We start from the raw sequence: 286,469 nt of genomic DNA on the forward strand, positions 1-286,469 counted from the left end.
TGATATATTTACTCATGGAAGTTCAGCTTAGTAGACATGATTCTAAAACTCAGAGTATAGGTCTGGATGGACAGGAAAATCTTGAAGGTGGAGAGCCAATAAATGTAATGAAAATAGCAAAGGTACAGGAGATATCATATGACTGAAGGGGCAAAGTTCTGGAGTGGGAGGGAAGGGTGGAGTAAAGAACAGTAATGGTTGATTTGGTCTTCTACTGATAGAAGGGCATCTTATTCTTTGAGAGAAGAGTTGGTAGGGATTTGTGGGCATTTGGGAGTTTGTTAATAAAAATAGGAAGGGAAGAAAATGTCATGGCCTGGTTTTCTCCATGTAAAGGCAAAAACACCGGCTGGGAATGAGAAAGGCTGAGGTTTAATGGGAGGACTTGGAGAAGTGGAGGTTTGGCAGGAGTCATGGAAAGCATTGAGGGGAAGCACCAATGAAGGAAAGCACCAGTAAAGGAAAGTAAAAATTTATATGGACACCTTTTGGCAGGATTCTGAGATTTTCAATGGGACAGTATAACAGGGTAAAGAAGAGATGCAAACTGTAGAGACATGTCCTATTGAAAAAGAACTTTACCTATCTCCATTTTGATCTCAGTCTATAATTTCTAACTATTTAAGTCCTTTTTTCCAACTTATCTCTTAACTCAGGCAAAAGATCTGGCAGGCAAAGATTTCCATGATGGGAACCAAAACCACTCCCTCAAGCAGTAACAATTACCTGGATGCTAGGAAGACCCTGCATGATTGACCCCAGAGCAATGATTGATCTGACCTTTACTGCTCACCTAAACGTACCCACAACTTTTGTCCCACATTTTCCTTATATAAACCTAGAAGTATTTTCAGCACTTTGGAGACAGCCTTGGGCCACTATTCCTCTGTCTTCCTAGTGTTGGCCTTGCTGAAATAAATTCTTTTGTTTCACTACCAGTCATCTCTCTGCCTTTGGATATTGTAAGAGGTGAATGGCTGAACCTGTTCTGTTTTGGACCCCTGGAACCAAGCGCTCTCGCACCCTTGGGCTCCCATTACAGTTTCATCTTGTTCCATAGCATCTATCACTGCAATTTGCACACAAGAGGTGCTTGATGAACTGTGGTGGAATTCAGAAATTATTTAAAAGATGGGAGAATAGGGAATCTTGAAGTTCACTGTTGTGTCACCCATAACACAGGGAAGAAATCAGACTATGATTGTAGAACAGCAGACTCTCACCTTTTATTAAGTCAATATCAATGTTATCCTAGAAAAATAAACTTTGTACAAAAAATAGAAGTTTTAATTCCAAATAATAATTATATTGAGAAACATTAGATTCTTTTATTTTTATTATAATAATAAAGTGTATACACTCCCTCCCAAAAAGAAAAGAAGACAAAAATGGTAATTGAAAAGTCTCTTATTTTTATATTCCCATCTATCATTTTATTCTTCTCCTTAATAATAATAAAACATTTTGGATCTTTGTCTTCCAGAGTTTTTTCTAAGCATATTCTAACTCTAATACTCTGTCTCTCTCTCTATATATATTTAGAAAAGATAATTTGGGGTACCTGGGTGGCTCAGTTGGTTAAGTGTCTGACTTTTGGTCTCAGCTCAGGTCATGATCTCAGGGTCTGGAAATTGAGCCCTGTGTCGGTATCCATGCTTAGCGGAGAGTCTGCTTGAGATTCTCTCTCCTTTTGCCTTTCCTCTAGCTAGTGCTCTCTCTCTCACTATTTTTCTCTATAAAATCAATCAATAAATCCATCTTTAAAAAAAATGTTTTGTAGTAGACACTTTTGTTTGCTTCTCTAATATACTTTATTTCATTCCTCTCACCCTTGTTTTGGCTAGGTACTCATCTCATCCCCAGGTCCAAAGAGTGAACCATTTTCAAGCCAGTTCGTGTATGGCATTCTCTAGTGACTGTCCTTGGTCCAGGGATGCATACATGACTAGCTGGGTCAATCATGCCAAAGGGAAAAAAAATTAAATGCCATGCTTAGGAGGGAAGTGTGTGTGTGTGTTTTCTCCCACCTGACAGTTCATGTGAGAAATGGCTACATTCATTGCTATTAGATTAAGGGATCAATGAATATTGAAATCCTTCAATTTCCCAATCATTTTTCTTTTCCCAAAGATTCCCCGTACAGTATAGACAAAAGCCATTTCTTTAAGGGATGGAGAGAAGGTATCTGTGCCTACTGCTGTATGGATGGGACAGGAGAACTTTCTCAGATAGGGACATTTGTGTTGTCCTATAAATGTGGCTTCCTATCTGTCTTCAGATCTGACTGAAGGAGGTGCCTTAGTGGCTCAACTCTTTACCCCTTTCCTATCCACATGCTTTACCTCATGTTTCAGACTTCCCACACAAGAGAAAGTATTTCTTCACTCTTTGAGCCTAGCCTTGGCCATTTGACCTGTTTGGCCAATAAGATGAGGTGCAAGTGACAGGTGTGCCAGTTCTGGGCTTAAGCCTCAGAAAGTCATTGTGTTTCTGTTTGTTCTCTTGTGTCTCTACTATGAAAAGAATAGACCTGAGTAGCCTGTTAGTCTCAAGAAAAAGGCAATTCACAGATCATTGTGTTCCCATTTGAACCCAGCATAAGTCAGCTGACTTCCATTCTGTTGCCAATGCTGGAGTCATCCCAGCTGATACTAGTAGAACCACCCAGTGGAACACAACCTGGGTCATTCAACTCCCACACAATGGACAATTTGTGACAATAAATGATGTTTAAATTACCAATATTCTAAATTTTACATACTCAAATGTATCACTCTTTTTTAATGGCTTCTGGGTTTTGTGCCTTTTTTTAGAAATGCTTTTCACATCCAAAGAGTATAAAATGATTTGCCCAAGTCTTCCAGCAAATTTGTTTTCATTTTAAAAATCGTATCTTTGATCTATGTTGATTTATTTTAGAAGTCAGTTAGTACTTCACTCTTTATCTACAAGTGGCTAGTGTATTGTTCTAACCTCTATTAAGTAATCTACCTTTTCTTCACTAATTAATGAAATTTTTGTAAGTACACTGATCTGGACACATAGGTTTTCTAATCTATTCATTGATTGTCAAAAAAAAAAAAGAAGAAGAAAAGGAAAAAAAGAAAATCTGAGGATATCTATAATTTCTAGGCAAGTCATTTTACAGCTTTTTGCACTGATAATTATAATTTTGTCATTTCTAAATGTATAATGAACATAGTTTATATTGCGTTTTAAAAATGAGCAAATGTCAAAATCACTCATATAGTTAGTCTTGTCTCAATTCTTTTCTTCTCCAGAATTGTGCAGGTGCTTCTTAAACACATATTTTTCAACATGATATTTAGAACTATAGTGTATGTATATATGTAAATGATATGTAAGGCTACACATCACTTATTAAATATGATTATTTCTGAGCAATGGAATTAGAGAATGAGATCTTTTACTTGTTTCATCATACATGTCTGTCTTTCTTGAATTTGAAGGAACAAATATTAGTTTCTTATTAAATATTCAATGAAGATTTTTTTCCCTTTTAAGGAGATTTTATTTTATTTTATTTTTTTAATAATAAATTTATTTTTTATTGGTGTTCTATTTGCCAACATACAGAATAGCACCCAGTGCTCATCCCGTCAAGTGCCCCCCTCAATGAAGATTTAAAGAAATAATTCAACATATGGAAATATTATAATCAAAGACCTTAATAAAGTTGTTATGTCTCTTAGTGTATTTTTTGCTTGATCCTTTTGAGTTTTCTAGATATGCAATCATTCCTTTTGCCAATATTAATCGTTTAGTTTTCTCCTGTTTAATAATTATGCTTTTTACTTTTTCTCTTCGTCTAATTGCATGTTCTAGATTTCTAGAACAATGTTAAATGTAGTGACAGTGGAATTTCTTGTTTTATCTCTAAATTTAATGGAGTACTTTTAATATTTCACCATTGAGGATGACCCTGGCTTATATTCCACTCTTATTTTACTAAAGTTTTTTTTTTTATTAAAAAAAACCTAAGCATCACTCAAATCTACACTGTTACTCTCACATTTCAATCCATGAAAGTTTATTGATGGTAAAAAAGGGACTTGACAGCATATTCATCAGTCTCATGGAATAACACTTACTGAATTTTTATCTAATTAAACCAGTTATTCCTTAAACTATAAAAGTAACATTTTACTATTATCCACTTATCACAGTGTCTTTAGCATATTAAAATGCTTTCTGATTATTTGTCCTTTTCGCTTAGTGATTAGTTTGATTCATAGTTTGCAGCAACTAATTTGTCAGAAAAAAAGAAAAAGTCCTTCTCAGTCTCTGTGAATTCTCTTCTCCTCACTGAGAAACCTTTAGCCAGAGTAGAAAGGAACTGACCCTCATAATTTACAGTTGAGAGGTCCACAAGATCAATTCAAGTATTTCTGCAGAATTTGGCATTGGAGTTTTATTTTTCAAACCTCAGGGGCATCTTATGTTGTTTGTTTCACATTTGTTTTCACCAGTTGCTTTGTGAGTATTAACGTATTCCTCTGACCCACCGAGTTTTATGCATCATACTTTCTTTGCCTTAACAGCTGCCTCACTACAAGCTATACACAAATCTCACAAAAATGCCACGAGCCATTAAAATGTAGAAGTTAGATTAGACTTTAATGTGCATCTAAAATAAAAAAATAAGTAAATAAGCAAAATTAAATTCAGACATTCATCAGAGAAATGAAGCTTTGGAAAATTCTCTCCCCTACCCTATTGTTTCCCCATGTCTGTGGTTACAGTGGTTAAGAGTGCAGCTGGGGAGGTAACTGTGGATGGGGAAGGCAACCGACTTCTTACACGTGGCTGCCCAGATGTTCTACTCTCTCAGAGATGCAGTGCCTGCCTCTGAGCATCCCGGCCTGGCATCATTCTATCCTGAATGGTTATGAAGAAAGACACTGACTAATGCAATATCATTCGCTAACATGCTGATTCATTCATTCCACGTTATGATTGAGTGCTGTCTGGATCTTAGGTATTGTGTTTAGCAACAGACATAAATCCCAATAAGTCACAATTGTCTCCACCAGAGTGTAGAAGCCCATAGGGGAGTCAGATTAGGTAGTGACAAATCAACGTGGTGACAGTAGAGGTAAGCACAAGGTGTTATAGGATTCCTCCATAAACCCTGATCACACATGGAATTTATTATGCTGCACCTGATTAAAATCCTCCCAAGTACTCCCACCACTTGAGGACTAAATCAAAACTTCTGAGACTGGCATGTCAAACGCTTAACCACTGGCCCCCACTAACTCTGCCAAGTGCCATATCAGCCTCTGCTCAGCAGACTCTCTGCCTGAGGATGGCTTCCACTGAACCACCTGCTGAAGGAACCCGCACCCTTCATTCTCTCTGTGAGATACACTGACATCTACACTGAGACTTGGCGGCTAGCAGGTTATCCTCTAGAACATTCTGTACTCACCCAGTGAAACTTAAACTCACCCAAGTCAGTTCTGCATGTTCCAGACTTGTTTAGACCAGTTAGACCTGTTATTGTAACCATATTACGAGGCCAATAAAGTACAAGTATGCAAAGAAAGATTGACGTTGATCTATGACAACCTTCAATGGTTTGAAAAAACCTGACAAAGTCACGTTGAAAGAATCTTGCTACCACAGCATTGAAAACACGATGATATGAGATTAAGCTGGAGAATACCTTTAGAAGTTAGCCACTTACACTTAGATTTTCTTTTTTGGGTCTGAAAGTCCTTATCCATCTTAAAGAAAGCAAAACTAGGGAGAAGAGATGATGTGTTGCAGTGTGCTTTAGCAAAGAAAGACAATGTGAAACCACGGTCAACAGCCCACAACCCAAAGGAGTGGCTTTGGCCTTGTTACAAATGAGTGGGGAAAGAACATATAGGCAGATGTTTCTAACTAAAATAAAATGTTCCAGGAAGATATGTATTATTTTTTATGAAAGTGCCCTATGTCTGACAATCAACACTCTACTGTTCTCAACAAGAAGGACAAGGAGACATCACCTTTTGTATGTGTAACTCCCCGAATGTCCTGTGTTCTCACAGATCCGTGACTTTGAGCACACTGTTTCCTTTGCCAAGAAATGTCCTCCACACTCCTTTATCTGGCACATTCCTGCTTACTCTGCACTGCTACATCAAAGTGCGATTTCCTTCACATTACCTCTTCTGGTCTTTTATAATTTTTTTCCCCCGGCCAGCAGCAGAAGCTCATTCATATATTTGGGGACCACCCCACTCTATGAGACACCGCCTCTTACTGTAGGAGATGCGACCGCCAGCTATGTTCTTCTCTGCTCCCCATCGCTTGAGTGCAGGTACCCCAGCTAGGCATAGTTATACCGAACCACTGGCTCCAGCCCCTCCTTTAAATCGGTGGCCAGTGACGTGACGCTGCCAGACATAGCTACCAAATCTGCTCTGGGGTTGGTGGTGGCCGTGGAGGAGGCCGATTTCAGTTCCTGGGGGTGCCAGTGGTAGAGATAAGGGGTGGCTGTGGGAACTCCATGTTTGGTTCTCTGACCCTCTCAGATATCTGGGAGGACTCTAGTAGCCTTTATTAAATTCCTTTTCAGCTCTGAACAGCCTAAATTTGTTACTATTGCTTCAGCTGAGAATCCTGATAACACGTTGCCTTAAAGGCTGTGATATGACACTGTCACTGTTCCTATGTGTCTCTGTCCCCCGGTGACTGTAAGCTGGAAACAGTGCATCTCATCTCTGTAACTCCTATAGCTAGCACAGGACAAAGTAGTGCAAAGCAGATACTCAACAAATTGCTGTTAATTCATTAATTTGTGAATTCACTACTCAATGGATGAATGCATTTCCCATGAACATCCAAATATAAAATAACAGCAAATGACACCAGAATGCTCTCAGTGGCTAAGGAGAACTGTGGCCCATTTTGTCCCTATTCCTCACGGAAGACAAGTACAAGCACAGAGAATTCCATAGCGTTTAATTAAATATGAGATGATCACACACATTGGATACTTATACACTTAGCAGCTCTGCAAAATGTTTGTAATGCACATGGGAGGTACAAATCAGAGACCCTTCACTGTAGTGAACGATTGAGAGTTTTTAAAATAACCCCAAAGAAAAACCACTGAGCTGACAAATTCCATCTGACCTGTACCATTCCAGTTGTCTTACCACATGTTCTCATCACCTTCCTGGCCAGCTCTGTCTTGTAGCCCTTCCAGAAGTGCTATGAAAACACAAGTATGCACATCTGAAATAGCTTATACTTGGCTTTTCTGAAGCAAGTTTCCATGGAAACCAGAATGACAGGAGAGGCAAAGGTTAGTGGAAAATCAGGCAAATAAGCCAGGGCTCCCTAGATCCAGCCAGGACTGTTTAATCGACCAAATGAGCTGCCTGCTTAACAGTTTTCATTTCATGCTATATAGAACTAGCAGTTTCCATCTCTGACTTATGCATGGGCTCTCACCAGCTTTTCTTTCTTCATGAAATCCAAAAGGAGGTCGGTCAGAACAAACTTGTAATCTGACATTATACGTTGTCCCTGAGTAGAACATCACGCGTTAGCAGCAGTTCCGATTATGAGTATAGTACATGGACTTTAAATCCCTCCAGTAACAGACAGACATTCACACATGAAATTCAAATGATAATCTGTGCCCAACAATCCCGAAACACGGGATTTTAGAGCTAGAGTCTTCCTCAAGACTTACCCCCTCATTTTTTTGAGAGACTGTCTACTGTTACAGGGAAATAAACTTAATGCCTTCCAGTCCTGACTTCACACTTAAGGCTGAGTAACTTATTTGTCCTCTCTGTGCCCAACTTTTCCATAAACGAAAGCTAACAATGACACAGTTCATAGGACCTCTGTGGATAAGGTACAGGACCAGGTTGGCATGAGGTTTCCTAGGATAACCTCCTCTTTGAGACCCGGTTCCCATTTCTACAAAAGGTAAAGAACACACGTCCGGCTGGTGGAAAGGTCTTCTGCTGCTGACACGCCAGGCCGATTCTGCTTTTCCTCTGGGTAGACGTGTATCCCTTTTTTGGCATCTCTCCTGATTGTCTTCAACAGGGCACTTGGAAATGCCTCTATTATAGCACTTCGTGTTACTATGGTCATTTGTTTATGAAGCTGCCACCCACCCTCATTAGATTTTCTACTTTATGAGGCCCCCAGCTTTATTTGTCTTAGATCCCCTGCACCCAACCCTGCGGTTGGTACGTGGGAGGCTTTCCATAAATACTTGTCAAGGGAAAAAAAAGGGATAATGCTTATGGAAATGCTTTGAAAATCACAAAAGCACTAAGCAAATCTAAAAGAATGTGAGATTATATTCATCACTATTGATTCAGAGAAAAGGATTTGGAAAATACAATGCCTGACGAAGAATAAATGATCTTATTATCATTAGACCTCTAAGCCAACAGTTAAGATCTGTTCTACAAAATCTAAAACCCCCTTCACAGATATCACAAAACAAAACAAACAAGAAAATTAAAAACACTTCGCCGCCCCCCCTTCAACAAACTAAAACCAGAACAAAAAGATACAAAATATCAACAACAACAACAACAACAGTGACAAACTCCTGAACAAAACAAAACCCAACCCTGGACCTATGCCCTTCATGTCTTCCTGTGCCTTGGCTGCCCTGTGTGGTTCTGCATGTACCCAGGGGCGGGGGGCCTGCGGTAGAGGCCTCGGCTGCACTGTCCCCGGTTGCAATTGCTCAGCTATCTTGACTTGGTTCTTGGTTTGAGATAGTCACTAGGAATTCACCTAGACCAAGAAATGCAAGAGGATGCATGTCAAATCTTCCTTATCTTTAAGAACATGGCCATAGTCAGCTCACTCACTGCATGTGCGTGTAGGTCTTCTCCCCGAAGCTTGTGGCCACATCCATGGCCATCACACTCAGGACGGTTTGTAGACACATTTGGGTTGGGGCAATCTCTACACACATAGAAAGGTTATTTTGGGCTCATTGCTCAAATGCACCTGAGTCCAGAGCTGGCAACAGTCTCTTCTATTATCGATGGATGTAGCTGGGTGGTGGTAGCAAGAGAATCATACTCTTGATAACTAACTAGAAATTCTGGGCTTCTTCTTTTTCAGAAAAACAAAATCAAATGGGATTGGTGAGTTTTTCTTGCCTTCTTCAGTTTTCATAGATGTGGCTGGCCATGGTAGTTTGCACACTGTGTGACCCCTTCTTTCTCTTAGCCTTTTTAGTTTAGTGGTCATATCTCTGTGTGTCTGGGACACTCCTGGCTTACGCTGCTTGTCCTGGAGTATGTATAACTTCCCTTTTCATTTTCAAAAGCTGCCCAGTTTGGACAATAAATTCTATAGTCATCTCATTTTTTTTTTGTCATCTCATTTGTTATTAGTGAGGTCTGGCACTTGAGAATGTGACCATCCCTAGTCAAGGTGGAGGCACATGGCTCAGTTGGTGGCATCAGGCGGGTGGGGCACAGTTAGACTCCTGGCCATCAAACAAAGCTGAGTGGGGGCAAAATGGACAAGTTACTTAACACCTCTAAGCGTCAGTTTCATCATCTGTTAATGGAGAGAATAATAATAACAACAACAACAATTGTGCCAATGGCCCAGGATCACCATGAGGATGCAGAGAGACAAGCTGTAGAGAGCATAGAACACACAGTGAGTCCTAATAATGGTAGCTATCATCCCTGTTCTACTTCCTTCTGTCTTCCCTTGCCCTCTTCCTGCCTTCTGTTCCCCACTTTCCTCTCCTCCACCCTTTCACTCTTTCCTGCTTTTTTTTTCCTTTCTGAAATAATGGAATAATTTGGGTTGTCTGAAGCAGAGTGCTCCTGCCTTAAGCCAGATGCCCCTGGGTTGGGGAGGAGTGGTCCAAGCTATGTTTGAGAATCCTATAGATTATATGGAGTGCTTGCATTAATTTCATTTTCTTTGTGCTGCAAGGGAGAGTAGGTAAGGGCCCTGTCATCTTTGTCAGTCATCATGGTTCCAGTCCTGCACTTCTGTCAATTCACTGGTTTTGGTAGAAGCTGGACATGGTGACATATGCTTCTTCCTGACTTGATCCCAGAGAAGTGAGCACAGGCTGTCCCTGGGCAGCTGGGTTCGGTGTCAGGATTCCTGATTGGAAAGGAAATGGAGTGGGCACTGTGCCGCTTGTAGTTCCAGGGCCAAGCAGTAGACCCTGGTACACATGGGGCCCATTCTTGCCACCTTCCCTGCAGTCTGCAGACCTGGAAGAGGGGAGTGCAAGGGCCTCAAACATACTGACATTCCCGGCCAGGCATCCGAAAGGTGGATCTCCTCTGAAAGTTTTTGGGGTGATGACTGCATGCTCAGGTGGCCAAGTAGGGCCCTGCAAGCCCCCTCCAAGCCTCTGCTTTTCAGACTCGTCTAGCTGTGGAGAAGTGTCTTGCAGAAAGCTTTCTGCTTCATCTCTAGCTTGAATGCCATCCACCTTATGAATCTGGCAGTCCAGGAAACTTTCAGGATTGAAACTCACATTCAAATTCTGCACCAAAGAAGAGAGAAGGCATTGAGAGTGCTCCAAAGAGACACCAGCAAAGGTTCACGTTAGGGAAGGATGTAAAGAACTTTCTGACAGGGGTTTATCAGAGAATGTTGGAAAATTACCCACATGTTCTAGTTGACTCTGCCAGAGTCTGAATGATACTGGCCCTGCCCTCCAGCCCTGGGGAATCCTGGGAGACTTCTGAGGCTTGTATCTCATTTAGTTGCCCCTCTAGGGAGCTCCAGCCAGGATCTCATGAGGGACCCTAGTCATGGGATGCACAAAAGACCAAAACTTGTGGTTCAGCTCTTTCCTATCCTGCACTACCATTGTTGCCTACTGGGATGCCCCCAGCATTGTGATAGAAGCCCCAGAAGCACTCACCTTTTTTGGTTTTTTACACAGTTGTTCCAGAGTCTTCTTATGATCAGGAAGACTGGGCCACACCATAGGCTTAATTCTGAAAGAAGAGGACATCGAGAGAGAGGAAATGAATGGTCTTTTCACTCATTCTGAGCCAAAAATCAGAAGAGCACATTTCTAGTCTTGGCTCTGCCACAACTAGGGGGGTGACCTTGGACAAGTGATTTGCCTTCCCTGGGCCTCGGGTGTCCTATCAATTCACTGAGGGATCACTGTCCATGATCTCTATGAACACCTCTGGGAGAGATCGCCGGAGACGAGGAACAGTGAGGTTTGGCAATGGCTTAGCTATGAAACCAACATTTGCCCTATTCATCTCCTCCTGATAGAGGTGTTGTCAACTTATTCCTTCTCTCTAGTAGCAGCAACTCTTCTGCTCTGATTTTGGTGGAAGTGAGGGATATTTTTTAAATCACGTGAGGAAATTGCTTTAAGGTGTCCCTTTTCAAATTGGAATATATCTGTGTTGTGGGCACCTTCCTAGAACATTAATAACTTGATGGTATATGTCAAGAACATCATTTTTAGCATGAAGCAAGCATGGATCTGTCATGGGGTAGAATGCAAAAGTCCCACGAATCCATGTGCTGAAATTCAAGACTTCAAATACATTCTGCATTTTTCCTGGGTACCCTCTGCTGCCCAGACATTCTGGAAGCTTGGTTACTATTCCTTTAGGATAAAAAGTTTGCCCTATATCCATTTACATATTTTCACCCATTAGGAATTGTGAAAATTCACCAGTGTTTAGGGTGGGGAGGAATATGGGCACTGCAATTCCTGAAATGCCTTATTCTCCTTTGTAGTTTTCACATCAATAAATAGGGTTAGAGCTCCAACTCTCTGGGACCCCCTGTAACTAACGTCCTGATTACTTAAAGCTCACCTTTTTTTCCATAATGCAAAGGCCAAGATGACCATCAGAGTCACAGAGAAGAAACTCAGGATGCTAATAGTTAGTAAAACAGGATCCATCCGCCCTGGAACGGCAAGGACAGAACTTGGTGAGCAATCATGAACCATGCAGTAGGGGAGGCTTTCAGGGTGCTTTAAGTTTGTTTAGTGACTTAGGACAATTTTATTATTTCTTCAAAGTTGCTCTCCAGTGAACAGGATGATGTACCAGCCTTATGCACTAGGAATTTTGGCTTCAGTAAGTGGCACTGAATTGGGTGACCGGGTCTAGAACATCTGTCACTTGAGATACGAAGGTGACCAGGCATCAAAGATAGCAGCAGTCTCTCCCCAACTCCCACCACCAAGAGAAGGAGGCCCAGTAGGGGACTGGTGAAACTGAGGCTCCAGGCTGCAGGCTCAGCAATTTCCAGTCTGAGAAAGGGAGGCTGGGATGACAGAATGGTCCCCTCATACCTCAAAGAGAGGGTATAGGTGCCATGGTTTGGTTCCTCGGGGGCCTGCCTGAGCCATGTTCTTTGGTTCTCTGACCATTCTCCTACACCACATGGATATCTTTGTTATTCTGAGAAAGGAGCCATGGAAGAGCAGCACTCGCTTGCCCATCTTCCATCACCAAAGGTGCTCCCTGGAGGGGCTTTACAGAGACCAGCCATCGGGATTCCATTCTTAATTGGTAGAGTAGGGGTAGTAGGTAGGGCTTTTGTTCAGAATTAGTAGCAGTTCCCAAGAGCAGCTGGGTCAGTAGAGTCACTGATGCTACCAGAAGGGTCATTTGATCAATGACCAAGGGCCCTGTTCCACCACTTCCTTGTTCCTCACCAAAGGGGCAAAGATGGCAAGTCATTCTCCAAAGACAGCATAAGGATGCCCTCAGAGGAGTCCTAACTTGTGGGTTCATTTAATTTCTCTGCCTCTGACTCTTACTCACACACTTTGACACGCGAAGCACTCTGTGGTCACTTCCCACCTGTGATCTCTGGAGTTCTAAAGTGGAAGCTTGGACTCCATTCACTCCAGAAGCCTTGGAAATAGTTGGCGTTAGGGATGGACCGGACTTTAATCTCATACATTGCATCAGGTTGTAGCTTTCTCTGTAGGAGTGTCAGCTTTGTACTGGATAAGTTCACACACTAAAGAGCAAAACATGGCATTACATTTTTAGGATTGAAAAAGAAGTCCTGCCCAGATCCCTCAAATCATTTCAAATTGAATGCCCTTGGTCATATGGGTACTCTCATTAAGAAAGGAGTCATGAAGTGTGAGCTTCTAAATGATGCTACCAGTGGCCAAGCAGGGCAACAGTACCATGGTTCTTTGTTCAGGTGAGCTGGACTCTCCCACTCCAGGAGATTATAAATCACTCCCAGGCTCCCACCTTCCTTTCTACACTTCAGTTTTCTCCTCCCTTTCACCCCTTCCACATTCCAACGGGAAATAAAAGGGAATGGTAAGGTTAGTGAGCAGGAATAATTTCTCTCTAGAAAGATCCCATTCTACATTGCAGATAGCAATATAGAGGCTACAGTACCTTCAAAAATGTGTATTATTCTTAAGGGAAAAAAAGCATCTTTCAGTTTGAGGGGTAAAAAGTTGATATTCCATTGTTATTTACATTTGTAACAATGGAATGACTTATTCAATTATTAGTTTTCATATATTTATTGAATTTATGTATTTATTTTATGAGACATTTCCAAGTTTCTTAATTTTTCTGTTGTTACATTTATCCTTTCCTTAATGATTTATAAGACCTTTTTATAGATGAAAGATATTAACCATCCACACCATCTGTCCTTGTATGTGTGGCAATTTAATCCTAATTTCTAATTTGCCTTATGACTTTATTATGTAGGCTGACATTTATAAGCCTTTATTTTTATGTAGCCATCTTTTTTTTACTGCTTTTATGCTTAGAATATTCTTCTTCATCTCAAGATTATATAGACATTTACATATATTTTTCTACCTTTTTTAGAGTTTCACTTTTAAATAATTTCCTTAAATTATTATTTTTTTGGGGAGCAAGTTACGCATTTAATTTAGTTTATTTCCACAAGCAGTAAACTGACTGTCCTGATACCATTTTAAAAATCCTTCTTCTCTTCACTATAGTTGCTTTTCCATTGGAGCAATTTTCAGATGAAGACTCAGGAGGGCAGGATCAAACTAACCTAGTTTTTGTGGTGGGTGGGTAGAAAGAGGGAGAGGCTGTTTGGGACAGACATTACACATAATCTAAGTACTGTAGAGAAGCACGCTCTGAACAGAGAAGGCTAATCCTGGCCTGAGCAAAGAGATCAGTATGGATGAGTAGACACTCTTTTCACCTTGAGAAGAAGTCATCATCTGGTTTTTGCCCAAGTGGTACAAAAAGGACAGAAGTTAAGCCAGTAGGCTCAGAGGAACCTGAAAAATCTGGGATACTCTACTTTTCTTCCCATCTTTTCCCCAAGACAGATTTCAGGGACAGTCAGACCATTCCGATGACAGGACTCATGGAGTCTAAATAATACTTCAGATTATGATACAAATGAAGGTTGTTACTTCAAGGATGAAGAACTCAGGTTTTTAGAAAAAAAAAAAAAAGAACATGAAGAAAAATATTCCATCTACCTCCATACTTTAAGCTGCTTCCACAACTCCCATGGACCAAATTCTCCCTATGACTTGTTCATGGTTTTTGCCTGATTTGGCTTGAGAGTTGTGTACTTTTTGAGACCCCCCAAATAAAGAGGATTTATTTGGTCTTAATCTATACTGTGAGTTCAACAACCTAATTTAGAGATATTATAAAGACAAAACAAAGAGCAAGAAAAAACATGAGAGCTAGAATGGGATGGTCCAGGGAAGATCTAGGTTTTGTGAAACCTGAAACTTTTATACTTTGTGGAGCTTCTCTCAGTAAAGGGTATATTTTGAACACAGAATTGCTAGGGGCCCTCCCCAGGTAAATGTACCTCTGGAACAATAAAATTTGTGACATTAAGAAGTTTTTATTTTAGAGTTTTATGTAAGTATTTTATAATTTTATGTATTTTATATAAATTTATTTATTAAGTATATTTCTACATACATCTTTATGAATCTTATAATGGATAAAGGTCATTAATCTACATACCGTCCAGTCATTTTCATTTTTTTCTTGGCGATAGGCTACCTCATGCACTAATTCTTTTACATACTTCTTTTGTAAGTGAGATGTGTTAAATGTCACCAGAAAGTCATTCGCTCCCTCTCGATAGATGACTCTTACGTCAAAAGGAGCCTCAGGTTTAACTAGAAAGGAAAAAGAAAGGAGGTCAGTCAATAGGGCAGTGAAGAATATAATTATACTTTTTAAAGTTCATCTATTCTGAAAAATCACATTCTTTTTCTGGGTCAGTAACTGGGCAGCAGTTCAGAAAACCATTTCTTCTTCTTCCTGGTTCAAAGCCTGAGTACACTTTCCAGCCTCTCTGGCTGTGGGTGTGTGGCCTTGTGAGCAGTGTGGGTGGAAGTGATGTGTACCACCTCCCATCCTGGCTCAGAAACCTTACATGTATGACCCTATGCTTATTCCCTTTCCACCACTTGGAGTCACATGTTGAAGACAATGGAACCCCAAGATGAAAGAACTCTGAACGTTGCTTGGAGGAGCACCACCCACAGATTAGAAATAACCATTTTGGCCCTCATGTGAGCAAGAAATAAACTTACTGTGTTTGAGACATCGTATGTTTTAGGGCTTATTTGTTATAGCAGTTAGTGCTAATTCTACACTAAAACACATTCTCTTTGCCTTTTAAATACTAGAGAACTTGCTACTAACTAGGAGTATGTAAACTTTGAACCCTCCAATGAAATCAGGTTGTAAGGTGGGAGCCTTGTACCTCACCTCAGCTATGCAGAAGTTGAGGGTCTGCATCCTGGCCCTAAGCTCATAGCTTCCAGTGTGACTTCAGTCTAGTACATAATAGTTTTAAATTCTTCTCTGGTCTCTGCCTTCTGCCTGCCTGTCATGTAAAGTTCTTCTTAAGATTCCATGCACCGAGTATAAAATGCTATTGGAAGGAGATAGGTTTTATTTCAGGCAGAAATCAACCCTGAGAGAGGTACTAAATTCCTTGAAAAGCGTGCATGTCAGGCAGCCTCCCTATCATTGACCAGGGGCTTTCCTGTCTTGGGTTCTTAGCTGCTTTATCACCAAAGCCTGGGATGTTCATTTTCTAAAGATGGAACAGCCACGTTTTTGCATGGCTGATCTCAGGCAGAGGTGGGGAGCACATAGGCTAAAATCTAATCTAAACCTATTAATGACATTAGTATGTGTTCATCAAATTATTACTCTGTGGACTGAGCTGGATTCTAAGCTATCTGAGTTGGGCTTTAGCCTTGACTTGCCGACCCGGTGAAGTGAATTCATGTGATGGAGTTTGGCTCACTTATTGTAGTCACTTGTTCATAGCAGTAACCGCCTAAGTTTTTCCTGCATTGCCCCAGAGATCCTGAAAAAGAGGAAGTGTCTCCTTCTTCGCCCTTCGATGTCTTGTAAAAGAGGAAGTTTATCCTTTTCTACTCTTAGATGTACTACAGAAAGGGAAGGTGCCCTGGGGGAGCAAGGGGAAAGGGGGTTGGGTATAGAGAAACAGATCAACAGAGAATACTGTCAACCCTTCACACCTGCCAAGCCAGTTTCTACCCTTCATTCAAGGGAATAATTGAGATTTACACTCTCAATGAAACTCTGACACTGAATTCCTTGCCTCATCCTCATCTCCCAAGGACTTCCAATAATGGAAGAATTAAGTGAAAAACAGACTGATATTGATTATATACCTACTAAGCACCACGTGCTTTACTTACACAAGCTTCCACCAACAGTCCCTTATTACTACTATACTAATGAGGAAACTGAGAGAGGTTAAGTTCAGGCTCCTATAAAATGGTTTGATAGTACTTAATTCTAATTCTGTCCAATTCTGAGGCTAACTCTTCTTTATTTAGCTTTTGTTTCTGTGCTCCATTATGTCATACTGGCTTGTCCAGGTCTGTCTCTGGCCCAGAGGGTGTCTTTGAGCACATTAGAAGTTGCTCATTCCTCAAGCAAAATTTTTATAAGTTAATTTATTCTGGAAACAATCTGAACAATTATACAGATTCACCCCACCAAGACAAATGGGAAGTGAGGAAGCTTCCCCTCTAGCTTTATCAGAGGGCCCACACCTGAAGAAGGGAAAGTGAGGGCCAGATGCTTACAGGGGTCTTGGGCTCAATCAGGGGCTTCCAGGTTAAATTCAATTAAATGATAGTTCTGCCAATGAAATGTCACTTAAGTATCAGAAGAAGGTTCTACCAGCGACATGCCTCTACTATCTCTTATCCTGCTTGCTCATGGGTGCTTTCCAAAGCTCTAAGAGGCTCGCAGCACTCAGTTCATGGGGCCCCATGCTACCAGGTGTGAACACAACTGCTTTTCTTCCTTGGCTCCTCAGATGTGGCTTGTTAGGTTTGCTTCTGCTGGGGCATAGAAAATGGGCCTCTGAGAGCAGTAGGTATGATCTGGGGATTCAGATGGGCAGGGTGCTACCTGGAGCATTGAGTATTCACTTGCTCACTCTTTAAAATGCCAGGAGTCTGTCAGAGGACTGAGAATTTCTACCCTCTCTACTTGCTCTCAGAGAAGTGAATATATTGAAATTCCAGTGGTAAACCTTTAGATACGGTGCTCTTGTGCAGTGCACTAACTGGCCATCCATCTATGATGGCCGAGTCTACAAATGACAAAACCCAGGTTGTTTGTGTCCCATACTCAGAATTACCTTGTCATCTCCTTCTTAGCACTCACAGAGGTTGTGGCCTATGTTGCTGTGTGTCCAACATGTACAACCCTCTGTGCAATGTCTCTTTTTCACTATCTTTGCCTTCTTACAGGATGATTATTCACAGATGGAACTTTTGCTTTTACTCTTTATTTTACCAATTTAGTGAAGCAAAGCTGAGATAGACTCAAAGCTTCTCACCGCCTTGTTGTCACTAATGGGTACTGCTTTTTTATCTCTAATCTTTTTGGGTGCTGAAGAGGGGGTTGAGAGTGGGCAGAGGGAGTGAGCTATAGTATTTAAAACCAGCAAAAGAATGCATCTCTTCAATCCCTTTGGCCAATGTCCCCCCTATGTATATTGTTTCATCTGTAAATCTCCATAGGTAGAATAAATATGGGTAGTTATTAATCTATTACCCTGATGCATTGTGATTGGCTTAGATATTCTCCTATAGGAGTCTCTCTGAGGCTTTGAAAAGAACTTTATTCACCCCAGGGTCATAATCTGTAAGAAATGGGAAAAACTTTCTTGTGTCTATATTCTCAATCTTTCTGATTAACCTTTGATTTACTTGCCTAGTAACCAAATGGTGAATTGGTAATTAATATTAACTTATAACAAGGTAATTGAATGGATTTACTAATTTATATTATTATGTATATGGTTATTATGTAGAGCCAAAGGACACAGGTAGATGAGTTTACCAATTAAGATCATAATTTTATTTGAAATATAATTGTTATATCTTTTCTTGGCTGTGTAATATGAATATCCTAGGCCAAATAAGATTGACTATGCTCACTTCTCAATAATAAGTCTCTTAGGAAGAAGTAATTTCATGTGTCAGCTTGGCTAGGCTGTGTGCTCATTTGTTTGGTCAAACACTAGTCTACAGGTATATTTTTTTAAGACTTGAATATTTAACTCAGTATACTTTGAGTAAAACAAGATTATTCTCCATAATGGTGCTCCTCATGCAATCAGATGAAGGCTTTAAAAGCAAAGACTGAGGGTGCTGTGCTGGCTCAGTCAGAAGATCATGCCACTCTTGATCTTCAGGTTATGGGTTCAAGCCCCAAATTGCATGTAGAGATTACTTAAATAAATAAATAAACTTAAAAAAAAAAACAGCAAAGATTGAGATCTCCTGAAAAGATACAATTTTGTTTCAAGATTGCAATATACAAACCCTGCTTGAGGTTCCAGACTGTGGCCTTTCCCTGCGTGATTTGGACTCAAGACTGTGATATCCAGTCTTATCTGAATGCCTACCATTCTGGCTTGCCTACAGATTTCAGACTTGCCAGCCCCCATAATAATGTGAGCAATTCTTTAAAATGAACCTCTTTCATATCTCTATCTACATCTCTATTCATTCTATCTATCTATCTATCTATCTATCATCTATCTATCATCTATCACCTATCTATATCTTATATTGGTTCTGTTTGCTCTGGAGAACTCTAATACAGAAGTCATATTTACTTTTCAAAATAACTTGATAATTTAACTAAACACACTCAGAATATGGTGGATATATGGGAAGAAGACTACAAGGAATTCAGGAGAGGGTAAGATGAGGATGGATGGAAAGGACATATGTTGGTGGATAACAGAGGCCTATCTCCAGCGAGACTTCACACAGATGAACTCTTCCTGTAATTACTATCCTTCATAGCTGTTTTTTATTTTTTATTTATTTATTTTATTTATTTTTTATTTTTATTTTTAATTTTTTCACAGCTGAGTTTGAAGACCCTCAGAATTCTCTGATAGTAAGAATTAGTGGCATGTGTTTCATGACTTTGATTTATTTAACAAATTCCTTCCATTAGGGAATTTGTTCTTCCCTATTGAAAATAGCTTTCATCATTTGTCTACTTTTAACATGCAGAAGGTCCAGAGATAATCAGTGTCTTCATATATCCCTAAATGGCAAATATACTCCCATATAAAAAACTTCTTACCTATCCGGACTATGTTCAATTTCTTGGAAGTTATATTCTTTCCTTCAAGCTTCACATATATTTCACTGTCTCCAATGAGTAAGAATTTCTTTGTCTTGATGAAATACATCTCTTGCAGTTTATTAAAAGTCAGACATTTTACATTCAAAAGAGCTCCACTGTAGAAACAAAAAGGGAATCTATCTTAATTCAAGTAGGAGTTTCTGTATATAATGGAATAGCATTGCATGTACATTTCAGTTGTATGGCTTCAGCTGTGTCTATAGGTATGCGGATGGGTAGGTGCTTGAGAGAGAGGGAGAGAAAGAGAGAGAGAGAATTAAATAAGGTGGCTTCTTGCTACCATCATACCTAGTGATAATATATTTAGGCATTAGATGCAACAGTCAAAGCATGTTCATGAAAAAGATGGAAAATTCCTATTTTTAAATAATTGATCATCAAAAAACAAATACTCTGTTTAGGTGAGAAGGTAATTGCTCTTTTTGATGTCCTGCAGAAATAAACTGAGGAAATAAAACCTGTAAAGAAATACTGACCCCAAAAAAGTTAAAGAAAATGATACAATATCCAAAGGATTATATACATTAAATTCTAAGGTAATTTTGACTGTACTCCATTTTTACCTCATCAATGGACTTTAAAAGCAACACTTCTTCCCATGTTTCCTAGCTTAACATGCGACAACAATGCTCTAGAAATTGAGTTTTGTCACTTCTGTGACTTCCTCTTCCCAATTAGGATCAAGCTTTCAGGACACTGAGGAAGAGAGATTATTGCCTACTGTACAACTAACATCAAAAGCTCCCCATTGTGCTATTCAAAATAAAAAGTATAACTTTGAGTTCCAGTAATAGCAGAACAACTTATATCATACTAGCCTTCCAATATATAACTATCATGAACCTTGGACAAGCTATTTTTGAAAATCTATTTAAAAGCTTCAGTAACCAAAAGTATGCCAAAACAAGAGGGAATTTTATCCCTTGGTAAACAGGTGGTTGAGATCCTTGTTTCTGCTTTTTTCTTTTTCTTTGTTTGATGACATTCCTTGGGTCACACTGTGGTAGACATTTAGAATCTGATGGAGAGTCACCGTTTTATTGTATTTAGAAGTTAGAGGACTGCTTGCATGAATGGATATTTTTAATGGGAAGCAGCCTAGAAATGAGGAAGCTATGGGGATGGAAGACACCAGATCTGTATATAAACTATGCTCACGTCATTATGTGTCCTTTTAATTGTCAAGTGAGGAAGAGACTCTAAGGAAACCATGGGTTAGCAATAGCTAGATGGCTCTAGCAAGAACTGAGCTAAGATTTTAGGTGCTGTCTCAAAAAAAAAAAAAAAAAAAAAAAAGAATTCGAAGATGAATCCAGTCCTGTTAACCAACTAAAAGAGCTAAAACTAACACTCAGCAGAGGAAGTTAACAGAATGCAGAAAACCTATTAACAATGGTGTCTTTCCTTTTTTAAAAAAAAAAAATATTTATTTATGAGAAACACACAGAGAGAGAAAGGCAGAGACACAGGCAGAGGGAGAAGCATGCAGGGAGCCTGATGTAGGACTCAATCCTAGGACTTCGGATCACATCCTGTGCCAAAGGCAGATGCTCAACCACTGGGCCACCCAGGTGCCCCCCAATAGTGTCTTTCCTGTAATCAAAAGCTACTACAATGACTAAAAAAGAAAAATGAGACCCAGAGACAAGACAAAAAGTAGTCAGTGTAAACTGACCCTAAAGTAACCAGACATTGGAATTAGTGGAAAAGAACTTTAAAGCAGCTTTTGTAAATATGTTCAAGGGCTAAACAAAGAATATGGCCATAATGACTGAGTAGATGCGTAATGTTAGTGGGAAGTGTAAACTGTAAAAGATGAAAATACTGTAACTGACAAGTAAATCTAAAATTCGTAAAAATGCACCAACTGTATTGGATGAGCTTAATGGCAGATTGGAAATGGCAGAGAAAAGGGTCAATAAACTTGGAGACAGAGCCCATAGCAAGTTTTCAGTCTGAGATAACAGAAATTCTTAGTGACCTATAGGATGATGTCAAGGGGATAAATAAATATATAATTAGAGTTCCAGAACAAGAAAAGATAAAGCACCTGGATGAAAAAAAATAGATACAAAATAATGGATCCAAATTTCCCAAATCTAACAAAAATGTCTTTTTTAAGTTTAAGAATCTCAGCCAATCCAAGCAGGATCAATCCAAAGAAAACCATACCAAGGCACATTACAGTCAAATCACTGGAAAATAAAAGCAAATAGAAAATTTTAAAAGTATCTAGGGAAAAATATCACTTTTGATCAGAAATTATGGGAACCAGAAGACACTGGAATAATATCTTTAAAACTCTGAAAGAGAGAAAGAAAATATGTCCACTTTGAATTCTTATATGCACAAAATATTCTTCAATAATGAAGGCTAAGTGAAGATATTTCCAGATAAATAAAAATTGAGATGATTTTTCTATAAACTTCTTTAGACCAGAGGGAAATGATACCAGATGGAATTGCAGATCTACAGGAAGCAACTAGGTGTACCAGAAATGGTATACTTTGGTAAATGTTAAAGACCTATATTTCCTTCCTTTAAATTCTTTAAAGATAACTGATTGCTTAAAACAAATATTACAACATTACTGTAGCACTTATAGTGTATAGTAGATGTACAAATAGAAAACAGTAGTGCATAAGATAGGATGTGATAAGTGGAATTATACTGTTGCAAGTTTCTTATATTTTGTATATGAAATAGTACAATATTAACTCTAAGTAAACTATGCTAAGGTTGAATATTGTAACTGTTAGAACAATCACTGAGAAAAAGGTATTGCCCAAAAGTACAAATAAGGAAGAAGCTGAATATCTCAATAGCTCTATTTCTTTCAGAGGATTTGCATTAATTATCAACAAACTTCCCTACTAAGGAAACTCTATGCCAGATGGTTCTATGCTGGTGAATTCTATAAAATATATAAGAAATAGTGACAATTTTACACAAATTACTCTGGAAAACAGAATAGATAAACTCTTTCCAATTTGCTTTATGAAGTTAGCTCGATCCTGGTACCAAAAGCTGGCAAAATATTACAGAAAAGACATTCACAGATAAATGTCCTCCTAGAATATATATGCAAATTTCCTCAAGAAAATATTAACACATTGATGGTAATACTATGAGAAAGTAGGACATGTCCCAGGAAATCAAGGTAGATTCAGCAATCAAAGATCAATCCTACAATTCACCATATTGCCAGAACAAAAGGCATAAATAATCTGATTGTGTTAAGTAACGCAGATAGACAATGACAAAATTCAATATCCACTTATGATAAAAACTCTCAGCAGATGATTAATAGAAAAACACTACCTCAGCCTGATAAAGGAAATTTACAAAGAGACTACAGTTAATATTACATTTAGTAGTGAAATTGTGAACATTTTCCCCCTACAATAAGGACAAAACAGGAATATCCACTTTCACCATTTTTATTTACTGGAGATTCTAGCCAGTGCACAAGGCAAGAGGAACAAACAAACAAAAGGACACCCCGTTTGGAAATGAAATAAAAAAGCCTTTCTTTATGTACAGTCAATGTTGTATAGATTCTCCAACACAATTACAGGAACTAGCAGGGTGAATTCATCAAGGGCAGAATATACTATAGGATAGTATCAAACAATTAGAAAATAATTTTTAAAAACAACAGTTCCATTTATGATAACAACAAAAACATAAAATGCTTAGAGATAAGATTAATAAAGAATATTCAGGGAAGCCCAGGTGACTCAGCATTTAGTGCCGCCTTCGGCCCAGGGCATGATCCTGGAGACCCGGGATCGAGTCCCACATCGGGCTCCCTGCATGGAGCCTGCTTCTCCCTCTGCCTATGTCTCTGCCTCTCTCTCTCTCTCTCTCTCTCATGAATAAATAAGTAAAGTCTTTTTAAAACAAAAAGAATATTCAAGGCCTTTGCAATGGAAATGATAAAACATTCCTTAGAGTTATTAAAGGAGATCTAATAAACAAAGAGGCACATTCATGGATTAGTAAATTTAGTAGTGAGAAGATAGCAATTTTTCCCAACCTGGTGTATATAATATTAATCAAAATCTCAGCAGGATTTAAAAATAATGACAAGCTGATTCTAAAATTCATGTGGAAATACAAAGAACTCAGGATGGCCAAAACAACATTGAAAAAGTAGAACAAATATGGAAGATTCAGGGCTGCTGATTTCAAATTTACTGTAAAGTGATGATAGGCCACTTTAGCACTAGCATAAAAATAGATAAATTGATCAATAGAAAGTATAGGGTTCAGAAATAGACTCTCACATAGAAAGTTAACTGATTTTCAATACAAGTGCCTTATCAATTCAGTGGGAAAGAGAAAACTTTTTCAGCAAACTGTCCTAGAACAACTGAATAAATATATGGAAAATATGAACCTTAATCTCAAGCAAAATTAATTAGATATGAATTATAGATTTAAATGTAAAGGCTCAAACTATAAAATATGTAGAAGAAAATACAGGAAAATATGTTTCTGACTTTGAGAGTGGACAAAGATAGCAATGACACACACAAAAATTAAACATAAAAGAGGAAAAAAAGACATATTGAACTTTCATCAAAATGAAAACTTCCTCCCCATTAAAATACACCATTAAGAAAATGAAATGGCAAGCTATACACTGGCAGAAAATAGCTGTAACGCATATATCTGACAAAGGAATTGTAGCCAGAACATATAATGAATCCATACCCATCAACAATAAAAGGATAAATAACTAAATAAAAAAGACAAAAGGGTTTAACAGACACCTGCCACAAAAAGACATACAAATAGCCAGCAAATACTCAAAAAGATGGTCAACATTATTTGCTATTTGAGAAACAAAAGAGAAACCATGAAATACTATTTCAAAGCTAAATGTCAGAGACAATGTATAGTTCCTACACTTTGTTGGTTTCAGAATAGAATGGTATAACCACTTTGGAAAACTGCTCCAAATGTTTCTTGAAAACATTTTGTAGTGTGAGAAATTTCATTTAAAAAAGAGTAAACAGTCTATTATTCCACTTACAAGAACTATTCCACTTATAAGAACTACTGGAAACTGGCAAAACCAGGGGATCCTGGGTGGCTCAGTGGTTAAACATCTGCCTTTGGCTCAGGTTGTCCTGGGATCAAGTCCCATGTCAGACTCTCTGCAGGGAGCCTGCTTCTCCCTCTGCCTCTCTTTCTGTGTCTCTCATGAATAAATAAATAACATCATAAAAAAAAAGAGAAACTGACAAAACCAAAGGGTGATGGATTGCTCACTGGGGACGAGTGGCTGGAACAGGACAGGAGACATCCTTCTAGAGTGAAAGAAGTGTTCTGTATTAGGAAAGGAAGCAAAGTATGTATTCTCATTGCGAAAATAACAATGAAGAATAAAAACAAAAGTACTCATTTCTCTTCCTTCCTCAACCCTCAACTTAATTTCCCTCTCCTGCGATAAACATAATTACTATTTTGTTTTTCCTATATGCTCTTCTAGCCAAATAATTCTGAAAAGAGGTATAGCTGACTCAAATTGGAAGTGGGGATTGTGGCAGAAAAAAAAGGTTTTGTACAAGTTTACTTACATGGAAAGAATTTTTCTCATTAACCAGATTTTTTTAAAAGGTCATAGGGAATATGTTCTAAAAAGATCCTTTACTACCTACAATCCAGAATGTGTTGGTTTTCTTTGGTAAATTGGATGTGAGTATACTTTTCTCAGCATGTGCTCATGAGAGCCCTTTCTGGGATTGTTCCTGGACTCTGAGCAGAAAGACTATGTCTGTGGCTTGAGGTGAGATGGGCATGAGGTTAAAATCTCAGGAGGATGCCTCAGCTTTAGGTGCAGTCTCCCAGCTCTGGGCTGCCGTGGTCTTTGAGTGACTGGTTATGCTCCTGCATTCAAACAAAGACAGATGGGTGAAGAAATTTTAGGTTTATTAATCAGCTAACTATATTTACTATTTGTGAGGCCTTCCTTAACATTGTCCCACCCCCAATTATGGTTGTTGTTTTTTTTAATTAGCTGTTATCTTATAGGGTATGCACTTGTTTTGGCTTTAAATGCATGTATGTGTGTGTGTGTATGTGTGTGTGTGCATGTGTGTGTATGTTTGGGTGTCTAGAGTGTGTCCCTCATTGAGCTAATTGGGTTTTCACCCTTGGAGTAAATATTAAAAGCAAATTTTTAAGTTAGGCCAGATGGATACCCCCTGGGAGGAGTGTCACATGGAAAGTTCTGACGATGGCAACATGTCATAATTGGATGAATAAGGATAGGGAAAATTGGAGCAATATCTCATTTCTGAATTTTAGGTAAAACATATGATGTTGAAAAAAAGATAATGACTTTTAGTTCATTCATTGAGTTTAGAATATATTTGTAAGTAAAGCATGGTGAAATATTCACTTACAAATCCTTAGGTAGCAAGTTCTTGGTATTGTTGGAAATTTAAGAAGAACCTACAATGGTATTCTTGGTTTACTCCCGCTTTTTGGAGAGGGATATTAATAAGTAATGAAAAATAAAGGATCACCATATGGTTGGCTTGTGAGCCTGGACATCCTTTTAAGGGGTCTGAACCCCAGGAGCCACTCTATGTGAAGGGGAAGCCATGCCAGGAGCTAAGAAAACCAGTGGCCTGCAATAGACAACCTCACTTTGTGCCAATGACCATGGCCTCAGGTGATTGGAGGAAACACAGTGCAGTTCATGAGGAGTTCAACTCAAGTCAATCCAGTTCATTTCAATTCACTTAACTAAGCTAAGGCAATTTACTTGGTTGCTAAGTATGTATTGCTAAGGTTAGAAATATTCTATAACTACACCATCCAACACAATAGCCACTACCTGATATGTGGTTATTGAACATTTAAAATATGGCTAGTCTAAATCGCGATGTGCTCTAAGTATGAAATACACAACAGATTTTGAAGATTTAGCATGCAAAAAAGAATATAAAATATCTCACTAATACTTTTGTTTATATTGATTATGCATTGGAATGATAATATTTTGGATATATTAGGTTAAATAAAATATATTATTAAACTAAATATTATATTAAATATGTTAATTTAAGTTAAATAAAGTTCGCCTATTTATTTTTCCTTTTTTTTTAAACGTGGCCACTAGAAAATTTAGAATTAGATATATGTCTGACACATTCGTGGATTGTGCTATATTTCTATTGGATAGAGCCATTCGAGGGTATTTTGGAGGGGAGAAAAAAAGCACTACAAGTATCCAATGTTAAAATTAAACACAGAGACCACACTTGAAAATTCCCTTACCAGAATCAGTTAGTCATATAAGCAAATCTTAATTTAGCTTACTTTGCAAGACAAGCAAGATTAACTTAACCTGGGTGACTTCTTGCTTATGCCTCTGAAAATCATAAGCAAAACTTAAATAGTTTGCCAAAATTGATAGGAGGCAACCACTAACCAATTTCCTTTCAGTTAAGAGAATTCTAGTATTATAGCCAATCACTGTAAAGAATAAACACTCATCGCCCTTACACTATATAAGCTGCTTTATAACAACATAAGCCTCTAAGCCTCATTCAATATTTTAAGTGCTCTTGGCTTGCAAACTGTCTTTTTGGAATGTGCACAACAAACTTTCACAAATTACTACTTCCTTGATTTGCTGGCTTTACTTCTTCTTTTTTTTTTTCTTTTCTTTTTTTAAATCTACCTTTGACCCCAAGCAGTACTATAGGCTAACAAATTTGGGCCTGTAAGACCTTTTCAGGGGACATCAGCCAAAAAGCCACTCATACAAAACCCTCTTGTCCTGAAAATGGGGAGAGACTGCTGGGAAGACCGGAGCACCTGCTTCTTTACCCTACCTCCAGCTTCCTAAATCTGCAATCGTGTCTGGTTTAGCTTGATAAATGCATTTCTCCTGATGAGGCAGACAGGTATCTACATGAAAATGTTAAAAACAGAAGCAAAATCCAACTGTAGCTTTTATTCCTCATTTGGTCTCAAAAGGATCTATCTCAAAAATATCAATTTTGAAAGTTAGTATGATTTCCTGGTGAAGGAGTAAATTGCTAGATTTAGCACCTGACAGATACTGCTAGGTAATTCTAGAACATGAGGTAGATTTGGCATGAGTGGTAAATGATGAAACAAAGAATGACATATGTGAAGTGACATCTGTGGGTGGCACAAGAGAGTGACTCTGGTGCCCCCAAGAATGTGGGAACAAAGGAGTTGCCTTCTGAGAGCTGACTCTGGAACTTATACAAACACCTAAAAAGCAGTGTCCCAATTCAAGTGCCCATGGTGTTTTCAACAGTAACATGAATGAGAAAAGTGGGCCCTAACTTCAGGATTGAGATTTAATTGTCCATCTACAGAAGCAGCTAGAATTCTGTTCAGATACTTTGACTCTATGGGTCCACTATTATCAAATCTGATTTTTTTTTGTCTCTGAAGTATCTTTTTAATTTAAATTCAATTAATTAACATATAGTATTATTAGTTTCAGAGGTAGAGGTCAGTGATTACTCAGTCTTATATAACACCCAGTGCTCATTACATCATGTGCCCCCCTTAAAGTCCATCACCCAGGTACTTTGTCCCCAAACCCCCTCCCTTCTAGCAACCCTCAGTTTGTTTCCTATGATTAAGAGTCTCTTATGGTTTGTCACCCTCTCTGAGTTCATTTTGTTTTATTTTTCCCTCCCTTCCGTTGTGATCCTCTATTTTGTTTCTTAAATTCCACATATGAGTGAGATCATATGATAACTGTATTTCTCTGACTGACTTATTTTGCTTAGCTTAATACCCTCTAGTTCGATCCATGTCATTGAAAATGACAAGATTCCATTTTTTTTTGATGGCTGAACAATATTCTATTGTGCATATATACCACATCTTTATCCATTCATCTGTTGATGGACATCTAGGCTCTTTTCATAGTTTGGCTATTGTGGACATTGCTACTATAAACGTTGGGGTGCAAGTGCCCCTTTGGATCACTACATTTGTATCTTTGGGGTAGATACCTAGTAGTGCAATTGCTTGGTTATAGGGTAGCTCTATTTTCATCAAGATAGTATGGTACCAGACACATAGATGAATGCAACAGAAGATAAAACCCAGAAATGGACCTTCAACTCTATGGTCAACTAATCTTTGACAAAGCTGGGAAAGAATACTCAATGGGAAAAAGTCTCTTCAACAAATGGTGTAGGGAAAAATTAGCCCATGTAGAAGAATGAAACTAGACCATTTTCTTACACCACATGCAAAAATGGACTCAAAATGGATGAAAGACCTAAATGTGAGACAGGAATTCATCAAGAGGAGGAGGAGGAGAAGGACACAGGCAGCAACCTCTTCGACCTTGGCTGCAGCATGTCTTCAAAGGCAAGGGAAAAAAAGGCTAAAATGAATTATTGGGACTTAATCAAGATAAAAAACTTTTGCACAGCAAAAGAAACAGTCAACAAAACCAAAAGGCAACTTACAGAATGGGAAAAAATATTTGCAAATGTCTTATCAGATAAAGGACTAGTTCCAAAATTTATAAAGAACTTATCAAACTCAACACCCAAAGAACAAACAAACCAATCAAGAAATGGGCAGAAAACATGGGAAAAGACATTTTTCCAAAGAAGACATACAAATGGCCAACAACACATGAAAAAATGCTTCACATCACTCAGCCTTAGGGAAATGCAAATCAAAACCACAATGAGATACCACCTCATACCAGTCAGAATGGCTAAAATTAATAAGTCAAGAAATAAGAAATATTGGCAGGAATGTGGAGAAAGGGGAGCTCGGTACACTGTTGGTGGGAATGGCAAGCTGGTTGCAGCCACTCTGGGAAATAGTATGGAGATTCCTCAAAACTCATTTTTAAAGAGATAACCTAGATGTTTGAGTGCTGTAGCTAATCCTAAAAATTGAATAAGCACTTTGAGATCTGAATCAAATAACTCTAGCCTTAACAAGTTAACAAACAAATTTCCTTTGTTTTGCTTTATATTTACGGAACAACCTTCTGATCACATTTTTAATGAAAATCAGTCTACACTGAGAATTAAGTATCACTTACAGGTACTAATGATATACCAACTACCCCAATGCAAGATAGTTGTTATGATTAGAGAACTTGAGTTACTCTTTGGTCACAGAGCTCCTTAAATTTTGCTATTGGGATTCTAACCTAGGTGTCTGTTTTCAGTGCCTCTGTTTTGTCATTCTAGGTACCTGAAAGCTGGTTAAAATTCTGGTGAATAAAAAATTTTCAGATCCCCCAGGAAGAGTGGATTTATATTAATAGGCACCCTACTGGCCCACTATGTCCATCTCCTCTCCCAGCACCAACTCTTGTAGGTCCTGAGCCCAGTATGAATATCTGGTACCTATAATAATTGTATCTACCAATATGAAATCATTACTTGGCATACCTGTAATCTAAATCTGAGATTTTGGCTAATCCAAATCCAATCCTGAGAGGAGTATTCTCTCATTGAACGCTAAGTAATTTGGTTCCTAACCTTGGGAGATTGGTGGCCAGATCAGGCAGGTGGTAAACTCATCTAGGAAAATGTCACTAGTAACCTGGGAAACAGCACCTGGTTTCCGTCAACAATCCGACCTGTGAAAAGACTTCAGTAGAAAGCACATTTTTCAGTCATTTCTAATCTCTTCTTTATAAACATGGCAAAGGAACAGAAAGTTCCAGTAAAGGTAGTTTCATTGGAAAAGCAACCTAGCCTTGCCAGAAAATATAGCACACTAGGTGACTTTGATTTGAGAAACAATGTCCCCACTCAGCCTAGGAGCTGCATGAAAAATCAATCTCCCTTAAGGTATGGATACCTTCACAAAAACAGCTGCTCTCTAGGAGCACCTTAACCTCCTCATATTTATTGTTTTTCACTGAAAAATATGTCTTAAGACAATTCCCTCCCAACTGAAATATCTAAATCTAATTGAAAACCCCCAATGGAAGCTGCAGATAGATTACAATATCACAGGAAAAATAAAGACATTTGCCAAGGAGAAGTGGGCAAGTTTGTTCCAGTGGGCGAGGAAGTGGTGTGAGCGAATGTGGACAGAAAGGTCATCTCAGCCTCAGGAGAAACTGTGTGAGCTCTGCAGTCCACCAAATAGCTGGGTGGAGAATCCGAAGTCAAGCCTCTATCAGAGGGGGTTTTGTCCATAAAAATGAGTGCATGGTTTGAATGAGCTGTTCGGCTATGTTGGTGTAGCCTAGTTGTAGTATAGATTCTGGACATCATAGGTTCCTGTTCTCCCAATATTTTATTTCTGGAAAGTGTGTTAGAGAAATGAACCCATAGAGACAGACTAAGAACACACTATGGGGTTCAAGTCCAAAAGCATACTTCTCCAATGACTGCATTAGAAAGCAGCAATGTCCACAATAGCCAAACTGTGGAAGGAGCCTCGGTGTCCATCGAAAGATGAATGGATAAAGAAGCTGTGGTCTATGTATACAATGGAATATTCCTCAGCCATTAGAAATGACAAATACCCACCATTTGCTTCGACGTGGATGGAACTGGAGGATATTATGCTGAGTGAAGTAAATCAATCCGAGAAGGACAAACGGTGTATGTTCTCATTCATTTGGGGAATATAAATAATAGTGAAAGGGAAAATAAGGGAAGGGAGAAGAAATGTGTGGGAAATATCAGAAAGGGAGACAGAACGTAAAGACTGCTAACTCTGGGAAACGAACTAGGGGTGGTGGAAGGGGAGGAGGGCGGGGGGTGGGGGTGAGTGGGTGGCGGGCACTGAGGGGGGCACTTGACGGGATGAGCACTGGGTGTTATTCTGTATGTTGGTAAATTGAACACCAATAAAAAATAAATTAAAAAAAAAAGAAAGCACTGCATGAGCATAGGCAGGTAGCTCCTATAATTTAATGCAAGGCATGTGATTTAGGGCTTGTCTAGACTATGTATTAGAGGGGCTTGGCTGAGGGTCTACTGAGTTTATAAGCTCCCTTTTACAACTGGTGGATCTTGACTCACTTTTCTTAGTAAGAAACTAATTAGGTCATCTGATATGAATTTGGAGTTAGCCATAAGTTAGAATTTCATGTTGGAGTATTTTTTCCAAGTCATCAGAGACAGTAACCTTCAGCAACAAGAGACTATTTGTGGAGGATGAAGAAAGCCCTCTCTTCACCAAACTTTCAAAGCAGAGAGAGACTTTCTCTTTTTCTTTGTGAGGCCTCATGAAACCAAAAGCAGAGTTATTCTTACGGAGTTTTGGAAAATTGACACCGAGGGTATCATGTGAAGTCAAACTGCGTCAAGAGGGTGAAAGTTAGATCCGTATTCATAGATTTTGTTATTTTAATGCTTCTTTCCCATTACTTATTACATACTGAATTTCTCTTCTAATTAAAGTATTAAATTATTTAATCATCCCAAACTCCCTATGAGTTAGTACATCTCATTTAACAGGTGAAGAAATTGAGGCATAGATGTGTTATATAACTTGCTTTAGGTAAAAAAAGCCAAGTCAACAACAAATGTTGGAGAGGATGCGGAGAAAAGGGAACCCTCTTACACTGTTGGTGGGAATGTGAACTGGTGCAGCCACTCTGGAAAACTGTGTGGAGGTTCCTCAAACAGTTAAAAATATACCTGCCCTACGACCCAGCAATTGCACTGTTGGGGATTTACCCCAAAGATACAAATGCAATGAAACGCCGGGACACCTGCACCCCGATGTTTCTAGCAGCAATGGCCACTATAGCCAAACTGTGGAAGGAGCCTCGGTGTCCAACGAAAGATGAATGGATAAAGAAGATGTGGTTTATGTATACAATGGAATATTACTCAGCTATTAGAAATGACAAATACCCACCATTTGCTTCAACGTGGATGGAACTGGAGGGTATTATGCTGAGTGAAGTAAGTCAGTCGGAGAAGGACAAACATTGTATGTTCTCATTCATTTGGGGAATATAAATAATAGTGAAAGGGAAAATAAGGGAAGGGAGAAGAAATGGGTGGGAAATATCAGAAAGGGAGACAGAACGTAAAGACTGCTAACTCTGGGAAACGAACTAGGGGTGGTAGAAGGGGAGGAGGGCGGGGGGTGGGAGTGAATGGGTGACGGGCACTGGGTGTTATTCTGTATGTTAGTAAATTGAACACCAATAAAAAAAAAAAAAAAAAAAGCCAAGTCAGTGCTGATATTGGGATTAGAAACCACGCAACTGCACTCCAGGGTGCAATAAAACACTAGATTGTCTCATGTTAGGAAAAGAAATTTGGGAGGAGGAATATCCTAGGAAAGCAGTATTTAAATTCTGCTATGAAGTCAGGAGGGTTGTGAGGACTTCAAGCTCCAAACCATCAGCTTGCTGTAGCAGCAAAGCCTGACAGATGAACCCATGAGAGTATCTCTGCTGGAGTCTTTTGGTAAAGAATTTTTGGAGTTCATTTGATTTTTTGGGGCTCCATACTCCTTCCTTTGCTGAGCAGCATGTGAAAGGAATGACAGGATTTCCAGGCACCCATAGAAGCCAGCATCCCTCACCATATTTCAAATTCCAGATTGGTGCTGTTGATGTCAGGGTCATCAAAAGTGCAGGTCAACAGGTGTTGGGTTCCATCCACTTCCAACTGACTGTAGCAAGAGAATGAATAATCATCCAGCTCGGCATCTTCAAAGTCTCCTGGGAAGGAACAAACCTGCAGCTGTTAATGAAGTAAATAAGTGCATCCTTTTGAAATCTGGAGTGACGTTAACGAAAGGGCAGCCTTTGGGGCAGACGTGAAGGAGTAATCATAGGGTTATAAAACCTCAAGGGAAAAGACAGAGAAACCAATACCAAAACCCAAACCGAAAAGACCCCAAACCCAAAAAAATCAGTATCTTATGAGCACAGATTTTTCTAAGAGAAAAAAAGATAATCACAATTAATAAAAAACCTCCGAATATTTCTAAACATTTCTGCTATTGGGTTAGGGCATTAGAGACCGAGAATAAAATACTAAATATGCTTTTTTACACTGTTCGTTTATTCTGTTAATTGGTACATTTCGAATAAGAGATACTTTATCTCCATCATTCAAATGCTACCTAACCTAGTCTTTGACTTTATCACTAATCTTAATTTATTTCTTCTCAAGTATTTCTTTTTTGAAGGAAGGAAGAAGCACTATATTACAGTCAGAAGTTCACTTTTTAAGTGATAGCTTTTCCTGCCTAAATACGCATCCCAACTAAAAAGTGCAATTGATTATCTCCATTGTGTGAAATATTGTTTAAAGCAATTTGTCTTAAGCTACTAACTAAGGCAAATATGGTTAGAAAAAAATTAGATCTGCCAGGACTCAAATCTAGTGGACCTTCCCATGAATCCTACTGCTTCTGTGTATGTAGATCCTTCTTCTATAGATACTGTATCTTGAAGATACCAGAATTCTGGACATATGTAGGGAATCAGAATTTTTTTTTGCAGCCACTTTTGGTAAGTACAATCTGTCACAGATAGTACTCAATTTCTTGAATGGGGTTGAGGCCCCTAAGATTAAATAGACATTTTGTATGTATATTTCACAATATTTAATAGAAAAAAAGTTGTCAGCAAATATGGACTGAGACCTGAGAAAATCAGTTCTGGAGTAACTGAAGCCATTCTCAGAGTGGTCAAGTGTGAGCCTGTGATGGCTTCCACATCTATTGACACTAGAAATTACTTTGGACCATCAATACTAGAAATTAGAAATTAGAAGCTCCTGGGGTTGTTTTCTTTTTTTTTTCTTTAAGATTTTATTTATTTATTCATGAGAGACACAGAGAAAGAGAGGCAGAGACACAGGCAGAGGGAGAAGCAGGATCTCCGCGGGGATCTAGACTCGATCCCAGGACCCCAGAATCATGATCTGAGAGGAAGGCAGATGCTCAATAACTGAGTCACCCAGGCGCGCACCTCCTAGGGTTTTAAATAGAATATAGAATGTACTAAAATTAAACCCCAGTTGAGTGTTCTGAAGGCCGTGAAATGTAGAAACAGCTTCTTCTTGACTTAAATAACTAAGTAGGTCTGTGGGAAGGTTAGTAAAACTGGTGGCGAGCGGACCAACTAGTTGAGTGACATATTGGTTCAGTCAAAGCCACAAATCTTGAAAAGCTAGATCTAGATAAGAGCTGTGGGCACTGCTCTTTCTGACCATTCCAGAACCCACTAGGCTCACAATTCTGCCACTAGCAAAGGCGTCTTATGTAATTTCAACCAGGTATAGCTCTCTTCCTGATAACAGTTTTAAATAATGAGGGGAAACTCACCATTTAGGGCTCACATTTTAAAGCATGTTCATTGTTAATCTTATAGGACTAAGATCTTGTGTCCTAAGAACTGGCTCTTTTCTCAACGGAACGAGTCTAGAGGGCTTTAGCCTGCGCTTACTCAGCAGTCCTCACTCTGTACAGATGTTTTCTCTTCTTTGAATCTCCCACCAATCCTATACAACAGAACCTACATTACTATTTGGATTCAAACTTCTATGGATCAGCTTTGTCTCCAAAATTCTTCAATATACAATATAAGCTAGAGAGAGCACAGTCTAGTAGATGCTGAGCATCAGTAGGACAAAGCACTCCTACTGCCTTTAGCCATCCAGTCTGGTAGAGTCAGTCTGATGTGTATTTTCATACAATATACATAGCACAGGTCATACAATCAAAGTAGCTACGTTTTGAGTTCATTGGCTCTTAAGCCAATAAAGTTGCTTTGTAACCAAGAAAAATTCCTCTCAACAACTTGCAAAGTTGCATGGCATTTTACAAAGAGAGTATTCTACGCAATCTAAGCTGAAAAATTCTTAGATAAAGGTAGTATACACGGTGGTTAAGACCTCTGGCGCCAGAACTGGACAGATGTGGGTTTAAATTCTTGCTATTGTACTTTTTAGCTGTGGTTTCGGTCAGATTACTCAACCTCTCTATGCCTCATTGTTTCAATATGGAAATTCACTTTACTTTGAGGAATCACTGAACAAAATATATGCAAAGACAGCTTAGAACACAGTAAGCACCAATAAGGGTTAGCTAGAACTATTATCTTTTTTTTTTGACAAATAAGTAATGAAAAGGTAAAATAAGAATTCTAATTCTGAAATATATGTGAAACCTTTGGGACTTCTTCGAAAAAGAATTCTAGGGGTGCCTACGTGGCTCAGTTGGTTAAGTGCCTGCCTTAGGCTCAGGTCATGATCCCAGGGTCCTGGAATCGAGCCCCACATCTGCCTCACTGCTCTGGGGGGAGCCTGCTTTTCCTTTTCCCTCTGCCTGCTGCTCCCCCTGCTTGTGCTCTCTTTCTGTCAAATAAATATATAACTTTTTTTAAAAAAAGAATTCTAGGTCAAAGTCATAATTCTATGACTATGATTTGAAATTACATAAAACTTTTGAACAGTGAGCTAACCTATTATTCTTTAAATGTCCCCTATAGGGGATCCCTGGGTGGCTCAATGGTTTAGCGCCTGCCTTCAGCCCAGGGTATGATCCTGGAATCCTGGGATCGAGTCCTGCATCGGGCTCCCTGCACGGAGCCTGCTTCTCCCTCTGCCTGTCTCTGTCTCTCTCTCTCTTCCTCTCTCTCTCTCTCTCTGTGTCTCTCATGAATAAATAAAATCTTTAAAAAAATATTTAAATGCCCACTATATAAGCATATTTTTCTATAAAAACTTAATTTTTTGAATATGTATAATAGACAAGGCCATGTGGTTTAGAAGTCTTCCTTTTGAAAGGAATTAGTTGATTAAAAGTAGAAAGGGTTTGGATTTTTAAAAAATATCATTTTCTTTTCTTGATCATCCTTGTGGTTATCAAAGAGCTAGTCTTTCAACAAGCTGCTTCCTTTTTTTAAAGATTTTATTTATTTATTCATGAGAGACACAAAGAGAGAGAGAGAGGCAGAGACACAGGCAGAGGGAGAGGCAGGCTCCACGCAGGGAGCCCAATGTGGGGCTTGATCCTGGGACTGCAGGATCACACCCTGGGCTGAAGGCAGGTGCTAAATCCCTGAGCCACCCAGGGATCCCTCAACAAGCTGGTTCTGATCATTATACATCCCAAACTGAAAAGTATTTTGAGATGCTCAATGTGGATGAGTGGTTAGATCTCCTAAATAAATCTGAAATTTAAAAGTTGAAGTGAAAACTCAGCTTTCAGTTAGAATTCTTATTTCTTAAAAACAAAACAAAACAAAACAAAACAAAAAAAACCAAAGGTATGGCCACCAGGGAGAGAATACATTATACTCTGGAGAGTAAGAATTAGGTGTTACTTGCCAACCAAATATTTGTGCAAACATTAATAATCGTCTCCACAAAGTGATTCATACATGATCACACTGAAAAATGTCAGCCCTCAGACAATTCCCTTAGTGAAAATATTCTAGAAATTTCCACCCTTAGTAATTACATGACTTAACATATCTAAGCTGAATCATTAGGCTGATGTGTTTGATATCTTTGATAAGAAAATTCCTTTTAATTCTTAAAGTGAAAGGGCTTATCAGGAACAAATGGGTGGTTCAAATTCCCAGGTGGCTCCTGTTACTGCTGTTTTTGCCTTTGTCTATAGTTTTGCTGTAATTACAACCTATTTACTAAGTAGGCAGCATCAGCTTCTAGGTGCTAAGTATTTCAAAAATCCCAAAGAGTATTGTTATATGATAAATTTGTTGATATGAAAACAAATATATTTTAATGAGATGACTCATTCAGATCTTCAGCTATTCACTATGAATCTCACATAAATCTGTCAAAACTGAAGTATTTTGAAGAAGTTTTCAAATTTTCAATTTAAATATTGAATGTCTACTATGTTCTAGACACTCTTTTAGGTGCTAGAGATATGGCATTGGTAAGTGCAAACAAAGCTGTTGTTTCTGAAAATTATTTTATCATGAAAATCATGGTTTTGGAACCTCCTAGAAAGCTAAACAAAACAAATCTAACTTGATTTTTTAACAAGGTAAAACTACCTTGGAGATTCTCCAACAAGCACACCCATTGCGTCTATATGGGTGTTCCTTTTGTAAGAGCAGAGGCATTGACCAACATTTAAGATCCACATTTAGAGTCTAATGCATTCCTTCCTGACAATTCTAAGACTTTATAAACCACCCACATTATTGTCCCAAGACCTCCTGTCCTGCTGGTTAGAACTTAGAAAATGGCTGAATTATGTGGTAAGTTCTCCGACTCCATTCCAACTCAGTGTCCAGATCAGGTCTGTTAGGGATCTGAGTAACCTGTAGCTACGCTAGAGATAATCTGAAATCCTAAAGAAAAGTTAGAAATGACTCACCATTCTGTGCATAGCCACTTTCTCCAGAAACGGCTTGAAGTAAATAGAAAACCATACCAAAAGCTGTACCCAGAATCGTCATTCTGAGAGAGAAAGAAAGGAGAGAGGAGGTGTGTGAGCCTATGTGTAGAAATGAATGAGAGAGAGAGAGCACCAGTGAGAGAGACAGAGACAAATCTATAGCTTTAGCACTTTATACTTCTTTAACCACAGACAGGGGGAAGTATAAACACAGCAAAAAAGAAGGCAAGTGCCAGAAACAGGAAGTCTGAGTAAAAGTATTGCTGTTGTAAGCAGAGGTAGAGGAAACAAAGGGATAGAGCTTTTGAATTATTGTACCTCTTTGGAATTCCTGTCGGCCCCCAGACTTGCTTATTACAGAGCCAGGTAGTGAATTCAAATCTAGCCCCAACTCCCCTGAGACTAGAGTGTGACTAAGGCTCAGTTCAAAAACAAATCACCAGGCCAAACGCTAAACTTGCAAAGTTAATCAATTGATTGTCTAGGGTGAGTTTCACTTTAAGGAAAGATTCTGCACGGTATCGAGTAATTTATTTAAATAGTTCCCCTCCAATCTCTGAGCATACACACTAGAGAGTTTCACAAGAACAGCAATTTTTGTTTTGTTTTCTGTGTATCCCTAGTACTTACACCTTGCTCATCAAAGTAGGCATTCAAAAATTATTTATCTAGTCTGGGAGTTGGTAAACTAGGGCCAAGGGGCAAAATTTGGCCCACCACCTGTTTCTGCAAAGGAAGCTTTATTGGAGCATAGTTACTCTTGTGCTACAATAGCAGAGTTGAGGACCTGCGGCAGAAACTGTAGGGCACACGAAGTGCAAAATCTTTACTCTCTGATCCTTCACAGAAAAAAACCTGTTGATCCCTTGTGTATTGGATAAGACATTTTCTCAGGGTATTTATAATAGGATTATATTTGTGAAAATCTGATTGCCACACAACTTTCCAGGAACATACAGTATTTGCGAACCACATTGGCATCTATAGATATGGGCAAAAGCTTGGGACAAAGACAAAGATAATTCAGACTTTCCCTAAACTTGTCTGCCAATCAAAGCTGCTCCCAACATGGCCTCAGGGTTAAAGTAGGGATATTTGTTAAGCCTAACGGACTTCCTAGTAGTCCTTGAATCTTTTTCTTTAAGCCTCTATTAGTATTCAAATGAAGGCACAGGTCTACAGCAATCCTTTTATCAACAGACAGACAATGCCTTCCAAAAGAAACATCCCAGGTCTGCTCTGGTCTTCCACTGGCTAATCACCTGGATTCAAGCTGTACAACACCCCTCAGCTCTCTTAGAAAAAAGCCACAAGACTGAAATTACAAGATGATGAGTACTGAGATGCTGGATGGACAGTGAGTGGTGAGCTTCTGTTTGATTCACAGACATTGGGTAGAACTGGCAAAGATGAACAGTACCCCTCAGAGTATAAAACAGAGGGAGTCTTTGAAAGCTGCCGCAGTTCACTTATATCCTCATTACAGTTATTGTGACAATCTCTTAAAATGAGAAAAGAAGAAGTGGGGCATCTGTACCAGTCTCTGTTGAGGCAGATCCAGTGACAGGGTTGGGGTGTTCTGTTGATAAGATCACACTGGATTGCAAGCTTAAGGGATATTTCAGAGCAAGAAGCCAACTGCACGGACACAATGCATCTCTTCCCTCTGTTGAGGTTTTCTTTTGCATTTTCAAACATATTTCAAGGAGTGACAATTTTGTGCATCAGATAATAATTTGTGCCCTCATTTCTAATCTTGTCTTGAAAGCTTGGTTAGAAAATTATGAGTCTGATTCATAAAAATTGGTAGGTTTTTGCATTGAGGTGAGTATCCTTTCAAAAAAGATATAATAATTATAAATTCCCGTAAACTAAAATAAGTGTTAGAGAAGGAATCAGGAATTATGTCTATCTACCAACACAGGTGTCATGAATTGCTCAGATTGTCACTCCATGGGTGAGTAATTGGGTTGTGTCTCTTTAAATTCTCTTGTTTATCATTTTAGTGGACTATCATTTTGATTGTATCTCTTTCCTTTAGTTGTGAAGATGTAAAAGAACAAAGCCAAGACACAATATTTTGGTACAGCATGTGCTAGTTTGCTCAGGGGATTTCCACTGGTGTACTTACTCTTTTTGGGTGGGGCAGGAGATGCCGAAGGACCTAGAGAGAAACCTAGATATAGTGCGGGGAGCTCAAAGAAAAGAGAAGTCTCACTAGGCCTTCTAGAGATTCTGGGGAACAATTGTACCTTCTCTACTTTCTTCACCCAGGTCTTGCTAGTTCTTTGGAAAACTTAGGAAGAATGGTGGCCTTGTTCCACCTATTCCCCCAGATGAGAGACATTCACTATGTTGCTTTGTCATTACTGCCTGGGAGAGGAGTGGAGAGCTAAGAAAAGCAGATCAGGAAAGATGCTCAGGGCACCGAGCCTCCAATTGCAAAGTCAGGATCCCAGCAGTGGACCAAGGATAAAGCAGATCCTTGGACGCTACAGCCTGATTGTGGCACGCATCCCCCTTCTCGCCTTCCATCATTTCCTTTCATCACTACCTTCTCTCTTCCCTTTCTTATATATTGTCTTCCTTTAGTCTCATGAGTTCCTATGATGTGGTGAATCATAGCAAAGGAAAGGCATTTTATTGTTTCTCATGTATAAGCAGAACACAGTGTCAACTGGTCACAACTTTCCTTTCTTCCTTTGGTGGGTATGATCATTCACACTATTCACACTATTTATTAAACAGAGAAAGCACAGAATGATTTTCTTTTATTTTCCTACTGTAATAAGTTATATATTTAATTTCATATATAACAGGTAGAGTCCTGAAGAGCTCAGAGAACTCACCTTTTAGCCAGATTGGAGATTACAGGGTAGTGAGTTTGGAGGAGTGTGTGCTCCCTTTACTCAATTGTTTGTTGTTTTTTTTTCTTGGTAAAAATCCACTCCAGGAAGCCCTAGGTTTTCTCTCTTTGTGCCAATCTGTAAGGACAAAGATGTTCCTGGGCAAATTCAGGCTGAGAATCTTATTACTACTCTCCATTCTCTGGACTCCTCTCTTAGGATCAGAAATTTCATTTCTATCCTTGACAGAAATTATAAATTTAGTGGGTCAGACACCAATGCATTATCTCTTTCAGCACCCTTGGAAAACAAACTTTCAAGAACAAAAACACTTCTCAGAGTCAGTTTTTATACAAAACTTACAAAATAGCCAGTAACACCTAATAATTTGTCTCAATGAGAAAGATTTAAAAGTCACTCACCTTATGATTAGACACTGAAGGACAATAAAATGAAACAGCAGCTACAACAATAGTATATGTTGCTATAGGAATATCCGGAGCAAAATCTGATGTTTAAAAGACACTCAGTTCCAAAACATGTTCTATGAAATCTGTATAAGTGCCCCCCTCCAGCTGTCACTTACCTTCCTTAGTTAACAGTAAGATATTATCCATAAGATGGGAAACAATCTTGGGCACCTGCCTTCTGCTGTAAGAAGGAAATCCAGGCCAGCTCAGTGGAGTGACTGGGGACCCCGAAAAACTATGAAAAAAAAAAGAAGAAAACACCCAAGGGGTCAAAGAGGTGAGGATGGCTGTAGGGAGCCCTGATCTAGCTCTAGACCTAAATGAATTGTTTTTAGCATTTTATCAGTGTGTGCTGAGTCAGTCCCTAGGGCTCTAAGGGGGAGTCCCAACATTGTGAAGTTTCATTTCCAGGAGCACAGTGTTTTCCTTGTTGTGGCTCTTCTTTCATTTCCCTTTCCTCCTTACCCTGCATCTTCAGCCCCATGCCTTGCTGTCATGTCATGCAATAAGTTCTTTCTGGGCAGAGTTTAAAATGTCAGAGCTATTTTGCCTTGTCAAGATTTTAGTCTCTGTCTTTGGATACAACCAAAATGGAGTCTTTGGGTGCCAATTTTCACTCTTTGCTGAAGACATTTCTGCCAGAAAGAGAGTGCTTTGATGTCAATACATGCTCAAATCTTGTTTTTTTTTTTTTTTTTAAGATTTTATTTATTTATTCATGAGACACACACACACACACACAGAGAGAGAGAGAGAGAGAGAGAGAGAGAGAAGCAGAGACACAGGCAGAGGCAGAAGCAGGCTCCATGCAGGGAGCCCTATGTGGGACTCGATCCCAGGACCCCAGGATCACACCCTGGGCCAAAGGCAGGCACTAAACCGCTGAGCCACCCAGGGATCCCCCATGCTCAAATTTTGATAAAAATGTGAACCAGAGAATCAATCCTTCAGGAAAGTGGTATGCCTGCTGGCAATGGCCGCAGATCCTGGTGATTCTGTGGGCAGCTGGGGCAAGGTGTGGACCAATCTCTCCTTGCAGGCCCTTCTCAACAGACAGTTCCCAGAAGGCTCCTGCTCAAGCTGTAGTGTCAGTGGCCTGCAGTGTTTCAGAGAAAAGTCTGGATTAAGTGACACCATTCTGGGCCCTGGCCTGTGATTCTGCACAGATGTCCTTGCAGGTAAGCTCCTGCAGAACACTTTCCAAGGGCCTGCAGTGCTGATTGCCACACCTGGACCCAAATCCAGACAATTAGGAAAACTGGCGAGAGCCATCAATTCTACTTCTTATGATTCCCTGCCCTCTTAGAACCCAACACCATGTAAATTAAGTCCCTAAGAACAGCATTGGTATCCTATAATTTCCTAAGCTAAATATGCAAAGTCAACATTAAAACTGAGTGATATATCAGAAAGGGAGACAGAACATGGAAGACTCCTAACTCTGGGAAATGAGCTAGGGGTGGTGGAAGGGGAGGAGGGCAGGGAGTGGGGGTGACTGGGTGGTGGGCACTGAGGGGGGCACTTGACGGGATGAGCACTGGGTGTTATTCTGTATGTTGGGAAATTGAACACCAATAAAAAATAAATTTATTATTAAAAAAAAATAAAATAAATAAAAAAAATAAAACTGAGTGATATTGTTCATAGAATTGCCACATAGAATCAGCAGATGTTCCTAGAATAGAAGCAGTGGGGGGTCTGTCTGTTGGCTGATTATATAACACTACACTACATTTTTAAGATTGCTTTTATTTATCAGTCTCAGGAGATTTTGGAATTTTACATAGGACTTTTGTTTGTTTTCCTATGTATTAGTTGGGGCTATTCTGCTGAAATAGGGGACTTGGAAATATACCGGCTCTAACCAAGATACAGATTTATTGCTCTCTCAATAAGCTAACAAATATGCAGATTTATTGCTCTCTCAATCAGCTGTGGAAGATGACCTACAGCATTGAGGCAGCTCCATGGGTTCATTCAATTAGGCAGGCACCCAGCCTACTCTTTCATTTCCTAGGATGTTGTTCTTGTGTATTTAAGGTCAACTGACTAGCACCATGATCTTATTCCAGTCTTTGGGAAGCAGATAACAAGAAAGGGAAGAGGAATCACTTTCCTTTTTAAGAGCATGATCTGAAAATTGCATATATCACTTCTACTCTTGTCTAATTGGCCAGAAAGTAGCCACCATGGCCATTCTGGCTGCAAGAGAGAAAGGAAAATGTAGCCTGAAAAGGAGTAACTATGTTCACAACTAAAACTGGAGAATCTATTAGTAAAAGGAAGAAGGGGGGAGTGAATGTTGGGGATAACAAATACCTTCTACAAGAGTTGTATGCTCAATAGGTATGGAAAAGTACATATCATGCAGAGCACACACAGTAGTAGCCACTTCCTTCTGCAGGATGAGAGAGGAGGCATTTGATCTCGAACTTAGAATACAAAATGACTTACTAGATGAATGGACCTAGATCCAGGCAGGGCAGAGTGTGTGCTTGCCTACTGGGGAAGTAAGACTTGTAATATTCATACCAGACCCATTTTATCTGATCTCAGGTCTCTGATCCCAACAGGCTTTCAAGAAAATTAAAACTCTAAAGCTAGGGTTCCAAATTTGGGTACTCTATGCATCTCTTGAAACTCTAAACAATATATGGGGATAAAAGGTTTTTCTCTTATTAGGACCTCAGAAGGGACTGTGACATAAAAGTTTAAATTCTAATACATTGACCCTGTGGGGACACTATGACAAAGTAGCTGAGCTGTCCTCAGGGGGACCACAGACCATGAGAGACCCAGGCAGCTTGTCTGAGACTCTTGATTTCAATTTCCTGGCTAGTTCTCTCACATCAGTCTTGGCAGGTGAGGGGAGGTATGTCTGACAGTACGACATTGAGTATCTGTGCCGGTCTCTACCTTCCTTACTCTGGGGCAGATGAAAGAAGTAGGTCTTTTCTTATTGGGGGTAGCCCCATTGACTGGAAGATGTTTGGCCTTACCCCTGGGGAGGCTCCTCACCATTTTCTCCTGTCTAGGCACTGTGTGTACACTTTCCAAAGCAACTCTTCCTCTCTACAAACAACTTTGTCTATTTCCTAACTTCAGCCCAAGTTATGTGCTTTCTTTTTTTTTTTCAAAGGTTTTATTTATTTATTCATGAGAGACACACACACACAGAGAGAGAGAGGGAGAGAGAGAGAGAGAGAGAGGCAGAGACACAGGCAGAGGGAGAAGCAGGCTCCACGCAGGGAGCCCGACATGGGACTGGATCCCGGGTCTCCAGGATCACACCCTGGGCAGAAGGCAGCGCTAAACCACTGAGCCACCCGGGCTGCCCAGTTGTGTGCTTTCTTAGCTAAACTCTCTTCCACTACTAGAAGCAGTAAGGAGGGGATTTATTTTGGGTAGTGGTAGAATAATAAAGGTGGCAAGGGCAGGCAGAGAACTTTAGACTTTGTACTTGTGTACATCTTGTACATGTGTTTTCACAGAAAGGATTCAATTATTTCCAGTTTATTATGAGAAGCTGAATTCTACCTGCATTGGTTACTTTACAGTGTCTTTCAGAAAGCAAAATCCTATCTTAAGTAAAATCTTAGGTTGTTATGGGCAGTATTTTGTGCCCATATTTGGTGTTAAGGGCCACCAGAGGATGTAGGAAGGATGATGAGAAAGCCGAGCCAGTGTGCTGTAGGTCTAGCTCCAGCATGGTGATGTTTGGGGAAAATTAATCACTTCCTCTTCCTTGCTGCTACCCATGGGTTTTTCCTTCCCTTTTTGCCTCTTCTCCTCCTCCACTCTTCATACAAGAACCAGACATTCTGAACTCTTCACTCAGGCAAGAAAGGTGCCGGTTGAAAACATTTGAGAAGAGAGTCTCCTCCTTCTTTTGAATTCAAAAGTCTGAGCCTTGGAGGTAGTAAAAGAGAAGAGTGGAATAAATAGGGTCACAAAGGAGAGGATTCTCAACTCCTCTGAGCCTTCAGATACCACTTCCTCCATCCTTCGGACTAGACAAGTATCCACATTGAGGGAGAGGAGAGTGGAGAGATGGGGTGGGGAAAGAGGGCATGTTCCCAGGCTGACAGGGGGCATCTGGGAGAGCTCAGGTGGGAAGGAATGGAGCCCTAGCTGCAAAGCATGTGTCAACACTTGGGAGGTGAGTCAGAGCCAGCTTCTTTCCACTCTGGGGACCCTGCACAATATCATAATTCAGAGCTCTGCCAGCCATCCTCCCCACAGGAAATAGTAAGGACTTCACTTTACCATAGATATCACTTTCCTCTCCAATTTCTCAGAGAGGACAATGCTCTGATATGGTCTGGCTTTCCCCCCCAACAAAGTGTCAGATGACTACTAAGTCCTGGAGGAGAATGGCCATTCAGGTGGGGCTGGAAATTGAGAAAAGAAAATCCCTCTGTCTTCCTATTCCCCCACAGATGGACTATACTTGAGGGAGGGACTGAAGGAACCAATGAGAGAATACTCTGAGCCAGAAGAATAGTTACCTTCCTCCTGCTTAAAATCTGTTTTATAATGTAGTTTTCTGTGTAGGATTTTGTCTAGAAAATAAGTGAGGTCTACTGCTTAAAAATTAAAAATCTCTAGGTTCTAGTGAATAGGGCATGGCTTTGGAATCATACCTGGGTTGCAATTCTACTCTAGCAAGTGCCTCTCATCAACAAAATATGGTAATAATATTTAATTCTGAGGGTCACTCTATGGTTGAATATATGCTTCAGTGCCTGTCACATAGGTATTTAGTGCAGGCAAGGTTTCTCCACTATCTGCTTTCATCAAGAGGGTAACAAAAGTGGCAGGTGATATAAAATGTTAAATCATGTGTCTTCCCAGTCACTAACTTTTACCCAATGATCCTCCCCCAAAGATCTCTATTGCCCCAAGTGAAATTTTTGATAATAGAGAACAGAGACTTCAAATTTCTAGCTTTTAATTTCTTGATTGTGTTTTTCTTTTTTTTAAAATATTTTATTTATTTATTTGACAGAGAGAACACAAGAGCACAAGCAGGCAGAGCAGCAGGCAGAGGGACAGGGGGAAGCAGGTTCCTCACAGAGCAGAGAAAGCCCCATGCAGGGCTTTATCCCAGGCTCCTAGGATCATGACCTGAGCCAAAGGCAGATGCTTAACCGACCGAACCACCCAGGCGCCCCTCTAGCTTTCAATTTCAAAACCATACTCTGTAAAGTAGGAAAAAATTAGAACAATTGTTTTTCAGACAAGATATGTTGTCCTTTCCCTACCTCATTTGAAGCCAATCCTATATACAACTCACTCCTACTCATGCCCCTCTCTCCTTCTCTCATAACTAGATAGAGAACATATAACTGAGGAAGGAGAAGAGTCAGAGCAAAAAAGAGAGAGTTGAGTGTTGGTGAGCACTCATGATATGGAGCCCAGTATCCTAACACCTCCCTGCACAAGGATATGAATCCAAGATGAAGGAGAAGGTCCCTAGATAGGCTGGGAGGATGGGAGAGTAGAAGGGTGCTTCACTTCTCACCAGCATCCTGGGAGGTGGCCATCCCACAGGTCTCCCTAAACCTCTAGAGCACTGGAAAATAGAGTAGAGGTGGTACTGTAGTTCCTGGTAGTGCAGTAACTGTGCCTTTATACTATAGCTTTGTAATTAAGGGTTTTTTTTTTTAAGATTTATTTATTTATTTGAGAGAGAGAGGGAATGGGGTGAGGGGTAGAAGAAGAGAGAGGGAGAGAATCTCAAGCAGACTCCCCATTGAGCATGGAGTCAATGCAGAGCTCAATCCCAGGTCCCAAAGATCATGACCCAAGCTGAAAACAAGAGTTGGCTGCTTAACTGACTGAGCCACCCGGTGCCCTTGTAGTTAAGTTTTGAAATCAGGAAGTGTGAGTCCTCCAACTTCATTCTTTTCTTCAAGAATGTTTTGAGTATTTTGGGTGCCTTGCATTTCTGTGAATTTTAGGATTAGGTTGCCAATTTCTGCATATAAGGCAGCTGGAATTTGATAGGATTACATGAAATCTGAAAAATGCTTTTGGGAGCATTGATATATGAACAATATTAAGTCTTCCAATACAGGGAATTTTTCCATTTTTAAGGCTTTCACTAATGTTTTAAAAAATTAAAACAAAACTAAAAGCAGTAAGGATTTCATTATACAAATCACACTCTTTTTTGTTACATTTATTCCTAGGAAATTTAATCCTTTTGATGCTCCTGTAAATGGTCTTGTCTTAATTTCCTTTTTATGTTATTTGCTTGCATATAATAATATAATTGCTTTGAGAATATGGATTTCACATCTTATAATCTTTCTCAACTCATTTATTCTAGTAGTAGTTTTTTTTTTCCTTATGGATTGATTAGTAATTTCTATACACAAATCATGTCATTTTTGAATAAAGGTAGTTTTTCTACTTTCTTTCTGATCTGGAACATGTTTAATTCTTTTACTAGACCAATTGCCCTGGTTAGAGTTTCTGGTACAATGCTAAATAGAACTAGTGAGAGTGGACACCCTTGTCTTGTAGGGGGAAAGCATTCAACCATTCATCACTGAACATGATGTCAGCTATGGGTTTTTGTTAGTTTCCTTTTACCAGGTTGAGGAATTTCCTTCCTATCCCTACTTTGTTGAGTATTTTAATTGTGAAAAGGTATTATATTTTGTCAAATGCTTTTTCATCTGTTGAGATGATAACGTGAATTTTGTCTTTTATTTTACTTGTATTAATTTTCAGATGTTAAACCAATCTTCTATTCTTTGGTAATGACCTTGTTATGTTACTGGAGTCAATTTCGCTAGTTGTAGATTTTTGCATCTATATTCATACAGAATCCGTAGTTTTTTCTTGTGATGTCTTTGTTTCATTTTGATATAGGGTAATACTGGCATCTTAAGATAAATTTGGAAGTCTCCCAAGCTCTTTTACCTTTTGGAAGGATTTGTGAAAGATTAGTATTAGATCTCTAAATATTTGATAGGACTTATAACTGAAGCCTTGTAGCTTTTTTCATTGTGGAAAGTTTCAAGCTTACTTATTCAATCTCTTTATTTGTTTAGGGTCGTTCAGATCTTCTATTTCTTCTTGAGTAAGTTTTCATAGTTCATGCCTTCCTAGGAATTCGTTTATCACCTCAATGATTTAATTTGTTGTCATATGGTTGTTTATAGTGTTCCCTTATAATCCTTTTTATTATTGTAGGATTGATAATGATGTCTCTTCTTTCATTCCTGAATTTAGCAATTTGAATCTTTTTCTTTTTTTGTCTAGTTAAAGGTTTTTGTAAATTTTGTTGATCTCTTCAAATGTCTTTCTAATTTACCATAGGCATATATATTTTTTTATGAAAATCATGGAGAGGAGAGAAGGGAGGGGAATACATTGTGAGACTATCCCTTACAGTCCCATATCTGATTAGGGAAAGTATTACTAACAAAAGAGTCCTACTTTAGTATTATAGTATGATAAGCTAGAATCACAGCACAAATACAGGAAAAGACAAATCATAGCTCAGATGATGTGATTTAAAGAATTGTATGTTGTTAGTGGGATTCCAATGAGAAAATTTCTTATTTCACATTGCATAATAAGCTCACAGATATGCAGACAAGATTAACGTATGGCTGAATGGATGGTGGTTAGATGTTCAGAATTTGGCTCCTTCCAAGGTATATCATCTTTAAATTATATTCTTTGGGTCAATTGATATAGCAGTTAAGAGAGTGTGTTTGGAATCATACAGATCTGCATTTTTAAAATAGCAGTGTGACCCTGGAGAGGTTATTCAATATCTCAAATTCTGAGCTTCCTACTAAATAAGGTTGTTATCATAATCAAATGAGATAAAAGAAGATATTCAGCATGTATTAGTGATGATGGTAGTGTTGATGATGAGGATGATAATAATGATGATGATGAAGAGTAGTGAGCCCCACACATGTGCATTTACTCACTTGACTCTTTATGGAGATATTGGTAATGTCAAGCCTCTTCAGACTTGCCCTTCTCTCATTGCAATGCAGCTCTTCAGTAGGCTGCTTTTCACCGGTACCTTTCCTACCATGAGCTATATATTTTCTCTCCTATATGGGCTTTTTCCACTCATCATTCAGAACTTTCAGACTATTATTTTGATAAAAGTACTCATAGTTCCTTCTCCCCTTTCCTCCACCCCCAATTATGGTTGTATCAATTCATAATTACCAGCTGGCATTCATAAAAGATTCTTACTTTACATCAGTCAATCCCTCAATTGTTTTATAAACAAACATTTCTTATAATTGTAAAACATCTACCTAGAAAGTTGAGGGAAAGGGTTGGTTTCTTTTTTCAGTGTTAATCAGAGAAAGTCTGAAAGTGATGCCTTATGACTAACTTTTGAAGAAATGAGACAATTCATGTTGATGAAGTCTTTGTCTGGAGTTAGTGGTTAGCATTTAGTACATACTTCTAACATCCTTTTTCATTATCTTGACTAAAGTTTAAAATTTCATATTCCAAGTGATGAAATTTAAAATTTCCCAATAACAATAACTTTAAACACTGCAAAATATACTTTTGGATCTTATTTTTCAGTTCATTTGGAAATGTGAAACACAGTGATGAGTTACTGTCTTTTTGACAAAAGGAGAAAAAGTGCTATGCCACAGTAAACCAAAATCAATGGGAATACAAAGGTGGAAAGGGGAACACAACCTACATCTACATACAAGAACACTGGCCACAAAAAAACATTTATTATCATTATTATTGTTTTTGCCAAATGAGGGACAAATGAAAACTCATGTGAAGTAAGAAAGAAAGATAAATGTAGAGAATATATGTCTACCAGAAAGTATTGAAATAAATGCAGACAGTAGTGAAGACTGCTTATTTTATAATCTCCTTCCATTGGTAAGTTGAATTTTTAAAATCATTCTAAGGGAGTAGGCAGTTTTATTTCTTCTTCCCTGGCTATGTATCTCCTCCATCCTCCTAGGAGCAGATTAACTTGGGAGGTAACAGCTCAAGGACTACATCTACACAACGACAGAACAGGAGGCTGTAAGAGGGAAATACTCAATTCATTGTGTGACTGACCTCCAAAGATTAATTTGCCTGCTTTTATTTTAATTGCCTGACTCTGAGGATTTAATAGAATGATTCCAGGTTTGCATGGAATCAGAGGAAGCCAGGTAGCAGAATCAATTTTTGGTACAGAAGACAACAACAAAAAAAGCAGATCTGAGGGCCCAGCCAGCAGTAATAACCACCATTTGCTGAATACCTGTTATATGCCAGGTTCCTGGTAAATGCTTTAAAGCTCTTTTGCTGAGGTCTGTAGACATCAAGAATTGCTACTCGTGGGTTTTCCAAAAAGCCTTCACATGCAAGGTGAACATAACTAAAATACATGCAAAGCTGAAATCCTTCATGTTTTTATTGCTGTACCATCTCCCAGCCCTTTGGCTCTCTGAAATGTTTCTTCAGTGTCTCTCCATTTAGTTAAGATCAATTCTCAAATCAAGCTGCACTTTATTTATTTATTTATTTATTTATTTATTTATTTATTTATTTTTATTTATTTATGAGAAGAGAGAGAGAGAGAAGAAGCAGAGGGAGAGGAAAAGGGAAAATCTCAGGCAGGCTCCTCACTGAATGTAGAGCCCCACTTGGGGCTGGAGGTGAGGCTGGATCCCAGGACCCTGATATCAACACCTGAGTTGAAATCAAGAGTTGGCTCCTTAACTGACTCAGCCACCGAGACTCACTGAAAGCAAGCTTTAGTCTTAAACATGTTTTTGCCCATTTTTCTTTCTCTTTGGTTCCTTTCCTCTTTTTGTTGCAGATGAGAAACAATTGGCCTCATTCTGGTTGGCTACAGCTATTCTTGTCCTTGTTATCTTGCAGTGAGTTACTATGTTAAGCGATGTCTTAACCATTGCAGGCAAGTACCTTGATGTTTCCCAATGATTTACCAATGTGCTTGCTGAACAACAACAAAAAAAGGTGTTTGGGTAGGAAATTTTAGAGATTAGGTTTTCCTGTTTACATAGTTTAGGCAATAGTTCTATCTTGACACACTGGCTTTTATTTTTGTGATGCATCAGAAATTGATTTTGTTTTACTTAGAAGTAGTGGTGCATAAAAAAAAAAAAAAAAAAAAAAAAGTAGCAGTGGGCCCTGAGACAGTTCAAGTGAGTAGGATTTGATTTTTTTTTTCAGACAATGGAAACACAATAAAAATATAGAGCCTATTTTAAATTGAAATTAAGAGGATCCCCCACACCGTTCTGCTTGGTTTCTGAGGCTAGTTCATCCTAAACCATTTTATATCTATCAACCTGTTACCTTTTAAGCTGTTAGCCAACTTATGGTCTCAGTCAGCATTTAAGGCCACAACTGTGTTGATATCAAATTTTGCTTACAGATGCAAATTGTTCTTGAACAAATTGTGGGAACAAAGGGCTTTGTTAATGTGACACTCTGCTTGTGGTTTATAGGTGTTAAAAACATTTTCCCCAATAAGGGAACACCCAAAACACATGTAATTAGCACTTTGGTAATTATATAATAAAAATGAATGGATGGATGGTTTCTATGGATAATTCTGAAACTTACAAATGCTAGACTCTCCAAAAACTCTAGTGCCATTTTGGGTTGTATTTCCATGTGTCCTCAATAAAGAATATTTTATGTGCAGCAGTATTCAGTATCAAAAATGTGATATCCAAGCAATGTCTTATATGATACTCCAAAAAAAAAAGAAAGAAAGAAAGAAAGAAAGAAAGAAAGAAAGAAAGAAGAAAGAAAGAAAGAAAGAAAGAAAGAAAGAAAGAAAGAAAGAAAGAAAGAAAGAAAGAAAGAAAAAGAAAACTCACTAGTTAATTTGATCAAGTCCTGCAAACAGGTTTTTTATTTGAGAGATTCAAAAAAATTTTTTCAGCTACAAGTCACTATTCTAGTAAGATGAATTAAATCAGTCACTTTAAAAGAAGGTAAGAATTGACTAAAGGAGCAGTTTTGTTCTTAAGAATGATTCTTGATAAATTAAAAACACTCAAGGAGAAAAAAGAACACAGAAAAAAATGTTGCTATCTAAATAGCAGAGTAGAATAGGATTGGTAATAATATTTTCTGTAATTTGTTCCAATCTGATTGTAGAGGCAATTCCATAATGATTTTAATTCATGTTCCCTCTCAGTAAGTGTTTCAGAGAAGCCTTATAGAATTGGAAATAGGTCAGCCAGTGTCAGTTAGTGATTTACAATTGTGCAACACATTCTCATCAAAGTAGGTCAGGTCAATGTCCTGCTAAGCACAATTCTACTTGTGTAAGGAGTTCAGCTTTCACAATACACATCTATGTATCATTTAAAAAGAAGAAAGAAAAAAGATTGGGGTCACACAGCCCTCTTTCCAAAGGGATGGGATGAAATATGAGTTGCAGTCCATTCAGTAGAATTTTGGGTAGAATTATAAGACTAGCCTGTCAGGCTTCGGGCTGGGATAGAAACAGATAGACAATAAATATCTGACAAAAATTGCCTTTAAAGCAAGATGTCATTACTGTGGTATCAAAAACTTCAGAAGTTTAGCAAATGAGGTAACCCAGAGGGATGATTAATTAGGTGCTATCAATAAATAAACACTCCTTAGGGCAATACATGGTTAAAAAAAAAAACACAAAAAAGCTGAGAGGGTATAATTACAGGAAAACTTACTTGATGAGTACTTACAATTGCTTTAGAACCAACAACATTGATATGTGAATTTAATATTGTTCTTATTTCCTGCAATTCCCCCAAATTGAGATGACATTAATCGTAAGGTTCATTCTAATTTTTAAGATATTCAATCATGGGGGAAAAATCCATCTTTTGAATCAGGAACCACTTTTGTCATCCTCGTCCCTGTAAACACATGTCTTTGATATTGGAAACAATAGAATTATACAGCTTGGAGAATGTTACATTGCTTATTCTTGTCTTTAATTCAGAAAGCATTCCTTATTAAATCATACAAATGAATATCATGCCATGAAACAGAATCAGGGGACTCGCAAGTTGCAAAACGCATGATTTGCGTGCCAAATCTAAGTTTTTTTTTCCCCTTCAAATTTTTATTTAAATTCTCATTAGTTAACATACAGTGCAATCTTGGCTTCAGGAGTAGAATTCAGTGATTCATCACTTAAATACAACACTCAGTGATGGACACAAGTGCCCTCCTTGATGTCCATCCCCCATCTGGCCCATCCCCTACCCACCTCCCTCCATCAACCTGCAGTTTATTCTCTATCTTTAAGAGTCTCTATAGGAAAAAAAAAAAGAGTCTCTATGGAAAAAAAAAAGTCTCATGGGGTTTGTTTCCTTCTCTTTCTTTTTATCCCCCTCCCATATGTTCATCTGTTTTGTTTCTTAAATTCCATATATGACTGAAATCAGGTGGTATTTGTCTTGCTCTGACTTATTTCTCTTAGCATAATACTCTCTAGCTCCATTCATGCCACCACAAGTGGCAAATATCCCATTCTTTTTGATTACTGAGTAATACTGTGTAATATTCCATTGTGTACAAATACTATACCTTCAGTGGTAGGACATTTGGGCTCTTTCTATAGTTTGGCTGTTGTCGATAATGCCGCTGTAAACATCTGGGTGCAAGTACTCCTTTCAATCTGTATTTTTGGATCCTTCGGGTAAATATCTAGTAGTTCAAGTAGGGTAGTTCTATTTTTAATTTTTTTGAGGAACTTTCATACTATTTTCCAGAGTAGCTACACTAGTTTACACTCCCACCAACAGTGCAAGAGGGTTCCCCTTTCTCCACTTCCTCTCCAACACTCATTGTTTCTCATGTTGTTAATTTTAGCCATTCCAACAGGTGTGAGGTGGTATCTCGTCATGCTTTTGATGTGTATTTCCCTGATGACGAATGATTTTGAACATCTTTTCATGTGCTAATAGCCATTTTTGATGTCTTCTTTGGAGAAATGTTTTATTCATGCCTTCTGCCCATTTCTTAACTGGGTTATTCATTTTTTGGGTGTTGAGTTTGATAAGTTCTTTAAAATTTTGGATACGAACCCTTTATCAGATAAGTCATTTGCAAATATCTTCTCCCATTCCATAGGTTGCCTTTTAGTTTTGGTTGATTATTTCCTTTACTTTGTAGCTTTTTATCCTGATGAAGTCCCAATAGTTCATTTTTGCTTTTCTTTCCCTTGCCTCTGGCGACATGTGTACTAAGAAGTTGCTACCGCCAAGGTCAGAGAGGTTTCTATCTGTGTTCTCCTCCAGAATCTTGATGACTTCCTGTCTCACATTCAGGTCTTTTATTCAATTTGAGTTTATTTTTGCTTATGGTGTAAGAAAGTGGTCCAGTTTCATTCTTCTACATTTTGCTGTCCAGTTTTCCTAACACTATTTGTTAAAGAGACGGTCATTTTTCCATTGGATATTCTTTCCTGCTTTGTCAAAGATTAGTTGACCACACAGTTGTGGGGCCATTCCTGGGTTTTCTATTCTGTTCCATTGAACTGTGTGTTTGTTTTTGCACCTGTACCATACTGTCTTGATGACTACAGCTTTGTAATATAGCTTAAAATCTGGAATCAGGATGCCTCCAGTTTTGTTTTTCTTTTTCAGGATTGCTTTGGCTATTTGGTGTCTTTTGTAGTTTCATAAAAATTTTGGGATTGTTTGTTCTAGCTCTGTAAAAAATGCTGGTAGTACTTTGATAGGGATTGTGTTAAATGTGTAGATTTCTCTGGGTGGTATAGACATTTTAACAATGTTTGTTTTTTCAATCCATGAACATGAATGCTTTTATACTTTGTGTGTGTGCCTCTTCAATATCTTTTGTAAGTGTTCTATAGTTACCTGAGTACACATCTTTTACCTCTTTGGTTTAAGTTTATTCCTAGATATCTTATGCGTTTTGGTGCAATTGCAAATGGGACTGATGCCTAGATTTCTTTTTCTGCTGTTTCATTATTCATGCAACAGATTTCCATACATTGATTTTATATTCTGTGACCTTGCTGAATTCATGTGTTAGTTCTAGCAATTTTTTGAAGTCTTTAGGGTTTTCCACATAGTGTATCATGTCATCTGCAAATAGTGAAAATTTGACTTATTCCTTGCCAATTTGGATGCCTTTTATTTCTTTTTTGTTGTCTAATTGCTGAGGCTAAGACTTCCAGTACTGTGTTAAATAGTAATAGTGAGAATGGACATCCTTGTCTTGTTCTTAACCATAGGGGAAAGGCTCTCAGTTTTTCTCCATTGAGAATGACTTTAGCTGTGGGTCTTTTGTATATGGCCTTTGTGATGTTGGGGTATGTTCCTTCTGTTCCTATTTTGTTGGGGTTTTTATCAAGAATGGATGCTGTATTTTATCAAATACTTTTTCTACATCTATTGAGAGGATCCTATGGTTCTTATCCTTTCTTTTATTAGTGTGGTATATCACACTGATTGATTTGTGAATACAGAACCAGCCCTGCACCCTTAGAAAAAAATCCCACTTGATCGCAGTGGATAATTCTTCTAATGTACTGTTGATTTCAGTAAGCTAGTATTTTGTTGAGAATTTTTGCTTTCATGTACACCATGGATATTGGTCTGTTATTCTCCTCTAAAGTGAGGTCTTTGGTTTTGGAATCAAGATAATGCTGGCCTCATAGAATGAGTTTGAAAGTTTTCCTTCCATTTCTATTTTTTGGAACAGTTTGAGAAGAATGGGTAGTAACTCTTCTCTAAATGCCTTGCAGAATTCCCCCAGGAAGCCATCTGGCCCTGGAATTTTGTTTTTTGGGAGATTTTTAAAAAAATGTTTTACTTATTTATTTGAGAGAAGAGAGAGAGAGAGAAAGAGAGCAAAAGCAGGAGAGAGGGAGAGAGAAGCAGACTCCCTGCTAAGCAGGAAGCCTGATGTGGACCTGGATGCCAGGACCCTGGGATCATGACCTGAGCCAAAGGCAGACACTTAACCAACTGAACCACCCAGGTGCCCTAGTTTTGGGGAGATTTTTACTGGTTATGAGTCTGTTCAAATTTTCTATTTCTTACTGTTTCAGTTTGGGTAGTTTGTAAGTTTCTAGGAAATTGCCCATTTCTTCCAGATTGCCCATTCTGTTAGCATATAATTTTTTGTAATATTGCCTTATAATTGTTTTTATTTCTGTGGTGTTAGTTGTTTTTTTTTTTTTTTTTTTTTTTGTGTGGTGTTAGTTGTGATCTCTCCCCTTTCATTTGTGATTTTTATCTATTTGTGTCATTTCTATTCTTTTTCTTGGCATATCTGGTGAGGGATTATCAATTTTATTAATTCTTTCAAAGGATCAGCTCTCAGTTTTGTTGACCTGTTCTACTGATTTTTTATTTGTCTGTTTATATGTTTATTTCTGCTCTGATCTTTATTATTTCCTCTCTTCTCCTGGCTGCAGGCTCTATTTGTTGTTCCTTTTCTAGATCCTTTAGATCTAAGGTTAGGTTATGTATTTGAGACTTTTCTTGCTTCTTCAGTTAGGCCTGTATTGCAATATACTTTCTTCTTAGGACTGCCTTTGCAGCATCCCAAAGGTTTTGGATTACTATGTTTTCATTTGCATTTGCTTCCTTGTACTTTTTATTTCTTCTCTAATTTCCTGGTTAACCCATCTATTCTTTTTAGTAAGATGTCCTTAACCTCCATGTATTTGTGTTCTTTCTGAATTATGGTTGACTTTAAGTTTCATAGCATTAGAGTCTGAAAATATGCATAATATGATCTCAATGTTTTTGTTGAGGGCTGATTTGTGACCCAGTATGTGATCTATTCTAGAGAATGTTCCATGTGTGTGGGAAAAGATTGTGTATTCTGCTGCTTTCGGATAAAATGTTCTGAATATATCTGTTAAGTCCCTCCAATCCAGTGTGCCATTTGAAGCCATTGTTTCTGTATTGATTCTGCTTAGATGATCTGTCCTTTGTTTTAAGTGGGGGTGTGGGATGTTAAAGTCCCCTACTATTATTGTGTTATTATCAATGAGTTTCTTTATGTTTGTTATTCATTGATTTATATATTTTGGTACTCCCAGGTTGGGGGTATAAATATTTATAATTGTTAGATCTTGATGATAGACCCCTTAGTTATGATATAAAGCCCTTCTTCATCTCTTGTTACAGTCTTTGTTTTAAAATCTGGTTTGCCTAATATAGATATGGTTATGCTGGCTTTCTTTTGATGTCTATAGGCAAGATAGATGGTTCTCTAACCCCTCACTTTCTTTTTAAAACATTTTATTTATTTGAGGGGGGACAGAGGGAGAGAGAGAAAAGGGGAGAAAGAGAAGCAGACTCCTTGCTGATGCGAGGCTTGGTCCCAGGACCTGGAGATCACGACCTGAGCTGAAGTCACTTAACCAGCTGAGCCACTCAGGTGTCCCTCCATCCCATCACTTTCAATCCAGAGGTGTCTTTAGGTCTAAAAGGAATCTCCTGTAGGCAGTATATAGATGGATCTTGTTTGTTTGTTTGTTTGTTTGTTTGTTTATCCATTGTGATACCTTGTGTCTTTTGTTTGGAGCATTTAATCCCTTTACATTTAGAGTGATTATTGCAAGATATGAAATTAGTGCCATTGTGTTACCTATAGAGCTAGTGTTTCTAGTAATGTTCTCTGTTCCTTTCTAGTCTTTGTTGCTTTTGGCCTTTCTTTTCCACTCAAAGAGTCCCCCTTAATATTTCTTGCAGGGCTGATTCTGTGGTCACAAACTCCTTTCGTTTTTGTTTGCCTGGGAAACTCTATCTCTTCTATTCTGAAAAACAGCCTTGTTGGATAAAATGTTCTTGGCTGCATATTTTTGCCATTCAGTGCATTGAATATATCTTATCATTCTCTTCTGGCTGTCAAGTTTCTGTGGACAGATCTGCTGCAAACCTGATCTATCTTCCCCTGTAAGTTAAGGACTTTTTTTCCTCTTGCTGTTTTTAAGATTCTTTTCTTGTCTGTGTATTTTGTGAATTTGACTATGATATGCTTTGGTGATGGCTGGCTTTGTTGAATTTAATGGAAGTTCTCTGTGCTTCTTGGATTTTGATGTCTGTGTCCTTCCTCAGATTAGTGAAGTTTTCAACTATCATTTGTTTGAGTAAACCTTCTGGTCCTTTTTCTCTCTCTTCATCTTCAACTCCCATGTCACAAATGTTATTCCATTTTAATGAGTAGCTGAGTTTCCTAAGTCTACTTTTGTGATCTATTACCCTTGGTTCCCTCTTCTTTTCAGCTTCATTATTTTCATTATTTTATTTTCTATATCATTAATTCATTCCTCTGCTTCATCATTCTTGTTGTTATGAAACTCATTCAGGTTTGCATCTCCACTGTAATATTTTTAATTTTGAATTGACTATATTTTTAGCTCTTTCATCTCGGCAATAAAGGATTCTTTAGTATATTCTATGTTTTTTTTTATCAAGCCCAGCTAGTCTCCTTATAATTGTTGTTTTAAATTCTAGTCTAGATATCTTACTTATATCTATATGGATTAAATCCCTAACCATCATTTCTTCCTGTTCTTTCTTTTGGAGTGAATTCCTCTGTCTTGTCATTTTAGAGATCAAATAAATTAATTAATTAATTAAAGAAAACAAAGTAAAGTTAAATTTAAAAATTAAAGAAAAAAATAACTGAATAAACGAAGCTAGATCCTAGGTGTGATTTGGTCTGCTTAGGAGAATCTTGATAGGAAAAAAAGGATAAATATTTTAAAAATAAACTTTAAAAATTGCTCATTCTGTATCCAAACACAAAAACAACAAAAAATCAACCATCCAAACAAACAAAGAAACCCAAAGGAAGCTAAATACTATTTCCCCTAGAGTTGAAGCTTTTGTAGCACTCCATGATCAGTAGAGTTGGTGTGTGCAAGGGTTTTGTGCTGGTTTTCAGGAGGCGTGCCTTGCTACTCTGATTCTCAGGTGGACTTACCCTAGTGGAGATGTGCTTGCAGAGCGCAGGGGGCCTGGCTTGTTGTAGTGGCTCCATTCCCCACTTTGTAACACAGGTTAGCTCACTGAGGTGGATCAATGCTGGTGGTCAAGGAGTAAAAATGGCTTTGCCCTGCTGTCTCATTTCTAGAGTGGGAAGTTTGTGTCCACCACTCTTCAGGAAGCCTTCACAGATATAAAAACAATCACTTTTTCTGTGTCCCCAGCTTCCATCAGATCCCCACCTTCACCCTGTCCTTATATAAGCTGTCCACCTGCCAGTTGGCACAGAATTCCTGTATTTTATCTCAGGCATGCTGAGATAAAATCAGAGATCCTCCAACAAGTGGACCTATACTGATCCTCTGGGGGAGGGTCTTGTGCTACAGCCAGTGTTGGCTTTTCCCAGAAAATAGTTGCATGATTGTGCAGTGGTTTGGAGTTAATGGGAAATCACAACAGCCCCACAAGGGTTTGCTGCCTTCAGGCAGAGTCTTTGTTCTTATGCTGGTGAATGGGGCAGCTCAAGGGTGCTCAGAGTCTTTTGCCCAAGGAAAGGCCATATCTCCTCTACCAATCACACTAAACTGGGGAACTACTTCTCCCTGAGTGACCCAGAGGATCCTTAGACTGTGCTGCTTGCTCCTGGGGCTCTATCCTGCTTCTCCATTGGGGCTCCACCAGGCATGACCCTGGCTATGGCTCTGACCTCTGAAACTTCAGACTCTGTGCTCTGCTGTTTATAAAAAACTAGTGATATTGAAAGCTCTCCTTTTTCCCAGTCAATGGTTTGGGGGAACAGTTTTCTTGTGCAGTCCCCTGCATGTGTTTTCACTCTTTTTTCCCCCACTTTTTCTCTTTCCCTCTCATTCTCTCTCCCTACTCTCTCTGTGATCAGGGCTCCCTGCCCTCCACAGTGCTCATGGCTCCTTTCTCCCACAAATCAACTTTCTGCAGTTCTTACCTTCCAGAGGTCATTTTTTTTCCTGTTTGTAGACATGCAACTTTGCTCTCTAAGGCTTCCAATCAATTTATTGGGTGTTCAGAATGATTCTATATTTATCTAACTGTGTTTGAGGAAAGAGGCAAGCGTAGGATCACCCTACTCCTCCACATCTTAACCCTAAATGGCTTGTGTGCTATGTCTTATGTCTCACCAAGGAGAATCCCTCCCAGTCTATGGATCAACCTGGATCTTTCTGCAGTACTGATTGGTTACACTTCCAGGAAATAGTAACAGATCTAGAGTCCTGAATTCCCAATTGACTTTCACATTCTTAAGGCATTGGGAAGGGGACAACATGTGACTGTCTCTCTGGTGCCTTTTTAACCCATACAGATTAATGCCTTGTCAGGGAAGGAGGCCTGGACAATTACTGCCTGGTGGCAGTTCAGTCTTTGGCTGGTATAGGAAGTTATAGAAGATCAAAGACTCTGGTTCTCCTAATTGCATTGATGATGGCCTCCACCACTTTGTTTTGGGGACTCCTTGTCTACTGGATGGATGGTACTTCATTCCCACAGGAGGAGGAGAAGAATACAGAGTTATTTGCCAAGGAAGACTAAATGTTTATATCTAATTGGCATCTGAATCCCTTAGGGCTCCAACTTTTGCAGACTCATCTTAACAAACCATCATAAACAGTATACTACCTATCAACACTCTTCTAAAAAAATGAATACAGATAAAAAAGGAAGATGAGAGAAATAAACTGTCTTTGTCCTATTCTATGGTTACAACTTTCCTTCAGGAAGGAAACTTCTTAGAAAGGAAGGAAGTGGATAGCAGATGTTTTGGATGTCTATATGACCAGATATCTCAGTCCTTTTCAATTTACCATAGAAATAAACATTTTGGGTAATAGTAACTGAACATATTAGATTACTTATTTGTGTAGGTCTAATAGCTTTGCCATTGAAGTAAAAAAAATCCATTCTGTATTTTACAAGGGGAAAAATTTAAAAACCTGCATTCTGGTCTATTTCTGAAATGGTTAAAGCATTGCCCTGGACTATAAAACCAGAACCATGGTTTGGAAACAATCTTACAGATTATCTGAAAATCTTCAAAACAAAATGCAAGTGTGGCCATATTTTTTTAAGCTGATTTGCAGTACATGTATTTTAGGTGTCTGTCTGATTGCACTCAGATGTGGGTAAGCAGCGGGGAGGAAAAAATAATGTTTCTTTACTCTGTGGATAAAAAGACTTCAAATTACGTGCATCTCACATACTTTGGTAATCTGCCCCACATTCTGTACCATGATGTGGGCTAGATACTGCTAATTTGATGTTTATTTCTTTGGGGGAAAACAAGCTTTGAAGAGTGTGCTCTTACAAATAGGCGGCAATTTCTGAACTGTGTGAAGAGAAACTGGTGATAACTCTCAATGAAGACCTCAGGGAGATTTAATCACACTTATGGTGGCTACCCTTATGAGCAATTGATTTTGGGAATCCCAAATTATGTTCTCCCTGGCCACTATTGACACATCAATCTTCACTATTTTTTTTCTCTTGAAAGCAACTAAATGAAGAGATACCATGTAGGCACCAAAACTGAGAACTTTCAAATATTCATACTAAAAGTCTTCTCAAGGAAGTTTAGAGAGTGGGACCATGTTCTGAGAACATTGAAGTCTCATATATCTTTTTTAAAGATTTTATTTATTCATGAGAGACACAGAGAAAGAGAGACACAGAGAGAGAGAGAGAGAGACAGAGACAGAGACGCAGGCAGAGGGAGGAGCAGTTTCCACACAGGGAGCCCAACATGGGACTCGATTCCGGGTCTCCAGGATCACACCCTGGACTGAAAGCAGCGCTAAACCACTGAACCACCGAGGCTGCCCGAAGTCTCATATTTTATCTTCAAATGAGTATGTAATTTGTTCTTGATGCCATACATAGGTATTTAATATAAAAATAAGATTTTTCCAATATTTTATGTATTAGCATATTCACACACATAATTTTATATAAATATAATAATTTATACATGCTATTTTAATACCATTTTCTTCATTTTCTTTTTCATTTGTCCCTTTTCATTCACAATCATGTCCTAACTCCTAAATCCATAACTTACTGTGTATCTTCTCATATTTTTATTTGCTCATAGAATCATATATAACATATACACGTCAATGTGTATACACACTACACACATGTATGTGAATACACTATAGAATACATATATTACATACATGTATAAGCAAACACATATGCTTTTAGTTTTTGTCTTTTATTTTGCAAAAAATAGGATCATTTAATACATACTTCACTGAATTTGGCTTTACTCATTCAACAATACCTGGTGGAAATTTCTTTAAAGCTACTAGTTACCTTCTGAAGCTTTTCTCTCTGTCCTTTTTTTTTTTTTTTTTTTTTTTTTTAATGACTGAGCAATGCTTCATGATATGGATATATCACAGTTAACTCAATCATTTCCTATAAGTGGGCTTTCCTTCATGTGTTTCCAGGGCAATAAATGAATGAATATTTACATATATACACACATACATATAATAATAAGTGTATAGATACATATATATAATAATGAACAATGCTTTCCTCTGGGTTAGAATGGGATTGCTGTGTTGGAGACTTCATGATTTTTAATTTTAGCAGTGTTGTAAGATTGCTTTCTGAAAAATCATGTGTTAATTCACATTTTTACCTCCTTAGTTCACATTAGAGTAAATACAAGGTTCTAAATACCTGCTATTCGGTGTGTGACCCACGATGGACCAAGAGCCTTGGCATCATCACCTGGGGAGCTTGTCAGAAATGCAGAATCCTAGTCCTACTCAAGATTTACTGAATCAAAATCAGTATCTTAAGGAAATCCCCAGATGATTCATACATACTTTACCATCTGAAAATCACAGTTTTAAATCATTTGCAATCTGTGTTAAATTAGAATGGGGTGTATTTAAAATATCTTCTCCGGAAGGATAATTAAGAAATTAGTAATAGTAGTTGACTCTTGGATGTAGCCCTGGTGGGACGGGCAGACAGGAATGGGAAAGGAAACTTACTTTTCACCATATATCTGTGTAACCTTTGAACTTCTCTATGTGTGTGTATTATTTATTTGGACAAATTTTAAGAGCAACTTCTTGCAAATATAGCAATTACTTTCCCCCCTCAAATCTCTAGGGAGATGGTGGCTCTGTGGCTCCATGGGTCCTCCATACACATGACTGCTGACTTTGTCATGCTAGTGTACTCTGGCTTAAGAAGTGCGGTGGGAAAGGAAAATTCTCCAAGCCACATGGCTTACTTTTTGAGGATATGAGAATGTAATGATGTCACTGGGGGTTTATCTGCCAAGTGAGCATTTGACGGAGGAGGTAGAATGAGTCACTCACATGAGGTACCTTCACGCTCTTCCTGCAAATCCCCCCATTCAAACTATGATAATAATCTGGGTGTGAAGTTGGCAATAATATCTGATTTCTCAATAGCCAAATGCTGCATTAAGAATGTTACAACTGATTCAACTTCTTGAGCTATTAGGGTTCTCAGGTTTCTTGTGAGTCAGAGAACATCAAAGTTTCAGGGTCTACACTGGATATGCGGACATATCCAGTTGAAGAGGGGTAGGCAGCTCCATCTCCTAAGGTCAGACATGGAGTGTCCCCACCACCCTGATGCTTCCTGGAAATCTTCCCAGGACAGGAATCCCCTTCTACCTCAGTGATCCATTGGACATACAACTGATTCTAGAAAACACCGCAGGCAAAAGATAAAATATATGGAAATCTTACAAAGGCTCTGAAGATTAAAATACACAAATCTTTTCAATTTGGTTTCTCCAGTGTCACTACCTATGGGTAGTGACTTTACGTTACAATAATTTCAACTTCTCTGGCCCCTGAACCTACCCACTCTCTCGGGACCACTAGACTCCTGAAAAATGTTGCCCAAGCATTTGAGGGGGGTGATCTTTGAGAAGACTGAAATGGTTCTTATATGTGCTCACAAACAAATGAGGCTGCCCCGCAAAGAATCTGTCATTTCTTACTTTTCACTGGGTTTGCCTCTTTCCTCTGGGCATCACCACTCCTGCCAGGAATTCTTTTTCTTCTGCAGAGTATCTTTCTCCTAAGGGGCATCTGTCTCCAGCTGCATCTGGGACACTGGAGTCCTAGGGTGTGTGTGGAGGGGTCGGGGAGGGGATTGAGGCCCCATGGCATTCTGGATGGGAGAAAAAAATGTTGTCTTCTTTTAGTTTCATTCTCTTTTAGAGACTCCATGTCCCAGGGTTTTAGTGAAACTGTTCTTTTAGCGTTTGCTGTCTCTAGTGTGGGAATGGAGATCTGTTGTATCCTGTGCAGGAAAGAGCAGCACACGTTGCCTCACAGGAAAGTTGAAGGAGAGGAGATTGTTTTTCATTCATAGGTGCCATGATGCCCCCAGAACTGCTGCCCACATGTAGCTCAGCTATGAGGTTGTTTGGTACTCGTGAGTGGGTGGGGACAGAGATGCGGAACCAGAGGATGAAAGGAGAACCAGGGGAGGGCCTTCACCCAGAGCACCCCTATAATCAGTAACAAGGTTTCCAAAAGATATACTTATTTTCATAATTATTCTTTCCCCAAAGAATAAAAGGGATGTGATTGTAGCAATAAGAGGGACAGGATCGGCATGGGGAATAATATATCTTCTTACCATGTTCTTCTGTCTCTGGGAATTTCTTTGAGAAGGGAGAAACTTATAAAGTGCGTCCACAGCCAACTGGAAATAGATCCACCAGCTGTGGCTTCCGGAACAATAGTTTGATCATAACTGATATGTGAGTTGCTAGTAATCACCACTTCAGTGGTCTTGCCCTGTTCTTAGTCACAGGGGGAGGGATGAATACAGGAAGTTGTGCTGACTTTTCCATTTCAACTTAGCCTTGGAGATAAAATTGAGAGTTAGGAAGAAAGTTGCATTGCTAGACAACCACCTAAGGCAAAGGAACATGTGGGCAAATGCATTTACAGGCTGTATGATGTGTTTTTGTGCTTAATACTAGACCTGTCCAAGGCTACCACCTCCAGGCTTCTTTAAGGCTCAGCCTCATCCCATGCATGTGTTTAATATCTCTTTTCTACTCAACTGTGTCTAGCATGGGTGAGAGATGCAGGCAATAAGACAATAGGTTGTAGAGGGGGTTGTACCCTGGTCTTGGTTGAGCTGTGCACCCCTGGCCTCCTGGTAAGGGGCTCAAATGCTGGGAAGCCAAGGAGTTGCATGATAGCTGGAGAACTTTGGCCTTCCTTCTTCAGACTATTTTTTCATTCACATGGTTTGAGTGTCCAGATATGCTGAGTGAAGCATACAAAGTCTGCTGTAGATGACTGGGCAGTTTGTGCATTGCAAAAATGCAACCATTTGAGAGGAAGATGGGGGCTGAACTTTATGCCCTGATATGTTGTGTCCTGCCATGTATTATATGAGTCTAAAGGAAGGGATGTCTCCCAGAGAGTGCCTTGTGGGGAGTCACACAAAGATGCTATATGAGCTAGTTGTGGCCCTGTACACACGGTACTGTGAAGCATTGGGTTTGGTGGCCTCTACTCTTGCTGCTACAACCACTCTGTGACTTGCTGTGAATGACCTACTTTGGGATACCTGACAATGGAAAATGGATCAGCAATGGACCACATATAAGGCCCACAAATATAATCATTTGGTTTACACAGAACTGGCTCTCACAATGTTTTAAAATATTTGAATGAAAAAAATATTTGAAAGAGTTGTCAATATTTCCAATTTAAGAGATTTTGCATGTGGATCAGAATTTCAGGCTTCAGCCACCTGGGTGGTTCAATTGATTAAGCGTCTGTCTTCAGCTCAGGTTGTGATCTGGTGTCCTGGGATTGGGCCTCATGTTAGGCTCTCTGCTCAGGGGGGAGCCTGCTTCCCCCTCTCCCTCTGCTACTCCCCTTGCTTGTGTACTCTCTCTCTCTCTCTCTGTCAAATAAATAAATAAATAAATAAACAAATAAATATTCTTAAAGAAAAAAAAAAAAAAAAAGAATTCCAGACTTCTCCCAGTACTACTGGGTAGCACTTGGTAGCAGCCAGTTAGTGTGTGACTCATCATGCATGCCTTGTGGCCTCTCTGCCACTGACAATGAAGGTTAATTGTGTTTGTCATGATGCATATGCTCTGTTTTCCTATAGTAGAACTAAAAGTGAAATCTTCCCTGTGCTCTCTTAAAAGTGGGAAAATTAAAAATAGACTGAGAAGTCATGCTTTTAAGAAATCAGACATGCAACCACAGTTTTCAAATGCTAGTCCCTCTGGCATTGTGTTTGCAGCCTGTGTTCTCATGTCAAATGGTCTCAGAATCATGCAGTCAAGGAAACTGGAGAAGTTCAGTTAGAGCACATGTCCATTAAATTAACCTGTGACTGACAGAAGAAACTTGATTTATCATGATGGCTTTGCAGGAGAGGGCTTCGCAGGGGAAAAGTGTTCTGGAGACTCATCTGTCTCACTATACTCTGTCCAAAGTATTTGTCAAGAGAAAGGGTTTAGACCCTTCCCACTGAGCGGGGGGCTAGATGGTGAATGGACCACATGCGTTAGTTCAAGGGTCAAAAAGAGAGATGTTGTGATCAGATTTATGAAGATCTGAATAAAGGGGAGGAAGGAGAGTGAAATTAGCAATTCAGCCAAGGCAAGCCAGGAGGCCACAAAAAGTCAGGTATGTAGGTGAGTGGAGTCATTTTCCATAGACCAAGAACCCTGATTGCAAAATTCTGTCAGCAGGGAGGCAATGCTCAAAGGGCAGAGGGTTCAAGAAACCAGTCCTTGGCTGAGGGGAGCTCCTGGGGACTTAAACACATGGCTATACCTTGCGATGTCTCTACCTGAACCACCCTTGGAGGGTTGAGCATAAAGACTGGGGAAGCAGATCACTTCCCTCCCTGGTTGGAATCCTAGACCCTCAGCAGCTATGTGGGTTAGGTGAGCTGCTTAACCTTCACACCTCAGCAGTGAGAGTAGCAATATACCTACCTTATGAGTTCTCTCTAGATGAGAATGAAATGAGTTAATTCTTAGAAAGTGCTTATAGTGGTTGGCACATGTCAAATACCCAAGAAGTATTTATTACTACCTGCTTGCTACCTTAGGGAAATGCAGTGTTTAGAAACATGGTTATCAGCTTGGAGGAAATTGCTCTCTGCAAGAAATAACAGCTGCAAGGTTTTACAAGTGGTACTTTAGCATTGTAAAAGAACTTTCCAAATAATCCCGCTGGCACGATGGGTAAACTTTGCGAAGGGCCCCTGAGTTCAGGAAAAAATGGTCACAGTTTCCTGCAGCATGAGCAAGCTAAGTGATGTTTTCCAATGCACTCTTCCTGTAGACACTTTTGCAAGGAGGCTGGTGGGAAAGGCTCTCCTTGATTTACAGGGACTGTACCATGAAATGGGCTCAAACAGTGAAACTAGTGGGAGAGGAGTAAGCCTTCGAGCGCATAGTAAGGTCTGCCGCGTGCGAGAAGGATGTTGTGGTTTCAGCCTGGTTTGTGGGGGCACAGCAAGGTGAGGCTGTTTCAGACAGTGCTCAGTGTCACTGTCTCTTTGTGGTTAGCATGAAGTGAGCAAAGACACAACAGCAGTTGCTTGGAGCTCAAGCGCTCATGGCGCTGCTTTGAGCCCAGGGTGGCCCCTTTGGGACATCTCTTTCCAGATTTGTTTTGACACAGGCTTAAAAAACAAAATTTCACTCCATTCTTATGCTAAGAATCTGAGAGTGAATGTGCTCATCGATTTATTTATCCCTAGCTTAACAGGATCTTTGGTGATGCCTCCAGGAACAGAGGATGCCCTCCTAAGTCTGTCAGAGAACATGAGAACTACTGCAGGCGGAGCTACTCCAACAGGCAACATAAATTCATTATTAAGTCAAATATGCCAGTAAAATAGGAGAGAAGACAGAAGAAGTTGCAAACGGTGTTGGGGCACAGTTAGGGCCCTTTGTTTAGAGGGCTAAGGTGTGGGGGAGGAGCTCAGGCAGAGCCCAGACAGTGGGGTCTGCTGGGCTGACCCATTCAGGTTTAGACCAGGCCCCATGTCCTCAGAGTGGACATGTCCTGATCACGGTGGAATTCTTGGTTCTCATTAGCTTGCATGAGTCAACCAGCCTCTAGGAGATGTACCCTGATGTCACTCAGCCTGTCTTCTCCAGAGCTGCAGGAAGCCATCTGGGGAGGAGGAAAGTGACCCTCTTACCACCTCCATACACATACTCTCACACACAAATAATCCTAAAAAGACAAAATCAATTCTCTCAATAGATCTGATGCAAGGGGTGAAAAAGATTATAGGAACATCTTTATTCTAAAAAGTTGCTCTCATCTTTTAGAATTTCTGGTAAAAGGAAACATCCCTCTTCATTCATTACTCTGTACTGTATTTGTTATCTGTAAGTATCAGAGGCTATGTTGAGTGAAGCTATATGAAGCTGAGAGTGAGAAAAAGATGATGAGTATAGAAAGAGTCAGATTCTAAGTAATATTCTAAGAGATGTGGAATTTTTTGACAGCAAGGATTCAGAGGGAACTTTTAAGCAAAAATGTGACATGCTTAAGCAGAGTTTCAGGAAGATTATTTTAAGAGTAGTGCGGAGGCTGGATTGGGGCAGAAAAAGGGAAGATGTAGAAGGCCCAGAAAGTAGGGGGTCAATTGAGAGCTAAAAGAGCCTAGAAGAAAGATTTTGAGGGTTCTTGAAATAAGCTGGGGATGGTGGGAACTGAAAGGGGAAGACAGATATGAGAGATATTTATAGGGGGTAATAAGACTCCAACTTGAAGGGGGAGAGACAGCCAGGAGGCAAGGACCTGGTACAAATTCTGAGTGTCAAAGACCGGGAGAATGGAAAGTGTTGCCATTAGTGGAGAATTAGGAGTTAGAAAGAGGAGCTGTTCTCAAAGAAGCTCAGAGATGGATAGGGCATCCTGCCAAATGCCCCATCCAATGTCTGTATCCCACCTGCACCCATTGTAATCCTCCTTTAGGGAGCCCTCGGCTGGCTCGGACAGAGTTAACAGCTAAGTGGCTGGAGTATGGCATTGGGCTCTATGGGTAGGGCTTCTGGTGCAAGGAAATAGAGGGTGCTCAAACTGTGGCACAAGCCTAATCAAAGTGCTCTAAAGAAAAGTGAGATCCATACATAAGGAAGACCAAGCTGGAGAGGCCCTTTGAGGAGATGGAAGTTGAGGTAGCAGAGCTGAGAAGCTGATTCAATAGAGACAAGAATTGCAGTAGGAGTAGGACCAGGGGTAAAGCTCTGGACTCTTGTCATGGCCACCAAATGTTTTGCCACTTGGTACTTGCCTTTGTCAGGATTCTTCTAGTAACTGGGAGCTTGCAGCTTCTGAAAACTGGATGGTGCAACATTCCCACTAGTGTTGGTTTATTCCTGGGGACTGCAGAGAGTACTCCTCTGTCCCTTAATGTGGAAGCTTCTCTACTCAGCCTAAGGCAAAGGGGCTTGAATTTTCTCACTTCTGAATAAAAAAAATCAGTTTCTCTGCATATATAAACTCTGCATATATTGAAGCGTGTGACCGTGAACTGCACGCAGAATTGCTGCCTGAGGTCTGGCCACCACAGATCAGAGGAAAGTCAGCATCTTCCTTACAACCACTAATTCTCTGAGGGCATTGGATTCTTTAGGGGCCACATTGCACAGCAAACTAGTCAAATTGCTCTGAATAAAACCCTTAGTTTTTTTTTTTAAAGGATTTTATTTATTTATTCATGAGAGAGAGAGAGAGAGAGAGAGAGGGGCAGAGACATAGGCAGAGGGAGAAGCTGGCTTGCTGCAGGAAGCCCAATGTAGGACTCGATCCCAGGACCCCGGGATCATGCCCTGCGCCAAAGGCAGACGCTCAACTGCTGAGCCACCCAGAGTCTCTGTTTTTATTTTTAAACACAGTTAAGCCATACTTCCTCCATCCTGTGCTTGTGCAATTTTTTTTTTTTTTTTTGTATATAAGTTGAGCAAAATGGGTAAGAGGATGGCTTTTGGTGTTAATATCGAGTTCCTACTCTATTACTTACCAGCTGTGTGACTTAGGGCAAGTTAATCATCTCTCCGAATGTCGTTTTCATTCTATGTAAATGGCAATCCTAAGAGTACCTACCTTACAGGGTTGTGAGAACTAATGGAGACAATGCTTGGAAAGCTCTCGGTGGCATGCCTGCCTCATAGTAAACCCTCAAAACTAGCAGCTATTACTATCTATAGTCACCTATATTAGTCCCTTAAACTTGTTATTGGGTCCTCTTTCTCTTATTAAACATAGTTTAATTCAAATCTCTTCCAACACTATCTGCCATAATTACAGTTCACCTGGATCCTGGATCCCTTTTTGAATGTCTTTGTTGATGTTTTGCATCATAGAGATCAGTAAGACAGACAGGGGTAGTAGTTCCTGTAGCTAGCTGGCAGTCCACTGAGGAAGGCACATAATGAATAATTTGTGTGATGAATCTTTTGTGTCCCTCCACTGGTTCCAAACTCACTTGTCCTTGCACTCAGTCCATAATTGTTGACTTTGTTCCCAAGGGTATTATGAATAATCCTGTAAAGGCCACAGTGATATCCAGAGAAAGGTAGCTGATATCCAGCTACAAAGGTAGTAGCTGGAGGACATAGCAATATTTAGTGCAAAAGCAGCACCAAAATCCTTTGAAGATAGTTAGGCATTTTCTAGACTTTTAAGACTTGAGAGGTCCTCAGGTAGATGAGTTCTAGCACATTCTTCCTTTGTCTGGGAGAATCCCATACAGCTTCTGGTTTCGATGTGAAGTCCCACGCTTTGTCTGCTCTAGGACCTGTGTGGGAGAGCTCCTTTCACAGCTTTGGGTAATGCCCAGTCACATCTGCTCAGTCTTGGTGATGATTAAGAGATTGTGACATGGTAGCGAATACCCACCAGGGAGACCTTTCATGTGGTGGTTGTTCTCCTACTACTTAGATGAGTCAATGGGCCCCAGGAGGACAGTTCTGCAATTTCCTTATTTAACAATGTTGTGCAAGAACATTAGGAGAGCGAGGGATATTGTTAGCTCTGCTTTTATTTTTTTTCTATTGCAAAGTACTGTTGCCTTGCCTTGTTCAATCCTTGATGAAATGTGGATTCGTTTATTGCCTGCATCCTCATCATATTTTACTTGTTTGAATTTGATTTTCAGTTATTCTTCTCCTCCCTTCTCTAGAATAACTAGAATTATCTGGTAATAACTGGAATTGCATGTGAACCAGCTAGATTGAATTTGGAAATCTCTGGCAGAATTTCTTTTCCATTCCTGTGCTTCTGGGTCACCACCATCCTCCAACATTTTGAAGATAAGGATTCTGGTAATGGAGCCCACAGGAAGTAAACTAAGGAGATGTATAACTCTCTGAAAGAGAATATAATTATTAATAACAATAGAAATTGTCTTTGGATTTCTTGTTGTTTTAGTGATCAATCCTAATGTGATATTTCCACACATTTTGCACAAATGTATTAATACAACTTAAAGCTGGCTATGAGTTTAGTCTTAGGTCTAAGAGCGTTGCAATGAAGAAAATACAAGAGACTCTCTGACTTCATGGAACTTACAACCTAGTGGAGTGATGGGCAAACAAAAGAATAAACGTAGTTTGTCAGATGTTGATAAGTACAATGGAAAATAATATGTTGTGTTGGGTTGCGGGTTATGTCTAGTTTGTTATGTGTTGAAGGAAGGCTTCCTGACAAAGTGTCATTTAAACAGGCACCTAAAACAAGCCATGCAGATATTTGGGAGAAAATCATTCCAGGCAGAGAAAAAAGTACATACAAAGGACCCGAGACCGAAGTGTGCTGGTGTGTTCTAGGTTCAACAAGGTGGATTTGTCACTTAAGTAGAGTGGGCAAAGGGCAAAACAGTAGGAGATAAGATCAGAGAGGTAACAAGTAAGCTCAAGGTGAGAACTTGGGCTGGGGGCTGCATGAGATAGGATGCTGAGAGAGGGTTGGAGCTGAGGGGTAACAAGACCTCACTTATATTAAGAAAGGCCCCCAGCATTGGCTTGGACAGATTGAGTTTACAATGACTAAGATATATAATCAAATGGACGGTATGACTGAAGTTTGGATTCTGGGGGATGATGGGAATGGAAATTTCAGTGTTAGCCTCTATAATACCCACAAACTAATGGAAATGGTTGAGTCATCCAAGGATTGACTGTAGATGGAGAAGGCTGAGATCTGAGGTCCTCCAATATTTGGAGGTTGAGTGAAAAAGGAGGATCCAGAAGCCAGGGATTCTCAGAAGGAGCAGCCAGGAGGGATGGAGATCAAGCAGGGGTTTCTTTCACATAAGGCCCACCACTGAGAATGCATTATCACTCACAAATTTTTTTTTTTTTGTCTTGAGATAAGTATCACTGGCTTTGAGTCACTAATTTACACAAATAAAAAGATATAATTGTGCAAATACATCTATCTAGATAGGAAACATTATATTCTATTAGGAATAGATGATAGGAGCATGGCCGTACCAGCAGCTGATAACACAATCTTCTCTTCGGCTAGTGGGATGAACCTCAGAATTCTACTGCACATGGAGCAAGAATGATGAAATGTATGTATCAATACTTCCCTGATGTGGAACTTCGGGGGATTTTCACTAAGTTTGCCTAATGTAAGTACTTCTCACGGGGACTTTCATGACTTACGTTTGTGTTTATTTTTGAACATATTGTCCTGGTGCCGTCTATTCAGAATCACTTCAAAATGAATTCCTTCTTAGGATTTTTGCTCTGTAATTAAGGTTTATTATAGAATATTCTCTGGGTTAAAGAAGGCCCCTTTTTCATTACTCTTCATAACTTGATAGGGGTCATTTCTATACTTCTAATGACAACACGTATGACAAACACCTTGTTTACATTTCATGTTTGGAAGATCCATTGCCAAATTATAAAAATCACACCCTTGTCTTCATTTCTTTTCCTCTGTAAGTCTTGAAGGAGATCTTTCTCCATCACTTCCTTGTACATGCTCACTCCTTTGGAGAATTATTTTAATATCCTAAGCAAAGAGATACAAAGAGAAGCAACAAAAGTTAATTAAGTGATTTAGGATTAATGATCATCTAATATATGGCAGTGATGAAACAGTGTTTTCATTTTTACTTTTTTCTTTAAGAAAATGGTTTTCTATTTATTTTAAATGTCACTTAGCATCTTACAGGCTGTACCCTTGGAAAGAGATCAAAGATCTTGGAGCCTTTGTTTCCTAATTTAATAATGAATGAAACTGTCCTATTATATTAAATAATAGTCGTAAAAAGCAATTACATAGGATTTGGCACATGATGAACAAGCCCAAGTGTTATGTCCCTGTTAATGAATGAACTGTATTCATTTTGTATTAAAGAAAAATCCTAATGCCAAATCAATCATGTCTACAGATTTGTAGAATTTCAGACCAGTAGATTTTTTTTTTTTGCAGGGGAGATTTTCTCATTTTTCCATGTTTTTTTAATATTAGGAATAGAAGATATGCTTTTCATCCATTTAAAATACCAGCATCTTACATTTTAAATCACAGATATTGAAAACATAAATTTAAAATTTTATCAAAATGTAGAGGGGTACAAACACGTGGAAAATGTAGAATTATATATATGTGGTTTCTTTTCTTCTCCACAATTTTGGGGAAATGTTTTAAGAGTGTAAGTTTCTTTTCCTCAGAGCTGAGTTCCAAAGGTTTCGATTTGACTGAGGTCATTTTACTCATAGAGACATGAGTTAGTTGACTATCTGAGCTGACCCCTGCCAAGTGACACACACATTGCTTATCATAAGTCATGCCAGGAATCAAAGTGAATCATTTTCTTGTGAGACCTTATTCTTTGAAAATACAGATTTCCTGCAGCCAGAGGTCAAACCTGAGTGAACTAAGTGAAAAAGAACATCCACTCACCATTGATCTTTCTGGTCCTATCCACCACAGTTGTTATTAACATATCACTTTTGAATAGTGTACTTTTGATAACTAATGCTGACTACTGAATGCTCATTTGGGGGTGAAGGAGTGAGCTGACCTGTGATCACCTGACACTCGGCAGCATGGACAAAATCATAAACTCCAGATGTTTAAACCAGCCCTGGGTAAGTTTGCCGTTGAAGTCAGAGGCCATAGTTTTCAATAGCAGGTAATGGGGGATGAGCTGAGAGAGTCTGGAATTGTTTGACATGTGTGCCTTGAAAACACAAGGCACCAAAGCAGCCATCATATTTTGTTATGAAGATAAAGGAGAAGGTTGGGGAATATTTTAAAGTCAGATACCCTGAAGTAATAGTGGGATGAAAATTCCTTCAAGTCATTAATTCCTTCTATTTTTAAACACCTTAATATTTCATATTTTGTCCTCACATAATGGGTCCTGACTCACTTGCTTATAGAAATTCTCCTGTGACATTCGGATTTTAACACTAAAAGATTTATTATTATCTCCTATTGAATGAAAACCCAAATGTTAAGGATGTACAGGTTTACAGGTTTGCTAAAAGTAATTTACATTTGATCAGCATGTGTTCATTATAAGAAACTACATTTATTTGGTTAGTATAGAAAATCATGTATTCATTTATATTTGTAAATATATTGGTCATGGGAAATTGATTCTGCTAACAACCCAGTTACAGTATCCTCATTGATCTTATTACATTTATTTCACCAAAGCATTTTCTTAATAATTTAGGAACATCATTTGGAATGACCTCTTTGTATAAGAACTATGAAAGTTGGGCAGCCTGGGTGGCTCAGCGGTTTAGCTCTGCCTTCAGCCGAGGGTGTGATCCTAGAGACCCGGGATGGAGTCCCATGTCAGGCTTCCTTCATGGAGCCTGCTTCTCCCTCTGCCTGCGTCTCTGCCTCTCTCTCTTTCTGTGTCTCTCATGAATAAATAAATAAATAAATAAAATCTTAAAAAAAAAAAAAGGAACTATGAAAGTAGAAGTTAAATAAATTACTTTAATCGAATGATTATAAAATCCAACACAAAATCTGGATTTTCCCCATGTGTGGTCACGTGGGGATTTCTGAGACATCGGTTTGGATTCTTTGTCATCATAGCACCACAAACAAATGAAAGCCTTTTCTTTCTTTCCAAAGAGGAGACACTGAATTCAGGAGATGAAATGCCAGCTTATTTATTTATCCACATGTAATTTCACATGGCTCAGAAATACTTCCTGGGCATTACAACTACCAGCAAACCAGAAATAGTAGGAAGAGTGATAATAATCATAATGTCTAACATTTATTACCGGGTGCTTTCTACCTGCCAACCACTGAGCTAGGCACTTTGTACATTATCTAATCCATACAGGAGCCCTTTGAGGGTCTGGTAATCCTATCTTACAGATAGAGAAACCAAGGCACCATGAGGTCACTTGCCCAAGGTCACACAGTTTGTAGGTGTGAACCCAATCAGTGTGGCTCCTGGGCCCACTCTCTCAACCACAAAGCCAGGCCTCCTCCCAATAGGAGCAAAAATAAAACCTACCAAAATCATTATGAATACCCATTTTTTTCAAATACACATTTTAAAATGTTGCTGCTTCCAAACACAAAGCTGGTAAACACAGAGCTATCAGGCAACAACCTTCGCTTCCCACTGTTTATAACAGCAAACAACATTTTAACCTGAAAAACCACATTCTAGCTTTTGCTCTACTTATCTTGAAAGATCTTCAAATAACATCGCTGTGGTTAAAGTTCATTTTAAAATGTGATCTATTTACTTGTACATGGATATCTGGAGCAGCAATGGTGACAGGATGGGTTTGACAGAAACTGAGTCTTCGGAGATTTTTTTTTTCCTTTTCCCTTATTTATTTATTTATTTTTCTCTCTCTTTTCTTTTTTGCTTAGTGAAAATGAGAGCAGAGTGTCTTACTGGAAAGGGAAGTGCTTTCAGTTTAGAGTATCGAGGCTTCAGCTTTTTAGGTGACAGTCTCAGCTCTCTGATCGACGGTCACAGGGATGAGTCCTAGGCAGTTCTCGACTGGAGGTGGAGGGGCAGGGAGGAGGGTGGGGGGTGCGGGCACAGGGGGCCGAGGCCGCTGACCCTGCAGAAGCCCTTGGGCAACGAAGGAATGGACAGACTGGTGACAAGCCAACCGGCTTTCCGCTGTCGAGGGTCAGGCCGTGCTGGTCCTGGGACTCCCTGGAGGTGGGACCCCCCACGCCAGCTGGCTCTCAGCCAGAGGGTGCAGCACACATTGGGGGGTGCGCAGAATGTGTGGACAGGGTGCTGGAGGTCAGGATGTAGGATCGCTCCTGGGACCAAGTAGGCCGCAGCCCCACGTCCTGGCAGACATCCCACCTTGCTGGAGACAGAGCTGCGAGGCCAGCACGGGGGGTGGGGGTGTGGGGGTGGGGGGGTACTGCAGGTGATCAAATTCCTTCCAAAATGCGGGAAATAATACATCAGTTAAAAAGAGCCCCACGGACTCTCACTTTCCCTAGGAGTCAGAACACCTTTTCAAGGGGCTGACTCAAAGGCAGTCATCCACTGGCTCTTTTCTTTTCTGGGGAAAATGCTGAACAGACTCTTCTCTGCAAGTTAATTATATCTAGTCTGGCCAGAGTAAAGATGCTCCCAAAATCATCGGACTTCGTAAGGAGGAAATAATTGCGGCATCACTTTATGTTCCTACTGGTTCTTGGTAATATAAGATGAATTCTAACATACAGACTTCTAAGGGGTTTCAAAAATTATCTGACAGGTTCAAAATGAGAGGGCTATTCCCTGAAACATAGAACAGCCATGCAGGATGAGATGTAGTCAAGGTGATGTGCCTCTGGAATCTACCTTACACAGAATGATGCTGGCTCAGAAGAAAGCAAGAAAGGGGGGTAGGTCCCCACAACTGGAGACTCTCTCCCATCCTCTCTCACCCTCTTCTCGCCATCCCTTCGTCTAGTTCCGGTGTGCTCTGTCCCCACTAATTCTAGGGTCACACTGACCTATGCCCTCCTCCTCCCAAGTGGGGAAAGGAGCTAGTCTTTATTAAATGAAAATCTGAGGTATAAGAAATCAAAAAGGGACATGTAACATATCAGTTTTGATGCAAACAGTAAATGTTTGTGGAACGAATGAGTATAGCAACTTGGAATAATTGCTAACCACGTTTCCAGATATTTTAGCCTATTTATATAAAGAGACACAACTTTTTCTTTAAGAGCTCTATTACATGTAGACACATAATGATATGATATGGTGAAGATACAAGAAAAAAAAAGCACTTCGGGATGAAGATGCTGATGTCACATCAGACCCTTGCTCAGAAGCCAACTAGCTCCCCTTCCTCCCACGCAGCCCTGAGTCCACACCTTTGCACCCGCCTCTCCTTTTCCCTGTGATGCTGTTCTCTCTCCACCCCGACAGCAAATCCATGTACACCTCATCTCCTGTCCCTCCACTTTCAACAATCCTGGCCACCTTTGAAGACTCAGCTTCTAGGAAAAAAGCACGTCCTATGTTTTGAATTCCTATAATGTGCTTGGGTGGCTTACCTTCTATCATTCTCTTGTAATTCTTGCATGTAAAAATTCTGTTGCAAACAGAAGTGGAATTTGTTTGAGAGTGGAAACTAAGTTTCGTACTTCTTTTGTCTCTCATGGAAACTTATATTACTAGCATTAGTAGTAAGTGCTCAGTAGTGAAGAGTAATTGTAAGAGCCGTCACTGCTGAAGTATCTGCTGAGTGTCTGGAACCATGCCATATGCTTCCTACGCATGATCTCATTTAATTCTACCACAATCCTTTGAGTAGGAATGGCTGTTATTCCCATTTAACAGATGAGAAAGCCGAGACGAAGAGAAAGTTAAAGTCGGATATCAAGTAAGTAGTATACCCGAGATTCAGTCCCATGACTCCTGAGTTCTTAAATGCTATCATCACACTTCACTACTAGATGAGAGTCTGTTAGCTTGTCAGAATCCATCTCAGTGATTTGACCAACATAGGTCATAGAATCTCCATGTAAAAAGAAAGATCCGTGGTTTAGAACAAATTTGGGTCTGAAGATATTCAAGTCACAGTAGTCTCACTTCTGGGCATGGAAGCTTATCACTGAGAAGTCAGGAAAAATGCATCGGAGATCACCTTCATTTTATCAAAGTGAAAGTGCTTTTATCTTAAGCGCAGCAAATGCTTTATAGTCCAATAAACAACTAACAGGAGCCAAATAAGGAGATTTCATAGGGCCAAACTGCTATGGGAAGGGGTTGCACGCTTACCCCACTGTTAAAGGGGGTCTGCCTCTGTCTGCCTTAGCCCTTGCTGTAGGACACCTGGCACCATCCTGGTGGATGCACGTCCAGCACGTGTGGTACAGACTTGTCGGGTTACTGTGAACTCTGGGAGGCAGCTCTTCTTTTCTTGCTTCCCTCCTTCTGAGTTGGTCCAGTCTCTCTGGGTTTTGTCCTCAGTTTCTCCATCTTGCCCAGTGTTTCCCTGATGGACCTGCCAGCCAGTCTTTTGTGTGCACTGTCACTATAATGCATTACACCAACGATGCATGATTAGAGTGCGGTGACGATGTCGGCACTTGGTGGGGGTCATAGTCTCCTTAGTTCTCTTTGGCAAAGGGGGATTCTAGTCTCCATACTCCTCAGTCATGAGCTAGTCATCAGAGGGCTGAAATGATCTGGAACACTAATACTGCCACTCACTCAACTTTAATCTCATCTACTCCAGCCTTCTGTCGTAGGTCCAAGGTAGCCCTGACGAGGCTGATGAGGCATGTGTGATGAGGCAGCTCCGTAATGCTGAGAGTATCATCCATGGAACTGCTAGCTACCTCTACTCTCCTGGACCTTGCTGCCCTCTGTGTATCATAGTCTGGCCTGTCTGAGCTGGTGCTATTACCAGTTTAGCTTCTCCTAACCCTGGTTTGGCCAACTTCAGCTTTCCCCCTGTCTCTGTCATCCCCACGGGAGTTGTCCCACCATGTCCTGATCCTGAGCTCAACCGAATTAGGAGAACTTTGGGTAATACTCACAGGGATTTTATAGTCTGAATAATTTGAAATCAGGTCTTGAATAAAAGGATGCTTCAAGAGAACAGCAACTTCAACTGGCTCCAGATCCTTGGCACCTAGGTCTTGAAATACTTTTACGAAGTTCTTTAAAGAAGAAAAAAAATGAAGTTAATTAACTTTATGATCCTGCAGATGTTAAACCTTATTTTCCTTAATAAAGGAATTTTGCCATAATTTCTATACAATGATAAATTTGAGAGCACTTCCAGGAAACTATGTTAAACTTGAGGTAACTTTTCTTATGTACAGACTGTCCCTTTTATGAAAGAATTTAACCAACCTCTGAGTAAGTGTTCTCTATCTGTAGGTGGCTGGTGAATCTGTTAGCATCCTGTACTTCTTTTCCTCCTTGGAACACTTTGAGTAGTCTTTCCAGGGATACCTTTTCAGTGTTTGCATTCTCAGGGATTTCTACTTCCTTTTCCTCCCTGTCTTCTTTTAATTCTCCTTCCTCATGCATAAAGTTTCCCTCGAGTTCAGGATACTCCTCAACTGGACTTGCATCAGTCAAGGAGGAGGACTGCATGATTAAATGAAGAGAATATGAAGTCAGGCTGAAGTCTTTCCAGTAGTGGAGACATTGAGAACACACCAATGTTGCCATACACTTTTCATGCAATGGAATCATGGTGCCTCCCACAACCTAGCCAGAGTATAGATGAGAATGTGCTAGCTGTACTGGAGATCACACCAAGATTCTAGACCAGTTTTGCCTGTAGGTTACAGATGCCTTGTGTGGGGTGTGTCTTAATGTCTTACCTCCATACATGCTTTGGCTTACTACGCTGCCAGGTGTTTTCCTCCATAAAGTGGACACTGGAGTGAATTCGTGTAACTGGTGTCAGATTTCTACACATGGATGTCAATTTTTAAAAGGATTTGCTTTGGAAATTGACTGTAGTTGAGAGCTTATGGCAAGTTAATTGCTCAAGCTTGATTGATTACAAGAGCTTCAGAAACATTTGCATACTAGAGGTTAAACCCAACTAAACATTCAGAAGGCAAGACAAAAAACAAATTGAACACAGAAAGTCAGGTGGGATTGTTATGGCTGCTCCTTGAAATGTGGCCAAGAGCCATGAAGTCAGCCACTGGCCCTGTGAGTATGGGAAATAGTACATTATTTCTGGTGTAATTTCTTGTTTATCAAAAGCTTAAAAAATATTCCTGCCTGCTGACCCTGTAACTACAGGTCTAGGAGTTGACTGTAAAGAAATATATGTGTGCAGGAAGACTTTTGTATATGGATGTTTGTTCAGTGTTACTGACAGTAAACACAGAAGATCTGCAATTCCTAAAATGGGGAGTGGTGAATAAATTATAGTAGATTTCTGTGGTGAAATACTATACTGCCATGAAAATCGTAGTTTAGAAGAATACTTAGTGACATGAGGAAGCACTCATGGAATAAGTGCAAAATGAAAACAACACAAAATAATAAATACACTAGGATCCTCACTTTCTTATCTATAAATGCTTATTAGTCAAAAAAAGAAAGACACAGTAGAGTTAACAATGGTTACTCCCGGTAGGTACCGGTAGGTAGTGAAACAGGTGATGTCTTTTTCACTCAGTTTTGTACTTTCCAAATACTCTACAGATTTGTATTTGTTGTATTTCCTGTGATAAATGTGTATATGTGTGTGTGTGTTTCATGACAAAATAATCGATATTTGATGATTTGCCTTGGAAAAATGGGTGTTTTTAGAATTCTGATAGGCCAGATGTCAGAAAACACCTGAATACTGATTCTGTTTCCCAAAAAAGGAAAAATGCTAAATTTAGGCTTTAAATAAAAGGAGCATTCCAGTTCTATAAATATTCACTTCAGTAGAAGTATTAGGTGCAAGTTAATTAATCATGCACATTCTTTCCAAATAGTTATAAAAGTCCCATGTATAAAAAGTTTTATGATACAGCAGCGAATTAAGCCTCTGATAGTTGCCAATCCTTTTAGGAGATTTGTAAGGGTCATGAGCAGTGTAATGAAGACAGGTTTCATTTGCCCTAGCTCTGTGTTTCTATATCCTTCAGTAAATTGTGAATTTAAACTAATGTAAGAGAGAGACAGAGAGAGAGAGAGAGAGAATGCTTTGCCAGGTGAAGGTTTTGGAATTAAGTATAAATATCTCTATCTATCTATCATCATCTATCTTCTATCACCCATCTGTTCAACCTTTTCTCTATTTTAAATATAAATAATAGTGAAAGGGAATATAAGGGAAGGGAGAAGAAATGTGTGGGAAATATCAGAAAGGGAGACAGAACATAAAGACTCCAAACTCTGGGAAACGAACTAGGGGTGGTGGAAGGGGAGGAGGGCGGGGGGTGGGGTGAATGGGGGACGGGCACTGAGGGGGGCACTTGATGGGATGAGCACTGGGTGTTATGCTGTATGTTGGCAAATTGAACACCAATAAAAAATAAATTTATTATAAAAAATAAAAATAAACACAATGAAAAAAAAATTGAAATGTTACATTGCAAAAATGTGAAACTAGCCTTTCTCTGTCCACTTAGGAGTCTTGGGGATCATTATACTGGCTGCTTATCAATGATTTCCCAGGGCAACAGAATATTTAGTGTAGTGAAATGTACACAATCAAGATGTAAGACATCTTGCTGAGTGGTGTAGGATAAATGGATTCCTACCCAGACTGAAGCATAAATGCTGCATGGACATGATAAAGATAGAACCTGCGGGTGAGCAAATGACTAGTCAGATTAGACAAGCAGGTGATAAGTGATACCTAAATTAAACAGAGAAAGAGCCTTGTCTCTCTGCAGTATTTCCATAATTAAAGAGGGATTAATTTTTCTGAGACCCAATATAATCATCATGGGTCAAATGAATTGTTACCAAAAGGTAATGATTTAAACATTCGAAATTTTAATGAGGAATCCTTATTAATGTTAGAGCATACTTTTGCTATTTTTGCTCTTTTTGTTCTCCATAGTGTTGGGACAGAGTAGATTTAATGGTTCAGTGAGAGGGCAAGAAGAGAGGGGAAGGTGAGATGGGAATCGAAGGAGCCAGATTAGCTTCCTGGCCAGACTGTGGAGAGTGCAAGAAGGAGGCTCTCTTCACTAGACATCTCTGAAAGAGCACAATTTTGAATGTGGATGTATGAACAAAACAAGCAATGCCAATTCGAAGAAAAGCCAGTACTCCTGAATGAGCAATTACTAGCAGCATCAAAACTCTGTGTGAGTCACATTATCATCTGAGCAGCAGGACAGGCTGTGGCGCTAGCAAACACGATGTCCCATTCAGTTACTCTCAGAGGCTCAAAGTCTCTCCAAAAATGTGTCCCCAGAATGGTGCCTGGCCATGCATTTCTATCACTCACTCATTCCAGTTCCACATCTCAGAGGTCAGTCCTTGGGACTAATGTGGGCTAAGTATCAAAAGAGTAAGATGGAATGTAAATTTATATGTTTCGAACCCCAGCACCTCAAATGCTCTGCCAAGATGCTTTAACAACTTCTTCAAAATGGGGGAGTCTCAAGCTCACAATTTACTGAATTCCTACACCATAACCCCGTACCATTAAGCCAGAATGAACTATTTTTCCAAATGACAGCTTACTTAAAGCTTCACTAGGACTAGTGCATACTCATGAATGCTTCGCTCTTGAGCTTCTTTTAAATTACCCAAGCAGCCATGGATTTGAACAGGTCTGTGCCACACTGAATATAACAGCATGAGTCACAGAAATGGAGTGAAGGAGGAATGAACTATTGAGGAGCTTTCCAGTTGTTTATGTGGAAAGCAAAAGCAGAGATCTGATTTAATGTCTTGGGAGTGAATGTGGATCCTTTGGAGGTGTTATTTCTGAGCAGGCTCATTCTGGCTTCCTGGGATGAGGTTGCCCAGGAAACTAGAACACAGCAGGAAAGGGCACAGTAACAGAGTAGCATAATTGGAGGCAGGATGGCAAGAACAGGGGCTGAGTAAGAATGAGGGATGTGGGAGGATCCTGCATCTCAAAAGCTCAAGCTCAGAAAGTTCCCCCAGGGCCAGAACAAGCCTCTGTATGTGGTCCTTCACAGGCATGCTCTCTGCCCTCTGCCCCTCCGGCTGGTTGTCTCTGTGGTGCAGTGGTTAAGGAGCAGTTATTGTGCAGTGTCCTTGGACTTTAGAGGAGCTCTGGAGAGAAGCACTTCAGGGGTTTGCTTCCCTGGTGGGGCACTAGCTTCTGTCTGTGGGGACAGAGGGGATGCAGAGTCTTCCTGTGCTAACTAGCCTGGCTGTGACTCACCCAGGCAGCTGTTTGCTGCTAGGACAATAGTTCTAGCACATGCTTCCTTTTTTTCCTGGACTTTCCAGCTCATTGCAGTCTCCTGGATCGGCTATTGCTTCTGCTGGGAATGTTCGCTCTCTTCCTTTTTACATTGAGGAGACAGGATTCCATTCCTCCTCCCTTCTTTCCCATCATGTTTACAAACATTAGTTGAGCACTTTCTATGTGGCAGCTACTGTCTGGAACATAAAGATGGGTAGCATGTTGTCCCCAATTCAAGGTAGAAATAACTTAGCGGTAGGATTCAACAGACAGACTGCTGCCTGACTTACTGGCTCTTCTTATTTCCCTCCTTTCTCCCCCTACACTCTGCTCTCGACACTGTGGCCAGAGAGATCTCCATATATTTTAAGTCGGATAGCCATGTTCCGATAACTTCTCATTTCCTATCTTGGCAGAGTCAAAGCAAAGGTCCTACAGTGGCCCTCAGGGCCCTCTCCCCCTCATGTTTTTTTCTGTTTACTCTCCTTCAGCTCATTGTTCTTCAACTACAATGGCTGGTCTTTGGAATTAGGGCTTTGGCATCCACTGCTGTCTTTACACATGATTGCAATTACCTTGTTCATCTTCCCAGCATTGCAACCCACCTCAACACCTGTATTTTTCCCTATATTCTTTTTCTTTTCCTGTAGCATTTATTACCATATCACATAGTCTATATGTTACTTATTTTATCCCCAGGTCAAGGGGATACTACACTACACAGAAAAGCTGGATAAATATTTGTTGAATAAATGCATGTATGTATGCAGTAGTACTCAGCCCTCTCAGGGAAGATCTGAATATAAGGGGCCCTCGTTGAGAATGCTCAGTGTTGCTCTTGAGTGTCAAGGGGGAGCTTTGTCAGTCATCTGGTAGTCGAAAAAGGCCTGGGATACCAGGAAGGCCTTGGACCCTTCAGGATGAGATGAAGGTACTCCAAGTGGGAGCAATAGCAACAACAAAGATAGGGAAGTGGGAAAGAAGAAGGTGTAGACACTGCTTCTGATCATTAAGACCTTGTGTTAATCTGTCCTTTATACTGTGTTTCTTCCATGTTTGGGACATTTTTCTCCCATTCTTTTTTGCATGGATGGGGGCAATTAGAGTCCCTTGAGGGGTGAAAATTTGGCTTCTTCTGTGTCCCTTGCAGATCACAGGGCTATGCAGAGGGCATGATTTACAAAATTAATTAATTAATTAACTGATCCACTCAATGAAATTTTTGCTGAACTCTGTATCAGTAATTCGGGTTCAGGGTTGTGGCAGGTTCAGAACAAGATAGATGGCCCCTCTGCCCCTAGGGTGCTTAAAGTCTAGAAAAGAAGCTGACCTGAAGAAGTAGTTAGTGTGAAGAGTACTGTGTAAGAAGCACAGAATGCTCTGGAAACATATGGAAGGGGGTGCCTGACATCATCTGAGGTCAGGGAAGCTCTCCTGCATGACAGACATTTGACTGAGACCTCCTGGCAGGCCACAATCCATGCCAGGGTTGCCTGAGGCAGGCCCAGCCTATAAGGGGAGACAAGAACATCCCTGGGGAAGTGGGAAATGCAGTCCCAGTAAAGGCAGTTCACATCCAACTCCTTATTTACTTGGGAAAACTGAAACTGGCCTTCTGCTGTCTAAGAAGACAGAATTCTTGAGTGAAACCAACAGTCCTTGCTATACTTTCTGTCACTGTGTAAAAGTTGAAGTAGCATCTACAGCACGTCGGGCTAAAGAGTCCTGAGTGGTCAGCTTCCTAGGTACCAGTCCAGCCTCACTCTGGCCATGGTGGAAGGGGAAGGGCAACTCTTGTCCATTTGCTCAGGGTCAAAATTCAGGGTTGCATCTAAGAGTTTATTTCTTCCCAGATGTGAGAGCTGTCACAGAAACTTCGCCAACTTTTTTTTTTTTTTTTTTTTAAGGCAACCCAGCATACTGTATTTTGAAAGGCATGTATGAAAGGCAAATAAGTGTGGCTGGGACATCTGGAGAGTTTTTACTAGGCAGTATCTCTTTCTCTTCTGTGTCCATAAAAGATGGACAGGGAAAAAGCGTTTCATTACAAGGACCACAACTCTGTCCCCAAAGGGTCAAGGGAATACTAAAAAGTCAAAATTGGCACCTAATAAGTACATTAGTTAGCACCCTGTTCTGAGGCTTTTCCAACCAAAAAAGCTAGGGAATGCCAACCCGTAGAAATCTAAAGGAGAATGTGAGGTTTTATTAGCTATTAAGCTTCTTCGTCCTTGGATGCAGGAGATACAAGGTACCTGTGGATTTCAGGTGGCTGGGTTTTGGCCTGAAATACTATCAGGTGAACATATATGTGGATGTTTGAGGCCTGAACTTGTTTCACGTAGAATTTCCACATAGTATGACAGAGTGGATTGATACCCACTTCTTTTTCATTTATAAGGATCAGCACTTTACGTAAACTAAAGGCTGTCTTTTACAGAACAAACCTGGATTCCATCAAGAAACTTTGAGCAAATTTTGATTTTACTACAAAGGTATATTTTTGGATAGTGAGTCTCTAGTTCTTAATCCAATTGAGTAAAGCTTTATGAAGACCTACTTTGTGTAAAGTGCTGTGTTAGGCACCCAGAAAAATACAAAGATGAAAAAACCAAGCCTCTGTTGTTATAAGTTTAGGATCCTCTGGCATCCCCCTCCAAACCCCAATGCTAGTCCATTTCTGGAACATGATTACCTTTTCTCCAATAATAGCAATAGTTTCGACTGGTTGGAAGACATGAGTTCCTATGGCCACACTGAGGGCCCTGTAGACCCCTTCCATAGCATCTGGATGGCAAGCAAAATAGAGCAGCATCTGTGTGTAGTCAAGTTGAGGTGGATCCTTCTCATGGTCAGCAAATAGCCTAAAGAAAAACTGCCACACAAAAAGAATTTCAATCAAAGATAAAAGGCTTAAAATGAGTAGTCACTGGATGGACAGGCAATGACGGATCCTTCCAAGAGCTTTGGAAAGACCACTTTCTGAGGATTGAATCAGTAAACGTAATACATAATGAATGGTATTAACTGAAGAGTATGCTAAGTTAAAAAACAGAATAAGTAAGGCTCACAATTCTAATGTTAAAGAAATTATATGCTAGCATATATAATTATATTATATGCTATATGCTTTGTATCAACAAACTTGTTGATACAAACTTAGGAAAGAATGTGCTAATAAAGGTGGTGGGGACTATATTTTAAGCAGGAAAAGGGAGCTACAGAGCAAGAACCTATCTGTCTATCCTAATCACCACTCTGACAAATTGAGTCTTGACTCCTAAATATAAAGCTTCCACTCTGTTCCTGTATGGAGAGCCCCTGGGACTTTAGCCATTAAAATCTTTCAACCAAGGTGCCTGGGTGGCTGAGTTGGTTAAGCATATGCCTTCAGCTCAGGTCATGATCCCAGGGTCCTGGGATTGAGCCCTGGGTCTGACTCCCTGCTCAGCCCAGAGTCTGCTTCTCCCCCTGCTTGTGCTGCGCTCTCTCTCTCTTTTTCAAATACATAAATACAATCGTAAAAAAAAAAAAAAAAAAAAAAAAAAAATCTTTCAACTGGCCAACAGTGCTCTGAACTCCATACTCAACCTGTTGGTAATAACGTGACTTTTTCCACCGTGGATTCGCTCTGGAGGAGTGTGCTAACCACTGAATACCAGTGTTTTTTGGTAATTTCTCTCTCACTCTAAATGACTGAGCTGGAAGTCAGCTCTATAATGTAGTGTGCTGTGCATCTGGCGGTAAGAAAAGTTGGTGTGTGGCAACCCAATATCCCCTGTGGCAAAGCAGCTCAAACCCTGGGACTCACAGGTCACACCTAAGCAGTAAAGCACCTACGTGGCACTGCTTGAAGAGGACACTGGCTTCCTTATGAGCTCTTCTCAAACATGTACATTTAATGACCTGGAGAATCTTCTTCTAAAATTTAGATTTTTATTAAGTAGATGGTTCTGGAGTGATATAATGTTCTGCACATATAGTAAGCTCTTAGATGCTTCTAACACTACCGGTCCTGGCCTACACATTGAGGTACAAGTGCCCAAATGCCTAGATCCATAGATACCAAGTGCCTAGGCTATTCTCCATTACCTACAGTTCTTACAACTATGAACAAATTTAATTAGATGGTTGGGAGAATAAGTTTCTGATACTTGACAAATCCAATAAAAATTTAAATAAAACTCACGTTGATAGGAAACTGCATAAAATCTGTTATGTTACAAAGCAGGAAGGAGTCTTAGAGGTCAATGGAATCTGGAAGTTCATTCATTTAGTCACTTATTTCAAGGTTAACTGAGTTGCAGGTCTGTTATAAGCCAGGCAGAGTTATCCTGAGATGCTTAAAAACACTCTAACGGTAAGGCATCCTTTGATTTTTTTCATGATCCAGCTGGTGGGTTCCTTCAGGACTCTGTTTTCTTCATCCCCTCTTGCCTCTCAGTTACTTCAGGGATTTCCAGCAGGATTAGGAGTAGAAGGGGGACTGACACTAACAGATAACCACCAAAGGGTCCCTGAGGGCCTATCTTCCAGTTCTTCCACAGGAATTGTTGAAGTCTGCTAGGATTTCCACTGAATTGCCCTTATAAATGCTCTGCAGATGCAATGCATCATTATTTTCATTAACAAAGCAACTGAATATCCTATCTTGAAAAAAAGATGTGCAAAATGAAATAAGCTGATATTTGGGCTCTTTCTGTAATTACATGGCCTTGATTTTAAGTCAATGGATAGGACATTCATAAAAGGTAAGGCTCCCTGTATTCCTAAGATCATTTAAAATATCATAGTAGGTAGAATTCTAAGAAACTTTCAAAGGTTCCCACTCTCTGGCATATATATCTTGTATCATCTCCTCTCCTTGTGTGTGCATAGGGCTTGTGGCTGTGATGGGAAATCATTCCCAGAGCATCTGGGTGGCTCAGTTGGTTAAGCATCTGCCTTTGGTTCAGGTCATGATCCCAGGGTCCTAGGATCAAGCCTCACCTTGGGCTCCCTGCTCAGCAGGAAGCCTGCTTCTCCCTCTCCCTCTGCTGCTCTCCCTGCTTGTGCTCCCTCTCTCTCTCTCGCAAATAAATAAATAAAATCTTTAAAAAAAAAAAAGAAAATCATTCCCATTTAGTAAGTCACCTTACATAACAAAGATAAAGAGATTTTTGCAGATGTAATTAAGGTCCTTAATCAGATGATTTTGATCTAATCAAAATGAAGTCTACTGTTGGGCCTGACCTAATCAGGTGAGGCCTTAAGGGAGAGATTTAAAGCCAGAGAGATGCTTTTCTTCTGGCCATGGAGACTCAAACTGTCCAGTTGTGGAGAGGGCCATGTGGCAGGGAACAACAGGCAGCCTCTTATGGCTGAAATTCTCAATCCTACAACTACATGGATCTGAATCCTGCCAATAATCCATCTTGAAAGGCAGTCTCAGAACCAATCTTGGAATTGGCCTTGGATGAGATTACAATTGCAGCTGATGCCTTGATATCAGCCTTCTGAGACCCCCAAGCAGAGGACTCATCTAAGCCATGTCTGGACTTCTGATTCACAGAAACTGTGAGCTAATGAATGGGTATTGGCAAGGACTTATTGAACAAATATGATGAGCTAGGTATAGTCCATACCTAGCTCTGAGAATACATTCACTAAGAAAGAGATAAAGATGCCTGCTCTCAATCTCTGTCTTCTAGAAGGGGAAGACAGACAATGAAGAATACATAAAATAAGTTAGGTAAACTAGGTAGTGATTATGGAAACACATGCAAAAGGCAGGTCATGAAAAGAGGTTAGGAGTGAAGAGTGGGGCAGATTGCACAGCTGAGAAGGTAAAATTTGAAGATTGGAGGGTGTTAGACAGGGAGTATATCCGGGGTGGGAGCCTTACAAGCAGAGGGAATTGCTAAGTCAATGACCTAAGGCAGGGGCATGCCTCACAGGGTTGCTCCGTAAGAAGGCCAGGGTAGCTGCAGCAGAGTGCGCCAGGGCACAGCAGGCGATGAGGGGAGGGAGGAACAGGGTCAAGGCCAGGTTAGCTATTTAAGGATTTGGGCTTTTCCTCTGAGTAAAATGCAGAGCCATGGGAGGATATGAGTGGAGGCTGCTACGATCTGAACCAAGACAAGGAGACGCAGGGAGACCCATCATGTGGCTGTTGCAGTCTTCCAGGGGAGGATGCCTGTGGCTTGTTCCAGTGATGGCCATGGGGCTAGAAGAAGCAGTTTGGTCCTCAGTATATTTTGAGGATAGAACCACCAGGATTTCCTGAGGAATCGAATGTGGGCTTTGAAAAAGAAGATTTGGGGATGTGTAGTAGGACGTTGGCAACTGGAAGGTCCGAGTTGCCAGTGACTAAGAGGGACAGGGCTCTGAGTGAAGATCGGAGGGGTGGGGTGGAGGGGATGGGAGTCCAGGTAGCTAGCTTTGGACACAGAGTTTGAAATATCTACTAGAATATTCAAGTGGAGATGTCAAATGGGCAATTGCATGAAGGAGGTTTGCAAGGGAGGCCTGAGGCAGAAATAGGCACTTAGGATCTGTTAACAAACAACTAGTGTTTGAAACCTGGCTTCAACAAATATTACCAGTCCAAAGTAATAGAAGGATTTCACAGGAAAGGAAGCTGTGGAGAGATTAAGACAACACTTGTGAATTTGAATATGGCAAAATCAAATTGCCTTGTCAATTTATATGGCAATCGCTAAGGATTTTTAAATACTGGAGTAGTTGCTCTTGGTATTGAGTGTGTGGGATGCCAGGACATGACCTGTGGAACCCGGTCAGTCATAATGAAGTATGCCGTTACTGTCAGGGGACATCACTGTGATTGCGACACAGACATGTCTCAGAGTTCCTTTCTTGGAGGCAACGGGGCCTTTCATCCAGTGCCTGGGACTCTGGGGTCATCCAAGCCCCTGGTCTGTGCTAATGGCTTATGTCCAGGAGCCCCTGCCAGTGTGGCTCAGAGGTGGGCCCTGGGTCAGAGAGAGCACAAATGACAAAGCAGGGGCTCTGGGTGGGACCTGAGCCTGTAGTCCAGGGCTTCTCCTTAAGAGGGTAAAGAGTCCCTCAGAGGGAAGTGACCTGATCAGCATCCTACAGTGTGACAGACCTGGGGACAGAGCTCAGGGCTCCTGACCCTCAGAATTCCCTCTTCATGGGGCATTCCATCTCCACCCCCATTTGGTCTTTCCTATTCTAATTACAGCCAAAGGGGTAAAGTTGGTTTGTTGTTGTTGTTGTTTTAATTTTTATTTATTTATGATAGTCACACAGAGAGAGAGAGGCAGAGACACAGGCAGAGGGAGAAGCAGGCTCCATGTACCCGGAGCCCGACGTGGGATTCGATCCCGGGTCTCCAGGATCGCGCCCTGGGACAAAGGCAGGTGCCAAACCGCTGCGCCACCCGGGGATCCCGGTTTGTTGTTTTATCTTTTTTCTTTGCACCCCTTTCTTTAGCATGGTACCCATGAACCATTCTTCAACCAAGTACAGTTAGCGTGGCTGGTTTCTGCTTGGCTAACACGTACCCAGGGCTTACTCTGTGCCAATCACTCACTCTGCACAACAACCCTGCTGGAGACGGATAAAAGTAAACTAAGACACAGAGGGGTTAGGTAACTTCATCAAGACTTTGAAGCATACAAGCATTGGAATCTGTGCTTTTAATCCCAGTTTAAGAGCACTGAGACTAAAAAAAAAAAAAAAAAAAAAAAAAAAAGAGCACTGAGGCTTATGTAATCCTGAGCATCCAGTGTCTGAGTCATGAGGGGTGGAAAGTGCCACTCCTTTCCATCCTCCGGACATCAGACTGATGCACACTCACACTCCCACACACACACCAGCCATCCCATCCTTTGCCCCACTGCTTTCTCAGGCTTCATGGTCCTGGCTCTACCGCCAACTTTGTTCTGTTCCTCCAAGCCATTCTCCAGCAGTCTGGGCACCAATAGGTGGCAGCCACTCCCTCCCTTGGCACCCAAAGGCCCCTTTCCTGCTTCACTGCCTTGCAGTCCTCAGGGTGCCATCTCAGGGCACAGTCTGCTGGCATTAGCTGCTGGGTGAGCAACTAAAGGGCTCTACCCTCAGTCAACATTTCTAAAACTTGTGACTGGAAGGGAAAGTGCTTTGACTTGACATCATATTCAGACTGCCCATTTCTTCACAGAAGAACCTGTTTACTGCTGGCAGATTTTGGCCTCCTGATGGCTTTACAGGGTTGGTCTCCACCTTCCAGTTTCACATTGAAAACTCCCACCACAATGAAGACAAAAAGCTGCTCCTGCACCTGCCAGTCTTAGGTCTTGGACTCTGGTGACGCCTTGACCTCTTTCTCTTACCTGCTCTCCTGCTAGCTCGGGAGAGGTGCTCGGAAACTATGCATCCAATTGAAGGAAAGTGTTCACTTTAAGGCCGTAACTGGAGTCACGTACAATCTCCTATTGCAGTTTTAAACTAATGGCTGGCTGGAAATTGGACCGTTGATACACCTAGTTTGCTGAGCTGTCTAAATCCTTATTCAACTTTTCTCATATCCTGTTGAATTTGGTTGTGTTAGGTATATTTTTATGTTTTAAACACTTCACTGAAGCCAGAGTACTTTACAATATTAAGGTCCTGCTTTCTTTTGTGGGCTCAGGGATAGAGGTTAGTAATATCATTATTGGTAATAATAATATTGATAATAATAATCCAGTGGGTCATGGGCAATACTTATGCAACCCTTGGTATGTTGTACAAGTCAATGAAAGTCAAAGAGGAATAAACAAAAACATATACAGTAGTCCCCATTATCTGTGGTTTTGCTTTCTGTGGTTTCAGTTACCCACGGTCCACTGTGGTCCACCTCAGTCCGGAAGCAGATGATCCTCCTCTTCACAAATCATCGGAGGGTCACTAGTGGCCTAACACTACCTCACAACACCTATGTCATTCATCTCAATTCATCTCATCACATGGGCATTTTGTCATCTTACATCATCACAGGAAGAGGGTGAGTACAGCACAAAAATATTTTTTTGAGAGAGAGAGAAAGGGAGAGAGAGAGAGACCATAGTCACATGACTTTCATTGCAGAATTATTTTTACAGTTGTTTTATTTTAATATTAACTATTACTGCTCGTCTCTCACTGTGCCTAATTTATAAGTTTAACTTATAAAAGCAGTATATATAGGGTTTGGTACTATTCACAATTTCAGGTATACGACTGGGGTCTTGGGATGTATCATACCCAAGGGGGGATTGCTGTGTTGGTAAAATAACAGTTCTTATCCTAAGCTTTTAGAATTGGAAGGACACTCAGGGCAAATATGTCAAGTAACAGCTTACTTTGACAGATGAGAAAAGTGAAACCCAAGGGATTATGAAAATTGTTCAAGATCATACAGAGAGTTAACAATGGGACTCTGTTTAAGATTTTGGTCCCTCCCTCCTCCCTCCAAATTTTTCTGTGCTGCCTTATGAACATTAAAGTCTACATTCTAGGGATACAACAAAGGATCTGGGGGCGGGGGTGATGGAATCCAAAACAAATTACATGAGTGGAAGAAAAGACAGAAATTACCAGTGTTATAGTAGTGAATTTTTTAAAGGATCTCAGCAATTACCTCTATAAGATGCTCCTGCCTATTGAACGGCAGAGGTTCAAGAGGATTTTCTGGAATTTTTATATATTCATCTCCTGTAAACCACAGACCAGCCTATACAAAAAATAAAAATGAAAATTATTAAAGTAGCATTCCTCTAAAAGCCACAGGGATTGAACCCATCTTGTTCAACACTCTAAGAGTAGTGGTCTCCAAAATATGGGGTCAAAAACCAAGGGAAACAGGAGAAAATACTAGAACTTCCATTTATACATATTTTTGATATCACTCTTATATAATTTTTATTCTTAAATATTTGATAATATAAATAATGTATTCGTGCAGTAGTACACATGCATAATTTATAAATTAAAATCCACATATTGGGGATATTAGCTATATCTTAGCTGTCAGAGCATGTGATGAAGTTTGGAGGTCACTGCCCTGATTTTGCCTGCATGGCAACATTCTGGAGGGGTCTTCACTCATAACACTAGCTCACATTCCACATGTCCTGTTCATGTGACTATCTATTCTCAGAGCCTAGCGTGGTGCCAGAAAAATCTTTGTGAGTGAATGACTGACTCAAAAGCTCAATGGCCTGCTTTTTAATGACATCCCTCTTTCTCAACCCATATGTGATACCAATTATCGAAACCTTCGATTTCTATATGGCAATGAATCTCCCTTCTCTTCCTTCCCTCTAACCCTACTCCTGCCATCTTGGGGAAGAGCCTCTTTCCTGTCACAGGCCACCCCCGTAAGCTCCAAACTGTTTTCATCTCTAGTCTCCTTCTTATTTGTTTCAGCTTGTACCATGCAACCATATCAATTTCTTCAAGACTTTAATTTGTCATATTCTCTTCTTGGAACCATTTCCTGTTCTTGCTCTTCCATTCACATCATCCCTCCTACCTGGTGACTTCCTGTCCACCCATGTAAACCTGCACATCTCTCTGGGCTCCATTCTGATCACATCACCTTAGAGATGCCTTCCTTGATCTTGCTTCTGAATTCCAGTTTGATGTGTCTACACCACACAATGGACTTTTAGTCCATTGTGGTGCCACTCATGTTTACTATTGAGTATCAGGTATAAATTCCTTGGGTTTAAAGAATACATCATGCCAACCTTAATTTTTGTACATGGTAAGCACTTCATATACATATGCATTTTGTTCCCAGGTTTAGCTCTCTTACCATCTTCCAGTGTGATAACATACTCTCAGCACTGTTGCCAAGAGCCCCTAGCTTGCCTAACCTGACTCTGGCCTATGTTCTATGCTTTCTTTCCTTCTAAGTATCACCTGTGCTTTGAGAGAAGGCTGGAATGGCTTTAGGTAACTTGTAAGGAGATGAAGCTCCCAAATGAGAACTGGAGGTTCTTTCATTTGGAACAAAGGAGATGTTGGCCACATGGAACCCTGTGAGAGAGAAGACTCAGAAGAAACTTAAGATCCAGTATGGGCTCGAGCTTTGAATATGCTTTTGCACTGAAGAGACCCTTGCCCAATAGCTAATCCATGGAAGGTAAGTACTACTCAATGGGAGGATAGAGAGATGAGGAACATAGGTAAGGAGTATGATGGAGCACCAAAGTTCAGAATTACTCTCCTGCTTTAAACAACAAGAAAAATGAACAAGATATCTGAAATTTTTTCTGACATTAGACAATAGGCAACATAAGAGAGTAATTCTTGAACTAAAGAAAGTAACCAAGGAGTCCTTTCAGTGTTTTAGCCTGGAGGGAGTTCCCAGGCTGTAGTGCCAGGAGAGACATCCAAATAGAGCCTGGTGATCTCTCTGAGTTGAGAAGATAGATTTTGCTGTTGAGGGAGGACAAGATGGCTAGAATTTTCAGGACAGAATACTAGTGATATACTGAGAGGGAGAGCAAGCCCAGAGATTCACAGATGGATTTCCGTAAGTCTTTACTCGCCAATCTGGTGATGTGTGTTTGTGGAAGATACCATAAGCTGGAGAGAGAACCACAAGAAAGGAGTAAGCTGAACAATTCCTGAGCCTCACATGGGGCTGGGAGGAAGAGTCCATGTCACCACCAGGCAGAGTGGAATGATCTCCTCAAACATAAGCATTGGAGAGAGCCCCCAGGAGATAATTACTTTAGCAGTGGGAACTGATTAGCCCTCACCTAAAGGCCACACTGGACCCAGCCTTACAAATATTATTGTAACCTTGAAAGGATAAAAGTGATTCCAAGTAGCACCCACCAATATAGGAATCACAACGTCTGGCATCCAATATAAAGTTACTAAGTATACAAAAAAAAAAAAAAAAAAAAGCCATATTACACACCCATAGAAGAAACACCAATCAATAACAACAAACACAAAAATGACACAGGTGATAGAATGAATACAGAATATTCCTTCAGCTGTTCTAAATATATTTCATTTGTTCATGGAGATAAAGAAAAAAACATGCACATGAAGAGAGAAATGAAAGATATAAAATAGAAACAACTTGAACTACTAGAGACAAAAAAAAATCAATATCTGAAATGAAAAATACACTGCATGGTATTCATAACAGATTCAGCTTTGCAGAGGAAATGATCAGTGAACTCGAAGACCTAGGAATAGAAATAAATACAAAGTAAAGCAAAGAGAAAAAAAGACAAAAAAAAAAAAAAAAAAGAACCAAACATCAGTGACCCGTGGGACAGTAAGGACATGACTGGATTTTGAGAAGGGGTGGGTGTGCAGAAAAAGTATTTAGGAAAAAAAAAATCCTGAAAAGTTTCCAATCTGACCAGAATGGCAAAACCCATGGAGAGTCAAGAGCTCAGTGAACCAAGCAGAAGAAACATGAAGAAAACCACACAAAGAAACACAATAATCAAATTGCTAAAAACCGGGAGCAAAGGGGAAATATTAAAAGAAGCTAGAAGGGAAAAAAGAAATAGAGATTGGATCCCAATTCCTCCTACCATTTCTCAGCCATTGGATAAATGGTATTGCATAAATGAGAACATTGTGTATTTCTCACACAAGAGGGCCACATTAGAAAGGAAAAAAAATAACCTGACTGGAAAACAACTTAAGATTTTTAAAAAGTCATCCGTGAAAATTTTAGCAATATGAAATGTTAAACGTAAACCTGGATAGTAGGGTTTAAATTAATAAAGCAAGGTTGTGTCAACCATATCCTGCCTCACTGAATTATTAAGTGATTTTTCCTTAAAAGATGGAAATGTCCCTTGTGCTCTCTTGCTAAAACATGGTCTGCTATAGGAAAAATATTAGGGTTTGAACCTGACGGCCAAGAAAGAATTCTTGAGATGTCTTTGGTGCAAAAGGGTGGTTTTATTAAAGCATGGGGACAGAACCCATGGGCAGAAAGAACTGTACTGGGGTCATGAGAAGTGGCCCATCATACACTTCAAGTTGGGAAGGAGTTAGGGATAGGGTAAGCCTCCCAGGTATTTTGGAAACAAGGCTTCCAGGATCCTGAGGGGGCTAGCTATTGCTGGGAAAGGTCGTTTCTTACTGTTTAGTAAAAACTTGATCATGAAACCCTTCAGATGTTTATGGTTGGTCATGTACTTGGGGGTGATTGCCAACACTGTATCTTGGGGAGTAGAGATAAAGGGAGTTTCCAAAGGAATTTTTATATGTTAAAGTAGACTTACAGGGTCCTGGGCTGACTCATTAAGCCTGTAATCACATGCATTCTCACAGACAGAAGGTGAGCTGAGAGTTTAATATCAAAGAATCCTACATGGAGTGGCTCAGCCTCCTCACACCGTGGAGGCAAGCATGTGACAGCAGCAGGGGGACTAGGGGTAGAGGGCAAACAGGCCCAGGTACACAGCCCTGTCGACTTCACCAACTCTCTCATTCCAGTTTAGAAGCTGGGGCAATCAGCACGCTCTTAAGTGACTGTTGTGACCTTGCAATTAGTCAAAAGAAAAGAAAAAAGATAAAATAAAAAGCAGTGCAAAGAGGCCTTCTCTCCCAGAGAACTCCATTTCAGCGATGCGTGCTATGCTCTCTTCCTGTTCTAATATAGCATTTTTAACAAATCTCATAACATTTTGCTCTAAAAATGGTTTTGACTTTTCCCATATAACTTTTTCTTTCTTTCTTTCTCTTTCTTTCTTTCTTTCTTTCTTTCTTTCTTTCTTTCTTTCTTTCTTTCTTTCTTTTCTTTCTTTCTTTCTTTCTTTCTCTTTCTTTCTTTCTTTCTCTTTCTTTCTTTCTTCTTTCTTTCTTTCTTTCTTTCTTTTTCTTTCTTTCTTTCTTTTCTTTTTTTTTTTTTTGGTTTTGTTTCTGGCGTGTGTGTGTGAGCTGGCAAGTGTTGGAAATCTGTGAAAGTCATGTGGGATGACCAACTGAGCCTTTCCAAATGGCCTCCTTCTCCTGGGGCTCCTGTGGACGAGGAATTGGGTGGGTGGGGAAGAGTGCTGAGTTCAGAAATCGGAAATCTACTGCTCCCCAAACACAGGAGGTGTTCAAATAAGTACTTCTGTGTTTCTTTTAAATGCAGTGACCAACTTTCTCTAAGAAATTTACACTTTTGGTAAAGGAGCTTTCTGGTTTTGGCTCAGCATTTTGGTAAAAATTGCCAACATCCTTTGTTTGTCTCATGTTTTGTACAAAAGGATGTTTAAATTGATAGCCTGGAGTAATTGGCACATACTGTAGTGAAGGTTGGTAATTTCGCAAGTGCTCACTTTTAAAATCTTTCAGTGATGAAACCAGAGTGAGTTTTGCTCTGTTTTTGTTTTTAGACAAAATCGTTTTCACAAGTTTTAAGTCAAGATCAGCGATAGTATCCATAAATCGTTCTACTAGGGAAGCAAATATATCAAAGCCCAATCAGCCAAGCACCTGCTTTGACCAGCCTTGAAGGAACCTTCTTCTATTCAAGTGTTATTTCCTCTGGCTGAACAGCACAAGCATGGGAACATCGGGGCTGTCTATAAGCATACCATCCATTAAGGACAAAAAGAGAAGCAGGAAGGGACGTGCTCTTTCAATATTGAAATACACATGAGACACAGGCACTTAAAGAGTATTACCCTATTTCAAAATTAGAACCTTATAATTGCTTCCATCTTTTGTGTTTACCAGCAATGTGAAATGATGAGCAATAAGATGATTTCAATTAGTAGACACAAAATTAAGTAATTCAGTCCCCCTTAGTTATGGGGTTTCATTCTCCTTCCCTACCCAAACTTCTAAAAACTGAATTGACTTTTATCTTCACTTCCTAGAGATCTATTCATGTAATCAATCCTATGCAATCTGGATTCTGTACCCTACCAACATTGCTCTGGAAAAGGTCACCTGTTATATATCCTTCCTACCCAGTCCAGTGGCCAGGTTTCATGCTACTGAGTTATTCATCACTTTCGACACTTCCTTTGGGTATCTTGTCCCTTCCTAAATTTAACGACTGCCTACATGATAGTGACTTGCAATCTGTTCTGCATCTGCTATATCAGATTGGACGTTTCTGTCTGCACTTCTCTCAGACATTTCAAACTTAACTTGTCAAAAACTATCTCATCATTCACCATGATCATGACCAAATGGAGAAAAAAAAAAACAAAAAACCAAAAAAAAAACAAAAACAAAAAACAAACCTTCCCCTCTCCCTGTGTTCATTTCCCTGGGTAGTACTACTGTTACTACTCCCAGAGTATTGGGTATTGGACACTAGATGTATTAAAAGCTCTGAAGGCGATTCTAATTTTTGGCCATGGTTTAGAACCATTGTGTAGGAGCTAGGAAAAGGACAATGAAGCTGATGTGACTTCTTTCAGAACTCTTAGTTCTCCTAGCAGCTCTGACTTTTTCCAGATCCTTTCCCCTGGAGGTGGAAGCTAGACTTCCATCTGGCACTTGGACAGTGGCTGCACTGCCTCTGGGTGCCCAGACATGGACAGCCAAAGGGAAGAACACTGGCCCAAGACCTGGCAATGTGATATCAGTGGGTTATACGTTTCTTAGGCTAAAAGTACTCCAGTATTATTAGTGCCACCAGACCCTGGTAGCAACCTGCATATACTGCTCAAAAGTGATGGTGCCCAACTGCTCTTCATCCACCGCCTTGAACCTCTGCAGGGTTTCGAGGAGCTCTTCCTCCATGGGGATGGGCCAAGGCATCGAGATTACTAATAGGAATTTCCGCCAGTCCACAAACTCCGAATTTACTATTACTAAAGATGTTAACTCCTGCAACTAGAAGAAAACAGGAAATGCCATTGGAATATTTGTATGACTCTACCTTGAAACTCTATCAGTTCATGTTTTTTATGGGACATTCAGATGAAGGAAGGAGGAGTTTATATGGGTGAATAGATTGAGTCAGTTCTCAGGCTTATTTCCTCCGGTTCTACTAATCAATCCACATCAGATACTTAGGTACTTTTACTTTTTTGCTTCCTTGACATTTGGGTTTTTGCTTACTGTTATACAATGAATTTACACATGTGACTCCAGTGACTCTGTACCTTTTCAAGAGGGAAGATAAAGATTCTAGATGTGACTGTGCAAGGGCTCCACAGCCTGTAAGGAAAACTATAACCATTTTGTTTTCTGGTACATTCTTAAGGAACAGATTACACTGAAAAGCAAGAATGCCAGAATCATCTACTGTTACTAGTCAGGATCATTCCCTCTGTTAGTAACATATACAAGCTCACAGACTGAGCCTCCTGGGCTCCATGATGTTTCATTGACTGTCGGTGGCATCATTCATTCATTCAATACTGGGCACATGCATAGTGCATCTTACATTCAAGTTTGTTTGCTCTTCATTCAAATTTTATTGATTGCCTCCTAAAATGTCAGATACTGCAAGTACTGATGATTTAAAACTATTGTCTTAATTCAAATAAGAATTCTGAGTTTTGAAACCCAAACAAAATGGAAGCTTACTTCTGGTTGCGTGAGGTGCATCCAACTACTAGGTAAGTTGTTTGTTCCAAGGTTCAGGGTTACCAGATCCAGCAGAATGTCAGTAAATGCTTTATGTCCTATTATGCCTAGAGCATAATGAAAAATATTTTTTAATTATGTTATATGACACGGCTTTTTTTCTTTTGCTAAAGCAGAACAAAAATAGGCATTTGTATAATCACTTTATTCATGTTATATAAAACTATAATCTTTAGCAACAGAAGACATTTGAAAATATAAAAATACTAATCAGTTTCCTGATGTGCTCTCATTGTCTCAGCTAAGTTGTAATGTATTTTTCGGCTGGGTAATAAATCACTTCGGATTGGGCAAAAACACTGAGAATTTATACTTGAATTTTGAATATTCCCTTGACTTTTTGCTCAGAGTAGAATTAGTAAAATAAAAAAAAAAAAACCTCTTAAGTATTCCTATATACAGTAGGGTATAAGAATAAACTACTTTGGTGAGTGTGGGATAAAAGTGTTTCAAATGCATACAAATCACCACTGTAATCATGATAACACATTTATCCTCATTTTGCACTTAGTTCAGCAGAGATTTGTTTTTGTAAATGTGGGGAGACTTGAATTGTTAGCCCACTGGACTGGAAGTGACAATTTCATTATCTAACTGCCTCTATATTTTATCCTGTACAGAAGAGAGTCTGTCTCTCATTTCAAATTGCATGCACATGCATTAAAAAGAAATAGGAAAAAAATAGGAAAACAAAAATAAATGAATCTACTTAAAAAATGTCTGTCTACCCCTCTGACAGAAGTACCTTCTAGAGTCAGGAGAGACTCCTACATGTATTCGGTCTTTCAGGTCCAGAGTATAGAGCTATCCTTCTTTATTTAGAGATAAAAAGAGTAGAAATAGAAACATAGATGTAGCATCTCAAATTCTTTTTACATCTGAATTTTTAGCATTTATGAAAGTCCCATGTGAACCTTAACATTTTTTCTAACCTTTAAGAAAATGCATGAATCCTTTTTAAATGTCAGTGGTTCAAACCAAATACACAATTTTGAGTTTTGGAAATTATTTTTTTGGGTGGCAAGAGCAGAATCTATCTTTCTTTGATATGACTGGCCATCCAACAGGTCATTCAGAAATAAATTCTCTATCCTTTTTGATCAAACCCATGTATCCAATTTTAAAGAGATGAGAAACATTTTCCCAGGTAGTAGAGTTTTCAATAAAATGAGCTTTATTTTCAGGAAAAACCACATTGTCTTTAGACAAGTTAGAAATAATCCCTCATGTTCTTCAAGATGAAACCATAAATAAATTCTCTTTTATGAAACCATGAGGAGGCTCTAAGTATTTAAAAATTATGTACAATATAGTTCCACTTTCTTTAATAGCTGTGGTGCAAGCAAAGTGTTGTAAGACAATACTTCCAGCTTACACAGTAATTATTTATGTGGCGACCTTAGTGTGAAATGTGAAAAGTATTTTAATATATGATCTTGACATTGCCAAGGCATATGGTGATATGACCTTCACATAAAATGTGATAACATAGACAGATAAACTTAGAAATTTTATTCATGGATCTAAACAAACAAGCAAATGAACCTCTTTTTCGGTTTGGCCCAAGTTAGTTATCTAATGCAGCTGTCATTTAGAACTATGGGAAGGTTCTAGGCCAAAGGGAATTCAGACCATAGTCATAGTCTAGCCACCCTTAGCAATAACTCTGCAAAAGATGACATCAAAATAACACACTGCATCCAAAGAACGTGAAGGAATGTGTGGATATAGAAGTAGACTTAGAAAGGTACAGGATGGGGTGCCTGGTGGCTCAGTCAGTTAAGAGGCCAATTCTTGATTTCAGCTCAAGTCATGATCTTGGCATCCTGGAATCTGCCCTCAGCGGGGAGTCTGTGTTAGGATTCTCTCTCTCCCTCTGCACCCCCCCTCTTGCTCCCTCATGCACACTCTCTCTCTAAAATAAATACATCTTTTTTTTTTAAAGGAAAGTACAGAGAATTTTCACTTTGATAAGATGCCAAATGCCTTTCGTGTTTGATATGAAGAGTGGTTACTTTTTTACTTCTAAATTTCAGATTACAAAGAATTTGTTTTTGCTTTGATCAGTGACAAAGTCAACATTTGTCATATTACGAATCGCTTTCATCATGGCTTTCGGAGTTTGATGAATAAGCAGAATTAGGTCTTGTGTCATCAGCTGAAGATGGTGTTCTTGTGTTCCATAAATGGATAGCTTTCCGAGGGTCAAAGTTATTAATGTCCGGAGAATTCAACTGAATTACAAGGAGATCCGTCATACTTTCAGCCTTGATTTTGGCACGCATTTGTGACTTGGTGAGTTTCATCTGACTAAAGCCACGTTCTGCCTCCGCGGAACTTGCAGGGAGGGTCAGCACGAGGTCCACTAACGTCAAGATATTTGGATACTTGTGTAAGTAAACAGAATTCACAAAATCCCAGGTCAATTTGCGGATGTTCTGAAATCTAGCGGGGAAGAATGAAAAATATAAATTATTGAGACTCCCAAGTGCCATTCAAACATTTGTAAATACCAACCATGCTTACCTAGCATAAATCTCTAATTTCAGCATGCTCCACTCAGCGTCCACTTCGTCGATTTCCACGTTGGCAGCTTCCAGTACTGGTTCATAATGGGCAATCAGGGTGGATACCTCTTTTTCTCCAAATTCTGCCATCGATATACAAGAGAAAGAGTCACACATAAGAAAGAAACCTACAGACAGCCAAAGTACAAAAGGTTTGGAGTTAGTGCATACAGGGTACCTTGATTTATCTTCGCAGGCCACAGTTTAAAGCTTCCAATCATGGTTGCCTTCAGCACATCTTGGCTGGCATCTCTGAAGCAACCTTGCAGCCTCTTGATAAGATGTGTTAAGACTACTCTTCTCACATCAGAAATGTCTCCCTTTCCTCCCAGGCAGTTGCCATGAAAGTGCGTGACCGAATCCACCCAACGTTCCTTTGGTCCTGGTCTGGGGAGGAGAAAAAAAAATTCCCCAAATAAACAATTAAATGAAAAAGCACCTGGCAAATAATGTCCCCAGTCATGCTGTCTAGTTTGACAGACCCTCAGACCATTTCCCAACTCCTCACCTTGTTTGATATATTCTGAGCATTTCCAGTGTTGATTCTAATGTGGCAAATACATCAGCAATGGAAGAATTTCTGTTTTGATTGACACGGGAAAGAATGCTAAGGACATTAATGACATCCACTAAGAAGTGGATAAATTTAACAATGTTTGCTTGGAGAAGGAACCCCAGGAGTTCCTTGGCTTTCTGATGACTGGTGTCACTCCTGCCTTCATCTCCCTGTAACATAGATCAGGAATAAAATACTGGTTTGTCTTTCTCAGAGTTATGATTTCAAATTGCTTAATAAAAATATTCTCTGTCACTCTGGAAAGCTAACACAGCGTGGTATTTCAAAATTACTTACCGAATGCAGTTGCTGGACTATTGCAGGATATCCCTTGAGAAAGTTCTGGAGAGCTGCCTGTAGTTCCTGAAGCCACCTCCTGCCCCCTACTTGAGAAGGCATCACAGGTCGAAGGTGAAGGCCTTTGAAAGCAGTTACCAGAGAACTCCTGTGCAGAGGGGAACTGTGGTAGAAGTGGTAGATGCTGTGAAGAAGATTTCTGACGTCGTTGTACAGGGGAACGCTTTGGAACACCGCCTTGTAAGACAGTTCAAGATGGTGTGCAAAGCAGTATACAGTCAGAGCACATGGCTGGATTTCTCTTAAAAGCAGGGCCACCCTGCTGTTTTCTCTCCCTGAGCCAAGGGCACCATCACTTCCAAAACCAACCAGTTTCTTGGCCCATTCTTGGTCTGATAGCTTAAGTTGAAGATTTCTCTCTAGAGTTCTTTCAATGGCATCTCTTATTGCCAAAGGATCCTCCCTTTCTACTGTCTGTACCCCAGCAATTTGGCAATGCACTTTTCCCGCGTGTGCAAACTGCACGTAGACAAGTTCAGCCGCCTTGGTTGAACTGTCTGTGATTCCGTCACTGAGGACAGAGAAAAATTTACTTTGTTCTAGTTTCTCCCTAAGATTTTTCCGTTCCACTTCAGCAATAAAATATGTAAAGGTTCTTGCTGATTTGTTAGTTCTGAATACGGGGCCGATATCGACCCCCTTCATATCATCCAACTTGCACATCCAGATAAAGTCTTTGAGAGGACGTCCCGTCTTGGCGATAGCATGGCATGATCTGAATAAGTTCTCTACTCTCCCGAGGGTGATTTTGCTCATGGTTGTCACCATGAGCTCTGTGGTGGCGACATTCACTGGAGAACCATTTGTTGCTTCCATTAGTGAAGCCTTGGCATGAGCCTCACTGAGATGATGTGCATTGAGAAATTCTGTCCTAAAGTTGTCAGTGCCATAAAAAAAACTCACTTGATTTCCCTTTGACTTCACTCCATGTTTACGACACAGGCCACAGAACATAAGATTTAACATCTCATCATATATAAGCCAAGGGTATTTTTTCAGCCAGATTTTCAAAAATTGATCGTTCCTTTTTGGAAGGTAATGGTCAAGCTTCTGCAGCCTTTTCTGCTTTTCAGTGACTCGGTTCATGTCACCTGGAGGATCCCTGCCTTTAAAATAACTCCACGTTGTTATTTTCAGCAACCCCCAATGTCTACCTTCAGTTTTGCTTATCTCTGACCCCAAAACTTGCTCACTATTTCTGGGAAAAACTACAGTGAGTGCTTACAAGTAGTATGTCAGGCATTCTGGCTAGTGCTTTAAGTGGCTTATACCACTTAATCCTCATAATCCATCATCTCCATTTTATAGGTAAGAAAATATACCAATTACTTGTCATTTTTATGGATTAAAAAAAAAACAAGGGTACAAAGAGATTGATTAATTTGTCTGTTGTCCCGGTGCTGGTGAGTGGTGGAGTAGTGGATCGCTAGCAGGCAATCCTACTCTACAGCCCTCATGCTTACTCACTTCACTATCACAGATTTCTCATAAGGGCAAAGGCTGCTACACTCTCCTTCACTCTAGAATCTTGTTCTCTACGCATGAGAGAGACATTGCTTTTTGCTGACATTTGCTTCCTGTAGTGAGAAGAAAGAGTAACAGGACACGCAAGGCGGCATGTCTACAAGATTCACCTTGGCCATCTCTTCCCTCCCACCTCAGTCCATCCTCACTGGCAGTACTAGAGCCAGCCTGTTCATTTACAGAAAGGGCTTCAGGCTTCGAGACCTGTCCCAGGTGGTTTCAAGGAGCTGTGCCTCATGCCTCATCTTTTTCTTTTCCCCAAAGATCTAATATCTGAAACATACATTTTGGAGACTGGAATATATATATTTATCTGGACCTAAGGACAAAAATTTAAATTACACAAAGCAATGTCCTAAAATACAGGTTTTCTCTAAAGGCAGGCAGCCTAGGCCACCCATTTATTTCCCTCCTGTGACTTCGGTAACCCTCCCGATCATTAGATTATTTTGTCCTATGTTATAGGTTAACAGGAAAGTGGAACATGTGTTTGTGTGATATTGTACTAAATTACCTCATGTCGACATACAAGCTCAGCATTTCATTTCGTTTCACTGCTTTCCTGTCCTAGGCTGACTGACAGCTAGATTTTAAACTCTTCTGACAGAACCACACTTCTTTCCTTTGTGCTCTATCATGCCTAGGTGAGCGCGAAGCACTTGGCAGATGTCTAGGAAAATAAACATCCCTAACTGATTTTCATGATCACATATCTCTTAACGTCTTCTACTTGGAAGCCTTCAACATTAGTCAACCTGCTGCTGCCTTCTTCCCCGATTTGCACCTAACTTCTATTTTGCCTTTTAATCATTTTTTTTTTTTTGCAGTTGTTACTGTTAAAACACATCCCTGTTTTCTCCACCCCCCACCAGATCCTAAATATTAACTGTTGTCATTTTCCTAGATCCTAACTATGAATTGTGTCCTGAAGTGAGCCCCCTTGTGGTTAATACGTCCGGCCTTCATTCTAGACCCTACTTGGGTTATCAAGTCTCCCACGCTAGACCTTGGGTCCCAAGCCGGTGCGTGCTCCACGCACATACGTGCTGGTGAACCCAGGAATGAATACGTGAGACAAGAGGTCTCTAGTTACTGAAGGGAAGGACTTTAACTTTCACTACCGATTTGGCTAGCTTTTACATTTGTAGTTTTATGAGCAGATTTTCCAGAAGGTGTTATCTTGATTCTGAGCACATACTTCTCATTTGCCTCATGTAAATTGTCTGGCTTCATGAGAATGTGGTTCCTCCTGAAGAAGTAGCTGAAACTCTGCCCACAAATGGTTTTAACAGGTCCAAAGGCTTCTAGATTTACTACTGCATTTCCGTGATCTGAATCTACGTAGGGGAAGGAGTTCACCCACCGAGAGAACCACAGGACATACAGCGGCCTTACTCCTTTTTTGCATAATCCCTAGATTTTGTCACCTGGAGAGGTATTTCTGTTAATAACATCAATCCTTCCCTAGGGTACCTTTTGTAAGAAATCCTTCTGTATTTTTTGATTTGTGTAAAGTCAGACTAATTTAAGCAGGTTTCAGATTACATGGGGCTTACCTTCCTGCAAATATATAGAGTATCCTATTTCTACAATTTTCTCAGAGACACTAGCTTAAAAAGATCCACTGAACTTTCTAATGATCCCCCCCACCCCACCCTCCATGCCCTTAAATCCTGTCTTCCTGTTGGCCAAGGCTCTGTAGAGACACAGAGCAGCATCTGCTGAGTTCTCAGACAGTCTCTTCCTCCCTGTAATCCACTCACCACAGCATCTGGCTCTAAAGGCCTTTGATAATCCTTTCCTGTGTGTCCTTTGCAAGCCACTGTGAGACTTGACAATCTGCCCACAAAGCCTTTGTGGTCCTTACCTCCTGCCTCCTGCCCCAATTGGTCTGTTGGCTGTCCCTTGAATATGTCATGCAACTTCAAAAATTTCAATGTCTACTCTCTTTTCCCCTTTGTATGCTTTCCCCTGCTTTTCTTCCTGGAAGCTTCCTTTAACAATTCTCCTCTGAGTTAACCCCTATTCTGACCTGCAAAGGCAGCAGTAACTACTTCCTCCTTTGAATTCTTGTAAAAACCATGTAGCCGAATGATCTAGCTTAGCCACCACAGACAAGAGTTCTGTTTGTGCCTTATGTCTCTGAGGCCAATCATTGAACCTAAGGGTCTCTAAAAAAGAGCCTCTCAAAGGAGGTCCCCTTCCCAGTTTTTAGAACAGTATCATAACCTTGAACAACTACAAGCTGCCTCTCTTGAAGAAGTGATGCAGATGTGGAATTTGCTGGGCTGTGTTCTCTCAAGCAGAGCCACTCAAGCAGAAGCCAAAATAGCCATGAACCAAATATCTACAGGCATTACATGGAATACTGATGGGTTTACAAAGAAAAGGAGTTCTTTTGGTTTAAGTGGGGCCTGAGGAACATTGCTAAAGTGTTCTGGTTTCAACAGACTCCAAATAGCTTCCATTGGAAAAAGACTGTCTTCCTGATGTGCTTGGCACTTGATGTTTAGAGACAAGATGTTCCTCCCAGAGCTTAATGCAGTACACAAAATGAGTGTTTTTGTTTGAGATGTTTATGGTCCCCTTGGGGAGCCACATACCTTATGGTTTAATTCTATCAGGTGGTGTAATTTTTTTTTTTTTTCTGGAAATGTTCCAGAGTAATGCTCTAGATGCCTGTTGTGGTATGTGTACCTTCAGCATATGGAGCTAACATTTTAGGTAATAATTGAAATAGTTTGATTCACTATTGTATTGTATAATGTTACATGTTATATAATAATAAATATTATTTACATATATACAAATATTACTTTATAATATTATATATAATAATATATTACCATAATAATATAATTAGGGATCCCTGGGTGGCGCAGCGGTTTGGCGCCTGCCTTTGGCCCAGGGCGCGATCCTGGAGACCCGGGATCGAATCCCACATCGGGCTCCCGGTGCATGGAGCCTGCTTCTCCCTCTGCCTGTGTCTCTGCCTTTCTCTCTCTCTCTCTGTGACTATCGTGAATAAATAAATTTTAAAAAAATCTTTAAAAAAATAAATAAATGACAATGGCTTATATTACATTTAAATTACACATTCTATGTGCCAGACTCTAAATATTTTACTTATATTAATTACTTTAATGCTTATAGCAACTCCATTGAAATATCCGATTTTCCAGAGGAGGAAGTTGAGAAGAGAGAGGCTAAATAACTTACCCAAGATCATATACAATCATTTGACAAAAGGTAGATTTGAAAAGAGCTGTCTGACCCTTCTTAACCATAGCGCGGCGTCTTTTTACTCAGCCAGCCATGTGTAAGAAGTGAATCAACATGGAAATGCTAGCATGGGGCCTGACACCATGCCAATATTGGCTGTTGTTATAATTCAGAGGACGTTCACTAAATTTCACCCTGTGCTGGAAGTACGCTCATGGAAATGATTCCCGGGACAGTCAATAAAAGAATGTCTTGTCGATGCACTGGCTTTCTCTTACTTAAGCTGCTCCTGAGATTCTAAAGTATGGATCTTTGCTGGGTAGCATGGAAAATGCCAGCATGACAAATTGTTTCCTTGCATTTTGTACGATCTTGTTGGATTATCATGCATACAGTCATTTTTCCTTTCTGGCATTTTTGTGATGATCATATCAACAGATGGTATTTTATTTCTCATGACTACCTTTACTAAAGGAGATTTAAAATCATCACAAGTGGCAGATTTTGACCACGAGAGGAGTGTTGAATATATAAGCATTGCGGTATACGATGCATTTTCAATTTTCCATTATCTTTAGTAAGGACTATTTTATTTTTATTTTTTTTATTTTTATTTTTTTTAGTAAGGACTATTTTAATGAAGACTTCTATTTTTCAAGTAGAGTAGCTAATACTCAGCAAAAAACTCCATAAGCTTTGGTTCTTTCTGTTTATATCCTGATACTAGTTACAAGTATTTAAAGTCACTTGTTTTACTTAAGGATTTTCAATTTCCATCAATAAATTTATTTATGCAACATAATTAAAAGTTACCAAAGTGAAACTTCATGACATCACCATTCCTTATAAATGTGCTAAAACATCCTCTGGTAGACCTGGTCATATAATGACGATGTGTAAATATGTATGCTTTTTTCCTAGAGAAACATCCATCTGTTCATCATATTTTACCATATTTTAGTAAGCTTCAAAGTTACATCTTAGATACCATAGGTTACATTGGCATTTATGAAATAGTTTAAGGAAATGCTCATATTTCTTGGCTTAAAAATAACAGCAATTTTCAAGCTCAAGGAAGAAGTTCTGTAGGATCACACATTCAGAAATGTGCCACTTTTAGCCAGTTGCTCCATACTTTGAAAACCGATCACTTCAACTAAGATTGTCTTTTGAAACTGTAGAGTTCTAAGGTAAACACAGTGGAAGGTATCATAAAAGACTGTTTTCTAGTTCTCGGAAGGAATATGACAAAAGACTTCACTTAAAAGATGGATGGCTGTATATTATTTAAGGCAGTGGACAACAATCACAGAGCTGAGGAAGAAAGACAAAGGATCTTTTTGGGGCTAAGGGAATTGGTGAGAAAGGGTGACTGGTAACTACTGGACTTCCTCAGGGAGGGCCAATGTCAACATTTGCAGCCTGACTTCTAAGAAATCATCACAGATCTGTGACTCTGGGATGCAGAAAATGGAATGATCATTATTTTGCCTTCCTTTATAACATTAGCAAGACTAATTACAATGAATATTACTTTTAATGATAGACTACCTGATACTGTGCTAAATCTTACATGTACTTGAAAAGCAATGAATATGTGTGTGTATATGTATTCAAATAGCATAATTGAGCAAATAATAAAGAATGTAAACTGATTTATTGAACCTGTAAGACTTCCAAATCTCACAGTATTGTATAGCCTTGTAACTTGTGCAGTAATTACAATGGTTATTCTTAAATCTGGGTGGATTCTCCAGCTTGGGTGGCTGGTGGTGGTTCCTCAGACAGAAAAGCCTTCCCCATCTGTTTGCCTGCTGCTCGTGCAGTTGGGGAAGGAGAAGCAAAACAGTCTCCTGACCTTTCCCTGAACATTCACACCCATGCCTCTTATTTGCATGTTGGCTAGTGGCTGTTCCTCTAACTTTAGATATCCTCTGTATCCCTGACCTACTTTCACTGGGCACTGATCCTCTCTTGCTCTGCATTTTTACACACTTTTATAAAGTTCATATTCTGTTCCAGAAAGAAACTCAATAGAAGTTTATATTTTCTTCTTCCATGCTTGCCTTTTCAAATTACATTCTAAGTCCCTGGGGCAAGTGGTTTTCCTTTTACATCTACATTTTAAATATATATATATATATTTAATATATATATATATATATTTATATAAAACTATTTCTCCTCTGTCCCTCTTTTCCTTTCTTCCTCCTTCCTTCCTCTTTCTACCATACTTTGAAAGCTGTTGCATTCATTCTACTGTATTTAGAAAACAGATAAATGTATCAGTTGACATATTTTAGTCCCAAAGGCTTTTAGAGTTAATCTTCTAAGACATGCACATGCCAACTTATAGCTGCTGTTTGTTGTTTTTAAACGTTTAGTTGAAGTGCAGGCTCTGGTTTTGAGGTTGGATCCAGGAATGTATTGTGGTTATCATCATAAATACTAAGGTCTCTTTTAAAAGGGATTATGAGTGGCTGACAATTTTCAAAATCCTCTTCTACCTCCTGAAATGTCCCCAAATGCTTTTAGTTTTGACCTGCTAATTGGATGATTTCCATCCCATCACCCTAATGTAGGATTAAATCAAATCATATGTCATATTCAGGGTCTTTATACATGTATCTTTGTATTTTATATAAAAAATAGTGTGGATAAAATGAAGGGCAAAAGCAACCTTTGAGAAGGGAATATGTAATAAGAGGGCCTTGTGAAACCCACACGGTGGGGAAGAGAATGGAATCTGCTTGACCAAACAATGGAAGAGATTTTGTGGACTCAGCTTTATAAAACTGAGATTGTTTGGTACCTGCCAATGGCCACATTTCCTTCCTGCCCAAACACTGCCAACCAGTGTTGGTGTCCATCCACAGTTGTCATGTGTGCCTTTATATATTCGAGGTGGAGACCCACTCAAGCTGATTAGATGAGCTGATGTGTGCCAGGGTAGAGGGTCACCCAGGTGTATAAGATTTCACCTGTTTCACCCACTAGGCTTAGCAAAGAGGTGTTCAGATTTAGAGTAAAGGAATGTCCTTTGACTAATGAGATTTGATGTGGGTTTCCGGAAATAATGAACTTTTAAAAAACAAATGAAATATAATCACTATGAAAGTAGAAGTGTGTTAGGGCTAGACTAAAGTCAGTTGGCTATTCTCTAGGGAAAAAGTAATGATTTTCCAATAGGTGGATGTTGGAAGATAAAATAAACTTGTTTCTGAGAGGTGACTTAGTTCAATGAGAAGAGGCAAGAGCTTTGAATCTGAAGAGGACTGGATGACATATGATCATATGTAAAAACTGCTCTGTGACTCAGTGTCCAGCCCAGTAAAATGGAGATGAGATGCTAGACCTACATGATCTGTCTGAATTACTTGTGCTGTCAACTGATGTAATTCATTGAAGAATATCTGGAAGTCGAAAGAGACTGAATTAAAAAAAAAAAAAAGCCCATGCACATACTATAGAGCCATAATGATAGCAAGTGAAGGAAATAAAGTGTCATAGGCATAAAATTCTATGTATACATACATGTGAACACATTACTCAATTAGGTAAATATTTTGGTGACAGCTTATCTGGTTCTGTTCTTAGTTTATGAAGCACTGAGAGAAAAGGGAAGTTCTCTACCCTGGTCTCCCTCCCCAGACTAGTGGGGGAGACAGAAACGCAAACTCATGATCCCAATCCAAACCCTCGACTGGACATATATACAGAGGCTGTCTCTCTCAGCTGCCATAGTCAGACTCAAGTTTACCCGCTTTCTGGCCAGGGCAGGGTTGGGCCAAAGAGGAGAATTGCCAGGAAGGAGGATCATCACCCTGCTGAAGTATTAGTCACTATCTTCCTCCTGTTTGTTTCATTCATATCTATGTTGCATAAAGCAAACATGTGGCAAGCTGGAACACAGTGAGGGCATCTTTTTGGTGACACGTGATCCCAGAGGGCTGATGTTATTTGTGAACAGGTTAACTGCTACCCTGATTAGTCTTAACTTTTTCTGTGGTTTTTCCACGGTAATTATTTTTCCTACCTTTGGGTGCAATATCTAAGAACTGATCTTTAAGACTGTCAAGCTGTTCGATGGTCAGGGTGCCATTTTCTTCCTTTTCCACAGGTGGGGGGCGCACTGGGGGAGGGGGATCTGGAAAGACTTTCAGATCTCCATTAATGAAGAAATCTTCTTGGTCTAGGTAAAGTTCATTCTGAATTTTTGTTGATGTTTCAATGTGATAACGGGCCACCTCAGTTAATTTTTCCACACTGAAAATGAAAAAATGAATAGCGTTATCCCCACTAAATACTACTGGGTTATCAGTGCTTAGGAGACAGATACACAAAGTCTACACACCGTACAGCTAAGGAAGACAATTCAACCTGCATGTTTACAAATTCCAGCTCTCTTCAAATCCACTTTTTGAAAAGGTGGAATAATAAATGCAGATTGGAAATAAAATATATGCTCATTATAGAGCTCACAGTCACATATTTTATACAAAGTGAAACAAAAGGGACTTCATCAAATATGGTTTTATTAACATTAGAACATATTTTTACTGTGTAAGCAAGATGATGTCAAGAGATATATTTCATTCTAAGTATGTACCAAAATATAGTTACTCATTCTAACTATGCAAAATAAGTATGCAGAAAAGCCTGTAAAATATAACTGTTAGAATGACACATTTACTTGGAATCAGGAAAAATTGTAAAGTTAATCAAATTTGATTATGGATTTCTAGAAGAGTGGCTTTTCTCTAACTTTGTATCAGGGAGTTTGAAGTTATTTAAGACACGATTGTCAGATGAACTCTAATAATATGAACCCACTGAAATTGCTTTCTATTTTTACAAATAATAATTCCTAGTTAAATCGTGTAGTATAAGCAGTAATAGTGAGGTACAGTGGAAAGAACATTGGAAGCTGCGTTATTATTCTAGAACACTCTGTAGCCATGGGTCCTTGGGAACTTATTTAAGCTCTCCAAATTTCCTTATTTTTGCATGGAGCTAGTAACACATAACTCCATACTTTATGGTTATTAATGTGAAATCATACAGGGAATGGATTTAACCTATACTGGGGATTATAGTTATGGCCCTAATCAAAGGGCCATTTCAAAAGCCAGAGAAGTTTTGTACAGGAAGAAATACAATATACTGCTTTACAGAAATGATTGTTTATAGTTTGCATTAACGATTGGACGTGACAGAAATATCCATTTTTAATCTGCTCATACGCAACACAGAACACCAAAATATATATACAGAAAATGTTTTAAAAATAGTATTAGTTGCTTTCTCTGAAACTAGAATTCAACTCCAGCATGCTGTACTGGTGAGCGTCCACATAGTGCGTATTCTCTAATTAGTTTATGCCTCGTGGGGTGTGTGTGTCTTGGGTGCAGAGGAGAAGGCACTGGAAGCAAGTAAGTTCCAAGCTTGTTGTGAGGACCGCCTCCCACTGCAGACCAAGACCCAGCGGTGACCAGGATCTCAAAATGGGTGTGCACCACCTAGTGGAGGTTACCAGGCATACCCTTCTCACAAATTGAAGAGCTTCAAAAATGCCTCCGGAATGAAAAAGCAAGATTTGAAGTTCCAATGGATGGACAGCTCTCTCTATATCTTCCTTCTATCACCAGAGAGTTTTTGTGATAACCAAAACAGAATGCATAGCTGGACAGTTCTAGGTTTAACTTCTTGTGGCCACATTGAGGGGTCAGATATTTGTACACCATACAAATCTGAGAAATTGGAGTATAAGAAGCATTGACGTAATGGGCACTGAGTATTATGTAAGACTGATGAATCACTCACCTCTATCTCTGAAATCAATAATACATTATATGTTGATTAATTGAATTTAAATAAAAATTTTAAAATGCCGAGAGAGAGAGAGAGAGAGAGAGAGAGAGAATTTACTATTGATGGCCACATGGATGGGAGGGTAATGTGAATTCTAGGAATTAAGAAGATATGTTTTCATTTGTAAGTGGTAGGAAGAGAACAGAACTGAACACCACTGCTCTATGATGCTAAGGAGTAATCAACTTGGCCATCCAGTGGTACAATTATTTTAAGCCTTACTGCAGTTAGGTTACCAGGCTGAGGGGTGTGTAAATGTGTGTGTGTGTGTGTGTGTGTGTTACTATATAGCATGACAGATATAAAAAAAACTAGGCTGAAGATTTTACAACAGAACTTTCATTATGAGACAAGGATTGCAGAAAAACCATAACAACTCTCTTTCAGGTGGCAGTCGTTTCTGAGAATACTTGCCATTTGTATTCTATGTAGGTAGTAACCTCTAAATTTTCAGTAAATGTTTATTGCACACTATAGTGTTCATAGAACCTAGATCTAGTAGAAACTTCTGAAATAGCCTGGTTGCTGTGTTTCCTTTTATAGATGAAGCCCATGGGCCCCAAGTGAATAGGCATGCTGCTCCTTTGTGGACAGTGAGGGAATCCCCGTCTCTTGGAACATCATGTTTCCTCTCACCTGAGGGCTATTTCTGCTTGGCTGAGCTGATTTTTGAGGGAGAATTAAGAGAATGGGATTCTCTGCCCCACATTAGAGATGAGAAGTCTGAAAAACTTTTGGAACCCAACAGCAAGCTAGAACTGAGTATTACCCTTACAAGGAATCAGCCTAACTGGTGTAACATTCCAATGACTGGCTTCTTAGTCTCCCACTAACTGGTCCTGATTAATAATAAGTCTGGCGTTAAAAAGATCAGAAGTAAGAGATTATCTTACTTCTGAAAAATATTTTAAAATTGCCTATAATCAGACCTTGTAAACTAAGGTCCTCATTAAGCAGGGTAAAAACCACACTCAGAAATGATGTGCAAACCTGGACATTGCAATAGGACACTTTGATACATGACTCACTGTTTGAAAAGAACATAATATAAATACAATAGAGCATAATACAAATATATATGTGATTCCCTAAAAAGCCAAAACATCTATTTGTAAATGTAATTTACGTTTGTAAATGCCTAAAAATCTGCCAGTTTTGGCCTTTAGGAATTAAAAAAATACATTTTGAAAAGCCTATGCAGTACATTACCTGGCCATTTCATTCAAGTACCTCTCACCAAGCCACTTTTCCAAGAGTTTATATACATCGACCACCTTTGTTAGTAAATCTTCAAGGAAAGCCAATGCTTTTGTCTTTATCAGTTCAAGCCGGAACTGTGTGGCTATCTCTAATTTAAAAAGAAAGTGAAGGATTTTAAAATGTATTATATATACATGCATTTTGTAATCGATTTTTAAACCACTCATGCTTCTATTTGTGAAGATGTAGGTGCACATTTAATATACGACTATTGATAATATCCAATCTATGTCACTGAGAAAAAAAGTAAAATGCATGGTCGTGTAATTTGACAGCTTATTTAAGCCAAAACTATAAAGTGAGCTTTAACATTTATGGCACTTTATAGCAATATATTCTTTGATAAATTGGAATGGGAAAATGCAAACAGATAATTTCTGAATTTCAAAAGGGGGAAAGTACAAGTCTCTTGATGATCTCCCTACTTTAGAACCTCAGGATAGCAACATCATTGTATTTTCTCAACCCTGGTAAAACTAGGGTAAATGCTCTGTATCCCAGGGCCTCTTGCTGCCCACGGCACACACTGTCTGTGGATTTTACCTCTGAAATAGTTTTCCCAGGTTTCCGCTTTGCTTCTTCCACTACCACTGGCCTAATTTGCTGATGTTTCTGATTTTTTTTTCAAAGTCCATTTTGAGCCGCATTATAAAACAAGTGGAAGAGCCACGAGAATAGATCTTATAAAATCATTGCTATCTATAGAAAAGGAGGCTCTTGAACATTATTAATCCATTACTGGCTCTTCTATGGCCTCTGTTACCAAGAACTCACTTTTGGGGGCTGTTAGCCTTCAGTAAGGATTTATTTTCCTAATGAGAGGCCTAAATTATTCTTATCATATAAAACCACCTATGTGTATGTGGCTCTAAGCCTTCTTTCAACCTGTAAAATCACTCTGACTCTAACATATTCTTTTCATTTCTATTCTTTGGAATTGTAATCATTGCTGGTGTTCTCCTAACCCCTTCCCAACTTTTCTTTGTCTCTTTTGGAGATCCCAGCAGACAATTATAGAATAGTTGAATCTAGCCCTCATGGGGTCATATGAAAACAACCAACTAAGTGTTGTACTTTTTGATCGCTTTGCATTGTGTCCTCCTTGAGGACTTGAGCCAGTCATGGGCTGGTTGCCTCCTGGCCTATTTTCCCCTGAAAAGAATCATCTTGGTTCTTTTCCACTGCTACCTTCAAACTGCAGGGCAGCGAGGTGCTCTTCCTTGATTTTGAGCATCAGTTCGTTTCTCTTCTCCTTTTGGGTAATCTCCTCTGCTGTGACTGTCACAGGCGTGGCTTCTGCTGTCGGCGGGGATCTGCCTGAAAGGACAGTAGGAACTCAGGGAGGAGCGAGCGACATCCAATGGATGCACAGTTACTTGGACAAAATGAGGACGAAGTGAGATGTGCGGGTCTGTAGTAAATCTGTTGGGGTTTGGAAAGGACCGATCCTAGTCCTGACTGAGTGTGAAATGCTGATCTTTCCTTGTGAATTTTCCGTGTGTTATCTAGGCTACACACGAATACAAACGCCCCTATTGTGTAGCATCATGGAAAGATGAGGTGTGCAGTGAGGGGCAGACATGGTTATAGACTTCAAACAAGGTGCGATGCAGAGTCTGGGGACAGAAATGAGCAAACTGCAATATACCACGGATGCCATGAGCCCCATGGAGCAGAAGGACTGCTCCGTAAGAGGTCCTAGCATTAGCCAAAGGCCTCCCAGGTCTTCACGGAGAAAAGACCAGGGAACAACCTCCACGAGATGTGGCTGAAATGTGGCTCATGGTTAAGAATCTGTAACCTACGAAACAATCTTTTCACAGATTGCAATCTTGCAATCTTTAACTGCAAGTACTTCAGTGATTACATAAGATAATTAGAAAATAAGGATTTGTCAGCATTTTTCGGACAATTCACTCTTGAGAAACGACAGTGGGATTCCAGCTGCAGGCCCCGTCCACATATTTCTACTCAGTGCAACGAATCTGTCTTGAAGGTCTGACCCCAAGGGGTTCAAATCATGTGAAGATGACATAATTGTAAACAAAGCAACGGTAAGAACCCGTAATTGCAACAGTAGACCGATGCATAAATTACAGGTGAAAGGGAGCTTAATCTCGTTGGATTTCTGTTTTATCATCTGTAAAATTAAGGGGCTGGACTCAACCGCTCATCTATCAAGGTAAATTGAAGGGGTGCCTGGGTGGCTCAGTGGTTGAGCATCTGCCTTTGGCTCAGGTCGTGATCGCAGGGTCCTGGGTTCATGTCCCTCATCAGGCTCCTTATAGGGAGCCTGCTTCTCCCTTTCCCTGTGTCTCTGCCTCTCTGTGTGTCCTTCATGAATAAATTAATACAATCTTTAAAAAATAAAAATTTAAAAAAAATTGAAGCATGTCCTTCAAATACAGCTTATTTCTTTCGCATCTGAGATGGACTACATGGTGTGTTTTTTCTCGTGGTGCTATTATTCTCTTCGCTCGGGCGTCCCCCCCAGGGCCCACATCCTCAGCTCCTCCTCTCGCTCCTCCGCAGGGCTGCCTCAGTGTACCCCAGCTGCGAAGTGCCGCCCCCCTCCTGGCTCTCCGGGTCGCCTATCCCTCCCCTGCTAAGGAACAGTGATCAGTCACATGTCCTTCCCTGCCTCTAGCCTAGAGTCCCCACCAGGGCAGGGGCCAGTCTGGAAGCATCCCGCCTGCGTCCAGCCGCGGCCTAACCAGCACGTGTGAGCAACCGACTGGTGAGGCAGACTTCTGCTCTGGAGCTCCCGTCTCTCCCCCTCTTGCCTCGCCTTACCCTAACTGTGTCCACGTGGAGACATTCAGAGGGGAGGGTAACCGTTGTGCCCGAGTTGACCCCCAAGGTTGACAGGGGTCTCTCCCAGCCTCTGCTCCCTCCCAGGCGTCTCGGAGGCTGAGATGAGGCAGGAGGCCTCTGGGAGAGAGGAACCTCCTTGGATTAAGCCAGAAACCTGAATTCAACCTGAAACATATGTACGTATAGACTCGTTTCTCACCCTTTTGTGCACACATTTCAGATCACACAGTGTCATCTTGGAGTTCTTCCAGCATGTTCCAAATGCCCGGCTATTTGGATAAATAAGTCAGGTGAGGCTGGTACCCAGTATGACTAGTCAGCCAACACCACCACAGGAGCGTGTGGGCTCGGAACTAAACCTAGCCCACAGTAGCTTCATCGTGTGTGTTCTAGAGAGAGGCTGAAGCATCCACAGCTTCGGATGCCACAACCGTGAATACCTTTTGCTTTTTTGTCTGCCTTTTCTTTCTTGGGTGGTTCCTCTTTGGCTTTTTTATTTGTCCCCATCTGAGGAGATTTTTCTTTTGTGTCTGCTGGTTGGTTTTCCTTTTCTTCTTCCATGAGCCTCTGATGAATTTCAGCAGCCACCTGGTTGTAATCGAGCAAGATTTCAATTAATGCGACACTTGGGAAATCTGAGAGCCACGTGCATTTAGTCATCCCCGAGTTCCACTGAGGCCTCATCTCCTGTAAACGACCGTGCCACGTACTCAGTCTCTACAGAAAGCGCACTTCAGGGTTTTAGTGACACGGCAGCCTGGCCCTGGCCCCAAGAGGTGGCTTCTCTGCAGCTGTCTGTGCGCAGGTTGGTCACTTTCTCAAGCGCTGCCTGCACCGCAACCTTACGTTTCCTCAGGGCTGCCTCCAGACAGCTCCATGACGATGCTTTTGTTAGAAAGCTTTCTTTTTAATATCAGACTCTATGAATTTAACACCCACTATTCCTCCAGCGTATTCCCCTATACTAATGTTTCTCGCTTTTATATTATTTATTATTATTATATATTAATTATATTCATATATTAACTCCCCCAAGAGAGTTTTAAAGACAATTTTCCTAATAGTCCTACTCTATGAAATTTTAGTACTGCAAAAGTGTATCTGTCTACCTATTTTATATATGATTATGCTTTATACATAAAATGGGTAAGAGTTTCCCATGCCTCCTACCCAAGTTTCGGGATGGCATGCGCAATATTATTTGGATTCATGGACACTTGAATTCTGCGCTTTCACTGCGATGGTTGTGAGGATAACCTATCCCACAGGCTAACCTCATCTTTGTTGTCAGCTTCCTCTACTCGGGGGACATGCAGCTTCCTGCCATCTCAGTAGCTCCCTCCTTTCACTCACACATGTGTCCTGGTTTGAGTCATTAGTTGCGGGGCCACCCCATCTTAGCTGAGGAATGGGGAGTGTGGGGTGCGCTTGGGACCCCTCCATCTCTCCTCTGCGGCTCTGTGTTTCAGGCAGCAGGAAAACCTCCTCTTGAGGTTTAAGCAACTGGGGCCGTGCCTGTAGTTTCAAAGGCCAGACCTTTTGCAATAAGTCCAACCACCCCTGGAGAGGTGAAGAGCACTTAGGAGGATAGCCCTGAGAAATGAGAGCTGAGTAAAGACTCCCAAGAGGGAGAAAGAAAACCCATATACAGTGAGGAGGGAGGAGCAACATCCAGTTGAAAACTTTAAAATCTAAATAAAGCAACTGGTGAAGAAATGGGGGCTGTGAGAATTTATTTACTATATCCAAGCCTGTTGTTATTTCTGGGGAGGGCCTGGGTAAGGGGCTAGGAGGAGAAAGAGGAAGTTGACTGAAGGTGAATAGAGAGATGAATAAGGCACAGGCTCTCCCCACAAAGACATTTAGTTTTGGCCAGATATGCCATCCAATTCTGGCTCTCCCCAGATTCCTGCACACTTCATACCCTGGGGCTCAGCATGTAACTGTCCCCAGCTGGTCTATGAATGTTAAATGTGGTTCCACCCTCCAAATGGGCTTCAAGCAGCTTCTAGCACCTGCTATACTCATAGAGGATGCTCAGGAAATGATTATTAATAGATGGACTTTCTTTTAAAATAATCATATTCCACAGAACATACCCACAGTTTCTTTAAGATCAGTGGAACTTCAGAGAAATACAGAAAGGTTTCAGAGAACAAGCCAGTTTTGTGTGCATGTATGTATGTGGTTTTAATCAGATGCCCTTAATCCACAAAAATGGATTTCATGATATCTACTGTACTTTAAAATTCTTGGTAAAGCTGAAAGCAGACTTGTTAACATCCCTCCACCTAAATTGCAAGCAATTCATTTTTTTGAATCTGTTTTTGCAAAGCACAGTAAGTTAGCAATTTCCTTTAAAATTGGATTTTTCTCCTTTTAAACAACCTTATGGTGCTGGTGGTGGTGGTGGTGGTGGTGATGATGATAATTATCATCATCTGCATATTTTTGGTCCACTCCCTCAAAGACCTCTGGGTGTCTTTCAAAAATTAACATAATTTACAATACATCCAGTAATCTACCTGTAAGGCTAAAGAAACTCTATAAGTAATGTCTTGACATTGTGGGTGTTAACTATGATTTGTTTCTTTGAAATCATCGCATACCTGCTAATTACAAGGAAGTTTTTCTAAAAATTAGCATAGCACACTAAATGGGTAGCTCTTGGTGAGACTGTTGTGTAGAAAAAGTCTGAGTTAAAGCTCTCTCATTTCAGCTGTGCTAATCCTCACTGGCACTGTTTGCCCTACAACGCTTTGTCCAGATCATGTCTGTCTCACTTAAAACTCCCTAAAGGTCATGTGACATCAAGGTCATAAAACTTTATTAGAAACATAAAAGCAGGATTCAAATATAATTATTAGGAATACTGATTAGATCAGTAATGACTAAACTTTTCTCGCTTGCTTTCTATGTGGTTTTTGAAGTCCACAAGGAAAATAGTACAGTTTTGAATACCTTTTTAACGTCATGATCTATTATATTTACAATTTCCAAAACACTTTGGTATACATTATTTCACTGGATCTTTCAACCATTCATGGAAGAAAAGATACATGGAATGTCTCCCATGTAATAGATTAAGGAATTGAAGACTGAAAGAGTTTAAGTCATTTCTGTAAAATCATACAATTTAACCAAGAGGGGTAGCCAATGTTCTTTATGCTGTATGCTACTCTTTCTAATAATGTAATATTCTGCAATATCATTTCCCCTAGGCAATTCTAATGGGATTTGTAAGACTTGTAAATTGCTTTATGTAGCTCAATAGGAATAAAAATTCATTCCTTCCCTTCAAACTCCTAGCTCTGGTTTCCCCACTTTCTGGTACTTGGTAGTGGTTATTTTGCAGTGATCACCATGGGCACTGCCATCATCATCAGTAGTAACAGCGTCATTGGTATAGCAGCAGTCTTATGTCCGATTGTGCTGAGGGCCTAGTATCATAATAGATGTGGGCATTATGCTAGGTGTAAGGTGTATAAACAGTCTTAGAATCCAATCAAGTGTTTAGGAAAATGATGAGATATAAATTACAATCACCTAGAAAAGAAGAGCTGAATGCCTGGGGAGGTACGACTGCTACAGGGATTGGAAGACCATGTGAACAATGAAGGCAAGGCTTCAAACAGGCAACCATCTAGTCAGGAATCAAAGCAGGTACTGGCTTCTGAAGACTTATAGGAAGCATATCATTTAATCAAAAAGAAGGAAGGAAGAACATATTTTAGGCGAGAAAGATGACATTAGCTGAGGCATGGAAATTGTTAATATCCACGGGATACGTAGGAAGCAACATCTAGTTGGTTTACAAGAGGGTTTGATGAGTTGGTACCAGTAAGATGGGGAGCCCTGAGCCTCTGGGTTAAGGGTTTAGGATTCCATGGCAGCTACTAGTGGTCATCACACACTACATCATTCTCTTCTCTGGTCGGTAACAGAAGATCATTTCTGTGTTCTTATAAGTATCATGTGCCTTTTAAAAAATAAATCAATCCCTTATCTGGATCATTTTGCCCTTATAAATATAAAGTAGCTATCAATATATTTGGGGTATACATTTACCATCTTACTATGTGCTTTCTATTGTATTGCTTGTCCTAAATCTTTTTCTGTTCTCCTTTCTTTTCTTATTTTGGATTTCACATTTTAAATTTATTCACCCTTTTTTTCTATCTTAGTTTGGAATTAACACACATTAATTCACTTAGTGGCCACTCTAGGAATAACACCATGAATTACTGACTAAATAATAGTTAGACTTTGATAAGTTTAAAATTTATGGTGTAATTCCTAGGGTAACCACTAAGAGAACAGTAATAGAATGCACTATTTCCAAAAGTAAGTAGGGGGTAAAAAGCAAGTAAGAAAAGATACAGAAAGGATAAAAATAAGAGGATGAACAAAGATATAACATGTAATTGATATTTAAAAGTCTAATTTCCAAAAAAAAAAAAAAAAAAAGCATTGTAGACAAAGATTACCTCCCAGTAATAAAAAAGTTTAGTTCACCAGGCCTAGATGGCTTCTTGGTGAACACCACTAAACATTTCAAGAGGAAATAATTCCAACTTCCTCAGACTCTTCTAAAGAATAGAAATCAAACATATTCTGACTTGATTTATGAGGCTAGTATGTGGATGCTAAAAGTTGACAAGGACAGTATGAGAAAGAAAAGTTATAGGATTTCCTCACTCATTAACAAAAATTCAAAAATCCTAAACAAATTATTAGCAAAACAAATCCAGCAATATGAAAAAAGGATAATGCTTCATTATAATGTTGGACTTATCCCAGGATGTGATGTTAAGTTTAATATTAGAAAACTGACCAGTATGATATTTCATATTAATAGAAAACAGAAAAATATCATGCCAATCTCAATAGACGTGGAGAAAGCATTTGTTAATACATTTATGAAAAAACCCCACAATAAGCTAGAAATGAAACTTACATAATCGGATGAATATCATCTAAAAAAATCAATGGTCAACAGTTTTATGAATTTTGACAAGCTAACTTAATAATTTATATGGAAAGGCCAAGAACGAAGAAGAGCCAAAATGCTCTGGACAGATGACAAGGTGGGAAGATTTCCTCATCTAGATAATGAATAAATAATATGACATTATGCGGTTTTGGTACAAGGATGGAAAAATACAGCAATGTAACAGACCTAATTTATGATACGTGGTCACCTAATTTATGACAAGGATGATACTGCAGTGAAATGGGGAAAGAATTTGGTATAACTTATGCAAACTGAAGTATTATTTATAGTATAATCTACTGACATTGGAGATAGCCAATATTCTTAGCCATATATACAATGGTTGTGTGGGCATATGTGCTCCAGTAGACAAGTAGGTGAATGTCTACTGGAGCACATTGCAAGGATACCCATAATGGCACAAATTGGAAGCAGACTAGTTAAATAAATTATGATAAATTTATGTAATGAAACAATATACAGCAACAAGAATGAACAGACTACAGCTTCAGTCAACAACGTAGGATGAATCTCGTAAACAATGTTGAGAGACAAAAGGTATGAGTCCATGCATTTAAAGCTCAAAGCAAGCAAAGGTAAACTATACTGTTTAGAGATACAGACTTGGGTGATAAAAACTCATGAATATGAAGGCAATGGTAAATAAAAAGGCAGATGGAGGGTTGGTGTTGTAGGGATGGGGGTTTAGGATGGGGAAGGGGCACAAAGACTTGGTAGATATGGACCTTCTCCACATGTGGTGGTTCCTCCGGTATCTACCTTAGATGCATCCACCAAGCCCTGCAGGTATACTTCATGTACTTTTTTTAGGTGTGCCAAAATCCACACTAAAATTCTTTATAGATACAGCAAGACAATTAAAGGATTCTACAATCATTTTTGAGAGGGAGAAATGAAAGAAGAAGAACAGAAGATAGAGAGGGAGAACAGAAAGGAGGCACGGAGGCTGCTGTAGGATAAATCAGAGAAAAGAACCCTGGAGGCAGAGTGGCCAGGAAGGGACTTGAGAAATGTCCCATCAGAAGTGTTGACTCCTAGCTCTGAGATCCTGAGGCAAGCTCCTTGGCTGCTTCTCCCACAGAGTCTTTGGGAAGGTCCACACTGCCTGTTTGGATGGAATATTTCAGGGAAACTCAAAGGAGGCCTGGCACAGAATGAGAACAAACCACGTTGGGCACCCAGGACTGTAGGATGTGGGAACACTGGTCATCCAAGCCAAACTCTGAGTGCACCTTCTGTACAGGTGGAAGCTTCTCCTGACATGAAAGTTATCTGCATGTTTTTCCCTTCTCTTCTGATTTGATACGGGCCCCTTGCAGTCAGGGACCATTGTCCCTCCACCTCCCAGTAAATCAGAAAAAGGACATGAACTTTGAACTCATATAGTCCTAGGTTCAGATCTCCTTTTTGACACATAACATGCTAAGTGACCTTTTAACCTTTCTGGATCCTCATTTTCCATGGTAAAGAGAATAATACTTACCTCATAGGTAACTTCTGTAAACTGGAGGCCTACAGGCCAGAGGTGAGTTTTGCCCGGCTCTGGAGAGTTTTACAAATTTGATTTCATTTCTAACATGCTAAAATCAGTAGGTTTCATATACAAATCTGGATTTCTGTCTTTTCTTGGAAAATTGGAAAATTTGGCTATTTATCATTCTGAAATGGGAAAGTTGGTCAGGGTAGATGGAGTAGCACATACCTCTTTAGGAGGATGATTTCCACTTGGCCCCAGTCCCATCTCTCCCTATTGCATTATACTTGACCCATGTCATTGTCTTTTCCTGACTGGCCCTTTTGGTCTTTGTGCTTGAAACCTTGGCCCAGCAGAGAAAATAATCTACATGTTGGTTTACTCCATTCTTGAACTCATATATTTGCTGACTGAATTGTTTCACTTCTTATTTCTTTCAGAAAACGAAACAAGTTCCCGAAGATATATATTTATACAACGCTGTGTAAGTTTTCTACCCATAGCATATTACCAACGTTGGTACTTAGTGAAAATGTAGTAACGAGTCTTGCTCACCATGTGAGATATTGCTAAAGAAGCCTGCTGCCAGGTGTCCATCACCAACTTCTCATCTGCCTCAAAGTTTAACTCCACATTTTCCAGCGAGTAATCGATCTTGCCCTTTAGTATGGCCTTTGTTTTTGGTTTGGTCATAGCGGAATCCGGGGAAATGGATATTCGTGGAATTAGAGGAATTCTTTGAAAAGACAAACAAACAAAAAGGAAATATAAATATTTTATTGAACAGAATTCTATTTTTATGACCATGTGACTTTGGGAATTTTGTTGTCTTGCTTTAATCTCAATTTCCAAATTTGTCCTGGAAGAACTCTTCAAATGAAGAGAAGACTAAAAAAGACTGCATTCAAGGGGCACCTGGGTGGCTCAGTCAGTTAAATGACGGAGTCTCAATTTTAACTCAGGTCATGATTTAAGGTTGTGAGACCAAGCCCGGAATTGGGCTCTGCACTGGTGTGGGGCCTCCTTTGCTTGAGATTCTCTTTCTCCCTTTTCCTCTGCCCCTCTCCCCACCCCTGTCTTATAAAAAAAAAAAAAAAAAAAAAAAAAAAAAAAAAAACAGAATGTATTCAAATTTCTATAGTCTTATCAGCATGAATAAACTAGAAACAAATAGTAATACAACAAAATTTTTAGGTTTAATTCTCATTGATTACAAGGAGGGAAAAAGAAACAATGGCAATCTTGAAGAAATGCAATTTCGAAATATATCCAGGGCATAAACTTCTGACAAGAAACAAATCAGCCATAAAAAAACAAATCAAATAAAACTGTACATCATTCCTTTAAGATGACTAACATCATTTGGCTTCCTGAAGTTGGACAGTAAAAAAGCAGGATATGAAGAGGTGAAGACTGCAAGGAGAAATCCCATGGAGGCAACGGAGTTTTGGTGGTGCGTGGGGGAGAAATTCACCAGCCCTCCCCAGTTTAGAGTATGGATGATGAAATCTTCTCCTTGCTTTGTAAGGTTCTGTGAGAACACAGAGGTAAGCTCTCTCTCTCTCCAGTCTTTCAGCCACATTGCTGCCCCTATGTAGAAATTTTAGAGCTGCTCCCAGGAACATTCTATCCCCTAAGGACTTTCAAATCTTAAATGCTAAGGGAAGCAGGAAGAGGCCCACAGAGAAGAATGTTTATTATGATTGGGGTCCACCTTAGTAGTCCAAAGTGCAAAGAACCGTCTGCTGGGCATGGAAAGGGGGAGAGAGAAGCTCCAAGGATGCCTTTGTTGAAACTTGAGGAGTGTCAGGAACAAGCATTTGGTCTGGCTGACTTAAGCACCTGGGGGAACAGAGTGGTGATCCAGAAAGCTGATTGTGACCTCCAGCAAACAATTAGCTTGGTCTTGTTTTGAAGCATTAGATGTGGTTTCTCGAACTTAACTCTTTGATTCTTATAGTATTTGTAATTCTGATAGTGTACTGTGCCTATAAAGGCAATGTGCTGAGGTTATTCTACGTAGCACACATCTACACACAAGGACAACTTACATTTTAATAATCAAGTAATACTAAATGTCAGTCACTGAGACACCGAGATTCATGTGTCTAACAAGCTAAGGTAAAGGTTGTGTGATCCATCTGTAAATGTTTAATATAGTACAACATGCATTTCCTAACACTTTTGCTTTGGAGGACAGCAATGGTGGCATATCATTTAGAAACAAAAGTTGGGAGCACATGGGTGGTACAGTGGTTGAGCATCTGCCTTTGGCTCAGGTTGTGATTCGGGTCCTGGGATTCAGTCCCATATCACGCTTTCCACAGGGAGCCTGCTTCTCCCTTTGCCTATGTCTCTGCCTTTCTCTCTGTGTGTCTCATGAATAAATAAGTAAAATCTTAAAAAAAATAAATAAGAAGAAATAAAATTTGGGGTTAGAATTCATTTACAGGAAAAAATTCTGGTCTAGCTAGCTCTGCCACTGTCAATGGATATGAATTGGGGCATGTCACGTGACTCTGGAGCTCCTTTCCTTGAATAATACAAATATATGACTACTACTATTACTACTGTTACTAATTCTTAGTCATTGCCAATTATTAGTTATCAACAAATTATTAGTTGCTATCATGTTGTTGTTACAAGAATAAAATTGACAGCTATGTGGAAATGATTAACAGTATGCTTGTTTCCCTTATTTATTTTAAAGAGACTATAGTTGATTGGTTGGTTGGTACACTGAGTTTCAGTAGATATTCATAGCAGTGATTTGAGCTTGAGACTGGTGCAAGGTTGTTTTGCAGAAATTAAGAACTGGCTGTTCTTTTCCCTGTTTCATTCTGCTAACCAACTTTAATAGCTTCCCCAATATGCCTGACTTGCTATTTTGTGCTAAGAACAGAATGCACTGCTACTGCGGACATTGGAACTTGGCCTCTTTTAATGGCTTTGATGGTTCATATTGCCTTTGGAATTTTTTATTGTTTTCAATTTCAAAGTTCTCTCTCAGTAGCTTGCTGAGTCAAACATTTCTCTTGTATTCGTATCAAAAAGATGTTACTTCTTGTGTTTTCTTGCTTACACATGGGCATGATGGGGACATGATAGGACTACATTGAGGAAATCTAGAGAGAGAAGAAGTGGGTCTCAGATCTTATGTATAACCCTATCATGTTCAGGTATCTCAAATCCTGTTTGGCACAAGGGAGGATAAAGCAAAGCAAGAACATTCTCACAATTAAAATATTGCATGTAAGTTATTGTCATAATATGTAATAATAGTCCCTACTTATTGAGAGTTATTGAGAGTGGATCTCAAGTCTTCTGATCCCCAGACATGGTACTCAGTGCTTTGAGGATTTCAGTTTCTGTAATCTTCACAATAACTCTACTTTATAGATAATAAAAACAAGGCTTAAGAAAGTTGAGGTGACTTTCCCCCAAATAAATTGTTCTAATTTATTCACATATGACTAGTAAATAACAGACCCAGGATTGAAACCACATCTATCTCTTCAAAACATATTCACTATACCATGTTTAGTTTCTACAACTTGTGTTACCTGCGTTGACCTGAGCATACTTGTAAAATAAAGTACATATACTGCTTTCAATCTTCAATACATATATCTTTGGAGATTTAAATTTAATGTTCATCCTGTATATTATTTTTTAAGTCTAACTTCTTTCTTTTTCCCCTCTTAACATTGTAGGTTCTTGTTTTCTCATTGACCTCTTTATTGGTCATGAGAAAATATTACTTTAATTCTTAATGCAGACATTTTTCTATCTGTTCATAGCTTCTCTGAGTTTGGGATCTTGCCCTTCCCCTGCTCCCACCCATTTGGTCTATAAATGCAATTATTTACAAACTTTTGTATTGAATAGGAATATTTGGTTGAAAATACGATTCCTTATTTTATTGCTCTGGCAGGAGTTTGATTTTAGACTATTGACAAGTCTTTCAGTCTCATGAAGTCATAATCAATGATTGAACCTTTACTGTTTCTCAGTTTCCTTACCTGTAAAAGAAGACTCACAACCTCTTCCATTTTCATTTACATGCCATACACACACACACACACACACACACACACACACACACACACACGTACTTGGGACCTTTCATAAAAGTGATAGAGATTCAGGATTCCTTGCTGAAAACTCTTGGGCCAAAAGTTTTTCAGAATTCAAAATTTATAGACACTACATAACCCCTAATATCCGCAGCAGAGTTTGCTGGAAGCACTTCATAATGAAATGCACTATACCTCTCCAGCAAAGTACATAGTCACCATAATTTGGATAATAACGCATATCAACCGTCTTAAATTGAAGTTAGAAAATTTTTCACTTTTTGGAGCTTTTTTCAATTTTGGATTTGCAGATACAAGAGTGTGGTTTTTTATTACTGGCATTCAACTTAAAATCATGAGGTTTTTATGTTCAGACCAATTACAGCACTACACAGTCTACCTTACCTGAGTTGGCTTTCCAAAATGTCTCTACTACTATCCAGCTGGACCAACGGGATTCGAGTAAATCTCTTACTGTCATCGATTGGAATTTTGCATTCCATTCCCCTGTAATAATCTTGAAGGAGTCTCTTTGTATCTTGGAAACGGTTCAGTTCTGTCTTTAATAGCAAATATGAATGTTAATACCCAAGAAAAAAACGAACTAATCTTTACATATTTCCCATATAGGCTCTGTAAGCACTATTTAAAAATATTTCAGTTGAAATCAATTTTCTGGAAATTAAGAAAGAATTGGCTATAGTTGTGGATCTAAGGGCATATATCTTTCATAACAATGAAAGATAACTGGTGACTTGTGTTCTCTGTACTCATTGAGTATGATTCCACTCAACAAGATGGTATTTCTATGCCTCTTGACTTTATGACAAAAGATTATAGTATGTATGACAGCTGAAGTAGTACATATTATTCATTACTGTGACATTAAGAATTCCTGTGTCCTATATTCAATCACCCAATACCTTAACAAACATGTGAATGCCTTCTATTTTATCTATAGTATAAAATAAAATTACCATTCATATATTGTTTTAAATTATAAAGCATGTTTTAAATATTTGGATTTTAAACATAAATATAAATTTAAGTAAATTTTCAAACTAGCATTTTGAAATGATTAGGAAACTAAACAGTTTTTTCCTGCAGAGCAACCAAATTAAGTTTTAAAATATTCATATATGGATAAATCTCACAGTGCAATAAGTATTTGCACTTGTCATGCTTAAAGACAGAATCCTAGTTTTGAAGAGAATGTAACAAGTTAGTTGATTTGGGAGACACCAAAAATACGATATATACAAATAAAAAATACAAATACAGGTACAGGGAACCCTGGGTGGCGCAGTGGTTTAGTGCCTGCCTTTGGCCCAGGGCGCGATCCTGGAGACCGGGGATCGAATCCCACTTTGGGCTCCCAGTGCATGGAGCCCGCTTCTCCCTCTGCCTATGTCTCTGCCTCTCTCTCTCTCTCTCTGTGACTATCATAAATAAATAAAAATTAAAAAAAACAAATACAGGTACAAATACAAAAAAAAACTTGAAATATAAAGCAAGATTAGGTTTTGGTGCTGTAGGACTGTTTAACATAATTGTGGAGAAATGACAAGGTAAGGCAAAGTGGTAATGGGTAGTTCTCTTTTCACAGTTTCTATTCTTGCTCAATATGTATAGTAGGGAGACCATCTCCCCATGCTCCCAGCAAACCTTGTCTGTTGGTGTTGCCAGTACTGCCTTGAGAGAAATGGAGAACATAGAAGAAGTGGTGATAAGTCAGGCATCAGTCACTCACTAGGGACTCCCTTCCAGCCAAGGCACATCCTTTTGCAGTAATGAGGAAATTCATGCATGTCTGAGTGCCAAACACAGAAATGTAGACCATGAGTTTTCCAATCCCTTCTCCCATTAGGTGTCAGATCAGTTGGCATGTCCATGTTCCCCTTTGGTATTGTAAACATGACCTCCAAAATTTGATTTGGTTAGTGGGGCTACTTATACCAGTACCTGGGGGCCTAAAGACTGAAACTCTTCTGTAGAAGTATTCCATGATATGTAGTTAATAATAGCATATTTTCCAAAATGAACAAAACTGACCTAGTGTTCAAAGCCCTTAGCTGAACCTAACCCAAGGATATTTATGAAGGGATCCCAATATTTATCAAGCAATTAATGTTGCTATTTATTTCATAAAACATCAAGAAATAGTCTTGTACTGCCATATTCACAATTTAGAATAGATCACTGCTTTCACATTATAGTCTACAACAGAAGACAAAAACAGTTTCAGTAAGTTTGGTTTTGATACAAAAAAGAGTAAGCCAAATTGCTCTTGAAAAGCTGTCTTGTACATCATTAAACTTTTCTAGGCAAATGAGTGAAACAGGAAAATGTTCACCTGGTTAAATTGAATCTATAGTATAAAATAAAATTACCATTCATATATTGTTTTAAATTATAAAGCATGTTTTAAATATTTGGATTTTAAACATAAATATAAATTTAAGTAATTTTTCAAACCAGCATTTTGAAATGATTAGGAAACTACAGTTTTTTCCTGCAGAGCAACCAAATTAAGTTTTAAAATATTCATATATGGACAAATCTCACAGTGCAATATGTATTTGCACTTGTCATTCTTAAAGACAGAATCCTAGTTTTGAAGAGAATGTTAGAAAATCATTCAGCTGGAACTATAGGATATTATGCTAAGTGAAATAAGTCTATCAGAGAAAGACAATTATTATATGATCTCACTCATATGCGGAATTTAAGAAACAAAACAGAGAATCATAGGAGAAGAGAGAAAAAAATAAAACAAGATGAAATCAGAGAGGGACACAAATCATAAGAGACTCTTGATCATAGGAAACAAACTGAGGGTTGTTGGAGGGGTGGAAGGATGGGATAATTCGGTGATGGGCATTAAGGAGGGCATGTGATAGAATGAATTCTGGGGTGTTACATAAGACTGAGGAATCACTGACCTCTACCTCTGAAACCAAAAATACATTATATGTTAAGTAATTGAATTTAAATAAAATTTTTTAAAAAGAAAATCATCTGGGCAGCCCAGGTGGCGCAGCGGTTTAGCGCCGCCTTCAGCCCCGGGCCTGATCCTGGAGATCCAGGGTCAAGTCCCACGTCAGGCTTCCTGCATGGAGCCTGCTTCTCCCTCTGCCTGTGTCTCTGCCATTCTCTCTCTCTCTCTCTCTCTCTCTCGAATAAATAAATAAAATATTAAAAAAAGAAAATCATCTAGCATAGCATTTTTAAAAATTTAATAGGTAGAAAACTTGTCCCATAGGCTGTGAGTACCTTGCTGGGGATAAAACAAACAAAACTTTGCAATGTCAAATTGTTTCAGAAATGCTGGGTTAATGTATCAAAAAGGTTTCTTTATGACATCTTGATGTCCTAGTATGTCAATATGTTTGTCGATCTCCCAAGGATAGGGAAGCACAGTGTGCAGTACCTCCCAATCTCATTTGATCATTGAGTCCTTTTCTGTGAACTGTTGTGTAAAACTAGTGTCCTGTGGAATGCACTTTGGGAAATGCTTATCTAGTTGTCTGTAACTCAGTACTGCAGGCCTTGAAGACTTTCACAAAGATTCTTTCCCTCATCCTCCATAGACATGGGCTTATAAGTTTCCTGGACAAGCAGCTCAGTTGCTTCAAAAGTCTGTTACTTGATGGATAGTTCTAGTCATTAGGCTCTTTCTTCATTTATTGGACTAAAAATCCCCTACCTATAATTTCCAGCTTTGGTTTTCGTAAGGTCCTTTGCTGTTCCACATGGCGGGCCTTCAACTATTTGAACAATGTTGAAGGATTGTACAGAAGTCCCGGCACAGGGTTGTTGCGAAGGTTTCATGTAACCTACGTCAAAGTCCTTCAAGCAGTGCCTGGCACGTACAGAGTAAAGAGTAAGGAATTAATGAAGAGCAGCTTTTATTTGCTGCCCAGGCCTTTCTCTTCTTTCCTCCTCATTGGATTTAGATGTAGATTCAGCTTCTCAGGACCAGAGCCTTCAATCTAGGTTCTTGCTGAGGTCTGAGACTTCTAACATTCCCCAGAGAGTCATGTACTCCTCGGACTAATGAGAAATGATTCACAAAAATTCTCTATTCCCTTTGCCTTCATTACTGAATTTCAGTTATTTCTGCCAGAAGCTTCTGACGCCCCTGTTCCAACAGTCAATCTCTGCTTGCCCAAACCAGTACCCCAGCAACGCTGCCCAGCATGGCTGAGGCTGCTTGGCTGGCTCACTTTAATCCTTTGTACAACCCACACCTGGATCCCAGAGCTGGTATTCAGTGACACTGCTCCTGGGTCTCCACTTTCTGCTGACTTTTCAGGCCTCCTGTGGTTCAATCTGCCCCTGCACCACAGGCTTATCCTTCTGAAGGTTGGAAGTATCAGCATTCATGGGCATTGGCTGAATGAGCCTTTATCGAACACCTACTGTGCCCTAGCTTGGCTTGTCAGCTACACAGCCCTCTCTCCTGCCATATCGCCTCATGTAAGTCAATCATCAATCAGTTGAAGACTAAAACCGTACCCTTTTCCATTCTCTACCCTCACTGCTATGCTCTTAGGAAAAAATACTCATGAAGACACAGCTTGACCAACATAGGCTTACTATTCCCCTCAGCTCGGCTGAACTTTAGACAGTCTTCTTCCTATCTTGACACTCCTGGCCACTCCTTTTCTAATTTACTTTAGAAAATTTGTCATTGTAAATCCTTGCTCTGTCCCTTTGAGTTGTCTTTTTTTTTTTTTTTTAAGATTTTATTTATGAGAGAGAGAAAGCATGAACAGGGAGGGAGGGGCAAAGGGAGAGGGAGAAGCAGCCTCCCCACTGAGTAGAGAGCCCAATGACATGGGGCTCCATTCCAGGACCCTGAGATCCTAACCTGAGCCAAAGGCAAACACTTAACTGACTGAGCCACCAGGTGCCCCTCAGATGTAAATCTTTTTTTTTTTTTAAAGGTTTTATTTATTTATTCATGAGAGACACGGGGGGGGGGGTAGGGGCAGAGACACAGGCAGAGGGAGAGGGAGAAGCAGGCTCCATGCAGGGAGTCTGATGTGGGACTCAATCCCCGGACTCCAGGATCACGCCCTGGGCTGAAGGCAGGTGCTCAGCCGCTGAGCCACCCAGGGATCCCCAGATGTAAATGTTTTTAAAAGCTTCTTGCCAGTTGTAGATCTCAAAACTGTCTTTCCTGAGTATCTGGGCACCATCTCTTTGAAATGTAAGCATCAAGGAACATAACACCCCTGTCCACCAGTTCCTCTGGGAGGGGAGGAGCCTAACTTGCTCCTTGAGGGTATCTTACTCCCAGTGGTAAAACTAGGTGAAGATAGGAAGGATCCTATTTGTACTACTGTTGACAACACTCTTGGAATAAGAGCAATGTCTATCTTCTTATCTCATCTAGTGCAAATTTTATTTAACAGGCTGCAAATGAGGTTATTCTGGTGAATGGTGGTTTTGTTTCTTTGTTTTTTTGTTTTTTTTTTCAATCTGGACATAAACTTTTTTTCTGGAATCAAATGCCTGCTGCCATTGACCTTGCCCATGCTTTGTGGCAGAGATGCTTTCCTGGGCTTCTGCTGGCTACTTTGGGTGTCCATTGTGAGGGGCTGATGAGGCAACAACCAGTAGGGAGAGCATTTCTTCTGTCCCTCTCCACACTTCTAAGCCACCTGGTGCAAAGCTGGTTGGTGGTTGCTTGGAATGCTCTAGTGTGTGTGTGTGTGTGTGTGTGTGTGTGTATGTGTGTGTGTGTGTTTAATCAGACTCCATGTCCAGCTTCACAGGGTCTTGAGACCAGGACCTGAGCTGAGGTCAAGAGCTAAACGCTTAACTGACTGAGCCACCCAGGCACCCAGGGACGCTTCCAGTTCTGGTGTTTGTTTGGCCCCGGACTAAAATGATTTATTTCAGCTAACTTTCTCAGCAAGTTGGAGCTCAGGCCAGGCAGAGTGCTGTGAGTAAAATGAGGCCTGAACAGGCCCCTCACACTCCCAAAGGGAGGGACAGGACACAGCTGTGGAGACAAGAGTCTGTGTTGTTGACAAGCCACTCTTACCTGCATTAGTGAGAAGAAATGGTTCATCGTTATTCCGATTGAGTCTTGCAACCAGCTCTCGTTAATGATATCCTGACGCTCCTGCTCTGCTTCTTCCTTCCGGGCATCACAGATGTCCCACAGGCGGTCTCTTAAATCCTGAACAGAAAGAACACAGTTGTGCTTTAGAACATGGCTCGAATTACCTCAGGGTAATGAAAATAGAATATTTTACCTGCCTTAAAAATGTCTCCAAAGAAAATTAGACCTAATGCACTCATGGATTTTATTCCTTCATTCAACAGATATTTATTTTGCTTCTTCTCTATGCCAGGCCCTTACTTTGTAAAACCAGCTCACCAAATCATATGCACAAATTCACTGCAGTTCACTTTATTTATGGGTGGCTATGTTTTATGTAGTATTCTAGTCCTTTCCCAGAAAATTTGTTTAGTTGAAGAAGTCCTGGGGTGCCTGTATGGCTCAGTTCGGTTAAGCATCTGATTTCAGCTCATGTCATGATCTCAGGGTCATGAGATCGAGCCCTGCATCAGGCTCTGCACTGGGTCTGCTTAAGATTCTCCGTCTCTCTGGCCACCCTCCACCCAGTTCTCTCTTTGTCTCTCTCTAAAAAAAATTAAGAAGTCCTTTCAGGGAATTTTTGTGGAAATGGCATATTGTTGGTGGATGAAATATGCAGCTGTATTTAATCCAAGGGCATAAGCCTATTCATTCACCATAAGTGGAACATGTCATTCACCAAGAAGTGCTGTCTGAACTTAATAGGATTGTCCAAAAATAAGCTTTCTACTAAAGAGCTAGCAGTAAAAAAAAATATTTTAAAGATCCCAGCTCTGCCATTTAGATAACAAAACAATAGCTACCATGTACTGAGGTCTTTCCATGGGTGTCAGTGTGTCAGAATGGAAGTCACTGTACTGATATCAACTCATTTAATGCCTCGCAACAACTTGAGGTACTATTATAATGTTAATTTTGCAGATGAGTTATAGAGAGGTTATCTTCCTAAAGGCACACAAAAAGTTGGTGGTGGATCCAAGATAGGAGTCTGTGCTCTTGAGTAATATACACCACTATTTCAGGTCTTATATACTTTACCTCTTACCTCTCGTATGTGCTAAATTAGCTTATGTATTTAAAGTGCTTAGCACAGTATTTAGCATATGATAATCCCACAGTTAATAAAATATATCTTATAAGAATATAATATTATTTATAGCAATAAAATATTTCTTTAATAAAATATCCCATTAATGAAATATAGACAGTCAATTAAAATGTGACAGTTCTCACAATAATAATTTATTGAATGTTACTATGGGTTGGGCATTGTGGGTAAGTGCTTTACATGGATTACCTTGCTAGTCTCCACAATAACCAGGAGTAAATTCTGGTGAAAAAATTGATGCCCAGAGAGGTTAAGTCACTTGGCTATGGTTTCAGTGTGGGGTGGAGCCAGGAATCCTAATGCAAGCAGTTTCATTCAAGCATTTCCATTTCAGCCAGTGCCCACAGTGGGTTTTATTTCTGTGATATTGTGTTAATGGAACACTTAGCACTTTGGTTTGTTACCTTCAGGGAACTGGACATAAAAATGAAAGTATCACAACCATTTTTATAGTCATATGCTAAGTGTCAGCACAAAACATCATTATTTTAGAGCCGATCTTGATATCTTCATGGTCTTTCCACAGCTGCTCTGGCAGACATTCAGTGCATACTGGCTTGCGCTTACCAAGTATTTGTACATTTCTGAGAGCTAGAAGAGTTCTCTTTTTGTTCCTGCTTCACTATGAGGCCTTGGCAAGTACTAGCATCTCTGTGGCTCAGATTTCTGATGGTAGAGTGAAGACAATGCAATAGCAGAACCTCTCCATTAACTTCTCAGAATTGGAATGAAGTAAGTCAAGAACAAGCACATTGACAGAGCATAGAGAGGGTCCAGGATTATCCAGAGGCACAGCTGGTTTTCACACTTTATTTGGCAAAAACTAGGGAATTATTATATATCCCTGAATAATCAGAGTGGGTTGTTTTAAAGAAAAACTCATAGCTATTAATTGTGAAAGTCGTGCAGACAAAAATCATTAAAAATGATCACTTTCACAAAAGTTTTCAATGTTTTCTGCTGGGTCAAGAGCCCAAATTCAACTTATATATGACTTACTAGAGTCTCATATAAAATAATAGGACACAAAAAGGTCAAAAGTCAAAACTTATATGAGATAAACACAAATAAATAAAGCAAGGTTCCAGTATTGATATCAGATACAATAGAATTCAATACAAAAAAAGTACTTTGGGGCAAAGATGGTTATTTTATACTCTACAGAGTATAGGAGACCATGAAGAGATAGCTTGTCATGCTTCTTCATGGGTCAAATAATGCTGCATCAGAGCTGCAGTTAATTCAATACCTCTTGGGTTAATGCTCCAGCACCCAGATCATCTAAATCAGTATAATACCTTCACTTAATTTCAGTAGCTTCGCAATTGGTTTCCCAGCCTGGTCTCCCTTTTACTCCACTATAGACAGATCCTCTTAAAAACCAAAAACTAAGGCTTCAACTCTCATTCAGATCAATACCAATATCCTAATAATGACCTCCAAGGCCTTAGATAATGTGATCCCTTATGATCTCTCTGACCTCATCACCATCCACCTGGCCTGCTCATTCTGTTCCTCTAGCCACCCCCGTCAACTTACTGTTCTTTAAACACACTACTCATCCTTCCACTTCAGTGCCTTTGGCTTTTCTTCCCTCTGTGCCTGATACACTCTTCCCCAAATATCTACACAGTTCACTCAATCACACCTGTTCTGAGTTTGCTCAAGTGTCACGTTCTCAGTGGGCCTTTCCACAACCACCATATATAAAATGGTACATCAACATTCCTTTCCTGCCTCCTTTCTTGTTCTTCACAAAGCTCTCATTACCAATGACACACACTCATGGTATATTCTATATACTCATTTGTTTATTGCTTATCCTCTGTCTTTTGGCTACCAGAATATAAACATCTTGAGGTCATAGACTTCTTGTTCACTGTTGAGTTTCAAGACACTTGAATAGTGCTAGGACCATGATAGATGTTCAATAAATATTTGTAGAGAAGATAAATGGCTCATAGGATAGGTTTTGGCACTTTTTTGGTTATATAAATAAATATTAAGATTATAATCAGATTTGACTACCAGTAACCTATATTTTGGGAGTGGCAAGGGAAGGAATTCCTGTGACAGAAAAAGGGGCTCTGTAAATTTATACAGGAAAGACAAAAGGTAAGATATTGAAATCAGGCTTCTTGGATATCAGGAGTCCTTTTCTAAAGCATCAGGGTAATATATCCCATTTATGAAAATCTGCCTATTACGTGGCAGGCACTGTGCCTGCTGGAGATACAAAGATGTAAAAGATTTGCTACCTCCCCTCACAGGATCTATTCAATATTGGCAGGCTTTTAGGTTTTCCACGAAGTCCCCTCTTCCCTTCCTTGACATCATCCAACCATATGACTGCACTCAAGGTAGGCATGTGCTTAATACCAAGCATGGAGATAGTTACAATGCCAAACAAAGCTTTGGGTTAGGAGTCTACAAAAGAGATCCCAAGAATGCTCTTGCTTTACTGGACTTGGGTCCTTTCTCTGGAAGTATTGGCCAGCATGTTCTCATTCTGAACTCAAGTCTGGTCTCTCTCTGCCTTTCTCTGTGTGTCTCTCATGAATAAATAAATAAATCTTGAAAAAAAAATCCTGTTTAAAAAAAGTGAGGTGCCTGGATGGCTCAGTGGTTGAGCATCTCCCTTTCGGGTCAGGTTGTGGTCCCTGGTCCAGGGATTGAGTCTGCATTGGGCTCCCTATGAGGAGACTGCTTCTCCCCCTGCCTGTGTCTTGGCCTCTTTCCTGTGTCTCTCATGAATAAATAAATAAATCTTAAAAAAAAATCCTGTTTGAACTCAAGTTTGGAAGAGCCATTGCTCTTGAAAGTTGGTAGATAAATGTTCAAACCATTTCCCTCCTCACCCTCACACCTCATGGAAGAAGAAAGGAATGAGTTAGGCTTCTGCAGTACAATATTCATGTGTGTGGAGACCCTGGTGCAGCAGGTTGCAGATTTCCTTACATTTACTCTTTGGTGTAGTTCAGACTTTGTTTCTTCATCATCCCACAGGTCATCAGGAAGAGCATTGAAATCAGCCTGCCATTGAGATACAAAATCTTGCTTGTGATCTGGACGCCATAGAAACTGCTGGAAATTTGTTCTGTAAGGCATTAAGAGAGTGAGATGGAGCTTACACAACATGCCTGTAGACTACAAAATTCTGACTTTGGAAATTTTACTTACCTAACCTCGTATAAGTAAGCAACCACACTATGCTGTTCTTCTCTCAGATGCCTGAGTACTGTTTTGATGGAGTTTATGTAGGAATTTTCGATTAGTTCCCAGTAAGGCACTAAAAATGAAGGCATTTCCTGTTAAATGGTAAAGCATAAAATTAATCATTTCAAAGTGATAATTCTCTTGAATAATTGAGTCAGAAGAGCAATACTCAGCAAGAAGATCAAGATGAAACCATCTAAAGCATTCTTTTTTTTTTTTAAGATTTTATTTATTTATTCATGAGAGACACACACACACCTAGAGAGAGAGAGAGAGAGAGAGAGAGGCAGAGACACAGGCAGAGGGAGAAGCAGGCTCCATGCAGGGAGCCCAGGTCTCCAGGATCAGGCCCTGGGCTAAAGGCGGTGCTAAACCGCTAAGCCACGGGGCTGCCCTATCTAAAGCATTCTTTGTGAAACTTCTAGCCCTTCCTTCTCTCCCCTCCCCCAGCTAATCACTAATTCAAATACTTCTTCATGTCTCAGTTCAGACAAATTTCTTTCAGAAATCCTCCTCTGATTAGAAAAGTATTGAGGGCAGCCCGGGAGGCTCAGCGGTTTAGCCACCATCAGCCCAGGTCCTGGAGACCTGGGATCAAGTCCCACATCAGGCTCCCTGCATGGAGCTGCTTCTCCCTCTGCCTGTGTTTCTGCCTCTCTCTCTCTCTCTCTCTTTCTCTCTCTCTCTCCCCATGTCTCTCATGAATAAATAAATAAAATCTTTTTTTTTTTTTTTTTAAAGAAAAGTGTTGAAGGTCATCCTCTAAAGTTCTGGAGTCCTATCTCAGTACCCTGCACTCAGCACTTTCTCCCATTATAGTAAGGATGACATTAATGGCAACTGCTCATTCATTTGTCCATATTCTCCTCTAGAATACCAGTCTCATAAAGAACAATGAGACCAATGCTGGTTTTAGTCACCACTCTCTCATTTTTCTTAAAATCACTACAGTGTCTGGGACACAAAAGGTACTCAAATATTTATTGAATGAATAAATAGATGTCAGATTTTGCCTACGTTGGAAAACTGCCTGTCATGGACAATATCTAACATTCATGTCATGGTGGTGATGAATCATTTCTCTGCATTTGCCCAAGTGGTTTTATCTTTGCTGTGTGCACCATGAAAGTTAGAAAATTTCTTTATATTATCTTTGATGATGCAAATAAACAACCAAAACCAAGAAATAATTGAAATGAAATAAAACTAAAGATACATATTATATCCAATATAAATTCTCTGTACTAAATATTACCTTATTGGTTGTGCATTTATTTACTCAGGATATTACACATGGGGCTTGGAGAGGTTATTTGGTTAATCTCCCTTCCACTAAGAAATACCAAATATTAAGGATAAGTTATCCCTCCATAGATCTCACTGAAACATTTCAGGGCAGGCCCTCTGGTGCCACACAACTATGTTCCTGGAAATTTTTCCTGTGTGTTGAGCAGAAATTTGCCTTCCTTTCCACATATCAGCCCTAGCTGTGCCCTTTGGAGAAGGGCACTACATTCATACAGTGTTCCTTATGACAGCATGTCAGATATTTCAAGACAGTAAGGAGGTAGGCTGGGATTCAGGATGAAACTCGCTTGTTTGTGTAGTCCTGGCATCTAGTACAGCATTTGCACATAACGGGCCCTCAATAAATTTTACTATGTAGACACCCCTGAGCCCAGTTTTATCAGCAGTTAAATTTTTAGGAGACTGGCTGGCTCCATCTAGTTCTAAAGGCCTATGATTTAATGTCTAGACACACTTGAAGTACTCATTTATCTAACTTAAACATTTACAGTTTCTTTAATGTTCCTCCTCTGACATTGTTTTGTTGTTGTTGTTGTTTTTAAGATTTTATTTATTTATTCATGAAAGACACAGAGAAAGAGGCAGAGACACAGGCAGAGGGAGAAGCAGGCTCCATGCAGGGATCCTGATGTGGGACTCGATCCCGGGACTCCAGGATCATGCCCTGGGCCAAAGGCAGACCCTCAACCACTGAGCCACCCAGGTGTCCCCCGACATTGTTTTTAACACCCTTCCCCCACCCCAGTTCCTCCCTCTGGTTTCTACTTTTTCATGATCTCTCTCAAAAGATGCGGTACCCAGAATGGTGCTGAAGACCATTTTAAAGAAGCCCACTACTAAACCTCCCTCCTGGATGACTTTAATCCATTAATTCACACTCTGTGTTACCTCCTAGAAATAGACCTAATTAAAGTAACACTCTGCTCACAGATCTCATTCGTTTCTAAGAACTTCATGAGAAATACTATTCAAAATACTATTTTGAATTCAAGATACACCTCCCTGATCCTTCTATTCAACCTTGCTGCCAAGGAAAAGGAATGGGCCAGTTCAGCAGGACTTAGTGAACCTGTGTGGGCTCTGGGGGAGCATTTTTGTCACTTAGGTGTGCTCAGAAGTCATACTTCTAACAATTTTCTCTCAAATTGTGTCAGTCCTGGTCTGTATGTAACTAAATCCCATCAGCCTTTTATTAAACATTTGGATGTTTGCCTATATCTGGTCTTCTGGACCCATATCCTCAGTGATTTCTATGAGTTATTGATAATGCCATATCTATAGGTTCTTCTGGTCTCTGGGATGTAATTTTTTTTAGCCTGGGCACTTAACTCTCATGATGTGACTAGATGTGTTCAGATCTATACTTTCCAATTAAATAGTCTTCTTTTCATTGGATAAGACTGAGGATAATTGGAAATCAGTAGCCAAAGCAAATATGCTCCAAAGCTTCAGAAGCTATAAAGAAAGACCTCTCACTCTGTCTTCTTGGTCCTGTCTGCAACCTCTTTTGTGGCTGACAAAGGGACAAGGACCCAGGCTCCTCTGGAACTTGACTGCTGCCTCCACCCGGGAGAGCCAGATATGAAAGCAATCTCTCTCAATCTCTCAACCTTTCTCTCTCTCTCTTTCAATCTACCTTCCCCTTTCCCCTCTATCTCCCCTCTCCCTTCCTCGATCTGTCTACATGCCTACTGAGGGAGGTAGATATGGGGTCCTTGAAAGGCCTGCAACTAGGGTTACCAGATAAAGTATAGGGGGCCCACTTAAAGCCATTGTTAATCTGAAATTAAAATTTAACTGGGCATCTGTCTTGCTTCTTCTTTGGCAGGTAAGCTCTGTAGCTGCCAAAGTGTGAGAAGCTTAGGGTGGGAAAAGGACTAGAGTGGATTATGTGGCTGCTTTGTGCTGCATATCTGTCTCTTGTCCCTCTAGACCAAGTCCTATCCTTCATTCTTCATGCTACTCAGTGCCCTGGAAGGCTGACTTATGTGAACTACTTCAGGAAACTGCCCTGCCTTCCATCTTCTGGGCAAGAGATGGGAGAGCAGAAAGATACGAGGTCTGGTTCTGAATCTCCCCGCTCTTCTCGGCCGCACCACTGTGGGTGGCTACATCCCTCTGCTGAAGGCCTCAGCTCCTGTCAGATGGCACTCTCCACATAAGTCCCCTCAAGTTCCAAGCATCTGCTCCCTTTCCTCACTTTCTCAGTCCTATAGGCCATATAGCTCCTGGCTATCCCTTGTTGGGGTATTAATTGAATCCTTATATTTTCCCTTATTTTTTATCCTTTATTAAACTCTCCTTAAATTATTATCTGTTTTCTGCCAGAATCCTGACTGCTAGAAGATCTACATGGGAGCCGATGTCGATGTCGTATCTCAGTGTTAATGTTTACTTTTTTACTTCTGTCCTCTATTCCTTCTTGTCCTCTATAAATTTATTTCTCTCATGAGCTTCAAGGTTTGGAGTTAAGGATTGCATTTTAATATTTTTGTCTCTCACTCTCCAGCCCTGCCAGATAATACCATTTTTATTTTATTTTTGTCCCAACAACCATTTCTATATCCTGATTCTATGACAAATTTTTTAATGTATTTATTTCAAAAAGTAGCTTCTGTTTGGCTGAGTGATATTACACACATCTACAATTATATCATTTAATATTATCACCTCCAAATATTTTCTAACTTCCTTATCAATGCTAATTAATTAAATCATTAGAGTTCCATCAAGAATCTACATTGTGTTTGATTCTGTATTGAATAGAGCTGATTATCCCACATGTTCCCAACCTTCTCTCAAAGAGTTTATAATCTAATTGGGGAGATAAGACATGTCCCTAGGAAAGATCAATAATAACAGCAACACCACAACCACTGAAATTCATCATGGGGTCTCAGATGTCTGGCACAGGCAGTCAGTGTTCAGAGTTCATAAGAGGAAGAATTCACTGAGAACTGCAATGAAGAAAAGAGGGGCTGCATCATTTACAAAGCTCTTTGTCTTTGAAAAAAAAATGTGAAAGTCCATTCTTGATTTTTTCTTAAGATGATTTATCTATTGAAGCAACCAGATTTTTCTAGGTGGAACTGGGCTTTGTGGTTGTCAGAGAACAAAGAACTGAATGGAGCTTCCCGGGCTCACCTGGGGGCATCTCCTCACCTTATACTGGCATACCTATTTAAAGTTCTCAGGCCAGACAGTGACCTGTTCTTTTGTTAGTTTAGTTAGCTTCAAAAAATTTCTTCTATTTCTCAAAAGTGAGAGGTTAAACTTCATTTGAAAGCATTATAATGTGGGCATGAGAACATGGATGGAGGGCTATAATTTGCTAGATATGTGTTCTGAGGAAGTCATTCTTCCAAGAAACTGCATCTCTGCTTGTCCTTAGGGAGAAAATTGGTCCTCACAGAACCCATTTTGTTCTCCTGCTTTCAGCACTTAATAGCCATTCAAAGCATGACTCAGAAACTCGAAGGAGTAGAGAAGAGGATACAATGTGATTGAATGTGTAGTCTCAAAAATTCACCTTGGCTTTTTGATGAAGATACATATCACCAGCTATGAAAGGCCTTCTGGATAGTGCAAATAAAGGTATGAATCTTACTTAAAAAAAAAAAAAAGAGAGAGAGAGAGAGAGAGAGAGAGAGAGATTGAGAGAGAGAGACTAGTTTCTACTAGCTTAAATCTAAACCATCATACCTCAGGAATTGGTTCATTCACGTAGACCCATTCTTCTGATCCTGGCTTGGGTGGTGTTGGCACTATGGGAACAGGTGACATGTCTGTAGAATCAGCAGGTGATTTCTTTAGTGGTCCTTTCCCTCCTGGTGATTTTCCTTTAGGAGAACCTTAAATATGCATATTAAATCATTCTGTTACAAGTAGGTGAATAGAACCAGATTCTGGTAGATGAATAAAGCTAGAATTACCGTGGACTTAAGGCAAAACATCAAGCAATTTTGGGAAGACTTAACAAATCAAAAATCAAAAACTCTATTCTCTACAGCCTCCAAATTAACCAGTAGTAACAGTAACAGGTTTTTTTTTTTTTTAAAGCTACTTAGTTTCTTTTGTCCAGTTGGCTATGAAAAACAACTTGATATTTTATTTTTGTCTCTGTCCTTGCTTCTAAAATGAACAGTTTAGACTGTAAAGTGCATTTCATTTACTACTGCAAATACTAGTAAATTAAATTCTCATTCTGAATGAGAAAGAGAGTAAGTGTACTATGAGCAGGGCTCTTGATGGTTGTTTTTGTTTTTGTTTTTGTTTTGAAGCTCAGGATAGGATCAGGGAAGAAGGAAGTTACTATAAGAGTCAGCCAGAGTTAGTAAAGAATGCAAGGAAGGAGATAGGGTATTGCAGCTCCTGAATATTCCAACATTCCCTGAATGAGAAACAGGGTTTCTGAGTGGGAAACTATATTTCTTGCTACACTCAGGGAGTATGGATGAAAGTACTTGCTGTGCCATAAGCCTGGATGAACTAAGGCATTAAAGAGAGAGAGAGAGAGAGAAGGGAGCAAAGAGGAAGAGAGAAAAGGGAGAAAGAGGAAGTAGAGGAGGAAAAAGAGGAGCAAGAGAAAGAATACTAATGTTCAGTTGAGAATCCAAAAAGAACATATGCTTCACTTCCCCTGAGAGCATCAGGAAGGAAATCTAGACCAGTTGGGTGGCATGGCACTCTTATGGTCTGAAAGATCCTGTGATTGATGAAAATAGCTTAACTCAGAAAGCCTAATATGTCCTAACAGGATCAAGGTTATTATGGTTTAGAAATTCATTCAGTTTAAATTACACTTACCTTCAGAATAATTATTGAGATTTTAGATGCAGTTTATAGATGCCTACAGATGTGGGAACACTTTATTTCCCAAACTATATTTCCTTAATGAGTATTATTTAATGATAATGATATTTAGAAAAGTAAATATTCCTTACATTTTCATGCTATTCAAAAATATACAGACTATAAGTAGAGAGGAATCTGTCATTATGTCTCATGTCACCCCTAAATAGGTGACTTCTATTAAAAATAGTATCCATTACCCACAGGTCTGAAGTTGTACCTAGATCTTTTTATATTTAGAAAAATTTAAGAAAATCTTTGTTCAGGCAATAACTAGCAGTGTTCATAATTTGGTATATATTTCAATATGGTGATTTTCCATTATTTGACCTGTATTTTCAGTGAAATAAAAATGATAACACTATGGCCACTTTAAGATGAATTTCTCTAAGAAGAATTCCTAAGATATTTGCAATTATAAGTGTAGGACTGGAATGAGTTTATTATTTCTTCTTTTCTTACATATCATGATCATTCAGTGAAAACTAAGAGCCGGGTATTATTTTTGGACCATTGCACTTTGATTCCATTTAACTTTTATCTATTTTTTTAACAATGGAAATACTAAGGAGGAAAAATTTTAATGAATAAAAATATATCTATGCCATAGGGAATTAATATAGCTGTAATTTTTGAACAAAATCTGCCAGCATGTTAAATGTAACAAGGGGCATCTCTTCCTCAATATCACTCACCCGACCACATGGAAGCTTCAGTTTTTAATGAGAGACTGGCTTTTGCTTGAAAGCTGGATCATTTAGTCCTCAGTGTAGCCATTCAATGTTGAAATGGAAATAGTTCATATATATGTTTTTTCTAAATTGTAATCTAATTTAAATATTTTGGGGATGAGGCATATAAATAATACGTTAGAAATAATTGAATGTTTCTGATATTCCAATGGCGATAGTAGAGCAGTAATTCTTGGGCTCCAGTTTAATAGTTCTCCAATTTAGAATTCCCTAGAGAGCCTATTAAAACACAAATTGCTGGTCCCCCACAGGAGTTCTAGATTCGGTAGATCTGGGGTGGGGCCAAGTATTTGTGTTTTTAGGAGGTTCTCAGGTGATTTGGATGCTACTGGTCCAGGGACCATACTTAAAGAGCCACTGCAGCCAGGTATCTCAATTTTATTAGCCTTTTATTTTTTTTTCCTCTGTTTTTCCATGCCCTTCCAGTTAAATGTCACTAATGTTTATAACACTGACATTTCATTTATTGCTAAGTGGCCTGGTAGCACTTACAACAATAAGTCAAGTCAGAAGGCAAGCACTGGAACAATGCCAATGCCAATATATGAGCAGGCCAGTGGAACAAAGACAAAATTATTCCCCAATGTTTGTTCCATAAAACTCTAGCTCCAGTGGAAACTGCTCCAAGAGAGAATTCTGCAGCCAAAATATTTTGGGATATTACATATTGTATCTCCCACTCCCTTAGAGGTGCATATTGATATATTTTTTTAATTAAAGACTTTTTAACTTGGCATAACTCAGTATTTTCTGCAATTAGTTGATTATGGAAAACTTTCTTCATTTTGTCCCTAATTAACAACTGATAGGTAAGGTCATAGTGTTGAAGAGCTGTTGTTTTATGAAGCAATAACCTGGGACAATGGCATATGGGTTGAAGAGAATAAGAAATGCTTTAAGAACACCAAAATACACTTGGCAATGGCATTTCACTGTCAAGATTTGGGGAGAAAATAGGTAGAGGTTGATCTATTATGCAGAGAAGAATAGGACTGAGTCGAAGATGTCAACAGCAGGAAATAAGGATAAATTTGAAGAATGGATATAACTCCTTAAACCATAAGAGTTGACTTCTACATCAGGACTACAAATTCACCTATTTCAAATATTATTAAACACAACAGAAATTCGGTAAAATAAAAGCAAAAAAATGTTTGAAAGTTATTAGTTAATTATATTGAGCTAACTGCAGCTAACTGACTCAGGTTAACTAACTGATTAAACTTGCATTTGCTTATGGTGTATACTTTTAACAGAATGTGTCTACTTTTTTTTGTTTTGTTTTGTTTTTTGTTTTTTTTTTTTTTTTTAGAATGTGTCTACTTTTAACTAAGGATGCTGTTAAAGCAAGTACATTATTATATTTAACTTGACTTGGTAACTAATGTGCATAGTATATTTAATTTTTCTTTAATTTGTATTTTTGAAGATTCTATCGTGATCCTTCATTTGCTTTTGTTGATCACAATGAGAAGCAAGGAATAAATAATGTAAACGTGAAAATTACTCTCCTATTAGTAAATAAGTAGAGCTGAGCATAAATTTTAAGATTTATGCTAAGATTTTTTTTAAAGATTTATTTATTTAGCTTAAGATTTTAGCTAAGATTTTTTTAAAGATTTATTTATTTATGATAGACATAGAGAGAGAGAGAGAGAGGCAGAGAGAGAGAGGCAGAGACACAGGAGGAGGGAGAAGCGGGCTCCATGCCAGGAGCCCGACGCAGGACTCCAGGATCACGCCCTTTTTTTTTTTTTTTTAATTATTTGATGCCTTTATTGATTCTAGGCAACTGGCCCAGATAGACCGATTTTAGTACAAGTTCCTTTACCCACAATACACATGAAACAGCACCATTCTCGAAGTCAACCTTTTACAGTTATTAAACTTCACTTAAGGAGCTTGAGGGCAGTGTTGAAAGGGGCCAGGTTCTCACATGCCCTCATCCACTCTGCACATTGGCTGGCACTGTCACGTTGCAGCCTCCCGTGTGCTGGAGCACAGACCATAACACAACATCTGCAACAGTGAGTTCATTCCCAACAAGCCAGGGGCTCTTCCCAAGAGCAGAGTTCATGGAGCGGAACACAGCAGGACTCCAGGATCACTCCCTGGGCCAAAGGCAGGCACTAAACTGCTGAGCCACCCAGGGATCCCCTAACTAAGATTTAAATCTCAGTGTTAACTCACCAGCTGGCTCTAGTTATACGTCATGTTACATAACCAGAGAAGGGTGAGATTCTCTTTGGGAATCATGGTTATGTATTTTTAAATGGCAAAATAAAGATCCTTTTCAGCTCATCAGTTTGTGAACTTGCATACTCCTGGCTTGCCCTGCATTTGGCAATTTGTAATGAAAAATTAAACAAAGGTACACACTCATGACAACCTTATTTGAATGTACCCTGAAAAAGCCAACTGTATATATTTATAACTGCATTTCAATCTTTAATTGGTTGTTATAGCAGCTTCAAATAAATCTGTTTTTAAGAGCCCAGGATTTTCTGCCAACTATTACTTGAAAATTATATCCCCTCTATTTCACAGAAACAGTTAAGGTAAAACAGAAAAAAAATTAAGTGAAAGTAGGGTGAGGAAAAGTACAACTTAAAGTGGAACGGTCAAAACTGGAAGAGGTATTAGGAAACCGATATCGAGATCTAGGAAAACTCTATCGATATCTCTTGCACAGATATGGCGACTAGTTTGGTTCTGAACTTCTGGACAGCCAAAATAGAAAAGGAAATATCATCATTTCGATGTGCTAATCATCTAACCACTCAGATGAAGAAAGATTTTCCTGTCCCTTGATTCTGAATGAAATGTCTCACCCGGGATTTCCTATAGGGACCATTAAATGATTTAGTGGGCATACCATCCCCCCAGAAAATGAAATACCAGGTTATTATTGGTATAATGCAAGTTTCACCTCCACTGCTATGTTACACTGTGAAAGGAGTTGAGTACTCTATACTGAAGGGCGTGTCAGTGAAGGCAATTTGACGGAAGCTCAAGAAAATATGGTTCACTGTATGTCTCTCTGATGGCCTAGCATAGCCCAAGGGTAACACCTGTAATTTCTATGATGGATGGATATTCTGTATGTTAGGTGTTTCTAAATTATTTCCCACAAGCATCACTTTTCTCAGCAGAACTTTTGCTAAAATCCGAGCTACAGAACAGCTGAGGTTATATTCTTTGGCAAGGGCTTATGGCTTACAAATGCCTGAGAGAAGTATTCGATGTATACAGAACCATGTCAAAACCGTATCTATCTTTAACTGCGGTACCTTTTCTTTTGAGTGAAGTGTCCCCTTTCTTTCCTTTTCCTTCCTGAAGAGAGTCTGGCTTACCAGTCAAGGGTTCTAAACAAAATTCAAGACATAAACATTATTGATGATTTTCTTTAATATCCTGGGCTATATTATTCATGAGCAATCAAATGTTATTCCTCACAGATAAACAGTCTTATTTCTGAGGTCTTTACTGTGAGCTAAAATTAATCTGAAGACAGATTGGATTAAAACTTCTTGAATGACAGCCCTGAGAGTGCTATTCCATTTGTCACGCTGAGAAGTTTAGTCTTAAGTTTAATGTCAATATTTGTTAGTGGATTTGGTGACAAACTCTTCAATGCAACAGAGCTGCAGAGTTTTAAAAGTTAGTTACAAGTTCATTTGAAGCAGATGGCTCTATTTTGACTTATTTCAATGAAATGATCCTTATATAATAAGATCACTAAATCTGTAATAAGAATGATGCCAAAAGAGCTTGAGGAAGAGCTGAATAACCACATTGTTTTGATATGGTGTATCCTGACCTCATGACTTGTGATTTCTACATTTCCACTTTGCATGGACTATAACTTGCAATGTAAAGGATGGTTTGGGTATGGTTATCTTGGATTCCTTGGACTCTAGTTCAAAACTGCACTGGAAGGGGGAAAATGGGAATCTGTTCATCTCAAGCTCAATATGGCATCCCAAATAATAAATTAGTTCCTTGAAAAAATTCCCTTCATCCCACATAAGTCACCAAACAAATGCAATCATTACCTACCCTTTGCCCTGGGCTACAGTTTATTCTTCATTGGAAGATTGGACAGATGAAGCAATTTAAATGCCTGTGATGGAGAAACCCTGTCTGACCTATTATATTTAGAAGTGATAATTATAAGAATGTGTAAATGGGTAGCACATGTCATATTTAAACTTCCCAGAACCAACAACCAAGACTTCGAAGAACTAAAACATAGAGAAGGATAACCTTGGAATTCAGTAAACTTCTATAAAAAGGCTTTTAAGTATCCAAATAGCCAACCACCAAACTCAAAAATAAGTAAATAAACAAATAATTAAAAACTAAATATTTGTTGAACTAGTTGCTTTTTTAGAAATAAGCTTAATAATAATAATAATAATAATAATAATAACGTTTAGATAAGCTCCTAGTTCCTTTAATAACAATATTTTGGATAACCAACTTTTTAGCTCTAAACAAACTCTAAACAAGGCAACAGAGAAAAGAAATTACAAAGAGATACTGGAATTTATAAAGCATGATGAGCAAGTCTAATTTCACCTGGGGGCAGCATGCACTCTACCTGTTTTTGTTTTATTTTTAATCAGTTCCTAAACAGATTCTGAAATCTCAAAAATTATTTTTAAATAGCAGCATGGATATAGTACTATTGTATTGTCACACTGACAACTTTAGTTTTAAATTAAATTCTGAAGCTTGGTAGTGGATTTGATAATAGACCCTTTAATGGAACATAATTGTGAACTCCTTCAAATTTAATCCCAAGCACGTTGGAAGCAGATACAAAATGCAGAATCACACAGGGGCACAATGACTGTTCGTACTCAGCGCACTATGCCCCCTTCTTTAGTCTGTTTCCACCCTGTTGGGTTTTTGTTTTTTGTCGTTTTTTGGTAAATAATTCCTCTTTTCATCTCAACTTCTAAAGATGGTTGTTGGGTATTTGAGCTGGGCATGTTCAGAAGCCTCAGGCTTTCATTTCTGAAAATGCTTTCATTTGAAAAAGAATTTGTAGATTATTTATATGAAAATAGTCAAACCTGCCAGGAACTTTTCCCCCTAAAATCGCTTCACTAAGCTTCCCTGAGCTGTAAGGGCAGCCGCCTGCTTCACTGCCTTGCTCTACTGCCCCACTGATGCCCAAAAGCACTGAAATCTCTTTCCATTAAGCATTATTGTTGGAAGGCAATAATTAGGCCTCTGGAGATGAACACTTGGATAAGTTTTTAAAGATCAGGCTCTAGGCCCGTCCTTGGTGAAAAAAAAGAGACAGATGCAAGCATTCTTTTAAGCAATGATAGCTTTATTATTCCTCTCACGCACAGTATTAAAGAATACAATTTTAAAATCGCAAGCAAACTTCAGAAACTTAAAGATGGAACTATGTTATAAGCAGAAACACCAGAGACTGGTTTCAGGGAATGGCTCAAGTACACAGTCCTCCAGATAGCAGGCAGACTGAGGGGGAGGTCGTGGTGAGGAGAGTCATGGTTATAGGTTAAAGAACTATATTGGATAAGTCTAGGCTTACTCGAGCCATCGTGGAAACTGTTTTCCCCAGTTCTAAACAGCATTTTAAAGGTTTTTATCTTTACTCCAGACCTCTGAATTTTTTTTTAATTCCTAATGGTTCACGGGAAAAGTACATATATATTTAATTTATGGCTTTGTGCTTTATTATTCCTATGATTAAAAAAAACATGTCTTTAGAATTTGCGCATATTTTGCCCTTTAGACAAGCCCCATTTTATTGGATATGATGGTCTTTAATAGACCATAATATATGTTACTTAAGTCTTTAAATGTATTTGTTCAACATAAAGAAATTCAATTAAAAAATTCACATCCATCTCAAATGTCCATGAAGCACAAAGATTCTGGAGTTTAAAAATGTGATGCTGGCACAAAATCAAAGATTCCTAGGTAGACTTGGGTAATGCGCGGCCAGCTACTTACAGAGCTGAAACTAGACACGACAGCCAGGTTTGCTTCTATGCACAGCACCAAACTGATAGTGACATTCTACCAATATGGTGCACTACAACAACTGAGCACTTCACTTTGGTCATTATCTTTATTGTCTACCACTCAAGTTAATGGTCCTTCGTGTTTAAGGATCTAGAAAGAACTTCAGGTAAAACATATTCCCTACACCAACTCGATCCATATATATTATAAATTACAAACATACACATTTACTGAGATGCCAGGTGCTCATTTCTATCCTTTTTATTATCACACAGACTCACACAGATGAGTAAGTTACATATGAATTCTAGGCTCTGATGAATGCTGTTGATTTGTTCCCTTTTTCTTGGGAAAAACTGGCTATGCTAACTCTCATTTTTTGAAGATGTTCTCACTCTACAAAAACAGAAGTCTACAGTTCAGCAAACAGTTGTGTGTCCTTTTGATGTGCTCTAAGTTCCTTCTGGTTACTCTCTGTGCCTATCCTATTCTCATCTGTGGTCTTATTCTAATCAGTAGAACTGGGTATGAGGACTCCACATTCCCTCCCACACAGGAAAGTACATGGGCCTTGGGACAACCACGCTGTTGGCTGGCTACTAAGGGCTTTTCCACTCCCATATGAGTGCATAACTTGGTTCCATACAATTGAAGTTGCTCAAAGTCTGAATCTAAACAAATGCATAGGTCTTGCAACTTATAATTCTTTTCTAAGTGAAAATAAGAAACTGGCAAACAGGATTATAAATTATTCTGTCAATCACCTGCTGGTGGTTTCCCTTTTGCAGTAGGAGTTTTTGAATGCTCTCGTTGAGGATGGGTTTCCTTCTCTTTTTCTGGCTCAGGAGGAGGAGGGGGAGGGGGAGGAGGAGGAGGCGGAGGCTCACCCAGGGGAACTTCTTTTTTCTCAGCTTCCTTTTCTTCTAATTTCTTTTTAACTTCAAAAAGATGATAAGAACAGACCTTTATTAGAGACTCTAGACACCTGCTATTTTACTTGAACCAAGATAAGCCTTAATTAACATATAACTGCCTATACTGATTTAAATTTACATCCATATTTTAAGGCTCTCCCTTAAATCATACAGTCCTTAAAGCTAGGATTTGAAGCCTTTTCTGCCTTGTTAGAAATGTTGTTTTCTTTGCCAATGATGGTGATGATGATGATAATGGTGATGTGTATGTGTGTAGCAGGTAGAAGGGCTTGTTGACAAAGGGTGCCAAAAGTAAAAGTAATAATCTAGATGTACCTAATGTAGTGGAATAGGAAAAGAAAGGATTATTTCAAAATTCCAGTGGAAAACCAAGGTGAAGAAAGCATGAAGAGAAGGTGAAGAACAATGTTACAGAAGCCGAGGGTGAGGAGGTCACAGAGGGGGTAAGACCTGTGCTCTATAGACTTCTGAGAGCAAATATGTGCAAAATATTTAGGATAGCGCATAGTACTCAAGTCTTCTTAGCAATTGGTTAACTCAAGCAGCAACTATTTATTGTATTTGAATTGTGCCTTGAAGGAAAGTAAGGGTAATACCAATGAGGTAAAACAACCTCCACTGCTGCTAATAATAGTAGTACAAACGACAGTAGCCACAGTTCTGGTTGCCAGAGATAGATCATCACAACAAAAAAAAAGAAAAATCCCGACCTTGTGAAGTTTGCATTTTAGTGGTTGTTGGCAAACCATAAACATGATGAGTAAGTTAATTTATATAAGGGGTGGTGGTATGTACTGTGGAAAAAAACAGAACAGAGTAAAGAGGATCAGGAGTGCAGTGGGGCAGCTTTTTAAGTTTTAAATGGAGGGTTGAACAGGGTAGGTACCTCACTGAGGTAACATTTGAGGAAAGACTTGAAGAGAATCAGGAAGTGCCACCCCACAGAGAAGCCAGTCAGCCTGGGGGCCTAGAGAGATGGAATGGGGCTGGGTGTGCTTTTTTAGGTATCTCTTGCTGTTATGGCTCTTTGCCTCTCACCCTTCAGGTTCACCCTTCCTGTCATGTCCTCCTGGGCCTCCCGTTACTTCCTTGCTGGGACCTTACCACTGGCAATGAACACCCACCCCCACCCTTGTGTGGCTATTTCTTTTCATATGTATTCCCTCTGCCCTTAGATTCTTCTTTTCTTCTTTTCTTTTTTTCTTTCTTTCTTTTTTTTTTTTTTAGATTCTTCTTTTCAAGTCAGCAAGCAAGGGGCCTTTATTCTATTAAGATGTTTTCTCAAAGTGGAAAGTAAGGTGTTTTTTTATTTTCTGATTATAAAAATAATACAGAATTATTGTTTGCAAAAATCCAACAATTTAGACAAATAAGCAGAAAGGGAAATTGCCTGTTAAGTCTCTTTGCTCTTCTTCCTCCCATACCACCAAGTACTGTATAGACTGTCAGATTCTTTTCTGTGCATATATATTTAATACATAGACATACTTTTAAAAACAAAACAGGGCTATTTTATATATAACCAGCTTCTTCCTACTTAACAGTATATAATGGTCTTTTTTATTTTTTTTTTACCCCAGGGTATGTGTGTGTGTGTGTGTATATATATATATATTATATATATATATGTATATATATATATATATACCTTTTATTTTTTAATTTTCTTAACTTAGGATGTTTAATTCAGAGTGTTGGGCTAGGTCAATGTTTACGGTTTTAATGATAAAATATTTGTTAAAGTGATTAACCTATACTTGAATAAGACGCAGTTGAGTTGTTAATATATTCAGTGATTAGAATGTAAAATCTTCAGGAAAATATTGAAGTGAGTTTGACAGCTGGCAAAAACAAACTGATTCTAACCCGTAGATATTTGAAGCTACAGCTTAGAATTGGTATTTTTTTCCTTCCCAACCAAGACTCTAAGATTGCTGTGAGAGGTTTCTTCCAGCCTCCAGTCTAATTTCTGACTGTTAAATAACACATTAAGCCTCTTAAATAATATGCAAATTGGTATTTGTTTTATCTGCGAGTTTCAATGGCTGGCTACGGGGAGTAGACATTTGGATGTGGGAGCTTGTCTTTCTAAGTGCACATTCCTAGATCCTCACAGCAATTACAGCTTATAGTTATGTGCTATTTTGGGGTCAATCAATTGATACATTATGGTGGTTAGATTATAAATGAAGTGACAGGAGACAGCATGTTATCAAGGCAGTTTTAGAATCCTTGTGGTATTATTAACTTTGATTGTTTTTATTATACCAAGAAACTTCAGTTGTCAACACAATTAGGGCTGAATGATAAACAAAAGAGACAGATTTATTTTTCAAATCATTTTGCAAAGGTAAAATTGTCTGTTGAAGTTTGGCTTTGGCAGTGTATTAGCCTAAGATCCCTTTCAATAGTAAATTTCAATAATTCCATGAGAAGCTAGTGGGCAATTCTTATTCGTTGAATGAAGGAGGAAAGAGATCAGGATGGTTTGTGATGAGACGAATTCCAGAAGAAGGTTTGTAAATAAGTAGTTAATAATCAGTAAATTCACATCACATCAAGATTGAGGGAAATAAACTGCCCAGGGTATCCATCCTAAAAGGAGGGTTAACTCCTGAGGTTAATATTAAAATCTTTACTCTTTTCTGTGACATTTTAAATCTTAACTCTATTTTTTTTTATATGAGAACAATGTTTTGAGAACATCTCATAAGTGAGATGACTTATCCTGATTAAATTAAAACAGAGAAAAATAACACCTGCAGCAGAGAGCTAAAGTCCAAAGAATATACTTATAGATAGTATAACTCAAATAAAAGAGAGAACTTTGCAATTGCATTTTCATTTTTTCCTAAACTCATTAAATCCACACATCTTATTACATAAGTTCAAAGTTATAAAGAAATATAATTACCTTTATTCTCTTTTTTCATTATTTCAGTCATAAACATTTCTTTTACTTTATTGCATAAAGACTCTTTATCTACTTCAGCATTGATATTTATCAAAATATTTTCTGGCTCTGTAAACCATTGCTCCAACAAAGGCCAGTTGTCCAAGAAGCCTATAATTCTGCAAAAATATTGTATTGTAATGATTAAAATATGTCACTAATATTAAGCATAATTTACCTGACATGCATAATTAAAAAGTAAGCTGCCAATATAGTTAAGACTGAAAAAAACAACTCTAAGAATTATACAGACAGTGCAATATTATCTACTTTGAAGAAGAAATTATTTAATACTATCAAGCCATATTTTTTTGAGATATATGAAAGAGTAAAAGAAGATTTGAAAATGCCACCATTTCAGAAAAACTTCAGTGTAAGTTCGATTTCACTGTAGAAGTGAAAATCAACAGGAAGATCAACTGCACTCAGTAGAATTAACTGAGTAGAATTAGCTTCTTATGGGAGCTACAGCCTGAGGTCATCTGTTTTTCTCTTAGAGAAATCAAATAAATCTTTGAGTAAGTGTAGGTAGCTCAGATTCACTTGTCTGACTGAAAAATAATCTTGGAATGATTCTTGAAACTTTCTTGTCTTCCTTGAGAATAGATAAGCTTAATAAAGCTAATTAGCTAATTAATGTAGAAAATTACTTTTCTCTGGCTCACCTCCTATTTTTAGATTTCCTCAGGTTTCATAAAATTGTCTAACTCTGTTTTCTTTTCCAATGAATAAGTGGGTGTTTTTTGTTTTGTTTTGTTCTGTTTTGTATAACATCATTTTAGCAAAATGGAAGTCATTTTAAACTATACTCTGTGGTCTGATGCCTAGCTCTTTGAAATATCATGATCTTCACTGGCATTTGTTGAATGAGGACTAAATTAGGACTCCATGCAATGAACCAGAAAGGGAAGTATCACCTCATCTAATTGTTCTCTTCCCAGTCTATGATAATTTGTGTTCTGAATATGAGAGCCAACACATAAATATTTCACTCAATATCAAAACTATTTATTTATTTATTTTTTACTTGTTAAAAGGCTCAGTGCTAGAAAATACATCTTTTTTCTAGATCTGAAGATGCCAAAGTGACTAACGGTCAGTCTGTTCGAAGGGCAAGAAATAAGATGCAGGACACTGAGTTTTAAACTAACCTGTGCTGAATCTGGTCTCTTAAATTCTGGTCCTCATTCATATCTTGCTTTTCAGCAGTTACACGTTGAGTGATGTCTTCATGAGAAGTTTCACTTGAAAATGCTTCAGCTATGAAATGAAAATTTGCTAAACCAAAGTTGCAGAAGCACTGCTAAAATGTACTGATGCAAGACAACCAAATCGATATGATCTTACCATTGGTCCAATATTAATTAAAATGTTTAACAACATGTTGAAAGAGTATAGTTTTGGGATTGGAATTCAAATTTTCCTTGGAAATTGAGGAAAATGACACACCATACAATATTTCAATGTGTAGGATCCCAAGATTGACTGTGAAGAGGTGAAAATGAAAAGTGATGGGTCATCATGAATAACAAACTAGGAAACAATGAGAAAATCAACACTGTGGTGTAAAGAGTAAGAATGAAATAACAGGGTGGCCATAAAGTCAAACATGTAAAAATTATTTGTCCGTGATATGTTACAATCCAATCAAGTAAATTACCTTTCTTTCTAGACTCTGTGATCTTTTGTTATAGGGTAGACATAAAGGAACCAACCACAAGAATCCAAAAACAAAAACTAAAACATCCTCAAGTGGAATATTACTCAGCCATTAGAAATGACAAATACCCACCATTTGCTTCAACGTGGATGGAACTGGAGGGTATTATGCTGAGTGAAATAGGTCAATCGGAGAAGGACAAACATTATATGGTCTCATTCATTTGGGGAATATAAATAATAGTGAAAGGGAATAGAAGGGAAGGGAGAAGAAATGTGTGGGAAATATCAGAAAGGGAGACAGAACATGAAGACTCCTAACTCTGGGAAACGAACTAGGGGTGGTGGAAGGGGAGGAGAGCGGGGGGGTGGGGGTGAATGGGTGGCGGGCACTGAGGGGGGCACATGACGGGATGAGCACTGGGTGTTATTCTGTATGTTGGCAAATTGAACACCAATAAAAAATAAATTTATTATTTAAAAAAAATCCTCAAGATCTGATTGAATCCTATTTAGGATTGAATGTTACAAAGTCATGAACTTAGAATAAATGGAAAATAAGAAAGAGGGAAGAGAGCCTTGTACTAGATTAAAAGGAATTCAGTCAGTGCAACAGAACACTGAATAGTGTTCAGGAAAATGGAGGACCCTCACAGGATATAGCAATCAGTTTTTCTCTATCTACATTCAAGAGAGAAAAAGATGAAGTGATTTAAAATACAGAATAATGCTTTTTTTTTTTTTAGTTATAATGGGCATTTTATTATTTTTATAACTTTATTTTTTATTGGTGTTCAATTTGCCAACATATAGAATAACACCCAGTGCTCATCCCATGAAGTGCCCCCCCCTCAGTGCCCATCACCCAGTCACCCCAGGGATGTCCACTCTCACCACTGCTATTCAACATAGTACTAGAAGTCCTAGCCTTAGCAATCAGACAACAAAAACAAATAAAAGCCATTCAAATTGGCAAATAAGAAGTGAAACTCTCCCTCTTTGCCGATGACATGATACTCTACATAGAAAACCCAAAAGACTCCACCCCAAGATTGCTAGAACTCATACAGAAATTTAGCAGTGTGGCAGGATACAAAATCAATGCCCAGAAGTCAGTGGCATTTCTATACACTAACAATGAAACTGAAGAAAGAGAAATTAAGGAGCCAATCCCATTTACAATTGCACCCAAAAGCATAAGATACCTAGGAATAAACCTAACCAAAGAGGTAAAGGATCTATACCCTAAAAATTACAGAACACTTCTGAAAGAAATTGAGGAAGACACAAAGAGATGCAAAAATATTCCATGCTCATGGATGGAAGAATTAATATTGTGAAAATGTCAATGTTACCTACGTTTAATGCAATCCCTATCAAAATACCACGGACTTTCTTCAGAGAGTTGGAACAAATTATTTTAAGATTTGTGTGGAATCAGAAAAGACCCCGAATAGCCAGGGGAATATTAAAAAAGAAAACCATAGCTGGAGGCATCACAATGCCAGATTTCAGGTTGTACTACAAAGCTGTGGTCATCAAGACAGGGTGGTACTGGCACAAAAACAGACACATAGATCAATGGAACAGAATAGAGAATCCAGAAGTGGACCATCAACTTTATGGTCAACTAATATTCGACAAAGGAGGAAAGACTATCCACTGGAAAAAAGACAGTTTCTTCAATAAATGGTGCTGGGAAATTAGACATCCACATGCAGAAGAATGAAACTAGACCACTCTCTTGCACCATACACAAAGATAAACTCAAAATAGATGAAAGATCTAAATGTGAGACAAGATTCCATCAAGATCCTAGAGGAGAACACAGGCAACACCCTTTTTGAACTAGGCCACAGTAACTTCTTGCAAGATACATCCATGAAGGAAAGAGAAACAAAAGCAAAAATGAATTATTGGGACTTCATCAAGATAAGAATAATGCTTTTAGGTTACTTATAAAAACCAAAGATTACTGGCGTCAATGAAGGGTGGCAGAAGAAGGCTGTGGGGGTCTTTTCAAAAGGTGCTATCATGCACCATCTCCTACTCCTACTATTTGTCTTTCTAGCACTCCCACATAGCTGATGAATCTTTCCAATATCATCTAGTCCCTACACCCTTTCTCCCAAATTTACCATTATCTTGACTTTTTATTTTCCAGAAAACCTAGTCACAGGGTTGCACACTTCAGCTTCTCTCCCTCATTCAACAACTTCAATTTATGTCCTTCTGTTACACCAGCCTTAGATGATATTTATCTCTTTCCAAGTCTCTGCTCATACTGGTGGGCATCTTCCAAGGAAAATACACAATTTTGTGACTTGTAACCTTACTAATTCCTTGGCTCAAAAATCAGCTGAGCTGATGATGATAGATAGATAGATAGATAGATAGATAGATAGATAGATAGATAGATGGTAGATAGATGGTAGATAATCTTAGGTAAGCTTCTTGAGAGTTATCTTCACCCATGCTCTCCACCTCCTCACCTCTCCTTCATGCCCAGTCCACCCCGGACCATCCTTCCTGGTCCCCTATTCCATTGAAATAGCTCTCATTCCAGTCACCAAAAACATCAAGTCCAATGGACATGTTTCAGTTCTTATTTTACTTGATTTCTCTGTTGTATTTATAGGTAAAATTTAGCACATAATTCTTAAGTACTTTTACATATATTATCTTATTTTCACAACATAACTTGAAAGCAAGATTATGATTCTGTAATGGGCCCCAAATTGCACAGCTCATAAATGACAAAGAAGGGCTTTGATTCCAGTCAATCTGACTCCAGGCTCTGGACTTCTTTTTAATGTTTAAACTGTTTGTTGAACTATACCCACCGAAAAGAATGCATACATGAATATATAGCTCAGTGACCTTACAAACTGAAAACAGCACCCAGATTAATGAACATCATCAGCCTCGAGAGCGTTTCCTGTTTCTTCTCAGTGGCTGCACTCAAAACCTCTCTATAGCTCTCTCCATATTATGAACACTGTTGCTCCCTCTCAGCTGGCTGATGGACTGAGGTATTGGCTAAAACCCAGGCAGCCACCTGTCTTCCATTCTGACACAGCCTTATGCTCCTAGACTGCTTGCTTCCTTTTGTCAGGTCTCCCTGGTTTCCTGCCTGTTGGCTTTGAGTCTGGTCCATTCCTCTCTGCATAGCCTTGGCTGGCCTGATGTCCAGGCTTTAAGCACACCTGGCTTTGGCTGTAGGCTGCTTCCTTCTGTTGCTGTTCTTCAGGCTTCTCCACAGACTCGAGCATTGCAGGACAGCTTGTTGCATCCAACCATAGAGACTGGGCTCCCACACCCCAGCTTGAACCTCAGGACTCCAGCCCCTACTGGTGTGGGATGGGAATAATACAACTCAATTTTGAAAATCTGTCCTTTCTTGGCTTATGAGACACTACTTTCCCTGATTTTCTTCCTCTCTCTCTAGCTGCTGCCTCTAAACACTTCTTCTCTTGCTCTCCCAATAAATTCTGATGTTTTCTGAGGGTCATACTGAATCTTTTTTTAAAGAATATTTTTATCCCTAGGTGATGTCTCTTACCTTCAAATTCTTAACTTTGGTACATGCTTCTTTCCTGATACCTAGCCCCATTTAGAGAATTGTACTCTGAACATGATAGCTTAAAAATCAATTCAAACTCACCATTTCCCTAAAAGATCTCTATGTGTAAATGGTATCATCATTCAAAAACTGTGAAGGTTAGAAATTTGCATTCATTTCTTTCTCCTTGTGCCACATCTCTTATCCTCACTGATCACTCATTTCTGTGGTTTGGCTCATAAATATCACTTGAAGCTGACCATTCCCATCTTGCCTCTCCCAGCTGTAAAAATGCCTCTGAAGTTTTTTAAAGAACAGTAGTTTTACTTGTTTTATTGCTTTCAACCTCACTCTCCTTTCAATGCATCCTCTACCCTGAGCCAGAATGACCATTATAAAAAGCATATCCATATCTAATCACATTAAATATCAGCTTTAATATCATTTATTGACTTCAGGAAGATGTTCCAACACCTTAGCTTGGGGCACGACTCTTCAGCTGGCTCATGCCTACTCTCCAGGCACATTTCTGCCCCTCCATACCTTGCTGTCTCTTGGCCCTACTAGGTCTTTGCTGTTCTCTAGCATAGACCATGCTCACTTGTCAAGGTTTGTGATGTGTTTCTCTCTACCTCTCTCCCTTTCTTGGTCTGATAGACCTCTTCCCATGCTGGGCAGACCTAACTATATTATAACAGCAGATAACTAACTATATTATAATAATCAGCTTACTTTGCTTCTTCTTACACTACATTGTAAACTACTTGAGGATAGGGATTTGCCTTTCAGTTGTATCTTATTAGTTCCTGGCAGATTATGAATCTTAAATGTTCACTAGTAGCACCATTTTAGCTCCCTTCACTCTAGACTAGTGCTAGGTTCTCCACAGGTCTGTGTGTGCACTTCATAACAACTTGACATATCCACTTTCAAGTCAGATTGATCTTGAGTTCAGGGTCCTGTTCTCTCACTAGTGGGCCATGGGTTGGCAGTGTTCTCAGCCAGTTCTCAGCTATGTCCTGAACAGGATGGGGAAGTTGGTTGGACAAGCAGAATCACTGCAGTCAGCATTGCTCCTACTCCCTTCTATGGATAGAAGTAAGTTCTCTCTTTTTAAGATCTGGTGGACAGCATCCAGTTTAAACTACTGGGCTCAACAGCTAAAGTATTATCTAACAGTTTTGTCATTTCATTTAAGTAAATGATGAGAGAAAACATGAAAATTACACAAACTCAAAATAAGGATGAGTGTGACCCGGACAGTCAAGTGCTCATGCTTTAAACTCTCAACTATAGGGGATCCCTGGGTGGCGCAGCGGTTTAGCGCCTGCCTTTGGCCCAGGGCGCGATCCTGGAGACCCGGGATCGAGTCCCACGTCGGGCTCCCGGTGCATGGAGCCTGCTTCTCCCTCTGCCTATGTCTCTGCCTCTCTCTCTGCGACTATCATAAATAAAAAAAAAAAATTAAAAAAAAATTAAACTCTCAACTATAAATAAAATTATTGAAATAGATGATCCCTAGGCCTCTCCTAGCTCTGAATGTCACTGTATTAGTAATAACAGCAGTAATAAAAGAATGGTATGTTAACAACCAGTTCAAATGAGAATCTAACAGTCATATCTACAATCAGGAATGCTAAAATAGATGTTAATAGACGAAAAACTGGTCACTATGTATAGAGCGATCTAATACTCATAATTTATTCAAAAGTTTAGAAATTAATATATATTGATTAAAATTAATTTGCATGTCTATGCATAAGAATCATTTGAACTGCTATTGGTTTCTTACAACTTATAGTTATAGAAGATTTGAGTCAAAACCAATGAAAGGCATAGACTCCTATAGATGCAGACAGTCCAAAGTGTCCAAAAGACTGTATTCAGCCTTCTACTGAAAGGATATCTAATAATCTCTTGTTCATTTTGAAGTCTTCCATAACTCTTCCTGATGCATTTGCTACATGTTTATTACACTGTGCCAGATTCCATCCTAAGTGTTTTACATTGATCACATTTAATATCTGTGATACTGTGGTTTAATAAAAAATACATACTTGGGTCTTTTTCTCTGGCTCCTGACAAAGAACTTGGAAAACTCTTGTAATTTCTTGAGTGATAGGTGTGAGGAGTATTTTTCCTTATTCATAATAAGTCCCTTTCAATCTTATTTGAGTTTATGCTAATGAGGTGACTCTTGGAAGATGGGGCCTAGTTGCCAGAGGAACCAACCATGTAATTAGAAGGCTGGAACTTAAAGCCTTGACACTAGACTTCTTGGGAGGGGTAAGGGGATGAGGGCTGAGTTAATCACGAATGATCAAAGATTTAACAAATCATGCTTTTTAGAACCTCCAGAAAAGCTCTAAACCAAGGGCTTTAGAGAGCTTCTGGGATGGTGAACACATCCACATGCCAGGAGGGTAGTGTAACCCAAACTCCACAGAGACCAAAGTTTCTGGGCTTGAGACTCTTCCAGACCTTGCACTATATTCCTCTTCATCTGGCTGTTCATTTCTATCCTTTATGATATCCTTTATAATAAACCAGTAACAGTAAGCATTCTATGAGTTCTATTAACTATTCTAGAAAATTCAAACCTGAGGAAGGGTCATGGAAACCCTCAATTTGTAACCCAGACAGAAGAATGGGTAACCTGGAGATCTACTACTTGAAATTGGCATCTAAAATTGGGGGCAGTCTGGTGGGGCCAGGCCCTTAACCTATGGAATCTGCCCTAACTCCCAACAGTTAGTGCTAGAACTAGATTAAATTGTAGAACACCCAGTTGGTCTCTCCTGAGAAGTGGAGAATTGGGTGATGTGGGAAACCCACACATTTGGTGTCAGAAGTGTTGTGAGTAAAGAGAGTTTTCCTTTAACATCTATAACAATACAATGAGGCATTTTATTATATAGATTGTGGAACTCAGATTTAGAATAAAGAAGTACCTTTTCCAAGGTCAAATTCCTCATAACTTGGAAAGACAAGGTTCAAGAAGATATGCTTTTCCCCTAAGTATTTCATTTATATAATAAAGTATTACTTCCAGTTCAATGGTAAAAAGTAGTTAAATAAACCATGAGTGTTGGAAGGTCTATTCAACTTCACCATGTAAGGACTTTAGTCAACTGATACCTATTTCTGATTTTACACATAATCTCGGGGAAGGATGTTGCCAGACCCTTGCTTGCAGAACAGATGTGGTTTATGACCTTTATTAGAGTGACCCCCCAGGAAGTAGTAGACAGCCCCAGGAAGCTCCTCCATGCATGCAAATCTCATAGAGGGCACCTCTGGGCCAGGGTTGCTGCCAAGTTGAGGGAAGGGTTCAGTGAGATGTTTGCAGTCAGCATAGCATTCCCTGCTAGTTCTCTGCAGTGCTGAACACCAACAGTCAGAGCAAGAGGCAAATGTGCTTTGGAAATCTGAAATGGATTCCTTATCACCACTTCTAACTGTCAGTGGGAATATTCACTGACAGTTCAAAGATGAAATGAACAAAGAGCTTTGAATTATAAAAAAAAAAAAAGACTACCAAAACAAAGGAAAAAGTGTCCAGCTTACCCATTGTGTAATTCATGCGGTCCAGCAAGGAATTATCTGAAATATCTAATAACATGACAAAGTCAAATGCAGAAGGGGGAAGAGGCACTTCTTTGGAGGTGCTAGCATCAACAGCCAATGTGGGTATTTGTGTTTTTTTTTCTTCCAGTTCTAGGGCCTCTCTGTTGTAGCCCGTGAGAGCTTCCTCCAGAAGCTTTGCTTGGTTTAACGTCATTGGAAAACCATCCAAGACCCAGCCTTGATCCACAGGTACCTCACTAAATTGAAAATGGACACACCATTAACATTTTAATAGATACAAGTACTTTGGAAGTAACAACACAATCTATCTTGCCTTTACCTTTCGTTTAACTCCACAGTAACCTCCTTCCACACAAATGTTATTACTTTACAGCTAAGAGTGGGCTTATTAATGTACCACAATCACTCCTTTGCTTAAAAGCTTTCTGTAGGTCCCTGCTGCCCTCCAAATCTATTCCAGAGACCATAACATCATATTTAAAACTAAATGGCCATGACTTACTTCCCTATGATGTCTTGTCTCTCAGTCTTGAACCATTTACTTCACACAAACTGATCTCCTCACTGTTAGGTGAGGGTGTGCTGCATTTCCTAGCCTGTGTTCATAGGCAGTTCCTCCTTTGAACCTGTTTCTCATCTACACATAGTAGGATAACACACCTCACAGGGCCATTCTGAGGATAAATTGAAATGATTCATTTAAAAAACCCAGCACTGAGCTTAGCACAAGTGGATACTTGCCTTGCCAACCAGGAGACCTCTCTTACTCCACCCAACCCAGCAAGGAGACACAACTGCCTAATCTGAACTCCTCAAGCTCTCACTCACTTCATTATACAATCAATAATTATTGCATTTTTTGAGTAAGAAAAAATCAAATGAGTCTTCCTTATATCAGTTATAATTTATAAGGTTCCTATAGTGTGAGGAGCATTTCTTGGGTTTTTGCCTTCAATGCAGCATCCTCCATAGAGAATAGGAATTCCAGGAATTATTAGTTAAGGTCTTTACATTAAAAAATGATTTGAAAAGGGAAGAAACTTCAACTCTGCCCTTCTAAATCCCCAATTATGTAAAATTGAGAGTTTATTTTTGGATTCAAAGTTATGATTTCATTTCTTTCTCTTTTAGAACTCATATTAAACAATATAGAATTTCCTTTCTTCCCTGGGCAATCTCTCATTTCTTGTTGCCTTTCTATCCAGCACTGACCAGCCTTTGGATCCCTGGGTTCACTTCTTCCTCCTTAAACATAAAACAAGGAAGGGCACTGACCTGTGACCATACAGGTAGTGTTCCTTCCCTCTATAATGTGTCGCTTGGCTTTTCCAAGTATCTAACTTTTCCTTGAATTCCCAGCAGGGAATAGAACCTGACCTGTGCTCACATCTGGGTGGTGAAGTCAAGACTAGTAAAGTGGGGGAAGTGAAATATAAGCATGCAAATTACAAAACATATCTTCATCTTGCTGTATGTTTTCTAATGTAGACAAGCAGTATCTATTCGATATTAAAAATAAGAAACATTTCTATATTATTCTTTATATACTTCCACTTGATAAAAAATATATTAGTAGATTAAAAAAATACATACTTAATAGCATTTACCAAGATATTAACTAGCAACATGTCAGAAATGCTCTTTCCTTTCTTCAGCATCTTTTCTGATTTTGCACCAAGCTGAGCCCGCACAGTCAGCTGTGAAAATAAACAATGAATGGTAGAGTACAGCTAATTTAAAAGTCAGAATCTGAATATTTCGGGGAAAAATTAAATGAGCATGCTCTCTTGTAAAGACACTGATCATCTGGCATAATTCTGGAGTCAGCCAAGCATTTAGGGGAAATGTTTAGGCAGATTTTGATGCTGTGTTGTGGTTCCCATCTTTCCAAGATCTTCCTCTCAATTTCTAGCTACTCTGACATCCCCAACCTTCATTTGCTAATACCTTAAATTGAAACTATTCAAGATTCTGCTTGAGTTCTAGTCATTCTTATGCTATGAAGACGTGACTTGTCTCTGGAAGTTCCCTTCATTCAATGATCCAATTCCATACAATTTCTGTCTGACTGGTTTATGCTGCTTGTCTGCCGCCTTTGCTTTTTACTGTCTGCTTTTGACCTTCAAATCATTCTCTTTTCTATCTTGTCCAGCATTTATAGCATTATCTGTAGTAGGGCTAGTCCAATAAAGCTGCTCTATCATCAGGAAATTCCCTAGATTTTATTCTTAAATCGGCCTCTAGTGAGTATTTTATTTTTTTAAAAAGATTTTATTTACTTATTCATGAGAGAGAGAGAGAGAGAGAGAGAGAGAGAGAGATGCAGAGACACAGGCAGAGGGAGAAGCAGGCTCCATGCAGGGAACCTGACGTGGAACTTGATCCATGACTCCAGGGACTCCAGGATCACGTCCTGGGCCGAAGCAGGTGCTAAACCACTGAGCCACCCAGGGATCCCCATCCAGTGAGTATTTTATAAGTCAAATGATATTAGATCTCTACTCAAAACCCTGTAAAGTTTCCTGGTTTACACTGAATGTCCTAATCATGCCTATAAGGCTGACTTGATTTTTCTCCCTTCCTGCTCATCTCTCTAACCTCAGGGCTTACTATTATCCCACCTTGCTGGCCAGGCACCTTCCTGCCTCATTGCTACCAGACAGCTATTCTTACTTCCTGAAATGCTACACCACATGCACTTGGCAAGTTCTCTCAATCTTCTTTCAATCTGGTAAAACCTCACTTTCTCAAGGAAGCCTACTCTATTTCATATAGTAACCCTCCCTCTTTTCCCATATCCTTAGTCTTGGCCTGTGCTTCTTATCCCTTACTCCTCTCTACATTTTCTTTCTTCCTGGTTTCATTACTATCTAATGGATCATATAATTCATTTACTGTGTGTATGGTTTGTTATCTATCTCTATTAGAGTATAGATTCCTTAAGGTCCAGGAATCCCATCTTTTCTTTTCACTGATATATCCCAAATAATTACAATGGCATACAAAAAAAAGTATGCCCTTTGAATTAAATATAGAATTTGGAGGATTTATAACTCAACAAAGGCAAATATAAAAAATACACTTAGCCTTTCTGCTAATTTATATTTCAAATATATGAAGTAAAAATTGTAAATTCTCCTTTATCACTTCTAAGCCCATTTATCTCCCCACTGGCTGTCATATTTATATTTTGGTGTATATCCTTCCAAAACTTTTTCTGTCTTTAAATAATTCTGAAATCTAAAATATTAGAAATCTAAAATATTAGAAATCTAAAACTATTTTCTAGAGGTGCCTGGGTGGCTCAATCAGTTAAGCATCTGACTCTTGATTTCAGCTCAGGTCGTGATCTCAGGATTGTGAGATTGAGCCCCAAGTTGAGCTCTGTGCTAGCGTGGAGCCTGCTTAGGATTCTCTTTCTCCCAAGGGGAACCATCTTATACCTTGGTGGGACTGGATAAAATAGATGTGATACACACACACACACACACACACACAATAGAATACTACTCAGCCATCAAAGAAATGACGTGTTGTCATTTGCAATGACACAGATGGAACTAGAGGGTATTATGCTGAACGAAATAAGTCAGTCAAGGAAAGACAAATACCATATGATTTCACTCATATGTGAAATTTAAGAAACAAAACAGATGAACATAGGGGAAGGGAAGGAAAAATAAGATAAGATGAAAACAGAGAGGAAGGCAAACCATAAGAGATTCTTAACTATAGGAAACAAACTGAGGGTCGCTAGAGGTGGAGGGATGGGGTAACTGGGTGATGGGCGTTAAGGATGGCACTTGAAGTAATTAGCACTGAGTTCTGTATGCAACTGATGAATCACTAAATTCTACCTCTGAAACTAATAATACAATATATGTTAATTTAACTTAAGTAAAAAAAAATTTTTAAAGATATTAGTTGAAAAAAAAAAAAAAAAGATTCTCTTTCTCTCTCTGCCCCTGCCCCACACCAAATAAAAATAAAGAAAAAATAAAATTATTTCCCAAGGTGAAATGCAGAATAAAAGTAATTAAATGTAATAAAAGTAAAGCAAATAAAATCTCACTTGATTAATCTGGACATTCTATTCGATGACAAAAAGATGTCTCCATATACAGAAAAGCAATGCTACACAAGGAAATACTAGCTTCCATTAGAATAGTCAGTGACTTACAAATATTTCTTGCAGGGATTAATCAAAATTCTGTAGAGTCACCACTAAGTATAAGGAGAAATTCTTGGGAAAAAATTATTTAAAGGTAAAGAGAGTAGGACAAGAAATGAAAGTAATAAATTAAGCAGTAGATAAAAATACATAAATATAAATTTGACATAAGACTAACATTTTTAAAAAGCACATATTTACCTTCTTATCTGGCAAAACTGAGTAACAATTTCCACCACTTTAGAGATAAAGAATATAAAGAAAATTAAGTAACTCAGATTCAGCTAATATGTTACCATCATATTTACCGTAAGTAGGCTCCATGCACAGTATGGAGCCCAACATGGGGCTTGAACTTACGATCCTGAGATCAAGACTCAGGCACGTAAAACCGACTAAACACCCTCCCCTAGTGCACCATCATCATATTTACTTTAAACCAAAGAGAAGCACACTGCTATTTCATTTCATTTGAAGAAATACCAAGAAACTATGAATCATAACATATTTCCATATACTAGTAGCCAAAATTAGACCATGTACTTACTTCAGAGAAACTATCACTTGATTTGACTTCTTCAGCTTTTGGAGTTTTATTTGTATCAGTACCTAGCAACAGGAAAAGTGGTAAGAAAAAAATTCTGGTATCTACCACTAACAACCATGTTAGTATTTGATCATCTATGGTTTGGGCAGATGGGCTATCGGTTCCAGCCATGCCCGAGATGCTCAGAGGAGGCAGTAACAGGGTCACCGCAGAATGGCATCACCTTCCTTCCACCACATGAAAATCCTGGCCATCATGTGGCCAGGCATTTTCCACTTCCTTCTTTCCATGAAGACTCACCCATAATATCATTAGAAGAACATTAATATAGCTTAGGTTTTCTTTTCATAAAACTAGCCAAATTTCTCAAGAAACTTTGTTAAAATGTTAATTCATTAATTTTTATTTTCCTGAATTATCAAGTTATAGGTAGTAAATATGGGTAAAAGTAGAAAACTCTAGAAGCCCGAAGGTTGTTAGTTAAAATCTATAGAATAAAACACAAGTTTTCAGAGTCCATTTATAATTAACTGGAGTTTTGTAATACATCATACAATACTTGTAATAGTTTAAAAGTCCATTAAAATTATCTTGTATGAAACACATAACTGAAATAATGGACAGGTTATACCTTTTAAAATATAGGAAACTCAGCTGCTCTAGGAGAGCTGCATGCTCACCACACCATTCAGGGGTGATGGTGATAATGACGTTGTCATAGGAGGATCTGAACTTTATGCTAGAATGTGAGGAAACTATTAAACATGGCAAGCCTTCACCAGCCTAGTCAGAAAAGATATTTAGGACTTAACATTGTTTTCCTTCAATGTTTCTTTTTAGCGTCTGAAAGACTAGAACCAACCCAGATCCCAAGTGAGATAACTTTTCATCGGGTTTGAAAGCTTGTTTCTATTTATTTGCCTTGCCCACAGCTGGAAATAAACTTAACTTTATCTAGAGAACCACTCTTCAGGTGGGTGCAAGAGGCCAGGCCCTACAGCCTTCCTCAGCACAGTGAACAATACAGGGCAGTACGCAGGGGGCCGCAACAGTACCACTCATGGGGATCTGCATAGGCCAGAAGAAACAATAAAATACAAAATACTGTCTCCCTGCAAAGCCAGGAAGAGGGAGGATTCTCCTGTTATCATAAATCCAACAAAACTGAGCAACTACTTGAAGGGGTATAAAAAGGTTCCTTCATTAATATTCATCTCTTATCCCTAGTTGTAGACACAGGTTAGGGACTCTTGTGTTTGTCTTACTTCCTCTGTTAAGTGACCAGGGAGACAACTATGTGAAACTCCCCTTCCTTTCCCTGAAAGCAAGTTTGTGCTCACATACATGTGTACTCACTATTTATCTGTCCATCTATCTAACGTAAATAACGGATGATTTTTTTTGATATCTCACTTACTAAGTATAGTTTTATCTTCTGTTTCTGGTAACGCTTCTTCTGAAACTGGATGAGGTGAAAATGCATTCTGTAGATCCTTTGGGAAGAAAACACATACACACACACACACACACACATAAATTTTAACACTGTTATATTTTAATAACATTTAAAATTTTATTTCTATAAGTAAGGTTTATGCTCTTTCATCTATAACATTGATAATAAGAAGAACTGAATGATTTCTGAAAACAAGAAAAATTTGATGATTATTCTTACAGAAACACACAGTAACCTATGATGTACTCTTTCAAATGCCCTTCAATTCTATGTAAAATACAGCAACTGCTATTTTGAAAATACAGCAAAACCTGAGAAAGGTAGAGTTTGTAGAAAGCCATTTTAGAAAGAACAATCCTAGAGGTGTCAGCCATAGCCACAAAGGAATAAAGAAAAATCATGTCCATTATCTATCATACAATTGATTAGAAAACAGAATAAGAGGCAGCCCGCACTTCTCCCGGTTATTTTCATAATTCGTAGTTAAATGGTATTTATCTTGCAGCCCATGCAAATGATCCAGATTAGATTCTCTGCTAATTTCTTCAGTTGCAGAGACAACATAAGGTAGGGGAAGGAATGTTGGATTTAGAATCTGGGTTTCCACCCACAACACTCATCAACAAGCCTTCTGCCTCCAAGCAAACCAATTCACACTTAGGACCTCTATTGTCTTCCCTTTAAAATGAGGGTGCTGGACCATGTTAGGATTCTCAAGGTGGGGCCACATTTTCATATTTTCTGCAGTAATGTAGCAAGATGTGATACTAATGGGAACGCAATACAGGTAAGAACCACAGAAAGACCTCCCCCTTCTCCACCGCCCTTCGAATTGACATCTCCTCACAGATCAAATTCAGCCAGCCAACTGTTTTATATGCGGTCCCTGGGCATCCTTCTGCAGAATAGCATCGTGAGCCAGGGGACTAAGCCTGGCATCCCCCTCTGCCCCTTCTCTGCTCTGATCTAGCATCCGCCTCAGCACTGGTCTTTAACTATGCAATGGATACTCTGCTATTGGCCACTGCCAGGGTCTCAGTGGTGAAATATCACTCTAGGAGCTGGTGACTTGGTGAACTCCCCCCACCCCAACACCCATACCCTACCCTCCTCCAATTCCTTGCAATTCAGCCCCTTCACCCCTTACCAGTCTTATCAGCCTGTGGCTCTTTCTTCAGGAGTGTCTCCAGCTGATGGTAGCTGGACACAAAGTGGGCCAATAACCCTGGATGACCAACTAGGCAAACAGTGTGTTGAGGGGGTGGCAGGGAGGAATTTCCTCTCTCATTATATAAATGCCCACATAATAACCTTGATTTTGCCTCTTGGTTCACAAAATGTAAAATCTTTTCTCTCTGGGCTTTTCCAGAAAACTTTGCTAACCTCTGGTCTAGAAGATCTCTTAGATTCCATACGGTTTCCAATCTCTAGAATAGGAGGAGCATAAAAGAAAACTAAAATCACACTTGCCTGGCTTTCTTTGTTCTTCTCTTGCAGAACTGGTAGAGACTTTTCTTCAGCTTCTTTCTCAATTGGTAGAGCCTCACTGATTTTTTCATTGTCATGGAATGCTTTGATTGCTTCTTGGACAAGAGTGTCAATAGAAAGTACCTGAATAGGAAAGTCTAAAGGGCAAAAGAATTCTATTAATAACTTGTCATTTAGGAAACTGACATAATTATCCTTCTGTGACAGCCCCATCCAATAACACTGTCTCTAGGGTCTCCTAAAACTGTCTTTTGGATGAAGCTGCTTATTTTTTTTATTGTGGTAAAATTCACATAAAATAAATCTAACCATTTTAGATACACCTCAGTGGTACTTAGGTCATTTATTTTGTCCAACCATCACCACTATCTTGTTCTAAAACATTTTCATCATCCAAAAAGGAAACCCTGTACCCATTAGGCAGTCACTCCTTATCTCTCTATCCCTGATCCTGCAACCACTAATTTGTCTTCTGTTTCTATGGATTTGTCTATTCTGGACATTTTACATCAATGAAGTAATATAATATGTGGCCTTTAGTGTCTCCTTTTTTTCATTTAGCTTCATGTTTTCAAGGTTCATCCGTGTTGTAGCAGCTAAGAGTATTTCACTCCTTTTTCATGGCTAAGTAATATTTCATTGTATAGATACACCACTTTTGTTATCCATTCATCAGGTGACAAGCATATGGATTCCCCCCCATACCTTTTGACTATTATTAATAGTGCTGCTATGAATGTGCTGCTATGACTATTCCTACACAATATTTTGAACACCTGTTTTCGCTCCTTTGGGGTACATATCCCATAGTGGAATTGTTGGGGTCATATGGTAATTCTTTAATTTACTGAGGAACTTTCAACCACTTTCTATAGTGGCAACACCATTTCACATTTCCACCAGCAATATATAAGGGTTCCAACAACACTTCCTCACCAACACTTGTTATTTTCCTTTTCTTTTTATTATACGCATCCCAGTGGGTGTGAAGTGGCATCTCAATGTGCCTTTGTCAAACTTTTTAAGGAGGTCCTTTAAAATCTCAATATAATATACCCTTGTCTGTCTCAGAATAGTTTTAGATGGACTAGTCTCTACAAATGGTGAGTTTTTCCAGTGAAAACAGCAAAAAATAAGTGTAATTGAATAAAAACTAATTAAACAGAAGGAAATCTTCTAACAGAATGAGCTTCAAAAGAAAAAGCCAAAGGTTCACTAAAAAGACAGAACTCAACAAATGTGAAGAAATAAAATGTTTATAATTTTAAGTGCATTTCTTTTGTATTTGTTATAAATTATTAATTTCCCCTTCATTAGTAGGTAAATAAAATATATGAGTCAAAGTTGACAACTTGTTATTTCTCAAGGCTATGCACCAGCATTATATAACATATCCATATATCCAGGTTTGCCAGTTTATGACTCTAAAATCCTCAAATTGTCTGCCTTGGACAAGTAATTATATGATCACTCTATTATAAAATTTTTGATGATGAGAGATTCCCAATATATCAGCAGATTATGTATGTTGCCCACAGACATAGTCATTTGCTACAGTCAATGTAACTAGAATCCAATAAGTGAAAAAAAAAAGAAATTCTACCTTTTTGTAGAGCCTTAAGAGCAGTAGTTTTTCCACTAAATGTTTTTCCAACTAAGCACCCTTTAATAGCAAATGAAGGTAATTCTAGTACTGTTGATTTGACTTGAGGAGGATGAGATTTTTCAATTAATCTGTGAATCACATGACCCAATATGGTATTGTTGGAGGGTGGTAAATTATCAACCATTTCTTCTGGTAAAGCCCACTCTCCAACCATATTCTGCAACATAACAATGAAACAAACCAGAACATCCTTAAAAATGTAATTTAGGCATATACAAAATTTTAATATTGAAAATAAACAAATTATAGCAAACAAAAGTAATACTTTAAATAATTATATTACATAAGTGAGTAATAACATAAATAATATGTTCATAGTAGAGAACAAAAAAAATGAGCTTCTTATGTAAAAATAAAAATGAAAAACTCAAAAATCCTTAACAGTTTATGAAAGTAAGCATATTGAGTTTATCGAGACAAACTGTAACTCAGGTTGAGCATTAAGATACTTAAATTGAAGCTACCCTCAGTAAACAGATAAAAGAGAATAATAGTTATCTGCTATCTTATGCAAATACTAAACTGATTTTAAAATATTTTGTTATAAGAAAAATAAAGGAGAACATTCATGCCCAATATGGTGTGCTCTAAATCTATTGTTTGACTCCCAGTTACTTTGAGTTTCTTGCTGAAATGATCAAATAACTATAGGTTTAAAAACAAACTACAGACCACAATCTCTGAAATAAAACTAGAAACTGATTTTAGAAATATATGAGAAATATAAACATTTAAAAATTAAAAGCATTCTTTTAAAATAATTCTGGGATTAAAGAAGAAATTAAAATTAAAAATGTCCAAAAAAGAACATTAAAACAATAGATTTATTAAAAATATGGTATGGGATCAATCTGTACTCAGAGGAAAAGTCATAGCCCCATACAATGCCAGATCTAAAATTTTAAAAAGGGAAACAGTGTTAAAATAGGAAAAAATAATTTTAAATAAATAAATGAGGGAGGAACTCATAAAAATGGAAATGTGTAGAGAGCACAACTATCAAGATACTTTTTATATATTTCTAGAACTTGTCCAGACTAAACACAATAAGGAAATTGCTACTAATTCTGAACAAAGGTGAGGAAAGCAAGTATCAATTTTGTAACACACTATGAAAGAAACAAGAGATTTTAAGGATATCTACAAAAACGTTAAAAATTTTCTTATTTTATTTACATTCAGTTAATTAACATATAGTGCATCATTAGGTTTCCAGAGGTAGAGCTCAGAGATTCTTCAGTTGTATATAACACCCAGTGCTCATCACATCACATGCCCTCCATAATGCCCATTACTCTGTTACCCTATCCTCCCATCCCTCTCCCCTCCAGCAACCCTTGCTTCCTATGGTTAAGAGTCTCTTATATTTTGTCCAATTTCTTATTATGTCTTATTTTATTTTTCCCTTCTTTTCTCTGTGCTTTTCTGTTTTGTTTCCTAATTTCTACATGAATGAAATCATGATAATCGTCTTTCTCTGATTGACTTATTTTGCTCAGCATAATACCTACCATTTACATTGGTATGGATGGAACTGGAGAGTATTATGCTGAGTGAAATAAGTCAAGGAGAGAAAGACAATGATATGGCTTCACTCATGTGTGGAATATAAGAAATAGCACAGATGATCATAGGAATCAGAGAGGGAGACAAACCAGGAGAGACTTAACTATAGGAAACAAACAAGGTTATGGAGGGGAGGTGGGAGGGGTTAGGGTAGCTGGATGATGGGCATTATGGAAGGCATGTGGTGTGACGAGCACTGGGTATTATATGCAACAATGAGTAGCTGAACTCTATATCTTAAACTAATGAGGTACTGTATGTTGGCTAACTGAATTTAAATTTTAAAAAGAGGGGCATCTAGGTGGCTCAGTCAGTTAAGCATCTGCCTTCGGCTCGGTGGTGAACTCTGGGGCCTGGGATCAAGCCTCACCTTGGACTCCATGCTCAGCAGAGAGCCTGCTTTTCCCTCTCCCTCTACAGGTCCCCCTGCTTGTCCACTCTCTCTCTCTCTGTCTCATAAAAAATTTTTTTTTAAATCTTTAAAATAGGTAAATAAAATGAATAATGAAAAAAATGAGTTTCAGAAAGATACAAATTTCATCAGTGCACAAAAATATAAATTCTATAAATAAGGCTAAGTATATGTAGAAATGTAGTACATAATAAGGTTTATATTTCACAGCTGCAGAGAAGGAGATTATTTCACAATCGGTATTAGAATAATTTATGCCCTTATATGTGAAAATAACAAAGTTGGATATCCTTATATTTTTCATGAAAATAGATTTTGGAACCAAGAAATAATGAGGGCACCAAAATCTGGATGAACATTTATATGTTCCATGAAAACCATAAAATAAAAGGCTGATAAATCTGATTATATAAAAATAAAATATTCTACACTCCCCCCACATAAACATACTTACATACACACAATTTTAAAATAAAGAACAAAAGGAAAGTATCTGTAAACACATCATGTTTGACAAAGGGTTAAGAGTCTTAGTTTATAAAAAGCTGTAAGCAATAATATGAAAAAGAAAAATATCCCAACAGAAAGGCACAAAGAATATGAACAGTCAGTACCCAAAATAGAATAAAATGGTCAACAAGTTTTTGAAGCAAGGTTCAAATTCACAGAAATAAAGATATCCAAATAAAGCAGTGATGCAGGGGATCCCTGGGTGGCGCAGCGGTTTGGCGCCTGCCTTTGGCCCAGGGCGCGATCCTGGAGACCCGGGATCGAATCCCACGTCAGGCTCCCGGTGCATGGAGCCTGCTTCTCCCTCTGCCTATGTCTCTGCCTCTCTCTCTCTCTGTGTGACTATCATAAATAAATAAAAATTAAAAAAAATAAAAAATAAAGCAGTGATGCATCATATTTTGCTTAACACAAAAAAGATTAGTCATACTTCTCATTCAATATCAGTGGGAGAGTAAATTAGCACATTATTTTATTTTCTAACGTGCCCAAAGTTGCTGTAACATCACCATAATAATAATAAAAAATAAAAATAATTAAAGATATAAAAACATAAGAATTAGAGTTTAATTTACACATAAATCACTGCAAAATTAGGTCTGATAGTATTTTTCTGAAGTCACTTAAAGATCTTAAAAAATTATCTTTGTGAATATAAAAAATTTAGTAACATAAGTAGGTAACAATTTCATTATATAAATATTCCATCCACAATCTACCAGAAACGAGTAACAATATATGTCATTTATGATATATTTGAAGATTACTTGGAAATATACTGAACTCTAATCTGAGAATAATGATGTACTAAATGTTGGGTAACTAAATTTAAATTTAAAGATTATTTGGAATTAGTACATGCAACCTATTTATTCAACTTCAAAATGCTCTAATGTATTGTTTCAGTGGTGCAGAACATTATGAATTCAAGATATATCAGCTTATTGGCTTTTTAAAAAATCATGTGTAAGTCTTCCCCAATCCTTATTAAAGATGATCCATTTTATTAGTACTTTTTTATTATGTCCCTTGCCCCCGGTCAACTTGCCCCCAACCACCTTAACTTAATCTTCTTAGTCCAAATAATTGGGATGGAAAAACAGGAGCAGTAGCCACTGGGGGAGAAACTGAGCTTCCTCAAAAACATATGCCTTCATGAAAACAAAAACAAAAGACAGTTCATTATATTTCTTCACGAAACACTGACCAATTTTTCAACTTCTGCTAATCTGAATTGTCTTATGACATTTTTTATTTGAGAGGAAGATATATGTCTTTGTTCTGACTATACGTCAGGATTTATATCTTAATATTTGTTATATTTATATTAATATATTCTATATGACATAGCATAAATATTCACACATGCTAGGTCATATATAACTGTATGCATGTTTTTATGTATGCTCTGTTATGTTAGGTACATTAATAAATACACATCTATGTTGTTACATTTCTTTTTATCAGTATTCGTTTCATATCCATCCAATATCTGACAAAAAAAAAATGTTTGCTCAGAATATAAGCTGACAGATTTGATGAGTGCTATAGAAGACTTGCCTGGCTTACTGACAGAATTTCTGATACAACAACATTCTGAGGTAAGGAAATGCTTTTTGAAACAAATAAACAAAAATCCCCCAAATTATTCATAATTGGTTTTCCTTTAAAATTGGTGGAATTTACTACTACATAAATATAATTTTATCTGATTGCCACTTGTATACAAACTGTCTTTTTTTTGTAAAATTTATTTTGTTTTAATGTCTTCAGTTCTTCTAACAATTCTGTGCATAATAATTATATGCATTGTTCATAATTAGCTAAATACTGAATTGCTTTCCATCATCACTGATTGCATTAGAATCTATTGCTTGCTTCTGCTTTCATTCATTGGAATCATTTATACTTCTAAATTAGACAAATGATAATTATTTTATGTAATGTGACCAATTAGAAATGAACCAAATTAAAAAACAAACCAGAGAAATTGTTATTTTAAGAAAAAAAAGTTTTAAGTCCAAGGCCCATTTTAAGTGAAAAGTTTCCAATGTTCTAATGATTTTTGTGGTGCAGTCATTTAATCTGTTATAAAGGAACCAGCCTAGGACTGAAATCAGATGACCTAGCTTCCTACAGTAGTTCTACTACTTGCTTGTTTTGTACTCGGGTGATTCCCTTATCTTTCGTGTGATAATAAGATCTATCTCATAGGGTTGCTGTGAAGATTGAATGAAATGCTTGTGTGAGGAGCCTATGTGACCATGTACTTTAAATGTTCAACTAAAAACGTTCTCAGGCCACTGTTGGAGGCACATAATAGTGTCACATAGGAGGGCTGGCAACAGGAGAAATCACATGCAGCTTGCACCCCCATCAGAGAGGCATCTTCCTCACAAAGGGATTAGAACAAAGCCCTGTTCCATCACTGAATGAGGTATAGAACAGTGGCCAAACACAATGAGATAGAATGTTGACCATGCAGAGAACATTTTCTTTGATTGCTTAGGTTAGGAAAAGGACTGAAGCCCAACCTGTGGAGATAAGGGGATTAAGGATTTGGTGGAACATATTTTGCAGATCATCTTAAAAATACAGTCGATAAAATTTCTATGTAAAGACCAAAAATAAAAGGGTAAGTCAAAGTAATCATCTCAGGTTAGAACAAGAACATGATGAGTGAAAAAGAGGTCAGAAGAACTGGAAAAAGGAAAAGTCAGAGCAGAATGAAGATTACTAGTTAAGCTAAAGAGTTTTTTCATTCATTAGTGAAGACAAACTAGATTTTTATTTTACCAGATCCCTATTTTATTTACATGGTTTGTTATATATAATTACATTAATCGTATAATAAAATTTTATTAGACAAAAATTATATAATAAAATGTACAATACTTAATCCTTCAAGTATTGTTATAAACAGATACCTGACTACTAGTTTCAAGACTCTGATGCCTAGAGTGGGCAATACTAGGTAAGTACCACTTGGTTCAAATTATTGCTTTCATGGGACACTTTTTCTGTGTAGATGTGCTCCATGACACTAGCACTTGACTAATAGAAACTGCCATATATGTAAAATAATTATTAAGATGTCTTTAACTTAATATTTTTATTATCCTTGCATAAATACCATCAGTATGCATACTTGAGAAGGTACAAGACTCAAGATCCAACAACATCTATGGGCCCTGTCTCTGTGAATTCTTGTCTACTGACATACAGAGACCATGAAATTACAACAGTATAAACAGCCTCTGCCCTTGGTTGAAAGTCATAACCTATTTACCCTCACTGTTTTCATTAATTGATCTTCATTGATCTTTCCAGAAACTGAATTCTGAATTCCTGGGACCATAGTATCCATCTATTCTTCCTATCTTCATAAATTGCATGGACATAACACACTACTTTCCAGTCTGGATCCCCACTCACATTCACATGGTTCTCTATATCATGTTGTAGGTACCTCATGGTTACCTAGACTTCTGATTCTGGTTACTTCCAGTCTATCATATCCTTTTTGTTTCCTATGCTTTGGTGTATTATTATCCTTCATCCCCCTGTTATTAACCATGGCTAAAAACAACATGAGCATTTACAGATAGCATCTGCTTGGAGACAGTGTCCTTGAATGTAGGCTGAAGTGCACACTTCAAGGGCAAGCCTGAGATCATCCATGTGTTCAATTATTTAGATGCCCTCTCTAATTGCCACATTATCCAAGTGGTTAAATGATGCTGCCAGTGGAGCTGCATAGTTTTCTCAACAAATTGTTTACTTCTGTGTACATGATTACCCTTGGACTCAAGCCAATATAATTCATTCTCATTTCCTGCCACTTCCAAATATCCAAGTTAGGAATAAAGCTTCCTCATCTACTCTTTTAAAGAGGGGGCAGACACAGTTTACTTTGATCAACTTGGATAGCCAGGATCTTGGCCTTGGGAGATATTCATCACCGTCCATAAAATCTGAGTGCCACCAACTCAACATTCAACAAACATTGGATCATATCAGTGATATTTAGTAATGACATCCAAATATGGCTTTTGTAGAGTGGGGTACTAGTCTGAAAGCACACATAATTGACCAGTTTGATCTCATAGATTGTTAGAACTCACCAACATCTGCATGGCCTGAAGTACCCCAGATAGTCTCAGGTTGGTAGGCTCTACCTGTCTTATAATTCAATTACTGATGCCTCCAAAAAAAAAAAAAAAAAAAAACGAAAACAAAACCCAAGACAGATGCCTTTTCTCTTAAGAGAGAGAAAGAACTTCTTAGGGAATACAATACTCACAGTGTTTTTGACACCTGCTGGTTTCCTTGGGTTTTTTTGAAATGCAATCTTTGAACCTATATAAAATAGAACCCAACAACTGACAGATTATTTTGGTACAGTATGGTCAAAGGACTTAAGATAGAAGCTTCTAAAAAACTATCTTTAAGAAACACCACAAGTAGCAGCTCCATAAAAGAGGCTATGCACCTTTCAGAGTACAGCTGATGCAACACAAGTCCATCATACCGACATTTGAATTGCCTTAATCTTGCAACTATTATGGCTGGCTTTCTCTTGCACATCACTCTGCAAGAAGTGAGGAAGTGATGATAGTCTGTGATACCTGAAATATGACTTTGCTTATACTATACAACTCACTAAAACTCACCCCTTCCACTATGTCCTCATAACCTCCCAATGCTTATCCACACTTAACATCATACTCTGGAATTTTTTTTTTTTTTTTACCCTCATCTCCACTAAACTGTGAGCAGCAGGGAAAAATCCCTATCTTAATCAACTTCATATCCCCGATACTTAGAACAGTGCTGGCACATAGTAGATAGTCAATATTTATTGGGTGAATTAATGAATCAAGCAATCAGTAGTATAGGCTAAACATACATGAACTGAATAAATGAGTGGATACATGGATATTACATTTTAGTAATTTTGATTAAGTACAAAGATGATTTAGACACAACTCAACCCAGAATCTAGGAACAAGATCAGAAAATATCATCCTCACAGAAGTTAACAAGAATCCATACACCATGTATGAAATGAGCTAATCCTGGAACCATTTCTAGAAGTAATGGTTGGCAGCATGACTTTGAGGGAGTTTCTCTATTAAATCAAGCCATCTTTTTTTTTTTTAATGGTATAACACAGCATCTCAGTGAAAATGCAGTAAATTTAAATAAATTTATAAATTTGGAACTTGGTAAGAAGCTCTGCCAGAGGTTTCTCAGAGTCCTGAGCAGGTAAGAGCAGCCTGTATGTAAGGTAAGAGCTGCTCTGTGACAAGCTGCCTGTGACCTGGTTAATTTCATACTCCTAACTGGCTATTTTCCTTGTGTCTGCGAAACTAGGTTCACCTAACCATGTACCTCTGACTGGCAGATAACAAAAAGTAAGTGGCAGGCATTCCAGCTCTTTTTGTGGCAATTGACCAGGGCTTCCTTACTTTGTTTCCAGGCCTTTAATGTGAGTCCTATTGGGTTTCAGCTCTGCCTTGCTTCCAGGCCCTGCCTTTGTTTTCATTTTCTAGTCTGGTTTTCACCCAATCTCAGCTTTGATCAATGGTGTATTCAAAGGACTTGGCTTGAGCCCACCCCTGCCTCGTCCTGTTTTCAGCTAAATTATCCTGACTGTCTTGGTTCCAGCTCTAAGAATTCAAGCCCTGGCACCAGCTCTCCTGGCTGACCTCTGGTCTGGATCTCTCCTGTCTCCTACCAGAAGGGATCTGACATTAGGGAAGCACATTTACTACTGTGACAACGCGGAAAGTCAAGTGGCCATATTCCAGGTATTGTGCTTGGGAAATCTAGCACTCAGAAAAAAGCCATACTCCACAGAGAAGAACTAGGATAAAACTTGGTAGCTTTCAGAAGCTGTGTTCTTTGTCTCCCTTTCCTGAGCCCTCTTGTCTTCCAATCACCCCTAAATCTTGAAGGAATCTGGAAGAACTGCCAAGATCTGCAATTTAGATTTAAAAATTCCTGACAACTGGCCAGAATTCTCATGAGAAACAGAAAGGGTAATTGGATGAATTGTCTGATAGGGAGTTCAGCTCATGTAACCTGGTAGCCCTAGAGTGTTTCTTGGCCACTGTATGGTACTTGTTTGATAGCCAGGGGCCAATGGAAAGGACTGATACTGCCTTATACTGCCTTTGACAAGGAGGAAGAGAGGACATAGCAGTTGGCTGATGTGCATCTCAATTCTGACTTCTCGTCCAGGAGTTGTCATGGAATGGATTCTATGTAGGGACCCAGATTAAAGGTCTCAAGACAAGTTGAAAAGATGAACTGGCCCTACTGAGTGAGCCTGGCAGCCTTTCTGAGTCACCTGACCTCCAGTCAGGTCTGAGTATTAAAGGCTTCCTGACCATACCTTCTGGCCAAACAGTCTGGCCTTCAGATTCCAGAGAAGCCAGGGAGGTGGGGATGTGCAGTTCACACTGACAGTGGCAGCGGAGATGCACCTCCAGAGAGAAGGCATAGCTCCACACCCCTCCGTGCTAGAGTGTTCAGACTGGGCCACACCATTCTCTACCACCAGGAAATACAAATGTGACTCATGGTAATGAGGGTAAGGAAGAGGTTAACTCTACTTCCCCTGCCATGCTGAGCTGAAGACTGTGTTGGTCAGAAGCAGGATCAGGAATCAGCAGTGCCTGTCTATCAGTCTCATGGTTAATTCCAATTCATCAGGAAATCTGAACTGGTCTTAATCAAATAATGGTTTTCACTCAGAAATCTGATCATTTCTGTCCCAGCAGTAGCCTTCCCCAATCCGCCCCGATCTACTGTTATGGAAACAGACATGTTTAATTCTAACCTTGCCCAAAAGAAGACCTAGGGCAACAGAGGCCATCAATCATGGACTTATTTTTAGAGGGAAATTCAAGTTTGTCAATGTCAACCATGTAGCATGTGATGCTCATCTCTATCAAAGCTTATAGGCCCACACTTGAGGAAACCTCCCACTTCACTCTGCGGCCCACTCACTCTAGCTGGTAACAAATCCAGAAGTTCAGAATGCTCAGCACTTGCAAACAGGGGCAGGCTTCTTTTCCTAAAACTTTGAGCCACTTGATCACTTATGTATTAGGCAGCCAGAATCATGGGGCTGATCACTTTGACTTATAGGTCTGATTAGTAGGGGTAACTGAGACTAAGCCACTCTGAGAGATCCTCTGTCCTAAAAACTTACATTTCAGTAAGTTATTGAAATTCAGTGACGAATTGGATACAAACAATATGCAAGGGCTTCTACTTACTTAGCATTTTCATTTCAGACATGTTCACAGTGATTCACTGAGGGTACTAGTGGGAGAGTAGCTTATTTGACCCAAGTGGCAGGTTCTGGGATGCCTGGGTGGCTCAGTGGTTAAGCATCTGCCTTCGGCTCAGGGCATGATCTTGGAGTCCCAGGATCGAGTCCCACATCGGGCTCCCGACATGGAGCCTGCTTCTCCCTCTGCCTGTGTCTCTGCCTCTCTCTCTCTCTGTCTCTCTCTCATGAATGAGTAAATAAAATCTTTAAAAAAAGACAGGTTTCTACTCCTGGCTCCATTCTCTGCTCTGGCAAGCGGCCAAAGACCTTCCAAGGCATTAAACATGGCACACTGGGAATTACAGCAACTGTGTGTCTAGCCCAATGTTTTCCAAAGCACAAATACCTGGAGCTAAAACAAGTTGAGACTCTAAAGCTTACATTTCTCCTGACTCCAAATGCCCTTGGGACAGCATCATACTGGACTTTATATCAGAGCCCTTCCTATGCCAGGGCCACCAAACAGTTCTGGTGTGGTGGCTGTTCTTATAAAAAAATAAAAAAATAAAAAAATAAAAAAAAGTAAATTTCATTCCTTAGTTGCTCAAACCGCATTCTATTTATCAGGGAGGTGGTAGTCTCCCTCAATATCACTTCTATACTAATTTCTGTGGTCTTGCTGCTCAAGTAACTTTTCCAGAAGCTTCTAAATCTGAATTCACCTATCTGCTGCCATTGTCCAGCTAGGGATAGTCAGACAGACTTGGTTGAAATTTCTCTAATATCACAAAGTGTGTAGACACTATGATTTGGTCTACTTAACACTGAAAAATTCACGCAGAATTTTTCCACAGGGAATACTCTATCTCATAGTAATGACTCCTGCATTCTATTTTCTTTGCTTCACTGCTAAGGTTGATACCTTAAAGAGGTATAGGCCCCAAAAAAGCTTGGAGGTGACTACCCAATGTATGAAAGTAGTGTATGATAACACTACTGTAAGTCCAGTGTATCAAAGAATATGACTGACAGGTCTGAGGTACTAGGTAAGAAGAGTGGGGTGGGAGAGTCTCCCAGGTGGTAGGGTTTTGGTTCTCAGCCCAATATACCCACCCCACACCAAAACTCACACTTTCTTAGATCCATTCAAGTTTCTTGAGATTAACAATCCCATGTGTTCTGGGATGCCTGGGTGGCTCAGCAGTTGAGCTTTTGGTTCAGGGCATGATCCTGGAGTCCTGGGATTGAATCCTACATCAGGTTCCCTGTGGGGAGCCTCTTCTCCCTCTGTCTGTGTCTCTGCCTCTGTGTGTGTGTGTGTGTGTGTTTGTGTATGTCAAATAAATAAATAAATAAATAAATAAATAAATAAATAAATAAGATTTTATTTATTTATTCGTGAGAGAGAGAGAGAGAGAGGCAGAGACACAGGCAGAGGGAGAAGCAGGCTCCATGCAGGGAGCCCGATGTGGGACTCAATCCCGGGACTCCAGGATCACGCCCTGGGCTGAAGGCAGGCACCAAACTGCTGAGCCACCCAGGGATCCCTAAAATCTAAAAAAAACAAAAAACAAAAAACAAAAAAACAGAACAAAACAAAATCCTATGTGCTCTTGTTATATTTAGCTGACAAGACATAATTTTAGAGTTCAGATCTTCAAAGGCTGTTCTATGATATTAGGTGGGCAGTATGAGTAACTGATTGAAGATAAGCTGGACTTGATGCATAGAAGCTGGCTGAAGCTGGCTCCTGTAGTTGGCATAGAAAGTATAGGATGAACCAGAAAATCAGTGGTTGAAAGCCAAGGGAGGCCCTACCCATCCTTTGTCTTGCCTCACCCCAGATGAGAGGAAGCCTAGGAAAGGACTGGCTTCTCCCTAATCTATGCGATCAAGAGCAAATAATGGATGGTAGACATTCACTCTAGTTTTATTCATGTCACCCATCTAAAACTCTTCTTCCTTGGCTATATCCTTCTCACCCCTCATTCTATCTGAGTATCAATCATTTGGCTTTGTAAACCATTTTTTTAATTCTGGTCTAATGCCTTGAACTTGATACCATTCCTAGCATGGTTCTCTAACAAATTTAGGTTGTCACCTAAGTATAGTAATTTGGAGTGAAATACCCTTCCTATGACCTAAGGTCTCCTTCCATTCCTTCACCTCACAGACAGAAGTCCCAGACTTCTGCCAAACCTATTCCAGCCCTCTGAAACCCTTGATCCACAGGAGTTAGAAGATGGTCGTATTTCTTGGCAACCACAGGTCTAGAGCAATTATGGCTCCTTTTGGAAACCAATACATTGACACTCTGTTCTGTAAGTTAGTACCACTATGGATGACTACATGAATATGCCCTATTTTAGGGCATACTGGTGACTTCAACAAGACACAGCCACATAATGAAGTTTAGTTTGAAAAATCCAGCCAGTTAGCCTTACTATTTTGGGAGAAATCTAGGGGGTTGGAGGCAAAACTCCAAGCAAAAAAGGAGAAGAAACTGAAACCATGAAATGCATGACATATAAACTAAACTAGAATGGTAGTGAGAATATTCCTTTCAGTCCCAAACTTCTTTCTTAGCTATTTGGATGTTGATCATTATTCTTGTTACTTATCTTGGGAAGTGTTTGTATTTTAACAGATACTTCTGAAGTCTTAATCCAAAAGAGTGATAATGTGGGGCATTAAGTCCAATGGCAGGCAGAAATTTCAAAGCAGAATGACTAACAGAACATCTCAACTAAGAACATGAAAGCAACTGCTTACCCTACCTACTTAAAAGGCAGCTACATTCCTGAATGTATGGAAACAAAAGATACAAACATATCTTCATAGTCAAAAAACAAGGTGTTAAGACTTTTTTCTCAACAGGGGATAAAAAGCAATAAAATAATTTCATTTGATATTAAGAGTTCTTATACTTGATTGGCAAGTTTGTACTTTGAAACATTTTGTGTGTCCTGAATAGACATATATGTTACAAAATGAGCTGTGTCCCTCCAAAATTAATATGTTGAGGCCTTAACCCCACTGTGATGGTATTTGGAGGCAAGCTTTGGGGAGGTAATTAGGTTTAGAAGAGTTTATGAGGGTGAGCTCCCATGATGGGATTGGTGTCCTGTTAAGGAGAAGACCAGAGTTCTCTCTCTGTGTTTATGTAAGGACACAGCAAGGTAGCCATCAGCAAGTCAGGAAGAGAGTCCTCACCAATGAACTAAATCAGCTGGCATCTTGAACTTGGGCTTTCTGGAACTGTGAGAAATAAATTCCTGTTATTTAAGTCACCCAGTCTACAGATTTTCTTATGGCAGCCAGAGCTGATACAACACATATTTTTTAAATAAATAAATAATAATAATGATCTATTCCCACTCATCTACTAAAATTAATCAGTATACTTGATTGGGTCAGTTACCCAGTGATGTCACTTGAGTGATACAGGCTTCAGGTTAAAATTCTGTCCATATGGGAACTGATTAAGTAATACACTGTGAAGACTGGGTCATTCACTGGGAAGCCAGCCAGGGAAAAGGCGGGAGCAAAGCTGAAGAGTCTGCTGTCAGAAGCTGAATCTAGAAAAGCCACTGGATCAATATCGAAGCCTGGAGTTAATGAGTAAGAGCAAGATAGTGTCGGGAGCCTTTGGGTCAAACAAATCAGATGAGACTTATGTAGGAAGAGAAACAACCCCATGGTCCATTGAGTCTCACATTATTATTCTCTAGGAGAAAAAGACCTGATAATGTGCCATTGTGTAAACAAATTTGAGGATTGGTGTGTATACATTTGTTGCAGTGTATAAGTGTTAAACCATGACATATACAAATGCATCTTTAAAGTCTAGTAGTGGAAAATCATAAGCCAAAGTGCAAAGTGTTGTTGATAAACATGTGCCTTACAACACAGACTGTAGGGTTAACCCAGCAACCACAGCAACCTCAACTGATCATGAACTTAAACAGCAAGTTTTCATTAAAAACAAAAATAGCGATTAAAAGCATGACCAACTTAGGGTGAACATGAAACATCCTGCCTCCAAATTGGGAATTCCAAATACAACTTGTTTGTGGGCATGCACAGCAGATCTTCACAAACTCCCAAGTGTTTTGTGGCAGAGACTTAGAAAAATCTGTGTCTTCAAGAAAGTATGGCCAAATTTTAGTTTAGGAATATCAAATTTTAGTAACTCTCAAACTCACTCAGTAGGTAATTGCTAATAAGCAGCTTACATAAAAATCAAATGTTGTGGAATTCTGGGTAATTTGTCAGTAAGAATCGTGAAAAGGACCTGCAGTTGGGGAAGTCTGTGATTTACCAAGGGGAGTCTACTGCAGAGTTGAGATCCACTGGCTGCTGGGTGGGGGCTGTGCTGGAGCAGCTGTTGCTCTAGAGCAGTTGGGCTCCTGGTTTAGCATGCTGCCCATGGTCCACTGGGATTTCAGAACTCCTCCCCACTCTTTACTGAATAGCTCATGGTTATTCTGTAACGGTGATGTCCTGGCTGCTCCATAACGCTATTCGTGTTTCCTTTCTGGAAGAGATAAAAGATGTCCCTGGTCGTACCATTCCTGAACTAGACCTCTCTCGTGTACCCGGCTTATAAAAAGAGTGTGACGATTTGAGAAATGATTTAGGAAATGATGTTAAGCAATGAGGGCCAAATTTTGGCATCTATATATGATCTGTACATGAGCAAGACTTGTTTTTATGCCCTTTTAAGCATCATAGTTTATATTGACAAAGCTTTAAAAGTGTGGGCTCAAAGGACAGTGGGTCTGGGTATCATTATTTTGAAGATTAATTTCTAAGTTATGCATTTACTTGAAGGATTTAAAATCCTGAGTGATTTTAGCAATAATGTAGACAACGTCCACATCTAACATATATGGTCTATTTTCTATCATGTAGTCAAAAGGAACATAGCATATAAACATATATCAGAAATCCTAGGGCAATTTTCATTTCTAGGAAAACAGCAAAGGCTATAAACAAAATAATAGATGTTCACATACTCCTAACAAAAGCTTATAATTTCCTGCAAAAGAAACATACCAGCTGCTTCAGGATGTGGGTAAGACAAGCATGTTCCTGTGGTAATGATTTCCCAAACAAGAAAAAAGTTAGAAAGGCAAATCTTTGTTAAGCTGTAGACTACCAGGTCTCCTGATTTATGAAAGCAATAAGAATAGGGTAGATAGAGCTGTTTAAGAAAGAACTTAGAAATAAATACTCTATAAATAAGAAAAATCTGCTAAGTTGAATGTCTTTTAATTTACCACAGAAAAAAAATACCTTCACATATTTTAATAATGTCAAAGCACTTATTTTGTAGTATATTTTAGGTTGACACACTAGATCTACTATATTCCACAAGCATACAAAATAAATATGCATATATATCCTGTAAAGTCCCAGTAAATTCTTTTAGTGATACAATTGCAAGGATGGCCACTTAATTTCACATAAGCTGACTTATAACTTTATAAAAACTTTATCTCTTTTTTTCAATTGTTTTTATTTTTTTATTTTAAGTAGGCTCCAAGCCCAGCATAGAGCTTAATGTCAGGCTTGAACCCACAACCCCAAGATCAAGATCCAAGCTGAGATCAAAAGTCAGATGCTTAACCAACTGAGCCACTCAGGCACACCCACAAATCTTCTGTAATATTTCCATATTAGTGTTATTTCACACTTTGCCCTGTTCATTGTCATTCACTCATTCATGCATCCTTTCAACTAACATTTTATTGTATATTTGCTAAATATCAGCAAATTAGGTCAAATCATTCTTCCTTCTCTTTTTTTCACATTGCACTTACTACCTTTCTAAAACTCATTCAGTGATATAATGGACCTCATTCTTCTATCCACTGACGCTTATCTGCTCAGAACTTCCATCTGATAGCTCTTAATTTTACATCTTTCTTTCTTTTCACAGATGAAATGTGGTGGGAAGAGCAGGGTGGTGAGGGAAGAAATTAATATGCATTATTTGCATCCAATATGCAGTACACTTGATGATGTATTTAACATTATTAAATGTATTATCTTAGATAAGTTTCATGACAACAAAATGAACTGAACCTCTCCCAGGCTGCCCAAGGTCTCACCTTGGTCTACCTGACCCCCGAAGGCTTATCAGCAGCTCTTTTAAACACAATGGCACCTACTACATTTTAAAATCTCTGAACAAAGTTTTTTTTTAACCTATGCTACTCCTAAAACTCAGAACTTCTCCTTTTCCAGATGTCTCTAAAAACTATATGTAACTGCACACTATGTAAACAGATTACTAAAGAAACATCTTTATGCAAGGGTTTTTGTAGCAAAGGTAGACAGCTCATACAAAGAAAATGCTAATGAACAAATCAAGATAAATTTTTAAAATTCTGAAAACTATCAGCCCTAACAATGTATTATGTTTTATTTTTTCAGACCACTCTTCTACTATTACTGTGAGTTACAGATAATAGATTATGAATAGGTGAGGCAATTAAAAATTAGTATATAAGTAAAAATTAAACCAAGGGAAAATGCAAACATAGAATGTCCATTTTTATTAATAGGGATGAAATGACATAATGTTACAAAATTAATGTTAAAGAAACACCATGTATTATGTTGCATTGTCTCCCATTATTCCATATTAGTGAGTACCTTATATTCTTCATAATCATTGCTATCCAGCAAGTCCCTCTTCTCCAGTTCTATAACTTGTTCTGCAGAGGGCGTGGCTGGTAGTTGCTTAATAGAGGCTTGCTTGTATATGGGCTTTCCATTAAAAAACAGTTCCTTCCAATCATGCATCAACTTATATGGAATCAAACTATAGCAAAAAAGATTTAAAAAAAAGGTAGAGATGAATCAATGGTTAGTCAAATATACACCTTAAACTTATTCTTTCTAGTGTCATATTCATTCCCAAGGGTCTGCTATATGAGGCTAGGGATTCCACTTACTATTAATGTATATTATTAATGGTTAGTAGACTGTTTGAAACTTAGGTTTGAATGAATCAATGTTATTTCAAGCGACAGGTTCTTCAAACTTTCATACTGACTGTGCACTCACAGAACAAAATATCTGAAAATAGTGAACACTATCCTAAAACTTAGGTTCTTTAATTCCCAGCTATGACATTAAATGACTGTGCAATCTTAGGAAATCCTTTAAATGCTCTAATATCAGTGTCTTCCTGTGCAAAATGAACAGACTATTTTCCAAAGCCCCTTTAATATGACAGTTGGTTTACATATTTGTAAATAAATTGTAATAGAAAAATCAAATGTATGGTGGTTTTATTGTCATTGTGTATTTGATAACCTTTAAAATTATTTTTCAGTAATTATTTCTGTTTAAGTCTGGTGAATGATTAATCAGGATAGGTTGATGGGAAAATAGTTTCAAGAAGAACAAAATGCAAAGGAAGGAAAGAGTCTGACATGGTTCTGATGCATTTCTCTAAATATAGTTGGATTAGAGCTTGGAATTACAACAAAAAAAAGTATTATGTTTATTTCATTGCTATACATGCCACATGGATGAGACTTCAAGACATTAGGTTAAATGAAATAAGCCAGATACTAAAAGAACAAATGATGTATGACTTCATTTATATAAGATAGATACCCAGAATAGACAAATTCACAGAGATCATGTAGAATAGAGGCTACCAGGGGCTGGAGAGTTATTTAATGGGTACAATACTTCAGTTTGGAATAACAAAAAAGTTCTGGAGATGGATGGAGGCAACAGTGGCACAGTAATGTGAATGTTCTTATGCTACGGAAGTTTATATCTAAAATGATTAAAAGGGCCAATTTTATGTTATGTATGTTTTGCCACAATAAAGTAGTATTTCAATTAAATGTACAACTTCAAATATAATCACATTATGTTTTCCATTAACAAAATATTTATAGTTGCGGAAGTTTACTTGTAGAGATATGGAGGTTTAGAAATTAACAAGCTCAGGCAAAGAAATATTATAACATCAGAATTATTGAAATGGCATTGGTTTCTATGGTGAAGTAGGTGATTAACAACTTATATATTGTCCAAAACTTAATCTTACAGTTACTTAATTAAATCCTATTATCTGTTAGTAATAATTTCAAGAAGCAGTCTAAAAAATCAGTTCTGCTGAGTAGGCTGATACCAAAAATATACCTGTGCTTTATAAAAAATATATACTGATAATATCTTGTTTAATGAAGTAACATGAGTTTATCTTACTGTTAGTAGCATAGACTAATAAAATATTTATATGTGTAATTGTAGTGTTTGGTTGCAATTAAAAGACACGGATCTTACACAGTACACGAAAATAACTCAAAATGAATTAAAGACTTGTATCTAAGACCTGAAACCATAAAACTCCTAATAGAAAACATAGGCAGTAAGCTCTTTGATATTGGTCTTCACAGTGATTTTTTGGACTTGATACCAAAAGGAAAGGCAACAAAAACAAAGATAAACAAGTAAGACTACATTCAACTTAAAAGATTCTGTAAGGCAAAGGAAACAATCAACAAAAAGAAAAGGCAACCTACCAAATGGGAGAGAATATTTGCAAATACATACCTGATAAGAAGGTAACATCTAATATAAGTAAATAATTCTCACAACTCAATAGCAAAAAAAGCTAACAATTCAATTTTAAAAGCAGGTAGAGGATCTGAAGGACATTTTTCCAAAGCAGACATACAAGTGGCCAACAGGTACATGAAAAGATGCTCAACATCACTAATCATCAGGAAAATGCAAATCAAAACCATAATGAGATACCACTGCACACCTGTTACAATGGCTGGTATCAAAAAGACAAGAAATAAAAAGTAAGGATGTGGAGAAAGGAGCCCTTGTGCACTGTTGGTGGAAATGTAAACTGGTGCAGCCACTGTGGAAAACAGTGGGTTCTCAAGAAGATCTCAGTCTAGGTAATTTGAGAAATATACACATTTAACTTATCTTTGTTCTTGTGGAATTACTTGGACTGAGATCTACTACGATGTCATTCCCCTCAAGCTTTCAGCAAAGAGTATCTCAAGAAATAAGTCGATGATGCCTAAAAGATGATGCTGAGGGCATTCTCCACTAGATCCACTCTGCTACTTACTGTGCCTTAGGTGAGGGTACCACATGAGAGAACTGTTGTTCTAAACTGAGTGCCATGAAAAGTTTTGTATTTTGTAAAGAACCAGAATGGAAGATGGAAAACACATGACAGATTATATTTTCCTTTTTCTTTGGCTACCAGGAAGCTCACGTAAAATTTGCAGCTAAGTTGCAACAACTGGCAAATCTGTGGCGGCTAATATAACTGTGTTCCAATTTATCAGTTGTTCTTAACTTCCTACTTTAATTTGAATTTTCCTCTGTTCTTATTCTGGCATATTATTAATATATTTTGTATTGTTGAACATTTCCTTATAATTAAGGATTATAAATACATTAATTTCCTTTATTTTTTATTTTTTAAGCATTTTATTTATTTATTCATGAGACACACACACATACACAGAGAGAGAGAGAGAAGGGGGGGGCAGAGACAACAGGCAGAGGGAGAAGCAGGCTCCATGCAGGGAACCCAACGTGGGACTCTATCCCAGGTCTCCAGGATCAGGCCCTGGGCTGAAGGCGGTGCTAAATCGCTGAGCCAACTGGGCTGCCTACATTAATTCCTTTTAGAAATAAGATGTAATGAAAATAGATTTAATGACTAGTAAAATAATATTCAAATAATTCCAGTCTTTTAGGAAGTTCCAAGTGTTTCAAATAAACTATCATAGTTGTCTTTGCAAATTGTAGGGAATTTAGACACAGAGTTTTAATGTTAAAAATATATATATAAATACACCTTAAATAAGGCTCACTGGTGGGTGAATTAATTCAGTAATCCAGGTATCCTGGACCCCACTTCTACATATTTTTTCATGAAAAATTTTTGTCTCACTTATCAACTGAGTGTCTACATTACAATCTTATCCTTTCTCACTTTCTGTGATGTCTCTACTGTAATGATTATAAAAAATAACACTTACTTATTTGTCAACATCCGGTAGTCTGACACTTTAGTGGAAAGATCAAGTATTTGATCCAAAATTTCTGCACATATTGTATAATGCTTTTTGTAACGAGCTTGAGCTCTTTCCACAGTGATCTGTTCATGAATTTCCTTCTCTCTAATGGCTTGTTCCTGAAAATCAATCTTGGCTTGTTTTGCCAAAGCCTAGGAAGGCAAAGACATTTTTAAGTCAATGTAATTGGGCGATGATTCACATGAAGATAATATTATTATCTCAAAAGGCAAAAAAAATCTCTAAACAGAATGAAACCTCCTTTTACACCCAGAAAAGCTTACTCATGAAAGAGCACTTTTGCCTTATTAAGTACTGAGTACGATGGCAAAGACAATATCGGAAATATTCCACCTTTGGCTTAGCTTATCAGTAAAACACAGTACAGAGAAAAGTGGTCTAACTTCAGAAAGCCAAGGTAGATTAATGATAAATTGGATCTTAAGTGTTTAAAAAGAAGCCTTGAGTTCATGTGTTGCAAATAGTCAGAGTCAGGGATCACAGAGAAGCAGACAAGTCTGTGCCAGACCCTAGCAGAGCTGATCCCTTTGTACCCATCGTAGGAGCCTTAACCTGACATAGCTGCTCCATCCAGCCGGTGCCCTCCATCTTGTAGTGAGAGTTCTAGGATACTGATTTGTACTTAGAAAATATTTTGGAAGACCCCTGTTATAATTGGCTTGGGAATATCACATACGCACTAACAAATGTTAAATGTACCCAGACAACGACAAAAATTCTGCTGTTGTAACCATAATAAATTGGTAAAATTTACTTACAGAGAACATTTATTTCTGCAGAAAGTAATGAAATACTTATAGTTTGTCATTACCCTCTGCTTGGTTGGCACTATTATTTTGTTTAGAGAAACTTCACACAAAGGCCAAAGGTCAAACCCAGCATGCCTATATGTTGCTTTTCAAATAGTTATCCCAGCTCCTTGAGAAATTATAGCCTGTGCTAACATGCTCCAGAAACATGACTTGCCTCCTATAACTAAACCCAATGAGTGTAAAATGGAGGTGGCCTCAGAGAACATGCCAGTCAGTCAAGCCCCAGCCTGTATACAGAAGTCAAGTCCTAGGCTCCTCATCCGAGCCTCCCTCAGTGTTAAGTGGGGTATTTTTTTTTATTTTATTTATTTATTCATGAGAGACATAGAAAGAGAGGCAGAGACATAGGCAGAGGGAGAAGCCTGCCTATGTCCAATGGGGAGCCTCAGTCCCAGGACCTGAGGATCATGACCTGTACCAAAGGCAGATGTTCAACCAGAGCCACTGAGGTGCCCCCATTAAGTGGGGTATTAAGAAGACTTGGCATACACAGAAAAAAATCACCAAATCATCCTGTTGGGGCAAATATACCTTATGCTATGATTCACACATGACTAAATGCCCAACAATGGATTACTTTTGTCCACTGAACCAAATGGAAGATTCATTTGTTTTTGTTACTGTTATTTTGTTTGTTTTCTTTTTATTGGGAAAGTGGTTGGACTGGGTGACCCCTGAGGTCGGTCCTGTACATTTGGCAAGTTCAGAAATCACACCAGAATTTGTTATTGCTGTATTGTTCTGTAGGCCCTGTCTTCCTAGGGAAAGCATACCATTTAAGTACACAACTTTACTGTGTGCTTCAGAACCTGTGAAGAGGTCAGAGGAAGAGGAATCTAAAAGAGCAGGAGTAGCCAGATGAGAATTTGGGGAGTGGCAGTAAAATGGGTTGTGAAGTTGCTTTCCTGCAGAGTGCCTGTAAAGCATGTGGAAATGTTTTGTGTGTGAAGAGAGCTCAGCCTTGCAGGGAACAGTGGAATGATCCGAGCAGGAAGACAGCAGCTTTCACCTCAGTGCTGTCTCCCTACCTCCCTCCATGCCTTTCTTCCTTCTTTTTAGCTACCAGTCTTCTACCTTTACCCCACCCCACCTCCCTGTGCTAAACCCACCACAATTTCCTGTCCCATTACAGCAAAGTGGGTTGAAGCCCTAAAAAAAGAAAGAAGGAAAAGGAAAAAGGAAGTCTGTGGGAGGTAGTCAATCTCGGCGGTTATGAGCCCAGACTGTGCTCCTGTCTCCACCACTGACAAGCTGTGTGAATGCAAGCTTTCTTGCAAAATGTAGACAAGGATAGTGTCTACTTCCAACAGCTATTGTGAGAATTAAATGTGCATGTCATCAACATAGCTTAATGACTGACTCACAGTAAATACTAAACAATGTTAAATATTATTATAATTAGGTACTACTACTAACAGAAGGTAGAACAGAAGTTCAAAATCAGAAACTTACAGTAGATGCCCAATTATCTTAAAGGATGAGATAAGTAATCTAAAAACAAAACCAAAACAGACAGAGACTAATAATGGACAAAACAAAGTTGTCTCTCTCTTCTCCCTTCCTCCTTCTCCTTCTCCTTCTTCTTCTCTCTTTCCCTTTCTGCACCACTGCGCCCCCCCACCCCCAACCTTTCTTTGTACCAGACGTTGACCTAAGCCCTGCAAAAAGAGTAGTGAGCAGAAGCAACCATAATCCCTTTCCTCATGGAGCTTACATCCAGTGGGAGAGGCAGTAAAGTCACACAATGAATATACACCCACGCAAGAGAAGTGTCACCAGGAAGGACTATGGAGTATAACCCATCACAGGAGGCCTGACCTAGACAAGAAGGGCCCTGTGCACGGAGCTCTGAAACATGAGAATTAGCTGGGGAAAGGCACGTGGGAAGAAAGAGAAGAGCAGAAGAAATGACTTATTCAAAGATCTGAGAGTGGACAGTATGGCTAGAGTCCCGGAGACAGAGGGGAACAAGGTATGAGCAAGGATCTGGTCAAAGAGAAGCCAATGGTCAAATCTGAGAATCCAGAAGATTCTTCTGGCTGCAGAATGGAGAATGATTTGGAGGATATGATAGTAGGGCAGGTGATTTGTATAAGTTATTTCTAATATCCCCTTCTTTCCTTTCTAACAGGTAGACAGATGTCTTTTTAAACCCTGCTTTAGGGAATTTCTGCAGCACAGAAAAGCAGAAAATGTTAGAAACTCCTCCACACTTTAAAGTGTTATATTCAAAGGCAAATAAATCTAGGTCACTCCAAGACAGAGGAGAGAAGGGAAGATTTTGAGGGCAAAGAGAAAGAGGAAGAGATGTGCATCTACTCCTTGGCACTTCCTGGGGAGCAGCAGAGCCTCAGAAGGGTACCTGGGAGGGACCGACAAAGGCTGGAACAGACTCTGGGAAGACATGTGCCACTGGAGGCAATGTGTGGGCTGGAGTAACTGAGATCTCAAAGGCGACAGGCTGGGTCTGGGCTTGATGACTGCAGTGTTTCCCTGATAACTTGGCCTGTGACCTGGGGCACTGTGCATCTATCTCTGTGGGCAGAGGTGGGTTGCTGGAGTTCAAGCTTAGGTTGATTTAAAGAATATAAAGAATGTTACGTTGGGACACCTGGGTGGCTTGGCAGTTGGGTGTCTCCCTTCCATCTAGGGCGTGATCCTGGAGTCCTGGGATTGAGTCCCACATTGGGCTCCCTGCATGGAGCAGGCTTCTCCCTCTGCCTATGTTTGTTTCTGCCTCTCTCTGTGTGTGTCTTTCATGAATAAATAAATACAATCTTTTAAAAAATTGTGTCATGTTTTTGCATACCCCAACTGCACTTGCTAATTCATAGCCCTCAAAATTAATGAAGGAGACCATTGCAGTAGTAGTAGTAGCAGAGACAGGGGTGGTGGTAGAGACGTAGTTTGGAAAAATGGACAAATTGAAGAGATATTATGATATGAAATGGACAGGACTTAGTGATGTTCTGGATATGGAAGAGAGGACAAAGCAGGGTTCAGGTTATCCTGAGATTTTGCATTTGTATAACTGAATAAATGGTGCCACCATTTATGGAGATAGGGAAACTTGACAAAGACCAATTTAGTAACAAGGGTCATAAATTTGGCTTTAACATGTTGAATTTGAGGTGTCTCTGAAATACAGGAGTAGAGATGTCAGGAAAGCAGTTGAACAAATGGGTCTTTACTGCAGAGGACAGATATAAATGCATGAGTCGTCTGTCTATTGCAGTAATTATACACCATGGTCGTGGATTAAGAGGTTGTCTGAGGAAATAACATAGAGGAGCAAAGAAAGTGGCTTAGGATTAAGTTTTCCTTAAGGGATCCTGACATTAAAGGGGCAGCCAAGGAAATAGGAAGAAAACCAGGAGAGTGCTTCCACAGCAGAACTCAGCAGAAAGGGACCATGTAATTACAGATTAATAATTAGTATCAATAATATCAGATATTATTAATAGCCTGTATCATTAACAGACTTTATTTTTAAATTTTTTAAAGATTTATTTATTTATTTGAGAGAGAGAGAGAGAGAGCAGGGAGAGGGAGAAAATTCCAGGCAGACTCCTCACTGAGCTTGGAGCCCCACACAAGGCTTGATCCCAGGACCCCAAGATCATGACCTGAGCCAAAATCAAGAGTCAAGTGCTTAACCAACTGAGCACCAGGTGCCCCTTTAACAGACTTTTTAAATCTTTAATACATTTAAAAGTACTTTTAGAATTCTCTCCCTCTCCCACCAAAAACAATAACAAAAACAGTAATAAGTAAAAACAATTTTTAAAAATTCTCTCCTCCCAAAAGTGAAGCAGTAGAATGATTGGCTGCAGGGAGCAAAATGTTTTTTGTTTATTTAGTGCATGAGACTAGGAAGAAAGGTTAACAGTGCTTCTTTGGCAAATTCAATTCAGTATTTATTTCTTTGGCTCCTACTTATACACCAGCCACTGTTGATGTTGGAGGCAACAAATTCAGTGTTTATGGAGATAACCTGTGAAATCAAGCCACCTCACAGAGAGGGGTGCCAGGAAGTAGATACCTCAGCTTTAAGAAAAGGTAATTATTGTGAGAGGAAGGGATATAATTTTTTTCAGATGCTTCAGAACCTCACAGTTCTTTTTTTTTTTTTTAAGATTTTATTTATTTATTCATTCATGAGAGACACAGAAAGAGAGGTAGAGACATAGGCAGAGAGAGAAGCAGGCTCCCTGCAGGGGGCCTGATGTGGGGCTCAATGCGGGACCCCAAGATCACGACCTGAGCTGAAGGCAGATGCTCAACCACTGAGCCACACAGGTGCACTAGAACTTTACAGTTCTGGTGTCTGAGGCCCTAGTAAGCCGGACTGTTCCAACCTCAGAAGTCAGTTAAGCCTCATTAAAGAAAAAAGCAGGTAATGATTCTCATCACAGAGAGCCCAGTCCTGCTATAAATGCTTTGCTATTCTGTGCTTCATTCACTGGGCTTGAAGAAACAAATTTTTCAAGAGGCACTTAGAAAGATTAGTTAAACATATCATTTATAATGTAAGCAAATGCCATTCAATCCATTCGAGTTCACTCTGGTCAAATAAGAGGGATGAAACAATTATCTAGATAATTTAACTCTTGAATAGGACACTTGAGATCTGTGTTGATGCAGCTCAAATTCATGGAGGTACAGTTCTTCACCCCTACCCCTAGTAGTTCCACTATGTCTGGTCTAGAAAGGCAAAAGCACCATTTTCCTGACTTTCAAATGATATTTCTAAAAACTGCATAATTTTGGCAAAAGCTGTATTTCATTTTCATGAAATATCACAGTGTAAACCATGAGTCTGATAAATAAAGGATTCCATTCCTATTTTCTATAAGGTTTTCTCTTCTATTCGTCCTAGTTTTGTGAATATTTTATGCAAGTAAAGACTGGCTATCTAAACTGCCAATCACATGAGTTTTGTATTTCTTCAACCAACTCTGGACCAACAGATTGAATAAATTTGAAATATCTCCAATAGGAAACAGGTAAGAAGTAATCTACATAATCCATTGATAAAATAGATCTATTTTGATTATTAGAATCCATATATACAACAAAGATAAGGAAGAAATATTAACGCATTAAATGATCAGAAGATCAGACATTTTGATTTCCATAGCTATAAAAGGACCTGGATGTGATGATACCAAAGTAGCCAAGAGCATACCTATCATCAGGATCTTGGTGTCTGTGGACCATTCTTAAATGCGATCAACCAAAATACCCTGGATTAGTTGCTTATTTTGGTTTGGAGGAAGGAATACTATAATATGGGCCTGATAAAATCCTGTTTTATCAGAAAGCAAGGAATCATTTATTAAAGACTAATGATGTCTTACAAAAAGAAACCAACTTCAAAGTGCTCTCACTGCCTGAGAATGTTCACCTAGAATAACCAAGACTAATACCATCCTGGCAAACTTGGCAGATTTTAAAGAAAAATAAAGTTCTGTATGCATCTAGAAAAATGGAGTAATGACACAAGAAATTGAAAATTAGATTATTCATCTTTTTGAGAATAACACTTTTTCCTAAAGAAAATGGAATAATGTCTTTAAGATATTCAAGGAAAGAAAATCTGAATAACGAATTTAAGATATTCAAGGAAAGAAAATGTGAATGAAGGATTTTATATACAGCAAAACTGACAATCAGGTCTATAAGGCATGTACCATTATCAGTATACAATACACAATATCCAATACAATTTATGGGGAATACCATTCCCTGAGCCCTTCTTAAAGAATCTACTGAAGAATGAGTTTCATACAACCAAAATAAACAGAGAGACATGAACATAAAGGTGGGTGGTGAACATCAAAAATTAGTGGAATCCAGAATGAAGGGGAGTGTAACATGTAGGAGCTCTATGCACTGTCAGTGTAATTACGCAAAAATAAAAATGGGGATATAGGAGAGAGATCGTATAAAAAATTAACTCTTTTTAAGTGACTGGCAACTAAATAATTTTGTTTACCTTGACTTGGTAGAAAGGATCAAAAGTAAGCTTAGACAGATTTTTTTTTTCTTAGACAGATTTTTAAAGGAGCTATTGTTTACCGCTTCTCGATCAAGAGCATCCTGGAAATCTTTAAGTCGTCTTTCCTCATACTGTTTTTCTCGGAAAATTCTGTTTTGCCACAAAACTTCCTTTTCATGCCGAACATGCATGAGCTGCACAGAGATCCTGCGCTCCTGCTGGGACTGCCGCATCAGCCGGTTAATCAGCTGCTCCTCCCGATACGCCTCCTGAAAACACCATTGGAGAAGCCAATTATTTGTCAAGGTCATGTCCAAATTTCCCATTGGGTTAAAGAAGTTGATGCATAAATAATGTGCACAAGGCAAAGTATTCCTTGGTGTCAGCTTGTGTCATTTGATTTAAATTTGAACGTGGTAAAAATCTAGTTATAAAAATAAAGATTTCCAACAAAGGCTGTACCATTTTGGTATCTGGAAGCATTATATTTCGCAAGTCACGATTACTTTAAATAAATTGTTACTTTGTTTAAAATCCAATAAAAAATCAATTAGGTGACTGTTTCCAAGGTTTTATAAACAAAGGATGGGATTCTCAATTTAAGAGCATATTTTCAGAAATTCGAAATTCCAGCAATAAATATTGGTTGTAAAAACAAATGCAGACGTCAGCTGAAGATAGCAGGTCTGCTAATTGTCAGTGAAGATATTTCACTACCTATATGAGGACAAGCTATATTCTGATGGAATGGGAAGGCTGGACGAGAGTCTGAGGGGACATGGCCTATGGCTTGTCTCAGAAAATCTGACTGGTTGTAATCTGAAAGAGAAACTAGATGCATTTTCCTGACTCTCTTGTCTATTTTAATAGAATAGAAGGGCAATCAGTACATGAGCAGTGGTAAAAAGCATTAAATTGGGAATGAGAAGCCATTGCAGCTCCAGTTGTACCATTAATTGGCTTGTGTGGCTTCGGACAAGTAACTTGGACTTCAGGGCCTACTTCTTGACAGGTGAAATGAGGGGGTTAGATGGAAAATGATCTCCAAAGCCCCTTCAAGCTCTTATTCTGTCTAAACAGAGACATCATGTGGAAGGAGGAGGTAATTAAAGTTCTCAAGGGGGAAGATGTAAAAAAAATGCTTAAATATTGGAGTTGTCCATTTAACACTCAACAATCAAATTGTTTAGGAAGAAAATCTAGCATCATTAATGACATTTTTTCAAATGATCTCTGCCATGATGAGATTATGGGAGAAATACTGTATATATTTTCAGAATCTGGATACAAATGATAATAATGCTCTGCGGTAAATTCCAAAACTTGAACCTGAGAATTATATAAGAACACAGACTGAATAAAACTTCTACTGAAAATAAATATGAATTTTTTGTTAGTAACATATATAAGATAAAAAAATAAAACCATGAATAACTTTGAAACATGTCTAATCTAATCATAAAATTCTGGAAACTTTTATTTTAATAATTTGTTTCCTTTTGAGATTCAGTAATCCTTTTAATTCTGAGGCAGAATTAAAAATAGCCACAAATCCTTCAGTTTTCTTCGTCCACATACTTGCAATGGTATCCTGCAGTTATTCTTATCAAAAAGTAAAATCTATTTCTCCATTCCCTAAATATGGGATATCCAGTAACCATTTGACTTGAATTGACCAATGGAACATTATCAAAACAAAATAAAACAAACTAAAAAACCCATACACGTATGGGATCTGATTTTCTTAATTCTCTTGTGAGTCTACCCCACCACTGCCACCACAATTTCTGGTCTGCTAGAAATTTCCCCATCTCAGGTGATGACCCTATAAAGCTATGGCTCTGACCTAAAACATTAGTGCTGTCTGAAATTCATTCCTCTCTTTTATTATTCCTAATATCTAGTTCTTGAAGAAGTAGTCTATTTTACCTTGTATGTATGCTTTTAAATCACTCTCTACTCCATTCTATACCTATTGACATTGCCCCTACCTTGAATAATATCAGCCCCTCCTCTACCATGCCTTCCCCCAAGCTTCTCCAAAACCCATCCAAAAAAGCTCAAAGTGATCTTTCTAACCCGAAATCTCATCATTCTATTCATGTAATCACATTTTTTTAAAATCACTAGGCAAGATAACAACTTGAGCATAGATCTCTGACTCGCTCTTCACAAGCTCAACTAAAACAGAGTATACAAACCTCAGGGAAAACTGCTACAACATGGAAACTAGAGAAGATATTTAGAGGCATTTTTGGTAGATGCAGTACAAATGGAGCCAAAATAAAAGCATCCAGGGCTGACATCAGATTCATGCCATGCTCTCAAAAAGCGGCAGGCACTTGAGAGAAGCACAAGAAATCCTAGCCCTGACAAATACCATTTTCTCTTTAGAAGAGAGAAGGATGGATAGGTAACAAGCCATGTTGCATGTGGGAATTTCATAGTCCACCACTGTGACACAGGGACATTTGTGTCAGCTGTGCAGGGAGGGTGGGGACCCTACACTTAATAAAAAGGAGGCAGTGGGAGTGGAGGTCCCCTGATGCATACCCCAGGCTGGTTGGAGGAATAGCAGCTTTCCCAAACACTGAAAAGAAACAGTTCCTTTGATGGAAATATCCAGAGCAATAACACACTTTAATGTCCTTTTACTTACTGGATCCCTGAACAAATCTCTGGTGAGAGACTTGAAAAACCAATGCTAATAGCATCCTGGTACAAAGTGAAGAAAGTCAGAAAGAATTCAGTCACCCCATTTCCAGGTAATTATCAGGTCTAGATTATAAGCAAAACAATAGAAAGAAAAAAACCTAGCAGACAATACACAAGTGTTTTGTAACACAAATAGAAGTGTGTTCAAAATTCCATTGCTAGTTAATGAAACTTGAAATATGTAGATATTTTACAATCTACTTTTTTCATCTAATGTCTATAACCTGTAATTCTTCTAATTAAAAGATAGACTATGAAGTAAAAGTAAGGATACATGGCTGAATAAAGATATACACAAATCTAAAGTAAGAAATAACTTTTTAGCACAAAAAAATGAATTATTTTTTGAGTTTTTCTCTAAGAAAGGAGTGAATCCATTGATAAATAGTTTTGCTTCTTCATACTTATGTGAAGCCAGTCTTTCATATTTTAGACATGCAAATTTGTCCTATTTACATTCACATCTCATATCACCTTCCTCCCCAAGACTGTTCCTCTGCAGCATCTTCCATATTCACAGTAAATGCCACTTCCATCTACCTAGCTGCCTAAGGGTGACATCTGGCCCCTCATTTCACTTTTCCACTGCCCCATATCTAATGAACCATTAATTCCTATTGGTTTTACTACTGAACTGGCTCCTAAAGCTACTTCTCTCCATTCCCATTGTCACACTACCCTAAATTTAAACTGGCATAATTTCTCACCTGAATTATAGCAATAGCTGCAACTTGTTTTGCCTTCCTGTCACCTATTCTCACAACTAAAGCCAGAATGATCTTTCTAAAGTAAAGTCTGAACCTATCACTCTTGTTCCCCTTTGCACTCAGGATAAAAGCTCCAATTTCCCTCTATATTGCTGGCAAGGCTCATTATGATTTGGCCCCAGATGACTTTAGTTCACACTGAGTGCTGAGTCTTTCGATATGATATTCTCTCTGGAAACACACTTTACTTTTCACCATTCCAGCCTCTGCTGGAAACTAACCCCCACTCAGACCCCACCAAAACTACCCCTGTCTAGAATTAGCTGAGTTCTAATGCTTCCTAATATTTCTATTTATTATCCTCCAGAAACTATCTTTGGACTAAGTGAGGGCTGGATTTCCCTCTCAAGTGCTATCTGTCCCTCCCATCATCTTCACTGCTCCTTCACACTCTACCCTAGTTTTTTATTTATAGATCCTCCCCAAACTGCAGTTTCTATGAGAAGATGTTTCTCAATATTCTTGTTCACTATGGTCTACAATAGTACCCAGAGCACAGAAGAGGCTCCATAAATATGTGTTCAATATAAGAGTTGATCAGTGATTGTCAAACTATAGCTACATCAAATTACCTAGAGGACCTGTTAACACAGATGACTGGGCCCCACCCCAGAGCTGTGATTTGAATTTGATTCAGTAGGTTTGAGGTGAGCTCCAATTATTTACATGACTGAAAATTTCCAGATGATTCTGATGCTGCTGATCCAGGAATCACACTTTGAGAACCACTAGAGTAAACCAATTAACAAACTGAGAGGACTAACAATTTCTCCATATTGTTTTTATTTAAAGAAAAGCCCCTTTGGGATGCCTGGGTGGCTCAGTGGTTGAGCATCTGCCTTTGGCTTACGTCATGATCCTGGGGTCCTGGAATCGAGTCCTGCATCAGGCTCTTCACAGGAAACTTGCTTCCCCTCTGCCTGCATCTCTGTCTCTCTCTCTGCATCTCTCATGAATAAATAAAATCTTTAAAAAAAAAAAAGTTCCCTTTGTGATCATCTCAATAGATGCAGAAAAAGCACCTGAAAAAAATTCAGTATCCTTGCATGATCAAAACTCTCAACAGATTAGGTGGAGAAAGAATGTAACCCAATATAATAAAAGCCATATATGATAAGCCCACAGTCGACATCATAATCAACGGTACAACTTGTCAGCATTCCTTTAAGATCTGGAATAAGACAAAGATGCTCATTCTCACCATTTCTTTTCAACATAGTACTGGAAGTCTTTGCCAGACCATTAACAAGGAAAAGAATAAAGGGCATCCAAATCAGAAAGGAAGAAGTAAAATTGTCTCTGCATATGGTAAGATTTTATATACATGGTTGTACAGTCAATTGATCTTCAACAAGAGTGCTAAGGCTACATAATGGGGAAAGGACAGTGGTACTAGAAAAATTGGTCTCTTCAACAAGTGGTGCTGGAAAAATTGGATGTGCACATGCAGAAGAATGAAAATGTATCCTTATCTCACACTGTATTCAAAAATCAACTCAAAATAGATTAAAGACTTACACATAAGGCCTAAAACTATAAAACTAGTAATAGAAAGTACAGAGGGGAAAAAAAGTTTCTTAATGTTAATCTAGACAATGATTTTTTTTTCTTTTTAAAATGACTCCAAAAGTACAGGCAACAAAAGCAAACATACACAATTTAAAATTAACTAAAAAGCTTTTATACAATAAAGGAAACCATCAACAGAGTGAAGAGGCAACCTACAGAATGAGAGAAAATATTTGCAAATGTACTTTTGGTTAATATCCAAAATATATAAGGAACTCAACTTCATAGCAAAAATCTAATAATCAAATTTAAAAATAGGCAAAGGACTTGAATAGACATTTCTCAAAAGAAGGCAAACAAATGGCCAATAGGAATATGAAAAGGTACTCATTGTCACTAATCACCAGGGAAATGCAAGTAGAAACCATAAAAAGATATCACTTCACATCTATTAAAATATTTATCACATTAAAAAAAATACAAGAAATAACAAGTGCTGGCAAGGATGTGGAGAAAATGAAACCCTTGAAAACTGTTGCTGGACATGTAAACTTCCATGGGTCCAGCCTCTATGTAAAACAATATGGTGGTTCCTCAAAAAACCATGAGTAGAACTACCATATGACTCAGCAGTTCTACTTCTGGGTATATATCCAAAGGAAATTAAATCCGTATCTCAAAGAGATGTCTGCATCCCCATGTTCAACGCAGCATTATTCACAATATGGAAAAACCTAAATGTCCCTTGATTGATAAATGGATAAAGAATGTGTAGAATATACACACAATGGCATATTAGCCTTAAAAAAGAAATTCTGCTACTTGTGACAACACAGATGAACCTGGATGACACTATGCTAAGTGAAATAAGTCAAATGTAGAAAGATAAACTTTGTGTAATCCCACTCATATATCAATCTAAAAGAGTTGAACTTATAAAACTAGGTCTTAAGTGTTCTCACCAAACACACAAAAAATTAACTATGTGAGGTGATGGATGTGTCAATTAGTTCCAATGTGGCAGTCATTTCACAATGTATACACATATCAAAACATCACATCGTTCACATTAAGTATATATAATTTTTGTCAATTATACCTCAAAAGAACTGGGAAAAGTTTCCTCTTACCTTCAAAAGTAACAATAGATACACATGGTTGACGTGGATTTTAGGTTTCTCCCAGGATTTTTTTTACCATGGGAAAATATACATGACATAAAATTTACCATCTCAACCATTTTAAGGGTATCATTCGGTGGTATTAAGTGCATTCACAATGTAGTACAACCATCATCAGATTTTAGATTCTTTAGTAAATGTTTTATGCAGATTTTTTTCCTGACTCTATCTGCTGTGATGATGTGTTGACAGTTGATTCAGGTAACAGATAATAAAGAAGATACATCTATGTATCTTTAGTATAAAAGACTAAATTTTGCAAATTTTCCAGTACTATTATTCAATCAATATCTAAATATTTTACCTCTTGTGCTTCGTGGGCTATTAACTGGTCCATTAATAGTCTCCGCCGTCTTTTCTCCCTTTGCTCTCGTGCAAAAGCATCTTCTTCAAGGCGCTTTTGGATTTTTTTAATGTAGTCATCATCCGAATAAGTGTTTAACAAATCAGTAGTTGTCTGGCCTGCTGTATCTAAAGAAGTCTTGGAGGCACTAAGGACAATAGTTTTTACTTAGATTTAAAAAAAAAAACAATGTAATGACATGCCACTACTTGTGACTATGGAGGAAGACCTCAGAAAAAGGCTCCTTTTAATGCTCTGTTAATTTATTAATACAAGCATTAAAGCAAATATTAGAACTTCATTGTGACATCCATAGCTTATCATTAGATTCCATTTGCTGCATTTTGGGACTCTACATGGGAGGTCATTAGCAGAGCCTTCTTTCTAAGCCTATTGCTTACTTGTTCTTTCACTTCTTGTGATCTTCACTGTGCCCAGAGATCTGGGTTTCTCTCTCTCTCTCTTTTGCCAGCTGGCTCTAGGCCTCTTGCCTCCCCTGTTTTGAGTCAAGAGTAGGCACATGATTAATAACCAAAGTGCCAGGGAAGGCATACCTCTAGTCCTAATGTCAGGACACTGAGTACTTCCATGGATGGTTCCTCCAGTACAACCCACCTCTCCCTTATGCAAATGCAAGTTGCTGTATCAACTCCCAATAACCTCCAGAATGCTTAAAGCAGTGGCCCAGTTCTTACTGGAAGCTTGGCAGCCAAAAATGACTTGCTCATCATGCCACACTGGCAAGTATAGAAACTGACCTAGCCTCTTGCCCAAGTCCTAGAGATCCAAGTAAGAGGCCTACTTCCATTCCTGTCCTACCTTATGTCCAAAATTAAAGGGTAAGGAAGAGCTGGTGGTCTTACCAACAGAAAGCAAACACTCATTTTAGTGGGACAATGGTGGTTTAGTACAAGAATTTATAGCTTCATTCAAAAGTTATCTTTAGAATCAAAAGATACATTTTAATGTATGTAAGGATCAAATAATCAATTCTCATCTGCATACCCCTTTATAAAATAAACAGAATACAACAGTATAATGGTACAAGACATATCTCGTTACCTGCCAATAACAAGTTTTAATATTTTAAATAATTATTTTTAATGTTATTAGTTATTAATGTAGTCAGTTTAAAATACAACTTACTGTGTTATTCAAAAGACAAGGACCCCTTTTTTTTTTTTTTTTGACAAGGACCCGTTAATAGGGATACATACCTTAATATGGTATGTAGGAACTAAATAGTCATCAATTCCTATACAGATAGTATTCTCATAAACGCATAGTTAATTCATGTTTAACGAAGTAACAGTTGCATGTCTACAGTGATCATATTGCATTATAGATAATTTTTTGTACATTTGCTGCTCCCAGATGAGCTCTGAGCTCATAAGAAAAGTATCCTATCCTCTCTGTCCTGGTGGCCTCATAGTCCTGACATGCAGTTGATGTTTGCTCAATTTCATATGACATGCTAAGAAGCATGATATAGAGTAATTCTTAAAAACAGCACACACTGAAATTCTGTTATCAGCAGGAGCTCAACCTTCAGTTGTATCCTGTCACAAGAATCTTTGAGCAGAAATTGTGTGTAGGATCTAATACAGACCTTAACCTCATTAAGAATTAGTACAATTAAGTACTTAGAAAAAAGAAAAAGAAAAAAAAAGTACTTAGGAAAATTATGTGGCATAACTTTTTAGATCATTCTTTAAAATTCTTATGTTTTTACTCAAATGTGTTGTTCAGCTTTGGATTGTACATGGCTTACTACACTTAACATGTTGCTTGTTCTTTATTTATCAGCCTATCCTCCACCCATCCGTCTGCTCTCATTCCAATTAAGGACTGAAGAAAGATACATGATATTTTTTTGAATAAATATTGTTTTCCTAGATGTGGGTTTCTTGCGGGTAATAATTATATTTCTCTATATCTGCTTGTCAGCCTCTGCAGAGTTAATAATTGGGTGTGTATGAATTACTAGTAATTGAAACCTTGGCCGAATTTGTGTATATTTAAAAATAATTGCCAGGAAGAGTCTAAAGTAAATCTATGAATTCGAGGGTCAAATTAAATCAACCAACAACCTCGTTTTTTTTTTTTTTTAAGTAGCAGACAGCATTTATTATTTGTGTTACAAAATAAAGACAGTGTATAATGGGGGGAAAGCAGCTATGGGAGCTCTTGGCATTGCTCTTACTGAGACATTTTGTTCTTCCACAAAAGAAAAAAAGATGGACTTTGAGGTAACATCCCTGAAGAACTGTTTCAGGAGCAGGCTGTGAAAGCAGCAGCTGCAGAAATTGCTCGTTATGGTCAACTTATAAGATTTTAGTGCTTTTTTGGTATCAGGTAGTGTGAAGCTTTTAAAAGAGCCCAGAATATGCTTGATTCTAAGCTAGAAATTCAGAATGAACTAATGCAGTGTTTAATAAAAAGAGGCTTAACAAAGGCCATACTGTACCATAACTTTTGTTTTCTTTAATAGTTTTCTCCAGACCAGTGCTTCCCAACATCCTTTATTTGGGGCCACCGAGAATATGCCTTCTGTGCAGCATACCAGGAGGGATTTGGAGTCTCAGATGAAGCTGCGCAATCCTGGGTGACTGGCCCAGGGAGACTAGCTGCCCCAAGCCCTGCCCTGCTGCTCTGAGAATTGAAGTAAGGATGTCTATATTTCATGGCCTCCCAGTGTTAGATCTATGGCAGGATCAAGTGGAGGCTTCTACAGAGAAAGGACCTGGGATAGACATGACTCTTTCTTTCCCTTTTTCCTCAAAACACAGCCCCAGTTTTATTCAGGAAAAAAAAAAATGTACCCAGTTAAAGACTACATTTTTCAGCCTCCCATTCTGCTAGATGTGACCAACATGACTGAATTCTGGCCAATAAAACATAAGCACAAATGTTACCTGGGACTTCTGGAAAGGTTCTTAAAAGGAGCTATTTCAGGTAATTACTTTTTGCCTATCCTCCTTCTTTATATCTAGAATATGGGCCAAATGGCCAGAGCTCCAGGAGTCATCTCATATGTATTGTGAATGTGGATTTGAGGACAAAAACCACACAACAGGACAGCTGAGCTATAGAAAAGCCTCAGGCCTCAATGCCTTTGGAGCTCTAACACAAGCCCTGAGCTGCTTACATTCTGGTTTCTATTACATGAGAGAGAAGTAAAAATGCATCTAATTTAACCCACTCTTGTTTGGGGTTTCTGAAGCTAACTGATAGACCTAGGTTCAGGATAGGATGGGTTGGCAATAACAAAAACAGTGAGCAGAGTGAATGTTTGTAGCTGTATTATACAAGGATGATCTTCAAAATATTTATTAATTGACATGGCAAGGACATTAATCAATTAAAATGGGTACTGGTGAAGGAATTAGAAGACACTGCTGTGTTTGGTGCTAATTCTGGTTGTTAAATTGTGTGAAAATTGAGGGGTCCCAGGAAAGGGGCCAGCCCTAGAGCTATAGAGAATACCATTCACCTGCAAATAACAAAAGTATTTCAGCATTTTAAGATGGTTTATATACCATCTATTTATCACTCCAGAGCATGTGGCTGGTGAGGTGAGTAAAAGAGGAAGAAATCCAGTGGTTTCATGGGCCAGTCCAGGGGAGGGTGGTGGGGTTGGGGTAGTGGCTACATGAATGGGTAGGCTTGGATTGTGTTTTCTTTAGTCAAGGGTGGCACAGATAAATGGCAGTAGGAATCCAGAGTAGGGCATCCAGAGTTTCTGCAGAGGGCAGAAGAAAAGGTACTCTCCATTTTGCTTTATTTTCCTTCCAGACCTGATTTCCTCACCACCTCTTCTTTTTTCTTATTCCTCCTCATTTGAATCTGTCTCTTTCCCTCAGAAATGTTAATATGGAACCGATTTATAGGATTTATGTCTGTTTTTCTTCTCCAAATTTAAGAATCCGTAAAGTTTCCATTTAAAAATGTGAAAGAACTCAAGTTGCTCCCACCTATGCAGACCCTAATCAATTATCTTCTGTGACTCAATGACCCCTAATAGGAAAGAAAAGGGGAGAGGATCTTTATCTTTAGGCAAATGAAGCCCATTAACCGGGCAGTTTTTGCGATAAACTCACCGAACTGACCATCTCAGTGACGGTTAAACTCATTTGGCAACTTTTTATTGCTGCTACTTATGCTAAATGCTGAGCGTGCAACATGAAAGAAACCAAAGAGTGTCTAATAAAGGCTTTATGAAAAATTTAAATTAGTGGAAACTTGAAACAATTTTCATAAATGCTTAAAAAGTGTGTGAACTTAGGACAGTAAGCATAGCATAGAAAAATACTGCCCATCTCATGATAGCCATTTCCCTCCTAATCTTTACAAAAGTTAATGAACAATTCATCTGAATTTTAGCTCATTTACCTTCCTTTGTATACTCTCTTAATGAAGCTTCTACAAAGTAAAAAATCCATGAAACAGCTATTCGCCGTAAACTATTTCTAAGTATTTAAAACTTACAGGTAGAACAGAATGCAGTTCTGTGCTTGTTAAAGTGATTCACATCTCACCTTTCTTTGGCCTGGAGATCCTTTTTTATTAAAGCTTCAAACTTCTTAATCTCATTGGCCACATCCTTTAAAGAAAATTCATGATCAGTTTTCCACTTCTAAAAACCATTGAAAATCTTAATTTACTATATTCACTTCACAAGTTTACAAGGCAGTATGCACTACTAATTGAGTCTAATTAGGAGGCATGATATAAAAAGCTGCGTTCCAGAATATTTTTATAATTCTGAATCATTATTTTTAGACGAGGCTAAATATACCTAAAAGAGTGTGAAAGCTGACTCACCTGAATCATTCCGTTCACAAGTCTAGTTCTGACAGTGCAACAAAGGCCACTTAATGATAATGAAGATTATCAAAGAGTCAGGCCATGGATTTTTATTTGCAATTCTTTTAAACAAGAATAAATATTTTGGGGGGGATATAAAGACTTCTTCAAAAATTGTTGTCTCAGATGTTTAAACATTTCTTGTGCAACCTTATTTATGCTATTAATTTGCTCTCAGGAGATTAGTTCAGCTCATCCTTTGTCTACTACAAATCCTTATTAATAAACTTTAATCACCTCAGAGAAATAGAAGAATTAAATACTTTTCTAAAATTCAGGTCTGAAAACCTCTATGGGTGAATATTCTTTAAAATCCAAGTATCGGATATTTTTTAAATGTTAAACATAAAATGCAATGGATTTAGATATCAGAGAGGACTGTCAATCTCTGCTATTTTACTATCCTGTGGACCAGACTGAAACAGGGTGGCTTTCTGAGTCTCAGTTTCCTTATTTAGAAATTGGGGGGAATAATATCCTACTTGGAGAGTTACTTACAAATGAAAGATAATGGAAAATGGTCAACCCACAGGCTGACAAAGCAGATGCTCAATAAATGGTAGCTATTATGCTTTTCCTTAGGTCACAGGAGAAAATATCATTAATAATCACTGTAGCAGTATGCAGTGTAGACTGCAGCAATTAGTAACAAATGTACTATTGCTCCCCTGTGAAATATAAGCAGATGGTATCCTACTGGAATGACCAGCAGCTGGTATGATCTAGTAAAATATCACTAGTGTAAGTTATCTTAAATTTATTTATTTATTTTAAAAGATTTTATTTATTTCTTCACGAGAGACACAGAGAGAGAGAGAGAGGCAGACATAAGAAGAGGGAGAAGCAGGCTCCATGCAGGGAGCCCGACGTGGGACTTGATCCCGGGTCTCCAGGATCAGGCCCTGGGCCAAAGGCAGCGCTAAACCGCTGAGCCACCTGGGCTGCCCGGTTATCTTAAATTTAAATACACTGACAGCAAGCAAGCCACTTAACATTTCTGGTACTCAGAAAAATGATGCAGCATAGTGGGAAAGAATTGAGTGAAACATATAATAGGAATGGCATATATATGGTATGTGTACCTTGATTGACATCTCTGTACCCATGGTGATTAACGACCCATCACAGCAGCACCATTCTAGAATATTTTTGTAGTGATCACAGAATCCTTCTCAAACAGGGGTCCAGATTGGTACTGTCATTTAACATGAGTTTCTTATCCCTGACCTATAGCTACATTCTCTCATTCTGAACAAATAAGAGGATAATATGGATTAGATACGCACCCAGTGGAGGGGTTTTGAATGAAAAGGAGCAAGGCCACAGATAATCTGAAAAGGGAACTAAGAAGTTGGGGGTATTTTCTATGTTTTAGAGAAAGATCATTCTTTCATTAAGATTAACACAACACCAAATTAAAGGATTATCACTTACCTCTGCCTCTTTTTTCTTTTTCATCATTTTTTGGGCCTCCAGTGCTCTCAAAGTACGATTTGATGCAGGTTTAGGAATCTGTATGATAGCTGCTTGGATTTTGGCCATTATTTCATTTTGTCGTCTCCTGCTCAGGCGTTGCTGAATATCCCATAGACATAGTTATTCCACTCATCAAAATAACAGCCTATGTTACACACTCACAGGTACATATCTATACATTTTTCAGAACTCATCGATTTTCCAATGGACTAGGTGTCACAACTGTGTAATGTTAGGAAGCAGGTGTCAATATGACTCATTTTGAAAAGTCAGATATTAAAACACAATTTTGGAATCCCCAAATTATGCATACCAGATGTGTGTAACTTCATTCTAGATGATGACACTAAAAGGATAATAATGACACTTCAAATACAAAGAATATAATTCTTTCCCCATTCTACCCTCATGACCTGCCCAATAATGGAAAGAGAAAATGCTGTCTCCAACGATGGTCTGAAGAGAAAATTCCATCTAGGAGATGATCTCTAGGAGGACTTCTGGGGAATCCAGGAGAAATGACAAAACTTTCCCAAAACTCAGTCACACTGAAACAATGAGCTCAGAGGCTATGTCAAATACTGAGTTAATTATTAAATTATGTTATACTACCATTATTGGGTCATCTCTACCTGGGAGTAATTATTTTAGGTAGAATATTAGAAGGAGGGTACAAGTGAAGAAAAAAATAGAGAAAATAAGACAAAATATTTTTAAAATGGATGGTTTAAGAAGTGACATGTAAAACTAATCATGACTTTGCTACTAAAGCATTATATTAGAACTAATAAGATGATTAGTTTCTATATCCAAAAATCTTTAACCACTAAAAAGTAAAAAATTATCAATTTAAATTTTTCTTCATTTTACTTTCCAAAATATGAATTCTTATGTAGTTGCAATATGTTGATCTTTTCCTCTTAAGAATATCAGGAAGACATGTCCTCTTGTCCTATTTGCTCCCTACCATTTTTTTTTTTTTTAAGTGGGACAGACAGAGTACAAGCGGGGGTGAGAGGAGGGAAGAGAAGAGAAGCAGAGAGAGAAGGAGAGAATCTTAAGCATGTTGCACACCCAGTGTGGAGCCCCTCATGGGGCTCAATCTCATGACTCTGAGATCATGACCTGAGCTGAAATCAAGAGTCAGGCACTTAACCAACAGAATCACCCAGGCTCCCCTATTTCCTATCATTTTTAGCATAATATATTTCAGAACATATAATGGTTTCTTATTTCCTTTTTCCCAACTTTCTTTGGAGACTTTCTGTGTTACACTTGGCACGTCAAAGTCGGACAGACTGGTTTCTTAAAAAGTAGAGCCCCAGCACTTGGCCTTGACTTAAACACTACTTTAAGAGTGCCTTGTCTTCTTACCATGCAGTGCGAATGGGGAAGCCCAGGGCTTTATCTACTCTCTGGCAAGTAATAAGATCTTCCAGAGTTTGTCTCTCATCTTTCCCTTCCTCTGCGCAGGGGGATGACTACATTCAGGATATGTTTATTTCTTATTATTCTAAATATATTAATTTAAAAGGTGATTTATAGTGCAAAGAGAAGAAATATAATTCTTTTTGCCTGTAGTTTACACATTCCATATACATAGTCCCTTGAAATTCTCTAAAAATCTTTAGCGATTCCATGCACCATCATGTTCTTGTATATTTAAAGGCATAGGAGATCATTAAAGATTTTCAGAGAAATTTGAGGAGCAGTGGAGAGTTAGACCAAGAAGGGCCAGAAAGAAGGCAAGAGATTTTTAAGGGGCTTGGAAAGGGAAGCAAGAAGAAAATCACCCCACATTGCCAGGATGAGAAAAATGAGGCAGGGCAGGAAGACCAAGGGATTGCAAAAGAGGGAACAGGGAGGTGGAATGCCCGCCTTACATCCCTTAGCAGAGACAGCAGTTGCAAGTCTTCACTAGAGTAGTTAGTAGCAACCTCCGATTACTGAAGCATCTCAAACATTCATTTCTACCAGACAACTTAAAAAGAGATCAAGTTGTCCTACCACTCCAAGAATGGTAGTTCTTGTTCTTGGTCAAAAGGAGAGGTAACAGCAGGAGTGGGATGGAAAAAAGGGAAGAGTGAAGGAGAGAAAGGTGGAGCATGAGTCAAAGGAACATGCAACTTGCGCTACATTAATGCTTATGCAATGTGTACTAGAGGCATAAATCGTAAACAGTATACACTATGCACTAATGAGTTTCTGGAAAAAAATCGTACTGTAAACCTTTTCAATATTAAAACATCTTTGTTCTTCCTTGAGTTTTTGAAATTTTTCAAGTTTCTCAAAATGCATGTGGACAAGATCTTCTTTCATGTGTTTATATTTTTCTTGAAACCTGTGTGTAACCTGCATCAGATTGAAATCAGTTTGACGTGGTATCAGGTTTCTAAGTCTCTAAATGGAGAAAGCATTTCAAAAGATTTCATTATTAGAATATAAAAATTATATTGTCATTAAAAGCACACATAAAATTTGTCTTCAAAATAAAATTTTTATGAATTATCATTGATGATTAAAATAAATTCAAGCCCCATGCTAATCACTCATATCTTTAATTCACACAAAAACAATAAAAACATGAGTTGAGTCCTTTCTTATAAAATAGTTTCACATACATTTGCATATTTTTTGTCCAGAGTTTAATTTTTAATGAATAGTGTTTGAATTCTTAGAGAAGTACATTTTCATAAAAATAATTTCAAAAAAAATGTTCTTCAACATGTAAGAGATAATATAAGAGGGAAGTTCTATTACTTAAGCTGCTTCCTAGTAAGAAGTGAAGAATCATTAAACCTTCAGGCCACTGGAAATGAGAATCTAACAGCATAAGAAAATGAACCTCAAATATGATTATAAAATGAGGCACAGAGCAATATGGCTGATGTATTTAACTAAGACTTTTATATCCAAAAGTAATCTCCTCGAAATCTAAAGACTTACGAAATTGGTTTTTTTTTTTTTTTTTTTCAGATGGAACTGTTATTCAAACCATTTTTGGTCCTACTCTTCTAAAATAGCCTCAGCAGATCCTGGCACTTTTGCAGATAATCTCAGGACCTTTCAGCAGATGTTCCTCACCTTCCTGCTCTTCTCAACATTAAAAATGGCCTGGCCTCCATCCTCACAGAGGCAACAAAAATATAAAGTCCTTGAACATCCTACTTGCCTACTCTAATATGTATCTGTATCTTCGGCTTAATTATTATCCTCCCCCCAACCTAGGAAACAGCCACTGAGATAGAATACAGCTTACAGTTAACTGTGTGGCTTCTAGAGTCACATTGCCTAGGTTTGCTGCAGCTTTACCCCTGACTAGTTTCATTAAGTTGGGCAAGTTACTTAACCCTCTGCACCTTAGTTTCATCATTTGTAAAGTGGGAATAAGAAAAGCACCCATCTCATAAGGCTGCTGTGAAGATCAAAGTAGACAATGTATACACACTACCTGGAACAGGGCTTTGTACCTCACTAATGTATGACCAATAAATTTTAGTCATCATTAATATTATTATGGAAGACACCTGTATTTTCCTCCATCTGATAGTAAAGAAGAAGACATATCTAGTTTTTCCCTAAGATACCTCCTCCTCCACCTAAACCATCAGTTGTATCCTCCTTTCTTCCCTAGAGGACTTGGTTTCACTTGGTTCTCACACCAGTCATCTGCTGCCATTGATTCTTATTCTCATCCTGCCAGTTTCCTCTATGTCCATAAAGGAAACAAATAACCTCACATTTCTCATGAGCTTCTCTTCTGCAGCCACTGTTTTCCCTTCCTCTCTTCTCTTCTCTTCTCTTCTCTTCTCTTCTCTTCTCTTCTCTTCTCTTCTCTTCTCTTCTCTTCTCTTCTCCCTCCACATTTCTTGAATGAATAGTCTAAGCCCAAGTCTGCTTCATTTCAAGTTACTCTGCAACTCACCACATTCCATGCTACCCCACTGAAATATTTTTCTCTCCTGAAAATGGGGAGTTGGTATTTTTCTTGTGTTGATCATTGTGTGATTGCCTGGCATAAAATAGGAGCCCAGTCAATATTTAATCAAAGAATGAATGACTGACTCTGGAAGGTCACCATGGCCAACATTAAACACAATGGTTTCTGGCTGGTCTCAACTACACAACACACTTGTGCCTTTACAAAGAATTTTCTTGTATATTGCTTCCTTAAAACTAAAAAAAAAAAAAAAAAAAGCCAAACTCTGAGGCAGGTAGAGATAACCAATCTTGTTTTAACAGCCGGGGAAACAGACTGAGAGTGTTTCAGGGATTGGACCAGAGTTACTCAACTTGCAAGTCAAAAAGGCAGAGTGCAATACCAAGTTCTTCTGTGGTAAATCTAATCTCATTTCCAGCTTTGCATGGTGCTGGGCTCAATCTACTACCAGATGTCATAAGGACATCTGCTAAGAACAGATAAATCTGAAAGTGGAGATGGCCCTCACATCCATTATGTCATCATGTCTTCAGAAATTCAACTTAAACATTCAATTATTTCCTTTTCTATTTAACGCATTGGATCAGTGAGGCACTCCCCATTATCCTAGAGGCCTGGAAAACTAATGTACTTCACTTGCTATAGGAAATAGCACAGGAGCTGGAGATAATTGTCAACTAAAAAGTAGTATCAATTAATGAAAACACATTTAATGAGTATTTGCAATGTTCAAAACATTGTACCAGGCATATTCCTTGAATTTGAGAAACTAAAAAACTTGTGAGGCCATATGACAGATAAATCATGAAAGCTGACCAACACTATCAGCAGCAGGAGGTTAATACCAGAGAGCAAGAATCGCCCGGGCCCTAGGAATCCCACAGGAAGAATCCATGTGTGCTGGCAAGGTTGTACACCAGTGGAGGGAGAAACGTTTGCAGGAAGAGGAGAGAGGCAAAGTGTGAGCTTGGGTGAAAGGGAGGGAAGAGTGGAAATATACAAGAGCTATTCAAGGACAGGCTGCTGACCAATGTAGAAAAAACAAAGACTTCATGAAGAAACACAGAAAGACCACTGAATGAAAGATCTTGAATATCACTCCAGGTTGGAGACAGGATACACATAAAATGGAAGTTTTCTGAGCAAAAGAACCCAGTGCAAGTGGAATTTAGGAAAGATTCATCTAGCAGTCGATTGGCCTCTGGCAGAAAGCCGGAAGACCAGGAGACATGTTAGTAGGCTGCTACAGTCGTTCTTGCAGGCAGCTGAGCAGATGTGACAGGAGCAGAAATGAAGAGAGGAGCAAGGCATTAGGAACAAACAGTTTCATATACTATTGGCGACGTGTATTAGATGGAGTGAGACATAAAAAATGGATCAATGAATTGAAAATATTAATATAAAATCAAAATCCAGATTTGGCCAATTACATCCATAAGACACGTAGACACCCAATGGGACTTCTTTGTGAAGGCAATGTCACTGTCATTTTTCTTTCCTGAGTTTTATACTGTGTTATATTTCTGTTTCTTTGCATACTTACATCTCGAAAAGCCTCACTTTTCATACTTTGGTATCTGACGTTTGCCAGGGGTTGCATAGTTTGCATTTCTATTCCAGTCAGTCCACTTTTCTTCTTTTTCTGAAGAACAATGTACAACTGATACAAGAGTTTGGTTGCCACCCCAGGCTTTTCCGTTATGATGTTGTGGGCCACATTCTGATCAAACTGCACACCCAGAAGGTGAAGTGTCGGTTCCAAGCGAGAAAAATTATTAAGTTTGGCATTTGAAACTCTAGGCATTAAAATAGTTTACAAAGTTAGACACTGGTGTTGAATTAAAAACAACAAATATCAGAGGTATTATCATGATCAAATATTATGAGTTATCCCACGTTCTTTTCAAAATACCATGCCTCTCTAAAGCCACTCAGTCATGTAAATATAATAAGATTTTCTACTGTTCTGAACACCATATGTTTATTTCTCTTCAATGGTGAAACTAAAACTCATTTTATACACTTTTCTGCTTAAATATACTTTTTTCTGCTTGTAGAATGTTTACAAGAGGTCTATACAAAAACAGATACCTATGTATCTTCTACAAAATGGAAAAACAACTATGATTTTGAAAAATACTCAGAAGGCAAAATTGTAATTTAAATTTCCATTTCTTTAAATGATATTATACTGGAGTCAAAACATAGCCCTAAATATTGCATTGATGACTTTAACAACAATCCTCTCAGGCACTGTCAGAAATATTTAATTAAATACTATAAGCATGCAATCACACTGATTATATAATCTTCACTTTAAAGTTTAAGAATCAGTAAAGACTTTCTAATTTTAAGTTATTTTTGAGTCACTATGAAATTTTAATGTTTATTAAAGTCTTACAAAAATGAATAGGATGTAGTCCCTGGCCCTGAGAGTTTCACTGTGGGGTGAGGGGGGACAAATGTGTAAATAATAAGTGATAAATTGATAAATAAGCCTCTGAATCCAGTGGCCAGGAAGGCAAAAGAGATATTGGATGCATTTTAAATTCTTGTGCCTCTCTGTGTTCCAACTAGAAGCAAATATCAATTTTAACCCTTAGCCTATTTCCTCCTTACTTTAACTTCCTAATATGCAGTGACAATTTTCAGGGAAAAAATATACTGAATATACTCAGATATAAGTGAAAGTCCCACCCTTCTCCCCCACAAAAAAATAATAGCTTAGAAAAGAAGGGGGTTGGCACATACTGGGTAGAATTTCTGTTCATAGGATTACTCACTCAGTAACTTCATTTTGAACTATAAAATTATTTGGGTGAGATACAATGATATTCATGACTTCAGTTAAATTTTATAAGTTTGAGAGGTTGCTTAACACTTAAACTTTATATACTACTGCTAATATACTGTTTCTCAAGGGATTGCTCTTTTGTTTTTTGTTTTGTATCACAGATACTGCTGTGGAACACCATGGAACCTGTACCACAGGAAAGAAAACACACTCGTGCACATACACAAAATGTGTATGCCATTGTTAGATGTTTGTGAACCTCCTAAAATCTAGCCTAAAAGTGCCCATGTTCTGCAAATTAAAAACCCACGGCACAAAAGGAGGTGGGGCTGAAGGACTACATGAATAATTTTGAAATATGAATAAGGAGTCAGTATCACAGGAAGGCCAATGTCAACAAAAATAGTGACACAACAACTTGAATTCCTCTTCCAGTTAACTGGTGTAATTTACTATCCTATTTCCTCTGTTTAATATTATTGTTTTAACAGAAATATTTGGTAAAGTATACTTGGCATATCAAACTACATCAACAAACTTTGAATAAAATATTTTAAATTAATAAAAGAGAAACAGGTTTCAGAGGGGATGAGAAGAAATAATGAATGCTACAGGAAAGCTCACAATAAAAGTAAACATTTCTTTTAGGTCTTCTTATGTCCAGGTTTGTAGTTTGCTTCCTCACAAGTGCCCTTACAGTTTGACATAACACATATCTACCTAAAATGATGAGAGTAATGCTGACCGTGTTTGAAAAGTATGGTTGTAAAGGGCCAGTGAGATCAGTGACTTGTGCCTTCCTTCCCTGAACAGGCACCTGACACTCCCTCTTGCTCTTCCATCACAGTTATTCTTTCATGCCCTCCCTATCCACAAAGTCCCGAGTCTTGCCCATCACACATGTTTGAAAAGATGGCCAGAGAGTCACTTGTCAGAGCTTTGGCATTGGTCATAACCTTGGGCTACAGAGATTAAGGGCATCAAAATTCTGGAGGGAAAATCCAAAAGGAAACACTATCCATTTCCAAATTTTATCAGAACATAGCCCTGCACCCAATAAAAATGGAGACCACTTCCTCTCGTCTCATTTTACATCACCCTATGAATAAAGTGTAAACCTGTTAGTATGAAGGATCAGTCACACATTTAGGGTTTAAAACGGTTCTTATGAACTGGTTGAAGTACCAGGTATAATAGTACTTCTCTCTGGAGGTTTTTAATATACATAGTCCAGATTTCCAAGCAATCAAAATTGTTAGAACATAATTGGCATGTAAATTGGTGGAAGTCCACTCTTGTTACAGCATGTGCTTGATCAGTATAGCATGATAATCAACAGTTGTTTTTGTAACAGAAAAACCATGAAGACATCCTTGCTCTGGAGACAGAGTATATGAGGTAAATAATGACCTCTGAGGGAATAAGGAATGCATTCTGGAAAAAGTCTTCTTTTTATGTGCAGTGTTTGTTTTTAGCATTTGATGACTCATTTTTCTTATAGTAAATTCCCAGATTTTGTGTGTAATGTTGCATAGAGGGTAGTGAGTGGGCATGGGGAGAGGAAAGAGGTTACCTTTTTTTTTTTTTGCTTTTCTTTGTTGACTGGACAAAAACATGCCACTGGTAATTTAAGCATGGAAGGGTTTTCCCTTTCATAAAAGGTGGAAGGATAATAATCAAGAACAAAATCTCTTTTGAGGCAAATCTGATCTACAGTATTATTTTTCTCATGTACAAGCACTGCTATCTGTCGTACATAACATAGAAAGCAAATTAATAAGTTCACGGCAATTCATGTGACATGTTTGTTCATGATGATTTTAGCATTCTATTTATTGGTTTAGGAGATGAAACTTTTGTGTCTCATATTTTGGTTGCCATGATTCTTAGCTTAGCTGATTAGTTTTTATTTTTTTGTTTATTCCTGTTCTAGGACACAGAGGAAAAATCATATTTTTTTGTGATTTCTCTAAGTTATTAAACATTCTTAGGATTATTTTATATTTTTTTAGGTTTATTTATTTATTGGAGGGGGGAGAGAGTGAGCATGGCAGGCAAGGGGTAGAGGGAGAGAGAGAGAGAGAGAGAGAGAGAGAGAAACAGAATCCCAAGCAGCCTCCCCACTGAGCACAGAGCCCAATGCGTGGCTGGATCCCATGACCATGAGATCATAACCTGAGCCAAAATCAAGAGTCTGACACTTAACTGAGTCACCCAGGTGCTCCCATTCTTAAGATTATTTAAATTATTTTAACTATCTGATACTTGTAATTCTTATTTGCCCAAAGATTACCTATCTTCTCTCCTTCTTGCCACCTGGTAAGGGTACATATCTTACAAGGTAAGTAGAAGCTGTTCCCCAGGAATATCCATGCTCCTTTACTCTTTATTCTTTTAATTAATCTGCTCATTTTTCACCCTTTGAGATGTACTGCACATACCCTAAAACATAATTATTTCAGAGTTAGATGAGTTCTCAGAATTAAGAATTTCTAAGGAAAATAACTTCAGTTACAAGCATCATTTATATTTTAGACTAAAAAGAAAAAGGTAAAAATAGTAGACAAGATCCCCAAATCATGAGCCTGAGCATTAGACATCTGCTAAAAAAAATAGGCTTTGACAAGGAAGGATCCTTTTCCCCACAAAGTACACTACTACAAAGGTCATATCCATGGATTTACTGATCCTTCTTTAAAAGACCATGTATCCCTGGAAAAATGTTTTGTTCCAAGAATTCAAGAGGAATGGAATTTGGTTATCAGAACAAGGAGGTTCCTCTTCTCACTTTAAGGAATGCAGTGACAAAGTTAGTTCTTTGCAGTGGGTGAAAAGCAGGGCCATTACACATGATGTTACTCAGGGCACACCCCTGTCCAAAGGTGGGGCAAGGGTGTGAATTTACCCTGTGCTCAGCTTGCCAAGCCTTCTCCCTGATGCAAGGCTGTTGCATACAAAAAGGCCTTTCCTTTGCACAAGGCCTCTATGTTCACGGAGGTGTGTGTCTTCACAGATCCATCCAGATGAGTTCCCCTTTTTCTATTTAACACAAAGGGCCTCTACGGCACTGCTGACAAAAGTCAGCTTAGTATACCTGAAATACTATAGACATCATCTGGTCAGTATGGTGCTTTAAGTTTTCTATGGCTAAACAGGTATGCTTTCTGACATCATTCATTTATTCTGTAGAGAAACATAATTGCGGTCAGCTATGGGCCAGGGACAATCTTTGGAGCACAAAGAATGCACATGCAAACATATTCTGCAACTTTCAAGAACTGTCATTTAAAACAACTCCTACTAGGATGGCCAAAATCTAAAACACTGACAACATTAAATGCTGGTGAGGATGTGAAGTAACAAGAACTCTCATTCATTGCTGGGAGGAATGCAAAATGGTATAGCCACTTTGGAAGCCAATTTGGTGGTTTCAAACTTAAAATACTATTACCGTATGATCCAACAATCACGCCCCCAGATCAAAGGAGGCAAAGGAGTTGAAATTTATGCAAAGGAGTTGAAATTTTATGTCCACACAAAACCTGCATGTGGATGTTTACAGCAGCTTTATTTATAATTGCTAAAACCTGGAAGCAACCAAGATGTCCATCAGCAGGTAATAAACCAGACATTGAAATATTATTCAGTGCTAAAAAGAAATGAGCTACCAAGCCATGAAAAGACATGGAAGAAATTTAAATACATTATTTCTAAGTGAAAGAAGCCAAAAGTTCCAACTATATGAGATTCTAGAAAAGGCAAAACAACAAAGATAGAAAAAAATCAGTGGTTGCCAGGGTTGGGGTAAGGGAGGATGAATTGGTGGAGCATAGAGGATTTAAGGCAGTGAAAATACTATGTATGATACTATAATGGTAGATACAAGTCATTCTACAGTTGTCCAAACCCATAGAACGCACAATCCCAAAAATGAGCCCTAATGTAAACTATATACTTTGAGTCAACATGTATCATTATATATCATGTTCACCAAAGTAACAAATGCACCACTCTGGTCAGGGAGTAGATAATGCAGGGGGCTATGAATGTGTCAGGGCAAGGGGTTAAAAGGAAATCTCTGGGCAATCTGAAACTGCTTTAAAAATAAAATAGGAAAGGATTGCACAACATTTCGCGAGTGAAGCTATACAAACGACTAATAAGCACATGAAAAGATGCTCACTATCATTACTCATTAGGGAAATGCAAACCAAATCCCAAGAGATACTGCTTCATACTGACTAGGCAACTATAATCAAAAGACAATAACAAATATTGATGAGGATGTAGAAAAATGGTAACCTTCATACATTACTAGCATGAAATAAATGATATGGGCACTTTGGAAAGCCATTTGGGTGTTCCTCAAAATTGTAAACACAGATCATGCAACCCAACAATTACACTCCTAGGTCTATACCCAAGAGGAATGAAAACATTTCCATGTAAAAACACAATGCCCATAGCACTGTTCACAATAACCAATAACTATCCACAAATTAGTAAATTGGTAAATGAAATGTGGTATATCCAATAGAAATTACTCAGCAAATAAATAGAAATTCAGAAGCAAGGCATCTGGGTGGCTCAGTGGTTGAGCGTCTGCCTTTGGCTCAGAGCGTGATCCCAGAGTCCTGGGATTGAGTCCCACATCAGGCTCCCCAGAGGAGGCCTGCTTCTCCTCTGCCTATGTCTCTGCCTCTCTCTGTGTGTGTCTCTCATTAATAAATAAACAAAATCTTTAAAAAGTGGCACCAATACATGCTATAATACAGATACACCTTGAAAACATTATCCTAAGTGGAAGGAGCCAACACAAAATACACATCGTGTAAGATCCCATTGATACGAAATGTGTATAATAGGCAAATCCACAGAGACAGAAAATAGATTAGTGGGTACCAGCGGCCGGGTGGTTAGTGGTGATGGTTGTGAATATACTGAATATGTAAATATGCTTACCACCACTGAATTGTGTGCTTTAAGCTGGTCAATTGCAATTGGTGAATTAGATCTCAATGTAGCTGCTATAAACAAAAAATATTACAGGGTTTTCTTTGGCCAGGATACTATAAGTTGCTTCATTTCTCTTAAAAGAAAGAAGAACCAATTAACAAAATAATAAGTGATTTGGCCTAAGATTTCAGAAATATAGGAGATATAACAATGGGTCCCATCTAGAGAGGAGGTCTTGCTACAGCCATATCAGTTTCTCTCCTTTGTTCTCCTGGGACAATGAAGCAAGTACAGGTGATGTCCATGTCAATGGTATGGTTGGCTGGTTCAGGTTTGGAAAGAATCTTGTGGCTCACTATCCTTTAAAGTTAACTTTGGGAGCTAAAGCCATCCAGATGCCAAAGGCATTGACCCTTAGTAGGAAAGAACTTATCTCACTAACCTGCTTTCTGAAAATTCCGAAAAATCACCCTGAAGTTCAAACTTGTGCAGAATTTCTCCAATTAGATAGCCACTGGAAAATGCCTTTGCAAATGACTTGGGACCTGAATTTTGAAACATAAAGATAAAAAAAGTAAATTATAATGTTCCATAGAGAGCATAATTATTTTCATTATGTATACATAGAGCAAAACTCCAGAACTTGACTTGAACTCAAAATGCCATGAAAATATTTCTAGAAACATCTTTTAATAATCACATAAAAAGATTGGAGCTTAACAGATCATGCCTTATAAAGATTCTTAAGTAAATATAAATCAATAATTGAAGATATATGAAATGTTGAAAGAAAACACAACTTTTGATTAAATTAAAGCACAGCAATAAAATTTATTTCAACCTTAGATCTAAAAAAAAGCCTTCAATTTATTTTACAGAATTACACTTTAATACCTTAGTTATCAAGGCAGTCTATGGATGATGATAACATATTCTAGCCAAGAGAGGTGCAATCTTAAGTCTTAAAGTTAGTAAACTTTAAGACTTAATGTTAACCTTTTTAAAATGGAAAGTTTACAAAAATCATCTATCTACACCTTCTCAAATAAAGCCTAATAAGCATCATCAAGCTTTTCCTTGGTAGTTCTGGAGGTCACTCTGGTCCAGTTGTTGTCCCACACAATGACAGAGATAGCTCAGAAGAAAACAAAGTTTGGAGCCAGGGACATCTGCATTGGAATCTTGCCTCTGCCCCTTACTAGCTGTGCAACCTCTGGCAAGCTGCTTACCCTCCCTGAGTTCCCAATGCCTCATTTCTAGATAGATAACCATATCTATATCTCTCTTGAAGAGCTTTTGTAAACATTAGAGGAGTGTATGAGAATTGCTTGGTAGCATGCCTGCCACAGAGTAAGCACATAATAATAGGTGCAGGAAAAAAAATTGTGTTAATAAAGTTTGCTTTTTTAAAAAATGTCCTTATTGGTGGGTCACATATTTTTTTTACAAAATGAAGGATATCAGGTTACATGGTATTCAAGGATGATATGCAAAATTGATAGACAAAATAAATGTTGTCATAGGACAAAGCTATCATCTCTCAAATGATTTCAAAATCTTCCCAAAACCTTCAACATGTTCCTATCAGGGTCCTTTAGATAACAGCAGCCCAAACACTATATATCACTGAGGTATAGCAAGCTTATTGACACCAGATTGTCCTCTTTTATCTATTTGATCAGTAATAAGGTAGCTACTTGATTACAAGGATATAACGTTTCTTCCTGATTTGTAGTAATGGTACTTGGGGGATTCCTGCGTGGCCCAGTGGTTGAGCGTCTGCCTTCAGCTCAGGTAGTGACCCCAGGGTCCTGGGATCCAGTCCCACATCGGGCTCCCTGTGGGGGGCCTGCTTCTCCCTCTGCCTATGTCTCTGCCTCTCTCTCTGTGTCTCTCATTAATAAATAAACAACATATTTTTAAAAATGGTACTTAGTGTGTGGTTGCTATGGTAGCGTGGTGGGGTGAGGTGAGTCGCCACAAGGCCACTGTTGCCCAGAGACCTTACTCAGCACACTACATACTACATGTTATCATAAGAATACAACTCTTGTATAGCTGACACAGCTCACAATTTTGCCAAAGCTCTCCTGATATTTGTTCTCAAAATATTTTATACTCTTAATAATACCTCAATTCTTAGGTTGAATCAATATATAATAAAAGTAGTTAAAAATTATGTCAACTATGCCCACTGATTCTATTCACTTAGGGCGAACTCCAGAACCATCCGGCATCACAATCTGTTGACTGTGTTTCCCGGCATCATACAGTAATAGTATTTGAAGCAACTGGAATCCAAATGGCTCTTTCCACATCCTAAGGTTAGAGGTGTGCTATCTTCTCCTCCTGAGTCATTTCTGCTCCCTCCTTTCCTTAAAGACCTGACACTGTTGGCCACCAATGCTGCTACCTGGTCTTTTTTTTTTTTTTTTTTTGCTACCTGATCTTGGCTGCCATCATTGTCCCTACTGTGCCATATGGACAGCTCTGGCTACATCTTGCACCTCTTCTATCTTTGCTTCCTTCTTTCTGGATTTTTCCCCCTTCTCTCTTCCCTACCTCATCCTTATTTTCCTCTTATCTTTCTCAGGAGCCATTTGACATACAGCCATTGTCAGACTATGGATATCTATTAATAGTCTAAAGACTACTGTTCTGAATTCTGAAGCTGTTGCTCTGTCACCTTCAGGTAGTTCCATTCCTCTCTCCCTCCCTCTGGATTTTGCACTGGATCTGCTGTTCCTTTGACTGAATACCTGAAGTCTAGCCGGTGAATAACCAGGGAATATCTGTATCCTGCTCTGTCGCCCTCGATGTAGTAGGCAAATGACCTTTAGTAAACTGTTTATTACACAAAGGCCACAGAAAAATAAAATTATAATCCACTTCCTTTGAAATGTATGACATATTAATAAGGCAATTCTGATATGAGCAAAATAGAGGCATTTACGGATATAATGGTCGAAGAACAGCAAACACTTATTTCATTGTCAAATAGTTTACTACAAATAAACAAGTACAAAATCATGTCTGCAGTTTCGTATGCATAGGACACTTCAGATTTCCTGTATGCTGCATAAGCAGAAAAGAGAACAGTGAGTGAAGAATGAGAGCAAATGAGAAAACATGTAGAAAAAAAGAAAGGAAAAAAAAAAGACTATGTGCAAGAAATTAGACAGAAATAAGATGATGAAGACAGCATATATTAGCCAGGAACGTACAGATTGAAAAGTATGAGAAGACAGAGAGGAAGCCAGAGAGAGAGAGAAAGAAAAAGAGAAAGGAGAAGGGGTGTGGGGAAAGGAAACAACAAGGGAAAAGAGGAAAAAGCAAAGGAAAGCTTATTTTTGCCCCTTGGTTTGTTATATTTGTCTTCCTACTAAATGTTTCTGGATACCATGACTAATTTCATGATGGCCACCTTATAGAAGCCATCTTCTTTTCCTGCAGGAAAGAAGAGGTGGGCTGACTTTAGGACAAGATCAATGAATAATACAATAAATAATTAAACCGTGGGAGCCCAGTGATATTCTTCATCCTGAGCTCTAAAGTAATTTACATCTGGGACCAGGTCATTCAACAACAACTCAACTTCGCCTCCAATTTTCCATGCAACACGCCTGATTCCTATCACTATGTGTTCTTTTGCTGCAATCTTTGATGTGGGCATTTCTGGAAGGTCCAGATAAGCAGGATACAACAGATGAAATGACCCATGTGCTTCCCACCAAAATGACCCTGAACCAGCTGGAGAAAGCACATAAAGGAGATAAGCTGCTCGTATTCCACAATGGAAATGAGGATACCGCAAGCTCTGGAGAAAGATTCTCTGGGTTAGATTCCTTGTCCATTTACAAGCCACTGAACTCTGGGCAATTATATAAGTCTCAGTTTCTAGTCTTGAAAAGAGGGAGAGTGACAGGTTCTACCTCAAAAGAGTTAGTTTGAGAAGTAAAGGAGATACTGCATGTAAATGTTTAGCATAATTCCTGGCATATAGTTAAGTGATCAGTGACAATTTTTGTTATTATCACTGCTTCCTAATTTAAAATAACAGGTCATATTAATTACACAATCCATAAGCTCAATGACCATAGTACTAATGCCCTTATTTTAAAAGTAATTCAATACTTGGCAAATATCAGACACTGTCTTTAAATTCAAATACAGACACCCCCCCGCCCATCAGGTCCAAAAAAGGTATAATACTCCCACCAGAAGCACATGTATGTAATCAAACACAGTTGATTTCTACAGCAAAACATTTCAATTGGAGAAATAAAGACTAAACAAAGCATGACAGCATTTCTGGTTAAGTTTTGCCACCAAATGAATAAAGAGATACTTGAATTTCGGAAACGTAAATAAGGGTCTGTATACCTATAGATTCTGTGCTTAGTGGTCTTCACTGTTCTTTTACTAGAAAAGCAAAGATCTAGTCTGTGTTATCAACCACATTTGAAAAGCCAAGCAAATTTACTTCCATTTGAGAGAAAGAAAAGCAGCTGCTGAGGGCTTGGCACTGACCTGGCCCCATCAGGCCTTGGTGTTCCCAGGAGTTGGCCCAGCACTCACAACTAGGCCTTGGCATTCTCCTGCTGAACATAATCAATTTCATAGCACACCAACACCAGACAAGGCCACTCTGTGACCCTGACAAACCAAGACAAAAACAAAATTCCTCTGTAATCATGTCTGTATTCAGACCAAAACAGTACTGTCCAAAACACAAAAATGACCAAAAATGCCCTATTGTGGTCAATATAAGTGTTTGCTGCTTTTTTTTTTTTTAACCAATTATGGCTTTGTCTCATTCTGTCTACTTCCTAGATAAGATTTATTAAGATACCCAGTCATAGAGTTCCCTATGCTTCTTGGCATGGTCCAGTTCAGAGCAAAGCACTGCTTCCTCAAACCCTCTTCAAAAAACACCTAACACAAACCCAGATGTTTAAGTCCTTTTTAACACCCTCTTACTGAATGACCCACAATTCCCCATGGCATGTTTTCTCTTGTTGGACATGAGTTAATAAGGACAACTTTTTTCTGTCTCTTATTTAGGATAATGCCTACTATCATGCCTATCCTATAAGAGGCATGTTGTAGCTACTTGTTTATTACATGAGAGTATACCAGTGAGGCAAAAGTAAAGTATTATTTATTATTCAACTACGGGTGTGTAATCCTATGATCTCTGGCTGGAGGACATTGACAATTTATTTTCTTCCAGGATAACAAGAGGATGATCAACCCTCTTCTTTGAAGACCCTATCATAATTCTCAAGATTTACTATCTGAAACAAAATCTCCAGATCGTTCTAAATTTCTCTGATGGTTAAAACATTGGGTGGCATTCTTTTCTTGGGACTTCATGTCTTCACATTTTTGACATTGATTTACACAAAAGCCTTCAGCTATCAGATTGGATGCCTCAATTTCTAGGCAACGGAAGCCAAATTTTCATCAAGGAAAATGCTGCTGAGCTGGCCAGAAAATGCCAAAATCCGTTGCATTATGAGAAACAATATATTTCCTAAGGACCCTGAGGGAAGGGAAGGGAAGGAGTATAAGGAAAATGTGTGGTTTAATGACACTAGGTTAAAAGAGGAATGAAGTTTAAAAAAAAAAAAAATAGAGGAATGAAGTAAAAGTGAGCAGACTTAGAATCTACTGGTAAGTTGCCACTGTAAAACCTAAACAGCTGTAAAACCTAAACAGCTGTAAAACCCTAAACAAACCTCTGAATAAATGATTTAATGACCCCCATATGCCAAAAAAGAATTAACTGATATCTAAGATTCTTTTTCATATCTAAAGTTATGAGTCTATGATATGGTTAAGGTCACAGGCCAGTAAAAGGTCACCACAATGCATTATAAAATATTGTATGAAAATAAATATCCAATAAGATATTTAAAAATCTCTGTTGTGTTTCTCAAAACAAAATTTGATGCTGACCTAATGTTAATGTTTGATGTTGACCTAATCAACAAAGTACAGTTAGTGCACAAGAGGGCCCAAATAAAGAATGTCTCTAAAATTTGGGACAAATAGAAAATATAACTCTCTAAAAAACTAGTGAGATTTAATATAAAAGGATATAATTAGGGGCGCCTGGGAGGCTCAGTCAGTTGAGCAATCTGCCTTTGGTTCAGGTCATGATCCCAGGGTCCTAGGATCAAGCCCCACATTGGGCTTCCTGCTCAGCGGGGAGCCTGCTTCTCCCTCTGCCTGCCGCTCCCCTGCTTGTGTTTGCTCTCCTTTGCGCCCTCTCTGTCAAATAAGTAAATGAATAAAATCTTTAAAAAAAAAAAAAAAAAAGGGATAAAATTAGCCACCTATGGAAACTTGCTTATAAGACAAAATTAATAAAGAACATAGATTATTTCTTAAAACTCACAATTTACCTATTTAAATTCTTTACACTTCAGGTAGACAATAATCTTGGATACATTAATTAACCTTATTCAGAATAGAGATTTGCTGTAATAATAGAAGAGTACACAAATATTGTAACTTTAAAATTTTTTGTAGTTGTAACAGCACTGGAAAATATCATTGGACAATATGGTTTATCCATGTACTTGTGGAAGAGGAAGAGGAGAGAATTTAACTGAACCTAACACAGTTACAGATAAAATCTCTAGATCAGAGAAGTAAAACATATCAAATATTAGTTTGACTTGAAGGTTATTTTGGTAATGTCTAATTTCTGATTATCAATGAGAAATCTGACTTATAAATTTGATCTTCATCTGCGTGTATCAGCCCATCAAAATGATGCATCATGTACAATTGCCAGTATAAGTCATTTTGCTCTTTTTCTTCAGGATAAACTGGTAAACTGGTACCTTGATTTATAAAATCAAAATGTAATCTCAGTTAGTATGAAACAATTTCTAAAAAACTGCTCAAAGTAATAAAACAGAACTTCTGAAATCACAAAGATGAGGATCAAATTACCCAGGGTGACCTTCTCAAGATGAACAAATTCATAAGATTCAACCTAAAATAATACTTTACTTTTGCCTCACTGGCATACTCTCATGTAATAAACAAGTAGCTACAACATGCCTCTTACAGGATAGGCATGATAGTAGTCATTATCCTAAATAAGAGGCAGAAAAAATGTTGAAATAATATTTATTGAGTATCTAGATCTAGTATAGATGTTAGGCATTGTGGTAGGTGTTTTCCATTTCCAATCTCATTTCATATCCTCCCAAATATAAAGAATTTTTTTTTTACCATTTTTCAACTGAAGTATAGTTGACACACAATGTTACATTAGTTTCAGGTGCACAACATAATGATCTGACAACTCTGTATCTTACGCTGTACTCATCCCAAGTATAGTTACCATCTGTCACCACACAACACTATTAAATTCTATTGACTATTTTCCCTATGGTGTACCTTTCATCCCATGACTCATTTACTCCATAACTGGAAGTAGAACCATTATTATTCTTACTTCTCTGGGCATGAAATGCGGACCTAGAGAGAATTATTTATATTTCAGATGCTACAAAATTGATAGAGAAACTTAACTGTCCCAAATCCAATTTTCTCTTTATTACACCTCTGTCACTATTGATAACAACGTTTAGGATTATTTTTAAAATATTTTCTTAATTTATTTGCCAGAGAGAGAGCAAGCAAAAGAGTACAAGCAAGGGGAGCAGCAGAGGGAGAGGGAGAAGCAGACTCCCCATTGAGCAGTGGGTCCTGATGTGGGGCTGGATTCCAGGACCCTGAGATCATTGAAACAACTTACAATTTTCAATACTTACAATTTTCAATATATCCTAATCCAGGATCCAAAAGAATATGGACTATCTTGTATATACCCATGTTTACAAAAGATCTGATCTGGACAACACAGAGAATACAAGTTTCCACTCACTTAGGAGAATGTTCAGTTATGACATTCCAAAGCTAGTTTCCTTATGTAGTAAATTCATTAAGGAGGTTCATAAAACAGAAGCAATTCTTATTTCTGAAAATAACTAGGAGTTCCTGAAGAATTTTACAACAAATCTTTTAGTAACATTAGTCTTTATTACTTATTTTTCATTATAGAAACAACTACTTGAAAAAAACTGCTTGAATTTCAGATGTAATTTTGTGTTGAGCAACTTTTTGTATTCTAAGACATTATCATATACATCTAATAAGCATTATTCTCTAGAAGATATGGTCTAGTTAAATTAAACTCACTGGAGATCCTTAGCTTTGCTAACAAAGCTTTGAATCTTCATATGTTGAGACTAATCAACTCTCGGGTGACTCCCAGAAACCTCATTAAGTGGAGGGAGATGGTTCTCAATTGAGGATCATTGGAATTTATTTTCTTTACTGCTGATATTCAGGATAGTCCAGGCAACATGAAATTCAATATAGCATGCTTTATCCAAATTGACTACTACTGTTCAGAATAATGCAGAAATCAATCGGCTTTAGCTGCCTTGCCAATGACTGAACAATTATTCGGCCTCATCAAGACAGTGTAAATGCACTCACCTAGCATTCTCATTGTTTTCTTCGTCCTAGCAAGCAGTACAGGACTGAACCATTTTGAGACAAACACCAATAAATCCATCTTTGCCATTTACCATCTAGGAATTAGGTTACAACATGCCTGGGTGGTTGAATTTGTGCACTTCTTATAACTTCAAACTAAACAGTAATCCTTATAAAATGAGCTCAGATGAATATAATTGAGAGAGTTGAGTTTTTAAAAAAATATATTCCCTCACTATAAATTGCAGTATACAACATGGTGCCTAAGAGCATAAGTCAAATTCTAGCTCTAGGATCCACTAGTGTTGTGAGCCTGAACAAATAACCAAGCATGTCAGCTTCTTTTACTAATCTTTACAGCTAGGACAATGCCTCTAGGGCCTTTTTTTAGAATTCAAAAACAAACAAATAAAAACCCATAAAGGGCTTAGCACTAGTATAAGTGCCTAAGTGTCTAATAAAATTTTTTATTTATTATTATTTACTATTTTTCATCTACAAAATTCATCTAAGAAAATAATTCTTATGTAATCCTCCCTAATACTTCATTATAAGATGCTTACTAATTTCAATTAAAAGATGGTAAGCATCCTTTTCTCCTGTTTTGTCATATGAAGTTTGATCTTTTTTGATTTTCTATTTGCAATCCTATGTTGAATTTTCCTTTCAAATTAGGAAGGCAATACAAGCAACAAGCCAAGCAGCACCAATGTATAAAGAAAAGCCAGCAATCCTCTTCTTACCCAAAGTAATCAATATCAATACACTAGTTTATATCTTTTTTCACTTTTCCCTATGCTTACAAAAACAAACAATATGAAGATTCATGTATATGTCAATAGTCCAGTATATGACCCTTCACATATTTCTCTGTACTAATATAAACAGATAGATCAATGTGTTTTTGTGTCTGAGTGTATGTGTCTGAGTGTATGTGTATTTCCTAGTTGGTACAAAAATGGAATTATACTCATCACAATAAACTGTAACTTTTATTTTTTACTTGACAAAGAACATGAATATCCTGTAGGTCAAAAGTTATAGCATTAACTCATTCTTTCTAATAACTGCATAACAATCCACGGCATGAATACAGCATCATTTATCCAAGTATGCCACTATTGAAAGATATTCAGATTGTTTTCCATTTTTTGATTTTGTCCTTACAATTCATGTAGCAATAAACGTCCTTGTTCAAATATCCCGATATATTGGTGATTTTATTGTAGTATGACAGTTTCTGAAAACTGAGGTTTAGCATTTATTATGTACGAAGCATTATTCTAAATGCTTTACATTTATTATCTCATTTAATCTTGACACAACTCAATGAACTATTATGATTACTCCCATTTTGAGTATCATGAAATTTAGGTAAATAAATTGCCCAAGATCATTCTCTAGAGGTTGTAGTCACTTACAGTCCTTCCACTATAGTTCCTATAAGCCATTCCAAGCCTTCCACTACACACCACAAAATGTCTTAGCTAATGACCAGAATCAACAATTGGCTATGTGCTTCCTCAGGCACACAGATCCTTGCTTGTTTCCAAACACATTTGAGTGTGTTTCCTATAACCTGAAAGGCCTTTCACAATATGGATGTGGTTACATCAGGGACTATCTCTTCCAACTCCAGTAAGCTGGTAGGGTCAAGAAATAAATATGTATTCCAAATGAATGGGATGCAGAATATTGCAGCCATCTCTGCTAACAGCTTCAGGGAAGCAGACATGGGAATTCTCCATTCATAGTTTATGTCGTTAAAATTCATACTTAAAATGTCTCCAGTCTTTCAATCTTTACAGAAAGAGTTAATACTTCCTCTCAAAACCCGAATTCCACAAGACTGGTTAAAATTATAATTACAACTATTACAATTATAATGGCATAGTACTGGTGTTATGTTTCTTATTAATTTTATTTACTTTTTTCAAAAGTGTTTCAATATGCAATAGAGTCTTAGGGACTTGACCAAAGGGTGTGGGTATTGCTAATCAAGTAAATGAACCAAATTAAACTCAGCAATCTGTAACTGTTTTTCTTTGGAAGAGCATAACTTAAAATTATATTGCACTTTGGCTACTATGGTAAAAAAGGAATTTTTAAAAAAAGGAATTAAAGAAATGCTAAACATCGTGCTGAAACGCTGATCGGGATATTTTAGGTGAGAAACAGGGACAAAATGGGATGATCATAGAATTATATGAAAGAATATATGGCAGTTCCCAGGGAGCGTGTGGAGTATGGTTTGGCAAAGAGTCTAGGGTTTATGCCTCAGGAAATGCAACTGGAGGTGCTCCAACAATAAAGAGCGTAATGCTGATAATGAATGAACATCTTGCTGCTTCAGAAACACGACTGGTCTAGCAAATCCACGGCTGACCTGAGGTCGGGTTGGCACTATTGTCCTTCTGGTAGCAACTTGGCATTATGCAAGGGTGCTTCTGCGAAAACAGACTGAAATGATTTGGGCTGAAAAACCTCTTGCCTTGAGCAAAAGCCATACCAGCTGGAAAACGAAGTGCTCAAGAAACCACAGAAAGAAGCGGAGCTGGAGGAGAGTGCTCTGTTGGAATCACTTGGCTGTCCTAGGAATCGCCAGCACGTACAATTGCCCCTGCGGTTGTGGGAGTCGGAAACTTCGGATGGCTACTTCACGGCTGGGATAAAATCGGATTAGGGACTAAAGGTCAGCTTTAGCCAAGAGTCAAGAGTGGTCGGAAATAGCTAATGTTTGTAAATTCTGAGCTACAACTGCTACAATTGGTAAATGTTAACCTACTCTGCATTAACTTGCTCCCCCTCCCCCTCCAAGGTCGTTAGGTAGGGAAAGTACGAACCGATCTATTTTATGCTGCAGGAAAGACCCTCCCCACCCCCACCCCCCACCCCCCCGCAGAAGGTGCTGGAATTCGTCCCTGGCCGCATACCCAGTCGTGCCCTAGCTGACTTTAAGGCTTCAGAGCTCCTTGGCCTGCAAACCCACCATGCTTTTTTTTTTTTAATTTTTTTTTTTATTATTGGAGTCCAATTTGCCAACATAGAGCATAACCCCCCAGGGCTCATCCCGCCAAGACCACGCTTCTAAGGTGGGAAGGGAATACTGTGAGGACCGCACCGCGGGGTCCGGCAAACTCCGCTCCCTAACCCCTCGGCTTGCTTAGGGCCGCACAGTAGGTCAGAGGCTGGGGCCGCGGGCCGGGGTCGCCTTCCCGCCACCTGCCCTCGCCACCCGCGCTCGGGGCTCTGCGCCCCCGGGGCCGCGGGCCGGGTCACTCACTCACGGTCCGGGACACCTTCACCTCCTGGTTGAGCCACTGGCACAGAATCTCCGACATGGCCCGGCCCGCGCCTCCCCGGGAGCCGGCGTAGGAACGCGCGGGAAACCCGGCCGACGGCCCCGCGTCCTCCGGTTGCCCAGGGCAACCGGTTGCTAAGGAAGCGTATCCAGGCGGGAGCCTGGGGGCAAAGGCGGGGGCAAGAGGGGCCCCGGGAGCCCCGCCGCGGAGCACGGAAAGCCGCGGCCCGCCCCCTGCCGGCGGGTGAGGCGGGGACGTGCGCAGGCGCGGGGCCTCCCGGGGGCGGGGTTGGGGGGGGGGGCGAGCCCCGGAGCCCCTGAGCCCCGAGGCCGCGGCCTGAGCGCGGGCTTCGTGCATGAGCAGGAGGAAAGCGAGCAGGAGTCTTGACCGCAGGGGAACTCTCTTCCTTCCTGCTTTTCTTCTAAAGAGAGCTGGTTCCAGGGGCGGCCTTGCGTGGCCCCTTGCAGTGCCCGCAGGCATTCAGGCGCTGTCCTTGTGAGCGGTGGCCCAGCTGCAGTGAGGGTGGCCCCTGTCTCCACGTTGTGCTGAGAGGGGACTATTTAATGAGCTTTGTGTTCCGGTCAGGTTTTCCTTCCAGGTGATTATTTTTAAATGTAGCTTGACAAAGCCTTGTGCAAAGCCCAGTGAGGCTCCTTTGAGTCCTCTTCTCCTGGAGAAGCAGAACTTGAGCTCAGTCCTTACCTAGCTCCAGTTTTACCTAGACTCCAGTTTTAGCAAGAATCCTGCTGGGGCTGTTTAAGGGGAAACCTCCTCCGCCCATGGATCCAACTCCACATCCCTGTACCCTTGACCTCTGCTCCCCCTGGCCTGCCTTCTGCAAGAATCCTTCAGGTCGGTTTAGCCAGTATCCCCGTAGCCCTGATGTTTCCATTTAGAAATTTTCCATCCGGGTTGCCTGAGTGGCTCAGTGGTTGAGAGTCTTGGTCTTGAGCCCGGGGACCTTGGAATGAGTCCCCCCAACAGGCTCTCCGCAAGGAGCCTGCTTCTCCCTTCGCCAGTGTCTCTGCCTCTCTCTGTGTGTGTCTCTCATGAATGGATATGTAAAAATAAAATCTTAAAAAAAAAGAAAAATTCCCTCCAATAATGGTCATGAGATCGAGCCCCAAGTTGGGCTCCACCCTGGGCATGGAGCCTGCTTAAGATTCTCTCTCTCCTTCTGTCCCTACCCACCCTCCCACTTTGCATGTGCCCTCTCTCTCTCTCTCTCTCTCTCTCTCTCTCAAAGAAATAAATGAAGAAGTATACTACCAGGATGACAAGAAACAGAAGTGCCTCAGCAGCAATTTCTAGGCACATATGTGCCCTTTAGAAGCCTTTTCAGGGATGATATGTATCCAATGGATAAAGCTTTCTTATATATATTCCCCTTGCTATAGAGGCTTCTAGAAACATCTGATCTTCCGAATTTGGATAGCTCTAAGGCGAGACATATCAAATGACATATCAAATGTCCCTCAGAATTTCCATTGTTCCAACACTAGCCCTGTTCCTTGGCTGTCAATTCCCACTTTCCTTATTGTCTTCAGAATGGAGGCCCAACTCTCTCCCCTGCTGTAAAACCCCATTGCAACCATTGGGTGAATAAAGTCTTCCTTACCATCTTTAACAAAGGACAGAAATATTTTTCTTTAACGATTTCTAAAAGTTCAGATGGAGTTATAGAAAAAATTAGATGCATTTGTAATTACTTATACTTAATCTTATATGTATGATAAATAATGCATGACAGTGTTTTTATGTATGTCAAAAATACAAAGAATTTCCCCTCAAAGGTCTGGATACAGCAAATTATGATTCTTTTGAGCTGTATGCACAATCACAGTGATATCCTACAAGAATAAACGTCTTTTAAGATTAATCTAAAATTGATATGTGTGTCCTGATTGGCTAAAAGTTTAGCACCATTCAATTAATTTTGTAAATCAGCCACCCCATGAGTTTCCTCACACCCAAATCAGCAGACATGACTGTCAAAACAATGGAACACGTTTGAGTCATCACACTTCACCGACTGAGCCACCCAGGAGCCCCATTTAAATTGATGACTAGTGCTACATTTAGTAAGAGATTCCAAGCTTTAATTTCAGTCTGTGGGACCTGGGGTATAGAAACCAATGTCTTCTGGATTGCTGAGAAAATTGCTTTTGAGAAAAGATGTAGGTTGTGGTTCATCAAACTCTGCAGCTACACCAGAAGAAAATGCCTGAGCTGGTACACCATCTACAGATAGGGGTGTGTCCCCAACATCAAAGCAAAATATCTCTTTGCTTGTCCATAGGAACTGAACTGTTCAGTTGTTGTTTGTTTGTTTGTTTCAAAGGGTTATTCATAGTGTTTGTCGTTGGAACCCAGAACCAAACAACAAACTGCCCATGTGATCTTTAGGAAATTAAGTTTCTATATAAAAGTTAGAGGGGATCCCTGGGTGGCTCAGTGGTTTAGCACCTGCCTTCAGCCTGGGGCATGATCCCGAGGTCCCAGGATTAAGTCCTGTTTCGGGCTCCCTGCATGGAGCCTGCTTCTCCCTCTGCCTGTGTCTCTGCCTCTCTCTCTGTGTGTCTCTCATGAATAAATAAAATATTTTTTTAAAAAAAGTTAGATACATGAAGACATTTTACAAAATAAAAGGCAAAGTTCTTCATTTCTCAAAAAGAACATGATATTTTCCTTAGTTCCTAAAGCATCCAACTTGAAAATGACCTGACATTAAGATATTAATAAAAATTTGAGCAGTTAATTACAATTTGCCTTTTGCTATTCATTTTTTTCCCTTGAAATTGCTACTTCAGTTTTTAGCCCATGTTTAACATTTAATCTCTTGCCTTTCCATTGAAATCCAAGCTCTGGGTAAAGTTTCTAGCACCTCTCATGTTGGTATTTTGTGTTAATATGATAAATAATTTGTTTGTTCCCCATGTGGAATCAGTTGGAGAAGAGAATGATTAAAGACAAGAACAATTTCCCATCTGTTCCTGAGATAGCTTTCCTATTATCTTTTAATTAAAGTTTTTAGAATATTTGGCTCCTGCATCCAATTATAACTACCACAGCAATTTAAAAACTAAATAAAAATTTATTTTTGAAGGATTACCTGTCATTTAAATTATAAATCTTTGTTTCTCCTCTACAAATAGTCAAAGGCAGATTATAAAGAGTTTCTTTAAGCCTACAAGTTGGTTTGAAAAGTTGTGCTGTGTACTGAAATGAAATACACCTTATTCTTTTAAAAAATAATTGTAACATTTTTTTTTCATAATTGAAATATACCAATAAAGCCTAAGCTTTAGAATCAGACACACCTGGGTCGGGATGTCTGCTTTTGCTCTAACGCTTCAGATTTAGAAAAAACTAAACCTCTCTGAGCCTCAGTTTCCTTATTCGTAGGATAAGGACATCAATATTTGTTTGACAGGGTTGTGAGGATTAAGCAAGAAACTGCACATATTAATGCCTGGCTCTTAGTAGATGCTAAACCAATATTTCTTTCCTTTTCTCCTGAGGCAGTATGAATTTTTCCATTGCATTACTGGTTAGCTTAGTTTTGAGTAGCTTAGATTTGCTTATACTACTTCAAAAAGTTTTTAAGGCAAGTATTTCATATAGTTTCTCTGATTTTATTTATAACTAATTCAATACTTATACATGCATAAGTACATATACATTGATGGATTTTTTAAAAATCTTATTTGGTCTTCCATGTATGTCTTGCATGCATTTCTTCATTTCCCCTCTCATCGCTCTTAGATCATTCTCTAATTCCCTGTCAAAACATGTTTTGCAATGGTCTTACTCTCTTTATATTCATTAATTCAACAACTGTTTTTCCCGGTATCCACAATAACCACCCAAGCTACATTTCCCTGTCTCCTCCCCTCTAGTCACCCTCTACAAACAGTCCAGTTCATTTTCCTGAAGCCCTACTCTATTACTCCACTCACACACGTTCATGAATTTCATGAGAGCAGTGTTTACCGACTGTGGGTCTTGATCTCTTAACAGGATATGTATGTAATTCCATCAGTGGGCCGTGCCAGAATTCTTTATAAATGAAATGTGAAGTTTAAAATTGGATAGAATATATCAGAGGGGCGCCTGGGTGGCTCAGTTGGTTAAGCCTCTGACTCTTGATTTCAGCTCAAGTCATGATCTTGAGGTCCTGGGATGGAGTCCCTGATCCAGCTCCACACTCAGCAGGAAGTTGACTTGGGGATTCTCTCCTTCTGCTCCTCCCTCTGCTCATTCTCTCTCTCTCTCTCTCTCTCTCTCCCTCTCTCTCAAATAAATAAATCTTTAAAAAATATCATAAATCATTGATAGGAAGGGTAAGTATGGGAGCTTCTTTTTGGATACACTTTTGGAACCACTGTCCTGGAGGATGGAGACCCTGTGGAAGGTCCTTGACAGTCTAGCCTCAATCAGGTCTTAACTGTAAGCTGAAAGTTCCCTTTGCACAGCTTGCTCACATTTCTTTACCAGGTCCCAACTTTCCCACCTTTACATCCTTCCTTTGCAAAAAAAAAAAAAAAGACTACTTCCCGTCTCAGCCAATCCTACTTGTCCTTCAAGATCCAGAACATCAGTTACCACCTTCCCAAAATCTCCTACTTTCTCCATCTTTCCACCCTCTTCTCCCTTCTAAGAGCTCAAAATCTCTAGTTTCCTTTTAACTCTTGTTCAAGACACCTGACTTACCAACCGCCCACAGCTTGGCCAGCAATGCCATTTTGGAAACTTCAAATGACTTCCCCAACATGGTTCCAAATGTGTGTTGATTTAGGCTCTTTCAGTTCTTGTTATTTATGGCAAATAAAAATACCACCACAAAAGTTTAGTTCTCCTGCAAAATATTTGAAGTCTTTTCTGTTGAAGCAGATCTGACTTCTTTTATGGTGTCTTATGTTCCAGGCCCACAGGATTTGTCTTATGTATGGATTGCATCTTTCTCAGGAAAACATTTAGATTTCTAGTCTTAGAGAGCAATCAGGTTTGAAACGAAATCAAGTTAAAAACAAAACAAAGAACTTGGTACCATATGAGGAAAAGTGAGTCATATGTTCTCTGAGACAGATAACCAAATTTCCTTTATCAGAATTCTTTGTTTTAATTTCTTATTTTTCCATCCTGACGTTTTCAGAGAAGCCAAGTCATACTCTAGTATCTTAAATTTATTTTTCATTTGTCTAGTAACAGAACCTAAAACTGACAGAACTAAGAAACATTAAAATTATATACAATTAAAATTAAAAGTACATAAAATTTTCATTGGAGATTTTAGCACATCATTCAAAATATCCTTATCTCAATTGATAGATAAGATATTCATTAAGGATATACAAAACTTAGAAAACATTATCAACCAAATTAACATAATTGATTTTTTTCTTAAAAATTTTATTTATTTGACAGAGAAAGAGAGACAGCACAAGCAGGGGGAGTGACAGAGGAAGAGCGAGAAGCAAGCTCACACGTAAGCAGAGAGCCAGATAGAGGGCTTAATCCCAGGACCCCAGATTATGACCTGAGCAGAAGGCAGATGCTTAACTGACTGAGCCACCCAGACACCCCTAATTTCATCTTTTTATATTAAATCTTAGTAGTTTTTAAGAGAGTCGTGTTTTCTATTAGTCCCAAATTGATATTTACAAAACAATACCTAAAATATACATGTACCACCCACTTTAAAAGGAAGCAGGTATTGAAAGCCGATTATTTAACTATGCAGTAGAGAGCTATTGGATACTGTGGAAGATTTAGTTGACTCTTTCATTACTTCAAAAGTCATTTGGAGAAACTGACTTTAAATTTTTCTTCCTACTGTGAATCTTTATTGTCATCATGTTGCTTTAGGTTCTATTCAGTTAAGCTCTCATTGATTTTTGAACTTATCTGTTCACATTTTAAATTTTTATTGGGGGATCCCTGGGTGGCGCAGTGGTTTAGTGCCTGCCTTTGGCCCAGGGCGCGATCCTAGAGACCCAGGATCAAATCCCACGTCAGGCTCCCGGTGCATGGAGCCTGCTTCTCCCTCTACCTGTGTCTCTGCCTCTCTCTCTCTCTCACTGTGTGCCTATCATAAATAAATAAAAATTAAAAAAAAAAATTTTTAAATAAATTTTTATTGGTACATTTTCAAATATATTACCTAAAAAATAACGATTTTCCAATATTACTAAAAAGGTTTATATAATTACATGATAGAAAGTCACTAATTTTATAGGGAATATGGGATTAGACAAAGAAATACGGTATTTCAGTAGCCTTTCAACCATTCAAGTACTCCATGAAATAAGAAATAATTAGGCTATACTTGCATTCTGTCGTTTGTTGGTTTGCTTGCTTATATTTGTAGGTGAGGTAGAGGGAGCCTCTCTGCATGGCCAGAGCAATAACATAAAATTTTCTACAGAGTGGCTTACAAAAACAGAATGATAATTCCCTTTCATTCAGCAAGAATGAAGGGAGTGTGTGCACTTCATGCTGGTGACCGATTTCCTGAGTTTTGCATTCTACTGGGTGGTAATTCTCCAAAAGCAAATTTGATAGCCAGTGTTAGATTGCCAATTTTCTTGTTTGTTTTTTTTTCAAGTAAGAACATAAAAACAAATATTGCATCTTCTTTGGTCATCATTTCACATAAGAAAGAACATTTCACAGTGAAATAAATAGGAAGCATAAAATTTGAGCATGAAAAAACAGTACTTTGAACTGAACAATAGGGATTATGAAAAACCCACAGTATCTACAATGGACCTGTGAATGTCCTTAATGGATTGGACCTATTTTGCCAAACTCTGTCTCAGAACCCGATACCTGAACAGGACCACTTGAAATATTAATCCCAGTTCCATGGTATTTGCAGTCTTTCCACACTGAAATGTCAGAGGGCTGGAAAGTGTGCGTGTGTGTGTGTGTGTGTGTGTGTGTGTGTGTATTGAGGGTAAAGTATCTCTGGGTACTTTTTCAGCCTAAGCCATTTTTTTAAGGATACCTTTTATCTTTTTATGCCTTCTGAAAGAATATAGAGTCAGATTTGAGGGAAAATATTTTCAAGGCATGGAGATTACAAACATGAATAGAATTTGAAGGTCTTCTATAGAATCTATGGAATCTACATGCACAGATTTCACCCTAGAATTTCATGGTATAGGAGAGAATTGCCCTTAATAAGTCAAGTTCCCAAGAAGAAATTTTTTTTTCCTTCAGATTACATGACACCTGGAAGATAGGTGAATTCTCCAGGTAATAACCTGGATCCTCGATAGTTTAAATCATGCTATTTTCAATTGTATCAGGAAGTCAAATCCAAAGTAAAGCTTATAATTGCTCTGACTACTAGCAATTTCCATACCACATTCTTATATAACTGATCTGAGCATGTGATTAGATTATCAGACTGTTTAAAAGTTTGAGAAGATTGGGGCGCCTGTGTGGCTCAGTCAATTAAGCGTCTGCCTTCAGCTCAGGTCATGATCGATCTCAGGGTCCTGGGATCAAGCCCTTCATCCCCATAGGCTCCTTGCTCAGTGAGAATCTCCTTCTCCCTCTCCCTCAGCCCTTCCCCACCATGACTTGTAAGCGCTCTTTCTCTCCCTCAAATAAATAAATAAAATATTTTTAAAAATTTGAGAAGACTGGATCAAACTGTACCAAAAACAGATCCAGACACTTTAGTGAAGCATGAAGTCAATGTCAGTTTCTTTACTTAGTTATTACCTCCTGTATTTTGCCTCACTAATAACAGGTTTTTAAAAATGTATTTATTCTAAAACACTCAAATGTGACAAAGGCAGCCTGTGATGAAATGTAATAGAAGTGCACCTATACTTATTAAGAAATATGATTTCTTATGCCTAATTTGTTTTTGGAAAATGGAACTCAATGTTCAAGTACTACTAATTTCATATATCTACCAAGTAGATCTCTTTTTATATGAAATTTCTGCTAGGCTCACCAAATAATTCCTACTAAAGATATTTAGGGCATTTACAAAGGCAAGGCAGGTTTAACAGTTACCAGGAAATTATTGTTTGTAATGTATACTAAAGTAGTGATGATGTGATGACCAATAGTTATATTAAGTTCTGTTGCTTTGACAGTACCTTTATTTTATCTGTCAAAATGGAATTTTTATTCTGACAAAAGGTTCACGAGGACAAGTCAACTGGATATGAATTTAAATAATTTGCCAGTCAAATAATGGAAATATTCTGTATCTAAAAGTCATATCCAAAGAAAGGTCTATATTTATATATCTATATGCTATATTTATATGCTAAATTATATGTATATGTGTGTATACATATATACGTTTATATAGATATAAACATATACATGTATTTACGTGTGTGTGTATGAAAAGTGCATTAAAATGGGAAGAGAGGAGAAATTGAAAGAGAGGGAATCAGTGGGCTTCTATTGCAAGTTGAAAAGCCATGATGAGCATTTGGATGCACTGTTGCTTATAAACAGAATAGGTCACCATTACATAAGAAGCTTGTTAAAATATGAACCCAGTGTGTATCAGTTAACCCTGATAGCTGCATTTCTTTGGGTTTTGTCTTGGAAATTGTGAGTTCTTTATTAATATGAAGTTTTTTGGTAGGCCTCTATTAACAGAAAGACCATTGGAGACTTAAGGGATCACTTCTTGCCGCAACTATCTGTTACATCTTGAAAGAGATCAGCAGGAATGGGATGCAGGAACTTGTTGATGAGCTGAGTATAGCAAAAGGAATAATTATTCTGGAAATGGAAGGGGAACTGATGAAGGGAAGGTGGGAGAGGATGGAGAAACTTTTATTTCTTCTGAAATTTACAAAAAGTTAAGCATGACCTTTAAGATGACATCAGGGCATAAAAGGTGTTACATAAGGGAAAAGTCAAAGAAATTCTGAATAAGATAATATTAGGACTTGCAGAATTGATACCTCTTTTGAACTATCATGAATAACTCCATGGAGTATGGAGTTGGAAGGGAGCCAAAGAACTTTTTGAAAGGGAATGGGCAAAAAAACCTTAGTAGTAAGTGATATTACATGATAACCACAAATACAAGAGTGAAAAATATGGCTAGAGAGGTAATAACCAAAAACAAGATGGAGAAAAAAAACTTCATTTTTTAAAACATCATCTAATGACAATGTGATGTTGACTTGGTGTTTTTCTTAGCTGCCTAACTCATATTATAGAAATAGTGAGGGAAAAAAAACATAGATGGGAATTTAATATGGGAGATTTCCTTTGGTAAAAACATTGGTCAATAACCATCATCAAAAGAAAATGACAAGTGACTGAATTCCCCTTACTGTATTGTCTCCAAAAATTATGATTTGATGTGACTAGGAAGTACCTAGATTTATGCTGAGGGTCATTTGGTAATCAGTGTACAGAAGATAGAGACACTATGGAAAAATAGAAAAATGAAAAATTTTTTGAGCTCAAGAGGAATAGGAGAGCAGAAACATCATGCTTCCCAAATATATTGGAGGTTTTCATTCTATCTTGACTGAGAGCTGAGGCTAGGGGGACACAGACTTCCCAGGAAATCAGATCCTGAAGTAATATAGGCTAAATGTGATTATGCAGATTGTTGGATTGATGAATACTGAAAAAGACAAAAACAAAAACAAAAAAACAAGGAATTCAGTAACTGCATAAAAATAGACTTGGTATCTAACCCCATAGTTCATATTTGCTCACCTTGGCCACTGTCTCTAAAAATGTTACCATCCTTTTGTTGACCTTACTGCTCTAGATCTCAATTCCCTTTTCTGCATGTGCACTGTGTTGGTCTGGATGACTTCAAACCTTTCTCAACTCTATGCCTTTGTGAATTCATTAGTTTTTGTTGAATTCAAGATTTCACTTGAGGGCACTGGGTGGCTCAGTCAGTTAAGCATCTGCTTTCAGCTCAGGTCAGGATCCCAGGATCCTGGGATGGAGTCCCACATCAGGCCCTCTGCTCAGTGGGGAGCCTGCTTTTCCCTCTCCCTCCACCCACTTGTGCATGTGCTCTCTCTCTCTCTCTTGCTCACTCTCTCTCCCAAATAAATAAATAGAATCTTAAAAAAAAATGTTTTCACTTGAGAATGGTTGGGTCTTATGAAGACTGTTATGAGGAAGGTATTGGAGATAAGCAGAGAGCTGATCATCATGCCAACAGCAACATAAATCTCAAGAAAGGGCAGAAAAAATAGAAACCCTAGTACCTCCTCACTTAGCACAGGTGAGGAGGGTCAGGGAGGACAATGTCATGTTTGACAATAGAAAAAATTAGAAAGTAATGGAGAATTTGTGTTTCCACACCTTGTAGAGACTTGAGAGTTCTTACAGAGGAACCTGAGTCTCTACAGTTGCTCTGAATCTTGGCAGTTGTGCTATTGCCCAACATTTCAATCACCAAGTTAAAATGCACTGTTTTTGAGGGAAACCATGTGGGGAAGGAAAATTCTCCTTCTTGGGTTCTCCCAGTGGATCTGAGAAATAAAACAATGGACAGATTAACAAGAGAAAAATCATGCAAATTTATTTAATGTTATAAGTTTTACATGTCACAGAGGAGCTTTACAAAGAGAAGAGAAATCCCACAAAGAAACTGCTAGGTGGGGCACCTGGGCAGCTTAGTGGTTGAGTATCTGCTTTTGGCTCAGGTCCTGATCCTGGGGTCCTAGGATTGAGTCCCACATTAGGCTCCCTGCAAAGAGCCTGCTTCTCCCTCTGCCCATGTCTCTGCCTCCCTCTGTGTGTCTCTCATGAATAAATAAAATCTTTAAAAAAAAAAAAAAAGAAAGAAAGAAACTGCTGGGCTTGGAGGCTTCTTTTTTTGAAGATTGATTTATTTATTTGAGAGAGAGAGCTTGTGGTCATGGGTGAGGGGAGGGGCAGAGGGAAAGATAATCCTCAAGGAGACTCCATGCTGAGCACAGGACCCCATGCAGGGCTCTATCTATCCCAGGACTGTGAGATCATGACCAGAGCCAAAATCGAGTCACATGCTTAACCAACTGAACCACCCAGGTGCCCCAGCTTGGAAGCTTTTAAATTATCTTGACCTGCACCCCGATGTTTATAGCAGCAATGTCCACAATAGCCAAACTGTGGAAGGAGCCTCGGTGTCCATTGAAAGATGAATGGATAAAGAAGTGGTTTATGTGTACAATGGAATATTCCTCAGCCATTAGAAATGACAAATACCCACCATTTGCTTCAACGTGGATGGAACTGGAGGGTATTATGCTGAGTGAAATAAGTCAATCGGAGAAGGACAAACATTAATTTGGGGAATATAAATAATAGTGAAAGGGAATATAAGGAAAGGGAGAAGAAATGGGTAGGAAATATCAGAAAGGGAGACAGAACATAAAGACGACTCCTAACTCTGGGAAATGAACTAAGGGTGGTGGAAGGGGAGGAGGACGGGGGGTGGGGGTGACTGGGTGATGGGCACTGAGGGGGGCACTTGACGGGATGAGCACTGGGTGTTATTCTGTATGTTGGCAAATTGAACTCCAATAAAAAATAAATTTATTATAAAAATTTTAAAAATGAAAAAAAAATTATCTTGACAGAGGAGAGTAAATATAAAGGGAAGTGACAAAACAAAAGAAAGGGATTTGAGTTTCCAGGGGTGACAAATTGTAAGAAGACAAATATATGGGAAATTAATGGTAAACAGGGGCTAGTTAGTAAGGTCATGCACATTTAGTCCATATTAATTAGGGAATTATAGCTTAAAAATGATGAGGTACCATTACACATCAAGAATACAAAACTAAATGTTAGCAAAGATGTGAAGCAATAGAGACTATCATTCATTGCTAGTAAGGATGCAAAATGACATAGGCACTTTGGAAGATTGTTTAGTGGTTTCTACAAAACAAAATAACCTCTTACTATATAATCCAACCATTGTGCTCCTTGCTATTTACCCAAAGGTGTTGAGATATTATGTCCAAACAAAAACCTGCATGCAAATATTTATAGCAATTGTATCCATTATTACCAAACCTTGGAAGCAACCAAGATGTCCTTCAGTAGGTAAATGGATCAATAAACTGTGGTACATCCAAACAATGGAATACTATTTCAGTGCTAAAAAGAAATGAGCTATCAAGCAGTGAAAAAAACAGGGAGAAAACTTAAATAAGCATTGCTAAGTGAAAAAAGCCAATCTGAAAAGGCTAAATACTGTATAATGCAGCTATGTGACATTCTAGAAAAGGCAAACCTATGGAGCCAGTAAAAAGATCAATGGTTGCCAGGCATTAGCAGGGAGACAAGGATGACCAGGTGGAGCACAGAGGATTGGGGGCAGTGAAAATGCTCTGTATGACACCATCATGGTGGATCTATGTCATTATACATTTATCCAAACTCATAGAATGTACAACACCAAAAGTAAAGTCTGATGGAAAATATGGACTTTGGGCAAGAAATAAACAAACAAAAACACAAAGAAAACAAACAAGCCCTTTCCCCCACAAAACATGTATTTGAAAATTAACCCAAGGTGAGTATGTGTAGGTACACACACACATACACACGTGTATTTCTATATATTCAATGCATTGGAGACAAAATCAAAACAGAAATTATGAAATATTTGCAACTGAGCAACAATTAAAGTACTACCCATAAAAATTTGTGGGATGTAACTAAAACAATATATATCAGACAATTTATTGTCTTAAGTGAACATGTCAGCAAATAAATTTAAAATCAGTGAGCTAAGTTCTTTCTCAAGAAATTAGAAATAATACAGCAGAATTTTAAAAAAGGAAAAAGAAAATTGTATGTTAGCATCAAAATTATTTTTCTTAAATGGAGCAGACCAGGGACACCTGGGTGGCTCTGTTGGCTAAGGGTCTGCCTTCTTGCTCAGGTCATGGTCCCAGGATCCTGGGATGGGGCCCCATATTGGGCTCCCTGCTCAGCGGGGAATCTGCTTTTCCCTCTCTCTCTCCTTCTGCCTCTCCCTACTGCTCATGTGCTCTCTCTCTCTTACACATAAATAAATAAAATCTTTAAAATAGAGCAAAACATGGGCAGCCCTGGTGGCGCAGCGGTTTGGCGCCGCCTGCAGCCTGGGGTGTGATCCTAGAGACGCGGGATCGAGTCCCACATCGGGATTCCTGCGTGGAGCCTGCTTTTCGCTCTCGCTGTGTCTCTGCCTCTGTGTGTGTGTGTGTGTCTATGAATAAATAAATAAAATCTTTTAAAAAAATAAATAAATACAATAGAGCAAAACAAATTAGAAGAGTGCACAGCATCAAGTCTCTCACTTTGTGCTGTTATAGTTAAGTGAAGGGAAGTAATAAAAACATGTATCTACTAAGGATCAAGAGATCTGTCTTCTAGTCCTTTTTCTCTAAATGGCTAGATATTGTGCTACATGTGGTGACTCATGTCACCCTCTGGACCTTACTTCATATGCAGAACAAGAAGTTTGGATGAAAAGTCTTGCTCAGTTCTGTGTTTCTGGATTCTATTTTTCCAGGACCCTGGTAGAGGCAACAATTCACCTCATATAAAACTCAACTTGTGGACTGCTATTAGCATGTGGACCAGCAGTGCCTTCATGGGATCCTAAAAAGGATGAAACACAACGAGTTACATCTAAACTGTGCATAACTATTATGATTAGTAGTCATAGTATTAGCACTAGCAGTACAAAATTTATAATACAGTTGACCCTCTTGCCACTGTTATTTCCTTTTAGGGTGGTCACAGTTAATTTGTGACTAAATTCCCAACAGGAAAACCAAAACCCTTTTCTCTCTTGAGAATACTCTTTCTTCAGAAATTTTATAACTTTCTTCTAAGGCATGTTACAGAGGATGCAAGCTGCTGCTAAGTGTTCCTAGCTTGTTACATCAATGTCATGTTCATTTACTCAAGGAGATTCTGGTCTGAAAGAAAAGCAAGGCAGACAGACACTCTCATTTCTCCTACAAGTAGAAATGAAATAGAAAATCCTTTTCTTTCTCAAAGTTGCAGAAAAAGGTCATGGTGCATTTCTTTGCACAGTATGGGGAGGTGTTTCTTAGCTTTCTCTTGATCTTTCCCTTCTAGCACATTGTAAAAAAGAAGACTGATAGCTAGGAACAGGACCAGAGGAGCCACTGTTTCTCTCCAAGCCTGTGGTTCCCAAAGTGTTGTCAGAGACCCTTCTGGGGGGTCTGTAAAGTCTAAACTCTTTTCCTAGTAACAGGAAGACATGATTTACCTTTTTCACTGCCATTCTCACCTGTGTACAGTAGAGTAAGAAAAACAGACACCAGACTTTGGGTTAGAATCTAAGTCCAGGGGTGCCTAGACGGCTCGGTGGTTGAGCATCTGCCTTTGGCTCAAGTAGTGATTCCGGGGTTCTGGGATCGAGTCCCATGTGGGCTCCCTGCATGGAGCCTGCTTCTCCCTCTGCCTGTGTCTCTGCCTCTCTCTGTGTGTCTCTCATGAATGAATAAATAAAAATTTTTTTTAAATAGAATCTAAGTTCATAGACAGACCCCACATTAAGTCATCGAAGCTCCATGAGAAGCAGAGACTTTAAATTAAAGAGGGGAATGGGGTTGGTCCAGAAAAACTCTCAGGAGAAATGTTTCACAGAGACTGAATGTCTTGAAGACCCGACAGAGGCTTTATCCATAAAAGCCGACTTCCTCTGGTCTGGAGGCACAAGCTTCTGAACCCAAGCATCTATTCCCCTGGCTATAAAAAAATTACCAACACTGCTTGATGGTAGTACATTCAAATCACACACAAAACATGTAGCCATTTTACATTGCTAGATCATTTCCAAATGGTGTCCTAACGTACTTTAAAAAAAAGTATTTAAAATTGAAATTTTAGACTGAAAGAGGTAGAGAATTTAAAAAATAAAAGAAAGAAAGAATCAAACCACATCTTTCCCCCCAGGGAAAATTTAACTAGATTTGCAAAAAAAGAAATTTTACTTACTCTGGCATTTATGTTAATCTGTCCTAATATCATTAAGCAATCCAAATGCTTTGGAAAGCATCCTCGATAAGTACTTTATAATAGATAAATGTTACCTAAATGTACTGTTTATTTACAAATCTTGTTCAAAGATAAGACCCGGCTAGCATATGTTAAATGTTTAATGCACATTTTGACACATATGGTTATATAACTCATTTTAAACCACAAAGATTTTTAACCACTATGTATCCAGAAGTAAATAACAGGTTTAATATTTTAAAGCCAGAAACAATTTAATCTATAATTAAATATGTTACCGTATCTAACCTTCAGAGTTGCAATGGAAATTCCTTTGTTTCTGTGAAGCTTTAGAGAGTTGGGGTAGGAGAAGGAATGATTCTCTGAATGCAAAGTGCCCTATTGTCTTTTCCGTCCGAATACAAAATCAATTCACCATCTTTAAGCTTATTATACAATTTCAGAATTGCAGGAGTAAACTTTTGGGGGAAAGATTAGCTTGCTAGTCATGCTAGAAATGTACAGATAATGACTATAACGAGTGATCTTCTGGAAGCAAAGTAGGAGAGCACAGCCTTTTGAAAATTCCAAACAAATTTCTTCTCTGTGGTGTTATATAAAGGGACACTGGTGCTACCCTAGTGAGTGGCTTTGCTTTCTCATGTTCCTCTTTAAGAACAATGGGAAAAAGTTAAATAGACATATTAGCTTTTGTTGAGAGATTAACTTGAAGTGATTACTTGTACTTTTCATGTGACATCTCAGGTGGAGAGAGCTTGTGAAGTATTTTGTGTATATAAATTTTCAGGCAGCCTCTGGAATGAAACAAGGATTGTAAAGGCTATAGACACGCGCCTTGATTCTTTCAAAAGAAAATGTTTATAGAGAACATACTAATGAATATATAAACCTAAGAAGACAGTTAAATTTTTCTTAAAGGACGCTTTGAAAAAGGAGATTTCTGAGAACGTAGTAAGTCTTTTGCTTTCCATGTCAATCAGCCCATTTCGAAAAGGCAGGATCCAATGGCCAGGAGATCCCAGGTCACAGCTCAGTTGGAAATGAAGCCCCATTATGCATATAAAGCTTCCCACAGTGCTTGGCACATAGTGAGCCAATACATATGATTAATTATTCTTTCAGAAGGTAAAGTCTAAGGGAGTATCTGAACTTTTTCCCCATTCCTTCCTATCCCTTAGCTACCTTTTCTCCTACTTCCTTGCCTAAATGGGGTTAAGTCATTTATTTAACAAATATTTACTGGGTGCCTATTCTATGGCAGGTACTGTTGTAGGCACCGACTGGCAGCGTCAAACTTTACTCAGCCTGGAAAACACTGAGGACAGCATCTATGCCTGCATATGCGTGGAGACCCAATGTGGGAAGCCAGCAGGGACCAACCAATGGTCAGGCACCAGAAACCTCTCCCCAGTGATGGTAGGACAGTGGAGGGCTGGAGCTTTTCCAGGGAGAAGAGATGCTGAGGGATCAAAGGAGGTCTGGATTTCATTAAATTCATACCAGAAACAACTGAAACAAAATCCACTTACCCTGAGCTGATCAAACTAGGTTTTCCACCATCAGGTGAAATATGATCTTAAATAGACGTTAAGATTTCACTCGCTGATCATGGGGTCTGAAATACCAAACTTGTTCCTTTATTTTACAGTATTCATTATTTTTAGTATTGATAAACAGGAAACCATCCCACAGTATAGCTCTGTTTCTCTGAATCCAGATTTTTTGTTTCCCAGAATCCAGCAGAACACCCCTGGTACTGATGGTCAGTGCTTCAAATCTTGGGCATTCAGTAAACATCTCTTGTTTGGCTATTAGTTTTCTTGTGTCTTCTTTATGAAATGTCCCTTTGGGGTATCCCCTCACATTAGCCAATCAGAAGGGAACACATGACCTCTAGTCAAGGAGAATGAAAAATTCCATAATCTCAACAGTGTTACTGTACAACTCTGGGGGGAAGACACAGGTTGTATTGACATGTAAAGAACACTTCCTTGAGTTGTGCAATGTGAATTTCACCGCTCACAGGCAGCCACCCCTTAATGATCTGAGTATATTTCCTTCCGCCCAGCATTTCTGTTGACACATTTTATACCCTCTGTAAAAGGATTTTTAGTCCTTGCCTAATAATTTTAATACATATGTCATAATTTACATAATAATTTCTTTACTTTTTTAGTATGTTTACAAAATCTTGCTATTAAAAATATAAATGGAAATATTATCTTGAGTTGTCACTTGAGGGTAAATTCTCAGAAATAAGTCAGAGGGTATGGACATTCCCAATGCTCTTTATACTCAGCTAAAAGTTGCTTTCCAAGAATATTGCTCTGATTTACTCTCCCATTAACTGCGCATGAGAGTGGATGTTTCACAGTGACTTTGCCAGTTTGAGAAGTCTCATTCATCAAATGGCAAATGAGCAGAGATCAAGGTAGTGAGTGAGCTGGAGTCAAGTTTTGTGCATTTCAGAAAGATGGTTTCTTGTTGACATTAATGTGTTCAAGGAAGTTAGAAACATGCACACCATTTGAACTAGTAAACAAAAATTTTCATGGGAAAAACTGGAGAGCATGAACAAAAAGGAACATTTGCAAATGTTTATTACAGTGCTTCAAAATAATGAAAAACTGAAGCAACTTTTAAAAAATAAGTTTATTGAATTATGAAATGCCTGCATGAAGAAGCATTATAACCCCCCTAAAAATGTAGTCAAATGTTTAACATGGTATGGTAATGAGATATTAAGTAAAAAAATCAGCTAACATAAGTAAAAAAATTTTGGAATTTTTAAAAAATTAGATCTTGATTTTTTTAAATTATGTAAAGAAATACCAAAATATTAACAATGGATTTCTGAGTGCTTTTAGTGTTTGGTTTGTTTTTCCCAATATACTTTATCTTGTAATATTTCATATTGTAAAACATATAATTTAAATAAAAAGCATATAAAATCTTTATGTCAATAAAATTATAATCATTGGTCCAGAAATTTGGCAAAATCCACTTTAATTAACATTAGCATTTTATTTTATTTTATTTTATTTTATTTTTTAAAATTTTTTTAACAGCATTTTAAATAATTTTTTTGGAAATCAGTCAAAACCATTTATCAGAGTCAGTATAGTTTTTATTCTCTGAAAAACAGATGTCTTTCCTCAGCAATCCTAATGTGTTGAATATTTTTTGTCATTCATTTAACAGTAATCATGAGTGAATGCTTCATATTTCCCATAATTTTCCTTAAAACTCATAAAACAAAACAAGACAATGTTTCCATAAGTATTTTCATATATTTTACCATTGATAAAGATTGACAAAAATCATAAATTTTAAGAAGACTTTTAAATATATAAAAATGTGTTCCTCTTGGAAGCCCACCTGCACAGATAGGCAGTCTTGGCTAAGTTCTCTTTCCCAGTGTGTCCCACTCTGTCGCAGCTAATCATTGCTAGTTACTGTACTTCTTTGCTGCTCAAAATGTGTTCTGTTAACCAGGGGCATCAACATCTCCTGGGAACTTTTGAAAATGCAAAAATCTCCAGTCCCTTTTAAGACCTACTGATCTAGAAACCACAGATTCGTTTCTTCATTTAATTCCTACTCAAGTTCATGTTTGGGAAGCACTGGGTCAGGAGTGATGAGAATAAACGCTTTCAATTATCTTCTCCTTTTTTTGGTTTTGATTTGTTGAACTCTATTTAAACCTCACCTTGAAGGTGAAAACAACTATTACATAGTACTTTTCTGCCCAGCTTGAAGTGAATATCTTTTTTCTTTGACAGGGGGCAAATGCCACTACATGATTTCAAAGCAAACAAATCAAGATAAAGTTTTCCTGGGAAATTCAAAGGGGGAAAAATCAAGAATAAACAATTGCCTAAGTATACTTGCCAAAACTAGATGTATTGTTCAAGTGATAAGATTCCTTCTTTTTATCCACAGGTCATAGCAAACAAAAACACAGGCTCCTTTATATAGGTAATTACTACATCAGAGTTTTATAAATGACACTTTCTGCTGGCAGATTCTTTTTGATGAAAGTGGGTTCTTTGAAAACTACACTTTAAAAAGTATGAATATTTGTACTAGAACAATTCAGAAAAATAACGTGTAACTTTTTGACCACTGAAAGTCAATAGAGTATTTTTTAACATCTAGTAGAAAATCGTACCTCTGATTTAAAAGAGCAGATGGAAAATTTTCTTCTGAAAATCATTGTTAATAAGACCATCTCTTCAATCCTTGCAAGAATTTCACAATGTGTACAACTCTAAACAGAGTAACAGGAGAAAAACAAGCTTATTGTTTTTCCTATGAACCTGGGGGAAATAATCACTCTTTTCATTTAATCTGTGAGGAATAGATAGAATAAAGTCTCTAAAACAAATACTTTCACTTATTGTTATATCGTTCCTGGGAGATTCTTCTGCACACTTTTTTTTTAAAAGATTTTATTTATTTATTTGAAAGAGAGAGAGAGAGAGAGCTAGAGAGAACATGAATGGTAAGGAGGGGGAGAGGGAAAGTGAGAAGCAGACTTCCCACTGAGTGGGGACTCAGTAAACACGGGGCTTGATCCCAGGAACTCAAGATCATGACCTGAGCCAAAAGCAGACATTTAACTGACTGAGCCAAACAGGACGCCCTCTCCTGAGCATTCTAAGAAGCTAGACTTCAGGTAGACAGCTTTTGGTAGATTGAGATGGCCTTAAGTTCTTTGACATTCCTCCTTTCAATAGGTTGGGTCTAATGCCACTCTGTTTGCACCTGAGGTGGCCTTGTTACAGAATGCAGGGAAAGTGACACTGTGATGTCCAAGGCTAGAACACAAAATCAGAAGGCAACCCTTGCCTTACTTCTTGGAATGCCACCTATCTAGATGCCTCACATTTGTTCCCCCTTCGGGACCCAGCAGCCATGCTGCAAGAAGCCCAGGCCATACAGAGAGGCCATGTGCAACTGCTTGGGTGACTGCCTCAACTGACAGCCCTGTGAGAATTATTGTGATATCCATGGCTCCAGGCCCCAAGCTACGTCTGACTGCAAAAGCAAAAGATGCCACCAAGTGAGAATTGCCTACTGAATGCTTCCCGAATTCCTGACCACAAAATTCCTGACCACAAAATAAAACGGATGCTTTAAGATGCTAAGTTTTTAGGTAATTTCTTCTACAGCAATAGACAAAACACCAACAAACACCCACAGTCCCTGTACACAGAGACTGTGTTTTCCTATCCTTTGCCCTTTAAATCCCATAGCATTGACTCTTTCTTCAGCACTAATATTAACCACAGCTTTGTCTGATCATAAATATCTTGACTATCTCAGATTGCGAAGATGGCGTTCACCTAATTTCATTTTGTTTTCCAAAGCTTAATAACCCAATTTGGTTGCATGACAACAAAAATGAATTTAGAGAGCATTATTGTCGCTAGGATTGGATTTGTAGCATGAAGACAATAGCTCTGGTACTTGAACCCTTGAGAAAGCTAAGTACAGGCTAAGAAGAGCAGTATCTAAGAGACAAGCAAAAACATGAATGAGAACGAAAACGTTGTTGGCTGCTTTTGCAAAAGGCTTTCCTAAATATGACCTCATAGCATAGTTTGTTCCAAAGCATAAGTGCTTTCCCAAGAACTTTAACAAACATCCATTTTTGAGAAAATGGGCCAACTATTTTCAACTACTAAAATGTGTTGTTTTCAACCCATGGATAAAAGAATTACAACTTTGAAATTAAAGTTTGTTGCTTAAGCAGCAGGTTAGTTTCAGGTTACAGCTTGGAGTTCTTGACTTAAACCATAACTTGTCAGAAGTAGGGACTTCAATCATTTTGTGCCATTTTTAACCAGAGTTCCTATGTATCTTTCCTGCCCCTGCAGGCTGGCTTCATCTAGGTACTCTACTATATTAATATAAGATATACTAGAGGCTTACAAATCTAAAATTGTTTCCTCCTTTGGTAGTCATCTAGACCATGTTTTGGCATATTCCAATAGGGCATAGGAATCCCAGATATTGGGACTGCATATGTGTCTTTTTTAGGGCTGAGAGGTGAAGGGATTTCAAGATGTTATGATGCTCACAAGATCCAGAATAGCTGATTTCTATTGTGTGGTCTGATGGCCTGTTTTCTCCATGAAGGTCCTGTGATATTATATACTTAGTGGAACAATGACAATAGGGGAATCAAATCATCACCTTACTCTTAGCTGGATTACTGCCTAATACCATAATATAAGAATCCCCCTGTAAAGTTAGGACAATTTAGGCTTAAGGCCCACGCAGTCCTCTTTTTTCCCATAGGGCCCCAAAGTCTGCCACCAATCCTAGAGTAATGCAATCTCCCCAGGGCCTGAGTATGTTTAAAAAGAGGAAAGAACACACAGCCTAAGACCAGGCCTTTATGTTAATTTACCTATCTTATCGCATATATGTAGGAATGTAGAACCAGAGTGAGAGTGAGATTCAGGTTCATGCCAACACATATTAATTAAGCCCACAGAAGCTGGAAGCCAAAGGCCACAAGCAACCACTATATGGTCACCCTTGCAGTGGCCATGCCATCTTGTATAAGTGGCTCAATTGTATTAGCAGCTCCAGTCCTGTTATCACCCGCACCTCCCCACAAGGTACAGCAGAGTAACAAGAAGAGAATGGGGAAAGAGAAGCTTTCCAGTTTTCCTCATATTAGATAAGTTTTTCTTCTTCCTAAACTTGTGAAGCCAGAACGGGTATACTGATCCTCCTCTTCACCTGATAAATGAAGGTAAGAAAATCTATACAGCATAGCTGTGAAAATCAGCTTTGTTAGAGGAGTTAATGTCTGTGACAACTTAGACTTCAAAGGTAGTTTCTTTGATTAAAATATTGATTCCATGGTAAAAAGAAAGTTTTTAAAAGCACATATTTAAAGAAATGAGTATTTTTTTCAGAGATGCTTAATTATATAGACCACATAAGCATCAATGGCTGGCGTTGCTGAGGGAGTATGATGTTCCGCAGTCCCTATGTCTGCCTGTGTTTTCACTCATCCACTTCCCCTCATGTCTCTTGAGTCTAATCCAGTCAGGCTCTCACCATGCTTGCCCACCGATGCTCCTCTTGTTGAGGTCACTAATGAGTGCCAGCCTGCCAAACTCAGGTCCAGTGGAAGCTCTGTGCCAATGTGGGACCGCTGCAGTAGAGCAATACATGGGTGGTACTTAGCATGGAGAAGACCCAAGGCAACCCCTAGCCTGGTTCCCCTTATTCCTGTGAGGCAGAGAATGAACCCAGAAAGTCCTTCTGAAGAACTTTGTGGTGTAGGAAAAGGAAGTTAGGGAGGATATGGAATTAAGAGTTGGCATGGTTAGAGTGGCGCAGGTGAGGGAACCCTATAGTAAGGCTGTGGAGTGGACAGGCCAGAGTCTAGTGCAGCTAAGTCTTTGAGGTTTGAGGGAGATAGGAAGGAAGTGCAAGCAGTAGGAGGAGATGGCCTTCTTTTCTTGCTCCATATCTCCATGAGCAGACCTCCACTAGAATTCCACCTGGCCTTTCTCCACCTCATCACTTTTTACCAAGGAAGGAGAAGGAAGTGATATGATGCTGAATTGGAGAAAGAACTGAGAAAATGTAATGCACTTCCTCCTTCCCTTTCTGGATCTTTCTACCTATAGAGCACACATTTTAGTCTTCTCTCTCAAGGTCAATGGGGCCTGTCTCTGCAAGGTGGGGTGGGCTGGTGGCAGCTACATTTGCCCAGCTGTGCCAATGATGGAATGCCTGTCCAATTACATAGAGAATATTAGCCAACATATGGGCTACAAGATCTAAGCTCTATGTTCTCCCATATTCTTTTGATCAGCAATCTCAGTTTCCCAAAGTCTTCTGTTTTTCTCTTAACTGGAACAGGAAAGAAAATATTAGTTTACTAGCCTTCTCAAATCCCAATAGAGATTGTAGATGGCACTTTCAATACTTCATTATACAGGCAACAAGCAACATGAAGGGGAAGATGGCATCAGCCTGTATGTGTGCATGTGTGCTTAATAGGAGCTATTATAGAGTTTTTGGAGGCAATAGGATGCTTCAATAGTAAAGGGCAAATAATAGAAGACACAGGGAACAGATGATAATTGCAGGAGCAAAGTCCTTCACTAGATGAAAAACATGCTGGAGACTTGTGCACAAGTGGAGTAATTGCCCTCAAATGAGAGCAGGGGCTGAATTCCCATGGTAATAGGAAGGAAAACAGAGATTATAGGTTCAGATATACTCAACTGTGTGGGAGGACAGGGAAATTCTTTTCCAATTGCTTCCATTTTCTCAGTGAGATGGAAAAACAGGGTCATCTGCTATTAAAATATGGACCTAAATGTAAATATTTGGATCTAGGTTTGTTGATTCCATCTAAAAATAATTCAGTGTCCATGTGATTTCTTCCACAACAAACTAAACCTGAAGGCCTTTACCCCCAGATGGAGTCTGGTCTTTCTAGTTTTATTTTTAGTTCTTCTGTGGATTTTTATTTTAATTAATTAGCTAATTCATTAATTTTAAACAACTTCCAATTCTTTGCAGATGCAGCACTGATAAATTAATTAGCAGATGTAGAATGGGGTGAACAAGTAAATAAAATAAATGTGCACTAATTGTAAAATATTATAGCTATTCTTTACCATAAGAATTTTATTTAACTATATAGCAGAGAAGACCTAATGCTTTCCATCGTTTTTCCCCAAGTGGAATTTGAGAGCGGCATAGCCCCATTTGCAGGTCTGTGCTAACAACATAGAACCAAAGACAAATTCAGTCATCTTTTCAGTATCCTGACACTGGACCTACTGCAGAGGGTCTACTTAAAATATTATGATGCTTCTCAAATAAACGTTTTAGAATGATAAGCTTTTTACTCCTTACTTTGATGAATAGAGACATAGACAAGGGATGGCCAAGAAGCTGGCTCTGTGTCTTATATAAAACAGGGGAAAGAGTTTTGAAACAAAGCAAAAACATCTGTTGAAGTTACTAGAGACTAAATCCTCTTTGCTGCTCATCCTACTGCTGTTTTATATGCTAGTATGAAAGTTAATCAAGGAAAAAGTAAGAGTAACAAAAGTGACAAAACCGAACATTAAGTCATTCTCAGTTGTGAAAAGACAAGTAAAAACAAATCAAAAAACAAAAAAACAAATCAAATGATAATGGACCATCATATCCCATTAGGGACATCAGCCATGTTTATAATAAATCTTCTATGATTAAAAAAAAAAAAAGACGTATCCTGTAGGAGAAGGGTGAAAAGCAAAGGTATTTCCCTGTAGGGAGATAAACTAGGTGGAAGGGAAAGGGACTCTCAGAAGCATAACTTAAATCAATTTTCTCAAATTACTAATGACCAGGAAACTGCAGCACTTTTGAAAATTTACTCAATTAAGACACCACCTTTGTATCAGTGAGTAAGAGCTAGAGTCGGGAAGAATGAACTCAAATATATAGGTATATTGACCATGAAAAAACTTTCCATTTACCGTTGCCTTAAGTTCAGATGCTAACTCACTTGTTTTTGAATATGACAACCCATAAAACAAAAATGAAAAAAAATGCAAGAAGTAATGCAATAGAATAAAAAAACGATTCAGTTGTCAAAATCTGTTTGGTTCCTTGATTTCCTTAATATAAACAATAACTCTAAACATTATATTTTATAATGTCTACAGAGATATCCAATTCAGACTTCCTTGACATTTGATGAGGTAGTAGTGCCCTGCAGTTAAGTGGCAAGGGAGTTGATAATTTATACTCTACAGAATCAGAATAACACACTTTCTTCCACTTTTTGGGAAACAAATATATTTGGTCCATCTTCTCACATCCATGGGTAACTGTCCATTTGATCCCATCCACTTGTAAACAATTCCTTGTAAATACTCCTTCTTGTGCTTTTGTTTTTCAGCGCTTATTCATCAAATCTCTCTATTCTTCAGTGTATTTATGACTTGATCTTCCCTGTAGCATGTTCAAAGAATAAATACCTTTATCTGAAACAGGGGAGGACTTGTTTTCAATCATTGCATCATTCACGTTTGTGGACATGGCTGGCTGCCTCTCAAGTTCAAAAGTTTTTCAGTGGTGTCTCCATTCACATGAAGTGTGCTGTGAAGGTGACTTAAACATCTCCAGGTTTCCTGTCACAAATGAGATGTGATGACATCATGCTCATTGAAGTCTGCTGTATTCCCAACCACAAAAAGGCTGAGAAGAAGGGAAGTATGGCAATAATGTTGCCCATTCTTTCCGAGGCAAAGCTAAGGGTTGGAGTGGGAGAAGAGGGGACAAACACAAATCACTTCATCTACATTCCTGGTGTGTAGAGCTTTCCAAAATGTACCTTGTAAATGATTTAGGCTTTCCGTAAAACTTCTTCTTTGCCAACAAGATACAACAGTTTACAAGGAAAGATTTCAAAAAACATGTATGTTGTCAGACCTAGATTCGAGTCCTGGCTTGAGACTTCTCATTATAGGAAATAATCAATTCTTCTTATTGTATAAGTCAGTTGGATTAGTTTTCCTATGAAACTTAATACCAAAAGCCTCTTAACAAATGGATCAATTCTACAAAATTGGAATTTGAACACCTACATCAGAGGGTTTTGAGAAAAGAGTGAGTAAATATGTATTTCACATGGTGCTTGTCATATTGCATATGCTTAATAAATGTCACCCTTGTCATAACTGACAGAGTATGTTACTACTACTACTACTACTACTACTATTATTATTATTATTATCTCTTAGTATTTCAGAGTAGGAAAGCTTAAACTAGACAAGTTAAGTGATCTGCCCAAGATCACACAGTGAGCTGTGCGTAAAGTAGGAAAGATCCTCATATTTCTAGACTCCTATAAGACAATATGCGTTTTGCCCCATTGTGTAGGCCTCCTATATTAGAAAAGTATCTCTACTTGTCACCATCACCTTCATGGGCTCTAAATTTTTTGCAGAGTATCTTTTCCACTTTCTAAAATAATGGAGCACTAGATAGTCCTTTGATTTAATTGCTCTCTCCTTATAAGAAGTTTTACTATTCACATGCTTCTATTCATCTTCATGTTTTCTCTTGAGGAAGTAGTAAAACAAAACACTCCATTTGATGAGCTGGAAAATCGAAAGCCAAAAAGCAAAGTCTACATATTTTCTGTTTCACATAATAAATACTAAGTCTTTGGGTCAACTCATTTCTTTTCTCTTTCTTTCTTTCTTTCTTTCTTTCTTTCTTTCTTTCTTTCTTTCTTTCTTTCTTTCTTTCTTTCTTTTTCTGCAATGAGAAAAGAGCCAGAAATTGTAGAGCTATATCCCTATGGCAGAGCTTGGATTATGGGGAGAAGTAGGTGAAAGAACATTAGGGAAGAAACTACCCCATGTTGTCCCTTCATTTGCTCCAATTTTCTAACTTTTTCACAAATTGAAGCAGCTGCTAAATTCTATTGCTCTTGATGATGCCCTAGATGTCTGGAAAAATTCATTTCACATGAATTTTGTTTATAATAGATAGAGTTGCTTCGATTTTTATGTTTTGTCCTGACCTTATGGTTTCAGGACAAAACTGGTTGTTAAATCTCACAGCATTTCCTAGTATATTTGTGCTTTGCAAAGAAATGAAGCTTTCTCTGTCAGCTTAACTATGTGTCATTGTGCAGTGCAAATCATGAAATCTGGCATTATTCTTTTGTAGAGTCATCTCCCAAAGAAGTAGTGTTCCTTCATTAAAATTTTAAAAATTACTTTAGAGACTTAGGGCATTGGAGTTGCCTGAGAATTAGATGAACTGGAAAAATACTGTTTTTCTAAAATTATCAAGAGCTTCTTCAGTTAAATAAGTTAATGTGTCCTCATCATAGTTCCCTGCAATTTCAGATTCAGGGTTGTAATACTAACATAGAAATTCACCTACCAGTGCCCCATGGGAAAAATTAAATCCTCCTACAGACCTGATCATATCCACTCATATCTGCAGTAGTTCAAATGATTGATTCCCCCAAATCATTCCATCTCAGATGCATAGTCTAAGGTAGTAATTCCTTCACTAGTGGTTGGTCTAAGCATACATATGTGATGCAATTAAAGCAAGTGAGGCAGGAGGGTAAGCCCGGGGAGGGGGAGATTAGGGGGAGATTCTGGAATGAATGAGCTACAGACATTTTATCTTAGGCTGAGTTCCCTAAAGAACTGATAAAAAAAATTCGATGTGGACCTTTATGAAAGGTATTTACTGAAAGAATACTCTCGGGAGAGTGGTAATGAGACAGGCAGAATAAGATATAGAAGAAAAGCTAAGCAAGAATGTATTATCAGTGGGTGAATGGCTTCAGCCTGGTCCTACAGGAAAACTTGGAACAAAAATTGGACTTGAGGTTGGTTCTACCTTGAGGCAAAGGGATAACCTTTTGTTCTCCCTTGTCAATCAATTATTAGCTGCTGGTTGCCCCCTTCTCTTACCCTGCCCTCGAATGGAGGGGCATTACCTCCCAGACAAGGTGCCTTCTATTTGGCCAAATGCAATTCTCACAGCAGCTAGGGGACAAGTATGATCTGAGCAAGACATCAACAGTATTTCCTATGGATATGATACCCAAACTTGCTGTGGGTCTGAGGATGCCTGCACATAGGACAAGGCAGGTCCAATTCACCACAGAGAAATGGAGCAGAGCCTTGACACAACATACTCCAGACTTCCTCTTATATGAGATAAATTGTGGAAGCCACCTAGACTCATCTTCTATTCCTTGTCATCAAGATATTCTAACTCAATACTTACCAACAGGTGATGTTTCACATACTATTATTGTAATAGGCATACTTAGAAATAAAATATTCAAAAAGCAAACAGATATAAGTCAAAATATGTATTTTCCCTGTCCCCCACCCATAGCCATCTCCTCGGATAAGTTGACTCTTTTATTTCTTTTCTTTTATTTCATCTTTCCTTCATAATACAAAGCATTATGCTTATTATATTTCTATTTCTTTATCAATTATAAGTAGTATCCATTGATCTTTTGCCATAAAACCTGAGAAATTAGCTCATTGATATTACCTCCACTTTCCTGCTTTTCTGCCCAATATTTATCAGTTATGTATATTCCTTATGTCTTTACTTTGTTATGTTGGGACTTCAAAAATAAACTCATTGCTTTTTAATGGATTCATCAACTTTAAATAGTTTCCGATTCCCCAGTTATAAGATGAGGCGAGGTGTGTCTGTACCTCTTCCTCGACCCTTCTGCTTGCCTCTAGATCAAAACTTTGCTCAGTTCTACCATTATCATGTTGTTAAGGCCTATAACAGTCCTATTTCTCCATAAGACTTATAGCAGATCTTGCTTAAGCCCACCACTCTGTGTCATTGGACACTTCTAGAGGTCAGAAGTCCAACTAAATTAAATAAATTTAATTAAATATTATATTAAATTTTAATAAATAAATCTGTCACAGATAGAAGGATGGATTTAAGGGGAGGTGACCAGAGTGAGGACTTGTCCAGGTCTGAACCAATGAAAAAATAAATGGAAACATGGCATGAGGAGTAAAGAAGGAGAAAGAGATTTGAGGAACAATTAGGAAATGAAATCAGCAAATTTGATGAAAGTAGGGTTAAGTGAAAAGGAGGAAATCCGTAATATCCCAAGATTTGTAGCCTGGTGACTGCTGTGGCCACTGATGAGTGGAACTAATGGCCAACAGTAGATGGAAGTGACAACAGAGTTGATAAATTCAATTTGGGAAACCTGGAATTTATGGTATTTATGGGGCATTTAAGAAGAAATAGACAACAAACACTTGGCTACAGAAGTCTGAAGATTTGCTAGGATAAACTAGAGCTAAAGATGCCTATGCAGCTGTCATCAGGATATTTATTGTAGGTGCAGGCAAAACCACAGGGATTTCCCAGAAGGAGGTGTGTGCCAGTTACAGACCAATAATGGCCCCCAAAGATGTCTATGTCATAATCCCTGGAACCTGTGAATATGTTATCTTACACAGCAAAGGAGACTTTGCAGATGTGATTAGGGCAAGGATCTTGAAATGAGGAGATTACATTGGATAATCCAAATAAATCCAATGAAATCACAAATGTCCTTATAAGAGGAGGGTGCAAAGGTCAGAGTCAGGGAAGCAGAGTTGATGGCAGAAGTCAGAGAGAGATTCAAAAATGCTACACTGCTGGCTTTAATGATGGAAGAAGGGGAAATCAGCCAAGGAAAAGCAGGTAGTCACTATAAGCTGAACAAAGCAAGCAAATAAAATTCCCCTCCCAGATCCTTCAGAAGGAATCAGCCCTGCCAACACCTTGACTTGAGCCCAGTGGGACTGATTTTGGACTTCTGTCCTCCAGAATTATGAAACAATAAATTTTTGGTAGTTTTCTACAGCAGCAATAAAAGACTAATGCTGTGACCTTGTGTGAGTCACTTGACATCTGCTTGACTCCATTTATTCTGTCTTTCCAAAAATGTGTACTGAATAGGTACTCTGTCCCAATAAAGTAGACTTGAGAAATCAACAGCATAGTGGAAAAGGAAGAAACAGAGAAATAATTTTAAATACAGAGTGAGGGGGCTGACAAAAATAGAGCTTTGTAAGGGAACCATGGAGTCAGACAGGATGGAAGGGTCAATTTTCTCGAGGATGAGTTATAAGGAAGGTCCCACCAAGGTGATGAAGCTCAGCTGAGTCCAAGAGATGCCTGTAAAAATTACTAGAGGCTCCTCAAAACCACAAAGTTCTGATATCAGCAAGTCTTTTGTAAATGGAGTGACTAATTGATCAGAAGGCAAGCTGAGGACAAAACACAAGCTGACAACTCACAAACACAAGCTCACCCCCCCCCCCCACACACACACACTCCTGGGTGGAATATGTGTGAATTCTTTAGGAGGCTCCCACCTGTCTTAATGTCAATGCCTTGCTTAAGGAAAAAAACCTTAACTTTTTTTTTTTAATGAGATAAACAGAGAGAGAGGTAGAGACACAGATAGAGGGGGAAGCGGGGTCCTCAAGGGAGCCCAATGTGGGACTTGATCTCAGGACCCCAGGATCACGTGAAGGCACATGCCCAATTGCTGAGCCACCCAGGCATCCTAAAACAACCTTAACCTGACAATGGCAAGGCCTCTGGTATCCCGTAAGTCTCTTGAACATGAAAATCCTTTTGAAACTTGCCTTTCCTTTACCTCTGCCAACTCCCAAGTATGTCTTCAGCTACCCCTCATGACCCTGGAGCAGCCACTTTTCTTGCCCAGAGGTCCTGGCCTCATGCTTTAATAAAACCACCATTTTGCACCAAAGACATCTCCAGATTTCTTTCTTGATTGTGGGTGCTGGACCTCACCCCACCAAACCTCACCTATATTCCAAAAGTAAATTATAATTGCGAGACATCATAGGAAATAGGCAGCCATTCTGGACTAAAGTGAATGACTTCCTCAATTACTTTTTCTGAGTTTCTCTAATCATGACTCACACTTCTCTCCTCCAGATGATTCCCTTTGGATGGTGACATTTAACATTAGTCTATCATTCTTAGCAACCGAAATAATTAAAATTAATTATACTTCTATTTTTAGTTGATTATTTTTTCTTTATTTATTTATGCATTAGTTTTATACCAAAAACTAAGTGGCTTGAAGCAATGGGATCTTATTGTCTCACAGTTCTGGAGTCTAGACATCTAAAATCAGGGTGCTGGCAAGTCTGTGCTTCCTCTGAGGGCTCTAGGGAAGAATCCTTTCTTGCCTTTTCAAGCTTCTGGTGCTTGCTGGCAATTTTTGACATTTCTTGGTTTGTAGATGCCTCGTTACAGTCACATGGCCAACTTCTCTGTGTCCAAATTTTCCCTTTTTATAAGGACTTTAGCCATATTGGATTAAAGCCCACCCCTAATGACCTCATTTTAACTTGGTTGCCTCTGTAAAGATCCTATTGTCAAGTAAGGTCACATTCTGAAATAGCAAGGATTAGATTTCCAACATACATCTTTTCCTTTGGTGGAGAGACACAATTCAACTCGTCACAATTGATGACTTCAGTTCATTTGTACTTACGAACGAACTAGAAAGAGCTGGTATACTAAAAAGCTACTTTGTCTTTTCCTATGCAGAGGAAGAAACAGAATAGAAATTTGACAATAGATAAGAGAAGAGCAAGAACAAGGCAAAGTTCAGGAAAAAAAATATGCAATTAATGCATGAGGTGACAAAATAATTTTACCGTTTTTAAACTCATATTAAAATTTCTATTTAAATATTTTTAACGTTTTCAATCTCTTTAGGAAAATAGTTTTGTTGCCACTCAAAATTTTTATAAGTACAAGTTATTTCATAAAGTAATCTGAATCTGAAATGAGACTAAAATAAATAATTAACGGATGCAGAATTGTTCTCCCATAGGGAAGTATAAAAGTTGATGGTGAGGTTGGAAGGGTTTTGGGGAGGAATAAGTGAAATAATGCATTTAAAATATTTGCCACCTGATTTGCAATTAGCAAGTTTCCAATATCACCTATTGATAAAATTAGTAAGAACAGCTGTGAAAGAGCAAAACTCTGTGAAATTTCCAATATTATCCTCAATTATGTTTTTTTACATGTAAAATTACTTCCTCTTGAATTAGAGGAAAAAAAGGTAGAGACCAGCTGAGTACTTTTAGTCTAAAGAAATGACATAAAAATAACCTTTATAAAAAAATAGAATCAATACACCAGAAGCAAGAGGTGCCACGGGCAGATACTCAATATGAACACATGGGGATTTCAGCCTAAATCGTTTGCCTCACAGCAACACAAATACAGAATCAATTTCCAAGAAAAAGTACAAAAGCAAATAGCAGAAATGCTTTTAAACTGGTAGACATTAATTGCTTAAGGATGATTAAAGAAGCCATAATTTTAGAATAAAATGATATGATTGTTAGTCTAAGCAGCCCCTTTTAGTGCCCGCAGTCATTACATTTTTTAAGAGAATAAGAAATACTATTACAGAAGAGAAAGATCCTGTAGAATTGTCACTTCTTTAAGGCAGCAATTTGTGAAGCTACCCAGGATAGAGACTGTTCTCGTCAGCAGGGAGAAGTGTATGATGATTTCATGCTGCTGAAATCAACTTCTTACCCATTCCTTTATTTTTAATTTAGATTTGAAGAAAATTTTAAGAGAAAGACCAGAGTTTAAATCTATTTCAAATCAGCTATATATTTGCTTCTGGAGAAGAGAGTGTGGGTGAAGTTTAGGCGAATATACAGGAAGTTAATTTTAGGGGAAGAATTCACCAGAAGCACAAAACAGTTACTCAGAATGACCAAATCAGCTAAGTATCTCTCCCTGTCAGCTTTACATACAAAAGGGCTGCATTCAACATGAAGTCGGGTTTTTTCCCCAAAGATTATGTGTGAATAGCAACATTTTGCTGGAAGACAGGATCTCTATGGGAAGCTTTTCTTGCCCTGTGCTGGCATAGGAATCAGCAATCCCATTCCCATCCCAGTCTAATCTTTAGCAGCTCTCCTCAATTTCCATATGAATTTCCTTGTGGACCACAATCACTTCTCTGATACCAGGTTCTAAGGGGATTCTTCTTGCTGCTTCCCTGAACTGAATTATTGAAAAGCCTGTTGTAACCATCAGAATGCCTTTTCATTAGAGTCAACATTATTATTCATCCAACCTTGTAACAGACCAACCTTGAAAAGACCTTGTAACAACAACTTCCCAAGTTGGGAGAGTTTGATAAGGCTCAGGAATCTGAATTTCTTAAAATCTCTCTTCATTTATATTCTCTGATCATTTATATAAATCAACATGCAGGTTCATGTAAGAACCTTCTCCTAGAAGAATGGGAGAACTATAATTCTGTACCTTGTGAGTTCCAGTGCCCTGGACATGGTAACGCTTACATATCGTGTGTATGTGTGTGTGAGTACATCTATGCATTTTAGACTGTATGTAATAATGTCTATTTACTTCCAGATATTTGGAGAAAGATTTAGACTGTTAGTAGAAATGAGAAAGCAAAAAGTAAGCTCCCTGATAAATCAAGAGCTTTAAAATTATTTCAGCATTAATTCCAATGACAAAGATAGATTATTAAGTATGCAGTAAAAATAACAAAGGAGTGATGAATCAGTCCAGAATATCATAACCACCCATGTTCTTAATTCTTATCACTTCCTTCTATTCATGATATTTTATGGATTGCATAAATTTTTGAAGCTCTTGTCAATCCTTTAGAGCAGAGTTCCCAGTAACCAACAACAATGATAAGACTAATAACGCTACTAGCAACGACTGAGATCATCTGTTAAATTCCAGACAGTACGGCAAGCACTTTACATATAATATTATCTAAATTCACACCTACCCTATCAGAGGGATATTGTTACTCTTCCCATTTTACTGATGAGGGAACTGAATACTGAGCTTCCAAAAGTTTGAGTCCTGCAACTGAACAGTGATTGGGCTGAGTGGAACCCATGAAATCTGATTTCAAAGCTTACCATTCCTATTAAATAAATAGAACCATATATATATATATATATATATATATATATATATATATATATATATACATATATATATATTTTAAATGGCATTTTAGGGGCAATTGGGTGGCTCAATCAGTTAAGCATCCAACTCTTGATTTCAGCTCAGGTCCTGATCTCAGGGTCATGGCATTAGGCTCCGTGATCAGCAGTGATTCTGTCTCAGATTCACTCCCTCGCCCTCTACCCCTCACCCCCCATGCATACTCTCTCTCTCTTTCTCTCTCTTAAATAGATAAATCTTAAAAAAAGAAATAGAAATGGCACTTTAAACCGTACGCTTGTTTGCAACTTTGCAAAGTTTTGCCTCAGGACATAATGCCCCAGACCAGATTTTGGTTACTGCATGCATTATTTATACTGTGTCTGCCTCCCAAAGGAACTCGAATTGGTTTACAAGAACAGATACATCATGCTAGAGGGAAACATCTAAGACTGATGATCTTTAACAACAGAAGGAAGTATGAAGAGTTCCCACCAGAAGACCTACTTGAAATGAAGACACTGATTCAAAATGAAGTCTTGGCAACTGAGACACCAGAGTGGTCAGCAGGAGTTTGCAGATTATTTATGTATTTGTTTTTCCTGAGTGTAGAAGGAAGATTTCTTGAGATATTAATTTTGGAAACTCTTCTTTTTTCTTACCCTTTCCAATCTTTTCCTTGTCGGTCTGTGATACTCCCCCCCCAACCCCCAACCACCATGGCTTTGAAGGGGAAAAAAGTTGTATTTTATATCATAAATGCAAAGAGAAAAGCATAATTATGTTCAGCAATCATTTTAATTTCCATACTGAGCTTCCAAGAATCAAAAGGGAAGTCTTGCAGGAGAGTTTTCACTGTGGAAATGATCAGAAAGAGAAGAGAATTGGTGTTGCCTCTCTGGGCAATTGCACAAGGAAAGGCCTTTGTCTGGGGGATGAGTATCGTGAACACAGGTCTCAGAACCTCAAGGTTCCACCCAATGCAGCCGGGTGAAAAAGCTGAGGACTTCCCTCTGCTCTTGTACAAAGGGGCCATGCCCACTTTCTAATTTGGACCTTCCTTCTGCAGCTGCCTGTGTGTCCTCTGTGGAACATCCAGCAGAAGGACCCCTGCCTGTGCTGCTGGAAACTTGTCTCAGGACAGCAACAGCTTTGCCAAGAACCTGGGGCACAAAGTGGAGTCCTTGATCCTTAGAGGGGGTGGAGTGGTGTGGGATGAAAAGCCCTGTGACAAAAATGAAAGGAAGCAAGGAAACCAATCCTAGGCTATTATTGACAGAGGAGGAATTTAGTGCTTCAGCACACATACACGCATACACTCACACACACAGTGATTTTTTTTTTTTTAGAAGACTGTATATTGGGATCCCTGGGTGGCGCAGCGGTTTGGCGCCTGCCTTTGGCCCAGGGCGCGATCCTGGAGACCCGGGATTGAATCCCACGTCGGGCTCCCGGTGCGTGGAGCCTGCTTCTCCCTCTGCCTATGTCTCTGCCTCTCTCTCTCTCTCTCTGTATGACTATCATAAATAGAAAAAAAAATTTAAAAAGACTGTATATTGCCATAGGAAATATAACCTTTCATATTGCATTTTTCTCTTAAAAATCACTTTCATGTAGGGTATGAATAGTGTAATAGAAATTTTTTAAATGTTGCAGAAACACATTTCAATAAATAACTTTTTCGTCTCTATTTGGAACTGTAATTCATTGGAGGCCTTTGTATGATAAATTAAGACAGAGCAGTTCAGATGTTTCTTTCAGCCTCCCCAACTTAGTGAGGAGTTATCATTTAGGGCAGCAGTCGTGCATTAGAATCCCCTGAAAGGCTTGTAAAAGATTGCCGGGCCCCACCTCCAAATTCAGCAGGATTAGGGTGGGGCCCAATGATATACATTTATTTCTTTTTATTTTTAAGATTTTATTTATTTGACAGAGAAAGCACAAATAGGGGGAGTGGCAGGCAGAGAGGGAGGGAGAAGCAGGCTCCCCACTGAGCAGGGAGCCCAATGCAGGGCTCAATCCCAGGACCCCAGAATCATGACCCGAGCCAAAGGCAGATGCCCAAGTGACTGAGCCACCCAGGCACCCCAATAATATACATTTCTAACAAGTTCCCAAATGCTGTTGCCTCTGCTGGTCTGGGACCACACCTTGAGAAGCATTGACTTGGGAGACTTAGGAACTTGAATTTTCAACATATCCTTTAAGATTTGTCACAAATACTGATGGCTTCACTTTGAGTGGACCTTTCACAAAGGCTGGGGTTAAGCAAACACACGTAAGTACTTTCTCTGAGTTAGGCAATGGCTCAGGCTATGCACTTCATCCTCACAGCAATCCCATCAGGTAGGTAATATTATTAGCCTCATTTTGCAAACTGGGAAACAGAGGCACAGAGAGGTTAAGTGACTTGCCCAAGGTCACACAGTTAGTAGATCACCGAATTAAGATTTGAAGTCAGATCATCTGTTTGTGCTTATAACTATGGTACACTGCCAGTTACTGAAGTCCCTAACCAGTCTTGGAACTGTAAGTATTTTCTCTGAGCACTTTAGATACAGAGTATGTAGACAGGACATTGGCCTCTTATGATAAATGACTGCAGCATTTGGAATGGGAATTAGGCCAACTGGTACACCAACCTTTTCAGGGACATGGGACCCAGAAGGCTCGTGGGCAAGAGCTTCCTAAGCATAGAATTTTACACCACTCTCTGCTGGGACTAGAAATCTTCAAAGGCTTCCCTTCACACTTAGACCACCATCCCAACCCTCGCTCAGCCTGCTCTGACTTCCCCTCAATCCCTCTCATCTCCACCCTGCACCTGTCCCTCCTGTTTGCCTGCAGACGCCCTCTTTCCACATCCCCTGCTCTCTTTCATTGGCTGGCTTCTACCTGAATCTTGCCTGTGGATAGTACAGAGGAAGAGGGAGAAGGGAGGTGTTGAAACATTCACCCCTTATGTCTCTGACCTGTCTTGTCCATGACTCCTGCCCTTGTCAGGAAAGTCCTACTTTTGTAGCAGGGCCTTATCTGGGCCCCAGTACCCCTGCAGACCCCCTTAGCACTCCCAGCTTACTGCTGCTAATGACTTCTTGCCACTTCTAATCTCTGGGTTGCCTCACCATCCCGCCTGGCCTCTCAGCTCTCCTGCCACCCATGCAATCAGTTCTACATATTAATTTCCTCTATTTTCATGCATTGAGTGGTTTTTACTTTCCTCATTAGACTGTGACAGGTACTTCTTAATTTATCTGCACCAGCCACCCTGGATCTCTTTCTTTTGTACTAGTTGTTCCCTCTATGAAATGCCCTTCTCTGAAACGGTTTCATGGCTTGTTCTCACATGTCATTTCAGTCTTGGTACAAATGTCACTTCCTCAGTCAGCTTATCTGATCATCCTGTATAAAGTAAATTACCTGGTCTCACTTTATCAGATTTTTCTGTTTAATTTTCTCATAACACTCATCACTAACTAAAGTGATATTAGTTACTTATGTGTTTACTTATTTCTGATCATCTTCCCACAATAGGATGTGGAGCTATAGGATAGCTCCAGGAGGGTGGGTATCTTGGGTGTCTTGTTCATTACTGTGCTTTCATATATTGGGTACACAATGTCTGGCATTTAACAAATATCTATTGATGAACAGACTGACTATCTGATAACAAAGTGATTGATTGAATGAATTAATATATCTTCAGTGAGATGACCCCAGGAGGGCAAATGGGTAATGACTTGAATGCCAACCCTGATCACATTAGTCATGTCTATAGAGTACAAAACATCCTAGCCTAGAGGATTTTGAGGGTAAGTCTTAATTAACAGTGATCTAATTGAGCTTTAAAAGAATTTTAATTTGATGCCTGGAGCAGGTTGGATTATGAACAGTCTGTTAACACAATAGGCACCCAGGTGTTCACTAACCTGCTAATGTATCCTTGGATGGCTGAATGACTTAGTGACCCGGGCTATTTAACACTGTCCATTTAAATGCTAGAGAATGTCTTCCTGCCTCAAAATAATGACTTGGATTTTACATGTTGGATATTGTACTGCTCTTTCTGACAGTAATTGGTGGTCAAGTTTCAATGCTTCTTAAAGCAACTAATGAAATAAAGAAAGGTATGTATCTTCCTATTTACTGTAGAAGCAGAGAATGTGCATGTTTGTTCAAAAGTGATGTATATTTTATGGCAGAAAATTTAGAAAGTGCAGAAATCACAAAAGAGGAGAATTACCCAGAGAAAATCACTGCTAATGATTTAGTATAAAACCTCCCAGGATCCTTCCATGCACACATATGCATTATTTTCACAAAAACTGTTTCTCTTATGCATACTGTTTTATATCGTGCTTTTTTCACAAAAATATATTATGTACATTTCCCCATGCTGTTGGATAGTCTTCTAGCATACTGCCGTAAGCCCTATACTGTGTTTCATCATAATGCCATATGGATCCTATGGATTTAATTATTTTTCTATTGGTGGATTTATAACAGTGTTTTATTTTTTAATGTAATATATAGATCTTTAACATTCTCTTAGGTATAGATCTGCACAAATGCATACTCACTTCTTTGGAACACATTACTGGTAAAGTAATTACTGTATCTTCTCCTTCATTAATAATTTTTTTATTTCTATTGAGCTGTGGAGTTATGTTAAAATAATTCAAATATTTCTTTAAAAACATTAGTTTTTATATTCTATGCCTTTCCTCTAAAAGCATTCTTCATGAACTTCATTTCATTCTATTTCTTGATCAACAGACGGATGTCTTCTAGTTGTTAAAGAATAGTGAATACATGGATGACATGCTTTACGAGCCCTTCCAAATATGAGTGTGAGTTTTAATTACCCTTATAGATAATATTCACTTGGACCTGGGACAACATGTTTGGTCACATTTCCCTAATTGCCCTAGAATTTTCTTGCATATGGTTCCACAGAAGAAAAATCTTGGCTTAACCTGAATGTTGCCTACTTACAGTCTCTGGATATAGACATAGATACAGAAAGAGACATAGACAAGATATGTGTAGTTTTCGATATAGTCATAACTATAAAGATATGCTTTTGTCTAGAGGTTCTGCAGAGCATTTTTCTAATCCTTACAAATAAAAATATTGCCATATGTATTCTGATGTAGATTTCTTTTCGTGCATTTTGCCTGTAAGATGGATAAATTAAAAATGCATCCGTAGATATGTTTGGCTTTGGGAAAATTTCTGATCATTGTTTCAGAATTTTTGTTCTTTTTATGAATTACTCTTTTTTTTTCTTTGATTTTCTTTCTCTCCATTCCATGTCTGTCCTTCCTTTCTTTGCATTTCAGGAGAGTATCCTAGCTGCCTATTTCAGCTTTTCGCATCATGTTTTTCATTCCCTACCATGTGGGCTATCATTTCTTTAATACATGTTTAGTTTTTTGAAAATTTTTCACTCCCTTATTCTTCTCTTTCTTTATCTTGAACTGTTCCACCTTTATTTTTGTCTATTTCTTCATGTATCTTTCTATTTCTGGTTTAAAGAAGTCATGTCAACTGTTACTTGATTAAGGTCAACATCGTCTAAAAATTTTCTTCTCAGATTACTAGTTCGATTTTTCACCAATGTGCTTTGCTTCTCCATCTTCAGAAAGCTTTTTTTTTTTCTCCTCCATTGGATCAAGGGTATGGATTTTTCTTGCTTTCATTTCTTTCAGCTTTTGTGCTGACCAAAATCCATCCTCAGATTTATATCTGGAGGACAAAGATGCCGTGACAAGTTCCAACCCCATGACCAAGTTTTGGTGGACAAACACTCCTCCCCCCCAGTTTTGTCCTATTCTCTTTATTTTTCTGCAAATGATTACTTGGTATGCTGAACAATTGAAATAGGTAAAACACTACGCAGAGTTCCTGGAAGTTCTTCCTGTCTTTAGCCTAATGCAGGAGTTTTATACCTGGAGACCACATTAAATTTGAAGTTGTGGCATTTAAATGCACCTAGAAATAAAGAGGGTGGGGGCAAGACACAATTCTCTGTCTTAAAAAAAACAAAAAACAAAAAAACCACAAACCTTTGAGGAAGAGACATCAACTCCATCTCAGTCACCTGGTTAAAAAGGGGTCTGGTGATCTGAATCTAAAGGCACAATGGGAGATGTTAAAAACTTTTTCCCTCTTTCTATTCTGGGTTACTTAGATTTCAAGAGGGAAAACTGTACATACATACCATCTCCTTTTGGAGGCTCTAGAGGAGAATCCATTCTGGTACCTTTTCCAGTTTCTGGAGGCCACCTACATTCCTTGATTCCTGACTCATCATCTTTTTTTTTCATTCATAAATTTCTTTTTTATTGGTGTTCAATTTGCCAACATATAGAATAACACTCAGTGCTCATCCCGTTAAGTGCCCACCTCAGTGCCTGTCACCCAGTCACCCCCAACCACCCTCCTTGACTCCTGACTCATCATCTTTAAAGCATGTCACTCCAACCTTTCCTTCCAGTGTCACATCTCCTTTTCTGACTCTGATTTCCTTGCCTCCACTTCCTAATGACCCTTGCAGTTACATTAGGCCCACTTGGATAATCCAGGACAATCTCCCCATGTTGAGAAGCTTAATTATGTCTGCAGAATCTCTTTTGCCAAGTAAAGTAACCTATACACAGGTTCCATGAATTAGAACAAGGACATCCTGGGGATCCCTGGGTGGCGCAGCGGTTTGGCGCCTGCCTTCGGCCCAGGGCGCGATCCTGGAGACCCGGGATCGAATCCCACAACAGGCTCCCGGTGCATGGAGCCTGCTTCTCCCTCTGCCTATGTCTCTCTCTCTCTCTCTCTCTCTCTCTCTCTCTCTCTCTGTGACTATCATAAATAAATAAAAATTTAAAAAAAATCTTAAAAAAAAAAAAGAACAAGGACATCCTGGTGGGGACATTTTTCTGTCTACCTCAACTCTTTTGCCCTAATTTTCTAGGTAAAATTATGCATGGTATATTATTAAAAAATACCCTTTCCCAAAATCTCAGTGTTGGTAAACTTATATTAGCTACCTGTTGCTGCATCACAAATTACTGCCAAAGTAAGTAATTTATAACACTTATCATCTCACAGTTTCTATGGATCAGAAATCTAGACTTGGGTTAGCAGTATGCCTTCATAGGGTTGCAGTCACATCATCAGCTAGAGCGATGCTCTCATCTGAAGGCTTGACTTAGATGGGATGCACTTCCAAGCTTTCCTATGTGTGGTTGGCAGAGTCAGTCCAGTGCTTTGAAGGCCTCTCCACAGGGATGCCTCACCAGATGGCAGTTGTGTTTCACCAGATGGGAAATCCAAGAGAGAGCAAGAGAGAATGTGTGCAAGATGGAAGCCCACAGTCTTTTTAAAATCTTGTCTTAGAAATGATATCACATCACTTTGCCATGTTCTGTTCATTAGAAATGAGTTGAGGCATCTACTCCATATTCACGAGGACTGGATAAAACGTGAGTATTATAGAGATTATTAGATAGGCATGGCATCTTAGAGGCTTCAGACACACTAATACATTGAAAAATACACAAATAAAAAAAAGAAAATTACACAAATCTTTCTTTTCCTCTATTTCCACGTTAGCATTATATTAAATGGTAATTCTAGAATATTTTGAAATATATTTTTTGAAGATTTTATTTTTTTATTTGGGAGCAAGAGAGGGAATGAGAGAGAGAGCACTGAGTTGAGGAGGGCAGAGGGGTAGAAGAAGAAGCAGACTCCCTGCTGTGCAAGGAGCCTGAGGTGAGCCTTGCTCTCAGGACCCCAGGATCATGACCTGAGCCAAAGGCAGATGTTTAATTGATTAAGCCACCCCAGCACCCTAGAATATCTTGAAATAATTTAAATGGAGCAGTTTTTTTTTTAACAGTCTGTGTGATTATGTAACTCATTTGTGAAGAATAGAAAAAAATATAATCATTATGGGTTTCAGTTTTATTTTAACAATGTTTTTTTCTATTGACAATAAAGGCTGGAGAAAAAAAGAAGAATGAATATTATTAACCCAAATTGAAATACTCTAGTGGATATGTTCAGATGACAGGTAAATAAAAATCAAATTGGAGGGAAAGTATCTCTTTTACCTTAAGCCTTTACCGAAAAGTCCCATTCTGTAAAAGACCACTGGATTTTTATCCTACAATTGAATTAAGTACTTGATTATTTCAAATAATGGATGATACATAATGCACTTTTCTCTCATCTTTTATTATTTCTCTCTCTTTTTGAATAATGCTACTCAACATAGAGATAACTTTTATCATTATAGGAACAATCTAAATTTCAGCACGGATTAAGGAAGGAATTTATGTGCCCATTCACCAAAGCAAACTGTCAGTAATAATTATTGTTGTTTATTCAATGTTAGTTCAATAATGTTGGTTCTTCATCTTAGAAAATATAATCCTTGCATTTAAAGTCAGCACAGATTGTCTGTTTTCTTATCATTTTTTTCATTATTAAAGAAACAACAGGTACAATAGCAAAAAACAAAAAATAAGTTTTGAGAGTTTTTGTTTCTTTTTTAAGATTTTATTTATTTGTTCATGAGAGACAGAGAGAGGGAGGCAGAGGGAGAGGCAGGCTCCCCATAGAGTAGGGAGCCTGGTGTGGCTCAATTCCAGGACCCTGGGATCACAACCTGAGCTGAAGACAGAAGCTCAGGGTGTTGGAAGTTTGAAGATAGAAGGACTAAAATGAGAAACATGCTAACCCAGTTGAACTCAAGGTGTGAAATATGGAGAGGTTAAAGGGAATAAAAGAAAAACATAATAATTGTAACCATTCTTTCTAAATGTGCGTAAAATGAATTTTATTTAACCACATTAGTTAGAGTTTTGAAGAGAAGAATGAAATGTTTTAAATTTAGGGAAAAGTACTTAAAGAAAGGCATTTTAACTTCTTAAGACAGAGGGTGTACAGGGAAGAGGTCATGTATCTATATTATGTGTTTAAGAACCTTTGCAGGTTTTTTTTTAATTGAAATGTTTGATCTGTTCTTCTATTCCGTCTGTTACTTACATTCCTTCTTGGATCATTCAGGCAATCCTTGAACACCTCCAAGCACACAGCAGTATGTTTCTTAGGAGAAAGTGACCCTGTAATAATACACTGCTTCAACAGAATCAAATAGGTTGCCCTATAACTTCAATCAATAAGTTCTAGTTGCCTTATTGGATTATAAATAGTCTTTTCTAGAAAATGGACTCCTATGACCTAATTTGAATCAGATATTCTTCTTTGGCTAATCCTCTGTGGCTGTGTGTGTGCATATCTGTATGTAGAGGACAGTCATACTACATTAAAATGGCACCATCAACCATATAAATGAAATGAAGAGAGGAAATTGAAAGGGTTGATTTCTAGGAAAAGAGGTCGCAGAACCGAGAATAAAAGGAACGTGAAGTAAATAAAACCAAAATTTTCAGTATAGCATAATACCTTTAAAATGCCTGAAGATAATTATCAGGCTTCCTATGAGTCTTCCCCTTCCTAATTTTTATACCATGAGACTTTTTAAAGATTTACTTATTTATTTATTTATTTATTTATTTATTTATTTGAGAGAGAGAGAGAGAGCAGGGAGAGGGGCAGAGGGAGAGGAAGAGAAAAAAATCCTCAAGCAGACTCCTGGCTGAGCCCAGGACCCAACATGAGGCTTCATCCCCGGACCCTGAGATCATGACCTGAGCCAAAATCAAGAATTGGCTGCTTAACTAACTGAGTCAACCAGGCACCCATATACCATGAGATTTTTGAAAACATCTTCATATGATTTTGAAGCCCTCATCTTTTAAATTTGTGAATATTAGATAATGTACAGTATAATCAGTGACTAGCATAATGTATAATTCTGCATACCTGTCTAACCAGTATTCATGGCAAGAAGTAGAATTTTGCCCACACCTGCAAGGCCTCCAATACATTCATTTTCCTTTATTCCCAGGGAAAAACAGTCTCCTGACTTAATTACTTACTTACTTTGTTGCTTTTATTTATTTATTTATTTTGCTAGTAGGTATATCTATCTATATATATCTATCTATCATCTAGCCATCTCTTCCTTAAACATTATAAGTCACTTTTATCTGTTTCTTTTCTGAGCTTTGTATAATGGATTTGTAGAGTATATTAATCCATTTGTGTCTTGATTCCTTTGCTTAATGTGCTATTTACAAAATTCATGCTATTGGTGTATGTAGCTGTATTTTGTTGTTTTTATATTGTGTGCCATTGAATGAATTGGGTACATTTCTTAAAGTCATGCTAAAGTTGAGGCACATTGGAAACTTCTCAAGTAGGATGTTATTATGCACACTGGTGCTGTGAATCTTCTAGATCATGCATCCTGGAACAGAAAAGTATGTGTTTCTCTAGGGTGTATACTAAGGAGCTGCAATGTACAACAATAGGTTGTGCTTGTCCTTAGTTTTCCCAGATAAACACCTACTAAAGAGGTTACACCAGTTTACAACATCAACCCCTGGTAGGATATGAGAATTATTTTTGCTCCACATATTCACTATGATTTAGTTATCCTCACATTTTCAACCTCTTCTTTGTGGTTATATTTTACAAATGTTCCCATCTTAAATCATGGCCCTCAGAATTGTACTCAATGCTTCAGATGTGATCTAACCAGAGCACTGTTAATTCACTTGTTATTAAATAGTATACATCTATGATTAACCTAATCACATCAGTTTCGGATTAATCCAAACCCTGAAGTCTTTTATTGAAAAGTCACGTCTCTCTCATAGTATATTTTTGCAGTAGACTTTTTGATAGAACTTCAATACTTTATGCTTATTTTTCTTCATATTAGTAAATTAGATCTATGACTCTACTTCTCAAGATTGTTAATTGTTCTGTCACCAAAAATACTAGCCATCTCTCTCAGTCTCCATTTGATGTAAGTCACTGATACATTGAGAAGGACAGGGCAGAACTTGAAAAATATACCAAAAAATTTCCCTCAGGTTAACACCTGGCTGCTTCTCAGGATTCTCATAGTTTGGCTAGTTAATCAGTTGCAAAAGCATCCCTATTATTTTATCATTTATTATTTTAGGAGTGTTCACGTTCAACCTATAATTTATTAACTTTCAATTGCTAGCCTTTCTTTCTTGTTGTAATATAAGGTATAAGAACCCACTCTTTGTATGTAAACTTTCCCTCCCAAGACTTAGATCATTCTGAATTTTGGCCACCCTGAGCTTTTACTGAAGGACTGTAGAACCCTTGACATTCTCCTTTGGTTATTTGTCCCTGTTTTTACCTTGTACACAAGCACTTGAAACTTGACCCCATCTGCGGGCCCTTGTAGAATCAGCATGTTTTCTTTTTCATATAGCTGCTCTTCATTTTCTCACTTGGAATTATGAAATCAGATGAAATTGTCAAGAACTCTCTGAAAAAGAAATTCCATGGTTTCATAGATTCATGTCATGAAGTCGTGCCTACTTTTTTCCCGACTTTTTAAAAAAGGTTTTATTTATTTATTTCACACACACACACTGAAAAAGAGCACAAGCAGGGGGAGTAGGAAAAGGGAGAAGCAGGCTCCCCACTGAGCAGAGAGCTTGATTCAGAGCTCCATCTCAGGATCCTGGGATCATGACCTGAGCGGAAGGCGAACCCTTAACAGCCTGAGCCATCCAGCCACCTGTCTCTGATTTTTTTTTTTTTTATCTTTCTAAAAATCAAGGGCATACCTTTGGTAGGCTACCATGAACTGTGAAATGAGTGTTTTTTTCCCAGGCCCCACCATTTCCCCTTCAGTAAGTGAAGAAATCATTCCTATTGGCACGTCCTGTTTTATGTGTAGTTACAGAGTCCTATGCTCAGAAAGTTCCCATGTTTTTAAGTGCTCTGTCGTCATCATTTTAAATTCTTTTTTTTAATTTTTATTTATTTATTCATGAGAGACAGAGAGAGAGAGAGAGAGAGAGAGAGGCAGAGACATAGGCAGAGGGAGAAGCAGGCTGTCTGCAGGAGCCTGATGTGGGACTCCATCCCAGGACCCTGGGATAGCGACCTGAACCAAAGGAAGACATTCAACCACTGAGCCACCCAGGTGTCCCTCATTTTGAAATTTTTAATAAGTTTTGAATAAAAGGCCTACATTTTCATTTTCCTTGGGGTTCTGAAAATTATGTAGCTCTTCTTGCGTTGATAATAGAAAATTATCCATTTGCTATCTTTATTTCCTAGGAGATAAAGTGGATTATAAGGCAAGTTAGGACATTTTCAGGTTTTCTTCACTCAACAATATTTCCAGGGATGTTCACTATGTTTAGCAATTTATTCCTATAACCATGGTTCAGAACTTTTGGTCAAAATCTATCTCCAAAATATTTCCCTTAAAAAAATTAAAATTGCTTCCAACAAAAGAATAGCATGTTTACTGCAAGAAAATTGGAAAGTAAAACAAAACATTTCTACAATTCATTAAAAAATAGCTTTAATATATTATTAGACTTTTTAATGATCTATTAACATAATTATGATTAGTCAGCATCTACCAAGTTTTATAAATCAATATTTAAAATTTTTTTTCTAAAGATTTTATTTATTTATTCATGAGAGACACAGAGAGAGAGGCAGGCAGAGACATAGGCAGAGGGAGAAGCAGGCTCCATGCAGGGAGCCCAATGTGGGACTCAATCCCAGGTCTCCAGGATCATATCCTGGGCTGAAGGCAGACACTCAACCACTGAGCCACCCAGGCCTCCCTTAAATGGTATTTTTTAATTTAAAAAATACATATTCTCAAGTTTTAAAAAATGAATCCAGAAGATCATAAAAATTATTTTTATTTTTTTTAAAGATTTATTTATTTGAGAGGGAGGGAGAAAGAGCGTGAGCGGAGAGGGGCAGAGGGAGAGAAAGAGAGAGAATTTCATCTTTTGAACCACATCATGTCTCCACTGGCAGCTAGTGGGTGGAGATGGGGGATGCTGCTAAATATTCTACAATGCACATGAGAGTCCATTCCTCCTCCTCCACAATAAAAACTATCCAACCCAAAATGCCAGTAGTGCTAAAACTGAAAAACTAGTTTAATATAATTCTGGGTGTGCTACAAAATACAATTACAAAGGAAAAAGAAATGAGAAGTATAAATATTGGAAAGAAGACACACTTTTTGTTTGTTTTGCAGAAGATATGATGCACTAGTCAACCCAAGGAAGCCATTTAGAACACTATTGACTGATTTTAATGTGTAACAGAAAAAGGAAGTGTACTAAAAATACAAAAAAGTAGTGCGCATAACAACTTGTGATATTTTAAGGTGTTAACCTCAACCAGATGTGTATAAATAATGAGAAAATGTAAACATATATTTTGTTTATAACTTCTTGTAAACATTTAAATTTTTAATCAAATCTATTTTTTTTGTCAACAAATGTGGTTTGGAATTAAGTTTTCTGCAGGAATATGCTTTGATGATGCAGAGGAAAACATCTTGAAGTAGTGCCCAGATTAAGAAGCTGTGCTGGCTTGTAAATCAACATACTGTCTCCTTCCTTGACAAAGTCTGCTATGAAAAATATCAGCTGATCTAAATAGTGTGCTTACTGAGCTGTAAAAATTGTGAATTACATAAAGACTAATGTAGGGATCCCTGAGTGGCGCAGCGGTTTGGCGCCTGCCTTTAGCCCAGGGCGCGATCCTGGAGACCCAGGATCGAATCCCACGTCAGGCTCCCGGTGCATGGAGCCTGCTTCTCCCTCTGCCTATGTCTCTGCCTCTCTCTCTCTCTCTCTCTGTGACTATCAGAAATAAATAAAAATTAAAAAAAAAAAAAGATAAAGACTAATGTATTAGCTTTGAGAAAATTCTTTTTATTCTGTTTACCATAGAGTTGACTATGAACAAGTGTCATTTCACGGTGACATACAAGATTGGGTTTTCAAGAAGAAAAAAATCTGTTGAGAACACTTGAACTACAGAAAAATCTCTTTGTGTTTTTGGTCCCTAATATTTTAAAGATATAAAATGGACATCCAAACTTACTTTTCCCTAATATCTTCTGTATTTTAATAACTTTAATACTTCCATGCAACATGCTTTGCAGTGACAGTTAAAAGAGCCAAAGTGAAAATACAAAGCTTGGAAGGAAGGTTTCTACAGACCAATTTGAACTTTTTCATCATTTAAGTATAATTAAGCATGAAGTAGGTGATGATCTTAATATTGCACACTTGCAAAAATCAACCACTGAAAATTTTCTGGATTTGATAGGATGCTTTGAATTTTATTTTATTTCAAAAGATCTATTCTAGGAAATTCACTAGTTTTGAAGCCACTTCTTTTATCAGAAGATACTGCAAATGTATAACCTTTAAGAATAAGCTGTTGGAACTGAATACTGATGAAAATTGAAGAGGGATTTGGAAATACAGCTTCATTTGAGAAAAAATTATAAATGAATATTGAGAACTTAGTAACATTCCTTTAACTTCTATTGCCATTCCCTTGAGTATACTCCTGAGAGCTGAGTTTCTCTACTCTGAATGTTATTAAAACAGTTTAGACATATTTGTCCCTCTGTGAGTAGTGAGATTGTCAGTTCAACCCAGAGAAGACACATGCAAAAACCAAGTTCATTGGTCACATTCAAAACCTTAAATATTCGTATATGTGGTCATTCAAAGTATGTGCATAGGTATCTGATGTGATAAACTGTGGTGAAGGACTAGATTTTTTTTTTAATGAAGCATTGATCCAAAAAGAGGAAAAATATAAGAAAATTATTTAAGAGACTTTGTCTCTAAATGTGCTAGGTCTAAGTGGTTTTCAGATGAGTTCTTTTAAACATGTAAAGAAGAGATGATTGGCGTAATATTTTAAAAGCCCTAGAGCATAGAAAGAAAGGAATCACTTCATTCATTATTATGAGATCACAATAACCCTCCTGTGAAAACAAGGAAGACAAAGTGGAAAATTATATTTTAAAAAGCTTATGAAAAAATTCTCACATGAAATGATTATAATAGGCACATATTAAAACAACTCCAGAATGTAAGGATCATTCGATAACAGAAAAACTATACATTTAAATAGTACTACTCATGTACCATATTAATAGGTCAAAACAGAATAACATAACTATTATAGTAGATGCCAAATAGACATTGGACAATGTTGAGCATCCACAGTTGATGTTTAAAATTTAGAAAATAAAGATAAATACTTTTTTATATACGTATATTAACAGGAGAATCAGACAGACACCCCCCCACACACACACACACACACAAATCTCAGGTTGAAAGTCAGCATTATGCTGAATGATGAAATGCTAAAGTTATTCTCATAAACCAGGAACAAATCAAGATCTATCATCATTATTGTTTAATACCATCTCCACAAATCTCTCTTGGAGAGATTTAAAGCTCTAATATAGACGGGAAT

General features: G+C 38.6%; 3 protein-coding genes and 1 long non-coding RNA gene across 14 annotated transcripts; 1 reads left to right on the top strand and 3 right to left on the bottom strand.

Moving 5' to 3' along the window:
* Window positions 1–4,619: 4,619 nt before the first annotated feature.
* On the bottom strand, window positions 4,620–41,703 carry IL7R (interleukin 7 receptor). Of its 5 annotated transcripts, none has more exons than XM_072824907.1 (8): window positions 41,487–41,703; window positions 33,249–33,387; window positions 19,635–19,792; window positions 14,985–15,142; window positions 12,834–12,996; window positions 11,835–11,928; window positions 10,910–10,985; window positions 4,620–10,525 (listed from the first exon to the last, which is right to left on the bottom strand). In XM_072824907.1, the coding sequence occupies exons 1-8, from the start codon at window positions 41,515–41,517 to the stop codon at window positions 10,025–10,027; spliced, it is 1,320 nt and encodes a 439-aa protein (XP_072681008.1). In that variant the 5' UTR covers window positions 41,518–41,703; the 3' UTR covers window positions 4,620–10,024. The 5 variants fall into 5 exon arrangements, with proteins under 5 accessions (XP_072681008.1, XP_072681007.1, XP_072681010.1 ...); XM_072824906.1 differs by lacking the exon at window positions 41,487–41,703 and adding an exon at window positions 38,034–38,232; XM_072824909.1 differs by lacking the exon at window positions 41,487–41,703 and adding an exon at window positions 25,363–25,595.
* A 28,549-nt stretch (window positions 41,704–70,252) lies between these two features.
* On the bottom strand, window positions 70,253–242,400 carry SPEF2 (sperm flagellar 2). Of its 6 annotated transcripts, none has more exons than XM_072824916.1 (38): window positions 242,175–242,400; window positions 226,076–226,178; window positions 219,427–219,679; window positions 216,173–216,343; window positions 213,902–214,042; window positions 212,140–212,204; window positions 207,563–207,749; window positions 201,167–201,355; window positions 194,217–194,404; window positions 190,831–190,999; window positions 174,332–174,551; window positions 172,711–172,865; window positions 171,202–171,277; window positions 169,785–169,846; window positions 166,660–166,763; window positions 165,046–165,302; window positions 157,409–157,517; window positions 156,219–156,376; window positions 153,134–153,307; window positions 149,651–149,725; window positions 144,460–144,608; window positions 139,414–139,541; window positions 139,192–139,330; window positions 135,066–135,203; window positions 129,416–129,570; window positions 125,490–125,670; window positions 118,887–119,034; window positions 116,821–116,949; window positions 115,582–115,720; window positions 112,538–112,767; window positions 100,216–100,322; window positions 99,334–99,516; window positions 93,329–93,421; window positions 86,420–86,599; window positions 79,719–79,958; window positions 79,400–79,522; window positions 73,054–73,408; window positions 70,253–71,750 (listed from the first exon to the last, which is right to left on the bottom strand). In XM_072824916.1, exons 1-37 carry the CDS (start codon window positions 242,233–242,235, stop codon window positions 73,319–73,321), a joined length of 5,469 nt encoding a protein of 1,822 aa, XP_072681017.1. In that variant the 5' UTR covers window positions 242,236–242,400; the 3' UTR covers window positions 70,253–71,750; window positions 73,054–73,318. The 6 variants fall into 6 exon arrangements, with proteins under 6 accessions (XP_072681017.1, XP_072681015.1, XP_072681014.1 ...); XM_072824914.1 differs by lacking the exons at window positions 216,173–216,343; window positions 242,175–242,400 and adding exons at window positions 233,053–233,133; window positions 237,443–237,511; XM_072824913.1 differs by lacking the exons at window positions 216,173–216,343; window positions 242,175–242,400 and adding an exon at window positions 237,443–237,616.
* On the top strand, window positions 92,511–187,082 carry LOC140632662 (uncharacterized). 2 transcript variants are annotated; one of them, XR_012030257.1, is made up of 10 exons: window positions 92,520–92,713; window positions 125,375–125,418; window positions 126,283–126,387; window positions 139,240–139,427; window positions 144,196–144,351; window positions 165,194–165,294; window positions 178,350–178,483; window positions 179,806–179,856; window positions 182,259–182,695; window positions 186,815–187,082. It is a non-coding gene; the product is annotated as an uncharacterized lncRNA (long non-coding RNA). The 2 variants fall into 2 exon arrangements; XR_012030258.1 differs by having other exon boundaries at window positions 92,511–92,713; window positions 182,524–187,082.
* On the bottom strand, window positions 101,427–110,611 carry LOC140632660 (zinc finger protein 862-like). Its single transcript, XM_072824911.1, has 5 exons — window positions 103,696–110,611; window positions 103,351–103,568; window positions 103,021–103,229; window positions 102,802–102,925; window positions 101,427–102,720 (listed from the first exon to the last, which is right to left on the bottom strand). The coding sequence occupies exons 1-5, from the start codon at window positions 104,839–104,841 to the stop codon at window positions 102,366–102,368; spliced, it is 2,052 nt and encodes a 683-aa protein (XP_072681012.1). The 5' UTR covers window positions 104,842–110,611; the 3' UTR covers window positions 101,427–102,365.
* Window positions 242,401–286,469: the final 44,069 nt, after the last annotated feature.

Source organism: Canis lupus, chromosome 4 (genome assembly GCF_048164855.1).
Source record: "Canis lupus baileyi chromosome 4, mCanLup2.hap1, whole genome shotgun sequence".
NCBI classification, from domain to species: domain Eukaryota; kingdom Metazoa; phylum Chordata; class Mammalia; order Carnivora; family Canidae; genus Canis; species Canis lupus.

Excerpts from the sequence above, each read along its gene's own strand:
- IL7R (XM_072824906.1), bottom strand. The coding sequence starts at position 38,115 with ATGACGATTCTGGGTACAGCTTTTGGTATGGTTTTCTATTTACTTCAA. Across the intron at positions 10,986-11,834 it reads TTTGCATTATGGAAAAAAAG|AATTAAGCCTATGGTGTGGC; the intron begins GTGAGCTTTAAG and ends CTCTTCTTTCAG. Across the intron at positions 10,526-10,909 it reads TGTGTAAAAAACCAAAAAAG|AATTTGAATGTGAGTTTCAA; the intron begins GTGAGTGCTTCT and ends TCTTTGGTGCAG.
- LOC140632660 (XM_072824911.1), bottom strand. The coding sequence starts at position 104,841 with ATGAACCGAGTCACTGAAAAGCAGAAAAGGCTGCAGAAGCTTGACCAT. Across the intron at positions 103,569-103,695 it reads TAGTCCAGCAACTGCATTCG|GGAGATGAAGGCAGGAGTGA; the intron begins GTAAGTAATTTT and ends TCTATGTTACAG. Across the intron at positions 102,721-102,801 it reads AAATTAGAGATTTATGCTAG|ATTTCAGAACATCCGCAAAT; the intron begins GTAAGCATGGTT and ends CTTCCCCGCTAG.
- SPEF2 (XM_072824916.1), bottom strand. The coding sequence starts at position 242,235 with ATGTTGGGGAAGTCATTTGAAGTTTCCAAAATGGCATTGCTGGCCAAG. Across the intron at positions 174,552-190,830 it reads ATGATTATGAAGAATATAAG|AATATGGTTGGAGAGTGGGC; the intron begins GTACTCACTAAT and ends GTTATGTTGCAG. Across the intron at positions 153,308-156,218 it reads AATGAAAAAAGAGAATAAAG|TTAAAAAGAAATTAGAAGAA; the intron begins GTAATTATATTT and ends ATCTTTTTGAAG.